The sequence below is a fragment of the Pristis pectinata genome, chromosome 18, assembly GCF_009764475.1.
Source record: "Pristis pectinata isolate sPriPec2 chromosome 18, sPriPec2.1.pri, whole genome shotgun sequence".
NCBI classification, from domain to species: Eukaryota; Metazoa; Chordata; class Chondrichthyes; order Rhinopristiformes; family Pristidae; genus Pristis; species Pristis pectinata.
In genome coordinates, this window is record NC_067422.1 from 32955484 (window position 1) to 33243841 (window position 288358).

The 288358-nt window shown below is 43.2% G+C and overlaps 1 protein-coding gene across 1 annotated transcript; it reads right to left on the reverse strand.

Annotated features, from left to right (window-relative positions):
* Positions 1–63111: 63111 nt before the first annotated feature.
* On the reverse strand, positions 63112–184803 carry hs3st3l (heparan sulfate (glucosamine) 3-O-sulfotransferase 3-like). Its single transcript, XM_052033343.1, has 2 exons — positions 184280–184803; positions 63112–63848 (listed from the first exon to the last, which is right to left on the reverse strand). The coding sequence occupies exons 1-2, from the start codon at positions 184801–184803 to the stop codon at positions 63230–63232; spliced, it is 1143 nt and encodes a 380-aa protein (XP_051889303.1). The 3' UTR covers positions 63112–63229.
* Between the last annotated feature and the right edge of the window lie 103555 nt (positions 184804–288358).

Consider the following 288358-nt stretch of genomic DNA (forward strand, 5'->3'; position numbering starts at 1 on the left):
TGAATGAACTAAAATTGTACCAGTGCTTAAAAAGGGAGACAGGGATAAGCCAAATAATTATGGACCAGTTAGTTTAACTTTAGTAGCAGGCAAGTTATTGTTATCCATTTTAAATAAAGGTACAAACCATCTTTGACGAGGACAATGAATAATCAGACAGTCAACATAGATTTGTTAGGAGACTAATTGTATAATAATAGATTATTTTTTGATGAAGTGACAAAGAAAGTTGATGAGGGTACTGCAATGTAAGTCATCTATGTGGACTTTAGCAAGGCTTTTGACAAGGTCCCACACAGTCGGGTGGTCGGAAAAGTAAAGGCCCATGGGATCCAAAGGAAAGTGGTAAAATGGATCTAAAATTAACTCAGTAGCAACAAGCAAAAGATAATGATATTCAGTTGTTTTTGTTCCTGGTAGGCTTTGACCAATGGGGTTCCACAGAGCTCAGCCAGAGAGCTTTCGACTGCTGGAAGATAAAGATGGGCTAGTCAGTGGGTCAGTAAATTGGTGAATGGAATCTATCCAGAAAGTGTGAGGTAATACATCTGGGGAGGTGTCAAGGGAATGTACAATAAATGGTGGGATATTTGAGGAAAAGAGAGACCTTGGAGGTTACAATCACATATCCTTAAAGGTAGCAGAACAGGTCAGGAAGGTGGTTAACAGTGTACATGGAGCACTTTCCCTTATTAACTGAGGCACAGAACCTAAGAGCAGGAGGGTTAGGCTGGAACCGTATAAAACACCAGTTGAGCCACAGCTTGAGTACTGCAGATGGTTCTGGTCACCACATTACAGGAAAGATATGACTGAATTGAAGAGGATGCAGAGGAGAATTATGCTCGGAGAGTAAAATTGTAGCTGTGAGGAATGATTGTATAAGATAGGCTTGTTTCCTTAGAGGAGGCCCGGGGAGGTGTATAAAATTATGAGGGGTCTAGATGAAGTCAATAGGAAGAATCTATTTTGCTGATTAGTGGGTCAAAACACCATGGATATAGATTTAGAGTAATTGGTAGAATGATTAGAAGAGAAATTAGGAAAATAAAATTCACTCATTGGGTTTAGAGTTTGGAACTCACTGCCTGAAAGGGTAACAGAGGCAGAAACCATCATATTTAAAAGGTACCCGGATGACCATTTGAAGAGCTGGTAACTGCAGGATGCATACCTTGTGCTCCAAGGTAGATTAGATTGGGTAGCTCTTTTTCAACTGACCCAGTTATGATGGGCCTCAGTTAGTAAAGGAATGCATTCCATGTACCCTTTCTCTGTACCAGAAATGTTTAAAGATTCTATACTGACAGTGACTACCAGGTAACTAATTACAGCTGACCAAATATTTAACCAGAAAACTGGCAGGTAGCTTGTTTACAACTGACTAACACTGGAAAGTAAACTACAAGTTAATGTTAAAGTTAAATTGTGAGTGCAAAAACTGAACTCAATTTTAGAATGAGATCATCTCCTTATAATTCCCATACTCACCAAATAGCTGACCTTTGCAGTCCATAGAAACTAAATTCCAATGAACTGCACTCTGTGCTATAACTCCTATGGAATGTTATTCCTCTAGGAATGAGACCTCGTGATTTGTTTGCATTTTTAACGGCCTAATTAATCTCTATCACTACTTTCAGCGATTTGCCTCCTTGTGAACCCAGAACACTCCTTGGGCTACACACTCTCCTCATTCCTCTTTCAAGAGAACAACGCTCTTCTCTGTCAATGCTGACATGAATTTTCCAGTTACACAAGCACTCTGCAAGTCTGTCATCTTACCATGCTTCAGTGCTGAACCTCAAGAAGACATAAACAGACCAAAGCATCTCTTTCCCCTTTCCCATCAAGGCTGATGGGATTAACATTATCAATAAGTCAGATATTTTTTTGTTTTGGCCTTGAAAAGAGTTGATTCCCTTTCTCCAAAGTCCCCACAAACTATGGAAACATATAGAAGCTGCATCCAGTCCAATATTCACATTAACAGCCTGTGTACTAGGAAGTGGGGGGAATGGTGGACAGAGAAAGATGGAAGGGGAGGTGAGTACAGAGCAAGAATACAGTTTAGTTTTGCTTTATCCACATTTCATGGCCCTTAAAAGATTAGCCTTCAACCGATACATAAATTCTGATGATATTAGGATTTGTGGTTCAATTGATTTGAGGTAAATCAAACTTGGTTTGATTCAACTCAAACCAATTGAACCACAAGTCCTAATATCATTAGAATGTGCGTATCATTGTAAGGTGAGTCTTTTAAGGGTTATGAAATTAAACAGGGTGTCTGGAGTTTAGTTAGAGATCAACATTGATCTGATGGAATAGTGGGAGAGATCTGAGGGACAAATAGTCTTGCCTCCACTATGGAGCCTGCATATGAATGATCTGCAGTTACCTTTAAACACCATCATAATCACTAAATAAAACTGCTGGAGGAAAAGGCTTCAGGTGCAAAAATCCAATTAGTCATCTCCAAGTGAAATTGAAAATCCCCAGTGAATTCCAACTACATCGTTAAATTGCTACCACAGTCTTGTCCTATACGACATGTGCTGCTTTACTTCTGTTATTTTACAGCACAGATTACGTTCCCATCTGCCACACGCATAAGTTAGGGAGGTCAGAGTTTGGCAAGGAAAGTGATATTCTATGATGGATTTTCCTATTAAAATTTTCTGACTAACACAAAAATGCCATACATCACAGTTGTTATTGTTGTGTTTAGACACCTTGAAAATCAGCTCCCCTGTGGAGATGCCTTTGATGACATTTCATTGGGATCCTGGCCAGATGGTACAACTGGCTCTCAAATGTCTCACAGCAGGTGTAAAAGGGAAGCAGAGCCACAGTAGGGTGGCAATGGATCAGATCTGAGGGAGCGTTCCAATCTACAATTGGGATCAGCAGTTTACCAATTTCAAACCTTCACCGAACCGGGGCACTTTCAAAGTGCTGACACTTCACGAGTGAAAAGTAAAGTTTCCCTTTTTCTGGACAGGCTATTTCGGTTCAAGACCTTTCATCTGGACTAAAGGCAGAGGGGAGATAGCCGGGATAAAAGGGTGGGGGGAAGGGGTGGAGCAAGAGCTGGCAGGTGATAGGCGGATCCAGGTGAGGAAGGGGTGATAGACAGATGGAGGAGGGAAGAGTGGAAGTAACCGACAGAAGCTGGAAGTGACAAATAGCTACAGATGATGGAATCTGATAGGAGAGGGAGGTGGAGCATGGAATCAAGTGAGGGAGGTGGGGAGGGCAGGTGGGGACAGTGGGGTGAGGGGACAGAGAGCGTGGGTAATGAGAAAATGGAGGAGGGGAAAGAAACAGGATAAGATAAGATTTCTTTATTAGTCACGTTTATATTGAAATACATCTTTTTGCGTAGAGTGTTCTGGGGGCAGCCCGCAAGTGTCGCCACACTTCCGGCGCCAACATAGCTTCCTAACTCATACGTCTTTGGAATGTGGGAGGAGACTGGAGCACCCGGAGGAAACCCACGCAGACACGGGGAGAACGTACAAACTCCTTACAGACAGCGGCTGGAATTGAACCCAGATCGCTGGCACTGTAAAGCGTTACGCTAACAGCTACACTACCTGGGATGAGTGTAGGAAGAACAGGGTAGGTCAGGAAGAGAGAGAAAAGGGACCAAGGGGGAGAGTTTGCCAGAGATTGGAGAATTGAAGGTGAAGCTGCAATCCTCGTCTTTCTGAATGTCTTCAGTGCATTCCACAGGTCCCAGTCAAAAATATACAAGGGCTTACACCCCAAAGTCAGCTCTATGTTTACAGAACCAAATTTAGGCCAAAAGCTCAAGGTTCCCTTTATCAGCACCCATGTGCTCAGAGACCCACACTTATTTGCTTAACCCCTGCTTCCTACCTCAAGTGAATCACCCGGTTCTTTGGGAACAATGTTGCCGGTGGCCCCACAACTAGCTAAGCCCTTGATTCTGAAAACTCCCTCCAAACTTCAACAGCTCCCTCTCTTCCATTAAGATGCCCCCTCAAAGCCTATCGCTTTGACTAAGTTTGTCCTCCTCTTTTTGCTAGTAGCAAATTTTGTCTAACTTCTATAAAACACTTGATTTCTTACCATTATAAATGATATTTAAATGCAAGTAATTGTTGCACAATGTCCGTTCATACTATTCACTCAACACATAAATAGATATTTCTTCCCTTAAGTTTTAACCTTGACAACATGGTCATGAATAACAATGTAAAGCAGGAACACTCATTGTGGAAAAGGTTGACTGCATTTACTGCAAAACTCAGAAAATCTATTATCTGGTTGTTTGAAAATCCTGATGGTTGGAAATCTGGCTCACTGGGTGCTGAATCCCACTCTCCCTCGAATACACTCAATAACCCCAGTTCTTGTGCTCCCTCCAACACACCAGGTCCCCACCTCCCACGTTCCCTCTAACACACGGACCCCAGTTCCCTTCAAACTCACTGGGGCCTCGGTTCCCACACTCCCTTCCAACTCACCTGGGTCTGTTTCCCACACTTCCTTTAAACTTACTAGCCACTGGAAAATGTATTATATTACTGCTCAGTATAACACCTTTAACAAAATAGTGCTGAAGTGACTCACCAAGGTCCTGATTCTCCTGCTCCCTTTAAACTCAACAGGACTCTGGTTCCCATATTCCTATAAACTCACCAAGTTCACTGGAAAATGTATTATACTACTGCACTATGTAATACCTAAAAAGTGAACTAAAATAGTTTTGAATTATCTATTGTTAAAAAATCCAACAGTCTGGAAAACCTGCCAGTCCATCAAGGGAGCCAAATTGACAGTTTTACTCCAAAGACTTGGAAGCCAAGGCTCGACATCGCCGGTGACCCAGGTTCAATTCCGGTTGCTGTCTGTAAGGAGTTTGTACGTTCCCCCCAGGTCTGCGTGGGTTTCCTCCGGGTGCTTCAGTTTCCTTCCACATTCCAAAGGTGTACAAGTTAGGAAGTTGTGGGCATGCTATGTTGGTGTCGGAAGCGTGGCGACATTTGCGGGCTGCCCCCAGAACACTCTACGCAAAAGATGCATCTCACTGTGTGCTTCGATGCACATGTGACTAATAAAGATATCTGATCTCTGATCTTATCTTATCTACATAATCCCTACAATACAGACAGGTAGGAAGGCCTCAGCAGATCCCTCACAGCGTCTGGCCAACAAAATTTGGAAATGTGAGCAATTAGAGGGGAAGATCCCGTGTTTCTCTGCTAATGCTCACAGTCATAGGTTTCAGCATCGCAACATAACACAAGGTGGAGCCTTCATACTTCCTGTTTCCAGGACAGCGTTCCAAATGTCTTCCATTTCACTTTGTGATTTAGCCACGGAAGTCCGTGGCAGAGTGACACGCACCGAGCACCTGACGGAACTCTGCTCGACCCATTGCCCCAGTGCAGAAAGAGGCCAAGTTGTCATGCGTGGAGAAGGAACCAACATATGTGCAACCGGCCGGCTCAGTGTGAGTTAGAGTGATGCCATTCATGCCTCAGTGACAGTGCTCTCACCACTGACTCAGAACGTAGGGGCACAAATCACCCTTCAGAGACTGGAACAGAAACTCCAAGTTGTTTCTGACGATGCCCTTCCCTACAGAATGCTACACCGTCACAGAATCCTTCCGGGTAAGACGTTAAAAGGACAACCTCTCTGCCCTCTCAGTTAGACAGAACAAATAAACTATTTCACGGAAGGGCATATGACTTCTGTGTGTTGTAACTAATTTTATCCTGCAACTTCATCATTAAACTCTGATTATCACACTGCTGTTTGCAGGACATTGTTGTGTGTTTACAAGCCAGGGTACATCCTATATCACAATAGGGACTACAATTCAAAAATACTTTTATTATTTTTAACGCACTTTTGAATGTCCTGAGGTCAAGAAAGGTGTTAAATAAATTCCAGAACTGCTGCTTACTTTCTCTTGGAGGGCCAATAGGGTTACTTCAATTGCTAAGCCAAACCTCACAGGATTTGAGCAGTTAAAGTAGTCAACTGTTCCCAGATGCCTCAATAGTTTGAGCTGTATATTGGGGTGCCTGCAGTCCGTAATTGTGCAACTGTAATTGAGGAGTGTATGGCCAGAATATACTGTCAGCAGTGAACTGCCTGCACCCACTGTTGATGTCTGGAAAGAATATTAGACTAGTCTTTTGTGGGTTCCCCTAATGTCAGCTTGCTAGTAGATTAGTTACTGATCCAAACTGACAAGACCCTGTATGGCACACCACTGGTTTCCTGGTGGTCGACACCAGTGCAGGATGTTCAATATTTCTGAATGTCCCAGGCGTTCTGACCAGCACAATGACACAGCAGGTAGTGCGGCTGTCTCACAGCTCCAGTGACCCAAGTTCAATACTGACCTCAGGAGCTGTCTGTGAGGAGTTTGCATTTTCTCCCTGTGGCTGCATGGGTTTCGCCTGGTGCTCTGGTTTCCTCCCACATCCCAAAGACATGCTGATTATTAGTTTAATTGCCTACTGTAAATTGCCCTAACACAGGTGGGTGGTGGGAGAGTCCAGGGACATTAAAGGGCATGTGAGGCTGAAGAGGTTACAGGAAAGTAAATTGGGAATAGGATTGACACAATTGCTCTGACAGCTGGCATAGGCTCAATGGGCTGAATGGCCTCCTATATTGTAAAGAAAAATGAAACATTCAAAAATAAATTAATTATACAAAAAAATTAAGAAGTTGAAACCTTAAACTTAAAAGCATTTTTTAAAATGTAATTGGTAATTGGTTTATTATTGTCACATGTCCTGAGATACAGAGAAAAGTTCCTGTTTGTGTGCCATCCAGTGGATCATGCCATACATAAATGTAGAGAGGTAGTAAAAGGAAAAGCAGAATGCAGAACACAGTGTTGTGATTACAGAGAACATGCAGTGCAGGAAGACAAATAAAGTGCAAGGGCCATGACGAGGTACGTCGAGAGATCAAGAGCAACACACACAAAGTGCTAGAGGAACAGCAGGTCAGGCAGCGTCTATGGAGGGAAATAAACAGTCAATGTTTCAGGTCGAGATCCTTCATCAGGACTGGTAAGGAAGAGGGCAAAAGAAGTCCTCCAGATTCCAGCATCTGCAGAATCTCTTGTGTCGCCGTGTGAGAGATCAAGAGTTCATCTTTGTTGTATAAGCAGTTTGAAGCAATTAAAAATATTTAAATGTATTTAATTACTTCAAATATATTTGTTACTTACTTTACATATCTTCCCCCACCACCCACCCCCTCCAGTCCCAAACTTTCAATTGATTGGAACTCTCTGGTTCCCATGACACTCGTTCAGCAGACAACTCCCTGGTGTAACTGCTGGGGAATCCAGCAAAATCCCATGGAGCCCAAAATGGAACACAGCCAGCAAAATGCCAGTGGTGCTCAATCAAGAAGTTGGTGACTTCTGATTTTGTAGTTTCAGGATGCTGGTATGTAATAATGTTGGCAGTTTGGTATAGAACCGTTAGCTTGTCCAAGCATGTTAGGGTAAATGTATCATGGAAATTTATGCCGTAGAAGCAAGTCAATCAGCCAATCATGTACATGCCAACCAATAGAAGAGCCAATCAGTCTGAACCTACATTTTACCTCTTGCTTTATAGTTTTGTAGAGTGCTTCTCAAATGTTCATCCAAGCACTGTGAATTCCTACTTCTACCTCTACCAACCATTCTGGCACTCATTTCCCACTAACCAGCACCCTTTCAGTGAAAAAAAACCTCTTCAAATCCCCTCTAATTAATTTACCATTTATTTAAATCCATCTCTCTTCATTATTGACCTCTCTATTAATGGAAATAATTTCATCCTTTACAGTCTGTTGAAGCTCTCTGCAGATTTTATACATCTCAATTTAGTCTCTCCTCAATCTCATTGGTAGAAAACAGCCCCACTCTGATCAATATGACCTCATCCCCAATCAGGAGTGAGAGGCCAGTGAGCGGAATCAGCCGAGGAGTTCCGAAGAGGTAAGTTTTTTCTCTCCTAACGGTTTGGGGATAGCGGGGAGTAACTGCACAGGCGCGTGACATCAGTTGGTAGCGCACGAACAACTTAAAAAGACTGCCATATTCAGCGGGCAGCATTTGGAGCTGGCAGTGGAGTGAGAGGGAGCAGAGTGATTGGGCTTTGACTCAACAGGCTAAGGCGGTAAAGTGGTGAGGTAGTGAGTAGCTGGTAAGTAAAGGTAAGGTTTAACTGTTATTGTTATAACTTTTAAGTAGAATACATCTAGGTAGGGAAAGAATAGTTCAGATGGAGGATATGGTAATGTGCTGCAGCTGCATGATGTGGGAGCTCGTGGACCCTGCTGTGGTACACGGTGACCACATCTGCAGTAAGTGCTTGAGGCTGGAGGAACTTCGGCTCAGAATTGATGAGCTGGAGTCACAGCTTCAAACACTGTGGAGCATCAGGGAGGGAGAAAGTTATGTAGATGCTGTGCATCGGGACGCAGTCACCCCCCCCCCCCCCCCTTAGAGCAGGTACTTCTAGGGTCCAGGAGGCAGATAGATGGGTGACTGTCAGGGGAGAGAAAGAGAAAGAGAACAGGCAGACAGTGCAGAGGACCCCGGAGGCTGTTCTCCTCAGTAACAGGTATTCTGCTTTGGATGCTGTTGAGGGGGATGACCTACAGGGATCAAGCGGCAGTAGCCAGGTCTCTGGCACTGGGACTGGTCCTGCTGCTCAGAAGGGAAGGGAGGAGAAGAGGAGGGCAATAGTAATAGGGAACTCGATAGTCAGGGGAACAGACAGGAGGTTCTGTGGACGTGAGTGAGAATCCCAGATGGCACGTTGCCTCCCAGGTGCCAGGGTCCGGGATGTCTCTGATCGGGTCCACAGCATTCTTGAGCGGGAGGGAAAGCAGCCAGAAGTCGCGGTACATGTTGGTATCAATGACATAGGTAGAAAGAGAGATGAGGTCCTGCAGAACGAGTTTAGGGAGCTCGGCAGAAGGCTGAAGAACAGGACCTCAAGGGTAGCGATCTCAGGGTTGCTGCCAGTGCCACGTGATAGTGAAGGTAAAAATAGGCGGAGATGGCAGATGAATGTGTGGCTGAGGAGTTGGTGCAGGGGGCAACGTTTTAGATTTTTGGATCATTGGGATCTCTTCTGGGGAAGGTGGAACCTGTACAGTGTGGATAGGTTACACCTGAACCCGAGGGGGACCAATATCCTTGCAGGCAGGTTTGCTAGTGTGGTTCGGGAGGGTTTAAACTAGTTTGCGAGGGGGATGGGAACCGGAGGGGTAGGTCAGCAGAAGAAGTGCATGGGGTAAAGTCAGATCTAACAGGTAGAGAGGCTTTGAGGAAGGAGAAGGGTATAAAAGTAGAAAGGTAGATGGGCCAAAGTGCATTTACTTAAATGTAAGATGGATCAGGAATAAGGATGATGAACTGAGAGCTTGGATAAGTACGTGGGACTATGATATTGTGGCTCTTGCAGAGACTTGGCTGTCACCAGGGCAGGAATGGATATTGAATATTCCTGGATTTCAGTGTTTTAAAAGGGATAGGGAGGGGAGGAGAAGAGGAGGAGGGGTGGCGCTACTGGTCAGGGATACTATTACAGCTGCAGAAAGGGTGGATAATGTAGCAGGATCCTCTCTAGAGTCAGTATGTGTGGAAGTTAGGAACAAGAAAGGAGCAGTTACTCTACTGGGAGTATTCTATAGGCCCCACTGTAGCAGCAGGGATGCTGAGGAGCAGATTGGGAGGCAGATTTTGGAAAGGTGCAAGAATAACAGCGTTGTTATCATGGGAGACTTCAAATTCCCAAATATTGATTGGCACCTGCTTAGTACCAAAAGTTTAGACAGGGCAGAGTTTGTTAAGTGTGTCCAGGACGGATTCCTGTCACAGTATGTTGACAGGTCAACGAGAGGGAATGCCATATTAGATCTAGTATTAGGTAATGAACCGGGTCAGGTGACAGATCTCTCAGTGGGTGAGCATTTGGGGGACAGTGACCACCGCTCCCTAACCTTTAGCATTGTCATGGACAAGGATAGGAGCAAAGAGGACAGGAAGATATTTAATTGGGGAAGGGCAAATTATAAGGCAAGAAGGCTAGAACTTGCGAGAGTAAATTGGGATGACAATTTTGAAGGGAAATGTACCATGGAGATGTGATCATTGTTCAGGGATCTCTTGCAGGATGTTAGGGATAAATTTGTCCTGATGAGGCAGACAAAAAATGGCAGGGTGAAGGAACCATGGGTGACAAGAGAGGTGGAACAACTAGTTAGGAGGAAGAAGGCAGCATACATAAGGTGTAAGCAGCAAGGATCAGATAGGGCTCATGGGGAATATAGAGTAGCAAGGAAGGAACTTAAGAAGGGGCTGAGGAGAGCAAGAAGGGGACATGAAAAGGCCTTGGTGAGTAGGGTTAAGGAAAATCCCAAGGCTTTTTTCACTTATGTGAAGAGCAGAAGGGTGACGAGAGTAAGGGTGGGGCTGATTAGAGACAAAGGTGGGAGGATGTGCCTGGAAGCTGTGGAAGTGGGTGAGGTTCTCAATGAATACGTCTCTTCAGTATTCACCAAGGAGAGGGGCCTCGATGACACTGAGGACAGTGTTTGTAAGGTTAATGTTCTAGAGAATGTAGATATCTAGAGAGAGGATGTGTTGGAACTGTTAGAAAATATTAGGACAGGTAAGTCCCCGGGGCCTGAAGGAATATTCCCCAGGCTGCTCCACAAGACAAAGGAGGAGATTGCTGAACTGTTGGCTAGGATCTTTGAGTCCTCATTGTCCACAGGAATGGTACCGGCGGATTGGAAGGTGGCAAATGTTGTCCCCTTATTCAAAAAAGGTAGTAGGGATAGTCCAGGGAATTACAGACCAGTGAGCCTTATGTCTGTTGTGGGCAAGCTGTTGCAAAGGATTCTTAGAGTTAGGATCTATGAGCATTTAGAGAATCATGTCTGATTAGGGACAGCCAGCATGGTTTTGTGAAGGGTAGATCATGTCTCATAAGCCTGATAGGATTCTTTGAGGAGGTGACCAGGAAGATTGATGACGGTAGTGCAGTAGATGTGGTCTACATGGATTTTAGTAAGGCATTTGACAAGGTTCCACATGGTAGGCTTCTTCAGAAGGTCAGAGGGCATGGGATCCAGGGAGGCTTGGCCATGTGGATTCAAAATTGGCTAGAGTGTAGAAAGCAGAGGGTTGTGGTGGAGGGAGTGCATTCAGATTGGAGGGCTGTGACTAGCGGTGTCCCACTCGGGATCGGTTCTGGGACCTCTACTTTTCGTGATTTTTATTAATGACTTGGATGAGGGGGTAGAAGGGTGGTTGGCAAGTTTGCAAATGGCACAAAGGTCGATGGTGTTGTGGATAGTGTGGAGGACTGTCAAAGATTGCAGAGGGATATTGATAGGATGCAGAGCTGGGCTGAGAAGTGGCAGATGGAGTTCAATCCAGAGAAGTGTGAAGTGGTACACTTTGGAAGGACAAACTCCAAAGTGGAGTACAAAGTTAATAGCAGGATTCTGGGTAGTGTGGAGGAGCAGACGGATCTGGGGTTCATATCCACAGATCACTGAAAGTTGCCTCACAGGTGGATAGGGTAGTTAAGAAAGCTTATGGGATGTTAACATTCATAAGTTGTGGGATCGAGTTTAAGAGCCGTGAGGTAATGATGCAGCTCTACAAAACTCTGGTTAGACCACACTTGGAGTACTGTGTCCAGTTCTGGTCGCCTCATTATAGGAAGGATGTAGACATTTTGTAAAGGGTGCAGAGGAGATTTACCAGGATGCTGCCTGGTTTAGAGAGTATGGATTATGAGGAGAGACTAAGGGAGCTAAGGCTTTACTCTTTGGAGAGAAGAAGAATGAGGGGAGACATGATAGAGGTATACAAAATATTAAGAGGAATAGATAGAGTGGACAGCCAGCGCCTCTTTCCCAGGGCACCAATGCTCAATACAAGAGGGCATGGCTTTAAAGTAATGGGTGGTAAGTTCAAGGGAGATATCAGAAGGATTTTTTTTTTACCCAGAAAGTGGTTGGTGGCAGAGGCAGGTACATAGGTCAAATTCAAGAGATTGTTAGATAAGCATATGGAGGAATTTAAAATAGGGCGATATGTAGGAGGAAGGAGTTAGATAGTCTTACGCGAGGTTTAAAGGTCGGCACAACATTGTGGGCCAATGGGCCTGTATTGTGCTGTACTGTTCTATGGTTCTATGGTTCTATGGTTAAAAGTCTCAGGAACCTGACATAGTTGTATGTCTCCAAGACCAAGTATTCTTGGAGCAACAAACAATCTGCTGGAGGAACTCAGTGGCTTGAGCAGCATTTGTGGGCAGAAAGGAATTGTTGATGTCTTGGGTCAAAATCCTGCATCAGGACTCTAGATTCCAGTCTGCACTTCTCACTGCCTCAGTAAAGCAGCCAACATAATCAGAGACCCCTCTCACCCTGAACATTCTCACTTCTCTCCCCCTCCTATTGGGCAGAAGATACAAAAGCCTAAAAACACGTAATATCAGGCTCAAGGACAGCCTCTATACCGCTGTTCAAGGACTATTGAACGGACCTCTTGTACAATAAGATGGACTCTTGACCTCACAATCTACCTCATCATAGGCTTTCACCTTATTACACCTTATCAACTGCCTGCACTACACGTTCTTTGTAACTGTAACACTATATTGTGCATTCTGTTATGTGTTTTCCCTTGTACTACCTCAATGCACTGTTGTAATGAAATGATCTGCATGGATGACATGCAAAACAAAGTTTTTCACCATCCTTCAATATACATGACAATAATAAACCTATTTACCAGATTCCAGCATCTGCAGTCTCTTGTATCTCCAAGTATTCTTGGATTCCTTTTATCCAAGTTCATCAACTTGGGCAGATGTTCCAACATAGATACTCAGGCCTGGAGATCTAGGAAACTTTGGGATGAAATCTGCAGTCTACCTGCCTGGTTTGATCTCCAGATGGAGGCAACCATAATCAGCCAGCTGAACAAACCAGCCCGATCAGCCATGTTCTTATTGAATGGGGGGCTTGGCCATGTGGATTCAGAATTGGCTTGCCTATCAAAAGCAGAGGGTTGTGGTGGAGGGAGTACATTCGGATTGGAGGGCTGTGACTGGTGGTGTCCCACAGGGATCGGTTCTGGGACATCTACTTTTTGTGATATTTATTAATGACTTAGATGAGGGGGTGGAAGGGTGGGTTAGCAAGTTTGCAGATGACACAAAGATCGGTGGTGTTGTGGATTGTGTGGAGGGCTGTCGAAGCTTACGGAGGGATATTGATAGGATGCAGAGCTGGGCTGAGAAGTTCAGATGGAGTTCAATCCGGAGAAGTGTGAGGTGGTACACTTTGGAAGGACAAACTCCAAGGCAGAGTACAAGGTTAATGGCAGGATTTTGGGTAGTGTGGAGGAGCAGACGGATCTGGGGGTTCATATCCACAGATCACTGAAAGTTGCCTCACAGGTGGATAGGGTAGTTAAGAAAGCTTATGGGATGTTAGCTTTCATAAGTCGTGGGATCGAGTTTAAGAGCCACAAAGTAATGATGCAGCTTTACAAAACTCTGGTTAGACCACACTTGGAGTACTGTGTCCAATTCTGGTCGCCTCATTATAGGAAGGATGTGGAGGCATTGGAGAGGGTGCAGAGGTGACTTACCAGGATGCTGCCTGGATTAGAGAGAATGGATTATGAGGAGAAACTAAAGGAGCTAGGGCTGTTCTCACTGGAGAGAAGGAGGATGAGAGGGGACATGATAGAGGTATACAAAATATTGAGGAATAGATAGAGTAGACAGCCAGCGCCTTTTTCCCAGGGCACCAATGTTCAATACAAGAGGGCATGGCTTTAAGGTAAAGGGTGGGAAGTTCAGGAGAGACGTCAGAGGGAGGTTTTTCACCCAGAGAGTGGTTGGTGCATGGAAAGTGCTGCCTGGGGTGGTGGTGGAGGCTGATACGTTGGTCAAGTTCAAGAGATTGTTAGATAAGCATATGGAGGAATTTAAAATAGAAGGATATGTGGGAGGAAGGGGTTAGATAGCCTTAGGTGTGGTTAGAAGGTCGGCACAACATAGTGGGCCAAAGGGCCTGTATTGTGCTGTATTTTTCTATGGTTCTATGGTTCTATGAATGCTGGAGCAGGCTCGATGGGCCAAATGGCCTCCTCCTGCTCCTATTTCTTATGTTCTTACAATGTAGGGATGCCTAATATTCTGCTTTCTTAACCAATTACATTGATTCACAATGTTTTTATAGTGTTATAGAGTGATACATCACGTAAACAGGGCCTTCACACCATGCTAGCCATCAAACATGCATTTTAAACGCTCCTTGCCTGGCACAGGTTGTGGTGTTACAATGTGGTGTTATGTATAATTTATGTCTTTCTTGTGAATGTTGTATATCTGATGTTATGTGCCCGTGATGCTGTTGCAAGTGAGTTTTTCATTGCACCTGTGCGTACATGTACTTGTGCATATGACAATAAACTTGACTTTGACTACAATGTTTTAGTAACTCCCAGTTCCTTTGTTAGTTGACTGCAATGTGTCCATTGACTTCCCGTTGCCAGTCCTCTACATTGGTGAGACCAAACGCAGACTAGGTGACCGTTTCGCAGAACACCTGTGCTCTGTCCTTAACTGCGACCTGCATCTCCCCGTTGCCAGCCTTCACTCATCTTCACCCTGGAAGCATTAGGATAAGAAGATTTCATTCTCCCTCCCAACACCATGTTTGTCCAAGCTCCTGCTGGAACAGAAATCCATCCAATCTGGTCTAAAACAAAAATTAATCAACCTATCCAGGTTACCAGCATAAATATCCTAAGGCAAGATTGATCTGAAGACTAGGGACAGGGTATGCCTACCCTGTAGTGGGTTATTAGTACAAAGATGCAGCTTGAAAACAGGCACCTTCAGCCACTGCATGCATACTGAGCATCAAGCACCTGATTTTACACAAATCCAATGTTTTGAGTTCTCTCCACCATTAACATGAAGCAAGAAGTCTGCTTTGAGACTTTGGAGGACAAGAATTTGTGTCTGTTGGTTGTCCAGCAGTATATACGTGTGACTTTCCCTTGGCCCAGGGCAGAAGCAGTGTTGTAAACTGAAGTTTTTATTTTGATCACCACAGCTGTAAATGGGTCAGAACTTGCATCATCTTCCAAACCAACTAACCGAGCAGGATGCCTGCAGGCACATACTAAGTACCTAAACAGCTAATCCACAAAGACAATTCTCTGGGGAGAATCAATCACATTGAAAAAACCTTTGCGTCAGTTTGCTTTTGGAAGCACAGCAAAACGCAAAGACATATTTCGATAAGAAAGGAATAAAGCAACAGTTTTGTGTTAAATGCTCCCATGCAGTGCCCATAATGTATAAATGTAGAGCACCTGGAACACTGTTCAGCTATTCAGAGTGCATCACTAGGGCGATCACCTCTTCAATATTCTTTCTGGGTCTTAATGAGCTTAATGCATAAGAGGTAAGAAAACGCACGATGCTACTGACACTCCTGAATCTCATTATCCTGCAGGATCTGCAACAACTGTTGAACATGTCTTCTTGACCACTGACAGCGGCAGCCTTGTAAATACTTAGCTTCAGATTTGTCATTATTTAAATTAAATGAATTGTCTCCACCAATTTGCAAATATGTTTGCGCTACCACTTCCATTGGCTGGTGACCTTTGCACTCCGGTTTAAGATAATTGGCAATATGAAGCAGGAAGATGTAGAGAAATGTATTCATGCAGAGAGTTGTAATGTACTGCCAAAAGGAAATATGGCAGTAATTCTCAAAAGGAGCTAATTATGCAAAGGTAAAACTTAGGGAAGAGCAGAGAAACAGAAAGCTCTTTCAAAGTGACAAACAATCTGCTGGAGGGAGTCAGCAGGTGGAGCTGCATTTGTGGGGGGGGGGGGGGAGGTGGGGGGAGCGATTGACAACGTTTCGGGTCAAAACCCTACATCAGGACTAAAAGTGGAAAAGGGAGATGGCCAGCCACGTCTCCCCTCTCCGGTCCAAATTTGTCACCAGAGGAACAACACCTCATTTTCCATCTTGGGACCTTACAGCCTAATGGCATGAACATCGAATTCTCCCACTTTAAGTAAACTGGCCCCCCCACCTTGCCTCTTCTTTTCTTCCCTTTCCCAACCTATCTCTCTTTTTTCTCCTCACCATTTTTTCTCTCTCCTTTTCTTCTCCTCCCCTCCCCCTATTGGGCACCTGCCTCCTTACCTTTGACCCATCCCCCGATGGATCTGCTCTGCCCTCCTCCCCCGCACCTGCCCATCATTATCTCTTACCTGCATCTACTTATCACCACCTTGTGCCCACCCCGTCTCCAATCTTTTGTCCACCTATCACTGCTCTGTTTTCCCTCCTATAAATTGGGCTTCCCCTTTTCCTATCTTCAGTCCTGAAGAAGGGTCCTGACCCGAAACATTGACCACCTGCTTTTCTCCACGGGCCTGCTGAGTTCCTCCAGCACCTTGTGGTTTTGTCAACTTTTAGTCCATCTGCATTACACACTGAACTGCTGACTGTAGGTAACACAACTACTTTTGGTTTTATATTGACTTATTTGGCACCTTATGGAATTTTTGCTTGCTTTTATTCTCTGTTGAATGTTTGCTGTTAGTTGCTCATCAGCTTGCTAAATCTTTATCCAGTTGTGTGTCACAAACTAAGCATTAAGTAGTCACCTGAACATCCTGGGATTTTTGACTGTGTAGTCACTGTTCACCTCTGTCACCCTCTGAAGTTGGTGACCTGACATTTCAGGAAAACACATGCAATAAGATCCTGATGTAAATACAGAAACTGCTGAAAACTCTTAGCAGTTCAGGCAGCTACAATGGAAAGAGAAATACAGAGTTAATGTTTCAGGTCAGAGTTGTAGAGGTGCAAAAGATGGACAGCTTTTACACAAGTACAAAGCCAGGTAAGGGGTAGGAAGGGAGACGTGTGGAGAGTGAACAAAAAACAGAGTCAAGGGAAGAAATTTTAAATGACAACAGTGATGATAATGCAAATCAGAAGGAACTGAAAGGGAACAAAGATGGAAGTGAAAGATTGGCCCAAAGAACTTGTAAACAGTGAGAGAACGTCCAAAAGAAAATGAGAAATTAAAATCTTACATTGTAGTTAATGAAGCAAATCTCTCACTCTGTATTCTTGAATCTCAATGGGAAATTAATACCCTCATTTCCTTGTATTGAGGAAGCTCAGTAAGAAAGTGCTGAAGCCCTGAAGTGCTGAGTGTGATAAATGATGCTGTGAATTAATAGACTCCATGAAGGCTTGGCCATTTCACTCGTTTCTCAATAAACTTTTAATTAGGACATTGCTGGCAGTCTTCATTTTATACAGCCTTGGGACACACATCTTAAGGAAAACTCCTTATCATATAATTAAACATAAACAACTGGTGCCAAACTATGGTCAATTAACTGCCTTGTCTAACTCTGCCAAGACTGTGGGTCAGCCAAATCCAGACTTTTCCTTTAAATGACCTCTGCAAACCAACACTTGCCTTCCACTGGAAGTTGCCTAATGTGGTTATTTGATGAATTGGTCATTCTGTTTTTGGTGGGTGGTTGGCAGTGGCAACACAAGGGAAGTAAAGTAAAACGCTGGTTCAGGTGTGCACGGAACTGAATTAAAATACATAACCCATTTTTACTTCCAGTCACTGGTGACTTTAGTTTTCTTTCCCATCTTCATTCCAACCTCCAGCACAGTTCTAATAAACTATGTGGGATGCTTGTAGTGCAGGACATAATCTTTCCATTGGGCATTTTACACCCTTTTGAACTCAACAATGACATCAAGACTTCCAGGCAATAATCACTGTGCACATTTTCTCCAATACCAATGACTGTCAATGATTTCCCTATCGCTGTCTATTCTCTCCCCTTTGTCTACTATTGTTTCTTTACTTGCCCTAAACTCCTATCCCATTATTTCTTTTGGTATGTAAGAAATCTGATTGTCCAGCCCATCACTGACCTTCATTCCCTCCCCGAGTTTCCCTGCAGCCATGCTTGTTTAAGTTTCAGGATGAAAACCCATTCATCCAAACACTTACCATGGTTCCATCGCCCAGAAGTACTGCCTCACCTTGCATTGTTGATGATTTAATGTTTTTCCAACAGGCTTCCCAAAGACATAGAGAGAAAAAGGGAAATCCCCATTGAGTAGAGGAGTGTAAGAAGGTTGATTAATTATTGGCAGGGAGGAAGGAGCAATGAGTAGACATCCTGGAGGAGTTATTCTGATAACAGCAACAAAAATCTGAATTTATCTTTACCTTTACCAGTGTAATGACTGTTGGAAGTATGGATTGGCTTGCTTAGTAATTTGGCAACATAAGTCATCTTGAATGGGTGCTGAGTGAGGCAAACAGTGTGCCTGGGAATGGAGATATGTGATCAATGGCTATTGATTACTTATCTTCTTTGACCAGGTACATGGAGGGGAGGGCCTGGGGGGATATGGTCCAAAAGCAGGAAATTGGGACTAGCTGGGCGGACAATGTGGTCAGCATGGCCTCGTAGGGCTGAAGGGCCTGTATCCATGCTGTATTGCTCTATGACTCTATGACTATTGATTGAAAATTGCATGGAACCTAAAACATCTGTTTAATGGGAGGATATTGTGTAATGTGAGAAAATGTAGAATTATCCATTTTGGTAGGAAAATTAAAAAGGAAACATATTACCTAAATGGTGCAGAGTTCTGAGAGGCAGAGGGATCTGACTGTTTTAGTGCGGGATTTCCAAAAGGCTAGTACATAGGTGCTGTAAGTAATTAGGAAAACGAGCAGAATGTTATTGTTATTTGCTAATGCAGTTGAATGCAAAAGTAGGAAGAACATGCTTTCAGTTATATAGGGTGGGATCACATCCGGAGTAATGTGTTCAATACTAATTTCCTTATTTAAAGAAGGATGTTAATACATGGACAGCCATTCAGAGAAGGTTTACTGCACTAATACTTGCTACGAACGGATTGTCTTACAAGGAAAAGCTGGATCGAGGGACTTCTAGCTGCTGGAGTGTAGAAGAGAGAGGGAACCTGACTGAAGCATATAAGGTCCTAAGGGGTCTTGACAGGGTGGATGAAGAGATGTTTCTTCTTTCTGGAGAATCTAGAACGAGCAGTCACTATTTAAAAATAACAGATTCCCATTTCAAACAGAGATGAGGCAATATCTTTTTCTTTCAAATGGTTGTAAGTCTTTGGAATTCTCTTTCTCAAAGGGCAGTGGAAGCAGAGTCCTTGAATATTTTTAAGGCAGAGGTAGATAACTCCTTGATAAGCAAGGGGATGAAATATTACCTTGGGCATACAGGAATGCGGAGGTGAGGTTACAATCAGTGCAGCCATGATCTGATTAAATGGTGGGGTAGGCTTGAGGGGCCAAATGGTCTACTCCTGCTCCTAATTCATTTATTTGTATGTTCGTCTAACGATCTGCTTTGGTTTCATTTCCCTTTTGGCAATTATCTCCAACAGCAGTTTAACAGCTGCTTCCAGAGTTTCTGTAATCCCTGCACATCCTCCCCTATGGACAAGAAGGCTTGTTGTCTATTCTCTCTCCAATAAAGCCTACATCCTTTAATCCAGCTAGCACTTGCCTTAAGTCTTCCCTCTTGCCAGTAATATTACTAAATAACTTCAATGTTCTTCATAATTTTAAGCTGTTTTCTCATTATTAATTGTTCTGTCTGGAGCTTTTTTAATATTTGTCTTCTTCTTTTTACTTGGAATGTTTTTCCAAAAGAAATAAATGTTTCTTTTTCTAACATCAGATATTGAACCAGACAACCTCTGAAATATGATTGATTTGAACTCTTTCCATCTGTTGTTTAATTATTTCCCATTGCTGATCTACTGTTCCATTTGTCATGTTTACATCACTTTATTCTGAGCAAATTCCTTTTTTATCCAACAATAATTTGTTTTGTTTTCTCACAATCAAATTTATCTTTGATTTACTTTATCTGTGCCTCATCCTTACGTCCCTGATTTAATTGTGTTCTGGTCACTGCTTGCCAAATGTTCATCTACGTTAAGGTTCTGAACTCCTTACCCAGACCCAGGTTATGTGGCAGCATACTGACTGATAAAACGTCTCTGAAAATATAACAAAAGACCAATGCCTTCTTTGGATACTAGCATCATGATGCTTGAAACATTACATCTAGAGACTCAACTTTGAATATCGCCAAGGCAGCTGCAGAAATTAAATATATGTAATGAAACAAATCTGGAATTAAGTACCTGTTATCAGTAACAGTTGCTATGAGCCAGGTTGCTACTTGGTGAATGTTCCTTTAAGGCACCTGGACAGTAGTGTAGTAGTGTGTGCGTGTGGTGTTATTTGCATTATGGCAAGACAATAACTGGAGCGTAGTGGCTGTTTACACAGAGAGTCAAAGAGAGAGTGAGAGAGAGCAAGAGAGGGAGAGACACTGACTGTCAGTCTCTGCATCTATGGATGAGGAACAATAGCTGTGTCTGTCACTATACAATCCATGTATGGATTTTTGGAGCAATCAAGTGGAGTCCACTTTGTCGTTAACCTGTACTGGAATGCAGGTATTTCTGTGGGTGGCCACGTATCGAATGCCCTCGGTGTGGCAGATATGTCGGAACAAAGCAATGGAGATCTTCAGTGATTGAGGTGTCATGTGGGTTCCATCGTGGAACTTGTGGATATTGTAAATTCTCTCTACATTCTGTCTTCATTTTCTCTCCAGTCAACTGTGGTTTTGCAAAAGCCTTTGCTCACGTTCTACCTTATGACTTGCTGAACTGAACTTTGAGAACTATTCCTAGACTTGGGGTTTGGGAATTTGCCACACACACACTTAGAGTTTATATTTGTGGGGTCAATGTTTAATATCTAACGTTTTTACTTTTCTTATTATTACAAGTAGTTATTAATAAAATAGTTTCTAACACTTATACATGGCTCATTGCATTTCTATTGTTGCTGGTACGTAAGAAAATAACCATGAATCTTGTGTGAATCTTGTGAATGGTTGTAAAAACTCATCTGGTCCGTCAATGACCTTCAGGGAAGGAAATCTGCCATCCTTACCTGCGTTACCAATACATGGCTCCTGTCCCACCAATGCAGTTGACTCTTACCTGCCACCCAGATTCAAGGCAATGAGGGACAGACATTAAATGCCAGTGTCATCCCCATCCCTTGAACAATTAATAAAATCCCAAAGAGCCTCACCAAATGCAAATGGACAACTTGACAGGGAATGAGATGTTGGGAAGTTGACCAAAAGATAGGTCAAAGAAGCAAGACTTTGGAATTGTCTTAATGGAAGACCAAGCAGAAAAGTTGATGCAGGACATTCCAGAGCCTAGGGCCAAGATGACTGAAACAACAGCTGCATCTCCTGGACTGAAGGAAGTGGGGACACAGAGTTTTTTGGAGATTTGTAGATGTTACAGATGTTATAGGGACTGAGATGGATAAAGCTCTGAAGGATCAAAACAGAAAATTCTGGAAACGCTCAGCAGGTCAGGAAATATCTGTGGAAAGAAAAACAAAGTTAATTTTTCAGATCCTCTCCTTTCCAGTTCTGACAAGAGGTTTTGGATGGGACAAGTTATCTCTGTTTCTCTTTTCACAGATGCTGCCTGACCTGCTGAGTGTTTTCAGCATCTGCAGTTTTTCTTTTGATAATCCTGGAGGAAATTGATTACAAAAATGTGTATCTTACAGTTTCGTTGTTGCTTGAATGAGAGTTGCTGCCAGTAAAAAATGGGATGTTGGGCTTCAATTTAAAGAAGATAAATGAAAATAATACGAGAGCCTAGAGATAGAAATAATGATGCTCATGATTCCTCTCTCACTGTCCTCACTTGTACAAAAGGTACCCAGCATTGACTATCCATCAAACTACTTCATACACTGCACTGAATCCACCTTCCACTTCCCTGGACACCAAAATACAATTCTCTCTCTCACAAATGTTTAATATTGCTTACAGCCAACCAGTCCAACTCATAATGTGACTGACAATAAACTTCTGTCAACTGAATCTCACCCAGAGTGTTAGCTCCTAACTGAAGGGCTCTGAGAGTGTACTGATGATGCTACTGAACAAATAAGCAAAAATCCTTTCCCTTTTAAAGACTTTCCCTTTTTACTTTTCCGCTTTGCTTTTTCTTTTGTACTACCTTGATGTACTTATGCCTTGAAATGATCTGTGTGGATGGCGTGCAATGCAAAGCTTGTCACGTCAGTACATGTGACAATAATAATCAAGTTGAATCTGAATTCAAAGCCAACCTTGTCAGTTCCAAATTTTTTAATTGGTTGAACAAATGTGTGAAATAATGAGGGGGTATTTGTACCAGCTGTCACATAGAACATAGAACAGTACAGCACTGGACAGGCCATTCAGCCCATGATGTCATGCCAATATTGATGCTAATTTATACTAAATGTCCTCTTCCTGTGTATCATCCATATCCCTCCGTTCCCTTCATATTCATGTGTCTATCTAAAAGCCTCTTAAACTCCACCAAACTGCCTGCTTCCATTACTACCGTGGTAACCTGTTCCAGGCACCTACCACTTAATCAATAAAAAACTTGCCTTTAAAGTTCCTCCTTCTAACCTTAAAAGCATGTCCTCTGGTGTTTGACATTTCTACCCTGGGGAAAAGATTCTGACTGTCTACCCTATCTATGCCTCTTGTTACTTTCAAAACCTCTGTCAGGTCTCCTCTCAGCCTCTGACACTCTAGGGAGAACAACACAAGTTTATCCAACCTTTCCTTATGGCTCATACCCTCTAATCCAGGCAGCATCCTGGTGAACCTCTTCTGCACCCTCTCCGCAGTCTCCACATCCTTCCTATAATGGGGCAACCAGTACTGCACGCTATACCCCAAGTGAGGTCTGACTAAAGTTTTATATAGCTGCAGCATGACTTCTTACTGCTATACTCAGCACCCCTACCAATGAAGGCAAGCATTCCATATGCCTTCTTTACCACCTTCTCCACTTGCAGAGGCACCTTCAGTGTCATATTGTCATAACTCCCCACTTGGTATGTTAATATCCATCACAAAAGGAAGTCTGCGCTCTTTACAAAGACTGGCCTGCACCTGAATCCCACTCCGTACCAAAGGAGTCAACTCTTAGTGTAGCAGTTAGCATCACGCTATTACAGCACTAGCGACCCGGGTTCAATTCCGGCCACTGTCTGTAAGGAGCTTGTATGTTCTCCCCGTGAATGCATAGGTTTCCTTAGGGTGCTCCAGTTTCCTCCCACATTCCAAAGACGTTTGGGTTAGGAAGTTGTGGGCATGCTATGTTGGTGCTGGAAGGGGCCTGACGGAATATTCCTCAGGCTGCTCCGCGAGGTGAGGGAGGAGATTGCTGAACCGTTGGCTAGGATCTTTGCGTCCTCGTTGTCCACAGGAATGGTACCGGAGGATTGGAGGGTGGCAAATGTTGTCCCCTTATTCAAAAAAGGTAGTAGGGATAGTCCAGGGAATTACAGACCAGTGAGCCTTATGTCTGTGGTGGGCAAGCTGTTGCAAAGGATTCTAAGAGATAGGATCTATGAGCATTTAGAGAATCATGGACTGATTAGGGACAGCCAGCATGGTTTTGTGAAGGGTAGATCATGTCTCATAAGCCTGATAGGATTCTTTGAGGAGGTGACCAGGAAGATTGATGAGGGTAGCGCAGTAGATGTGGTCTACATGGATTTTAGTAAGGCGTTTGACAAGGTTCCACATGGTAGGCTTCTTCAGAAGGTCAGAGGGCATGGGATCCAGGGAGGCTTGGCCATGTGGATTCAAAAGTAGAAGGCAGAGGGTTGTGGTGGAGGGAGTGCATTCAGATAGGAGGGCTGTGACTAGTGGTGTCCCACAAGGATCGGTTCTGGGACCTCTACTTCTCGTGATATTTATTAATGACTTGGATGAGGGGGTGGAAGGGTGGGTTAGCAAGTTTGCAGATGACACAAAGGTCGGTGGTGTTGTGGATAGTGTGGAGGACTGTCGAAGCTTGCAGAGGGATATTGATAGGACGTAGAGCTGGGCTGAGAAGTGGCAGATGGAGTTCAATCCGGAGAAGTGTGAGGTGGTACACTTTGGAAGGACAAACTCCAATGCAGAGTACAAGGTTAATGGCAGGATTCTGGGTAGTGTGGAGGAGCAGAGGGATCTGGGGTTCATATCCACAGATCCCTGAAAATTGCCTCACAGGTGGATAGGGTAGTTAAGAAAGTTTATGGGATGTTAGCTTTCATAAGTCATGGGATCGAGTTTAAGAGCCGTGAGGTAATGACGCAGCTCTACAAAACTCTGGTTAGACCACACTTGGATTACTGCGTTCAGTTCTGGTCGACTCATTATAGGAAGGATGTGGAAGCGTTGGAAAGGGTGCAGAGGAGATTTACCAGGATGCTGCCTGGATTGGAGAGTACGGATTATGGGGAGAGACTAAGGGAGCTAAGGCTTTACTCTTTAGAGAAAAGGAGGATGAGGGGAGACATGATAGAGGTATACAAAATATTAAGAGGAATAGATAGAGTAGACAGCCAGCGCCTTTTTCCCAGGGCACCAGAGCTCAATACAAGAAGGCATGGCTTTAAAGTAATGGGTGGGAAGTTCAAGGGAGATATCAGAGGGAGGTTTTTCACCCAGAGAGTGGTTGGTGCATGGAATGCGCTGCCTTGGGTAGTGGTGGAGGCTGATACATTGGTCAAGTTCACGAGATTGTTAGATAAGCATATGGAGGAATTTAAGATAGAGGGATATGTAGGAGGAAGGGGTTAGATAGTCTTAGGTGTGGTTTAAAGGTCGGCACAACATGGTGGGCCTGTATTGTGGTGTATTGTTCTATGGTTCTATGACACTTGCGGGCTGCCCCCAGAACACTCCACGTAAACGATGCATTTCACTGTGTGTTCCGATGTACATGTAACTAATAAAGAGATCTTATCTTATCATTCCCCAAGTGGTGTAGCGAGCGATCCTGTTGCAACAAAACCAGGGATAGGCAATAACTGCTGTCCACATTCCAAAAGGAACTTGTAAAATAAAACTTGCAACTGCTCGACATTGATAAATATGCAGGATTCTCCCTCTACAACAGGTGATTGTGTAGCCAAATCCACCTCCCTTATAACCATTACAGTTTCAGTGACAAGAAAGACAGCCAGATCAATTATATACAGCAACATAAGTCTGGACCAAATATTTTATTCAATTTTAGCCTGTAGCACTTTTCACCTCTCATTACTTCTCAGTCATATTAACCAATATCCATCAAGTCAAAGGAGTAAGCAAAATTGAAGAAAGTGAGGCTTTAAAGTCACAAAACCTCCAGAAACCAAGTCTGAGCTCTCTTTGTTTAATATTTCTGGAGAGATTTTTTGTTAAACAGACAGAAATATTTGGCTATGAATGGGACATGTTGATCACCATTCCTGAATTCCTGACATATGGTCCCATTACCAAAGACTCACGCTACAGGAACTAAACAACTAAATTTCCCTTTGGTAGAGTTTAGCAGTTAGCCACTGACATTGAGCGCACTGTCCTTTCATTGCGGCAACTAGGGTTGGAATCAAGCCCAGATTAATGTGATAATAGTCATCAGTCTCCACTCAGTTCCCAATGGAGACAAATTCGCAGTCCAAAGCTACCGTAATTCATTGCAAACTGGCAATCAATATTGAATTGGACAATAAACTGAGGCCCCATCTGCCCTTTTAGATGGTCTTATGAGTTTCTGGGGTACCATTTGAAAAGGAGCTGAGTTCTCCCTGCCCAGCATTTTTCCCTTAGTCAATAGCACTAAAAAAAACAGATTAAGCGATTACTTCTCTCAGTGCTGTTTGCAGAACCTTGCTGTGTGCAAATTGACTTCCTGGCAGCAAGTACAGTAGAGATTTACTTCACTAATGGTTTGGTTTGTGCTGTACTGTAATGAGATTACACACAAGTTAATCCCTAAATTTTCAATCTCTCTCAGAGTCCATATGGGTGGCCAGTGTAACAAGACACAAATCATGCCAATACAATTAAGATGCCCCCCTGTATTTAAGATTAGGACAGAGTGAGTATGTCTTTGCTTTTCATCAGCCTCAAGCAGACTGCACTGGAAGCTGAAACTGGATGTCAATAGCAGAAAACTATGCTATTTCTCATTCACAAAAACAGCAACATCAACAGTGGAAAACGATCCAAGAAGCACAGAGTTGAGGCCCTTCCTGTGCTGTGAGATGGGTACCTTTAATCCTGAAACAGTCACTACCCCAGACACACATCTGGCAGAAGCAAATATTACGATTGACCTTTACATTAGTTTAAGACTTCAATTATTTCAACTCAAGCACCTTGAATTCTTTGAGTTGAAGGTGTAACATAGTTAGCAGCAAGTACCTTACAATCAATGTCCCATTTCAGCTTACTCAAATTGCCATATTTTTCTCAACATTGTGGTAACAACTAAAATCTGTGGCTGGAACCAAGTCAATAAAGTAGTTTGCAAAATGAACAGTTCCATGAAACCCATTGAAAAATTACGATTTTCATATCTTAGTCATGAAGCTTTTGAAACTGCAGTCATTTTTTTCAGTTGCTTTGGGGCCTGAAGATATTGCAGCATTAATTCTTAACATGACTATTAATGCAACTCTCTCAGCATCAAAAGTAATATTAATGGACAGACTTCTGTCTGCAGTTAGCCTAGACTTCCTGATATGCAAGTCCTTGGTGTAAAGCTCTACACCATGAGAAATCTGATTACCTCATGGTGGCCTTCGAACTTTCAGGAAGCTATTAGCAAGGCAAAAAGTAGGACTGAGCGGACTGTACGTTACCTGAGGTTTGAAAACAAAATTGCTTGAGAGTTGGCAATGGAGGTTGCTGGACCACTGGTGGACAAGGGCTGATTAGATTAGTCTCAATCGCAAGATTAGGTTTCAGAGCAACCACGGTCAAGACAATAAGACATGGGGACTTGGGCAGCCCTGTGGCACAGCTGGCAGAGGCATTGCCTCACAATTCCAGAGACCTGGTTCAATCCTGACCTCTGGAACCGTCTGTGTGGAGTTTGCACGTTCTCACTGTGACTGCGCGTGTTTCCTCCATGTGCTTTGGTTTTCTTCCACATCCCAAAGAGGTGCAGATTGGTTGGTGAATTAGCCACTGTAAATTGATTGAAATGTGCAGGTGGGAATCTGGAGGGAGTTGAAGAGAATGTGGGGAGAATAAAATGGGATTGGTGTAAATGGGTACTTGATGGTGGACGCAGCCTCAATAGGGCCTGTTTTCATGCTGTCTGACTCTTTGACTTTAAAGTGGAGTGACTGCTCTCCCAAGATCTAGCCAATAATCACCTACTGAGACACAAGAGACTGTAGATGCTGGAATCTGGAGCAAAAAACGAGCTGCTGGAGGAACTCAGTGGGTCAGGCAGCATCTGTGGTGGGAAATGGGCAGTTGACATTTTGGGTCAAGACCCTTCAGTAGGACTGAAAGAGTAGAGGGGAGACGGCCAGTATAAAGAGGTGAGGGGGAAGGATGGAGCAAGAGCTGGCAAGTGATAGGTGGATCTAGGTGACAAAGGGTTGGACCTCTTGTCATGCTTCAACATGTAACTGGCTATTTTGGATCTTTAAAATCATATTACCACACTGGTTGTTTCATTAATCACTCCATTTATTTCCAAACAACCCTTAGAACACATGTGCCAGTCCCAACTATTTTAAATAAATTTTAGTAGATTTGGCAAAAGTTAGCAATAGTGTATTTTGTGACAAGAATAACAAAATGGTTGAAATGTTCAGTGCACTTGTGGTGGAGGTGGAGATCACACCAGTTTTATCTCTAAGGTTTAACCAGATACCATGAGACTTCAGACACAAGAGCTGGAATCTGGAGCAACACACACAAAATGCTGAAGGAACTCAGCAGGTCAGGCAGCATCAGGACTGATGAAGGGTCTCAACCCAAAATGTCGACTGTTTATTTCCCTTCATAGATGCTGCTTGACCTGCTGAGTTCCTCCAGCATTTTGTGTGTGGCATGAGACTTCAGTGTTAATGCTGAGAACTCCCAGTACCACTCCACAATGACCACAAACCAGTCATTAACTCTGGCCAGCAGTGGAGGAAACTGTTCCAATGTGAGCACTCTTCAGTCTCCTGAATGCTTGCTCAAGTTTGACCAGTTCAGGTTGGTGGCAATTAGTCCATCATACCCCTGATGAGATGGGGGAGAGGCTGTCAGAGTTGAGGGGGGCAGTCAGACTTTGGTTCAAGGGTGCTATTTTTGTAGCCATTGCCTGTTCCAGTTAAACTTCTGCTATTTTTCGTCAACACAACAAGGTAAAGTGGGACTGCAACTCGTGTAACTGGATAGAAGTCTTCTAACGATCCTGAGTTATAACTTCAAATCTCACCAGAGCAGCTGAGGAATTCAAAATTGTTTAATTAAGTAAATCTGGAATAAAAAAAACGTATATTAATGGTGGCTATGAAACTGACTAAATCTGGTTCACTGATGGCCTTTAGGGATGGAACTCTTCTGTCCTGGCCTGGTGAATGCTGACTAATAGCAATGTGGCTGAATGCACTAAGACTAGGACAACAGAACAAAACTGCCCAGATCAACAGGCATCCAATTCAAATAAGGCAATGATAGATGTAGACTTGTCCACTCAACAAAGTCCTCTGCACTTATATCTGGAACTCACACCAAACTTTGGATCATTGTCTCATAGAGTAGTGGATACTAATCTGGAGCTTGACAGAGTCATGCCCATATAAAGTAGTCTTTCAATCATGAATCAAAACTCTATTATCATCCCAATCTACCAGTCATCCCCATCCACCAGAGGTAATGACTAGTTTATGGTCATCATGGAATGGTACTGAGATTTCTCAGCATTAACCCTGAAGTCTCATGGTATCTGGTCAAACCTGAGAAATGAGACCTAAATGATCACCACCTATTGTCCTCCCTCACTCAATGAATCAGTCAGTAATTTCTGAGTGACACGCACTGCTTGGAGGCAGCTCCAAAGATTAGCAAAGACACAGAATGTGAACTGTGAACTTTAATGTTCATTGCCAAGGATTGTACAGTAATTGTGGACCCCTTTACTGCCCCATTAGTTCGCCCGATCTAAGAAATTTCCTACATTCCACTCATTGCTTTTCTCTACCGTCCTGCTGCCTGGACCAACTTGTTTCTCTCTTTGTTAGTTTCGTTGAAGAGTCCAAGACCTGAACCATGAACTGTTTCTCTTCCTACAGAGGCTGCCTGACCTGCAGAGTGTATCCAGCATTTTCTGAACTTATTTCAGATTTTAAGCATCTGCATTTTTATTTTGATTTTCAATGATGGGCGGGAGGGCCTGCTCCTGTGTTGTGCTGTTCTAATCACTGACTGAGCTGGTTGAGTTGTGAAGGATACAGCTGTCGAGATGGGCCTGTAATAAGTAATGAAGCAATCAGCAGGAGAGTAAAATGTAGTCTAATATAAAACAGAAAAATCTGGAAATACTCATCAGAATAGTTTAAGAAAATATTAAGAAAAAATAACAGAAAATATTAACTGTTTCTCTCTACAAAAGTTCTGGCTGACTTTCTGAGTAATTCCATTAGTTCCTGTTTTAAATTCAGATTTCCAGCATTCATCTGCAAACAAATGTCTAATACTGGAGGGCATGCATTTAACCTGAGTGGGGAAAGTTCAAAGGAGATGTATGGGGCAGGTTTTTGTTATACAGAGAGTGGTGGGTGCCTGGAATGTGCTGCCAGGGGTGGTGGTGGAGGCAGATATGATAGAGGCATTTAAGAGACACTTAGGTAGGGACATGAATGTGCAGAGAATGGAGGGATATGGACCATTAATTTGGCACAACATCGTGGGCCAAAGGGCCTGTTCCTGTGCTGTATTGTTCTATGTTCTATCTGCAGTGTTTTGCTTTTCAAAGATCTACTCTACCCTATCCTTCTCAAAAGCGCATCTGTACACAATCGTATCGGTGAACTACCTCACAGCCCTGGTGGAGGCAAAGTTCCACCTTCATCTTCACCTTCATCATGTTATATGGTCCCAACATCACGTTAAATAGGTTCTGAACATAATTTAGCAGAGCAACACATTGTGGAACCAACCAGGGAAAGATCACTTTCAAGAAGGGTCTTTAACCTGAAATGTTAACTTTGGAGGAACAGCACCTCACTTTCCGTCTTGGAACCTTGCAGCCTAACGGCATGAATATTGAATTCTCCCACTTTGAGTAATCCCCACCCCCTTTCCCCACAAACCACCTCCCCACACCATATTTCTTCTCTTCTTCCCTTTCCTAGCCTATCTCTCCTTTCTCCAGCCCCCTTTTTCTCCTTTCTCTCCTTACCTTTGACCCATCCCCAGGTGGATCTGCTCTCCCCTCCTCCCCCACACCTGCCTAACATTATCTCTTACCTGCATCTACCTATCACCACCTTGTGCCCACCCCGTCTCCCCTCTTTTGTCCACCTATCACTTCTCTCTTTTTCCCTCCAATATACTGGGCTTCCCCTTTCCCTCTCTTCGGTCCTGAAGAAGGGTCCCAACCCGAAAAGTTGACCGTCTGCTTTTCTCCACTGATGCTGCCTGGCCTGCCGAGTTCCTCCAGCATCATTGTGTTTTTCATCCTGGTAAACTTGTTCTGCACCTTCTCCAAAGCCTCCACTTCCTTCCTATAATGGGGCGATGAGATATATTGGCCTTGGAGGGATTGCAGCATTGCAGCATATATTTACCCAAATGACACCTGAATTGCCAGGGGTAAATTTGCATAGGAATTAAACAAACTAGCATTCAATTCGAAGCATCGACTGTCAGTTTCTCTCCACAGATGCTGCCTGACCCGTTGAGTTCCTCCCAACTTCTTGTTTGTTGCTCCAGATTACAGCATCTGCATTCTCTTGTGTTTCCATTCCCTGGAATTTGGACAATTACTGGATGATTTGATCATAAATTGCTAAATTGGTAAATTGGTTTATTATTGTCACATGTACTGAAGTACAGTGAAAAACTTGTCCTGCATACTGATCATACAGATCAATGTATTACAACAGTGCATCGAGGTAGTACAAGGTAAAACAATAAAAGAATGCAGAATAAAGTGTTACAGAGAAAGTGCAGCGCAGGTAGACAAGGTCATAACGAGGTAGATTGTGAGGGCAAGAGTCCACCTTATTGTGTTAGTGGACCATTCAATCATCTTATAACAGCGGAGTAGAAGCTGTCCTTGAGCCTGATGGTATGTGCTTTCAGGCTTTTATATCTTCTGCCCGATGGGAGGGGGGAGAAGAGAGAATGTCTGAGATGGGCGGGGTCTTTGATTATGCTGGCTCTTTATCAAGGCAGCGAAAAGTGCAGACAGAGTCCATGGAGGGGAGGCTGGTTTCCATAATGTGCTGAGCTGTGTCCACAACTCTCTGCAGTTTCTTGCAGTCCTGGGCAGAGCAGTTGCCATACCAAGCCATGATGCATCTGGAGAGGATGCTTTCTATGGTGCATCGATAAAAATCGGTGAGGGTCAAAGGGGACCTGCCAAATTTCTTCAGCCTCCTGAGGAAGTAGAGACGATGCTGGGCTTTCTTGGCTGTGGTGTCTTCGTAGTTGGACCAGGACAGGCTATTGGTGATGTTCACTCCTAGGAACTTGAAGCTCTCAACCCTCTCGACCTCAGCACCAATGATGTGATTAGAAGCATGTGTATATTTTGTAATACCAAGGATACCAGTTGTTATTTCCTTCCCTACTTGTTGAAATGTCAATGACCTGGCAGCCTAGTCTAAAAATTGGAGCCAACTCCTTCTGGAGTAAAGTTAGCAAACATTACTACGTGCAAAGGATGGAAATCTCTTCCAGAGATGGTTAAATAAGGATAGGCCAAATATAACTATAAATCTGAAACTCATATACTTTGATAACCAGAGGGAAAGGTTTCAGAGAATGATGGGGTTAAGTCACAGAGCAGCCACTGAATCTCAGAATGAGTTTGAGAAGCTAAATGGCTACTCCTTCCCCTTGTGTTCCTAGCTGTACACTCCGTACTCTGGTATCTGTAGCACTGTTATCACCACAAAACACAGGAGAATTCCTTCCCCTGCCCCTCCCCCAGGTCTGCATTGCAATATTTATGTGCATCATTGCACACTGTACACACCATGCAGATTTAAACAGTTTAAGCAGAAAGTTAATGACCCTATTTCTCACCTTTACAACTGTTCATTGTTCATCTAAATGACTCGGTTGAGCACCTCATTACTCAGTAGCCAGCAGATTACATATTAGAAATGTCAAACATCCCAGCTATTTAAGAAAATCCTAAAGATCTTAATATCCTAATTATTCATAGAATCATGTGGTAAAAGCTTAGTTGGAGGCCATTCAGTTCAACAGGATTGTTTTGTGCCCTTGAAAGATCCATCAGGTTTTATTAATATTTATTAAGTCACTTGATGTGGGACTTGTAGCTAAGGCACAATTTTTTTTTCAAAATTATACTTTATTCATAACATTTGCATATATAACACAGTACATTTATATGTCACTGTTCGCAACAATAGATACTTACTGAATTTACACTACATCAGCATGACATCAACTTTTCTTTCAGGTACATTCTTTGAGTGTTAAGCCAGAGATGTTTCCACTCAGGTTCCTCAGTGTCTAGTGATGGGAGGGCCCTAAAATGTGTCCTTTCCTTATAGACCTTTTGTAACAGCTGTACCAAGATTTAGTGCGTCCCACGTCACATATTCTTGGAATGTACCGGCCTGCAACATTCGGTTGAGGAAAACTCAAGAATGTGACATCTATCATCAAGGATCCTCACTATCTGGGTCATGCCCTCTTCTCACTGCCACTGCCAGGGCAGAGGTACAGAAGCCTGAAGTCCCCACCACTTGGTTCTGGAACAGCTACTTTCCTACAACCATCAGGTCCTTAAACTGACCTGCACAACCCTAACCCTACCTCAGGAATGGAACACTACAGACTACCTCTTGCACTACCATAGAATTATCTTTGATTGTGCCTTTGTTTTGCACAGTCCTTTCTTTCGCTGTATGGTATAATTTTATGTATAAGTTATGTATAATTTATATTCTGTGTGTTGTCTGAAGTCAACTGCCTGTGATGCTGTTGCAAGCAAGTTTTTCGTTGTACCTGTACCTCACTGTACTCGTGCACATGACAACAGACTTGACTTGACTTGCACTGGAAATCCAGCAAGTTTCAGACACATTAGCTGGTGTCTTTCACCGAGCTGCTAACCCTCTAGCAGCAGTCGATGTTCACCTGAGTGTGCATTCCTGGGAGAAGTCCGTGGAACAGTCTTGAGTCGTGTAACTGCGTGGGATAAACTGTGACAAAGGCCATTGCATCCCTCTGTAGACCACTGTGGCAAATGCATGTTCCAGGAGAGGATGTAGGACAGCTATGACACAATATTTTTTTTCCAAAAGTACACTTTATTCCTAACGTTTACAGATACGTAATACAGGAATTCCATGGTCTTCATTCACTATACCAAAGAATATTGTTACATTTTCAGCACAGCTTTGTGGGCCGAAGGACCTGAATTGTGCTGTAGGTTTTCTATGTTCTATTTAGAAAATATACATTATCTCAAACATGGCATCGCATTTTCATTACTAAAAATTCTATTTGCAGTACTACACAGGCCCCAGTCTCTCAGTGTCCAGCGAGGGGAACACCCTGCACTGTGTTCCTTCCCCCATTTTGCTATTGAGTCAACTGTACTACTTGTCAGTGCTTGAACACCTATTCTTGCATATTGGGATGTGTCAGTGAGCAACATTTAGTTGCAGACATCTCACTGAAAGTGGGCCACACAGCTAGATAGGGTGATAAAGAAGGTGTATGGCATGCTTGCTTTCATTGAGTATAAGAGTAAGGGAGTTATGTTGCAGCTATATAAAGCTTTAATTAGACCGCACCTGGAGTATTATGTGCAATTCTGTTCACCCCATTACAGGAAGGATGTGGAGGCTTTGGAAAGGGTGCAGGAGAGATTTACCAAGATGCTGCCTGGATTAGAGGGTATGAGCTATAAGGAGAGATTGCACAAACTTGGGTTGTTTTCTCTAGAGTGTCAGAGGCTGAGGGGAGACCTGATAGAAGTTTATCAAATTATGAGAGGCGTAATCTTTTTCCCACGGTAAAAAATGTCAAGTAGTTGAGGACATGTATTTAAGGTGAGAGGGGAAAATTTAAAGGAGATGTGCGGGGCAAGATTTTTTACACAGCTGCTAGGGGTAGTGGTGGAAGCAGATCTGATAGTAGTGTTTAAGAGGCTGTTAGATAGACACATGAATATGAAGGGACTGGAGGGATGTGGATCATGTGCAGGCAGAAAATATTTAGTTTAATTCGGCATCATGTTTGCACAGACATTGTGGGCTGAAGGGCCTGTTCCTGTGCTGTATTGTTCAATATTCTATGTCCTTGCATTGAAAAGCTAGTGGAATCTAGGCAGAACAAAGTGTGTTTTTCACTGGGTTAATGATCTTCCAGCTACAGTCAGTGTCTGTCTCAGTGTGAGCTCATGGGAGCAGCCCATGGGGAACAGTGTCTCATGTCACAGCTACTCAGGATGAACCTTGACAAAGACCACTGAATCCCTTTCCAGATCTTCTGGAGAAACACACACTCCGGAAGGAGATGGATGAGTCACTTCTGCACTGCAGCCACTTTGGGGGCAGCATGCAGTGGGATCGGCATTGTTGCCAACCTTCAGGCATGGATTAAGAAGGGGCAGGTAATCTATGAACCATAGAAGTGCCAGGTAATGACCATCTCCAATACCAAGGTAATGACCAAGAGAGTCCAAACACCAGTTCTTGACATTCAATGGCATTACTATTACTGAGTCACTGACCATCAACATCTCGGGGGATCTCTCCTTGACCAGAAATCCAACTAAACCAGCCAGATAAGTACTGTGATTACAAACAGGCCAGAGCATTGGTATCCTGCGGCAAGTGATTCACTTCCTGACAGGAGGTGTTAAGTATTGCTTTTAAAAGACTGAACACTGTAATGAGCAGAGAAGGAGAGCAGAAATGGAGATGGAGGATATAGGACTGAGCTAGGAGGCTAATCCCAGTTCATTAAAGTTCGTATTCTTTTGAAGTTAGACCCTTTGTCAGGAGTTTCGTCACGTAAACATTTGTCTGCAATCTTGTGCCTACAAATGATTACATTTTCTAATTAAGAGAACCAATAAAAAAATCTTAATTGAAAAATCTATTTCATTTTAGTTTACTGACTGCAGGTACCAGAGGAAAAGTTAATAGACACACGATATTTTATCCAATTCTGTGGATGCTAATGAGAGATAGCAGAATGACTGGACACAGTGCTCTGGGGACCAGCTCTGTATACTTGGTAATCCTCTCATTTTTATCTGTTGTATTTGTCTCCTACAAGCAGTAGCTTCCATGATTTTGATAATTTCAAATAATTTCTACAGCCCAAAGCACGTGTCTTTCCCACCTTGAGATAAATCCTGTTCCCTCCCTGCTCTGAAAGCAAGCTTTTATTGCTTTCCTCTGATTTATGGGCACAGTACTGGATTTCTTCTTATTCCCCGACCAATTGTAGCAAACTCCTTTCAGCTAATCTGCAAGAAAGAGCAGGAGCAAAGCAAAAGAACGACAAATGCTCAGAACTGATAGGGAAGCTGAACGTTCTAGAAGCCCACAGAAGGTATATTAGCATCCAAAAAAGAAAGGGCTATTTAACAAAAAGCAAGGTGAACCTTCCAGTTGTCATTAGGTTTGAAGTACCCAAGTTAACCTATATCTAACCTTGACATTCATTATGAGCTTCCACTATTTACTCACTTTATTACATATGAATTGTACATGGAAACAATTTCAAAACAAAAGTTATGGTTTATAAACCTGCCAGAGTCAAAGCTATCAGAGGCTAAACTGTGGCAAAGGAGACTTGTATTTTTATAGCTCTTTCATGGGCACATCCATAATTCTGAAATGTAGTCATTTTTTCAATGTGGATGATGCGGCAACCGTTTTGCACAGCAAGCTCCCACAAACAGGAATGTGATTGGGACTAAATTATCTGTTATCTGATGGTGATGTTGATTGAATGTTTGAGTGAGTTATTCAAAACGTTTTCCAATGAAATCCAGGAAACAGGACAGCAATTTGTAGTGGAAATAGATGCAAACATTCAACTAATTTTAGTCTCCATGGAAACTAATGGAGAAATATTGGATGGGCTGTAAAAACAGAGCTCCAAACAATTTCACCCAGTAACTGGGGTTAAGATCACTAAAATCAGAACCAAACCCATGATTTTTCTGCACATCCCTTCACCAGCACCCATTCTCAAGAGACACTAATCAAATCAAATCAAGTCGAGTTTATTGTCATGTGCACAAGTACGGTGAAGCACAGGTACAATGAAAAACTTGCTTGAAGCAGCGTCACAGGCACGTAGATTCAGACAACACACAGCACATAAATTATACAAGACAGTGAAGAAGACTGTCCAAACAAAGACATTAGTGCAAAAAAACACAATCAGAGACAAGTCTGTGATAATGCAAGAGGTGGTCCGCAGTGTTCTGTTGCTGAGGTAGGGTTAGGGCTGTGTAGGTCGGTTCAAGAACCTGATAGTTGTTGGAAAGCAGCTGTTCAAAGTCAAAGTCAAGTTGAGTTTATTGTCATATATCCAAGTGCATGTGTGAAAAGGTGCATTGAAAAACTTACTCGCAGCAGCATCACAGGCACATAGCATCAGATAAGCAGCACTCACAAGAAAGAGCTGTTCCTGAATCTGGTGGTGTGGGACTTCAAGCTTCTGTACCTCCTGCCCAATGGTACCAGCAGAAGAGGGCATGACCTAGATGGTGGGGATCCTTGATAATAGATGCCACCTTCTTGAGGCAGCACTTCTTGTAGATGCTATCAATGGTGGGGAGGACTGTGCCTGTGATACACCAGGCGATGCCCACTAATCTCTGCAGCCTCTTGCACTCCTATACGTTGGAATTGCAGTACCAGGCAATAGTACAACCTATCAGGATACTTTCAACAGTGTGTCTGTAGAAGTTTATTAAAGGATTTGGTGACATCCATAAGCTTCTAAGAAAGTAGAAGCACTGGTGCACCTTCTTTGTGATTGTATCTATGACACCTGCAGCACGATTATTCTCAACACTGGTGCCCCACAAGGCTGCGTCCTCAGCCCTCTACTCTACTCCCTATACACTCATGACTGAGTGGCCAGATTCTGCCCTACGCCATCTATAAGTTTGCAGATGATACCACCATTGTCAGCCGTATCTCAAATAACGATGAGTCGGAGTACATGAAGGAGATAGAGAGCTTAATGAAATGGTGATATGACAACAACCTTTCCCTCAATGTCAGCAAAATAAAAGAACTGGTCATTGACTTCAGGAAGAGGGACAGTGCACATGCTCCTGAATACATCAATGGTGCTGAGGTCGAGAGGGTTGAGAGCTTCAAGTTCCTAGACGTGAACATCACCAATAGCTCGTCCTAGTCCAACCACGTAGATGCCATGGCCAAGAAAGCTCACCAGTGCCTCTACTTCCTCAAAGGGCGAAAGAAATTTGACATGTCCCCTTTGACACTCACCAATTATTAGCAATGCACCATAGAAAGCATCCTGTCTAGATACATCACGGCTTAGTATGGCGACTGCTCTGTCCATGTCTGCAAGAAACTGCAGAGAGTTGTGGACACAGCCCAGCGCATTACTGAAACCAGCCTCCCTCCATGGACTCTGTCTATAACCCTCGTTGCTTTGGTGAAGCAGCCAGCATAATCAAAGACCCCACCTACCCGGGTCATTCTCTCTTCTCTCCTCTCCCATCAGGCAGAAGACACAGGAGCCTGAGGGCACATACCACCAGGCTCAAGGACAGCTTCTACCCCACTGTGATAAGACTATTGAATGGTTCCCTTATATGATGAGATGGACTCTTGACCTCACAATCTACCTTGTTATAACCTTGTACCTAATTGTCTACCTGCAATGCACTTCCCTGTAGCTGTGACACCTTACTCTGTATTCTGTTATTGTTTTTACCCTGTACTCCCTCAAAGCACTGTGCAATGAATTTATCTGTACAGACCGTATGCAAGACAGGTTTTCCACTGTACCTCGGTACAAGTACAATACTAATACCAATATGAAGAAGACGCACCAGCTCCTCTACTTTCTCGGAGCCCAGGGAGTACTTTCCTCTCCAAAACAAAAGACCATGGAGTCAAGACCCATTCTATAAATTTGAACATGAGATCTGGGCTGACACTTATGAAATACAATGGAGTGCTGTAGTGTCAGATTGTGCCTTTCACTGTCAGATGTACTGTACCTTTCAGTACAGACATTAACCCCAGACCCTACACATCCTACAGGTGGAAGTGATGCATCCAATGGCAGTATTTTGAAGATGAGCTGGGCCAAACTCCAGGTGTTGAGAGCAATATGTATCCCTCAACAAACATCATGATACCAGATATTCTGCTCACTATCCCACTCGTGTTTGCGTAAGGCTGCTGTATGTAAATTGGCTGCTGCAGTTCCTACATTACACGGGTTAGGAGCTGTGTGCATGCTATGTTGGCACCGGAAGCGTGGCGACACTTGTGGGCTGCCCCCAGAACATTCTATGCAAAAGATGCATTTCACTGTGTGTTTCAATGTACATGTGACTAATAAAGAAATCTTACCTTATCTTAGGCTGAGAAGCAATTTCAGAAGCCTTGAAATCATGAAAAAATGCCATGGAAATGCAAGTATTTCTTATTTATTTTAATTTCACTATCAACTCATTAAGCCCTCACCCTCCTCCATCTCCCATCTCCTCGCCAGTGTTCACTAATTTCTCACGTTCCGACTGAGACGGCTGTTGCGAGGCAGCTCACACCAGAGTGGACATTGCCTGTCTGAGTCTCTCTTCAGCGTCAGTGATGAGGAGCTGAGTTACACCACCAGCTTTCCGTTGCTCCCTGGAGAAGGAATAGAAAGTCTGATCTTTTCAGCTGTGAGTGTCATTTACACGTTAATGGTGGCAGAAACCTGGCTCCCTGCTGACATAAAAAATGCATCAAAATTAGGTTTTCGTTCTCAGGATTCTATTAAGTTGTGACTGAAGTCCCCACTCCAGTCATTCTGTAGCAAGAGAATTAAGCACAGAGACTCCCCACCTCACTGCTTTTCAAAATTATGAGAGGAGTAGATAGGGTAAATAGTACACATCATTTTCCCATAGTGGGGGTCTCTAAAGCAAAAAAACATTGGTAAAAGGTGAGAGGTAAGAGGTTTTGAGGGATCTGAGGGGAATTATTTTCACAGAGTGTTTGGATTCTGGAAAGCGTGGCCTTAGAAGGTGGTGCATCACAGTTCCCTCAAGGATAAAGATTCGTTGGGAGAGCAAGAACACATGAGCTACTTCTCATAACTCAGGAGCTACCCCTTGGTGAAGGCAGATACCAGTGATGAAATCCACCACCATTTCAATGCACCAGCACAGCCTTTGTTCAATTGAAGAAAAGAGTATTTGAAGATCATGACCACAGATCTGGCACAAAACTCATCATCTACGGGCAGCAGTGATCAACCTCTCTGGAGTGAGAAGAAAACCAGTGTTCTTGAAGCTCCCTTGAAGACATGCAACATCACCACTGACTCCAGGAGTCTCTGGCCTCTAACCGCTCAAAGTGGAGAAAAAGCATTTGGAATGGTCCTTTGAACCTTGAGGCCATGCATCAAGAGCACACAGAGGTCCTGCAGAAAGACCAACCAACTCACACCTACCAACCCCACTGGCCACCTCCTGCCCCATCTGTGAAGAATCTATGTTTCCAACATTGGCCTCATCAGCCACTTCAGAACCCACAAAACCAGGGTGGAAGCAAGTCATTCTCGATCCTGAGAGGCTGCCTCAGAAAAGTTAATAGGACAGTGACGAGACTACACCAGGAGTGTTGTGTTCAGTTTCGATCTCCTTACTTATAAAAGGATGGATTCATCATGGAGGGAGCACAACAAAGGCTCATTGGCTTGGTTCTAGTATTGGCAGGGATGTACTTGATAATTAGTAGATAAGACATGTAGGGCAAAGTGTTCAGTGCCAGCTCTTAATTCTTATGTTCCTATTCACTTTTCACAATTTGAGGGCCTCCCAAAGCTCTCTACAAATAATCAAGCGCTATTGAATTGTCATCACTGTTGTCAGGAAGTAAGCAACTGACTCCCAAAGCCAAGCCTACATACAGCAATGGGATAATGACCAGATCATCTGTGAGCAGGAGATCCAGTTTATAAACAGAAAACACTGGAAAAGCTCAGTAGGATCTGGCAATACCAAAGCATGGAGAAACACAGTTAATGTTTCAAGTGCCAGACCCCCTTCCTGAGTATCTTCAGCATTTTCCGTTTAGTTTTAGCAATGTTGAAGGGCGAGGGCAGCAGCAAGAAACCTTCTGGTTCCTTGTAGATGGTGCCATGAGACGATATCCTGGTTTGAATCCTCATTCACAATTGAATCCTCTGACAAGGCAGCACTGCCTGCAGTCTGTGTCTCGAGCCCATGATCTTTTGACTCAGAGTAAGACTTCCAGCACTGAGCCACCAAGGTGAATACACCTTTCAAAGTCATAAATTACAACAGAACGATATTGGAAACGTTAGCTATATAGATTAATGCAATCCTGTCAAAAAAGGTTAATTTAATTGGAATGGACCATGTTTAAAGGGCTGTGTAACCCTTGCCCTTTAACTTTCGGAATGCTTTCATCTTTCTGACACAAGCACTTTGATATCTCTTTGTCTGATCTGTTTCCATGGGAATTCCAAAACAGAATTAAGTCTTATTCAGCAAAAGCAATAATAATAAAGCCCAAAGTCAAAAAAATGTGATGAATTTCTTCTGTGGAATGGTAAAACATGAAAGTAATTTATTTAATAGATGGCTCTTTGGCAGAAATGAGAGAGATCTGTGTGTATGGAGGACATTAATTGCACTTTTTGCTAATGTGATTTAACTAATCCTTTAGCATAACCTCTGGCCTCTTGTAAGAGGTAAAGTACTGCTAAAAGGGTGACCATTTATAGATTATAATTAAATAATGGAAGTCTGAAACCAGTTGAGTGTGCGTAGGAAGGGTTTTCAGAGATCTTCACAATGTGAAGTGGAATTGCTGACAAAATATATTGCTGAAAACCAGGCTGCTGTTCGTTCAGGGCCCACATTGAGGAATCCACAACCAAAAATGCAATTCTGCACAGCAGTCAAAATATAAGAAGGAACTTACATTTATATAGCACTGTTAACTGCACACATAACTCTGTGAGTCTATGAGGTGACTATCCTCTGTTTCATGAACGAGCTTTCGCACCCACAGTTTTGACTATTGACTACATAAATTGGTGATAGAGCGCAGACTCAAGTACCAAAGATGGCAATAGAAAAGAAAAAGAAGAAACAAGTTGAAACAGAAAAGTGCAGCCACGTCTGCAGAGAGGAAGAAAGAAAAGGAGTGGGTATTTGAAATAGTTGAATACAGGATTGGGTCTCGAGGTCTACAACTTACACAGATGGAAGGTGAGGTGCTCTTCCTTGAAGTTACGTTGAGCCTCATTGGAGCAAAGTAGGAGTCAAGGGTAGAGAGATCAGAGTGGGACAATTAAAGTGACAGGCGGCTGAAAACTAAGGGTCACCCTTGCTGACTGAATGAACGTGCACTGTAAAGTGGTCACCTAATCTGCATTTTGTTTCTTCAAAGCAGAGGAGACCACAATGTGACCACCGACGTAATACACTAAAAGAAGAGCAGGTGAACCATTGCCTCATTTGGAAGGTCAGTGTCACTCCTTGGATGGTTGGGGAGAGAAGAGGTGAAAGGGAAGGTGTTGCATCCCACACAGTTGCATGGGAGAGTGCCATAAGGAGGGACATGGTTGGTGGAGATGGAAGGGCTGACTTGGGAATCGTGGAGGGAACTGTCCATCTGGAATGCTGAACAAAGAGGGAATGATGTAACTGGTTGCGAAGCCCATTGGAAATGGAGGAAATTGTGGAGGACGTTTCATCAAATGATGGGGTGGTGGGATGAAAGGTGAGGATAAGGGGAACCTTGTTCTCACTGGAAGGAGCAGGATATACAGTGCATATGTATCACACGCAGATTAATTGTTTCTGAAAATAACCTTCCCTCTGTCTCAAAAATATTACAGTTTTTGCATGAAATCCACAATAACTGCTTTCTGCCAAAGTAGCTTTTGTGGTAATTAAAACATACGAACATACAAATTAGGAGTAAAAGGCCATTCGGCCCCTCTTGTCCGTTCCACCATTTAATTGGATCACGGCTGATCTGATTGCAGCCTCATCTCCACATTCTGTTCTACCCATGGCAATCATTCAGATTTTCCCTTATCAAGCATCCATCTGCCTCTTCCTTAAAAATATTAAGGCTCTGCTTTCACTGCCCTTTGAAGAAGAATTCCAAGGATTCTCAATCTTCTGGGAGAATTTTTTTTTGTCTTATCTCTGCCTTAAGTGGGCGATGCCTAATTTTTAAAGAGCGATGCCTAGTTCCAGATTCTCCAACAAAATGAAACATCCTCTCCACATCCATCTGTCAAGAGCCCTCAGGATCTAATCATTCACTCTTCTCAACTCAGGCTGATAGAAGTCTGGGCTGGCCAATCTTTTCTCATAAAACTTCCCTCGGGGCAGAGAATTCCAAAGACTCACCACCCTCTGTGAGAAGAAGTTCCAATGCACCTCAGTTTTAAATGACCACCCCATATCCTGTCATTGTGTGTCCTCCTTGGACCTTCTCTACCAGCAGAAGTACTGCAGCACCGACCATCCCTCCTTCGGATCTCATATGTTTCAATCAAGTTGCTCCTCGTTCTTTGAAACCCCAAAGAATATGGCTTTAGGAAACCAGCAAATGTGTCATTCTTCAGACAGGCCCAGGTAGGATGTGGTGACTCTGTGAGAATAGGTTCTGCCTCTTGTTGCCTCTTGCCCCAAGATCCACAACACTCCCTAAATGGCCTGCCATGCATTTCCTGAAGGCTCCAATAAAGAAGTAGTGCCAGCAATAATCACTGCATTGAATGTCTAACTCAGCAACAAAGTGTTGGAATAAAACACAGGCTGTAGCAGACTGTAGGGACCTTGGATGATGTTTGAATGACCTGCTGTCTGTTCTGAAGCTGCACAAACATGTCTCTCAATATAGAACACAGAACAGTACAACACAGGAACAGGCCCTTTGGCCTATGATGTTGTGCCGAACTAATTAAACACTAACTAAACTAATCCCTTCTGCCTGCACAATGTCCATATCCCTCCATTCTCTGCATATTCATGTGCCTATCTAAGAGCCTCTTAACCGCCTCTATCGTATCTGCCTCCACCACCACCCCTGGCAGCACATTCCAGGCACCCACCGCTCTCTGTAAAAGACTTGCCCTGCACATCTCCTTTAAACTTAACCTCTCTCGCTTTAAATGCATTCCCTCTTGCATTGAGCCCTCTAATATGAGCCTAATATCTGTACAAAAACAGAGAGGGAAAAAAAGAACATTGCTGCATGTGCTCCTAGTTTGTGTGAGACTGTAGCTAGATGCTCATTGTGTGGAGTGTTGAGTTCCAGTTTATGTTGGTACGGGTAGAAACAAACTGTTCACATCAATATTCAGTTGTCTGTTCTTTTCCTGACATCATTCCGTGTGGACCTGATGCCAGGAAAAGAACAGGCAGCTGAATATTGATCACAGATCCAGTTTAAAATGCTACACTTGCCACAGTTTCATTCAGAAATGATCACTAATGCAATCTAGTTTAGTTAAAATTGATTTTGGATTGAGTAGTGATTAAAAAAACGCACTATCTAATTTCTAGGCTCGAATTCGTATATCATGTAAAATTAATGTAGAAATGGCTTGTCATTGCAGAGGCAATATTTGCCTGAAAAAATTCACTTTATACTTGAATTGCACACCTCTGAAAGCAATTGTTGAGTTGGAAACTGTGAATACTCTCTCAGTAAATATAAAAATTATCCTTAACTTCTTGTACTTTAAAACTTGTGGTATCAAATGGATTCCACTTTGTTATTTTTAAACTGTGGATTGCAGTCATCTGATAGAATGGATAGTAATTAATTTCTTGTTCTCGGTTAGAAGCTGGAGATGGAACTGACGGAACTTCTGTTCTGCGGAACAGCTATGCTACAGCTAGTAGCACTTCCACATATGCATTTAAGAGTGTTGAGTTCAAGTCTTACTTCAGAGACTCGAACACATGGTTTAGGTTAAAACTCCAGTGCAATATGGAGTTGAGAGCTGTCAGATGGTTTGCTAAAATATGACCCAATCTCCCCTCCAAGTATATAAAAAAAATTCCTCTGGCACTATTTGAAGAACAGCATTCTCCTTGGTGCTCTGCACAGCATTTATCTCTCAACCAATGTCATTATTTGATCATTGCCACGTTATTTCCTGTGAAAATATTACTGTGTGAAAACTGGCCATCATGTTCCTTACATTACAACAGTGATTTTAAATGAGACTGGGAAGTGACAATCTAGTTACCGGAGGGGATGGGATCATGGTATAAGGTTTAGCATCGCAACAGTTTAACAATTTACCAACCCACAAAAAATCTGGTGTGAGAACTGGATACACTTCAGATTAGTGCGGTAGGATTATCGCTCGTAATTGGGCGCGGAGTATGTTGTATTCAACTTGCGTCAAATTCCTGGAAAGATCAACAAAGATTTGTTAAGGAGAACAGTGCCCCTTCAAGTAAGACCATTAAACAGTCGATTGATGAAGGGCACAAAACTTTTCATATACTTGAAAGTGCAATGGAAAGAAATTTTCAGATCATATAATCATACCTCACAGAATGAAGCTGTTCAGCCCTTAAATCTGCTTTCGTCACAATATCAGCCAGTGTATTCCAGATCAACTCAACACTCCATGTTAAGAAAATTCATTCTTCTTGTATGATCCCGTTTGTTAATAACTTAGCTCTGTGTCCTCCTGCCATTGACTCTGCTGCCATTGGAAATAATTTCTCCTCACACTTCAGATGGCGAGGGACACCACACCCTATCCCTGAGAGTTTCCTCTGCCCATTAGAACTCCCCAAATAGATTCCAAATGCAGTGGTTACAATGCTTGAATTACTGTCTCCAAGGGGCTTTTCTGAAGTATAATAATGAGGAGGGAGTACATCTGGAATTATGAGAAGTGAATGTTTGTTTATAGTGTGTATCAGTAAGAATTAATAGAAAACCCAACCTATTACGTTGATACTTTGAATGTGTGCTCTCGGGTTTTGCGGTTTAATTCAATGTTAATTATGGTTCTTGTATGAAAAGGTTCATAATTTCTTTCCAGGGAGGTTAGGGAGCTGAATCACCTCGAGCACAGTAATTACCGATGAAATATTCAGTTAGATAATTTGAGGTTAAACAACACTGTGGAGGTGAGAATAGCAAGTGGCCAAACAGTTGCATGAGTGCCATGGTTTAATATCACCACTGCCACCTTTCAGCCTTCCAGTGCATCGTGGTGCTAACTTCTTCCTGGAATACGGTCACTTGAACTTCAGCCAACCCTAAAGGCACTGACTCCTTCTTGGAACACTCCCTCCATTACATGCCTCATTCCAGCAGTGTCAATACCTCACGGTATGCATGGATGAGTCTTTGCACATTATTAAGCCAATAAGTCAAGTCCAACCAGGCAAGGGGAAATGGGTGCAAAGCAAATGCAGGGCAGATGTTGAGGAGAATAACAATAGACGCAGGAGATTCTGCAGATGCCGGAATCTGGAGCAACACACACAAGAGGCTGGGGGAACTCAGCAGGTCAGGCAGCATCTATGGAGGGAAATAAAACAGTCGATCTTTCAGGTCGAGACCCTTCATCAGGACTGGAAAGGAAGAGGGGCAGAAGCCAGAATAAGAAGGTTGGGGGAGGGGGAGGGGCACAGGCTGGCAGGTGATAGGTGAGAAGGGGAAGGTAGGTGTGTGGGGAGGGGGGAGACGTAAGAAGCTGAGAGGTGATATGTAGAAGAGGCAAAGGGCTGAAGAAGAAGGAATCTGGTAGGAGAGGGCAGCGGACCAGGGAATAAAGGGAAGGAGGTGGGGAATGGATGCGCCGGTCATGAGGGCAGGCGAGGGGAAAGAGAAGGGGGACCACAGGAATGAGGGGGGAAGGTGGGGGGGAAAGAGGTGAGGGGTTACTGGAAGTTAGAGAAATCGATGCTGAGGCCGCCAGGTTGGAGACTCCCAGGGCAGAATATGAGGTGTTGTTTCTCCAACCTGCGTCTGGCCTCAACGTGGCAGTAGCAGAGTTGAGTTGAGGCCAGACACAGGTTGGAGGAACAACACCTCTTATTCCCCCTTGGGAGTCTCCAACCTGCCGGTCTCAACATCGATTTCTCTAAATTCTGGTAACCCCTCCCCTTCCCCCCCACCCCCACTTTTCCCGGCCCTTTGTCTTCCCTCATTCCTGTGGTCTCATCACCTCTTCTCCTTCTCTTCCCCCCCCCTCACCTCAGGACCAGCCCATCTATTCCTCACCTCCTTTCCTCTTCAACCTATCACCTCTCAGCTTCTTATATCACTCCCTTTCATTTCCCCTCCCCCACTCACCTACCGTCCTCTTCTCACCTGGACTCACCTATCATCTGCCAGCCTGTGCTCGTCCCCCTCCCACGACATTCTTATTCTGGCTTCTGCCTTCTTCCTTTCCAGTCCTGATGAAGGGTCTCAACCTGAAACATCGACTGTTTATTTCCCTCCATAGATGCTGCCTGACCTGCTGAGTTCCTCCAGTGTTTTGTGTGTGTTAACCATAGACAGGTGTTCCTTTTGGATGTATTTGATTGGCTGAGAGAAGCCGGTAGAGGAACATCAGGTAGCGAGGATCTCACATCCATAAGAGGATTCATCCAACGGTCCTGTGGGAGATCCCATTGAATCTACAATAGGCTTTTTATTCTTTCTATTCTTCAGGTAACTACTTGCATCCAAACTGCTTTCAATCGTGCTCGACTGCCAGCCTGCTTATATCCATAGGGTATTATTGGTCTAGTGTCATTCAGAATGCAGTTAGATGGTAAACTCACAGAGTAGGGTACAGAATGGGAATCATCCTTGTCTGTATCTTTTCTTCTTATCACAGCTCAGCACCATTGAGTCATCCATATACATACATTTCACAATAAAAGTTATGAATATTGATCAGGAGTGAATCGCCTCCGGTCATGTGTCTTCCTGGAGGTTAGAATCAGCCTTCCTCCACAATCCCCCAGTTGGCCAGGCCTCCAGACAGACTGTACTCCCATGCCAATTAGAAGGTAACAATCCCTTCAAGACCCAATTTTATGAATCTCGACTGTCATCCCCTTTTAAACCCGTTACTAATAATTTCCCACTAAATTAAATTCTTAAAGAAATTGAAAAGGAAATCAATTTTTTTTCATAACCCTCTGATTTTTCTTGTCAATTTCTTTAATAAAATCTTGGAAATGTTTTCTTCAGAACATCGGTATTAATGACCATGCTTCTTTGTTTTTCCATCCCTAGCACAGCCCAAGTACCCAACGGCTCCTTTCAATGTCTTTTCCTGCTGCCCTGGCGAGATCAGTTGCCTTTGAATAGAGCTGCGATTAAATTTAGGGTATGAACAATCCATTTGCGTTAGTGGCATGGGGAATCCGTGCTACCGTCAACACAGAGTCAAACCTCACACACCAAAAGAAGGAGGACGAGCCATAAAAACATGAACTGACTTTGGAAATGTCACTGTCATTATCTAAAGTAAGAGTTCTACAAGTTTCTGGAAGAGTGAGAATTATTTATTTTAAATAGTGCACGTGATTATCTTTTAGATTTCCACCTGGCATATTGGTTTCCTCAGAAAAAAAAACTCTTCAAATTGATAGAACTTTATCAGCTGATGACAAAGTTCCACCACATTTACAGCAAACTCTATTTTCTTTAAAAATGAATAATTTTTCCAGAGGATGCCAAATCTTATCCCTTTCTTTTCTAACCAGCTATGTTGGCAAGTAATGCATATGGTTGCAGATATTTGTGCAGGAACAGGAGCTAAAGTTAATCATTATTTGACACACCTAAGATTCACTACTGGTCTCTTTGGAAACACAAGGCTATCAGTATCGAATACACACAAGTTCTGACACCTCCACAAATTAATTACAACATGTTCGATGATGAAGGAAAAAATTGCCTTCAGTCTGATACTATTTGATGTGGAGAATGTGGTTGCAGGAGAAGTCTCTTCGCCTTTCTCTCAATCCTTTGCTCAGTCACAATCTAGGCTCGTAGGCTTTCAATCCCTCTGGTAACTTATACAGTCAGTAGCCAAGGAACAGAGCTTAACCAGCTCTCAAAGTAATTCTGGAGTAGCCTGCTAGTTTTAATAGGAAAGATCCTCTGCATCACTGTCTCACTGTCTCACTGATCCGCTGGGGGCAGCCTCCAGGAGTCAAGAGTGTGCCTATTGACGAGCTACAGATAAGTGTAGTCTTTGAGAACAAGCAGCAGATTAGCTTGGGCCAATTGCCAGTCAGTGGAAATTCAAGCCAATATCTGGTCAGCATTTAAAGGACAGACCAATATAAGAAATAGAGATAGGCCATTCATCCTCTTAAGCTTATTCCGCTATTCAATAAAATCATGGATGATGTTCTGTCTCAAACACAATCTTCCTGCTCTCTTCCTACATCCCTTGAATCCTCTAACATCAAGAAATCTATTACTCTCCGTTCTGAATGCAGTTCATGACCAATCCTCCACAGCAGTCCAGCACTGTGTGAATTCCAAAGGTTCACTACTTTTCATGTGAAGATACCTCTCCTTACTTCAGTGCTAAATGGCCTTCCCCTTTTTTTCAGACTGTGACCCCTGGTTGTCGACTCCACTGCCAGGGAAAGTCTACTCTGTCAAACTAGTAAGAATTTTGTATGTTTTAATAAGGTCATCACTGGTAAATTCTATAGAATAAAGGCCTAGCATACTCACTCTCTCATCAGAAGCCAGTCTGGTGAATCTTTGCTGCACCCCCTCTATAATAAGTCCATACATTTTTGGATAAGGAGGCCAAGATTGAACACAATGTTCCAGGCATGGTATCACCAGTGCCTAATATACTAAGATATCTTTACTCTTTTATTAAGATCCTCTGGGAATAAAAGCTAAAATGCCATTTATTTCATAAATCCACATTGACTCTGCTTAACTATATTATTTTCTAGTTGTTTTGATATCACATCTTTATTATAGATTCCAGTATTTTCCACACCACAAATGTCAGTCTAACCCCCTGTTCTGCCTCTCCCTCCTTTCTTAAATACCAGGGTCTTGCTACCATCCAATCTATCACCACCATTCCAGAATCTCAAGAACTTTGGCAGATTATAACCAGAGTAGCCATTATCTTGATAGCCACCGCTTTCAAATCTCTTGGATGTAGAGTATCGGGTTTTTGAGATTTATTAGTTTTCATTAACTTCTCTAGTAGATTTTTTTACCTAAAATTAATTTATTTGCTCATTTGTACTGAACCCTTGGCTCTCCATTATTTCTGTGAATACAAACACAAAGTATTTGTTTAATTCCTCTTCACTTTCCTTATCTTTGCATTATAAATTCTCCTGTCTGTAACTGTAAGGGACCCACATTTACCCTCACTAATCTTTTCCCTTTTAGATACTAATAGAAGCTCTTACAGTCTCTGTTACTGTTTTGTGGTCTCATTGCTGTTTAACGGACAAATTGTCCATTGCATTATCTATCTGGCAACAGTGACTATACTTCAAAGTCCCATGTTGGCTGCAAGGCATGTTTGATGCCCAAAGATTGCCTAGTCATGTATTCGCAGAGACCAGTGAGGAAATATGTACTTATTACAATTCCCAGCACTTACTTGGGGAAACCATTCTCTGCCCAGGAGGGCTTTGGGGGTAATATATTGGCACAGGAGACTGGCTACTGTGAGATTATCCACCCTGGAGGGAAAATTGAAAAAGCAAATTATTATTTAAATGGTGTGAAACTACAAAATATTATGGTACATAATAGCACATGAAATACGGAAAGCTAAATTGAGAGTAATATATTAGCAGAGACAGGAGTCGCAAACTAACAGATGACAGAGTCATGACAAATGGATCACTTTCGGATTAGCAATCAGTAACTAATGGGTACTACAGGGATCAATGCTGGGACCTCATCTGTTTACAATCTGCATTAATAACTTCAAGTAAGGGGCTGAGGGCACAGTAGGCAATTTGTTGTTGATACAGTGATGGTTGGGTTACCAAATTGTAGAGAAGACATAAAGGGCCTGCAGAGATTAACTGAATAAGAAGTAAGCAGGCAGATGGGATTTAATGTGGGAATAAAGTAAAATTATCCACCTGGAAGAAAGAATGAGACAGAAAATTATTATTTAAATAGAGTGAGATTACAAAATGTTGTGATGCAGAGGGATCTGGGGTTTGAGTACATGAAACATCAAATATTGGCATGCAGGTACAGCAAGTAGTTAAAAAGGTTAAATAAGTCTTCACCTTTATTGCAAGAGTGGAGAACATAAAAGCAGTAAAGTTTTGATTCAACTTTACTGTGAGACCACACCTGGTATAATGCGTACAGTTTTGGTCTCCAGTCATGCTATATTTGAATTGGAGGTAGCGCAGAGAAGGTTCATCAGCTTGGTTCTTGAGATGAAGGAGTTGACTTGAACAGGTTGATCCTATACTCATTTGGGTGTGGACAGACGCAGGGTGGTCTTATTTATTCTGAGGGGGGTTGACAGGATGGATTCTGAGAGGATGTTTCCCCTCGTGGGCTTTTCTGGCAGTATTTATATATTTACTTTATTTCATATACATTTCACTATGACATAGAAGGAGACTATTCAGCCCATCAAGTTGATGAGGGCTCTTCGAGCAACCCCATCAATCCCATTACACCACTTATTTCTCCATAAGCTATTTTCCCTCTCAGATTCCAACAACACCTCCTTGATAGAGAAACAATTTCAAAATTAAAGGGTCACCCATTTAAGACAGAGATGAGGAGGATTTGTTTTCTCAAAGAGTCAAGAATCTTTGGAATTTCTACCCCAGAGTGCTGTGGAGGTGGAGTCACTGAACCAAAGTGGAGAGTGACAGACATTCAAAGCACAAGGAAGCTGAAGGGTACGAAGAGAGAGCAGGAAAGCAGTGCTGACACCAAGACTAGATCAACCATAATTTTATTGACTGCTGAACCATAGTCAAGGGACCACTTTAATCCACATCTGTCCCTGCCTTATGTTCTGATGTTGCAATGAACCTGCACCTGTTAGAGCTGGATCAGGAATCTTAACTCCTTTCATTTGAACAAGAAGGAACAGCTGCAAGTGACAAAGGTAAATATTAAACAATTCACACTTTTAATTAATTGAATTTACTTACAAAGAGCTTTTGGGGCTTAGATTGTTATTAAAAACAACATGCTAAAAATTAATAGTTTGTTTAATTTTTAATCATTTTTTAAATATTTTTGAATGACAGAAACATTAGTAGACATTCATGAGAGTTGACAGTTCTGAAAGCTGGCTAAGTTTGGAGGCAAAGCTTAGCCAGCTGTTAAACCCTTTTCATCATTTCTATAAGAGGGGCAATTTCTGGCCCCACTAAGTGAGGGCATTTACTTCTAGAAAGGATCACTGATGAGCATGCACCCAGTTTCGCAAAGGAGTTATTGTCAAAGATCCATTAAAAGTAAAAGAGGAATTCACAGACAGGTGAGTAGCAAGCACAGGTGATCCACTTGTGTTAGGATATCCCGGAGCATTAACAAATCTGGAACTGCCTGGGGAGGCAGGAAAGAAAGAAGGAAGAAAAACAGTTTGAAAGTTTAATTACTGCTGCCAGCAATTTATGCAAGATCCCAGAATCAGTAACGGGATAAATAACCAGGCGGGTGAGTTTAGTGGTATTGGTTCAGACATTAACGAAGGCTGGGATACAAAGCTAGTATTTTGTAGGATAAAGAATATTTCATCTTTGCTAGACTTGCTAACAAACCCTTCATCTATGTTCCAGCATTGGGATTCATTCAATGTTTGCTCCCTGTGTGGTATAAAGAAATAAATTAGGGAATGCCATTCAAATGGTGAGTGCTCACAGCAGCGGTGTCCCCCAAATTCTACACTGTCATTGCTAATCTCTGAAACCAATCTGCAGAACCATTGGGAAGGGATTGTTTAACAGGGCCCACTACTGTTTTGAAATGGTGACACCATAACATTGTCAAGATAGTGACTAGTGTTATTCCTACTGTCAGAGCAGAGGATAATGACACTGAATGGAAGATGACAAAGTATTCAATTGCTTAATTTTGCCATCTTTGACTTTGATAAATACAACTGTACAAAGTCATTCTCTTTTGCAAATATCCTTCCACTTAATAAACACTGGCATGATATCAATGAGGCAATGTCAGATCCTGAAGACCCAGCATCAAATGCACAGTATGTGATCCTATTTTCAAAAAGCATCAAATAGACTATACAATCTCATCTCAACAGAGATCACTCCACTATGTGCTGCTTTGACAGGATGTGGCATAAAATTAAAATTGAGAGTAGTACACTGCTGTATTTGCTTGAGAGCATATTCAGTGAAACCACAAGTCTTGTTACACAGGAATGTTTGTTGCAAAGATCTGAATTAGTGGCAGGAGTAGGTTACCCTTGAGCCTGCCCCGCTATTTAATCAGACTGCAGTTGATCTGATTGTAACCTCAACCCTTGGTCATCTTTCACTCGTTGCTTATCGGGGATCTATCTACCTTTGTCTTAAAAATTTTCAAAGGATCTGCTTCCTCGGCTCTTTGAGGAAGAGGGTTCCAAAGACCCATGAGCCTCTGAGATAAAAACTTTTCACCTCATGTCATCTTAAAGTGAGATTAGTTGGATGTGGATCTGCAGCTCTTCCTTCAACAGTCTTACTCTCTGACCTGTGTTCCTGACCAGGAAAACTACAGGCAGCTGTACTTGTTTAGTCATTTGTGATCTTTTTAACTTGCTCTGTTCGGTTAAGAAACCACATCTCATGTATAAGCTCAGATGGGGACCATCTGCAATCTGTTTGATAATGAAAGGGATTGTAGTTGAGCTGAGCCCTGCCCCAAAGTAATACATGCACGTGCACACACACACACACACACACACACACACACACGCACACACACACACACACACACACACAAGCATAACACAAACATACCCACACAGAGTCATATAACACACATAAACACACCCACAAACATAATTATGGACAGACACACAAGAAACACAAACATATACTGTACGTACAGTCACTCATACAAACACACAAGTACAGATAGTCATGCACACACAACATGCAGACACTCAAACGTATGCATGGATAAATGCACAGAACACACACAGAAACACACACACCCACACATACACACTTATGCACACAGCATAAGGAAAGTGGTTGCCAATTTTTCTATACCAAGTTCCCACAAACATCAATGCAATGGTGACCAGATAATTGATATTGGTATTGGTGTAGGTATTGGTATAGGTATTGGTATTGATTGGTATTGGTTTATTATTGTCACGTGTACCAAGATACAGTGAAAAATGTTTGTTTGCGTGCCACCAGGCAGGTCTTGCCATACACTGGGGTAGTAAAAGAAAACAGAATGCAGAATCAAGTGTAGCTGCAATCAGAAACTGCAGTGCAGGTGGACAAATAACGTTCAAGGACCATGATGAGGTAGATTGGGAGGTCAAGAATTCATCTTTAGCATATGAGAGGTTTGTTCAAAAGGCTAATAATAGCAGGACAGAAGCTGCCCATGAGCCTGGTAGTACGTGCTTTCAAGCGTTTCTACCTTCTGCCTGAGAGGAGAGAAGACAGAATGACCAGGATGGGAGAGATGATATGCTGTGATAATTTCGGGTGGACTATAAATATTGAAGAAATACCCATGTTCTTCTTCAAGAAAATAACAAGGGAGATATTATCTTGATGGAAGGTCTTACAGCACCTCATTCAAAAATGTACATTCACAGGCAATTATAGATTTAGAAACTGAATCTACAACCAAGACCCAAGGTAGAGGAGCTTCCCAGTGAGTGCAGATGTTTGAGAATAAATAGTGAAACGATTAGTACCAACCTGGCATCTCCTGCTGATAGAGAGTGTAACTTCCTCTAATGAACAATCCCATGATACTTCCTTGTGTAAAAGTACAGAAGAAAATTGCATCTTAGTTTCAAGAAGTATTACAGCAGTTTAGATGCTTCACAATTATTGTACAAAGACTTGATTCCAGATTTGTATTTAATTAACAAATTTAAATTACCCAAAGCCTGTGGTGGGATTTGGACATGGTCGTTAGTTCAGTAACATAACCACTATGCCACTATAACCATAACCATAAAAGTAAATTCAGGGAATTAATCTTAATATGAGTAAATCTATGAAATTTTACTCTCAACACCTTTTCTATCTGCCCGAAGGGTATGTTTGTAGTGATGGCACAGTCTTATACTTCCTTTCAGGAGTCACATTCAACAACAATGTGAATTTATGGTGCCATTAATATCATAAAACAACCTATTGCATTTCATAGGGTTCATTGTTAGAAACAAAATTAGACTCTGAGCCAGAGCCAGAAATCAAAATGGTTTTGCGAAAGGAAATTAATTTTTTGACCAAATTATTACTGCTGTTTGATGTAGTGTGTGCTGTGGATAAAGAGGAACTGGTAGACGTGTTAAATTTCTAAAAGGCATTTGATAAGGTGCTACACGATGATTATTGGGAAAGTAAAAGCTCATGATGCAAGAGGTAACATGCTGGCATGAATAGAAGATTATCTCGTTAACAGCAGAGAGTAATGGTCCTCTTTCTTGTTCGCAAGGTGTGCCACAGAGATTAATGCTGTGGCCTCAACGTTATTTACAATCTATAGAAATGACTTGGATGAAGGCTTTGAATATCTAGTTGCTAAATCTGTTGATGGCTCAGGATAGGAAGGAAAGAGAAGAGGATGTAAGAGAGCCACAAAGGGATCTAGATTTAGTGAGTGAGCAAAAATCTGTCAAGTGATTATAAAGTGGGAAATCGTGAAATTCTCTATTTTGGCAGGAAAAATGAAAATGGATCTTGTTATCTCAATGGTGAGAAATAGCAGGGCTCTGAAATGGAGAGGGATCTAGGTGTCCTAGTGCAGTATCCCCAAAAGGCTAACATGTAGGTACTGTGAGCAATTACGAAAGTTAACGTGATGTATTGTTTATTGCAAGGGGAATAGGAAGGTGATCTTTTCAATTATATAGAGTGAGACCTCATCCAGAGTCCTGTGTATAGCATTGGTCTCCTTATTTAAAGAAGAACGTTAGTGTATTGGAAGCAGTTTAGAGAAGGTTTACCAGACGAATATCCATTGTGAGTGGGTTGTCTTCTGAGGATAAGCTGCACAGGCCAATGTTATATCTGCTGGAGTTTAGAAGAGTGAGAGGAAAGTTGAATGAAATGTGTGAGATCCCGAGGGGCTTTTATACGGTGATTGTTGAGAGGATGTTTCCTCTTCTGGCAGAATGTGGAACTGGGGGTCATTCTTTAATAAAAGGAATTGTATTTAAGACAGAGATGAGGTGAATTTTTTTCTCTCAGAATCCTTGGATCTCTCTTCCTTATAAGACAGTGGAAGCGGAGTCTTTGAATACTTTTAAGGCCAAGTTAGATGGATTCTTAAAGGTCACCACTGTTAGCGAGGAATGCAGAATCAATACAACCAGATCAGCTGTGATCTTTTCGAGTGATACAGTTTAAGGAGCCGAGTGGCCTACTCTTGCTCCTAATTTGTGTGTAAGGAGAGGTCACCAAAGGCTTGGTGAAAGAGGTTTGTTTCAAGGAGCTTCTTACGGTAAATGAATGAGGTCAAGAGGTTTTGAGAGACAATTCTTGAGTTTCGGGCTCAAGCACTGTAAACATGGCTGTGGTTAAATGCCACCCCTTGCAGGGAAGAGAAACAGCTCCCTTCCTCCCACCTTAAAATAATCAAACAGAAGACTGGAACAAAGCCATTTTTGAAATAAAGGTTAGGTTTTGGCCCATTGGTATCATGGAATACCAATGGTTAAGCCTGGGGATGTGGAGGACTTGTCAAAGTTAATAGCAAGGCTTAATAGCCAAGATAGAACATAGAACATAGAACAGTAAAGCACAGAACAGGCCCTTCGGCCCATAATGTTGTGCCGACATACCTAATCCCTCCTACCTACAGAATGCCCATGTCCCTCCATATTCCTCTCATGCATGTGCTCATCTAAGCCCCTCTTAAAAGCCCCCAATGAATTTGCCTCCACCACCCTATCAGGCAACACATTCCGGGCATCCACCACTCTCTCAGTAAAAAACATACCCCTCACGTCTCTTCTGAACCTACCCCCTCTCACCTTAAATGCATGCCCTGCAGAAGATCTGCAGAAGAGTTCAGCCCAACATCTTGCAACATTTACAGCATGTGTGGTGATGGAGAGGATGCACTTTGTAACTATTGGGAATGGAAGTAAAAGTTATTGGAGGTCCTGGCCATTAGTGGGAAAGAGTGGTATCCATTGCAAGGTCACCTGGCCCAGAAAAACACCTGAAAATTTATTAATTGTTTAGATAAGGGACTGGAACCCAATAGGTTTTGACAGGCATCTGTCTCCCATTGTCTCCCATTTTGACAGGAATCCTTCTCCCACTGGGTATGGCCAAGGAACTGATTCACAGTGGGTTTGACCCAGCAAATGGTCCCCATTGTGTATGGCCCAGATTCTGGCTACCAGTGAAGTTGGCCCTGGATATGTTTCCCAGTTCCCAGTGGGTTGTGCACAGGATTTGTTTCCCAATAGATTTGGCCCAGGTTTTGTCTCACAGTGAGTTTGGCCCAGGATTTGATTCTCAGCATGTTTTGGGGCCTGGGTTCTGTCTCCCAGTGAGTTTGCCCAGGTTCTGACTCCCAGTGGGTTGTGCAGAGGATCCGGTTCCCAGTGAGGATAGTCCTTCATCTTGTTCCTCGTGATTTCGTGCAGGGTCTGCACTCAATCACAAGGAGTAAGATGAAGGACAATCCTCACTGGGTTTAGCCTGGTACCCGACTTCCAGTGATGATTCAGGACTCCCAAAGGGTTGGCAGGGGACTGGGCTCCCTGCTGGTTTGACCTGATGGGAAATCTCTTGTTCTCATTCTGCCTGTGGTGCCCTTGTGTAACTTCTGTAAGTAAGTCATGTGGTGAGAGACCTCAGTGAAGTCACCTACAGTACACATGTGGTGTAAGCACTATGTGCCAGGAATTTCTTGCTGTTCGAGTTAGAATAAGCTCCCTTGTTCAAAGCTCCTGCAGCCTGTAATTGTTATTGTAAATAGAACTTATTAGAACTCCAACACCAACACACCTTAAGAGCAGTGTTCTTACCTCATGGCCTCTTCTGAAAACTTCATGACCACAAGGAAAAATGGCACAAGGAGAGAGAAATGGAGTCTTGACATTAACTTTGATAAGGATGAGGGGTCTCCTTACATCAGAACAAAGAGGAACGGGGGTCTACAAGCAGCTCCATTTACATTTTAAAGTAAAACTAAAGCATGAAATACAGTGCTACTTTGCAAATGATAGGGTAGAAGAGGACAAACACAATGAGGTTTGGGGACTGCAACACCGTGATAACAGGAAAACAAAGAAAATGGCAGCTCAAACACAAGTAGGCTTCATCAGCAGCCTTGGGAGGGGTGGGTAGTGGGTGGTGAGATGCTGCTGTAATAAACCATGCGAATTAGTCACATCCTCCGTGGAGAGGACGGAGAATATTTCTCGCAGAAATCAGCTCCAAAGTCGACTGCAACCTCAACATAATAGCTTGACGGAACACTACGGTTTGCAGAGATGGCTACAAACTGGAAGAATACTAAACATGCAGTGATTTGAGCCATTGGAGGGCAATAAAATGGGCACAAAGAATTAAAAACTGGCAGAAACTGTGAGTGATTACGATGTTCAGCCTGAGGGAGGGGCTGTAACTTTGGAGAGTTTCTGGAAGTACGCTCAGGAGTAGGTTCATGTATGGTCAGAGAAACAAAAGGATCAAGTTCATGCTGCTTGCCACAAAAATCATTATATTTGATTTAGTTTTTAGGTTTGTGAGTTTCAGAGAGAATGAGAAGGAATTCCGTCCTGTTCCAGCCACAAACAGTAGCCTACGATCCAGGGAGAACTCCTAAAACTCTGGTTCACAAACAAGGACTGAATTAAGTGCAACAAAAGCAGAAATGCCACAAGATCTCCGCTAGTCAAGCAGCATCTGTAGCAAGAGAAACCAGCCAATGTTTTGGGTCAGGGACCCTTCCACAGACATCATCAAATTCAGTCACTATAAAAGATTTAACAATTGTTATTCCTCATATAACTCTTCTCTTAAAGAGTCTGAGCATTACTCCAATCAGAAGAAAGGACACATAATGGAGATGCAAGAGACTGCAGATCCTGGAAATCTGGAGCAACACACAAAAGCCTGGAGGAACTCAGCAGGTCAGGTGACATCTATGGAGGGAAATGGAGAGTCGATGTTTCGGGGACCTGAAACGTCTATTGTCCATTTCCCTCCAAAGACACATAGTAGTAGCTTCTGGAACAAAATGAAAGGTAATCAACAGGGGGGAATGATATAACAGCATAAAACATCCCATGGTTCCTTCATGTCTTCCTGCTTCCAGTCAGGCGGCAGAGAGACCATACACGTGTTAAAAGAAGTCTTAAAGAAGCCCAGTGCTCCATAGTTACTTCATACTGCATCATCATTTGGCTAACTTTTTAAAATATCGTACGACTCGACAGTATACGATCAGACTTTAGTTGGGAAAGGTATAAATGCACACGTCTTTTGCTTCCAATTTGGCTTGCTACAGACTTACTTAGATCAGGGAGTAACTAAGCAGCAAATGAAGGAAAAGGTGTTGAGTCAAGGAAGAGAAAAGGACTTTTCACTAAGAGAGAGAGAACTAGAGTCATCAAACTCGTGAGCAAGTAGGTGACTCAGCAATGGGACCTTAGCAGAGTAGTCCAAACCCTGTAGCCTCAGAACCTTGTATTGGGAATAACGTCGATGATGTGATCACAACAAAACACTTACTGAAGATACTGAAGTAATGTATGTTATTAAATCTATTCCTGACTTTAATATCGTGTTGATGAGTCAAAGACCAGCTGTGTGCTATCAGGAAGTTCCAGTGTTTTCAGTTCTAGGGGCAAGTAAAATGTCAAAGATAAGGACACAGTTGAGGTCAAACTTTCTGTTAAGAGTGAATATCAACACCTTTGCTTGAGGCCCCCACATCCTGGAATAGTTGTTGTAAGTAAAGCAAAGACCACCTTAGAATACACCACAGCCTCCACTCCCTACCTCCCCCCATTCGAGCAGAATTGCTGGCTGTGTCCTTGTGATTGTCAGGTATTCTGTTTACTCCCCTCCTGGCTTTTGCAGGAAGGTGAGAGGGAAGGAGGATCACAGAAGATAAATTTAATTGCCTGGGATTAAACTTGATTCTTTTCTTCGAGTTGTATTTGGCATGGATACGGCCTGGATTATACGGCAGTGGGTTAGACCTTTTATAATAACCACAAAGGGGAGGGCTGACATCTGGAGATTTACCTCAAGTAAAGGCACAATGCATCAGAAGGGTTAAACTAAGTATGAATTCTTGTTTGTTTATCCAACAGCCTGGAGTGAATGGAGACTGGGCCTCAAAAGCCAAACTCCAAATAAAGAGAGTAGAAGCAAGAGACAGATATCTTTCATAATCCTGAAAGTAACTTGTGACCTTTATTCAGATTAAACTCCCAGTAATCATGAATGGTTTGAAACTATTGGACGATGGGATGAATTTAGGAGGGTGGCAGATGAATCTCCTTGCATACACTTGAAGGGAGCTTGTTAACTAAGTTAGTGACTGTGTCAAAAGGAAGGCAAATGATTTATTACCACTCCAATCAGCTCAGAAACCAGCACATTGTTTGCCAACGAGAATACCTAATAGCATTATATCACACCTCAATCATTGCTTCTTGTAGTTAGACCTTAATTAAATGCCTGTGTTCTCAAAGCCAGAATCCTTAAGGAAATCCTGGAAGACCTGTGAAATCATCTCATTTCCTGATTTGTTAACTTACGGTGTTATCATTTCTGTTGTTTTTCTGCCACGGTAAAAATACATCTTCTGCCATTTCCTTCGGCAGATCTGCTGTCTTGTGCCAGCTTCTGAGCCAGTCGGAGTGATCACTGGCCTTCTTGTGACACCCTTGCCAGTCCAGCCACCTCCATGCAAGTGTGTGCCAGGACGTTCCTGTTCCACCCTCAACCATTCAGGCAGTAGGTTCAAATCATTCATGATTACATTTAGGTCATTCTGATAAAGATCTCTAGGACACAGGAACGCAAGAAAATAGCAGTAGGAGTTGGCCATTTGACCTGTAAAGCCTGCTCCATCTTGATCATGGCTGACCTGCCCCAGGCCTCAGCTCCTCCAGTTCCAGTCCCCCAAAGCTGTCAATTTCCCATTCTTTGCTCCTCTTTATATTGCTCCAGTGATCTTGCCTCCACAACCCTTGAGGATCGAGAATTCCAGCGATTCACCACCCTCTGCAAGGAGAAAAGCCTTTGTACCCCAGTTTTAAATATCCCTTCCTGTTTCTTGTAACTATGTCCCCTCATTCAAGACTCCCTCACTGGTGGAAACATCTCAACATCTACCCTGTCATTGCCTCCTCTGGATCCTATGTTTCCGTAAGATTATCCTTCATTCCTCTAAACCCCAAAGAACAGAGATCCAACATTTCTTAGAGAGTGAGAGAGAGACAAAACACTGCTGGTGCTGAAATATGCGGCAAAAAAAAAACTGCTGGGGGAATGTAGTGGGTCAGGCAGCATCTGTGGAGGCAGAGGGATATTATAAGAGAAACAAAGGACTGCAGATGCTGGAATCTAGATGAAAAACACGATAATGCTGGAGGAACTCAGCAGGCCAGGCAGCATCCGTGGAGAAAAGCAGGCGGTCAACGTTTCGGGTCAGGACCCTTCTTCAGGACTGAAGATAGGAAAAGGGGGAGCCCAATATATAGGAGGGAAAAGCAGAGCAGTGATAGGTGGACAAAAGAGGGGAGGCGGGGTGGGCACAGGGTGGTGATAGGCAGATGCAGGTAAGAGATAGTGATGGGCAGGTGTGGGGGAGGAGGGGAGAGCAGATCCACTGGGGGATGGGTCAAAGGTAAGGAAAGAAAGGAAAAAAAGGTAGAAAAAGAGACTAGGAAAGGGAAGAAGAGAAGAAGCGTGGTGGGGGTGGGGGGGGTTGGTGGGGAAGGTGGATGTGGATTACTTAAAGTGGGAGAATTCAATGTTCATGCTGTTAGGCTGCAAGGTTCCACGACAGAAAATGAGGAGCTATTCCTCCAGTTTGCGCTTGGAATTCTCCCGGCAGTGGAGGAGGCCGAGGACTGACATATCAGTGATAGTGTGGGAGGGGGAGTTGAAGTGACCGGCAACAGGGGGATGCAGGTCGCGGTTAAGGACAGAGCACAGGTGTTCTGCGAAACGGTCACCTAGTCTGATATTATCATAAGAGAATATTATAAGAGGGAGATCCTGATGCAGGATCTCGACTTGCAATGTCACCTATCCTTCTGCCTCCACAGATGCTGCCTGACCTGTTGAGTTCTTCCACCAGTTTGTTTTTTTTGGCAATCATGATAGGACAACCCACTGTCTCCAATGCAAGTACGTACTTATAAAAGACATCTGTATCTTGGTTTCACACACATTATTTGATGTGGGGCTTCTCAAGCCCAATCTCCATTCACCTGCATGATGTAGGATCAGCAGACAAGCATGTAAGGACAGGACAGAGACACATTGGACTGATGATGACTGTTGATGTTTGCAAGGAGTTTCCAAAAAGACATCCATGATTCGCCAAGGACCCACCAGGTCTGCATCAACTTTTGAGGATGCAGCAACTATATCTGAGTTGGAGTGGGAAGTTTTTTAAAAGCTTTGAAAACGATTCAAATGAGACAAGAAGAAGCAATAGCAATACTGTACATCTGTAATATGGACTTTACTGGAACTGGAAAAACAGTATGACTGGCAGAAAGTATTCACACAAATATAATTTATTAAAAGGAAATAACCCAACAGGAAGAATAGAAGGCTGGTTTTATTCTATGGGACAGGAGGTCAGTGGAACTCCAAGCACAAGTGAGTTATAAACCCCCGCAGGTAGAGGAGATTCAATGGTTTCCATTAACTTGTATCTCAAGTAGTAACATGGGAGGAAGTAAATTAGTTTATTGAAAAATAAAGTAAAATAATGCAAGCAGTTAAGCTCTTATAATGTCAGGATGCTGTTGTTACAACAAAGCAGTAACTGTAGTGACACAAAGGAAGTGATAATCCACAGTACAGTGTGGCCCAAGACAGCCAAACATTGCTTCATAAAAATGACAATATTTTCTGTGGTGTGGTGAGCGAGCGCTGAAGAGAAACTAAAGAGGTATCAGCCCTGATGTTACTCACTTTTATGACATTGCTGTTAATAGATATCTATATATATATTTATACATATGTATATATTAAAAAATCAACAACCATTGCTCAGGACCACTGCAAGCAAAAATAAAGTCCTCGCAAGATGGACATTGCCCTTTGAAGGTGTGATGAAGACTTGGGTAAATATTGAGTGAAAAAGTCCACAGTTCTTTGAAGTTTCTTCAAGATCTGTAAAGCAGCAGATGCAGAATGCACATGACCCCAGCACAGCTTCTGTGGATTATAAACGGATGTGCTACATCTTTGACTTGACATGCGGACTTGGTTAATTGGCGATCCTGATGGCTTCCCTTGCTTCTACCATTGTTCAGTTCCTGGTCATGGACTTCAGTTCACCTCCCCTGCCCTCCTATCACTCCCAGCCAAAGTTCTGCCCAGTCATTTGATAGAAATGCCTGTTGAAGGGGCGATAGAAGTCCCGCAGTTTCTGGACCACTCCTGGGTCGATGTTGGGATGGATCCTGCCTTTCGTTTTGCCCAGGCAGTGAGGTTTGCCGTTGCCCTGTGGCTTCTTCAGGCAGGGGAAGCCCTTGGTCTCATTGAAGAAGAAGTGGTCATCTGTTATGAGCCTCTGCAGGCCAAGGAAGTCTTGGACTTTTCCCAGCTCCCCAGATGGGTCAGTGATCAGCCTCTCCCCACTGACAAAGTGCATCTGCGACAAGGGGAAATACTGCAGCCAGTTCTCTAAGTGCTGAGCATAGATCCCAATCCATATTGGGCTCCACGATGCGTCAACCAAGCCCGTAGTCCTGTTTTTGAAAGTGAGAGTTTCAAAGCCAGGGATGTCTGCCGCTTTCGAGATGATCTGGGTATAGTCTGAGATGGCTCTGGTCACTGGGTCCCGCACGACCACGATCAGTTTGGTGTCCTTGGACATAGCATGAATGCGAGCTGGTGCCTCTGCTGTCACAAAGTACCTGGGCGTTTTCTCCATCACAATCTGACCATCAAGTGCCTTGGGCATCAGATTCCTGCAAGGAAGCACAAACACTTTATAGTTAAATATTAGAAGTCCTCCTCCAAATGACAAGCAGAGTTATGAAAACCTTCTGTTTGATAACTATTTTCATAAGTTCATCAGTGCTTCCTCCCGAATGGGCTCTCAAATCAGAGTGGGATAAACTCCAAGCTGACACGAATCCAGGCCAGTGACTCCACACACACATAATTAACACTCTGATAAGACTTGAGCTGTTAGTGGAGTTATTCCCAGTAGATGGTGGAAACTGGAAACCAAACCAGAAACTGTGGATAGTAGTCAGTACTTGGTAGGAGGCGTTAACACCAAAGTGGATGACATGGCAGCTTCTGAAGGGAGTTCAATGATCTGAGATATCGATCCTACCTTCTTCTGTCCCGAGCACCTACAGAATTTTCTGTTTATATTTCAACCCAAAAAACAAATTGACAAAAATGAACAATTTGACCAAGACTCTACAATCAGATTGGTTGGGAAATGGGAGTTATGGAAGAAGAATTTGATCAAGGAACCCTCATTGCTGCAGTATTGAAAATGTGCTTCCCCTGGGGAGAATTTCAATGACGATCGTTTTCGAGGATCCAGCCTGAGCTGTTGTTGCAGTTCCTGCATCAGCCGAATTAGGCAAGGCCAGTCCCCGTGCCACACTCTTTGGGAGCGTTGTTGGGAATAAGCTGGACTAGGACCACAGGAGTACCTATTACATCCTTTATTTCTTCCGGGGGCTCCCCCTATCAGGGAGTCAATCACCGCCCACTGATCTCCTGCAATCACCAGGGCTCCGATAATCCAATCCTCTGATAGTCCCGATCACACAAACCCACAAGGGTCCTGATTTGGATGGTCTGACCCTATGATCACTCAACAACACAACCATTCCCCCAATCACCGAATGACAACCCATCAGACCCCTCAATCGCCACTTCCAGAAAGCTGCAACTCTCCCTGATGGTCAACTCAATCGCCTGGGAACCCTGACCTCAGCTTGATCCTCTGATGCTGACCTTCCCGTACCCCAAGACCCAGAACAGGCTTCTGACTTCCAACCACTGGCACCTACAACACCTGCCAAACCGGCAGTCTCTACCACCAAGAAGGACAAGGGCACGTGAGAACACCACCACCAGCAGGTTCCCCTCTAAATCACGCACCATCCTAGCTTGGGAATATATCACTGTTCCTTCATTGTCACTAAATCCTTGAACTTCCTTCCCAACAACTCTCTGGGAGCATCTTCGCCAAAACGACAGAGGTCATTCTAGAGTGCCTCTCCAACACCAGGGGCAATTGGGGATGGGAAATAAATACTGTGATGTCTAAATCCTGAAAAATGAATAACTAAAAAACCCTCCTGCCATCTAGTACACAGCACAATCAGAGGGGAAAGGTTTAACAGGGACCTGAGAGGAAACTTTTTCACACAGAGGGTGGTGGGTATATGGAATGGGTTGCCAGAGGAAGGTGTAGAGGTGGGTACAATTAAAATGTTTAAGAGATGTCAAGAGAGGTACACGGATAGAAAAGGTTCAGAAGGATATGGGCCAAATGCAGGCAACTGGCACTAGCTCGAATCGACATTTGGTTGGCACAATTGAGTTGGGCCGAAGGGCCTGTTTCTGTGCTGTAGAACTCGATGACTCTAATTTGATCCCTGCACTGCGGAGAAGGTGCAACGCCAGTGATCCAGGATGTGGGCCTTGAGCATTGTTCATCTCTGCAGCAGTGGGCCCACAAATGTGGTGATGGGCTTCCACCCCTTGGCAATCACATGGTGGCCCTTAAAGGTGTCTGCAGTCCTCCTGAGGCTCCTGGTCCACCATTGGGTCCCTGATAAAGTTAGTGAACAGAGGACGTTAGGCTGGGTGTCTTAAATGGTGTTCTAAATGGCATGGTAGCGTAGTGGTTAGCGTGACGCTATTACAGTGTCAACGATCGGGGTTCGATTCTCATCGCTGTCTGTAAGGAGTTTGTACGTTCTCCCCGTGTCTGCATGGGTTCCTTCCAGGTGCTCTGGTTTCCTCCCACATTCTGAAAAGATGTACGGGTAGGTTAACATGGGTTTAAATGGGTAGCGTGGACTCGTTGGGCTGGAAGGGCTCGTTACCGTGCTGTATGAATAAAGTTTAAAGTTTAGAATGTCATGGGGACACAAGACCGCAGATGCTGGAATCTGGAGCATAAAACAAACTGCTGGAGGAAGTCAGTGGGTCGGACAGCATCTGTGAAAGGAAATGGATAGAAGGGGCTTGACCCAAAACGTTAACTGTTCATTTCCCTCCATTGATGCTGCCTGACCCACTGAGTTCCTCCAGTAGTTTGTTTTTTTGGCCCTAAATGTCATGATGCACATTCCCACTTTCCTTGGGAGTGGCACACTGGATTGTTACTGTTTATGATTAAAGAAGCTTGTATAGACTCTTGTGGGTTATCAATGGTTAAATGAAGTGGAGAAATGTGGATCAATGTCTAGGAATTAGAGTACCCTCCCCACAAGTCAGTACGTTGCAGTTTCAAGTGTTACTGCAGAGCCTTGAGTGTGAAGTCCAAGCAGACATTTTAGTTCAGGACTGAAAGGGAACTGCACTGTTGGCAGTTCTGTCTTTGGGGCACGAGGCATCATGCAAGGAACAGCAGGGGCTTTATCCTCCGCACTCTCAGCTGTTTTTATTATGTGGTTTCTTAACGTACATTAAACAGCCACGTGATTGCAGCATCTTCTGCCATACAGCAGGAACTGCACCCTCAAAGCAATTGATTGACTGTGATGTGCTTTGCAATACCCTTAAGGTCTTGTGGTAAAACACCATGTACATATGTAATTAAACAAAGAGGCTCACATCAAAAGTCTCCTGATTTCTAAAGGGTGTATTCAAGGCTGTACATTGCAGTTGGAGCAAAAAAACTGTTGAAGTAACAGCAGAAAATGCTGGCATACTCAACAGGTCAGGTGACAGCCTTGGTTCCAAGGAAGAGTCCTTCACCTGAAAGATTGACTCTGTTTCTCTCCTCATGGATGCTGATCAACTTCCACATTGTTGCAATGGGTAAATGACTAATCGGTTTCTCTAGGACTACACTCAAGCTTCAGGGTATAACTGGCGTCTACACCCATAAGGACTCCCATTGATATGCCCCTTTGCCCACATTAATTTAGGCCTGGGGTTCCCACCAATCTCATTAGTGTACAGCAAATATAAAAGGGGCAGATGTGAGAGAGAATAGGTTGAAGGGGACAGGGAAATAAAGAGAGAGAATGAGACTCATGGGATTGGCATAGACCTGATGGGTAGAATGGCCTCCTTCTGTGTCATGACATTACATTACAAGCCTGTGCCCACCCCGCCTCCCTTCTTTTGTTCACCTATCACTGCTCTGCTTTTCCCTCCGATATATTGGCTTCCCTTTTTCCTATTTTCAGTCCTGAAGAAGGGTCCTGACCTGAAACATTGACCGCCTGCTTTTCTCCACGGATGCTGTCTGGCCTGCTGAGTCCCTCCAGCATCATAGTGTTTACCTTGGAGAAGGACGACATCAGAACCATCCTTAAAGGCTCCAGGTGTTGCCTCACTGTCAGACTCCCCAGAGGCAACCCAGGGAAGGCCAAGCCCTTTTAATATGTGGAGCAGCCCTTCACTCTCTGGAAACCAGGCGTTCCCACTGTATGTTACTACCATGACATCAATTGCACATTGCACACTGATCGACATGTCTGTGTCCTCTTTGCACATGAATCCGACGTGCAAAGGGCAGTGCTGCAGATTCTCCAAGTGTGCAGCGCATGCATGGCATTGCCCATTGCTTTTAGTGATCAATGCTTGGATCAAAAACTGTCACTGAATGCATTAAATGTTACGATGCTCATTAGAGTTTCTCGTTCAGTAGATTGAGGACGTCTACGTTTGTGGGAACTTTGCAGTTTATTGAGTGATTTGCAATAAGAGCTCAGTTGTCTGGTTAATTAAGAGTCGGCTGAGTTACTCCATTGGTCAGATGCTACCTGAGCCCGACCCTTCCATTGATAATCTCCTCCCTCAGCTCTGCCCCTCTGTCCACCACCTACTGGAGCACACCAGACTGTAAAATGTCAGATAACCAAGCTTTTCCTGTATATCGATGGCTGAGGGAAGGCTCAGTAGTGTAGCAGTTACAGTAATGTTTCACAGCACCAGCGACCCAGGTTCAATTCCGGCCACTGTCTGTAAGGAGTTTGTATGTTCTCCCTGTGTCTGCGTGGGTTTCCTCCGGGTGCTCCGGTTTCTTCCCACATTCCAAAGACGTACGGATTAGGAAGTTGTGTGCATGTTATGTTGCCACCGAAAGCAAGGCAACACTTGCGGGCTGCCCCAGAACACTCTACGCGAAAAGGTGCATTTCACTATGTGTTTCGATATACATGTGACTAATAAAGATATCTTCTAGGGTGTCACAATGGTGCTGCAGGTGGTGTGGCTGTCTCAGCCTCCAGCGAGGCACGTTCCATCCTGACCTCGAGTGCTGTCTGTGTGGAACTTCCACATTCTCCTTCTAACCATGTGGGATTCCCATGGATGCCCCAGTTTCCTTGCACATCCCAAAGATGTGTTGGTAGGTTACTTGGCTACAGTAAATAACCATGAGTCCAGGTGGCTGTTGAGAGAACTGGGTGTGGGTAGGGGAGGTATTAATAGGCATGACAGAAAGAGACCAGGTTACAGGGAAATGAGTGGGAGAGCCGGCACAGACTCAAAGGGCAGAAAGGCCTCTTTTTGTTTAAGAAAATATAAATTAATATGAAATATAAAAGCAACTAGAAGGCAGGCCTCAGTGAAGTTATCCAGGAGGAAACTGGCTCCATGCCCTCTCCACCAGACCCTTAGTGCTAAATATGCCAGGCCTTTTTAATGAAACATTCTTAGCGGACAGCTGGAGCCGGTATTGGATCCTTGAAGATATAAATGAAAAGTCACTTTTCCACTGAAGAATCCTATTATAAATTATTTTAAGTCCCTGAAGTCTGTAGCAAAGGTCAGTTGTGAATGTTTTTAAGAATAAAAAATCATTCCTGTTGAGCTGGAGGAACAGGATTGTGTGCCCAGACGTATTGGAGTAGTGATCGATCATCCCCTCTATCCCTCCTCTGCCTTTAGCAGCCTGCTGCACTGCTTGCTCCCTTAAGGGTGTAACAAGGGCTATTGAACTGACAGTACAATGAATGTAAAGGAGGACATACCATGATTGTGTTTACGATACATATTATGAATAGAGCATATCTTTGGAAGTAAAAACATGGACAGGAAGCTTTGCCTGGGAGAGTTGCCGGGGATCAACGACCAGAGCTGAAAGTGTGTGTGCGGATAAAATCCAAGAACCAAATCTCCACCTGGGCCCACTGGTTGGGCAGGCACTGGTTGTACAGCGCCAAGACTGGGCCCAGAAACCAGGTCCAGTATCCTTTCTACCCTCCCAGCTTCAATGCTCAGCTCTTCCTCCTACACACAACATATGGTTGGAATAAATTAAAGAAGATACAGCCAATATTTTTGCTAACCAGATGCTCGGTGCAGTACGCCTGAAGAATATTAACATCAACCTACAAGCAATGATAAGTTACCAATGTCAAATCAATCTTTTACTTAACTGGAAACAATTATGCAAATAATCAGGGTCTGAATGGAAAGCTGGACAGAATGTAAACACGGCAAGTATATCTTGCTCCCCTAGGTCTCTTGCTTCTGTGCAAAATGCCCTCACTAAACAAGTTAACTGATTCTCTCCTTGGATGGTGAATTCCCTTAATATATTTTTTCCCAGAGAAAATCAGCTGTGGTCCTTCACCCTCATCATTGTTCCGTATTTTGTTGCTTTCCTTTGAATCCTCTTCAAGGCCTCAAGGACTTTTCATGAGTACAAAGTACAGCCTTTGATCACACGACAAGAGACAACAACTTGTTAAAAGTTCACAGCTCAGACTGGTTCAGTCACAGATGCAAAATGGCCAGCAGTTCAAAGGTTATTTTCCGGTCAACACCCTGACCCTATTGAACTTGCTTGCCTGAATCGACCAAGGCAACTCACCGACATTACCGTGGGTGTGGCACAGCTGAGCGCAAAATATCAAAGGGGTGGGATAGGATTTCCTCCCTTTGCAAGGACATTTGTCATTAATGCGGGAGGCAAAGAGTAGTTGGGCATCTCTCCATAAGGGAGGTGGAAAGTGAGGTTGGACCTAATATTTCAATGCCAATTTTAAACTCTGCCCACCCAAAGATAATAGAGCACAGTGAAAATGGACTCCAAGACTCCCCTGCACTGATCTGGCTGCCTACATGTGGGTTTCAATCTGAACCAAGGGAGGTGCAGGCTACTGGGATATCCCTCCCGAGCCAACCTCTGAAGAAGAGCATGTGGAGGCAGAGAAGTTTCTTTATCCCTGTGGGCAACACAGGGAAATTTTAAGCCCAACATACTCCACACCACAACAGTGAACTCCTGGCCAACCTACTGCTTGCCCAAGCAGTCGGGAATATTCCTTTGACTTGGAGCTCCCACCACCTAATATTCTGATCTTTGCTGCCAAACTACAGCCACATCTCAGTAGGGTGAGACACCTGCAGGGTTTGGATGGCTCACCATTCACCTGGTACCCTGCTGACCTGATCCCCAACCCTGCTTAACATCAGGCCTGCAGAAGTAGACTGTCAGGTAGTAACTTGGCATGTTCATTCAGGATTTACCCACCGATGAAGTAAAATTCCTGATAACAGACTTTCCAAGTCCACACAGTTAAGAAAATTAGCAAACACTCAATTGAAGATGGATGGTCAAAGAGGAAATGGAAAGACAATTAGATGACAAGATGGACAACCAGGCAAGTGTCCCAATCTCCAAGGGATGACACAGCATCCACAGCATGGAACAGTCCTTTGTTAGGAAGTACATGTAAATCTTCCATTTTTTTTCTGGAGTTCATTGCTGAGTGATCACGGAGAGTCAGAGACTTAAACTATTGTGGACCCGTGATTTCCCCAATCTACCAGTTGGAAAAAGAAATGATTGATGCAGAAAATATCAAAGAACATTTGTGCAAGTTGGAGAAGAGTGACAGTGGTCATGTCTTGTGGTGAGTTAGGGCTTTTCTCTTTGGAGAGAAGGAGGATGAGAGGTGACTTGATGGAGGTGTACAAGATGATAAGAGGCATAGATCGAGCGGACAGTCAGAGACTTTTTCCCAGGGCGACAATGGCTAACACAAGGGGGCATAATCTTAAGGTGATTGGAGGAAGGTATAAGGGGGATGTCAGAGGTAAATTTTTTACACAGAGAGTGGTGGGTGCGTGAACGCACTGCCGGCAGAGGTTGTGGGGGCAGATATATTAGGGATATTTAAGAGATTCTTAGATAGCCACATGAATGATAGAGAAATGGGAGGGAAGGGGTAGATAGATATTAGAGCAGGATAAAATATTGGCACACATTGTGGGCTGAAGGGCCTGTACTGTGCTGTAATGTTCTATGTTCTATGTTATAGCACTAAAGAGGAATGGGATGTTGGCAGGACTCATAATTGTGAAAGTGGGGAGAGAGATGGGATGGAGAGGAATCTGACCACTGACAAAAAGTTATCATTTAAGTAGATGCAGCCACATGCTTACTGGTGAGTGATAACAATTTGGAGATAAAGTAGTGAAAGTGCAAACAGGAAAAGTCGGAAAAATTCACCTTTGATCGTCAGTGCAGATGTGAGGCACGAGTGCCAGGCAGCAGCTGAACTTACCTCCCTCACATTCAATCCCATCAAAGTCAACAGAAAGGAACTAGAGATGAATGCAGCCATGGCTGGTGCTCTCAATTGAGTTTAGTGCTGTGACCAAAGACAAATTTCTCTTTAAAGATATAACTTATCCAAGTATTATTAAGTCACAACCCTACCTAACAATACTACACACCACCATCTTACATAACAGTGGTTCAAGAAGTCGGCTCACTTTCTACTTCTCAAGGACAACAAGAGTGAGCATTAAGTGCTGGCTTCCACATCCTGACAATGAATAAATTACAGCACCGACTTGAGTGTGTTTTAAAGGCTTTGTCTTGGAACTCTGGAGTATTGTAAAAAAGTATATATAGGCAGGTCATATTTGGAGAGCAAACACAATATTGAAACAGCTGTTTTCATCACTTTGAAGCAGTAACTGTGTGTGTGTGTGTAAGGTTCTGAATTCAAAGTTACTCAGATACCAGAGGCATGACTTTGAGCTTCAGCTCCTAAACCTTTCCCAAAGAGGAGGAGCAGAATTCTCATTCTTAACTTGTTCCAAGGATTTCTGTAGTGCAAGGTTGAATGAAAAGGAACAGGTTTCAGCCACCTTGTATTCAGCAACCACTCAACGTCTGTTTGGAAGCTCAGCCTCTGCTCTCTGGCTAAGCAGTTGCATCAAACATGTTGTCAGACACCAGTAGTTAAGGGGATATTAAACAGCATGGATTTACACTACCACTGTGGAACTGCTGTGAAGCAGCTTTGCTTAGTGTCATTGGTATAAACCTATCCTGAAGCTGGAGTTAGGTTCTCACTGCCCATAGCGAAATAGGGCGAGACCTCACAGTTCATCTACGTTCAGCTGTTCAAACCCTGCGACTTGACTTACTGGTAAAGGAATAATGCCAAAAATAAAGAATTTTCTACAGAACTCAATGTACTTCAAGGTAACAGTGTAAGGATTAATGCTTTTGAGAAGCCTGGTTGCAAAGAGTTAATACCATTTAGAGGTTCCAGAGTACTGGTTAGGACCATTTAGAAGAGCCGGTGTAAAGGGTTAATACCATTTAAATGCCCAACTGTAGAGGCTTAATTTAGCAATCCCAATATTAAGCATTAATGCCATTCAGATATCCCAGTGTAAAGTTAAAAAAAATCAATTTCCTGTAACATTTACATTACAGAATATTTTGCAGATGAAAGGGAGGTCTGTGGTTAGGGAATGTTCATTCTAATGTTGCTCCTATTGCTCTTTTTGTAATGCAGCCTTTTAGCCTTCGTTCAACAGTCTCTTATCTCTGCACAGGCCTGACAGGGGTGCTCTTGCTGATTGACTGCATTGAAATTATCAATAGACTTCCAATTAGTCATGCACTCAGAACCCAGGGAATGAAGTGGCCCTGTTTTTTCAAAAAAAATCTGACAGAGATTTAATGACCACACAAGCATTTTCCTTGCCTGTGGGAGAGGACATTCACATGAATTTTTGATCTCGGCATACTTTCAGGCACTTACAAGGGTGCACTTAGAATATTAAAACACTAGTTGGCAATAGTTAGCCTTTGAAAATATTGTGAGAGTGGTTTAGAGCTGCACTAATTTGTTTGCAGAGGATGCTGTATATTCATTTTGTTTGGTTGAAAATGATTCTGAGTAAAGTGAGAAAAGTCTTACTGCTTCAACAAATAATGCTGCAGCTGAATATTTAATACCACATCAACAACTCACATTTAGATAGGATATTTAGTGTAAACAGGAACAAAAGGGAGAAGAGCTACAAGTTAACAAATAGGAAAAAGGAGAGAATAAAAATGTTAAGACGAAGAAGCAGAAGGTTACGGGAATGAATTTCAAACAAAAAGTTTGAAATTCATTCAGCCAGGAAAATAGCCTGACAGGTTGCATCATGGTCTGGTACGGCAATTCGAATGCACAGGAACGTAAGAAGCCACAGAGAGTAGTGGACTTAGCCCAATACATCATGAGCACATCCCTCCCCACCATCGGTAGTATCTACAGGAGGCGCAGCCTCAAAAATCCCCACCACCCAGGCCATGCCATCTTCTCACAGCTATCATTGGGCAGGAGGTACAGAAACCTGAAGTCCCACACCACCAGGTTCAAGAACAGCTACTTCCCTCCAACCATTCAGTTCTTGAACCAACCAGCACAACCATAATCACTGCAGTTTAGCAACCCTATGATCACTTTGATCACTCTGCACTAAAATGGACATTTTTTTTGTTCTAATTATGCTTTTTCTTGAAGAAGTTGTGTATAATTTATGTATAATTTATGTTTTTCTTGTGAATGCTGCTTATATGATGCTATGTGTCTGTGATGCTGCTGCAAGTAAGTATTTCATTGCACCTGTCCATACATGTACTTGGGTATATGACAATAAACTCGACTTTCAACTTTCAAAAGATTAGAGGCAAAAATGAGAGTATGTAGGATGGGGGCTGGAGTGCAGTAAGTGGTCTAATATGTAGTACGGGGAAGATGCAAGTTAAAGGTCAACCAATATGAACCCAAGAAAGAAAGCAAAACACTGCACATGCTGGAAATCTGAAATAAAACAGAGAAGGCTAGAAAATCTCAACAGCATCTGTGACAAGGTACAGAGTTAATGCTTCAAGTCAATGACCTGTCATCAGAAAAGTTAGACATAAAATAAGTTTCAAGATGCAGAGATAGGAGGGAGGGGAGAAGAGAACATCAATCTGAGACTTTAAATTTGTTTCTCTCTTCAAGTAATAATCAAGAATAATATTTTATAAATATTGAAGAACTGTAGAGGAACAAAGGGGTTTGAAGTACACAGGGAACTAATGTCATCTGTGGATCAGTGGTGGGTCTCTTACCCTGGATTAGAAAGTAATGGGTTTGATTCCCACATTAGAGACTTCAACGCAAAAATGCTGCTTCTCTCCCTTTAAGGTCTATTGTCTAATCACATGAAAATCAGGAGCCAGGGAGAGCTGAGAGCTGGATGCAATAAGTGATGAAAATGGAAAAATCCAGTCAGATGGAAATAGTCCCCACCTCACTTGGTTCTGGCTTGGCTGCAACCCTGTTCTAACGGTGAATTTTGTCAACTGTTGTGGAAAAAAAGTATTTGCTTTATTTGTTTCACTCCTTCACTGGGCTGGATCCCTCCTGGTTTTGCTTTGTCTAATTGGCCAAGGCAGAACTACAATAGGCTAATAACTCTTAGATTTGATTTCAGTTCTGAGCATTGGCCCATTCCAATCCCTGTGAGGTTGACTGTGAAATGCAATCCCCAGCAGAGACAGTATACTAGAGGAGAGGGTGAGAGGTGATAATTTTCTTCCTGACTGAATTTTCCTGGTCATAACTATATTATTATTAATACTCTAAGCTAGGCTTCAACCCTGACATAGTAGTTGTTGGAAAAAGAAATGCTGTCAATGAAATAATGGCTTTTACTCATTCTATGTCTCCTCAGGAACATGTTTGAATTAGGTTTATGAGATATATGAAATTCAGTGATGTATAAAGAGCTTGCTGCTTTTAACTATTTGCTAATGGAATACCACTGTTTAATAGACTCCCTGCTATCAGTGAGGCTGCGAAAAGTTGCATTTACACTGGCTTTAATATCCCACAGCACTTCACACAGGATGGGAGTGAGTGTAGTGAGGTCATGGAAAAACTTAATTAGGAGTTAGGAGATGAATTAGTGAGGGTAATGTTGATTTGTAGGATAGTGTAAAATGATGATAAGTAAGTTGACAGCTGTTTTATATCCTTTCTGATTGATGTCAATGGAAATAAAAGTTGGGAGGAATATTAAGCAGTCTGCTGGCTTAGTATCACCCATTTTACACAACCATACAAAGTCAGGATCTATCCCGAAAGGTTGAGTAAAGACCTATTTGTTCCTAATGGAGTTTTTGAAAGTGAGAGCAATGCAGGAGCCTGAGTAGGGACATAAGTTTGACCACTTCTGGAAGGGCACCATGTGGGAATCCTTAACATTATAGGGCTATTGCATCACATGGCCGTAACCTCACATTATCTGTAATGGCTTAGATTATGGAGGAGAGAACAATGCTTCTGCCTGCCCACATTTACTTGTCCCTGCCTCCATTGTACAAGGCTCCATCTCCCCAGAAATGCAATACAGGGGAAGATAATTCCTCATTAAAGGAGGCCAGCTACCGAAGGATGGAGAAATAATGCAACCAAATCCTGGAAACAAATGTCACATTCCTGGATTAATTAGCTTGGGGGGGGGGAGGGGGTGGGAACATGATAATAAAAATTTTAAAGCCCTTTTCCTTCGAGAGAGCAACGAGATCTTCAATGTATAGTTTTTAAATTTGCTTAAGTCTCGGTCTCCTGGGCTTCTGGGAGGAACTTGCAGGCACAATTCCCACCCGTACTTTATAGTTTGTGACACTTGTACACATGTTCGATAAGGAATAGATGGGTGCTCAGGTGTAATACAGGTCACAGTCAACTAACCTAGTACAGTTTGCCATCCTAGATCATTTATGAACATCAGTCATTGGGTACAAGTGAAATTCCCACACTATTCCTCCCACATGGTCCTGGAGCCTGAGTCCGAGTCAGAGACTTAACGACTGAGCACATCATTCCCAAACCTGGTCAGTTCCTCTTGGCATCAGAGACCCGGAGGGTCTGGGCTTGAGCGGAGGTGGAGAAAGTTTGTCTCATGTTGTTTTAAACCCACATATAGTATATGTGCGATGGAGGTTCAATCCTGGAATGATTCAGCTATCTCACCTGCCATCTCACCTACCATCAGAGCAACTGCTTAAATATCCATGTTGCATTATTAACTGAGCTAACTCCAGCCTGACATAAATTGTCCATTGTTCTGTTGAATGTTCTTCTAACACTCCCCTTAATTTCCCTGCTGTCTTATGCACATTCCAACTACTATGCAACAAGAAGTCGATTGAAATAAAGACCCATCACTTCCTGCTTTAACTTAAGACTTTAGCTTTAACTTTCTCTTCTCATCTAACAGGATTTAAAACCAATCCAGGCATCACAGCTTTCTGATTTACCTCACCATCTCTCTTACTCCATGCAACCTGACAATGTTTTAAAACGTAACTCTTGGTCACCTGCATGTAAATGTAAAAAAAGCATATCAAGTAGTGTGCCCCTCTCCAAGAAGATCCAAGTTCTCAAAGACTTCCTCAAAAATTTCTCACTGTGCTAATGGACTATGATAAAGTGATTAGTGATAAAAATCATTTCCAATTAGTGTGGAGGATCATAATTTCAGTTCCCAACTGCTGGGGCTTCGGCAAACACCGATGTAGGTAAAAATACTCGAGGTGATACCACAATATCAACGTACACGTTTAAATATTCCCAATAATAGTATTTATTAATCCTTCACCATTGCACACAATGGAAGGGTTGAGTTCATTAATTACTTCCCCACAGGCTTATAAGTTTTAATTGGTTATTAAGTACTCTTGAGAAAACTGTTTAATAATCTGTTCTAGTGATCTAATACCATTGAAAACAGTAATTAGTGTTTAATTAGGGAGGCGTGAGTTGGGCATTATGCTGTGAAATGAATGAGTTTAGCACACTCAAGATAACCAATTGAAACCATAGAGAGATTTGATTTAACACCCTCCCAGCTCCTACAGGCTGGACTATAATCTTCAAGTTACCCATTATTAAGCACCACTGTGTCCCAGACATGTAACAGGCCTTATACATAGGTTATTGCCCAAATGCCACATTCTTTGGTTTATGCTGGAGTAATTACTTTGTAGTGCACCTGTAATTCAGCATTATCAGTTGTTCTATTGATTTTACAGTCCATATAAATCCAAATTTATGCAAATGTCCCCTGGTGCCAATGAAAGGAAACAAAAGGGTTTAATGTGCAGCATTGAAGCACATGCTCTCACACTTGTCAATGAATTCACTTCCCCTACTGGTTGTATTGAGTCTGGCAGAAGAGATTTTTTGATAAGCGTTCAATGACTTCTTATTGAATGACTGAAGATTTGGTATATAAATCGAGTCATCACTACTGTAAGTAAATTATTCCTGACCAATCATTAAATTGCATTTTGTATTCCATTTGTTTGATTTTTCTCCCCAGCTCTCAGGTACTTTTCTGAATGTGTAGGCACCGTGACTGAGCCAGCTCCAGAGTACCTTCCAAGTATGAGCCACGAAAATATGGTTAACTCTTTAATGCCTTCTGAAGGGGTCCAGCAAGTGAACTAATTGGATCAAATGTTTCTAGAACTTAGCTCACCATCATCTTCTCATGGTAACTCGAGAATTCCCAATAATGAAGAGGGAAATGGTAGGTGATGGCAAACAAATGGACCACAAAGGGTTGGCTTCACATCTGAGTCCAACTTCCTCTATACATTCCGAGAGATCTAAAAGTTCTACTTTAAAGAGCTTCATAGTTCCTCTATTACCCAAGACCCTGTGCATAAACATCATCAAAAATATACGTAACCACAATAGACGTATAAAACTAAAAACATTCTCCATCCACAAAAGCAGTTACTAATTTCCTTAACTCTGCGAGAGCTTCACCAGGACAGATTAAAGAACGAATCCACAGACACCAGACCATGAATATTAAGTGCTGCACCACCCCATTATCTTAAGGATAACAAGCCCAGAAATGGGATCACAGAGTGTTTTTTCCAGCACAATGTGATTTTAGTTGATCACGCTGGTGATTATTTCTGGGAGAAGTTGCGTCAAAGTTTTTCACAATAATAGAAAAGAGCACTTCCAGTTACTACCCCATTGTGTGCATGACCTGTTCCTGGCATCAGACACCCACCCCATGGCATCAGTGTTAACCCAATGCACATTTCCACCCCAATTATTCCCTTCAACCACTCGGTTCTTGAACCAACCGGCAAAACCCTAATCACTACAGTTTAGCAACACTATGACCACTCTGATCACTTTGCACGAAAATGGACTTTGATTTTTTTGTCCTAATTGTGTATAATTTATGTTTAATTTATGTTTTTCTTGTGAATGCTGCTTATATGATGCTATGTGCCTGTGATTCTGCTGCAAGTAAGTTTTTCATTGCACCTGTGCAGATGTGTACTTGTGGATATCGCAATAAACTCGACTTGACTTGACTTGACAACATAAATTGGAGCTCAAAGTTCCAACCACGGCCATGGTGGGGCAGTCTCACTTGAAACAGAAGCACTTTCCACTGGTTTGTTACTTTTCTAACTACATAAATACCCAGTTAACACTGGAACACCTCACTGGGCAGTATCACATTGACCTATTCAATCAATGCCAAAGTCTGCAAAGTGTGCCAAACCGAACGGGGATTACTTTCTCCAGCATTTAGTTGCATAGGTATGTTCAAGGAGTGGCTCAGTAGTGACACCTCTAGCAGCACTCCATTACAAGAAGCATCATCATGGGCATGGCTGGCAGCCCTGGGAGGGCCAGGACTTCACCACAGGAGTCAATGGTAAGCCCAATATAAGATAAGATTTCTTTATTAGTCACATGTATGGCGAAACACACAGTGAAATGCATCTTTTGCGTAGAGTGTTCTGGGGGCAGCCCGCAAGTGTCGCCATGCTTCCGACGCCAACATAGCATGCCCACAACTTCCTAATCCGTACGTCTTTGGAATGTGGGAGGAAACCGGAGCATCCAGAGGAAACCCACGCAGACACGGGGAGAACGTACAAACTCCTTACAAATAGTGGCCGGAATTGAACCCAGATTGCTGGCACTGTAATAGTGTTATGCTAACTGCTACACTATCGTGTCTCCTTCCCAAGAGTTTTCAGAGACATACACATCCTACCTGCACCTTTCTGTAGTCACAGGCTCAGGATTCCCCAGACCGACATCACAGATACGCAACACTCTGCAGGAAGAAATTCAGTCAAACTCTTGTGGTGGGACTGCACTCTCCATGAAAGCCATGATTACATTGACTCCAAACTTCCTTGCCATGGGATCATTCCAAGTGACCACTGCAGGTCTCTGCCCTCTATCCCAATTTGCTTCTCACTACTGCATCAGAGAGGTCACCCAGGCATTTGTAAAGGAATGATTTCATTTACTTTGACCTCAGTGAAGAATATTTGGCATCTCAGGCACTGGGATTTGGTGGCTTTTATGCTTCCACAAGTGTAGGCAGCCTTTGACTACACGGAGCTGTCGATAAGGCCTCCTTAATAACCTGAACCATTTCATCAATTGATAGGGAGATGAACTGGTGCCCACATAAGGGACAACATCAATGTCTGTACCTACACTCTAGGCAGCCTAGACAATGGTGAGATGATCAGCTGGCATCCAGACTGCTCCACCATTGTACCCACTCCAGACCCAGAGATGACCTAGATGACAGAACCTTGGTCAGTGGAACCTGGTCCATACTCTGTTCTCTCCTCAGCTCCCTGCCCAATCTGAGTAGCTCTCTGTTTATTATGAAGAGGGGCATAAGTGGAGGATGAGGGTAGAGACCTGTATCTGATTCTGTACAATCATGAGCCGTTCATGGGTTGAATTCTTGTGCCCATCAACGACAGCAATCTGTTCATAAATCACATCTCATTGTTTCCTAAACACATCAAATTGATGGCACATAGCTATTCCTTTGGAATAACAAGTTATACCAGTGTAGTAGAGAGTTGACTTTTCCTTGGATCAGCCTGAAACTACATAGAAGCTGAGAGATTTTGTGTGGTGTCCCTGCATGCCTCTACAGTGCCCTGCCACCTACGTCAGTAGGCCCTGTGTGATGGCCTGTTAGTGATCTCACCACTTCATTACACATCTGGTTGAAAGCATCTCAAGAGTGCGTAAATAAACAGATCTCCCCTCCAGTGAGTCCCACACCAGAGTACCCACACCAAGTGCCAGATTCTGACCTGTAAGTATCTCCCTGTGACATGCACCCCTCACATCCGATTTCCTCATCCCTTGCTGTAAACTTTGAGGTGGTGCTGTGGGGTGGGGGTTCAAGCATGACAGCACATTTTGTTCATCAACATTATCATCAACATCATTCCCCTCTCCCTCCTCTTCCTTCCTGTTCGAAATGATGATGTTCTAGGGAAGAGAAAGCAATGGTCCTTTATCATTGTACGTTCCTTTAAGAGCTGGCTGCAGAGATCACAGCTGCTAGACTAAGCACTAGCAGCTGCAAGAACTTACAACAGATTAATAAACCACCCCTTGCTGAAACTAACAATGACAGCATTACGCAAGGAAGCCCAACAACCCTGTTCGCAATGCAAACTCTCAACTTTTACGTGACATCCACAGTGTTAGGCTATGATGTTGACGACAACATTAATAAAGACTGAAAGTGGGGATAAAAAAACAACAACCAGGAATGCCACTTCTAGGTGTTAAAGCCTTCAAGTGGGACCGGAGGATTGGCTATCCTAAGGGGACACAAGGCACCCACATAACAGTAACCCACCCTCTCAAGCACTTGCTACTTCTAATATTTTTGCCAACTAACCCTACTTCTGACTTTCAATGAAACGTGAAGCTTCCAACATATCAACAGTGACTACACAAACTAAAAGCACCTTATTGACAATGAAACGAATTTGGACAACCTGAAGCCATAAAAGGCACCAGGTGAATGGAAGTTATTCCTGGCAAATAATTTTAAGGATGGATCCGTTCAGGAACACAGTTTCTTTCAGTGTCAGTTCCTATATGCTAATACATAGGTAAAAACATGAGTGCGCTTTTACCAGGTGACACAATGTGCCATGACAGAAGGGAGCTTCATATATGGACTAATGTTCAGAAGACCGCTTGGTGTGTGTACATAGAACCATAGAAACCTACAGCACAGAAAACAGGCTATTCGGCCCTTCTAGCCTGTGCTGAAACTTTATTCCACTCGTCCCATTGACCTGCACCCAGTCCATAACCCTCCAGACCTCTCCCTTCCATGTATCTATACAATTTATTCTTAAAACTTAAGAGTGAACCCGCATTTACCACGTCAGATGGCAGCCCGTTCCACACTCCCACCACCCTCTGAGTGAAGAAGTTCCCCCTAATGTTCCCCCTAAACCTTTCCCCTTTCACCCTAAAGCCATGTCCTCTCGTACTTATCTCTCCTAATCTAGGTGGAAAGAGCCTACTCGCATTTACTCTGTCTATACCTTTCAAAATTTTGTAAACCTCTATCAAATCTCTCCTCATTCTTCTACGGTCCAAGGAATAAAGTCCTAACCTGTTCAATCTTTCCCTGTAACTCAACTCCTGAAGACCCGGCAACATTCTAGTAAATCTTCTCTGCACTTTTTCAATCTTACTGATATCCTTCCTATAGTTAGGTGACCAGAACTGCATACAATACTCCAAATTTGGCCTCACCAATGTCTTATACAACCTTACCATAACAACAGTTTTGAGATATTAGAATAGTCAGCACCAAATCCTCAATCACAAGCAGAGAGTCCTGCTCTCAGCTCATTCCAACACTGTACATCCAATTTACAACAAGCAGTACAAGAAAGACATGTTTTGCAAACTGCAGAACCAGATGTGAACCAGTTGCCAACTTCCATCCAGTGTGGACATTCGATGTGATTTGGGGAACATCACTGCCACCTTTCAGTGACACATGACAAGGCTCTAAGCATCATTGTCCCTAACATCCACATTAATAATAATGTCTAGGAGGCAGATGTCGGGCTCCGTGTAACATTAATCATGATGGGTTGTTGACATACAGGAGGAAGACAAATGGTCTGAGGGGGCTCTCTTTTCATTTCAAGATGGGCAAAGGCAGCACTGCTATCTAATCTGCATTCCACAGTCTTACGCAGAAAGCTGGTCTTGATGAATTTACAAAAGCAGCAAGTAAACCTGCTCTCTCATCTGCCCTAGGACCCGCCTGTGCTTCCTTCTATTTGACGTGTTGTTCATTAGGATCACATAGAAACTCTCTATCGCTGCACCTGCTCATCTCCATGACCCATATGTGGTCACCTTAATTGCAGATTTTGTCAGGGGCCCTGATTTTCCTGAACAGACCCGTCACCCACATTGTGTCCTGCGTTTTCACAGATGTAACCTCTCCGGATCCAGAAACTGAAGTTGCTGGCCCAAGATGGTCTTGGTGCTGAGAACCAAGTGGTGAGAGGGCCTTAAGTAACATAACTGGGTGATGTGCAAAGGCAAGAACAAGCCACAGCCATGAAACTCCTCTGGAAGTCTTTGACTGCCAGCAAAACAGCTTCATCGAGTACATCTACCACATCAACACTGTTTCTTGGGTTTTCTCTGTGCTACAGCCTGATGTTTTTTTTTGCACATCAGTGAAGTCTCAGCACTAAAGTAAAGAAAGTAATCAAAAATAAACTGTGACAGTACCTTAAACAAATCGTGGTGAAAAGTGGGTTCCATTACAATAGGGTTGAAGGTTATAATTATTTAACTCATACTTTATCAAGAACTAGAACGAGAGGAAACAAATGGAAGATTAAATGTTGAAGATTCAGGGTAGAGAGCACAAAATTTAGAAAGGTATGGAACTGCAGTATATCTGAGCCAAGTTAGTGATTAATGCAGAGAACATATCAACATTTAAGAAAGACTATGCTGGGGTAATTGATAGAGAAAAGGAGAATAAAGTGACTAAGGAACAGAGCTTGTCCTTGGGAATGACATAAGAGTGCATGTGGAGCCTAGCCAACACAAACTCGTGAAAATATTCCAATTTATGCATAATTCTCTGTAGTGATTTAGCTTTGCTGAAGTCATTGATAAATTAATGTTCTATGTGTACTGGGTGTTGCTGACGGTACCAAAATCCTTGAGTGGTTGGCACATGCTTGGCTTGGGGTGGTACACTCTCCCTTTGCACAGAACAAAGCTGTGTTACCAAAGTCCAGGTGCAGTATTGCAGTATTGAGGTTTATGAGTCTTCCAAGTGTCCTTAGAGACATTCCTACAAATTATCCAGCTGAAATTGCAGAGATTATTAAAACTTGCCAAACTGAACTATTCAACCAATTTAAACATACCACAATTAAAACACTGCTCCCCAATTTATGGCCTTTCACTTTAATCCGGTTAGAGCTTTGCTCATGTTTTTTAACTTTCTCCTCAGAAATCCACGTTAAATATAAAAGAGGTACAGATTCTCATGAGTTCAATGCATCCAAAGACTTAGTTTTGAAGTCTAATTTTGTTGAGAAGAGCACAGAGGTTGCTGTCTGCTGCAGAATTCTGTTCATATCACTGCCCCTGTGTGGACAAGTATAGCTGATTAGATACTTGTACAATCCATCTTTCCATTGAATAATGTGAATGAATAAGGGGCGGCAGCTGGATGCGCTAAAGGGTCTTTTTTTTAACTGACAGCTTGACAACAGTGGGATAAATCGTTGATGTTGAACCTTCTGATCATCCACACTTTCAACTGAACAATTAATGGGTCAGACACAGGTGTGACTGATCGAGTGATTAGCGCTTGTCCTCCACGAACATCCCTGTTGTAGTTTATTTTTCACTTCATTAGACAGGCCGCACATAATGACATCTTTATCCTTCGTGCTTCAGGTTTTCTTTATTAGCGCTCAACGCCCCTCAAGGATTTAATTTTCTAGCCTTCAAAATGAAATGTGTTTCAAAACGTAGCTGCAAAAAGGGCCATCCCTCTGCACCACCTGATGACCTGGCAGTAGGAATGAATTGCTTCTTAAGCAAAATATTCATTTTAGGTTCAATCTGCTGCAGATTGAAGTCCTGGTTGTATCTTTCCCTACTTCTGAAATTGGTTCTTTTGCATTATTATTGTGATCTGTTTGCATCCCCATCCTGAGAATTTGAGCATTGCTACAGAAGGAGATGTTGTACTAATCATTGTGCATTTTTAAGGGGGTTGGGTTAAATGATACAGATTGTGATGTGCGCAATATTTGCAAACATTAAAGCACACAACACAATGATTAGTTTGTAGCATTTTCCCTCATGTTTTCCTGTCTCATCCGCAAACTTTTGATTAATGTTATGCTCCGACTGGAGTGCTATGGAATTCAGAAGGATGAGGAGGAGATCTCATTGAAACCTACCAGATACTGAAAGGCCTGGATAGAGTGGACGTGGAGAGGATGTTTCCAATAGTAGGAGAGTCTAGGATCCGAGGGCACAGTCTCAGAATAAAGGGACATCCCTTTAAAGCTGAGGTGAGGAGGAACTTCTTCAGTCAGAGGGTGGTGAATCTATGGAATTTGTTGCCACAGAGGGCTGTGGAGGCTAAGCCATTGGGTGTATTTAAGGCAGAGATTGATATGTTCTTGATTAGTAAGGAGGTTAAAGGTTACGGGGAGGTGGGAGAATGGGCTTGAAAAAAAAGTCAGCCATAATTGAATGATGGAGCAGACTCAATGGGCTGAAGGTCCTAATTCTGCTCCTAGATCTTATGATCTTATGGATTCCACAAATGCTGTTCACTCTCTCTGAAGAAGCCCATCCAAGACTGGCCATAAAAGGTCACCATGCTTTGCATTTGGCTTTGATGCTCCTGCAACTAATCTTTGGGACACTGCTGCAAGGAGCCACGAAGATCCACAGGGCATCAAAAAATAAACCCTGTGCTTTCCTCACTGCTTTGTGACCAAATTGTGAAAGAGTTGGAGATGACGGAAAAATTGCAGTCAAGACCCTCTGCAAACCAAGTTGGCAATCTGATGGCAATGAGGTAAGTAAACAGAAACCTCTGAATTCTATCTTCCCCACCAGCCATCCTTCAACTACCCCATTACCAAACCAAAGATCCTGCACCTCTATCTGAAAGGCCTGGATAGAGTGGACCTGGAGAGGATGTTTCCAATAGTGGGACAGTCTAGGATCCAAGGGCACAGCCTCAGAATAAAGGGACTGCTTCTGTCTGTCCTACACCCAGCCTGATGCCCTCAGACTCCCACTGCTCTTTCGCAGGTAGAATATCAAGGTAGGGGGAGTTGTGGGAGGGTCTGTATCACCACTGGAGGGTAATCGCACATCTGAATTGGGAATCTGGACTGGCATATCCTTGGCTGTAATCAAATCACATTGGTGGGGGAGTCAAACTTGAATCTCCATGACTCACTAGTAGATTGGAAAATATCTTTAATAGCAATGCAGAGAATAACACAGCAACCGGAGTATAAAAGATTAAAAGGAAATGTTCCTTATTTTTCACTGAGACCAATTATGACATTATGCAATGTGTGTCTTGGCTTTTGAAAAAGGTTTGGGATGTGATAACTGTGATGAATCATGACTGACAAGAACTGGTAATACAATAAAGCTATAAACTTTTTCTTAAGGGAATCTTAATAGATTTGGGACCTCAAATTCCACAGAATCTCGATCGTGTAGCGTAGCAGTTAGCGCAACACTATTACAGTGCCAGCGATCGGGGTTTGATCCCCGTTGCTGTCTGTAAGGAGTTTGTACGTTCTCCCGTGTCTGCGTGGGTTTCCTCCGGGTGCTCCGGTTTCCTCCCACATTCTAAAGATGTACGGGTAGGTTAATTTGGAGTTTAAAATGGGCGGCGCTGACTCATTGGGCCGGAAGGGCCTGTTACCACGCTGTAAATAAAACTTAATTAAAAAAAATTTAACCTAACATTTCTGGTGGAGTTAGGTTGGGAGTCCGGGTGGAATGGGTTGGGGGTTGGGGTAGGAATCGAGTTGCCAGGGTCCTAACGTTCTACCTACAATGCTTTGTGTCACTACATGTTTACAATGCGGGGTGAGGGAGCCTTGTACGTGCTCCTCTGCAGATTTAAAAAGTTGCTCCATCTACTGTGAGATGAAATCGTTCTGGTCAGGGATGTGCCAATTGGATCCTCAATTCAGTTGTGTGATTACGCTCCAATGGTGATGCCCCACATCTCCTGGCCTTGATGCTTTACCTGCTAAGTGGCAGAGGGAGCCTGCAGACCTGGTGTGAGATGCAGAACACCAGAAGCTGAAAATGTAAACACATTCCAGTTAGCAGCGCAGGATTTTGTTTCGCCATCAGGCGGATGCCATTGCTCTGTCGTTTGGCAGCCCTGTGTGCCAGCTTGCACTCCACAGCTGTGGCGTGTAATTAACTCTGTGCATCGTCCTGGCACCAACCTCAGACAGACACTTATCCTCCAGTCCGCAGCCAACAAAAAGCTGCACAGCACAGCTGCACAGTGCAAACACATCCCAGTAATACCATCTACCCATAATGGCATCTCCCCAGTGGTGTGAATGCAACATTATGGATAGATTTATCCACAATAAAACAGCATATGGGATTGGAAGAATTGGCTGAGGATTACGTCTGTAAAATAACCTATTATTCTTTTTATATATAAATTGAATACCAAGTGCAGAATCAAGATCCACAGTGCTGGAACATATCAAGGTCAAAAAGACTTCAAAATAAATCAAGACTATTTAGCTGACTCCGAAATTGTTTTTCAAACCTTTGCAGAAGACAGCAGTATGATTGAGACGTCCAGATAGAATATATTACACTTAACGCATTATTTTTAGTTTTCTCAAGCACGAGGCAAATTTGGGGAAAAAGTAACTACGTGATGAAGCTTAAGGAAAGAGAGAACATATATTTATATAGAAATGCCCCTGACCCAAGGATGGTCCAAAGTACTTTTAACCAAGAGGATACATTTTTACGACCAATGGAGTGTTTTTTATAATCAATGGAATGTTTTTAACATTCAGTGGCATATTCTTTTACAATTAATGAATACTTTTTTTGCAACCAATGGTGTATCCTTTACAACTATTGGTGTACATTTTTAAGATCTGTTGTGGTTTTTTACATCCAATGCAGCATTTGTTCCAACCAATAGATTTTTCTTTGACTTATTCTTTGTTTTTGGTGTATACAACCTGTGGTCCCATAAACAGGTATGAAATGATTAACCAGATAATTTGATTTATGTGTTCGTTGAGAGATAGACATTGGTCAGACAATCAGGAGAAATCCCTTGCTCTTCTTTGAACTAGTTCCATGGGATCTTTGGTGTTAATTTGCCAGGATGTACGAATGTCTTATGTCAACTTAAAAGGTTAAAAGCTTGTGCAGAGTCCATGTGGACGGATTTTCAATGGAATGAGAATATAAAGGATATATGTAGGGATAAACCTTCAAGCCTTCTCCACCATGGACTATGGCTGAACTTGTACAACACACTACCACTCCAGAATAAATGCAAATCTTAGCTGCCTTCAAATCTCTATTTTAGCAGTCTGTGCCAGCATGCTCCTCAGAAGTGTTGCTAGATGCCAAAGACTTCCAATGTCTCTAAAACAAATCTCAGTGAAATAATTATGGAAATATCCTTTTCCTTTATACTTGCTCTTATATTTTTCAAAGGATTACTCTGAATGAAGGGTGGAGGTTTATGAGCCTGGATAACCTCAGCATCTAATCCTGCCCACTGGCGATGGGTTGGTCAACCCAGCTGGGAGTTGTACAAGAAAGGCACAGCCAGGATTCTTCCTGCTGATCACTGATTTGGGCAGCATGGCCGTGCCTAACAGTCTCACAGCTCCAGCATCCTGGGTTCAATTCCAACCTCTGCTGCTGCCTGTGGAGTTTGTGCATTCTTCCTGTGACCCCGTGCTCTGATTTCATCCCACGTCCCAAGGACGTGTGGATTGGTAGGATAATTGGCCACTGCAGGTTTCTCAAAGAATGTAGATGAGTGACAAAACCTGAGGGGAGTTGGTGGGAATATGGTGGGCATAATTAATAGATCCTGAAATTGTTCATTCTCCAGACCCACGTGGGAAGAACATATTCAAAGACGGGTTACTGGAGGCTAGTTTGCATCAATGGAAAAAAAATTGTAGTGGGAGTGTTTGCAAAGAACAGGAAGGAGAAAAGAACTAGTGTTCTAAAAGTTAAAGCCATAAAACTTTATTTATACAGCACGGTAACAGGCCCTTCCGACCCAACAAGTCCACAACACCCAATTACACCCATGTTAACCTACTTGTATGTCTTTGAAGTATGGGAGGAAACCAGAGCACTCAGAGGAAACCCATACAAACACGGGGAGAACATACAAACTCCTTGCAGACAGCGGCTGGAATTGAACCCTGATTGCTGGCACTGTAATAGCGTTACACTAACCGCTACGCTATCTAAACACATTTTCAGACAGTTCCATCTACCCCATAATCCATGAGAGCAAACCACATTTACCAACATAATCCAAACCAAAAATTGAATTTGGTTTTGTTGGCTACATCATCTAAGTACACCCTTTGTTAACCCTCATAAGGCAAAATAGGAAAGATATTTGTTAATGTTGCACTTTTTATGTCTTGAAAATAAGTAATTATTTTGAGATGTTATGTCGGGACCCACAAGATAGGAATGATGTGATTGTACTGGAGAGTGTGCAGAGGAAATTCACCTGGGTGTTGCCTGTATTGTCAGTCTTTAGTTTTGGGGAGAGCTTGGATAGGCTAGGCTTCTTTTCCCTGGAGCGAAGGAGGCTGAGGGGTGAAGATTATGAGAGGCATAGAGTGGGTGGATACTCAAAATCTTTTTCCTGTTGTTAAGCATATCAAAAACAAGAGGGCATAGGTTTAAAGTGAGAGAACGGAGGGGGTCTTAGGGGTAATTTTTTTTTTACACAGAGAGTGGTTGATAACTGAAATGCACTGCCGAAGGATGTGGTGAAATCCGATTCAATTACCATGTTTAGGAGGCATTTAGACAGACAGGTAAATATGCAAGGCATAGAATGTTACAGTCCTAATGCAGGCAAATTGGAGTAGTGTAGACCACCAAAAAGGCTGACATGAACGTGATGGGAGAAAGGGCAGTTTCTCTGCCACATGACTCTTTGACTCTATGACAATATGACACACTGAATAAAAGAAAACACCACCAAAAGCAGAGGGGTGAATAAGCAGTTCACCTACTTTTGTTGACGATCTCTACTGAGAAGGGTTGGCGGAGCGGGAGTCCCACACTGTCACTCGGCTCTTCGATCAGATTCACAAATATGCTTTATTACTGAACTTATCAACAGATTCATGTGGCGAGTAAGGTGAGAAATCATTTTCATTTTCTGCAGTAGTGCCAAACATGTAATATCAGCTGTCAACTGCTAAACACATCCTTTTGTATTTTGTTTTCCACAAGTGACTTCAAAAGTATTTAATCAACTTTAAGGCCGTGGAGACATCCGGAGGTCATGAGAGATACTATACATAAATGCAAGTCTTTCTTCCTTATATGACCTCCCACCCTTTCGCCCTTTGACCCGAATCTTCCATGGGTTCTCTTTATTTCTACTTACCAAGAGAATGAGAGGAAAGGACAGGAGCATAATTGAGGCCAGGCTCGCACCATGTGTTGTCTGAGTGAAAGACCCACAGCCTCAAGGTCAGCTGCTGACTTGCAGCTGGAAGCTCAGAGGGCATTTCCAGTGTATTACGGCCAAGCTAATTGATACTGCAGAAATTCCTCAAAGACATGGTATCTGAGGACACAGGTGCAAATTGTCACCATAATACATTCTGGTTTGATGAAGTGATTGGCGCCATTGCAGCCATCAGAAGCATGATGGTTGAAACGTTCAGAATCCCATGCAAGCGAATGCATTACCTGCAAGTCTTTTGACTCCATCATTTAGAGTCACAGATTCATAGCATCATACAGCCCAGAAACAGGCCCTTCGGTGCCACTGGTCAATGCCCACCAAGATGCCCATCCAGATTAGTCCCCATTTGCCCGCATTTGGCCAAGATTCTTCTAAACCTTTCCTGTCCATGTACCTGTCCAAGTGTCTTTTAGAAGTTGTTATTGTAGCTGCCTCAACCACTTCCTCTGGCAGCTCATCACATATCCATACCCACCCTCTGTGTAAAATGATTGCTCCTCAAGTTACTGTTAAATCTTTCCCCTCTCACCTTAAACCTGTGCCCTCTAGTCCTTGATTCCCTGGGAAAAAGACTGAGCGCATTCACCCTATATAGGCCTCACATGATGTGTCATTCACCTGTGCTCCTAGCCTGTCAAACTTCGCCCTCTAACTCAGTACTTCATTTGCTGGGGAAGGGTGTGGGGTTGGGGGCTGGTGGTTGGAGAGACTAGCACTCAGTTCCTAGGGTCTAAGCAAGGAATGGTGGCAGCCAAATATTCCACCAGACCATTATTTAGTGACCCCATGTTTGCCCCACTCTCTGGGCAAAAGGCATAAGGTGCATGAGTGTAGAACAAGGTCGATAATGTTGCCTAGCCAAGTCTCATTATCTTGGCTCACACATGAAGACCAGCAACTTGGGTGAAAGACTGTAGAAAATGCACCCTGGTTCAAATTTTCTCCAGCAGGAGAAAGAAAACAAGTGAAAGAAAAGATCTTTCATTATCAAATAAAATGTTGCAACAAATCGTCTTTGTGAAGATGCTGTAGCTTTAAGTGGTGGATGAATATATATTGTAGGGTGGTTTAAAATAAGCAAATGAATAAAGGAAAATATATAGAACCTTTGATTATGTCTCTTAGAAACATCCCAAGGCCCTCATTTTTGTGTCCAATGACTGTGAATGAGGGAATACTTGATAGGCAGCTTCTACACAAAAAAAGGGAGATGAAAAGATTTTTTTTTACACAGCAAGTTGCTATGATCTAGAATGTGTTATCTGAAAAGATGATGGAAGCAGATTCAATCGGGACTTTCAAAAGGGAATGAGTTATGTACCCAGCAAAGGGAGAATGTGTAGTTCTGTGAGGAAACAGCAGGGATCTGGGAATAATTAGATTGTTCTTTCAAGCGGCTGGCATGGAACTGATGGCCCGAGTGGCTTCCTTTCAGAGAGTGGGAGATGAGAAGCCAGGAGCTGCCTGGGGTTTGTGGGACTGAAGAAATGAAGAAGCTTGGGGGATAAGCTGTTATACTGTGTTGCATTACATGAGGGAAAAGCATTTATTCGGACCCCCTGCTTGTGCTTCAACCTACATGCAAACATGCGGGTGGTACATTACTTTTGTGGTAATGCCCCCCCTCAGTAATGGGGCGAGCTGGCATCCTGGATGATGTGCCCAGGTCTTGGAAAGGGTTTGATGTAGCAATCTGAATCAGTGCCACCCACTGAGCTCAATCTGGCAACACCAGGGTTTCAAATATAGACTTACACACCAGAGTAAATTGTTAATATCTGTGACTGAAAGCTCACTGTGTGCCAATCCCTTAATTATTTCCTGTTAATTCATTTCTTTCAAGCACTGTGGGAGCTTTTTCACCGCAAAGGCTTTATTGAGGTGCCATTGCTAGGTTGGGGTGTCGACAATGCATCATTTGAATTTATGACACTGATTTAATATTAATATGGAACTCAGCGGAAAAGGGCTTTGCAACAAGAAGGCTGAAACACTGGCATTTATATAGCTTCTTTCACCACCTCTAAATATGCCAAACACTTTCCAAACAATTAATAATTGCTATGTAGGGCACATGGCAGTTAACTACGGACAGCAAGCTCCCAAAAATAATCATGAAATATTTGTTGGTAAATAAATATTAGAACGTAGAACAGTACAGCACCCTTCAGCCCACGATGTTGTGCCAAACTAATTAAGCTACTGGAGAGAAGTTCATGTATTCATCATCAAAACTGCACCAGTTGAATTTTTTTATACACTCACCTGAGAAGCTTAGACTCAACTGGAAGATGAACCTCTGAAAGAACAGCGCTCCTTCAGTGTTATACAGGCATTTCAGTCTAGAATTTACACTGAGTGGGTCGCAATCTTCTCACTCAGAGGAGAAAACTTGACCAATGATCCCATGGTAACCTCTCAAGATGTTGTTATTGAGAACCACAGCAGAAGCCTTGGCTACTTCCTTTGTCATTATTTTCCCATGTCTTCTATGGCTGGCCTCGCAGATCACTGGCTAAAGATCACTGTCTGAGGTGGAAACTGAGGCAGATGGTCCACTTAGATCTCCTGTCTGTCCTTTGGTTTAGTTTAGTGAGTTGACCTTAGCTTGGCCAGCGTTCATTTGAGCCTCAAAAGCACCCCCAACTGGGTAAGAGCCCTGACCTCTGACTTTGGCTGAGATGTAGGCATGTGTGGTCAGGATCCAACTCATCTCTGGTAGTCAAGCAGACACTTAACATTCAAACCTGGGCTTCGGATCCCTGAAACTATCCTTCATCATTTCCATCAGCGCTGGTCTTCATCTGTCACCCAATGACCCTCCGCATCCAGCATATTATCCTTCGTCATTTTCGCCAGCTGCAATGAGATCCCACCACCAGCCACATCTTCTCCTCCCTACTCCTTTTCGCGGGGACCACTCCCTCCATGACTCACTGGTCCAATCATCCCACCCATCTATCCCTCCCTTACCCCTGGCACTTTCCCCTGCAATAGCAGGAAGTGTAACACTTGTTCTTAGACTTCCCCCCCCCCCCCCAACCCCCCACGCACCTCCTACCACCACCATCCAGGGACTTAAACAGCCCTTCCAGATGAGGCAAAGATTCATGTGCTTTTTTCTCTATACTTCTGAAACTATTGCCCCAGGTACTCCATTAATATTTGCACCTTTGCCAAGGCATCAATGGCAGGCAGGGTACAAGAAACCATGTCCAGAACAGGCTGGAGTTCCCTGCTCTTCTGCATGGTTCACATGAATTAAACTTCTGGACACAACCAGATGCAAACCAGAAGAGAATTTATTGGAGAATTAAAAGTTTATTTTTGACATTTCTTTGGCCACTTTCTATTACTAGTGCAAAAAAAATTAGGGCTGGGAAGAAACTTGGCCTGAATAATGGTATGATGAGTGTTTTTTGTTCTCCTGACAGTGTGAAGGGGCAGGATTCCATGGATTGACACATCAAAGGATCAAATGCTGAAACCTCCAGGAGGACAAGAGCTGGCACCCCCAGCGCAGGGTGGAGAGCTCACAAAAGTAGGGGATATTAGAAGGGAAAGTATGAAAAAAAGGGACATTTGAAGCAGCTTTTCTCCCCCCATAATTCACTATCTCAACACAAACCCTGCTCAATGTCTCTCTCATGCAGGATGAGCTGAAATCAAGTATAATTTAAAATATTGAAGATAGTATTGGAGAGATTATTTACAAATTTCTGTCCAGTTAACATTTCCTTTTATTGTCCAACTTTTGCTTCTATTTGGTATTGAATATTGATTTGTAGGAAGGGCCTACAGCTGACACTAAGACTGCTCAGTACATGAAATTCAGTGGGAACTCATTGAATACCCCACCAGGATACACTATCTGTTCCTTCATTCCTGCCAGTGTTTCTTTCAAACACTTCAGTGTTTACCCTGTCCCATTAGGGAGCCATGAAGTCTATTAGAGAAGCCCATCAATTATTCAGACTCTGCTCTTTGCAAGCTCGGTGTCTCTGTGAGGGCCAATGTCTTTTTTCACTCTCTATTGTTCTGACCCCTCTACTATGGAGACAAACCAAGCTTAATCCTTTGCTTTATCTTTGATTGCATGTTCCCAGGACTGGCATAAAGGCATGGTACTGAAATAGGAAAGGATTACATCAGGTCAAGACTTATTCTAACTGAACGCAAGAGGAATAGATGAAAAAGCAAATCTTCCTCTTCAATTCCCAGACATTTGGTGAAGTTAAGTAAGCAGCTTTAGTTTAAATTGAATGAAGCCTAAAGCCCAGCCCTCAAAGGATTGAGTTACCACAATTTCTTTCAGAATGTGTTATAGATACTTCCATTCCTTAGGAAAAATATAAACTACCTAGACAAACACTGAAAGTCGTCCCATGAACTGTTCAATATTGAACTCTCGATAAACACAAAGATCTCAATGATGTGCTGTAGCAATGGTGAACTCCAGGATCTTGCAGTGATGAGCACCGCAAATTCCCTCCAGTTTTTGCTGATAATGTGCCTCAAGAGAAACATCAGAAAGTAAGGTTGTGACTTGCGCTGGGGTAGGTATTATTGGAGTTGATCTGATCTTTTATCTTCCTGTTAGTTATTTATTTATACTGTGGTGTTGGGGGTGCAATGTGGGGAGAGGCTTGTGAAGAGAAGGTGGATTCAGAAATAGGCACTGGGAAAAATTACATACAGTGGGGATAACTGTACCCCTGGGAACTGTTATAAAAGGGTGGCACTGCTATCCATCTCCCCGTTCTCATTTTAATTGATACGCATTGGATGGGAAATTGGACAGCTTCTTCATAGAGTCAGTTCATTGGCAAGAGTGGCTTCCTCATGCTGTATAATTCTCTGATGTAGTGAAAGTAAAAACATTTGGTGCACAACTTCACCAAAACCTCACCAATAGCAAATCTGACCCTCCAGTAATGATCCCAGCCCCTGTTGCATCATGGCATAATACAGACCACAGTAACATCCAGAGCTCTGGGCTAATTATCCATAGATAGAGGTTTGAATCCAACCATGGCAGCTGGGGAATATAAACTCAGTTGATAAAATAAACCTGGAATAAAAAATTTATATCAGTAATGATGATGGTGACACGATCAGATTTTTATAAAAGAGCAACTGGTTGGTCAATGTGCTTCAGGGAAGGAAAAGCAGCCCGGCCATGCTTACCCCTTTGGTCGATATGCAGTTGCTTCTTAACTACCCTCCAAAATGGCCTAGCAAGGCACTGTGTTCGGGTACAATTTGGAATGGATATTAAATGTTGATCCAGCTAGAAAAGTCACATCCAACAAATAAACTATAAGCAGGAGCTGAGGGTCAAATATATTGTGGGCATGAATCTAGTTTTGGCGGAGTGACTTACAAAGCACCTGTTCACATTTCTATATTCTCATTTTGTTTCCATAATATTTTAGGATTTTTACATAATTTACCTAAAGTGATTTTGCTTCATCTTACTTTTAGTTCTCTTGATATGATCACAGAGTGTTAACTCCCTGAGCCACAGAAAGCCATCTTAAATGTAGATTAAGACAATTAGGCAGAATACCAAATGAAACAGCTATCAAAGCTGTGTGCTCTCACATATCACATTCATGTTAAGACGGTGGGAAGTTGTTGAGCACATCACATAGCAGTTTGCAGCTTTAGTACACAAGTGGGTTTCGTTCAATATATCCAGCAGGAGCATAGCTAATCAAGCTCTCAGGTGCCTTAGCACCTTATTGAAGAATAAGGAAGGGTGGGAAGAAGGCAGGGAGCAGTGAGAGGCAGTGATGCTTCATTCCAGGTGGTAAGTTTGGTGGGCAGCTATCCATAGTGTACAGCTGAAGGGGTATGAAGCTTGTGTTCATCTTGTGGATGCCCTTTGGAGAAGGCAATCCAAGGAAGGTCTACCTGGAGTAGTTAGAGAGACAGAGAGGTCACATTTTCCAATTAGCCACTGAGAGATTGAGATACTCCGGGTCATGAAACAAACATGTATGGCCTGGAATAGTAAAGGTTAATACAGTTCGTCATGGATCCTTAACCTTTACGTGAATTTAGTTCACAACAAGGACAGGTATGGATGTTTTATGGTATAGTATAAGGTTTGGCAAGGATGCTTTGATTATCAAATGTAAATGTGATATCCTGTTCATTCATGAAAGTTTATTCATTTTCAGTATCTTCAGAAAAGCAAGTGGGTGTGTCATGCAAGATTATATATTCAGTGCATTCAAGGCATCAATTGCAATGAACCTCATGTCACACTTCTATTTAACAGATATCACAAAATAAATGTGCTCCAATTCCGAGGGGGTTACAAGGTTCACACACAGGAATGTGTAACAGTGCTGAGTCTGAGAGAATATCAACTGCTAACCTACAGTTATTTGGCCAGCTCACGAGTCTCACTTCGATTAGATAACCGAAACTTCAGAGGAGCAATTTATTCAACTAACCGGCAGTAAGTGGGCAATTCATGCTTTATTTAAGACATGTGCAAACAACCTGATTCACATGGCAAGTTCTCTGTAGAGACGTCAGACTCTGCAGAAGTCCGACGTGTGACATGCTTTTATTTATATAACACCTTTTACCTCTTTTACAGAACATGCCAAAGAGTTCTGCAGTCAATTAAGTACTTTTGGAACTGAGGTCCCTATTGTACTGTGGAAAATAAGGCAGCTAATTCATAGCAGCAAGTTCCAAGTAGCAGCAACGTGATATTGATCAGTACCTGTTTAAGGAAAGTTGAAAGAGGGATATTGGCCAAGATAAGTCCCTGCGCTGCTTTGAAATGATGACGTAGTGCTCTTTCCATCCACACCCTCAGAATAGATGGAACCTCTGCATAATGTTCCTGAAACATTGCACATCTAAGCACACACCACACCCTCAGAATTACACTGGAATGTCAGCCTATGCTTTTGTGCACAAGTCTCTATTAATTTATATTAATAGAGACTTGAGCACAAAAGTATAGGCTTGAATCTATGGGATATTGCACAGGTTCTTTAATTATATAAAAGTAAACAGTTGGTGATACCCTTGTAATGACACCTCTTTTGTCAAAACTTGTTGAATTTTTACTGGCACAGCTTCACCAATGTGCACGGCACACTACTGTAATGCAGAACACCCCTGCATTTTAATCCCTGGTAACTCTCCCATCATTGCTAGGTTAAGAGACAAAAGATTGAGTGCAATCAAGGGCACTGTGGCAGCATTGCCCCATTGCTAAAGAAGATGGCACAGTACATCATGGCCTCTCTACTGCCAGTGGTACAGTTACTGCCTTTCGTAGCTGTAGATCCTGGTGGTTCTCTCTGGTCTCCAATCCTCCTGATTCTCTTCTATATGTGTCATTTTCCTACTCCAGCTTGTGGTGTGTTCAATGGAGAAAGGATTACTACCACAAACGCTTGCGTGGCTTTGTGGCATAACTGTCTTTCTAACAAGACAAAGCTGGGCATTCTGTCTCAGCATCACCTATACAATGATTGCCATTTATAGATGGTAAGCTGAAAAACTCGCCATTCATTCACAGAATTATCAGAAGAGGCTATTCCCTTTGATGTTGCCGTTGTGGGCTTTAGTGTTGGGTTCAGCATATGGCAACCCTCCTGGTGATAAAGTGTCCTGTTTAGTAGTAACAAAAGAACTGACGCACAGTTTGAGTCCACTGTGATTCTCCCATTTTGTCATCTTGTACAGTCCCAAGGGTGAGCTCTACATAAAAATAACATTTGTATGCAGATCTCCCTCTTCAGATTGTCTAAAAATGATATTTCCCAGCTGACTTCGTTTGTCCACTACCCTGAAAGGTATTACTGAGGAGTTTGTTTATCCCAAGCGACATCTTAATGTACAGAATGAAGCAGCTAATTCAAATGTTCATGCTCACTTTTAATGTTTAAGAAGCCCATTATAGGATAAAAAAAACACACTGGGTCTGTATATTAAAGTTTGTTTGCAGGATGAAGTTTGGTTTGTGAACATGGGTATAATTACTTCTGCATCGAATTGTTCCACATAATGTAAAACTTACTGCTTGCCAACATTAAATACAAAAACTAACTTTATCTCCTTATCCACCATCAGATTTCTGAATGGTCCATGAAACCATGAACACTACTTCGTTATTCCTTTATTTGCACTATTTATTTACTTTGTAATTTATTGTAACTTTATGGCTTTGCACTGTGTGGCTGGCGCAAAACAACACATTTCACAACATATAAGTCAGTGATAATAAACCTGATTCTGATTCTTCTGATTCTTCTTCAGTGTTACAAAAGGTTCACTGATTCAGAGAAAATGTACACTCCTGTACATACAACAGACTGAATAATGATATTTTACAGCTGCATAACAATGCTCTGTAGATATCGTGCTGTGATACCAAATATCACTCTCATATATTTTACTGAAATAATAATATGGTTTATTTCTCAATTGTGGAATAATCTTTGCACAATCCAATCAGTATTGTAAAAAAAAATCAACTGGAGTTTATAATCTGTGCAGCAGTAGACTATTCTACAATGGTCTGATACCACTGGTCATTGCCAATGTTCTAATAACGTGCAAAACTCTTATACCATTACATTTGCTAAACTAGAATTAGCTGCTTCATTCCGCACATTAAGATGTCGCTTGGGATGAACAAACTCCTCAGTAATACCTTTCAGCGTAGTGGACAAATGAAGTCAGCTGGGAAATATCATTTTTAGATAATCTGAAGAGGGAGATCAGCATGCAAATGTTACTTTTATGAAGAGCTCACCCTTGGGACTGTACAGGACGACAAAACGGGAGAATCACAGTGGTCTCAAACTGTGCTTCAGTTCTTTTATTACTACTAAACAGGACACTTTATCACCAGGAGGGTTGCCGTGTGCTGAACACAAAACTAAGCTTATAAGGACAACATCAAAGGAAATATCCTCTTCTAATAATACTGTGAATGAATGAAGGCTAGTTGCCTCAGTACAGTGCTTACCTCCCACAGTAACCCCATCCTTTTATAATCCTAATCCAATTTTGATATCAACCTCACAGTTATTTTGTTTCTTCTCCAGTTTTCACTTTTATCAGCTTCCTGTGCTACAATTGCAGTATTTTCTCCTTTAGACAAAAAGCAATTGGTTGGTATATGACAGACCTTATATTCTAATAAGATCCCAGCATCCACTTTCAACCTGTGCTACCAGCTGACCTTAGCCACTGAGGTCCACCTGTGGCAGCAACAATGGAGAAGGGTTAAGGAGGATGGGGATACAGCCAGGATCCCTGGTCTTAACTGAGCTCCTAAATGGATTACTACCACAAACACTTGCATGGCTCTGTGGCATGACTGTCTTTCTAAATAAGATAAGATCTTTATTAGTCACATGTACATCGAAACACACAGTGAAATACATCTTTTGCGTAGAGTGTTCTGGGGGCAGCCCGCAAGTGTCGCCACGGTTCCGGCGCCAACATAGCATGCCCACAACTTCCTAACCCGTACGTCTTTGGAATGTGGGAGGAAACCGGAGCACCCTGAGGAAATCCACACAGACACGGGGAGAACGTACAAACTCCCTACAGACAGCGGCCGGAATTGAATCCGGGTCGCTGGCACTGTAAAGCGTTACGCTAACCGTTACACCACCGTGCCTGCCCTAAATGAGACAAAGCTGAGTATTCTGGAAGGTTTGTGTCTGCATATCAGACAGGAACAACAACGTACATTTATGGGGCACCTTAATCATAATACTACACACCAAGAATAGCATTTAATATGTCCCGTGCTCAACTAGACGAATGATATTCACTGTCTAGAGACAGAAGGGTTTGCAGATGCTGGAATCTGGAGCATAAAATAAGCTGCTGGAAGAACTCAGCAGGTCAAGCAGAATCTGTGAGGGCAAAGGGATGGTCAATGTTTCAGGTCGAGACCCTGCACCAGGACTGAGAGAAGTGAGAGAGAAGGGTGACACAGAGGCTGGTTGGTGATGGGTAGAATCAGATGACGGGGGGAGGGCTGGGTGGGTGGGTGGGGAGATGAAGCCAAATGGGGGAGAGGCGGGTGAAGTGTTGAGACAATGGGGCTGGTAGGTGATGGGTGGAAGCAGGTAAGGGAAGGGTGGGGGGGGGGGAGACGGAACCAGTGGCGGAGGGGATAGGAAAGGTGAACCAAGGGAGAAGAGCCCAGGTAGTTATGCATGTGCGTGATGGGCAGATTGAACCAGGTGGAGGAGGGTGACGTCTCGGTAGTGAGGTGGCTGGCGGGAGGGACGGAAAAGGTAAACAAAGCAAGAGAGAACCTGGGTGGACTAGTAGGAGTGGGAAAGGAACGCAGGGGGAGTGGGAAAGGAACGCAGGGCGGATGGGAAAGGAACACAGGGGGAGTGGGTTCCCTGAAACTGGAAAATTCAGTGAACATACCATCGTGCTGTAGGTTACCCAAGTGGAATATGAAAAGTAATGTTCTTCTGGATTGCGTTTGGCCTCACTGTGGCAGTGGAGAAGGCCAAGGATGGGCAGGTCAGTGTGGGAATGGGAAGAGGAGCTGAAATGACATACAACCAGGCCCTCAAGATGGCTGTTTCGGACAAAGCGCAGGTGCTTTCCAAAGCGGTCAGTAATCACCGTCTACACTCGTGTACACGGAATGGACCTTCCACCAAGGGGTGAGATGATTCAAGAGCGAGGCAGAGGGAAAGGAAGCAGCAAAGGAGGAAGGAGAAAGCAGGGAGGGTGAAACAGTTGTTCAGGGCCTCAAGAGTTAAAAGTGACAGACAGACAGGGCGAGACCATCCCCCATTTCTCTGTTGAGGTTCTGCACCTGCACTGTGAGCATTGTGTTAGACAGGACGTTCATCCATCTTCATTCCCTGTGACGGACGCAGATGTGAAAAACGTGGTCCAGATGCCGGCAATGCCTTTAGACAAATTAGCTGAGGAAGCTTTGTATGTTTGTTGTCGTTTGATCGATATAGGGGAGCAAGCATAATGTAACATTAAGAGTGGAGACCAGCTAATAGGAATCGAACAGTTTGCTTCTTATCTAATTTTTGGCTCTTCCTCATTGATGCAGTAACTTGTCCGGGTCTCAAGGCAAGGGGAATCTGCAGCCTATTATTCACAGCCGTATCCACTGCTCCACCTGTGCAGTTTGCAGCAGTGATCCCACAAACCTTTAACATCCTTGTAAGCACGTTTCCACCCACCCCACATCTTCTACCGGGGTTTAAAAACCTCCCCAATGTCACTTCAACCAATTCCACACCATTCTCTTTATCTCACCTGATACTATGGTTCCAGGCACTTGGGAGTTGGCTTCTCAACTCCCACCTTGATCCCCCTCTAACTACGTCCCCTCCCTGTCTTCCTCCTAAACGTCACCCCCATCTCCTCAACATTCCCTCTCTCCTCAGAACCCACTTCCTTAATCCCCACCTTCTTCTCTCTGCAACGTTCACACTCTGTCTCTCCTCAGCCTCCATCTCTCTCTCTCTCTTCAACATGTACTACACACTTCCTTCCGCTTCTCAATTCCCCACCTCCCCCTCCTCTTCAGTCCCCACCTCCGTCTCCTCATTTACCTTACTTCCTTCTCCTTAATCCCCGTCTTCCTCCTCAGTCCCCACTTCCCTCTCCTCCTCCTCGACACCCAATTCCCTCTCTGCTCGGCCCACACCTCCTTCTCATAGAGTCACACGGCATGGAAACAGGCCCTTCAGCCCAACTCGTCTATGCTGACCAAGATGCCCATCCAAGCTAGTCCCATTTGCCTGCCTTTGACCCATTCCTTCTAAACCTTTCCCATCCATGTACCTGTCCAACTGTCTTTTAAAAGATATTATTATACCTGCCTCAACCACTTCCTCTGGCAGCTCATTCCACAAATGTACCATCCTCTGTGTAAAAAAGTTGCCCTCCTTTCTCCTCTTCAAACAATCCACCTCCTCACAATCCCTCCCAAAGCCCTCCCTCCCCCCTCCTCTTGAAAACCATTTCACTTCCTCATTTAAAATCCTCCAATGTCCCCCTTTGATTACAAAAGTTTGACTTTTGCCATCCATGCCCAGAAATGTGCCTGTAGGACTCAGGTAACATTCCCAATGAGCTTTAATCCATTATCCATAAACCAACAACCCTCCCCATAAACACACCATCACCTGACCCAATCCCATTAAAGAATGCCAGTGTAATTTATTTTCTGACCTTTAGCGGTCAGAGACTTCTTCAATGAACTGACCAATGAAAGTTCTTTGTTGTCCTTCCAAGGAGATTGAATGGCTGCTGTTTGAGTGCTCGCTGATTGTCTCCTGATCTAACAAATCTTTGATTTTAAAATTCTTATCCATGGCCTTAAATCTATAACCTTACCCAGTACCATAACCCTAAAACTTGCACTCCTACAACTTGGCCTGTTCAGCATCCTTGACTTTCATTGGTGATTGGTGCCTTCAACCACCTATTCCCAAAGTTGTGGAATTTGAGAGCTCCTTAAAAGCTCTCTCTTTGACCAAATCCTGCTCTGAAATCTCCTGAAGTAAAAAAAAGTACTGGAAACATCCAGAGTGTCAGGCAGCAAGTACAGAGAGAGAAATACAGTGAATGTTTCAGAGGCAATGACCTTTCATTAGAACTGCAAAGGTAAGAAGACAAGTGGCTGTTAGGTTGTGAGGGATGGGAATGGTGGGGAGAACAAAGAGAATGTCTGTGACGATATAGAACGTGACCAACGTTGTCCACGTAATGCAGTATTTTTAGTCCCGATGCAGGGTCTCAACTTGAAACGTTGACCATCCCTCTGCCTCCACAGATGCAGCTTGGTCCACTGAGTTCCTCCAGCAGTTTGTTTTTTGCTCAATATCTTTAGTGGTCTCCAACCTAGCACAGGTATTCCCTTTGTTCTCTCCACACACTCCCCCACACCCACTGCGACTTAAACCCACTTGTTTTCTCACTTACCCAGTTCTCTTGAAGGGTTTTCAAACCGAAACATCAACTCTGTTTCTCTCCCATGGATGCTGCCTGACTTGCTGAGTATCTCCAGCACTTCGCATTTTTTTTAAACAGATTTCCACATCTGGATTTTTTTTACATTCTAATATCTCCTGAGTTGGTTTAGTGTCAAATTTAAAGTCCTCACTTCTTTACTCCAACAACTGCAATTTTCAAATCCAAATTGTCATTCGGGGATGGCTGTATATTCACACACACACTTCCACTGACGACTACCTTTGTGGTAACTGTACCTCCTCCACACAGAGAGGGCATTACTGGGGTAGCTGGATGCTGCCAGTGCTGTGGTAGAAGTTCAATGGAGTGTCTAGGGATACCCATTACTACACCAACCAGTAACTCTGTGGTAAAACATGAGTGCACGACAGGTAAGAAAAGATTAATTCAGGCTCAGTCTGTATTTAACATTGGGGGCTAATGCATAAAGAATGTGGTGTGAGTTAGGACACGAAGGGAAACCCATGACACGGGATATGCTGCCAAAATAAGAAGTTCATTAATGCTCACCACATTATTGTGTAAATAGACCAGCACCATGTAGTGAACAGGAAATATCCCTGAGATCTGAACCCCATAAACAATGGATGATAGCACCTCTAGGCGCAAAACTGCAGCTAACTCACAACTGCACGGGAGACCCATGAAGTTGCTGCTTCTACACTTTAATTGCCCATTAAACTCATTTCAGAGATGGCCAGTGCTTAATAGTGTGCATGCATTTTAATGAGGAGATTTATGTTTCTGCATTGCCACTCAACCTCTCTGAGACAGGGAAGGAGTAATGGAAGTGACAGAGCCTGGTTCCTGCTGTTGTAAATTACTGTAGGTCTTTAAATTCCTTTCCATCTCTTTTTACTTGCATATTTAATCCAATCTTTCTGATTTGACTTCAGTTCATTCTATTTCCTTCTCTCTATCCTTAAATCCTGATAATGAAGGTTAAACAGGAAGTGAAGGTATTTCATCAGAGCCCTGTCAGAACTCGACTGGAAATGTTAACCCTGTTTATTTTTTCACAGATGCTGCCTGACCTGCTGAGTATTTCTTGCATTTTCTATTTTTGTCAGTTTTGTTGATTTTCTTTGGTTAAAGTGGTAGACTATAGACCCCCTAGTTCACTAAGGTGCCAGCTAGTCAATCTCCTGTTGTACTGTTACCAACTTGGACCTTCACCAAATAATGAGTGAAGAATGGCAGATCCAGTCTAAGTAATGGGGCACTCCATGAGGTACCCGGCTGCAGTAAAGTCAGGACCTTTGTACTGTGTCAGGACTGTGTTTGACCACACTAGGTTCATTAAATTATTGAGGAGTCGATGAACTGTGAACATGGTATAATCTTAAAAACCTTTCCTTCTCTGTTTGTATAATTTGGTCTCAGTTAGCCTTTAGTTTAATGTATTAAACTGTGTGAATTCTCAACAAAGGTGAGAGCAACAGACAACTGCTGGATGGCAATAAGGTTATAGGCCAGGGTAATAGGCCCATATCGAAAAACAAAGACAAAATCAAAAATTAACAATGTTACAATTCCAATTTCCTTTTTCAAACTGCTGTTGCATCAGCTTTAGTGATGAGGTTCTTCAAAGGCTGGTGCCCTTGGTAAGGTCCACCCCAGCAAAAACTGGGAATTCTGTCCATGAATTGAGAAGTACATTCCTTACTCCTAAACTGACTTTAGTAATGGCATCCACATAAGGAAGAATAATATTAAGACACAAAATAAAGATTTGATTTCATTTATAGTAGCTATGATGTGCTGATATAATGGCCTGGCTTTTTGGTAGGTTTTGCCAGTAGTTCTGTGCAGCAAACAGGAAGCTCCGAGATGAAAGAGGAAGCACTATTTAATGGCTGACTCTGCCGGCATTGACCCACTTTACTTCACCGTTAGACTCTGCCAGCAGAGGAACTTCCCTTTAGATCCTGCGCCAGGTTAGACCTGACACGTAATATGCAAGAGCTTTCATCTCAGTTAAAGCAGCGAATTGTATGCTTGCCTTCATTGCAAGAGGTTTTGAGTACAGGAGAAAGATTGTCTTCCTTCTATCATACAGTGTCTTGCTGAGACTAAACCTGTATTGTGTGCAGTTTTGGTCTCCTTACCTTAGAAAGTACGTACTTGCCATAGAGAGAGTGTAATGAAAGTTCACCAGACTGATTCCTGGTATGGTGGGACTACCATATGAGGAGAGATTGTGTCAACTAAACCTGTTATCACTAGAGTTTAGAAGCATGAGTGTGGAGATCATCAAAATGCACATAACTCTGACAGGACTGGACAGACTGGATGATGGGAGATCTAGAACAAGGCATCACAGTCTTAGAATACAAAGTTAGACATTTAGGACTGAGAAGAGGAAAAAATTTCTTCACTAGAGGATGGTTAACCTGCGGAATTCTCCACCACAGACGGCTGTGGAGACCAAGTCACTGAATATACTTAAGAAGGAAGTAGATAGTTTTCTAGACACAGAAGGCATATAGAGGGATGAGCCGAGAGCAGGAATATTGAGACAGAGGATCAGCCATTGTCATATTGAATGACAGAGCTGGCTCGAAGGACTGAATGGCCAACTTCCCCTCCTCCTGTGGTTTTTTCCCCTTGTGTTTTCAATGGAGATGTTACAGCAGTGAGGAAGATAAAGGATATGATGCTACTTTCTCTTTAATTGCAGCATTAGCACTATTGTTTTTCATAGTTTTCAAGTACGAGAGACATTCAGAAGCATCGAAGGCCCTTAACAGCTTTGACAGACAGCTTGCTGTGGATCACCCATGTTACATTGCATGGCTCCCTGGCACTGCTCATAATTCACCACGTAGTCTTGGTTGGTAAGACTACCTTTTGTGATGTGGATAAAGTAAATGTGGCTGTCTGTGTAGAAGACTGGCAGACCTCACTCGATAAGATTTAGGGCCATGTGCAATGGCCTCTCAAACGGGAAATTAAACTTTTCCCCTTGAAATGGGTGGAGAAAAATGTTTTGGATACAAGCAGTTCAAGTAGTAGGGAAGGTTTAAAAAAGTCAGTGTAGTGTAGAAGAGATGCTTTTAAGGGGAACTGAAGAATACAGCAGCATTGATCCAAAGTAATCAACTCCAAGCAGAATGCAGGTTAAAAAATAAAGAGCAAGAAAGTGAAATCAGCTAGAACCTTTCCACCCAAAGACAGATAGGGTAAAGAAACATATTAGCATAAGGTAAGCCCTTAGATGCACAGGATAAAAGTGTTGTAAAAGCAACTTAGATGTAGTTCTGGAGTGGGACGTATTGAAAGGCATATCAAGAAGGAAGTTTGAGATCTATCAGAATGGACAGGTTTGTGGGTCTTAATGGATTTTCTCTTTTCTTAAGTGGCAACTGTCTGATGTCTCACTGTAAAGGTAATTGGATCACGTTTACTGACTGAACCGCTGTAAAGGGAACCCGCCTCATTACACCTTCCTGTGGATGAAAGCATTCTGCTGGCGTATTCACCTTTCTGAAAGTCAGCATGCCTTCCCTTGCAGAGCTGCCCCTGACAGCGCCTCTGTCAATTTCTGTCAGTGGAGTTTTCTTCTGCAGTGCTTGCCAATATGTTCACCAGGGAGCTGGTCCACGGGAGCAACTGTAAGAGAGCTGAACAAACACCCACAATTCCAGCTGCTTACGTATGATGTCTTTACTGGTGTTAATGACTCTCTCTCCCTTGGCATCTCCTCCTAACCTGCTCCCAATGATATAATCTTCAATGTTTCCTTTAAGGAACACATTTAATAATCAGCAGAAATGAGTAGAATTTAGTAGTTACATTTGTGGCAACTCTATGCACAAGCCCGATTTGTAAAATAATCTGAAAAGTTTCATGAGTTCATGAATGTCACCTAGTATGAACAGTTAAGACCACCCCTTTCTGTTTGCTTTGTCCATGCAGTGAGATGACCACTTTGTGATCAAGGTCAAAAGTATATACTGTGGCTGCTGGAGATTTGACCAAAAAAGAGAAAATGTTGAAAATACTCAGCAGGTCAGGCAATATCTGTGAAGTGGATGGGGAGCGGAAGAGAGAGAGGGAGTAAAAGTGAGAGAGAAGGGCAAAGAGGGGAGTGAGGAGACTGAGGGAGAGTGAGGGGGAGAGAGGGGGGAGGGAAAGAAAGGGGGAAGAGAGAATGTGAGGGAGAAAGAGACAGAAGGGTAAAAGGGGAAGAGATAGAGGCAGGAGGGAAGAGAGGAGGAGAAAGAGAGGGGAGAGAAGAAGAGGCAAAGAGGAGAACAGAAAAGGTAGAGAGATACAGGGAAAGAGTGAGGGAGACAGGAACAGAGGAGGAAAGGGAAAGTAGACAGAGATGGGGAGAGGGAGAGAAAGAGTGAGGAAGAGGAAGTGAGGATGAAGAATGAAGGAGAGAGAAAGAGAAAAAGACTGAGACAAAGAATTGGGTTGTTTCCAGTTCTGACAAAGGGTCTATAACCTGAAACATTATCTCTGTTTCTCTTTCCAGAGATTCTGCCTGGTGTGCTGAGTATTTCCAGCATTTTCTGCCCATTTGTAGTCGTAGTGAGTGAGGTGCAATATCCTCCCAGTCTAATCCAGCAAAAGCTGACCAACAATGAGAAAACATTGATGAAGATCCCTACTGCATTAAAGCTGACGATAAAAAAAATCAGCTCTGAATAAAAGTCTGTAAGATAGAAAAGAAAATAATTTCATTGCAAATGCTGTAGGCTATGAGCTTGTAAACTCAACTAAAGTTAATTCTCACACTTCCTTCAATAAATACCAAAGCAATACCAATACCAATCGAAGTTTCAGGGAAGATATCATTTTCTAGGAGCATGCAATCTCCCAGCTATTGCTCTGAGCTCATGCAGCCTCTCAACCCAGTCCCTATACAATGCCCAGCTTCTGCACATCCTCCAAGAGTACTGCTTGGCACCCCACTACTCTGCCCTGGGGTACTTGTCCGAGCTGACTCTTCCCTCTCCAAGTCCTGCTCCAAGTTGTTTCTCTCTCCCGTGCCTTCTCCACTAGGCTGTGGCATTGATTTCTCCCCCAGGTTCTCCCCTTTCCCTCTCTCCCAAAAACACAGCAATGTCAGAAGCATTCCTTCACACAAAGGGGTCATGGAACGCTGCAGTTCTTTCCCTGAAGAAGCTTTTGAGGTGAGGTCAGCTTACAATAAGAGCTGAAGCTTTTGGATTTCGTTGGCTGAGGGAAAATATGTGAATGGAGTTAAAATCAATTATGATGTATTCAAGATACTGGAGTGCTAAGTAGCTGGTTGCATATTCCTGTGTCAACATTTCACTCCACTGCCCCCTACCCTACTCTCTGCACCTTTCCCAAGTTCCCACCTGCCAACATTCCTCAGGACACAAGGCTGAGCTCACGAGAACTTCCACCCACACTGTGCGGGAACAGAACCCTCCTTCCACCCACCTTAGCACATGATCTCTGCATGTCAGTGTCAGTGCGTGTGCACACATACACGTGTGCTTGTGTCGAGCTCAGAGGCAATTATGAAAAGAAATAAGACTAAACTGAACAGAAGCTTAGAAGCAGACTGCAGGCAGAAATGAAGTAAAAGGAGAGATCTGTGCAGATGCAGTGTGGATTGGTGTTGTTCTACAATTTCTGGCAACAGCTAATGGAAACGGTGGCATCTGTCCATCACCATGCTCTACGTGGAGTTACGGGTTTGCAGACTAAGTGTCTTTGTTACATTCTTCTTTGCAGCAGATGACGCCCTAGCTCAGAACTTGTAACAATACTGCTGCTAAAAGCTTTTTCACCCTCAGCCAGAGCAAGAGCTACATTGGAGAGAAGTATGTTTCAAGCTGTGATTAGACTGTGATTCTCTTGGACTGCCAGCCAATGAGCTGACAAATAATGAAAGCAGAAAAAACTAACTGACCAATTAGAAAGGAGAGGAACAAAGAGGTAAGAATTAGAAAATGGACGGTCAGGCAATGCTGATTGTGGAGACAAGGGAGGGTCAATTTTTTTGTTTTATCAGGATAGTACCAGCTTCAAAACAGTCAGTGGCCTACTATACCATTAACATTGGGGAGGCAGCCAAAACCAATTTAGAGGGCCAGGTGTCCAAAGATCCCAGCTGTTCAGGATTCAGGGACTTCTAATATGTTAATCGGTCCTATGGCAAAGCTAATATGCTGATTTCCAGTTTAGTTTGGAACTGGTCATCACCTGTATAGATCAGCACTCCATCAGTTCCTTGGGCAGTCTCGCAAAAGTAAGTCTTGAATTATTCTTGTAGATTCCCAGAGGATGTGGAAATCATTCCTTTATTCATGACAGACTTGGTTATAAAATGTGACTGAGAGCCAACGGTTATTATTAAGGTACAGGCTATCACCGCAAGCATCAATCCCACAAGATACAAGTGCACACAAAAATCAAAGCAAATACCTTGTGCATAACTGAGCCTCTGACAGGCAAATAATGAGTTTTACAACATCTCTCCTTCTTTTGGGCAAATAGCTAATAAAATGACTCCAGAAATAAATGGTAGTGTTATTTGGCTCCTCCTCCTAATCAATTTGTCTTATTGTATATTGTCTTATTTCTTTGTGTTCATATGGTGAAGCTGTGATGAATGATGCAGTTGCTAACACTAATGTAGACATTATTCAGAAGTCACTGTGGATTCTAATCTCTAAATCCAAAACTAATTTCAAATGAAGGCAATTCATAACTCAAAGATTAAACACAGTTTCACCAAGCTGATTTACATAAAGTCATTGCATAGATAGATTTGACGTCAACTCCTTTGGCATGTTAATAACTACTTCCCTGGATCATGTGATACAGCTTGGTTAGCAGGGTATAGTTGTTGGAGGGAGGGAATAGGAAGCAAAGCAACTAATAACGTACTGATTCAGAACCCATTCATTGCTGAGCACTGAGGAGAATGGGCAGTGGTGTGGAAAGGGAGGGGAGTGGTGTAGAAAGGGAGGGGAATGGTCCAGAAGAACAGTAGGACAACTGAGTGGTGTTAAGGAGCAGAGACTGGAAGGGTTCAGGGGAATGAATGGTGGGGGGGCGGGAAGGAGGAATGATTTAGAGTTATAGGGTAATACATATTGACTCCATTGCAGAAGATGAACCAATGAAATGGATATTCAGCACCTGCAAATGTAGACAAGCAGACAATTGAAGAACCAATACAATTATATACATGAATTGTGGTGTTGATGGGTCACCAGGCACAGAAACAAAGCAACACCAGCTCACAGTAGTCAGGGATGGCAGCCTGAATGTGATAGATAGATGCAAACTGAGGTGACAACATAAAGACAAACATTAGCAGTTGGATGTCTACATGGTGCATTCACAAGGAGCATCAGGGCTCCCCCTGAATGGCTGCACAGAAAAGATGTCAAGTCTATTAAGATCTTGCTGCCTGCCAGTGTGTTATGACTGGAGAACAAAGAATCAAATCATTAATGAGTTCAAAGATGTTTCTGTCCACACAGGTAAGTTGACAGATGAATTCCACGGCGAGCCACAAATGAACGACCCCCAACAAGGTGATGTGTGAGTCATGCTGTATGGGGGCTGTGCAACTGCTAAGATTATCACACTCATGTTGCTATGGTGATGCGAGGACAAATCCCAAAGACTTGAATGAAGTCATCAAAATGAAACATTCTGATGATTAGCCAAGAAAGGTTAATCACATGTTTGGCCGGACTTAATTAGTTCTACACCTGCAACGTCAGCTCAGAGGAACTAGCAAGTCCGTTCAATGTGCCGTCCATGTTTGTTGCAAATGTGTTGCTTAACCAGCATCAAAAATGTTCACATGACACATGGTATCAAATTGATTCATGGACTGTTCCAGAAGAGCTCACTCCCCATGGTGCCGTTCACTGAGGAGATGTTGAGAGGAGTCAGGTGCAATGACACACATCATCTACACCATGTATATGAAGGGGATGTAGGTATACAAATATTGCACATCTCAGCTGAAGGCACACCAAACACTGGCTAACGTGTAGACACTGGCTGTCTCTCCTCTACATTCTCAGTCCTGATGCAGCGTGTCAACCCAAAACCTCGAAGATCCCCTTGCCTCCACAAATGCAGTGTTCCTCCAGCAGTTTGTTTTCTGGCTAAAGCTTAGAAATTGGACTTCACCATTTTTTTGATGCACAAAACTGACATTGCATTTAGCAATAACATCCATTCAGATTCCTTGCAAAAGTACATAAAATTAGCAAGAAAGATGTTTAAAACAGCATTAGGGTAGCTTATACCCAAAAACGTGCCGAGTGATCTAAGGCACTGGATATAGGCTCCAATCATTTTGATGGCATGGGCTCAAATCCCACCACTGCCAAGGTGTTTCCTTCCTTGTGGGATGAAGAGCCTGTTCCTGTGCTGTACTGTTCGAAGAGTGTTTGTAACAGTAGCAATACAATTAACAGCTGATGCACACCCAGTTGTATTGGGGCTGTACCAGGGTAGTTGTAGGTTGAATCCTAAAGCTCCAATTTATCTCTGCAAAGACAGCAATGGAGGCTCAGTGAGTAGAGATGTAATTGGTGACAGGTCTGATGAAAGGTGTCAAGTGAGCTAACATTTGCGTGTCCTAATTTTGCCATGGCAGTGATTTCACCATGAAATGATTGCTCGTATGATCTACTCAAGGTTAAACTGAATTTTGTGTGATTTGCATATGAAAAATGGACACTAATGGGTCCAAGTTCCAGGCTCGTGTGCTGTACTGGAAGTGACACTGAATACTGATCAACTGCAGTTGCACGCCAGCATATTGTGCTCTGGCAGCATTCACATTGATGGAGCCAGAATCAGGTCCAGGCTGCGAGCACATCACTACTCATGAATAAGAAACAGCTGGAACATTTTCCAGCTATTTACTTAGCTAACAAAGAGCACACCACTTCTCTATGGCAACTCACACTGTGGAGATTTGCTGAAGAAAATGGGCAGGTCTGGGTCAGGTGGGATAGGTGGTGCCTTCACCACTTGATCCCAAAACAGCTGGGATAGATTGCTCAGGGGGAGTGGTAATGGGTAGAGTCCTCCAACCCAAAAGACATCCTTTTAACCAATTTACTGCCCTGGCCACTCCCTTATTAAGAACTCAAGATGGCCCAAGTGTGCAGTGTCAAATGGAATACCACAGTAGCTCCATTAGGTAACATTGGCTCATCACAGACTTGGTGCATTCCCAAGGGAGTGTTGCATCGTCAGTGGTGTGCACAAGGGGAGTCCGGCAGAGGCACGCTACCCTCATCCCCAATAATCATCAAAAAAGGTAAAGCTTGATCTCCTGGACTTGCAAGAATGTGATTGCTCCATATCATTAAGCATACGCACACACACCTCTCCAATGATTAAAATTCTTATGTGTGGTGTATGTAATTTTGATTAAGAACAATGGCTGTTTCTTTAAGGTCTCGCCCTTTTAAGGATTATGTCATGTGACTAGCTGCTCTCTGTTTTGTAGAAAGTTCCAGACGGGTAGTCCATGAAGAGCCATTAATAAATAAAGGTATTTGTTTGCTTTTCACATGTCCCGTGTGTACGTCTGCATGTTCTGCAATGGACATTTTTTGCAGTTAAGAGCCCATTGAGCACCAAAACTATAGTGTTTGTAGGCTCCTTTGTGTCACTGAAAGCATCAACATTAAGGCAGAGATAGAGATACAAACAGATTATCCTTCCTTGAAGGAAGTAATTCTCAACTAATAGATGCATCAAAATCACCGATCTATTAATGTCATACGATGTGGTACCATCACCTATAGATTTTATTTGTCCTGCACAATGGAAGGAGGATAACAAAGAATCATCCCCATTAAAAGTGACAGGGTAATTGAGGGCATTAATCGACTGTATAACTGCATTGGTAAATATGTAAAGCTCAAAATTAATTCCAGCAAGTCGAAGGTTTAGACTCAAGAATGAGGGAAGTGGAGAAGACAGTGCCTACAAAACACAGTATAGATAAAAAGTCAAGGCTGGCACCTGTCGAAAATGTGGACAATTAAAATGGCAGGCGGTTATATCAGAAACCTTGGTGGTTACCACGAAGCACAGAAGCCTTTCAATTTGTACATCGGAAAGACAAGAATGTTTTATTTTGAGTGAATAATGTTATTGATGTAAAGACTGAGGATGAAGGTGTTCAGGATAAGTACATCCCCAAATGCAAGGTAATCTTGTTATTAGTAGGGTCAGACACTTTGGCAATGAAAGCAAGTTAGGCTAAGTGGCAGAAAAGGCGGAGGAGGGCAGTAGGTGGGACAAAGGGAATGTCTGTAACAAGGTCAAATGACGTAGCCATTGAATGGATAATTTAAGCTCTTGACTAACTTGCTTTCCATCTTTCTCTGTTTTGATGAAGCACCTTTGACCTGAATTGTTACCTGTTTCTCTTTCCACAGATGCTGCCTGATCGACTGAGGCTTTGCAGTATTTCTTTGTTTTTATTTCAGATTCCCATTTGGAGTTTTTGTTTTGATTTTCAAGCACTTTGAAATGTCCTAAAAGGTTCGACAGACACACAAATCGCTTTCAGCTGCACACCACTTCAATAATGCAGCAGCTGCAGTAAAACCGCTTTTGAGTTTTCCAGCATTCTGTCTGAACTTTGTTGTTAACTGTTGTTAATATGAGCAGAGCAATCAATTGCCTGCTCAGCTTGCTGCTGACATTTGGTTACCAATGAGGGTACCCTCCCACTGCCAGACTTTCCCAAATGAGTACCTTCCTCAGTACAACTGGGGTCAGCCAGACTCCTATCGTTCTTGCTTTCAAACCCGCACCCCACAGAAGATTAAGAACTGCCATGTAGCAACCGAAAGCTTTACCCCTTTCAAGCAATAAAGATTCTTTGCCATTTCCCAGTGTCAACTTATTTGATGGCAACATTTTATGCTGTGAATTTTTGGTGCCAGAATTTTTAATTAAAAGGCTACAGCTCCTTAGATACCCAGTCAAATGATCAGGATAAGAAGCATCTTATTTGCTAATCATAGTGCAAAAAGGCTGAATGCCCGTTACAAGGTTCAAAGGTCACTAACTCAATATTGCTGGCTACAGTTGTGTCACAACATCATTTTGTCAAACCGAACCCTAATAAGCATGTCGTGAATTAGGTCAAAATCACTAACTTTGTCACAAGCTCCTGATTAATGCAGGCTGCTTATGCTAATACAAGCCTCAGCTGGTTAAAAGCTGGCAGCTGGAGTGTGTACACAGACTGGGGCTGATCTCCATCAGCTGCTTGTTGTGCTGTAGCAGATGTGCTGCAATTACAGGTCCATTTTCCCTTCAGCTGCTATCTACTGGCCTTGCTTAAATTGTAGGGCGCTTGCAAAACCCTCCCCCTCAACTCTAGGGCATAGGTCTGCTGATACAATATATATGCAAACACAAGCAGTTACACTGACCACAGGCATCTCCCAAAATATATTTAAAATCACAGTATGATTACTTATTCACTTTGGTTTAAAGGACTTTCCTGCAATGATTCTCCACCCCACTCACCACTGATCCCCGCCCTGCTCCACACACATATTGCTAATCCAAGATAAACTCTGAATTAATGCTTGAAAAATAAGTGTCATCTATCCTCTGGCTGATATATGACAGAGTTGTCAGCTCAGCTAAGCTGGCAACATTTTCCCCTGGTGTCAGACTTGGATTTTCATTTATGAACTGACCCAATTCTGGGTGGTTCTGGAGAGTTAACAGGAAGAAAATGTCTGTAAGAGTCCTACAGCCAGAACCAAAGCTGACTCAGATGTTCTCTCCATATTACACATCTTATCTCTGCCTCAACAAAACAACATAAGTATGAACAATGAATTGGGAGTCAAGTGGTACTAATAGGGGGCTAGGATTTATACTTGGGGTAGGCATGGTACTTAACTGTAGTCACATAACAACTTAATCTCATCCCATTTTCCTCAATGTCTATAGGTTGCAGAAGTGTCACTGAAGAACGGGAATCCTGTCTGATTTTCTGTTACAACTTTGGAACAATAAAACTAATTTCACACTGACTCACTTGAACTGCTCAACACAGAGCAGAAATTGAAAAGGAAAAATATTGTCTTGAGCTTTTAGAGTAATTCAGGATGATTCTCAGTTGCCAGTGTTTTATATTCATTTTCAATTGAAGTTACTATTTCAAATATCTTTACAAAGATCACCTCCTTAGGATATTCTGCAAAGGTACTCTTAACAGCTACATTTCATAATAGAACCAAATAATAGAGAAGGGATGACTCAGCAACGATTGAGTATATTAGAACTAATTTATACCATTTATGATTCAAAGAAAGGAAGTATGATTATTCCGCTCAGTTTTGAACTTGTTCCAATGATGTAACATCCCTGTATCAGACAGATTATGGTTCTATTGCCTTCAAAGTTCAAAGAGCCTTTGGTATAATGTACAGGACAATGAAAAGACCATTCCACCCCTGACTGAAAAGCAAAAAATCCAGCTGTTAGAAATTTGACATAAAACCAGAGGTTGTTGGAAATCCTCAGTAGATCAGGCAGCACCCATTGAGAGAGAAAAGTAACGTTTATTAATGATCAATGACCTTTCATCAAAACTGGACCTGAAATATCAATTCTGTTTCTTTCTCCACAGATGCAGCCTGATCTGCAGGGTATTTTCAGTTTGCCTTCAAACCTTGAACTGTTTTGACATTGCATTGGATCATGTCTCAATGGTACACCAACTGGATTTCTGTTGGGGTTGATTCCAAGTCATGGATAATGGCAAGTTTCCGTCCAACGGAGCACACTGCAAACCTACATTTATTTCCTGTCCCTTTTATGCACAGCTAACTAAAATTCTTTGAACTAAACAGTTCAATGAATAAATCTTAACTGGGCCTGTTCAGAATATCTGGGACATAGTTTGGTGTTCAAACTGACCAGAACTTATTTTGGTGCAGACTTTCTCCTGGGTCCCAAGCTATGCCAGTCATCACAAGGGATTTCTGCACGTCACACCAGGACATCTAAGACCTACACAATGAACATCAGGCTCCTTCCAATTCTCTGGAAGCTTAGAAATAAATAATCCAGTGACAGGGATCCCTGTTCATCATCTTGTGCTCAGGGTCGGTCTCCCGTGGCTTCTATATTAATAAGAAATCAAAATGTTTTCCAATTTGCTTCATTCTGGGGACAGTGAATGTTGTGCATCTGATGCTATGAGCCTGTGATGCTGCTGCAAGTAAGTTTTTTCATTGCACCTGTGAATATAACACTTGTTGCACTTGTGCATATAACAATAAACTCGACTTTGACTTTGAATGGACAAATAATAGGTTCCCTTTGAAGCTCCAAACCAACAATTCGCCACTTTGTTCAACTCCTTTGTTTTCAATTTCTCTAGTCAAAGTTTTTCTGAAAGTGTTCTTTCCCTCCGTTCCTTGCTGTTATCTCTCTCCTGAAAGAAGCCTCTTCTGACAGCACTGAGAATGGGGCTGGGGACTGGCAACTGGGGCTGAACTGGGACTGGGGTCAAGGCCAACAGCTGCTTCGCACCTTTCTTGCTCGAGCAGGGTAACATTTCCTTTGTGCCCACATCAACGTATCTGTAGAAACAAAGCTGCCCCAGAGCCCAATGGAGACACAAGAGACTACAAATGCCAGAAATCTGGAGCAACACACACAAAATGCTGAAGGAACTCAACAGGTCAGGCAGCATCTATGGAGGGAAATGAACAGTCGACATTTTGGGCTGAGACCCTTTATCAGGACTGGAAGAAAGAGAGCAGAAGCCAGAATTAAAGGATGGGGGGGGGGGGGATCTGGCGGGTGATAGGTGAATCCAGGTGGGGGAAAATAGGTAGGTGGAGGGGGGGGTAATAGGAATGATGTGAGAAGCTGGGAGGTGATATGTAGAAGAGGCAAAGGGCTGAAGAAGATGGAATCTGATAGGAGCGGACAGAGGACCATGGAATAAGAGGAAGGAGGTGGGGAACCAGAGGGAGGAAGGTGTGGGTGATGGGTAGGTTGTGAGGGTGGGGGAGGGGAAAGAGAAGGGGTAAAGGGGCTAGAGGGATAAGGGAAAACAAAGGGTGGGGGGGTGAACAGAGGGCAGGGGTTACCAGAAGTTAGAAAGATTGATGTTGATGTCGTCAGGTTGGAGACTCCCAAGATGGAGTATGAGGTGTTGTTCCTCCAACCTGCATCTGGCCTCAACGTGGCAGTAGAGGAGGCCGTGGACAGACATGTCAGTGTGGGAATGGGAAGTGGAATTAAAATGACTGACCACTGGGAGACCCTGGCTGTTATGGCAGATGGAGCGAAGGTGCTCAACAAAGCGATCCGCCAATCTGCTTCAGGTCTCACCGACGTAGAGGAGGCCACACCAGGACCAGCAGATGCAATAAATGACACCAATGGATTCACATGTGAAGTGCTGCCTCACCTGGAAGGACTCTTGAGGGAGGAGGTATAGGGGCAGGTATAACATTTGGAACAGTTGCAGGGATAAATACCTGGAGGGGAACCAGTGGGGAGGGATGAGCAGATAAGGTAGTCGCGGAGAGAACGATCCCTGTGGGAAGCGGAGAGGGGAGGGCAAGATGTGCCTGGTGGTGGGATCCCATTGGAGATGGCAGAGGTTGCAGAGAATGATATATTGTGCCCACTTCGCTTATGGGCTCACTGCCCCCTTTGAGGACCGCGCTGCATTAGTCCAATGATCAAACACATTCAGAATAACTAGATTAGTCACTGCATTAAAATAGCAGAGGTAGGTTGTTTTGTGAATGTGTTACCAGGTACAAGCAGTGGAAGTAAACCACACATGCACAAATATCCAATTCTGGATTTTTACAGAGAGCAAGAGCAAGTGGGAGAGAGCGAGAGAGCAAGAGCCAGTGGAATACAGGTAGGTACAGAGATAACTATATAAATATAAAGGTAGGCAGCATATGCTATCACTGGAAGACTATCAAGATCTAGAATCATGATTTTTTTTCCATCTATGCCCAAAAATATTGTTATTTTCCAGCTGAGATGAGTTCAAGAACCTCACATATATCCAGGGTGTATGGGTAAGAAATTGTACTAAAGCTAGCAAAATGGGCATTTCAAAGGCAGGGAACATGCAGATAACTTGGCCTACTGGAAATTTGTCTCTGTCCCTAGAGGAATAAAACTAACAAGATGTCAAGGGTCACTAGCCAGGGCCTCGTGAAAGTCTTGATGCAGGGTTTTGACCCAAAATGTCGACAGTTCCTTCCCCTCACGGATGCTCCTCAACCTGCCGAGTTGCTCCGGTTGATGTTGTTCTAGATTCCAGTGTCTGCAGTCTCTTGTGTCTCCTTATGAACATCATCTGGCTCCAACACCAAGTTGGCCCTTCAGTGGTTTCAGGGATGGGATGGGGAGGGTAGCAGTGTGGGCTGAAGAAGGCAAATGCACGGGACTAATCTAGGTGATCAAAGACCTGTTGAGGAACAGGAACAGCAGTCTGCTTCTGCATTCACCACGAAAACATAAACAAAAATATGTCTAACTTTATCTTTTCACCGGGTTAGAAACATAGAAACATAGAAAACCTACAGCACAATTCAGGCCCTTCGGCCCACAAAGCTATGCCGAACATGCCCCTACCTTAGAGACCCATAGCCCTCTAACTTTCTCAGCTCCATGTACCTATCCAAAAGTCTCTTAAAAGACCCTATCATATCCGCCTCCACCACCGTTGCCGGCAGCCCATTCCACGCACTCACCACTCTCTGAGTAAAAAACTTACCCCTGACATCTCCTCTATACCTACTCCCCAGCACCTTAAACCTATGTTCTCTTGTGGCCACCATTTCAGCCCTGGGAAAAAGCCTCTGACTATCTTCCCGATCAATACCTCTCATCATCTTATACACCTCTATCGGGTCCCCCCTCATCCTCCATCGCTCCAAGGAGAAAAGTAAATGGAGTTAGTAAATGTCTCTGACTATTAGAGACATTTAGAACTGTCACAAAGTCTTTTACAGCCTTTGAGGTTCAGGAATAGTCAAAGGCTGTGTCCTGAGCTCTGGGCCTCAGAATATGCTACCTGATGCTTGCTCACTGCTCAGTACCTCATAGTAAAGCAGTAACAGCCTCTTAGTTGTGCAGTGTCAGGACACTTGGCTCTCCACATCTGGAAAGGACAGGGTGGGAGGGCAGGGGCCAGAGGTGATGAGTTTACATTGAAAGCTGGGTCCAGGAAAATCCAGCCCTTTATATTTATTTGGTGAACTGAAGGCACAGTTTATATTGTGACATAATGTTATGCCTGCATTAACAGAGATAGGGATCAAACAAGACCAGGGGTGAATTCTTACTATTCATGGTTAACTATTATTCAGTGGAGGGAAGTGGATGAGGCAGTATCAATTAAAGATAATAGAGTCAGAGAGTTATACAGCACAGAAATAAGCCCTTTGGAACAACTCGTCCATGTCTTTTAAACGTGTTAACACTTGCCCTATTGAGGACCATAGGTTAGGATGTGAATGACCCAGAGACATGGATCAGAAAATATTTGGCATTTGTTAAGCTGTGGCTCAGCTCACTGAAAATGCACCTCCGGTCTGGAATTTCATGAGTTCAAGTCTTGCACCCGAGAAATGAGTATAAAAACCTAGGCTGATGATTTAATGGTGTTTTGAAGAAATGTGGTTCTGTGTTTTAGCAGGTTCTTCCTTTTTGATCAGACATTAAACTGAGGCCCCATTTTCCTCAGATGGTTAAAAAAGCTGCTGTGAATTATTTCAAAGAGCCAACTTTTCTCCACGGCAGCTTAGCAAATTACTACTCATCAAAGTATGGAAATGGTTTGGGGATAAACTAAGGATGGGAAAAGTTGTTATAAAGAAACAAGTCTATTTTATTTTTATGCTCCATTTTTATGCAACAGGTCCCAAAGCAGTTGTTAAGACCCCAATGAACCTCTTTATATTTAATTGGCTCCTAGTATCTACTCCTGGCAGGGTCCTTATACAGCCTGAAGTTAACAGCTGGCAGTTTAACTGTTGGTCCAACGTGGTGGGGAATTAATTGGTCCATTCTGTGCTTATTCTTTTCCAAAAGAAAGAAAGCAAAGGGAGTAATTTCTCTCCCTGTGACTCAGATGCATAAATAATAATGCACAGAGTTTACACCATGTCCTTTTGGCCAAACATTTCAAGACAGTGTGCACTCCTTTGTAAGCAAGTATTCTATTCCCAGTTTGCCCCTTTCTTCACAACTCTCTTCATCTGTCTATTCAATCTCGTCTTCACAATTGAGATATTCTCTGCCTCAACACTTAACTTTGGAAGTCAATTGTACAGCTTTGCGACTGACAGCAGAGGTTTCTCCAGCCTCCATTCTAAATCACTCACACTTGTAGAAACAGCTCATCTTTCTCATCCCCAGACACATAAAACATTGCCCTGTTAAGTTGGGGCAGAGGGTTCTCATTACTCAGACATCTGAAGTTACTTCTGACTAAAAGTGGTCCAAGCTGCTTCCTTGAGAATGGTTCAATAATGTGCCCTTTGCTGAACATTACATCACTCTGTTGAGGCACTCATAACCATGGGTAAGTTGGGAAATGAACAAGAGGCTTGTCTGCATGCCATAATTTACCAACGGATAACGGGCTGCTGTTAAAAGACTTGAAGCTCTTGCCTGACAATTCTTTGCTTACCCTTTTATTTCTTGGAGATGACTCAAAGGGAGGAGCTGTGAGGTGGGAGAGGAAGGGCAGGGTAGTAAAGTCATCTGATTTAAAGCACCAAAATTCTGCCTCATCAAAATCCCTTTCATTTCCTTTCAGAATCTTTCCATCAGAACGCCCCTTAACATCCATCTCAATGATAAGACTCACTTTCCTCCCACCTGACTTCTGGCTTCATCATCAATGGATTTAGGTAGGAGAGGAGGATCAGGCTGGATTGCCATTCCATCCCAGTCATTACCTTCTGATGCCTATTGGTCAGGTGAAGTTGGTCTGTCTCCTGAAATGAATAACCTGCCAAGCCTTCACCTTCAGCTCATGCATGAATGCCCACATGAATGACAGAGACTAATATCCAAGGGGAACCATGACTCTGTCACAAGCAAACATTTTAACGGTTTGACCCCACTATTATGGAGACGCAAGAGATTCAGCAGATGCTGGAATATGGAGCAACACACACAAAATGCTGGAGGAACTCAAGTCCGGATGAAGGGTCTCGACCCAAAATGTCAACTGTTCATTTCCCTCCATAGATGCTGCCTGACCTGCTGAGTCCCTCCAGCATTTTGAGTGTGTGACCCCACTATTATGCTGCTTGGCATTGTCCCCTGGCAAGTTCTTTCAGCTGAACAACAGGAAGGCCAACAAGGTCTTTTCTGATGCCTATCAAAGAATCCACCCTCTTGCTCTTGACTCCATTTCCCTGGCTGGTGACATATCAAGCTGAACCAGACAGTACAAACTTCTCGCTTTCGATACCTCAGCCCTCACTCTCAGATTTACTTGAAAATTAATCTTTCTGACTTTCTATCCTCCATTTTCCATAAACATACTTGCATATTTCCTATCCAATAGGAATATTTAACCGTCCACTCTCAATATTTAAAATCCCCATTTTCAAATAGCTCAGCCTTACGCCAACCTGAATCTGCCTGACATCATCTCTCACCATACCCTTCCTTTGTTAACTCTGATATACTGTATCCCCTTTAACTTCAACCCAGCCCAGGAAGAGATGAGACTTAACCTTCAGAGACCTTGGGCGCCAATAGAGCTGTTGTCTCACAACAGTTGTCGTCCAGGTTCAATCTTGTCTGTGTGGAGTTTGCACGTTCTCCCTATCACCCTGTGGGTTTCCTCATGGTGCTCCAGTTTCCTCCCACATCCCAAAGACATGTGGGTTGGTAGATTAATTGGCCACTAGATTAGCCCTAGTGTGGAGGTGAGAGGTAGAGTCTGAGGAGAGTTGATGAGAATGTGGGGAGAATAAAATGGGATTTGTGTAGGATTAGTGTAAAACCATAAGACATAGGAGCAGAATTAGGCCATTCGGCCCATCTGCTCCACCATTCAATCATGGTTGATTTATTTTTCCCTCTCAACCCCATTCTTCTGCCTTCTTCTCACAACCTTTGACGCCCTTACTAATCAAGAACCTATCAACTTCCACTTTAAATATACCCATTGACTTGGCCTCCACAGCCACCTGTGGCAATGAATTCCACAAATTCACCACCCTCTGGCTAAAGAAATTCTTCCTCATCTCTGTTCTAAGGGGACGTCCTTCTATTCTGAGGCTGTGCCCTCTGGTCCTAGACTCTCCCACTACTGGAAACATCCTCTCCACGTCCACTCTATCCAGGCCTTTCAGTATTCAGTAGGTTTCAATGAGATCCCCCCTCATCCTTCTGAACTCCAGTGCCATCAAACGCTCCTCATACATTAACCCTTTCATTCCTGAGATCATTCTTGTAAACCTCCTCTGGACCATCTCCAATGCCAGCACATCCTTCCTTCAATATGGGGCCCAAAACTGCTCACAATACTCCAAATGTGGACTGACCAATGCCTTATAAAGCCTCAGCATTACATCCTTGCTTTTATATTCTAGTCCTCTCAAAATGAATGCTAACATTGCATTTGCCTTCCTTACTACTGACTCAACCTGCAAGTTAACTCCCAAGTCCCTTTGCACCTCCGATTTCTGAATTCGCTCCCCATTTAGAAAATAGTCTACGCCTTTATTCCTTCTACCAAAATGCATGACCGTACACTTCCCGACGCTGTATTCCATCTGCCACTTCTTTGCACATTCTCCCAACCTGTCCAAGTCCTTCTACAGACTCCCTGCTTCCTCAACACTACCTGCCCCTCCACCTATCTTTGTATCATCCACAAACTTGGCTGCAAAGCCATCAATTCCGCCATCCAGATCATTCACATAAAGCATGCAAAGTAGCGGACCCAACACTGACCCCTGTGGAACACCACGGGTCACCAGCTGCCAACCAGAAAAGGGTGAAAATGGGTGCTTAATGATCGGCACCGAGTCAGTGAGTCAAAGTGAACCCATGACCTAATGCTCCGAATAACCCCCAAGCCTCTCTTTTCTGCTGAAATACAAGTTATGCAGCAGGCATTCCATCAGCGAATTAAAATCAAAAATAAAATCTGCAGATGTTGGAAATCTGAAATAAAAACAGAAACTACTTCCACACTCAGGAGGTCAGGCAGCATCTATAGAAAAATAACAGAATTAAGATTTTAGGTCGGAGACCCTTCCTCAGAATTGGGAGAGAGATTTTAAAAAAAGGGTAATTTTAGATTGCAGAGAAGATGACAGGAGGAATGGATAGGACAAAGGGAATGTCTGTGGTAGGGTGAGATGGATGTTGGGGGGGTGGGAGTTATTATGCTCCTCTATTTGTGTCATGTGTTGCTGTAGGAATTACCCAGCACCTCTTATAGGATGCCTCTCCATCAATTAACGTCTTCCCCTTTGACCAAATGTTATCTATTTCTATTCCTTTTCCCTGCCCAGTGAAGAAGGGTTAGCATATTAAAGTCACTGTGCAAATTCAAGCTGTCATTGGCAGAGATACACAAAGAAAACCTGAGACTGGTATCTTAAAGGGACCAGCAGCACATTAGAAACATTTTCCAAATCATAAAGCAGATGGTATTGCAAAGTATAGCCCATCCTTGCTTTAAACAGATTGCTTTAACATTTTAAGATTAGAAGAGATAAGATACCTTTATTAGTCACATGTACATCGAAACACACAGTGAAATACATCTTTTTGCGTAGAGTGTTCTGGGGGGCAGCCCGCAAGTGTCACCAGGCTTCCGGCGCCAACATAGCATGCCCACAACTTCCTAAACCGTACGTCTTTGGAATGTGGGAGGAAACTGGAGCACCTGGAGGAAACCCACGCAGACACACAGGGAGAACGTGCAAATTCCTTACACATAGTGGCCGGAATTGAAACCGGGTCGCTGGCGCTGTAATAGTGTTACATTAACCGCTACACTACCGTGAATCTGTAAAAGCACCTTGCTCCAGTTTATTTAGCAATCCATTACTTGAAACTCAAAGTGTAGCCTTTTCTGATTTTATTTGAGGCTGATTACAGAATGAGAAAAAATGCGATCCTTGCTGCATTTGCGGTTTGATCCTGACAAGATTATTCTTCCTTGTTCAGTCTTTCATTTCAAACTATTGGATAATGTGAGTTTAAATTATTGGGAATGAACTGTATTATTAGCAACCTCAGTGGGATTAGGAACTGTGGAAGAACAAAGAGATTTGGTATCCACGTACACAAGTCACTAAGTGGAGTAAGTGTATAGTATTGGTAAATGGGATTAATGGAGATAGATACTTGATGATCAACAGGGCCAGTTTTTGTGCTGTATGCCTCTTTGACTCTACAGAGGTTCTTCTTAATCACAAAGGGGGTCAAATACAAAGGAGAAAATATTATACTTCCATTGTAACGACTTCAACTGGGGTATTATGTTCAATTCTGACCATTCCAAGTGAGGAATAGGATTGGCATTGAGGAAGGACAACGCTGACATTAGGATTTAGAGGGTTAAATTTTGAATCAGGTTGAATACATTTTGTTTTTATCCCTCTAAGCATAGAAGGTAGAGGACTAAGTAACTTAAGATGTTGACAGTAACAAGGGAGATTGAGTAATGTAGATAAAGGGAAGCTGTTTCCGCTGGTGGGAGGATCCAGACAAGTGGACATAAAGTCTGATTGAAAATCTCTTTGCACAGTGGAAATTTGGAATTCTCTCTGCCTCAAGAGACTGTGTTTGTTCAGCCAATTGAACTTTCAAGATTGAGACTGCTAGATTTTGTAATGTTGGGGTACCAAGGCAGACGGAGTGAAGGATGGAGAGTGGTTTTCAGAGTGGCCTTACGTAATTGAATGGGAGGGCAGAATCTTCAGGAGAATTGCCCCTGTCCAGCCCCATGCACTAACTGTCAGCTAAAACCAGGCAACACTGATACTCCAGAGGCAGAGGTTAACATTGCTGCCTCAATCCAAAGGCAGAGACCAAACTGACCTTGGTGGAATGGAGCACGTAAAAAAAAGAGCCAAACTCAACTTTGTTCCAGAACCATGTCATGCCTAGTTCTGTCCTCACAGATACACTCAGCACAGGCTTTCTCAATACCTCAGATTTAAAATCCCTATCACTGAAATTAGATCCCTGCGTGGTTACATCCTTCCTTGCTTCTGTAACCGTCAAAAGCATTACATCGTTTCCAGCTCTCCATTCCTGTTCACAACACCCCTCTTTGACAGCTGTGCCTTCATCTACCTAGGCTCTGCACTCTGGAATTACCACCCTGGGCTATTCCTTCTCCTTCGACACCCTGCTGTGAAACCTTACTTTGTCAAGCGAGTTTACAATAATGGTTATGACTTCTTCAGGTCCGTGTTCATCTTCATTCTGCAAAGCACCGTGGGACATATTTCTCCATTAAAGGCGAAAGTTTCAATAAACCTGCAGTGCACAGGCACCATTGATCTTGGGGTCAATTGAGAGATTAGACATTTCCAGTATGATTGACGCATAATGAGAGCATTTCTCAAGATACTCTGTGCACAATTCCATCACTTTCAGTAAATTATTGGAGAAAGCAACAAAGGCAGCACATTGAAAAGACACTCCCTGTGAGCAGTGTTTCCCTCTGGAACATCTAGATCACAGAATTACCATGTAAAGAACTGTCAATGTCTTAAATCAAAGTGCAAACTAATGTTAAATAACGCCAGTGGAGAACTGTTTGTAGTGTCATTGTTAATGCATTCCAAAATAATATGCTTATGATGTAACTTACACAAAGGAACCAGAATAATGCCTGATGTAATTATACATAGAAAAATGCATAAATGAGTTATGAGGCAGTAATCTATTCTGGAGACTCCCACAGTTAATAACTACCATCTGACTTACATGATTAAGTTCTGGCTAAGAACCCAATCCCTAATGCCCATTATATTTTCATATTATCTACTGTTTTATTTGTGAAAGGTTTCTGTTTTACTTATAGTGTGTGTGATAGTCTGCTCTATGCCTATGATGAGTGATCATTTTCATCATAGAATATCAGTGACTTTTATTTTGCTGTAGTTTACCAGGGTTTGTATCCCCATTATAGTCTGCAATTCAATAAACCACTGAATAACAAGATGGTGATATGAATGGAAATCTCTCCTCAGTGATGGGTCACAATGGTATAACGGTTAAGAACAGTTGAATAAGACAGGGCACTGGCTTTGATTCAATGCTCAATCTCCACCCTGAATACTTTGGAAAAGACTTGTGTTTGATGCATGGATCATAGATACTGATCTGTATCGGTATTTAGAAGTAGTGTTTTTTTTTGCATACCCAATGTCATTTATAAATGTAGCTCAAAAACTGCAGATGCAAGAAATCTGAAATAAATTTTGACCTGAAATGTTAGCTCTTTTTCTCTTCCCACAGATGCTGCTTGGCCTGCTGAGTACTTCCAGCAGCTTTTGTGATTCATACATGTTATGTCTATCTAATACTTTGCTTTTGAAAAACTGTACACTCTACAACATGTTATACAAACATTAATTTATTCTATTTACAGTACGGGATCCAGCAGCTCAGGGAAAGCCAAGAAGCAAGTTCTGGAAAATTATAATCCACTTCAACAAGAACCCTGAATGCACAATGAATATTCAAACACTTATCAACTCCCTTGACTGACCTGCATTTACTCTCTCTCAATCCATTTGCTTTCTAGAAATAGATTCAGTGATCTTTTGAATACATTTCTGAATGCATTCAGAATTCTCCAGATACTGTATATATTCACCACTTTGTAATTCTGATGCTTCCAAATATATTGCCCAGACTGAATTTGTTGAAATCATGATTCACCACACAGTGTCCTTATTCTTAATCTTAGTTTAATATCCTTTTCTTTATGTCCTCTGCCACTGAAACCAATTTTCAGGATTACCTATATAATTGAGGAAACAATGTAAAGGAAGCAAAACTGAGGGAAAAGATGATTGGAGAGTGCAGATTTTTCTTTCTGACAACTGACCAGCAACTGGACAAAGCTTAGGAAATTCGAGTGATGTCCAAAGTTATATCTATTTAAATGAATGGATGGAAATTCCTTTGGGTTCCCTTTAAGGTCATGTGATTCCCTCAGCCTGGCCTACTTCCATTGTCACCTCCCAGATGATTTTTTTATGGTCAATGCCTTGCACAGTTTGAGTACCTCGAGGGATGAGTAGTTGACTGCTAACTAATGGTTGAGGATAATTTTAAAGTAACCCATCTGTCAGGAACCTGATGGGAAATGTGGCTCTACACACCACCCAATTTATTCTCCACTGTGTGAGAATAATATTAGGCAGGGTTGAAAACCAATGTCCTGCTTGATCCCACGAGTCAGGTTAAAATGCACTCAATTTCAACATAAAGAATGTATGTGAAATAGGATACAAGGAAGGATATGACAGAGAAAAGCAGAGGTTAGAGTTTATAAATCGGTGCTCCTTTATAACCAGCTGTAGATTAATAGTAAAATTATCTACAGTTTAATGATGCTTGTGATTTAATTCCTTGTTGATATAACAAAATTACAGACAACTACATTGAAAAGACAGCTGTATGGTACTGTGTCATGCAGTCACCAAGCAAGGCTTGAGGGTGCAAATTCCAGTTTAGCTGTGACTAATGTCACCAGCCAGATTAATGACATGCATGATGCCACCACCACTGAACCTAACCTCCAAAGTAGCTGCCACTTCTATTCCAACGGATCTGGTACATTTTCAATAACCTTTGATTCTTGAGTATAAAATGGTGCCAGTTAACAGTGCCTGTCTGGGATGTCTTTCAGAAGCATTCCTTTGATTTGCATTTAACTTGGACTGTGGGTTTTTAGTTGCTGATATACGCTTCAACATAATTGTTAATTTGGTTCAGTATCCATCTGGTGGACACTTTGTGAAGTCTTACATCAATTTGAACACAAAGCTTTGTCAAATTTTGGATGTTGAAAATCCTAATATTAAATTCAACTCAATGCCCTTGATGCACTCATAAAAATCTCTTTATCACTCAATCTTGAAATTGATAGGACTACAGAGGCTTTATTCTGAATATAATTCTGTACATTGATGGTCATTCAATTTCAATATTGATTTAAGATGCAGTTTATCAGTAGCCCCAACGACAATTGGGAAACACACATGAAAGATGCTCGACTTGCTGGGAAACTTTACATATCAATTTTCCTGCAGGTGGCTGTTTATCATATAACTTTAAAACAAAACAGAGCTTTATTTTCCACTCGAGAGACAGGTAGCCTTTGCAGAGTGAGTTCTATCATAATCTTTCTAACCATCTTGCCTTGAGATTATAATACTTTGCTTATCTTTTCAAATTCCATGTGTTCTTCTTTGCCTAAGTAAATTGTGTGTTATTTCAATTACGTGCACTATTTGGGAATCATATACTGCTATAAATGATGTATTGAATTTAGTTTGTTAGAACTTGGCCAAATTTCCCCTGTGAGCTCATAAATGACAAGGTCAGCACACTGGAGGTGTTGCACAATCACTGAAAGGAAAATGGTGTGTGACAGATTCTTATTGTAACACCTAACGGCTTTAGAATTGTGGAATGGGCCCCAAGTAAACATCAAGACACACGTAGCCATGTGTATAATAGGAATAAATGTGTATCATTCAGCCAGTAAAGCTTACCTCAACATTAGATCATGAATAACTCAACTCCATTTATCGTACCATGTCACTTACTAAAAAACTCTATCATTCGATATTGAAAGCTCCGATTTCCCCACAACATCCATAAACATCAGGTTCCAGGTTCCTACTAATTTTTGTGAGAAGTGCTTCCTGATTTCCCTTCTAAATGTATTGACTTTTATTTTAACATTGTGCCCACTAGCTCTGGAATAGTTTTTCTCCCTCTGTCCCAATGAGTGTATTGTGGACTCCTACATTTACAAATTGAAAAGCTCCTGCAGGACTAACATCTCCAAATCAGCCTGCTTCAACAAGCTTAACGTCCAAACAGATCAGCCAAACATAAACTCAGTGAACATTCTGGTTGAACCAATTAAAGAGTAAGTTGCATGTTGAAAAATATTCTTTATAAACAGAATGCTGAGGATCACGACTGCTGAAAGATGCAGAGACTGATTGCGGCAGTAATTGTATTGAGTGGAAATGGTTATAAACCTTTGATTAACGTTCAGTTCAAGTTAAACTTACCTCAATAGCTCTTTAATGGCAGTACAGATTCTGAAAGGAAACTAATTACATGAAGGCAAAACAAATGAATGCAGACTAATTCAATAAATAATGTTAAGACTGCAGCTAATGACCCCTATTACATTTTTCTTTGTTGATAGCAGCAAGTAGAGAGCAGGCTAACTGATATTCATAGCTGGGAGCTATACATCAATGTTTAAAGTGCATTAATAATATAATTATGCAAAAGAAACTATAGTTTTTCCATTTGTTTCTTGAGTCAAATCATTTTCTGTGAGATAAATTACATTTCACACTCTTTTCACAGGGGCATTCAGATTCCCCACATTATCTGTAATATGATGAATACTATTCTCATTAAACATGTTTCTATTCAAAATGTAATAAACCAGTAATGGATTTTACAAGACTGCAACCAACAATTCATGTTTTGCAATGAGGCTTACCCAGGAACAAACCAATTATTTCTATACAATAGGTCAGCATTTCATTTTTACATCATTAATTTTTAATTTGGTCCCCAATATTTCATCTCTTTTATTTAATGTAAAGTCCACTTCTGACTAGTGTGGTTGAGAATAAACTGTTCTAAGGGCTCATCATCACAATGGTCTCGATGCTTCTTTGGCTGAAAAGCTCAGCCAAAAGGCAGCACCTCTAACAGGACAGCAAGCCCCCATTTTTGCCTCGACATGCCAGTCAGACATATCCTTTGGGAATGGATCCAATGAGCTATAACTATGTTTTTCAAAGTGCATCTATATAGTCTAATGTAGGATATTACTATTAAGGTAGGATAAACAGAATAAAATTGAGCAATGATAGGCCATGGATGGCACGGTAGAGTTAGTACTGTTGCCTCATAGTTCCAGGAACCTAGATTCAATCTGGATCTGGGTGCTGTCTGTGTGAAGCAACACACAAAACACTCAGCAGGTCAGGCAGCATCTATGGAGGGAAATAAACAGTTGATGTTTCGCACCGAGAAGAGTCTCAGCCCAAAACGTCAACTGTCCATTTCCCTCCATAGATGCTGCCTGACCTGCTGAGTTTCTCCAGCGTTTTCTATGTGGCTCCAGATTCCAGCATCTACAGTCTCTTATGTCCCAATTTCGGTGTCTGTATGGAGTTTGCATGCCCTTCCAGTGACCACACTAGTTTCCCCCAGATGCTCCAGTTTCTTCCCACATCCCAGAGATGTGCTGATAAGTTAATTGGCTGCTGTAAATTACCCCTTAGTGTAGGCAGTGGCAAAAGAACCAGAAGGTGGTTGATGGACATGTGAGAGAGAATAGGTTTCAAGGCTGTAAAGAGTGGGGTTGGGGGTGAGAATGGGTTTGATGGGATTGCTCCATTTGCAGCCAGCATGGATACGATGAGCCAAATAATCTCTTTGTGTTGCAGTACGCAAATAAATATTCATGGTAAAGAGCAAAATAGTGATGATGCACAAAATATTAAGCCAAAACAGCAAATAAGAGAAACATTCATTGAATCAAGCAGCACCATTGAAGGGGTGAAGTCAGTCAGCACTCCAAATGCCCAGACATTATGTCTTGAGTCTTGACAAAGCATGTGCAGATGTCGAGAGGCTGAATGGTCTACCCTCTCTGCCTTACTTGCCGACTATTTTTGGCATGTTCTGTTTATGTTTCATTATATATCCCGCATTGTGTTTTTTAAGTCACCCTCAGGGACTAGGAGAAAGAGCTTTCCCTCAAACAACTGAATGGCCTGGGTGATAGAAAAGTCTACGAAACAGAAGTGTTGCATGATTGAACGGCAATGGGCTCATTGCTTCCTCTCCAATATTCTTAAAGTAAGGCAACAAATGGAAGGAATTAGCAACTGCAGACATGACTTTTTTTTCCTCTTTTTCTGTCCATTTTCAATAAGCCTACTCAAGAAACCAACATCCCATGAGGCCAACTGCTAGGGATTTAATCACCTCCTCTGTTGTTACTGGTTCCGCGGAGCTTCTGACTACATCACAGGCTTTGCCAGCGTTCCAATAAAATCTGCAGTTTATTGACATTCCCTAAAATCACAGAGTGCTTACATGTGGAACATGAATCCCCGTGGAGAATGCACAAATTAGATTGAAGCAGGATGTGACCCCTGCTAATTGTAACTGAATATCCACTGACCAGGGCTAAGCATTCTGATATCCATTTTAACTCAAGGTCAAATAGGGTGTCCATCGATCCCAGGCAGTGTGCACATACAGTTAGTCTTATTGCATTTTTTTGTCCTCAATGTTTGCATTTCTATTAGATAACCACAAACACAGTCCAACAGTTATATAGAAACACAGAACAATTTTCAGGAAAAGCACATGAAATGATTGACAGATGTTGAATTTCAGCAAAAAAAAGATGAAACGCCACCGTCATAAAAGACGTTAAGATTTCAACCACATCTGTTGTGAGCCCAATAACCCTTTCAACCCTTCAAAAGTCTGTCAATATCTATTTGTCTGTCTATTGCTCTCTTCATTTGAATTATGGTCATAAATGTTAGCTTGACTCAGTTGCTTGCAATTTTAGCTCTGGATCAGGGCTTGCGTCTCCACACTTCAATCTACCCTGTTCTAAGCAGGTTTTCCTTTGCTGGAAGTCATATGGTGCACATAAGGTGCAAAACTGAAATTCAAAATACCAAAGATACCAGTCACAATGAGTTAGTTAAGTACCACCGATCCCATACAGGCACCTCAGAGTGCCATTGTTCCTATCTCACTACCTTAATCATTAGCCATTTGTATCATGGGTGACTGTGGGATCTGGTTATGTCTGAACATTTCCTCATATAACCACAGTAACATCACATGGAGACCTTTGAAACCTTTCTGGGAGGTATGATAAAGTCCCATGTACATGCAAAACTTTCTGCCTCTTCAAGGCACATGAATGATAGAAAAATAGGGGGCTATGTGGGAGGGAAGGGTTAGATAGATCTTAGAGCAGGATAAAATGTCGGCACAACATTGTGGGCCGAAGGGCCTGTACTGCGCTGCAGTGTTCTATGTTCTATGGTCAGCAGTCGATGTAGACAGTCCCAGTGAAGGTGAATGTATGTTCTACAGTACGAGGTGGAACTAAGATCAGTTAAAATGAGGGTGCGCTGCCATAATGAAGTTCTGCATTAACATGGTGCCATGGTTAATATAACGCCCGCATAAGTAATTATTATCAATGGACATAAGTAGCTTAATTTTGCTTTATGCTTATAAACAATGTCATTTTTTTCAGGCTACTCCTCAAAGCAAATCTGAGAAAATTTGAATCCACTGAACCACAGTATGGTCTATATTGGTATCCCTCTATTCCATGCTCGCTGCAAGCCCACACCCAATCAACTTCCACCTCTCAGTTCTCATTGACTTTTAACAGCTTTGCCAAATGATGGCTAATGGCCCATTGTTGCTTTTACTTAACATCAGTGCACGTGTCATTAACTTTCCTGCTCCCCTTTGCCCATACTCTAATCCCAGATTGCACCCATCAATAACAATGATTAGCAACTGGTTAACTCTATTCTGACCAGTCCAAACTAATGCCAGAATTTACTCATTTTGCTGGTTCTGGTCTTAAATTGTCTCTGCATCTCAGCTCCGTTCAAGGTCAAATCAGTGCTAAACTTATGGTCTACCACAGTTCTTCCAATCTAATGAAAAAGAGCCTTGTATATCTTCCTATAGATATGCAGCTTTAACACCTTAGAGGGAACACTGTAAAGTAAATTACTGCGATGATCTTATCCAAGAGTTTGTTTACAGATTAATAAACCTGAGCATTGCCAGAATATTAACTTCATCTGAGATGTTTTTCTTAAGTTAAAATTTAGCTTTTGCCATGTGAAATTCACTGTTAGTTACTTGCAGTTAAACAAAAAAAATAGCATTTTTTAAAAATGTTATTTCAGATATACCTTTCTAAAGAAACAAATTTAAATAATGTAGCTGAAAATGACGTTGAGAGGAAAGTAGTGCGTAACTATTGGGCCATTGTAAATTGGTAAATTGGTTTATTCTTGTCACATGTACTGAGGTACAGTGAAAAACATTGTTTTGCATGCCATCCAGACAAATCATTTTATTATAACAGTACATTGAGGTAGTACAAGGGAAAGGCAACAACAGAATGCAGAATAGAGTTTTACAGTTACAGAGTAAGTGCAGTGCAGGCAGACGATGTGTACGGCCATGATGAGGTAGATTGTGAGGTCAAGAGTCCATTTTATCACACTAGAGAACCGTTCAATTATCTTATAACAGCGGGATAGAAGCTGTCCTTGAGTCCGGTGGTACATGCTTTCAGGCTTTTGTATCCTCTGCCTGCTGGAAGGGGGGAGAAGAGAGAATCTCTGGGGTGGTGGGGTCCTTGATATTGTTAGCTGCTTTAACTGAGGCTACAAGAAGTGTCGACACAGTCCATGGAGAGGAGCAAAACACAGAATGCTGGAGGAACTCAGTGGGTCAGGCAGCATCTATGGAGGGAAATAGACAGTCGATGTTTCGGGTCAGGACCCTTCATTAGGACTGGTAGGAGGTAGAAACGGGAAGTGCTGGGGTGGGGAACAATGAGGTTGGAGGCTATGGAGGGGAGATCTCCAAAGGTGATGAGGTCGGTGATGGTGCAGGAGATGGTGGCCTGATGCTTCTCAGTGGGGTCCTGGTTTGGGGTAAGTAAGAGGAAGTGTCCGAGAACTGCCGTCTGGCCTCAGCAAGGTAGAGGTCAGTCCGCCGGACTATAACAGCACCGCCCTTGCCTGCGGGTTTGATGGTGGGATTGGCATTGGCGCAGTGAGAGTGGAGGGCAGTACGTTGAGAGGGGGCAAAGTTGGAATAGGTGATGGGAGTGGTGAAGTCGAGACGGTTAATGTCCCATCGGCAGTTAGTGATGAAAAGACCCAGAGCGGCAGAAGGCCAGAGCGGGGTGTCCAAGAGGAGGAGGAAGGTTTGAGGTGGGAGAAGGGGTCATCGGTGGGCAGTGGGGAATCCTTGTCCAAGAAGTAGGCGCAGAGGTGACAGAAGAGCTCGGTGTCATGGCGGGTACGAAACTTGTTGAGGTGTGGGCGCAGGGAGGCGAAGGTAAAGCCCCTGCTGAGGACAGAATGTTCTGCCTCAGAGAGGGGAAGGTGGGAGGGGATCGTGAAGACACAGCAGGGTTTGTAGTTGGGGGTCAGGGGACGGTAGAGGGTTGGAGGGGTCAAAGGAGGGTGGAGGGTTGGAGGGGTCAGAGAAAGTGGGGTAGGAAGAAGAGGAGGGCTCAGAGGAGTGAAGGGGGTACAAGGGGAAGGGGGAGGCGTGAGTGACCAGAGGTGGGTGGGGAGTACTGGTGGAAGAAGAGGAGCAGTAGGACCCAGCAGTAGCGTGAGAGGTCTCAGCCCAGAGGCGGCCAGGGCTGGGGTGGGATCCAGGGGCGACGGGAGGAGGTCACGGAGGGGAGGCTGGTTTCCGTGACGTGCTGAGCCGTATCCACAACTCTGCAGTTTCTTGCGGTCTTGGGCAGAGCGGTGTGTATAGCAACAGAATCTGGGCAACATGTCATTTTATCAGTATTGGGAGATGTAGTACGAAAGGCCAGGGGTCAGATGACAGTGACAACACTACTGACCCCCATGGTCGGATGATAGCATTGCCTGTCAGGTTGGAAGCTACACCACTGTCAATCAAGGGTCCGGCTCCACCCCACCCATTAAAGAGCACACCTGAGGATTGGCTCGAAACCCACCTTTGTTCTTGACCCTGAATCCTCGGCTTGTTTCACCGGAGCGGCTCCACCCCACTGCAGCCCTATAAAAGATGGTACAGTTGGGCTCTAGTCCTCTTTTCCGATTGCTGCTGGGGTCGAGACCACAGGTGAGAGGGTGCACTTCCACAGGGGTCTAGGAGCGTCCTGAGTAGATTCCCAGTAGCGTAGACCCGTCATTTGTCCGGATTCAGGGGGTCCAGACAACGTATTTGTTCGTTCCCTGATCATCTGTACTAGTTTGTTTTGTGTGTGTGTGTGTGTGTGTGTGTGTGTGCGTGCGCGCGCACTTCACCCCGTTGCGACTCCCCCCATGTTTCGCGATCACCCTAGTGCGAGTGTGCGAGGGTGCATTTGTTCCTTCACATTCTGTTCCCGCATCGGTCTTTGTGAACAAAATCCTCCTTTTAAAGTACAAGGAATGTGTGTCCAGATACCTCTATCTTTAAGATACCGAAAGAACCTTTCTCATAACAGGAGATCAGCTCCTATAACTCATTATGCCACTACTAAGTCATCACAAAGAAAGATTTTGCCCATTGCTTGCAATGAAGGAAGCATAGGGTTTGGGTGTGACATCTCTACAATTGAATAGTTTATTCACATTTACTGACTTCCTGTACAACAATAAAACTATTTACGTATTTGAGGTATCAGCAGAGCTCCCAGTACCATAGAACATATCCCACACCTCAGCAGACAATAACGAGGAAAACTTGTGCATATTTTTTCATGGATTCTATGGCTACCTAAGCCTACTGAATAAATTATAGTGACTCATTCCCACGACTCCTATGCACCTTTACTGGAGTAGATTATTGATTTTAAGTATGTGCAAAATAACTGCTGAATTAATATAGCATAGTGTACAAAGATGGCACAGGCTGACTATCTAAAGCCCTATTTACATAGATGAATTGCTGGCTTTTACCTTAAATGGGTGGAACACACCTGGGGCAGGATTAGTACAACATGCTCCAACTATTACTCAGTTAGAACGCTGCTTCAGTGCTGGGCATTGATCCTCAGGAAGGATAATTTAGCCTTGATGAGTGTGGTTGTTGGAGAGTGTGGAGTGGAAATGGAGTGCAGTGCACCTGCACCAGATGTGTGGTGAAGCTGGAGGAGGACAGGTTGCACTAACCCTTGAATGCAGAAGATTAAGATGTGATCTATGGAGACCTTTAAGACGTGAAAGGGGAAAAATGAGAGACATTCTTTCCTCTGATGTTTGAGCCCAGAACTGGAGGCTAATGGGAGCTGGACCACTTAGGAGAGGGGGCAGGAAGTGCTTCCCACAAAGGTAGAGGAAATGTTGGGACTCTCTTCCCCCAAATGGTGTTGAGACCAGAATTAAGATAAAAGTTTCAAAAGCGAGGTTGACCAAATGTTACATGAAAGGCATTGAAGGAGATGGAGATAAGCCACAAAACTGCAAAGATCTAACTAGTATATGACAAACTAAGAAAACAGAAGCAGGAGTAGGCCATTTGGCCCTTCAAGCCTGCCCTGCCATTATGATCATGACTGATCCTCCCCAGGCCTCATCACTGCTTCTGTGCCAGTTCCCCATTGCCCTCAATTTCCTAATCCTTCAAAAATTTAACTACTTCCTCTTTAAATATCCCCAATGATCCAGCTTCCACACCTGCCCAGAGTAGAGAATTTCAGAGCTTCAGCACCCTCTAGGAGAAGAAGGTTCCCACATGCCTAAGTTTTAAATGACTGCCCTTTAATGTTGTAATGATGTCCCTTCGTTCGAGACTCTCCCACTGGTGATAACATCTCAATATCTACCCAGTCATGCCCCTTGAGAATCTCCTATGTTTCAATAAGATCACACCTTGATGAGATGAGATGAGATGAGATGTGAGATGAGATTATTAGTCACATGTACATCAAAACACACAGTGAAATGCATCTTTTTGCGTAGAGTGTTCTGGGGGCAGCCCGCAAGTGTTGCCACACTTCCGGCGCCAACACAGCATGCCCACAACTTCCTAACCCGTACGTCTTTGGAAAGTGGGAGGAAACTGGAGCACCCGGAGGAAACCCACGCAGGCACAGGCAGAACGTACAAATTCCTTACAGACAGCGGCCGGATCTGAACCTGAGTCGCTGGCGCTGTAAAGCGTTACGCTAACCGCTACACTACTGTGCCTCCAAAGAATATAGAACTAATTTCTTTCATTGCGCATGATGGGAAGAACTAGTGGAAGAACTCTCCTCCTCCTCCTAAGTCTCCTCCTCTTCCCAAGTTTCCATGTTATTAACTGGAAGCACTTCTTAAAAGATTCCTCAGACTGAATGGATGAATGGAATAACAGGAATATCTCAATCAGCCCTAGGATTAGCTCATGGCTGAGTTTACCTCAACTCCATGTATTCCTCTTCTGCTCAATACTCCTCAATTTCTTTAGCCAACAAAAGTCTATCCATTTCAATCTTTATAGCTCTTTTGTCCCAATCTTCCATAGCTTTCCAAGGGAGGAGTGTTTTTTTTTGTCTCTCCTTGTCATGGTAAAGTGCTTCCAAAGTGGCCTGCCTCTAATTTTCAGATTGGGCCCATTATCCTTGATTCTCTACCCTAACTGGCATTCTCTGTATTAACCCTAGCCAGCTTCTTTGTTATTTTAAACACCTCAATCAGATGACTTCGGTCTTCTGCACTCGAGGTAACCTTGCCTGTTTATATTTAAGAGCAGATTCCACATTCTCAGAGGAAGAGACGATAAAAGAAAGTATAGTTGTAAAAATTCACGGTCATCAAGCCTGATGTGGAACTATGGATATCAAGAAGAGAGAGAAGAAAGAAGAGGAAATGGAGTCACAAGGAACAATAAAATGGGAAATGAGAAAGGAGATGACAAGAAGAACAGGAACTTACTCTATTTCTGAGTAGAAGATGACAAATTTACCCCAATTTATTTGAAAATTATGTGGTTTTGTTCCTGATTGCCAATGATTGCCTGAGGTCGCAGCAAAGGACTTAATACAACGTGGGAGTTACAAGTTTTTTTTTACTGTACTTCGGTACATGTGACAATAATAAACCAATTTACTATTTACCAATTTCACTTCTTGCTGCCTCAGTAAAGCAGTCACCATAATCAAAGACCCCTCCCACCCTGGACATTCTCTCTTCTCCCCCCACCCCTCAAAGGCCTGTAATCATTTACCACCAGGCTCAAGGACAGCTTCTATCCCACTGCTATAAGACTCTTGAACAGACCTCTTGCATGTTGAAGGTGATCTCTTGATCTCTCAGTCTACCTCACAGAACATAAAACATAGAATATAGAACAGTACAGCACAGGAAAGGCCCTTCAGCCCACAATGTTGTGCTAAACTAATTAAACCAATGACTACTAGTTAATCTAATCCCTCTTCCCCACACATTGACCATATCCCTTTCTTTGCATATTTATGTGCCTATCCAAGAGCCTCTTAAACACTCCTCTGCCATCTGCCTGTAGTACCACCCCTGGCAGTGCGTTCCAGGCACCCACCACTCTCTGTATAAAAAACTTGCCCTGCACATCTCCTTTGTACTTACCCCCTCTCACCTTAAATACATGCCCTCTAGTACTAGACATTTCAATCCTGACCGTCATCACGGCCCTTGCACCTTAATTGTCTACCTGCATTGCACTTTCTCTGTAACTGTAACACTATAACACTATATTCTGCATTCTGTTATTTCTTTTCCCTTGTACTACCTCGACGTACTGATGTGATGAAATGATCTGTATGGATGGCATGCAAAACAAAGTTTTTCACTGTACCTCAGTACATGTGACAATAATAAACCAATTACCAAATTACTTACAGTTCACAGGTCCCGTGTTAATTGTGTGTCCAGGTGTGTACACTGTACCAACAACACAGAACCTTGGAAAGCTCTGCCATCGTCACTGTGGCAGATCCTGTCAAACCCACTTTTTTATGCAGGTGACTTGCATTTCTGGGAGTGTTGGTAATGCCAGCAAGTCAGGCATGTTCACAATAGCAGCATTTAAGTTAGGAGAGAGACTGGAAAACAAGCACTTAGCAACAGTTCAATGATATGCTTGAAATACAGCAATAAAAGTTGAGATTCACAGAAGGGCTCAGCAACAGGGCACAAGAAAGAGAAAATGAAGGGATTCAGGCCACACTGACTCTCACACACTTGCCAGAATTTGCTCTCTGCAACCAAGTCAACAGGATTAATAGTGGAGTGCTATAAAATTAATGTTGCATCTATTCTGTGGAATTCCCACCTGAACAAGTTATGTTAAAAGTTGCTGCAACACTCCTCCACCTCCCCAGGTCTCCAACCTGGTATGAACTACAACAGAAGCTGACTGGTTTGCTGTGAATTTCCAGAGTTTCTGACCATTCTCTCTTCTTCCCCTTCCCATCAGACAGAAGATAGAAAAGCTTGAGAACACATACCGTCAGGCTCAAGGACAGCTTCTATCCCACTGCTATAAGACCCTTGAACAAATCTCTTATATGATAAAGATGAAATCTTGATCTCTCAGTCTACCTCTGTATGGCCCTTGCACTTTACTTGCCTACCTACACTGCACTTTCTCTGTAACTGCAACACTATATTTGGCATTCGTTTTTTTTTCTTTTATACTTCCTCGATGTACTTATGTATGGAATGATCTGTCTGAAAGTTTTTCACTGCATCTTGGTACATGTGACAATAATAAATCAATTACCAACTTACACCTACAAGATCCAATAAACTGATAAATAATATAATAAGGAGCATTTTGTTAGTCCGTGAACATCCAGAGTTATTTATATCCAAGGGATAATAAAACGCTCCTTAAACAGGGAGAAGAACACCTTTCGCTCCCAAGGAGAATTCACCCCAAAGTGAGCTTGAAATAGGCAGATTGATAGATGAACTGAACACTAGTGAATGCCCTCAAAGGGCAGGTTCAAGGTCAGGACCAGGTAGAGACGTAAGAACTGCTCACCTCTTTGTTCAGAGATAACAAGCTTCACACAGATCTCTTATCCTGGTGGGATGGAAGCGTTTATCGAGCTGTATTCTTAAAGAAAACCAATTGGAGTGCCTGGAAGTTCAAAATGAATGTTTACCGTTTTCTTCATCACCACCTCCCACTGCTGCTTCCAGCTTGATGGATGTGGCATTAAAGTAAAAGTACAACAAGCTGCGTTTAACCTACTGCAAAGACATCTGGAAGTCATTACAGCTCCCAACATCCATCTTGTTGCTGTTGGGTATGCTCAAGTCAGTGGTTTTAATGAAAATTACTGAACATATTGACAGCAGAGAATGCCTCCTCAATGACTAACTTTTCCAATTTAAGGAATAAGATGCACTGCACATCAGGGTTTGCAACCCCAATCAATCTTTGTTTCACTTGGATTGCATAGTAACAGTTGTAGATTTGGCAACCAAGACAAACTGGTTGATTAAAGCAGGGGCTGTGGTAAATTCCTTATACCTGCTTACAAATGCGATATGAAATTATTTTTCACATCACTATCAGACTAGTTAAACACAGTGTCTGAGAATACAGAGAGTTGTAAAACATATTCTGCAAATATAAAATGGGAAATCTTGTTTCTTCTCAGATTTGATGCAAGTCATCCATATGGGGCCATGGTCAGGTAGCTGAACGTGGACAACGGGAAAGATGGAATCACAAAGTGCGTGGCTGGTGTCACAGTTTAAATCTGACCACTCCACAAGTGATCTTGAGTTTCTTACTGGCTCAAACCATATGATTTGCTCAAGAATAGAAAAATAAACAATTCACCCACAACTAGATTGCTTTTTCTTTACTTTTCCTTAAAGAACTGTAAGCAATGATTGGGGAAAGATGTACAAAACCCAAGAATTCCATTAAAATATATTGGGACAGTTACCTCCTATAGCTTGCCACCTATTCACAGATATTCAGTCCCAAAGCCTTCCTTGTAATCAACCTCCTTCTGACTTCATTCACCCCTCACTATCTCGGAAACACTGCTCGCCAGTCCTATGGTCTTTCTTTACTACCTTTTACCTCACTTCTCATGAAACCTAACATCTCAAACATTGCTGGTCTTCCGTGGTTGCTGCATCTAAATCCTGCTCAACTGCACTGTAGGGGTACCTTCATCAGTGCCACCTTCTCAAGGGATAGTAGGGATGGGCAATAAACGCTGGCCTCACCTGTGACAGAAAATGAAAAAAAAAATTGTGCAGGATTCTGTACAAGGTTCTGCTAGATCCTCTTTGACAGTTCTGCAAAAGGAACTTAGAATCATAGGATCATTCAGTGTGGAAACAGGTCCTTCTGTCCACTGAATCCATGTCAGCCAACAAGTACCAATTTATATTAAACCTACACTAATCCCATTTTACCCTCCCAACATTACCATCAGCTTCCTCCAGATTCAACCACTCACCTACACTCTGGGGCTGATTTTTAGTGGCCAATCAACTTGTGAAGTAACGACAGGGCCTACACAAGGTTGACCCATATTCCCTTCGGATGCCCCAAAGGATGAGTTGCTCAGACAAAGAGATAATTGGGTGGGCTCCTGATACCAAAAATCACAAGTGTGATTCATGGAAGGAAATGCCCTGTCGAATTTTATGATTTTCCTGACTTGATTGGAAATGGCCGCAAATGCAATTTACTCCTAATTCAATTACATATTGTGAAGAAAAAGTGTATGTAGTTGAATTTCCAAGTAGTTGTGAGGGAGATGTTAGATGAATTGGCCAGCCATCCTGATCAGAACAGTTTGTAGTATCACTTCAAACAGTAAAACATCCCATTACAGAGATATTGTTGTTTCCACAGAGTAAGTATCATTGAACAATGCCACAGCATGAAAATGTTTGTGTAAGTCCAGGAGTTAAGCCTTAATGGCTTCATCAGACACCAAGGGTCTTCCAGCAAGGTTCACTTCCCATTTTCAACATTCTTGAAAGCCACCAGGGCAAAAACAGTTCCTGTGGGGGTGAGGATGAAATCAGATGCCAGGAGGATGTGTATCGTATGCCCCACACCAGATTCAATCTCACTGACTCCAATAAAACCAAATGTAGGACATCCTGCTAAATGAGTAGCATGTCTTGCATCCCTGCCCATTTATCCCACTGCCCCTTTGCCCCACATGGTTCAAACAACAGAACACCGAGTCCATCCGCAGCTTTAGCTGTGTCACCATCCCTGAGCTCACACTGGCATCCGGAAGATCATTAGGTTTCTGTTTCAGCAGAATAACAAACTGCAGAATGTAATCCCGGAACACTGGTACAAATCCAGCAATCCGACCCAGATAGAAGAACCACTGAATCACTTTGAAGCAGTGCCTTTCGTTACAGGAATTTATTCCAGGTACTTTGTAAAGTTGTACATTATTTTTGAGTGCTCATCTTTTTGGGGCTGTGTCAGCTTTAGTGAATGTCATAAATTGGCATTTCTGCTATTTATCAGTGATGCATGAGCACTGTGTAGAAAATAAATCTGGCTAGAAAACATGCTTTTCCTATTTCATCCTCTGTGACAGCTCAGCAAGAGCTAGGGCCATTGTTTGGACTGACCTTTCTACCAGACCTGTTGTTTGGAACCTTGCCACATACAATTTAGACCAACAGTTTTATCTTAACAAGCTCCAGTCACTTGCTGTACTGAAACTGACAACAACCTGCTCCCAATAACATTATTTCTTCGTAATGACGCAGTGGTGCCACTGTCAAAGAGTTCACTTTTCCAATGAGCTGTTAAATTGAGACTTCCACTGACCTCTCAGCAATGGCTCCTTCAGCATTATCTCGAAGGAGAACAGTGATGTTCTCCCCAGTATGTAGCCCAACATTTCCCCTCAATCAACACCACCAGAACTGATTATCCAGCTATTATTATATTGTTGTTTGTCAGACTCGACTGTGCACAATTAGGTAGTCCTTTCATGCATGCAAGGTGGTTTTTCCTCTCTTTCTGCAATACAACAGTATTTCATTGGTATTACTGGGACTCCCCCTCCTTCTCCGCATACTGCTTACCCTCTGGATCTCCTCTCGGCTCTATTAGTTCCTCTGTTATCCCCGTGCTCTCCAGACACATAAAAATAATTTTTTTTTGCCATACCATACACTTGATTTCCTAATTTCCCCTTTAATTTCACCCCTGCAGGTTCTACTCCCTTCATGGTTTTCCAAAGTAATTCATATTTGATATCAGACTCCCTACTTCAGCCTCATTGGGCATCGTGAGATTATGAAATATTTTATATAAATGAAAATAAAACCAAAATCAGCTATACAAATAAATTATACAAAACCAAGTTTTGGAAGTAGACTGGAATGCACAGCCCTTCCCATACAGGGTATTTGGCACTACTGACTGGGGAAATTTTTTTTTTTTGGGCCTTGGAATTTTGACATTTTGTCCTTCAAGTTTCTGTGGGAAAATTATTGCAAGTGTTGGATAAATGTACCAGTCATCTCAGTGCACAACTTCCATGGCCAATTAGAATCCATCGCCAGCCAGTCTCTTAAGCCTTGGCAAGATCAGAGATTGGAAGTTATTGCTTGCAGTAACTCATAAAGGGCTCATGCCCAATGTCCCTCTCTGTTATTTTAGTAGTGGCATTAAGCCATTTAAAATAAACAAGTTGATACCTCTGTGAGAAAGCAGAAAGGTAATAAATCTAAGCACATTAATCTTTTGTGTAGCATTAATGACAGCTTTTGGATTGTGGGTGGCACTGCCTCCAGATTGTTGTTGAATGTTTTGGTTTGAAATGTGCAGGAGGTAGACTTGGAGACAGACAAGTAATCGAGAAATAGAGAAACTGCGAAAGAAGGAGAAAGAGAAATGAAAAAAGGGAGAAAGAAAGAAAAAGTTTTAACTTGTATCATGGCTTTTATGACATCAGAAGATCACAAAGTAACACTGAGAGGAATTTAAAATTTAACAAAAGGTAACCAAGAAATTAATGAAAAATGTGAGAGAACATAAGAGCTAAACAAAAACATAATGCCAGAAGAAATAAAGACAAATTGTGAAAATTTCAGTAGGAATGTAAAAAGATAGAAATTAGAAAAACTAAATGTGGGCCCCTTACTGAGAGAGGCAGGGAAAATTTTAAATGAGGAACATTTTGTACGTTTTCACTGCAGAAAACAAAAGAAATATTTTGGAAGTAGTGGGAAACCCAGGCATCAAAGCAAATGAAGATGTTAAAATAATTACTATTAGTGAAAAAGCAGTACTATAAGGCATTAAACTGGACTAAAAACCTATATGTCTTATCAGTGGTACTTCTCCAATGTGTAGGGAGGCAGCAACTACTTGCACTTCAGTTTGTGAGCTTCGCATGTCCTCTCTGCTTTATAGAAGAAATGAAAGGGGATTCCACACCCTCAAATGACCAGCTGCCATCTGATTATAGGTAGAAAATAGTGCAGGTCACCATCAATTACTTTGCAGCCTTCATTCTGTGGCAGTCTATTGTGCCAGCTGCACTATAGTCAGCACAACAAACGAAAGGTTGCCAGTTGGAGATTGCAATGCACGTCCGACATACTCTTGGCCAGCCTGCATAGGGTGGGGGCCGTATTGCTAACCCTAACTCTAACTCTAATTATAAGCCTAACCCTAACCCAAATGTGATAGAGCATATAACTGACTTGTTGAAACAATGGCACCACTGCTTGCACAACAACAGCATGTGGCTAAATCAGTATCAAGACCTGTGGGCTCATCTGCATGCCGTAAAACCTCACCAAAGTCAAGTGAAAATCTTTGCCACAAGTTCTAGGGTGAGTAGCTGAGGTTCTGGAGGAAGAGGAGGAGCAGAAGGTCGAGGAATAAGGAGAGCAGGAGGCAACCTAGACAGCCCCTATCTGCACGGGTCACCCTTGGTGAACCTATCTGCACGGGATACCAATAACCGGAAACCAAAGTGCACTTTCACCACTTCCCTCACAGACCAACGCAGTATCCACTTGCAAAAATAAAAGCTGACACAAAGTAAATATTCTAAACCAAATAAATAATTGAAGTCATACCATATTTCACATAAAAGTCTCCTAATCAATCTCATGCATTCCTTCAACCAGTCCCTTCTATCTACGTTTGCATCCTGGTTTTCCTATTTAATGCAATCCCGGTTGCTGTGGCAAGGAGGAGGAAGGCTACTGCCTTTTGCTGGCAGAGACCACAGACAACCTTAGGGAATGCCCTCTGCTGCTGTTGCATGAGACCAGTGTCGCTCCACAAGGAGGCACCTTACCAACACTGGAAAACTGTTGGAAGAGAGATTGCTAGATTCTTGTCACACTTTAAAAGCCATTATAAAGTAATCTGAGTTTCCACTGCAGCATTCCAATGTTTGCAACATAAATAGCAACATCAGCCATCAAAGGGTGTACCTTAGTTAAGCCAACAACTGCTTCAACAGAATTGACCGTCACTTACGTGTTGGAAATAATGAGCTCCGGGCTCTGGAAAGGTCTGCAACAAGTCGATGTCAATCTCTCTAACACAGAAGGCAGTCTCTCCTACATTGTCCCATTCCTCAGTTTTTCCCAAGTCAGATTCATTCGTTGAACATTTCCCAGTACCTGCTCCAGCCACAATGATCTCCATGCCAACAGGAGCAGGTTGGCTTTAAGTAACAGAGGCTAGACTGAGCTGGTGCTTGCCACACTCTGAGCTTCAGAGAATCAACAAAGTTAGCACTGGGTCAATGCAAAATCATCATAATGAGCAGGTGAGATTCTTGCATTACAATCAATGGTTACGGATCAATTGCACACTTCCAAAACCACAACCATTTCTGGGGCTTTCAAATTTAGCTCCTTTCACATCCATTCTCATCAATGTCGTAAAGCCATTCATCGGGACACTTGGAGCTGTAGGCAGCAGATGGGTGCATCTGGTAGAGCAAACTGGAAATGTGTAACAACTCATCTTTCCTTCAAATTAATTTACAGCACTGTTGACTCATTCCAGGCTAAAGACCCACTCACTGTAACAGTGCAAGTGCTCAGCAACATACACATTTCACAGTTTGTGGCAAGGTTCAGTCATAATCTGTGGATGTTAATGCTCCATAAAAATTGAATAACAAGATAGTCAAGTGACCTGTTTGTCACCCTTGGTTTCCACTGGGGCCTGCTGCCCCTCCCACATCCTGTTCCCTAAAGGGTAGATCTGGTGTTACAGTCAAAGCTGATTCATTCACACAGTAACACGCACGTTTTCCAAAGCCATGTTGTGAAGGGTTTACAATACTCACTAAAACCCCATGCTTCTTTTTATGTTCTCAACTAAGCTTAAGAAAATTAATTCTTTTTAGCGCACACTTTAGATTTCTATTCACCTCTTTTTGTTTCAAAATGTCTACAGTTTAAGCACAACAGCTCACGTTATATAGTATCTGTGGGAGTAATGGAATTGTCGAGGTTTCGGGTTGATACCCTGAACCTGAACATCGACAATTCCTTTCCTCCCACAGATGCTGCCTGACCTGCTGAGTTCCTCCAGCAGATTGCTTGTTGCTCCATTTTACAACATCTGTAGTCTTGTGTCTCCTGCTCATCTTATACCTTTGTTCATAAGTTTACAAGCTGCGCTTGCCTTACCCTGCACAAATGAGAGATGTTTCCCAACTCAATTCTGCCAACTGCTCAACTTTGACCTCATAATCTAATGACTCAGGAAGTTGACAACAGCCACCACAGGTAGCTGTCGTGTCATAGTGACCGACATTATTTTGTTTTCCTACATATATGATTCAGATTGAAAGACTAAGTCATCGCCCTTTGTTTTCAGAGGCAAGTAAATTCAATAGGGTTTGTATAATCTACTGGGGAGTGCTGTACATTGGGCAGCAAGCTAAAATAATAATAAGGGCATATGTGGCAGTCTGTGCATGCTTTGCAAGCCAGGTGACTGTGAAATGCTACCCAGTACAGGTTTTTCTTTATTATGGTGAAGAACCTCAGGTAACGGTGCCTGAGTGACTGCCATGGCAAACTGCAAGTCTTCCACTCTGTATAAACCTTGTTGCATAAACTTGTGGAAGAAGATGGAACATCTTAATAAGCATTAACAACAGAAAAGAGGATTGCTGCCCCTTGGTGTATTGTATAAAATATAACAAAATGGGACAAATTAATAATTGTAATTAAAATTTAAAAAAAGTAAAGCCTTTTGCCAGTCCACAGAGAATTCTGAACCGCCCAAAGAAATTTATTCTGTTGATTTATACCTCTGAGGGCCAGAGCAGTCTCTGTACATAATTGCTTTGCATGAACTAGATTAGGAATTGTATTTTCTTTGTAATTCTAAATGTACTTAAACAATAGAGCTATAAATGAAGAAGAAAACTGCAAAGGCTGCAGTGAGTCTGTCAGCATTAAGAAGAGATAAGGCGGCTTAGGGTTTTGGGTGTGAAGCTTTCAGCAGAGATAGGAGTGCGTGCAGTGCTCATTATACAGTGAAAATAAATGGCAGTGGTGTTAAGGATGGCAGTAGAGTCCAGATGATTTTGACCATCAAAACAGAAGCTGATTTGGAATCAGTTTATAGCATCCCACCAGGGCCTCAACATTTGGGCGGCACGGTAGCATAGCGGTTAGCGCAACGCTATTACAGCGCCAGCGATCGGGGTTCGATTCCCGTCGCTGTCTGTCAGGAGTTTGTACGTTCTCCCGTGTCTGCGTGAGTTTCCTCCGGGTGCTCCGGTTTCCTCCCACATTGCAAAGACGTACGGGTAGGTTTATTTGGGTTTAAAATGGGCGGCGCGGACTCGTTGGGCCGGAAGGGCCTGTTACCACGCTGTAAATAAAATTTAAAATTTAAATTTAAATTTAAATTTAAAATCAATAATATAGGGGGTATGCACTGCAATATCAGGAGATTCCAAGCTCACTGCCATGATTTTCCATCTGCTTAAATTGAATGATCAGGAAACTGTAGACATTGAGTCCACTATGAATTGGTGAACAGGGACCTCCAGTCATAACCTGCACCTACAATGTTTATCCTTGTGTCTACAAACTAAAAGTTAAACAGTCTTTACTCTGCAAAACCACTTCAGAAAAGTAAGGCTGTTGAGAGACAGTGACATTTTCAAAAGACACATCTGCAGAAATAAGGAAAAATTTTTGACAGAATATTGATTCTTGTTGGTAGAACATTTGTAAAGGGTTTGCAATATCATCCCTTTAAATTGCATTAAAGCCACATCAGAATGCCTGTGCCATATGAATTTTCCAATCAGCTTTAAAGCATGGCTGGTGTAGGAAACAGAAGATGAATGGGGCTCAGAATGCATGTAAAGTGTGGATCCTTCCCAACACTCAATCACACCTCTACCAGAATTTTCACACATGGATTTGCATGAGATTGAGTTGAACTTGCTCGGCTAATCCTGCCTCTGCCTCAGTTTGTAGCCACATAATTCATCACCCTCTTCTCATGGAGGTGCTTGCAATCTTCTTCCCATGGTTTGACGCTTATCAATTGGTGCATGTGTGTAGATGCATCTGTGCAGCAGATAGATGATAAAGTACCGTCAAAATATTACTTGCGTCCAATTGAATGGATTGATTTGATAATTGGATAATCATCATTCATGGGAATATATGATTAACACCATAAACTGCATCCCATGGGTCATCATCAGCTCTTTGGTTTATATCACACATTGACTAAGTAACTATAAATAAGAGCTGAAGCATCTGAATAAAATACATCACAGATTTTAACCGTACCATTTAACTTCCCATCACTCCCTCTCCTGAAACATTGACTTCCCCTATGGTATACAGATCATCTTGTCTCTCTCTGAAGCGGCTATTCTTCACAATACAAAAGCCCAAAACATTGCCAGCTTAGTCACCCTTGAGCTGGCCTGAAAGCAGAGCTCAACTCTGTCACCCACATTTCCACAGAGACTGGAGTACAGCAGTGAGGAGCAAGACACCCTGCTGATTTTGCCTTTGCTCCCTAACACAGTTAAAGCCATAATTGTTATTATTAAATTGACACACCCTGAAAACCAAACCTGGCACCTTCTGGTCGGATTGGCTCAGTTCCAGTCTGCCTTTACTAACCCTATTCATTCATTGTAAATGTGACTAATTTTTGTGCCAGCTGTAAATTTATCCCTTCTGAGTTCTGTCCAGTACAAATGAACTGCTCTCAATCTGTTTCACAACAGTAATGTGTGTGGTAAAAGTCTATTAGAAATGCCTGGGTCTAAACTTCCACTTTGATCTTTCCTTTTGTTAATTCAAGGTTTGATTTCTCCCATGATTTCCTTTCCAATTTCCGACATTGCACCCTACACAAATATCAATGCTTTCTAGAGTTCTACAATCCATTTCCTATCCAAACCCTGTCGTCTGTAGTCTTCATTGTTTGCCCAACCTCCGTCGGTCAGTCTGCACATTTCTCCATGGTGCCATCCCACTTTGACCTCTGCAAACTTTGCCGACCTTGAATCCTCATCCTCGCTCTTTGCTCCTCACTTCCTTCCAAGCTTTGCCAATGGTCAGCATTCAACTGCCACCGTTTTGTCTCTTCACTTCATTCCTATTTCTCGTTCTTTAACAATGTACTTCAGTACTTACCCTATGTGCACATTTTCAGCCACCTCTGCTAACACCAGTTTTATTTTCCACATATAATTATTATCGGTCTTTCAAACTGTCTTACATTTTTAATTATATGAAATGCTTTCTAAAAGTATAAGCTATTGTTGGTAATTCTAATAAGAATAGCCTGTTGGTTTAATTTATTTGTCTCTGCACAACCAGTGTGGCTTGCTGCCCGTGCAATTTTTTTTTAACTGTTCTTGGGTTGGATGGCCGAAATGTAGCCAGGATCCAGTCTCATTAAATCTGTGACTGCTAGGGCTAGACACTGATGTGGAAGGGTAAGAGGTGGGGTTGATGCTCCGGACTCCTCCCATGGTTGATAGGATACTGTTACAAATGGGCTGAGACAATGCAAGCATAGGTTTGTAAGGATGGTCTATATGTGTAGCACGTCCTGCTTTATCTCCATATCTTTCCACTTTTGATCTTGATTCTTTGTGGTAAATATATGATAGGCATCCACCCATCACCCTTAACAATCATTCCCTCCACTACCAGCACACTATGGTTGCAGTGTAGATCGTTTACAAATACACTGCAATTATTTGTTTAGACAGCGCCTCCCAAATTTGCAATCTCTAGCACCAAGGACAAGAAGAGCGGGTGCACGGGAACACCACCTATAGTTTCCCCTACAACTCATACAAAATCCTGACTGGGGACCACATCACCGTTCCTTCATGGTTGCTGGATCAAAATCCTGGAACTCCCTACCCAACAACACTTTGGGAGTATCTTTACCAAAAGAAGTGCAGCAGTTCAAGAAGGTGGCTCCTTCTTCACCTTCTCACGGGCAGCTAGGGATGGGCAATAAATACAGGCCTTGCCAGCAAAGCTTAGGTCTTGAAAAACAACTCAACAAAATACACCTGAGTGCAGATAATGGGAAAAATGGGCGTTTTGGCACCAACCCATCAGGGTCAACAAGCCAGTCGCTAATGCTCACATATAAGGTAGAGGAACATAGGTAAGGGTACCAGATGGGTGAAGTGAAGGGATGGTTGGGGGGGGGGGTGGGGGCAGAAATAGGATTAGGGTGGGGAAATTATATTCGCAGAAATGAATGGCAGCAGAATTCTCTTCCTTCAAGGACAGGGAAAGAGGGAAAAGGATTAAAAGTAACAGAACTTTGGGTGGCCCAGGATCGAGTGCACATTCTTCTATAGAGCGTTCAGACACACAAGCCAAGTCAGCTCATCACAGGCCTGCAGTGATGTGCCTTTTGTTAAATTGCCATTGATTATATGATTGATTCTTCTCAGTTAGGGTGTAATTACCATAAAAGGATTGCAGGGTGGAGATTACAGACAACAGCTGTGTCCAGGCCTGCACTCAAAACTACCTCCTTTGCTCATATGCAAATAAAGCATGTCTGGCATCAATACAAGCAATTAACCCAGTGTATAATGTGTTGTCCCATGAAACACACGCTTTGCTCATGCTGCTTATTGCACTAAAAACTAACAAAGTCATTCATTTGCAGCAAATAAAGTTCTTGCCTGGTGAAAGCTGCCTGCTACAGGAGCATCAATAATGGCCTATTAAATCTGGCAGAATTATAGGGGCCAATACACAGAGAAGTGAAGGGATTAACAGCTATCAATGTGGTGGTGGTGGTGTAGTGGGGGTGGGGGGAGATTTGTTACTTTAAACCCTTTTAATTCAGAGCCGACTTGATTCCCTGAATTTTTGAACTCCTGTGTAAAACTGCACAGTCAAGATAGTTTGGCCTAATCCAAAACTAACGCACTTTCTAGCTCCCATTTTAGTTTCCAATTACCCTCCTTTGCTTCGCCACCACCATTTCTCAGCTGGCCACAGCCACCATTAAGGAGGTTTAAAGACTCTCAGCCAACACCAGATGGAAGGCCTGATATGATGTACGTTTTAACCTGGGGACTGACAAAATCCCACAAGGGACAACTGCCCATGTCGCCTTGTCTTGTAGAAAAAGGTGTTAGATGTCACTAGATTATAGGCAAGCCTGTTTTATTCAACTGTATGTGAAAACAGGAAGGTATACAAACAGTTATTTCAGATATAAACAATTGTCTCAGCACCACAAGCACTGACCTACACATTGTGCACTTATTTGGAGTTTGTAATGTGTCCCAAGGCATCTCACAGTGGTGCATTTAGGAAAAACTGTCACTCAGCCAAAGGAGGAGGCAATAGGACAGTAAATTAAAAGCTCAAAGAGGTAGGTTCCAAGGTGCTTCTTAAAGGACAGCTTGTAATTGAAAGACATGGAGAGAGAGAGAGTAAAAGTATTCCAGAGTTTAGGGAATTGGCAGCTGAAAGCATGACTGTTAACTGCGGGCCAGAGGAAATCGAGGATGCACCGTAGTCCAGGACCACAGGAGCTCAGGGCTTGGTGGGGATGGTATTGGTATTGGTATTGGTTTATTATTGTCACTTGTACCACGGTACAGTGAAAAACTTGTCTTGCATATCAATTGTACAGGTCAATTCATTACACAGTGCAGTTACATTGGGTTAGTACAGAGTACATTGATGTAATACAGGTAAGAGCAATAACAGTACAGAGTAAGGTGTCACAGCTACAGGGAAAGTGCAGTGCAATAGGATGCAAGGTCACAACAAGGTAGATCGTGAGGTCATAGCCCATCTCATCATATAAGGGAACCAGACTGAAAGGGGGGGTGAAGCAATAGTAGGATTTGTAAACAAACATAGAATATGCTGCAGTGTTAGATAAAGATACAAGGTAGAGCATCAAGCAGAGGATCAAATGAGGCTTGGGCAACATTGCCGTGTAGTGAATTGATATATGACTCAGAAAGTCCCTCAGTTTGATTCCTTGTTTGTGCCTAATCTTAGGCAGTTTGAGAGGATGCTACTACAAATGCCACAGCATCCTTGAGTTTGGATGGGGTGGCTTGGATGAGCGAACAATAGATGGTCTCAGATCATCTCCTCTGTATGATGCCTAGTAATCATGTGTCTCCAAGAAAGAGGGAAAACAGCTTTGGCTATGATGTACTCTGAAGCTGTTGCAAAGACCATCCATCACCTCACTGCTATTTCACACATGTGGACCTATCAAATGAACAGGGTTTCAGAAGACCACCAGAAGGTGACTCAACCTAAAACGAGGCAAAGCCTTCAAGAGAAAAGTGAAGTGGATACCACGCCTCCTTCTGAAATGGCTGTTCAGAAACTATGGAAAAGTGTACATGCAACTGGGGCTTTTGTTAATGCAAAGGTGACACAGTTAGGAGCAGTTTTCATTTACAACTGCAGTAACAACACTGCAACCCTGCCCTCAGTGTAGCTTGAAGCTAATTAATTAGACCTGTGTCCATCTGCACCCCATGTGCATCGGGCTGATGTAGGCAAATATCAAAGTAAATGATAGCCAGCTGTCAGAGTGGCAATATCGCACAACTTGTTCAGCCATCCCAGTAAGTGCCAAGATAGAAATTTTAGTTTAATTAGCAGAGACCACACACACCAGTACTTCTATTCTGGCTGACAGACAAGCCCTCGATTTTGTGTCCATAGTTTCATTAACTTTTCTGGGCAAGAGCACATTTTCTGCATTCTTCAAGTTACAGTTTACGTTAAAAAAAAGCAGAATGCATATTTTAATGCAAAAAAAACCAAAATGCAATAAAATAAATAATCTCAATGCCATAATTAAGCATTACAGTATTGCTTGCTGAATGGATTATTAGCCACCTGAAGGTCTGGTCCCTGAACTTTCAATATAGACAGATCCACCTGTCAGTTCAAGAATATTGTCTCCTGCACCTTGAAAGTGGATAATCTACCCGTTCCCTTCTCTACAAAACCCATGTGATCACTATTCATAACATTGGTTTTCTTTTATTGTCCAGTAAAACCATGGTCCGATCAACCAGAATATCAGGCTTAGAAATTGCACTGCTTCTTTGAGATTAGAATCTTCCTTTAAATATTACAATCAGCCAAGTGCTTTCAACGGGCAACATATGTGACATCCAACTTCATGACATTTCCAAGGAATATGCCTGGAAATTAACTAGATCATTAATTAAGCATTCAGAGTATATATACTTGGATTGATTTGATGACTTTGGACAAGGGAATAGATTTTTCTGTCCCAGAAAAATTCAGTCCAAGTTGGTTAAGAATGGTGCAAATTTAGCCAGAAGGGTTTCTTGATAATAGAATGCCATGTTCCCTGGTTAATTTAATTTTCACAATTATTCCCAACTCCCAGTGAGGCTTAGGTCTTGTGCTGAGGGGCAGTCTGATATTCAGCAGACATCGGACAACTGCTGGATAATTAATACACTTACATTTACTTTGAGAGGGAATGGACACATTTTGGACATGAGGCAAATGTTTTTGTAGCCGGATTTCAATCTGTTAGCAGCCTTTGCCAAGGAGGAAAGCAGAGGGGAGGCAAGAGTGGGGGAGAAAGAGTGTGTTATGCAAATACCAAGGTCAGTTTTGGAGGTGCCAGTTGTGGTTACTCTGCCGGAAGTAGAGTGAGGGAATACTATAGGATAGCTTTGTTCTACATATACGACCATTTAATAAGCTCATGACTGATACGATCCCACGTTTACTTAGATGGGAATCTTGGTTGGCATGGACCCGCAGGGCCGAAGGGTCTGTTTCCATGCTGTATGACTCTATGATTCTATGACTGTAACTGCAACTCTGCATTCCCATCTACCAGTAGCAACCTTTCACCCCTTGCTTATTAAGAACCTATCTTCCACTGCTTTAAAAATATTCAGAGACTCTGCTTCCACCACTCTTTGAGGAGGAGAGTTCCAAAGACTCACAATCCTCTGAAAGAAAATATTTTGCCTCATCTCTATTTTAAATAGCCGATGGTTTATTTTCAAATAGAGATCCCTCGTTTAAGTTCTCCCACAAGAGGGAAGATCCTCCCCATATCTTCCCTGTCAAGGCCTCTCGGGATCTAATATATTTTATCCAGGTTCCCTCTCACTCTTCTAAACTCCATGGATACAAGCCTAGTCTGTATTCATGAGGCAATCTGCTCCTTCTAGGTATCAGTCTAGTAAATCTTCTCTGAACTGCTTCCAAAGAATTAACATTCTTCCTTAAAGGAGGAGACCAGTACTGTACACAATATGGTATACACTTAGGAATGCTTTTTGATAACTGCAATCCACTGACCCTTCCTATCAGGGACAAATGATGGACAGTGTAGCCCATTCCTTTGCTGTTGGGTATTGCCTTAGATGTCACGCTGCCTATTGTAAGGTGCTACATAAACATAAGGACGAAAAACTTAAGCAGGAGTAGAAATAACTAAAAAGAAAATCCTGGAAAATCTGGAAGTTACAACCCTCGAGGCACCTCATAAAATCTTAGTCTACAGAAGAGCTTCACTCTCTCGAATCTGTATATTGTCACTATTCTTTTGCATGCAAAGATAAAGGGAAATGCTGAGGGAGCACTTGATATGGAGGCCTCTTCATGATACAAAGGGTTATTAGTTCAGCTTTTATTTACTGTTCCTAGAGTAAAAGAAGAAATGGTCAAACTGGAAAGGTTTATTCAAATACAAGCATGTCCTTATAAATAACTATCAACCTTTTCGTTAACAGTATTTCAAGAAAATCCTCGGGGTCCTTGGAGATATACAGTCATTTCAGTTCATTCCTTTCAGAGGTGATCTTATAATTGGGTCTGATTTCTATTTAGTCCCAGTAATGTGTTGAGTTTCTCCTCCAAACCACAAGGAACTGCAATTGGTGGAATCCCAGTCCAGTACAGAATGCGACATGCAATGCAAATTGACACCAAACTAGTTATCACTTTTAGATGTGACTGGGAATGGCCAATGTGTGCAGCAAAAGAATTCACACTGGTGCAGCTGCAGTTATTGGCCCTGTCCATTAGAGCACACTGTAGGAACAACTTTACACTTTCATCTAACTAAGGAGTGCTTGGTGCTGGAGTTGAAAGTGACATTTTCAGAGCTGATGTTCTTTACTTTGATCAACTGAACTGCTCATCTCCGAGAGTGATTTACATTAAGCCAAACCCAGGAGGACTTTTATTAAGAATAACCTGTACTTAAGTAGGAAGACATCCCAAAGCAATTCACAAAAAAAAATAGTTTTGAAACATATTCATTGAAGTGAGGTCAGAAACCTATCAGGCATTCTGCACATAACAAGGACCCACAAAGGAGACACAAGAGACTGCAGATGCTGGAATCTGGAGCAACAAACAGTCTGCTGGAGGAACTCAGTGGGTTGAGCAGCATCTGTGGGAGGAAAGAAATTTGGATTGAAACGCTGCATCAGGACTGAGAGAAGGGTTAGGTGATAATGACCATTCTGTTTCTTTGCGATCTTGTTTGAAGAATAAGCAGGATAATGAGAGAACCCTGCTCTTTTTTCTACACGAGTCATGGGGATTTTTTTACTGCCCATTTGAGACAAAAAAGGGACCTTTAATTAATGTTTCAACAGCAAACAAGCTCTCAATCATGCAGCCGTGGTTTTATACTTGGCTATCTGGAATGGATGGACACTCACAAGCCTTTCACAGAAACTGGAATGCTACCTATTTAGTCACAGCTGACACCTTGAATGTTCAGGACTTTAGACAAACACAAACCACTGCAATCACAAATCAAATTATATTCTGAACCCACTTATCAACAATGATCCACTTTTATCCAGTCAAAGCTGACATCCTGGTCAATTGTCATGCCTCCAGTACTGGGATAAAATCTGCTCTTGTCTCTCTACATTGTCAAATAGGTGCAAGGCCTCACATTCTGTTGTTTTTGTTAATTAGTAACAAGCAACTGGAAGTCGATTGTCTGAGCTCATTCCCATTCATCTCCCTCTGGTGACCTTTCCTTCCAATATGAAATCAGAAGGAAATCCAACATGCCCACTTTGACCTGACAGTGCTATGATCACAAACAGGTGGATGCATTGCTTCAGGCCAACAGAACCTACATTAATTGTTTTGAGTTCCATGTAACACACAGGGAGTCTTCTATATCTTACAGGGAGCTAAACTTCCTGCATTTAGCAAATTACAGGGGTTTCGTTAAAATCAAAGACACACAATCATGTTAAATTACCTCTGACTATCCTGGAGAAAGTATATTCTTAGCTTATCCATGACTATAATAGGGACTAAATTGTCCTTTAACATGAGTAACTTAATTGTCCAGCCATACAGCACAGTTCTTGTAAAACTAACAACCAGTATTTTGAATAACAAAAGGCTTGAGGTTGTTGCAAAAGTTGCACCAAAAGTTACAAGAGATGTCAGAGGTAGATTTGTTTTTTTTACACAGAGAGTGGTGGGTGCCTGGAACACACTGCCAGGGGTGGTGGTAGAGGCTGATACAATAGGAACATTTAAAAGACTCCTAGATAGGCACATGGATGTAAGAAAAATGGAGGGTTATGGGCTGTGTAGGAGGGAAGGGTTAGATTGATCGTGGAGTAGGTTTATATAGGTCGGCACAACATCGTGGTCCAAAGGGCCTGTACTCTTCTGTACTGTTCTAGTTCATTATTGATAAACCAGCTGGTCGAAGACAAGAGGAAAGGATGGCACAGTGGTCTCACCGTTCCAGTGATTCAGTCCTGACATCCGGTACTGTCTGTGTGCAGTTTGCACATTCTCCCTAAAGCCACATGGGTTTCCCCTAGTTGCTCTGGTTTCCTGCCACTTCCCAAAGGCATGCTGGTTACTATGTTAATTGGCCTCTTTAAATTACCCCTAGTGTAGGTGGGTGGTAGGAGAATCAGGGTGCAGTTGATGGCCAAGGGAGAATAGGTTGTAGGGAAAATAAGTGGGAAGGTTTATGAGGGTCCATCCGTTCCAAATAGATAAGTATAAAACCATGGCTCTTCGATGGAGGCCTTGTATGCTGTTGAAATATTAATTAAAGGTCCCTTTTTTGCCTCAAATGGGCATATAAAAAATCCCATGACTTGTGTAGAAAAAAAGAGCAGGGTTATCTCTGAGAGAGCCAGCATAGACTCAGTGGGCGAAATGGTCTGCTTCGTGGTTGTAATGAAAAATATATGATAAATAAATGCAAGTTACTCAACGGTCTAAGTATTTTTTAGATATTACTGCCTCCACTTTCGTGTCAGCATGAGCATGAATATCACATGGCGTTACACTGTCGTTCTCTGATGACAAGGCCTGCCCCTTGAAGAGCAATAAGTTTTACCATTGGAAACATCATATGCTGAGGTCAACCAAAGCATATTTCTTCGTTGAGGAGTAGCTTATTTTAAATCAGTGGGAAATATTAGTCCTTTGGGTTTTTGATAATCAGATAGTTTGTCTTCAGTCATTTGCAGAAAACAAAATTCAAGTTAAATTTCAGAACACTGACGGATAAATCGAAGTGAGGTTAGCCTGTCCATCACATTTTCCTCATCACTTTCTATTTACGGATACTGTGCAACCAATACTCTGCTGAACTTTACTCTCAAGTTACAAGTGTGCTGTTATATATTCCCTCTCCTTTCTGCATTCTCTCTTCCTACATTGACTCATTGCACCATTTTGATGCCAATGCATCTTTTCCACAAGATGTGAATATAATGGAACTCTAACTCGGTCTGTACTTCCCTTCTGATTAGAATCTAGGGGCTCTTAAACTCATGACTTGCATCATCTTGAGAAATATACTTTCTTTCATCTTTGATGGCTCACTTTGGTTCACTGTTTATTCCAACTTAACACTAAAGTCAGCTTTTATAGGCATGTGTACACTTTGTTATAAATGTAAACTGCATAAAACATTTGGATGGCAGGCTGTTAGGTAAAAAATAAATTGTTTAAGCTTTGAATTTTGCATCAGAAATAATTTCTGAGTTACTTGGAAGAAACTACTACCTCAAAGACTATTCTTTCAGGTTAAATACTAAAGTATATTTATTAACCACAAAGCTTGAACAGAAGCAAAAATTGAACAGTGGTGTTCGATTGTTAAATCAACTCTTTAACAAAAAATAAACATTGCAATTTCCATAGTTTTCTTACTTGACTTGGATCATGTGTCAGGAGATGAACAATTTTACATGAAAAGCTTTCATGGAATTCTCAGTAAGCCTCCAGCTAAATCTAAATACTAAAGTGAAAATACACCAGTCTAGGCTGGGATACCAGCTCTTCTTCCTTTTCAAGTCAAGCTGGTACAGAAGGAAGACAAAGCATTTACTGTCGCAATAAATAAAACAGGATTGTTGGAAATGGATTTCAAAGCCTCAGCTTCTTTCTTGTCCTGGCAGGGCACGCCCAGTTGTAACAACCATGCAAAGAATTGGCTTACAGCTGGTTGCTCCCCTACTTTGGCAACTGTCCATTAGGAATAATCAGAAACAAAAAGATTAGTTAGCCATGAATGAGCCAACTTCACCTATTAGACTGCAGCAATATTAGCTTTCCCCAGAGGATAATTGGGAATCCATTTTAAAAGAATTCTCAGGAAATTGGCACCATTTACATGTTAATTAAGAATATTAAATATAAAACTCTTAAGAACTGAAACAAGGTGGATTTGTTGCATCTCTCAGTGTGTCCTGTGTTAGATTCCGTGGCTTTATATTTCTCCATAATGTAAAAAAGGACAGTATACTATACACTATCTTGTTGATGTGCATCATACAAGTTCCTCCTTGTGTGTCTTTTTTGTCAATAGTGCCAATATGCAAGAGCTACTCACTAATTCTCAATTCTATGCAAAATATTCTGCTGCACAACCTTCATTGGGACAGGTGTACAAGAGCTGGATTTCAACAGGGAAGCAAGAGTAACCACCCTAACCATTGGTGGAATTCTTCTGAATGAGAGACTCTGACATCAGTGGAAGTAAAATGGAAAAAAACTCCAGTGGCTGAAGTGATTCCTCATGAAATAAAATTGGCATTTGAGGGCAAGTTGTTGTCACCCCAGGGCATCACTGTGGGAGCTTCTTCAGGAACCATCTTTAGCCCAATCACTTTTATTATTTATTGCTCACGCACCATACATTTAGAAGTGGGTCTGTTCCATATTTCCAACTCCATTCATTACTTCTCTCATAATGAAGGAGCCTATTCCAACCTGCAAGTGTATTTGAATAACAGTCAGACTTGGGTTGATAAATGTCAACATTTGCACATCATTCAGTGCAAGGCAAGGCCATCCTGAACAAAGGCAAGTCCAGCCACATTCCCTTAACCAGCAACGGCAGCACCGTTGCTGGTTTCCCCTGTATTCAACATCTTGGTGATGGGTTACTCTGGCTCACCTGCAAACTTCATAAACGCTCTGCACCACATGCAAGGTTCAAGTCAGGAGAATGATGGGAAACTCACCATTGGACTGAACAGCTGCAGTTACAACAATACTGGAGGAACTCGACAGCACCCAGCAGCTCACTTGATTGGTGCCCTGGCTCCAGACAAAACATCCACCACAGTCACATAACAACGGCAGTATATGCCATTTACAGGATGCAGTCACAGCAGCAAAACACCATAACTCGTGCGTAACCTTTACCATCAAATACCAGAGCAGTAATATGTGAGAATACCAACGCCTCCAAGTCACAAACTATTCCATCTTAGGCATATGTTGATGTACCATCATCGGGACTAGGTCAATATCATCAAATCCCTTCCTTCGCACTGCTATAGCAGCAACATCACGACAAAGACTGCAGCAATTCAAAGTGACATCAGGATATTCAGGACAACATTGCTTGTGTCATCCAAGTCCCAGGAGCACAGCAGAAATCTGAACGTTATCTGACTAGCTCGATTGAAGTAAACAGGAAATCAGCCCATCTCCCTCTGGAAGTCGCCTGTGACATACACTTCGCAATAACCGTGGAAAAGGCAATGATATCTAAATGAAACTGGCTACCTTTCAAGCCTTTGTTCAATGCTTAACACTGAGTGTTGTCACAGATACAACAGAGGGGAGTTTCTTGATTCTGTTGCAGTGTGTTGCCAGTTAATCAAGTCTTTATCTTCTATTTCCATGATGCAAACATGATTAAAAAGGATTTTGCTTTGTTCTCTGCCTCACCTGTCCTTTCTGCACATTGTGTGCTGACAATATGAACCTCCATCAGCTATTAACCTTTACTCTTCCTGACAATGACAGATGAATGAGCACAAAAGAAAATATTGTGTACTGTGTAGCAATAAACCTTTAATGCTATCTGTCATTGCTTTTATTTTCATTGTCAGGCAGATGCAAAAAGAAGAAGCCATTAATTTTTAGTGGCTTAGGCCAAATATATTTCAGTAATCTGACAAATGGAGCCTACACATTGCCAAGAAATGATAGATCTGCACATACACTGGCTCGCCATATCAAGACTGAGTGAGACAATTGAGGGTCCAGGCTGAAAGAGGATCTGGGCAAGGTTCCAATCCATTCCCAATTGTGGCAATTGGACTAACAACTTCCATTACTTCCAGTCAATCTCACTTCAATTATGTTTGCAATTCGGTCTCTTTGTTTATTGTATTTTTATTCATTAAATGACCACTCTTTATTCAGCTTGGTGCTGCAGTTATTGGCCCTGTCCATTATCATGTTATATTCTCATTCTGGTATCATCGAGGGACCCATCACCATAAGATGGTGCAGCCAATCAGTGGAGGCCTTACTGACCCCCAGTACTTTCTGTGGTAGGGGAAATACAGAGCAAGGGGGCTAATCATAAATTTGGAGCCAGGCTATCTTGAAGTGAAATTGGAAGCATTTTTTTCCACTCAAAATCCTGCTAAGTGCACAATTAAAACTCAAGCATTAAGATTTTATAATTAGAGGGAGGATATAAATCCCGAGGAAAAAAAATGGCATGTTCATTTTTTTTGTTGAAATGAGGAATTTTGCACTACAATATTTACAATATTGAAGCAGCTTGAGGTGATTGAAAGGGATTAGCCATTTGAACAGTAACATGATTAAAGCAAATAAATCCAAGAGCAAGTACTTGGATAATAAGTATATTTATCTTCACCTTGTATTAAAGAAAGTTAATTAAATATTCTCACTTAAGAAGAACCAGCACAATATAATAAGAGGAAGGCAGGGAAGAAAATTAAAAAGTAGTTCAATGTGGATCTAACACCTATGTAATATCTTTGCATCAAAGTCACCCGAGTCAATTTTGCCTGTTAAGGAAGTCCTTTAAATGGGAACTTTTTTTATAATTGGCTGTTAGGTAAGACTCAAATTACAATTTTGGGGAAGTTGTGAATTCCGCAATATTAGGCCTCCATCACAATACTTTAGTGTGGGGCGTGACTGCCTAATGCCAGCCAGCTCACACACTGACTCTCTCAGTTCCAGATGCCTGGTCCACAAATGGGAGAAAGAGACGACAGAGCGAAAGAGGTGGTAGTGGGAGAGGGGAGCTTGTTACAGAACGTGGCTGACTGCTGTGGATGAAGAGCAGTGGCTTCTCAACAGGTGACTCAGGACAACACCATTACGGGTTTCCTGTGGGTAGCAAACATTCACTTAAAAAATCTTTGCTGCAAAAAAGGATTTAATGTAATTTAATTCTTTGCTTAAATTAAATCTTGTTGGCTACAACAAAGGGTAGGGAAGGTATTTTATATCTCCCTCCCACAACACACATTGCTTCTAGTCTGTGTCAAAATGCACGGCGCGAGCTCACAAACTTCCTCCAATGAGAGTGGCCTCCAGACATGCAACACTAACTTCACCATTCAGCCCAGCCAAGGATAGGAAAGCCATTATACAGGACATATAGAGCAACACACAAAATGCTGGAGGAACTCAGCAGCTCAGGCAGCATCTATGGAGGGAAATGGACAATGGATGTTTCAAGTCGAGACCTACCATCTATACTGGACATATAGTTGGATATTTTATTGGTATTGGTTTATTATTGTCACTTGTACCGAGGTACAGTGAAAAGCTTGTCTTACAAACCAATCGTACAGGTCAACTCATTACACAGTGCAGTTACATTGAGTTAGTACAAAGTGCATTGATGTAGTACAGGTAAACACAGTAACAGTACAGAGTAAAGTATTACAGTTACAGAGGAAGTGCAGTGCAATAAGGTGCAAGGTCACAACGAGGTAGATCGTGAGGTCATAGTCCATCTCATTGTATAAGGGAACCGTTCAATAGTCTTATCACAGTGGGGTAGAAGCTGTCCTTAAGTCTGGTGGTACGTGGCCTCAGGCTCCTGTATCTTCTACCCGATGGAAGAGGAGAGAAGAGAGAATGTCCCGGGTGGGTGGGGTCTTTGATTATGCTGGCTGCTACACCAAGGCAGCGAGAGGTAAAGACAGAGGTGAAAAGGAAGGAAGGCGAGAGATAATATCCATTATTACCTGAGCATTTGGCACGGCGGTGTCAAGCATTGTTACCATTGTAAAAAAACAGATAAGCAGTGAAGAGGATGGCACAGACTTCAGTGATTCTTGTTCTTGCCATAACGTCACGAGAGGTGGAGACTGGATGATGAAGGAGATAGAGAAGTTATGGATTGAAGATCAAAATGCCAGTAATTGCCCTCTCTACTCTAACGTTGTTTAAGGGAAGGCACATGTCATATTGGCAGGACCTTAATAAGCAGTGTGACGGGCAAGAGGGTGACACTCCTACACCTATGGCCAGAGGCAGCAATGGTGACTTGATTATTCTGTCACCTGTTATAAGTTGCATTTGCTTAAGATGGTCAGGCATTGCTGCTGCCCAACAATATCCTCAAGAGCTGTAGCCAATTATCAAGGATGGGGGCTATGCTAGTTTCAACGAGATGGGACATAATTGGGAGGGATTGTCATAATGTACCTCTATTTCCATATGCAGTCCAAATATTCACTATTTTTTCCATCTCCTCTATCACCCAATCTCATGATGTTACAGCAAAAACCAAGAATCATATCACAGACCAAGAGGCCTGTCCTGGGATTTAAAGCAGCCAAGGATTTTTTGATCCTTGTTCTTGGGGGTAATGATAACTTCATGTTATCTATCACTCAGAAAACCCCAGGGCATTGAAAACCTTATCAACGGTATCTCTATCAGTTTGCTACACGTCTAATAATGAGGCTTGGGTGACAACAAGCATATGAAACAACTACATGAAAGGATATGTTGAACATTAAATTGAACCGCATCTTAAGGAGAAAAAAAATGGATAATGAGGCTTTGTTGATAATCAGTAATGTCCCTCATCACTCAAAGTACATTGAAGTATGTAGCAATATTAAGGGATATTTTTGCTGGTTAAGCCAAGGACTAAGATGTAATTTTGACACTCAAGCCTTATTGTTTGTATCATGTGCTTAGAAAAACTTTCCATGTGGAAGAAATACATTTGATTCCATAGTATCTACCTGGGATGAAGTGAAACAATTGACGATGAATGGTGTTTGGCTACAGTTATGGCCTGAAGCGGTGAATGACATCAAAGGCTTCCCTGATGTAACCAACATCAAGAATGATATTGCTTTCCTGGCAAGTAGGGCAAGATTGACGGTGATGGTGTGGAGGGAGTCAAGGGGGTTCTTAACTCACGTGCGAAGGAACTCACAACTGAAGACCTTCAAGATCCAGTGAAGGAGCGACCAGCAGCTGAGTCAGAGGATTGAACTTTTAACGTGAAAATATTAAACGATTTGTTTGTCTCTCTTGTCTGCAACTGAGTTCATTTTTTTGAAATTCTTCCTGCAAATAGTTAGGGCTTTATTATTAAGTAATTTGGTTAGGATATATTCTGTTTGCTGTATGCAGCAATTTAACATGTTACAAAATCACTAGAATTGCCTTTCAGAGTTCTCCTCAGGAATGTATTTCTTATGTGCTTATACGTTGTGTTCGGGCAAACCTTCCCCTCTTTCATTCTTCTTCTCCATCTACATTTAACATTACATATACCTGCCAGAAGGAGTTGTGCAATGAAGCAACTAGGACGAGCACTCTCTTTCGTATCCGGGATACATCTTGAGATAAGCAAAGGCTTGAGCACAAAATCTGGGCAGACACGCCAGTGCAAGACGAGAGGACTGCTGCAATGGCAGTGCCACCTTTAGGATGATACATTACATCGTGCCCATGTCTGTCTCCTTCAGGTGAACTTAAAAAGATCCCAGAGCATTAGTTCAGTAAAAAAGCAGGAGTTCTCCCTGGTGTACGGGCCAATGTTAAGCCCATAACCAACATCTATTTAGCTGTGCAAACTTGCCTGCTGCGTTTCTTACATTTTAACGGAGAAGATACTTCAAAGAGTGACCTTAAAACACTGTGGGCCACCACAAGATTGTAAAAAGTATTAGATCAATGCATGTCATTCCTTCTCTGGCTTATTGCTCGTGCCATTATCAACAACTCCTACAAGGATGTGAACGTGCTGGACTAGATTTTCAAAAAAATCAGATACGTTTTTAGAAAAGTGATCAGATTTCACCCAAAACTCAGCAGGTTAACTTAGCAAGTGGGCAACTGATACAAACCAGTTTATTCTCTAAACCCATTCTTTGGGGTCGAAATTGGCCATGTGCAAACTAAAGAACTGTTGTAAGTCAATTTTAGCATTCCATGTACTTGTGATGTGGTACGTCCTGACGCAAACTGAGTAATTGGAAACTCATCAGTCCCTAATCAGGGTAACATTAAAAGGTGTGAAATGTTCTTGTCAATCCAATGGGACTACAATTGTTACAAATGCAACTCTGACAATTCATTGAAACAGGTCAGTTATCAACATATAGCTGACACACCATAGATCACCAACCCAGATACAAAATAATCCACTTAGTCTAACGGATGCTAATTTCTTTGGTTAGTTTGCTGAAAGCATGAAACTCACAATCATACAGTGTTCTAATTCACACGAGAAAAACTCTGACTATCTGCTGTGGTGTGCATTGTGCATCAGCATATTATCTACTTCTTAAGTCACAGGGAACAAAAGCTTGTGTTGGCCAAGAATACAATTGATTACCTATGAATTTATCCAGCTAAAACAACATGGCTTATTAACACAGAAACCACTGCACAGTGGTACACCCAGTAGAGCTGCTGCTTCACGGCTGGAGTAACCCGGGTTCAATCCTGATGTCCAATGCTGTCTTTGTGGAGTTTGCTTATTCTCCCTGTGACGGTGGGGTTTCCTCCAGGTTCTCCAGTTAGCTACCATATTCCAAAAATGTGTGGATTGGTAGGCTAATTGGCCACAGTAAATTGCCTGTAGTGTAGTTGAGTGGTAGAATCTGGAGGGAGTTGATGCGAATGTCGGAGAATAAAATGGGTTAGTGTAGGATTATTTAAATGACTCAGTGGACCAAAGTGACTGTTTCCATGTTGTATCTGTCTATGACTCTTTGACTACTGAGTAGTCTGTCCTGTATGGAGTTGAGAGGCATTAGGTTTCAAGGCGAAGTGAGCGGAATCCCACTCCATGTAGACCTCACCAATGCACCACCTTTGAAGTCTGGAGTATTGCAGATGGCTGACATAGAGCCAGCCTGGCTCAGGTATACATGACCCCCATCAGTCACAATCGGCTGACCTGCTTCCAATCTTTCCTCTCAGAGACATATCATTCTGCAACTAAATTTATCAAACATACTGCTAATTCCAACTTCCTGAGGGGAGATTGTCGTTATTTAACATTGGACTATTGACAAGTCTAGGTTTGAGCCTCATTAGGCAGTTGGCACCCACACCTCCCCAAGGACATTAGGTGTGTAACTACTCATTAAAACATACATGACTTCAACGCATAAATCTATGAACAGAATCTATTGCCAGCTGAGTCAAGCCAACATGGAACTCTACTGATTACAGCCCTGGAAATCTGCAAAGGGGAGAATTTCTTTTGGGGATGCACTGAAGCGTAGATGCCCAACGTACACATTAATGCTAGGTGTGCCTGCCAATGGTGAAATATCCAAGGGATGCATAAACTCCAGTAAGCAGAGATGGTCAGAATAGGAGGATGTCAGTGTCCTTGTCCAGTACCCTTTGCAATGTGGCTACCAGGTAAATCTTCCAGGGCTCCAGATCTGGACTTCTAGGTGGACCTTCAATGGTGCAGTATAACTGATCCGAGCAGAGTTTCTATCACCAAGTCCAGCAGCCAGTTCCCACAAAAACCAACATGACTATGATCACTTGCTTTGATGTTGATTGAGGTATAAATATTGGCCAGAACATTATGAGCACTCTGTTACTCTTCTTCAAGCAATGTCGTGGGATGTTTAACTATCATCAAACCAGGCAGATGGATCCTCAGCCTACGGTTGTCACTGAAAGAAGACATTCCAACAATGCAGCACCCCCAGTGGTAATGCCAAAGAGCATCAGTTTGGATTATATGTTCAAGTGAACTGGAATGGAATTAAATCTACAACCTTTTGACTTAGAGGAGAGAGTATAACCATTGAGCTATCCATGACACACTACCAGAAAGGAAAAAAAAACAGTAAATCTATTTAACAAAAGTTCATAGAAAAAAATAGAAAGAAGAGTATTTTTTAAACCATGAGAAAGTGAAAATATTGTGTTCAGACAAACCTACGTGTCCTTGTTCAGGGATCCCCGAAAGTTAATGGGCTGGTTAAGCAACCAATTAGGAAGGTAAACATCATGGTGGTCTTTATTACAAGAAAATTAGAGTACACAAATAGAGATGTTTTGCTCCTATGAAATAAAACCGCAGTGAGACAGCACCTGGAATATGTTCTTCAGGTCTGAGCTCCCACCCAAATGAAGGATATACTTACCATTGAAGGAGTGTAGCAAATGTTCACCAGATTGATTCCCGGGATAGTGGTTTTATCATATGAGAACAGTTTAAGCCCTGAGCTCTCTCGAATTTAGAAGAATAGGACACAGAAAATTCTTCAGGGGCTGGACAGGGTGTTGATGTGGGACTGATGGTTTCCCTGACGGGGGTGTCTAGAACATGGGGTCACAGTCTCAAAATAAGGGACCAGCCATTCAGGACAGAGATGAGAAGGAATTTCTTCCAGCAGAGAGGGTGAATCTTTGGAATTCACTAGCTAAGAGCTTTGTGAAGGCTCAGTCATTAAAGATATTCAAGACAGAGATTGATAGAATTTGAAACATTATGGGAATCGAAAGATATATGGTTAACACAGGAGGTAAAAGATCAGTCATGATCTTATCAAAGCAGAGCAGGCTTGAGGGGCCAAACAGCTACTCCTGCTTCTATTTCTTATGTTCTTATGTTTATGCAAAAACTGCCCAATATTATACATCACACTGACTGATCTTCTTAAAGTGACAAGCCAGAATAAATAAAACTGCAGTAAAGAATGTGCACGGACAGTCTTCTCTGGAGTAGGTCAATAAAGTGATCAACGATACTTCACTGGATTCCAGAGAGAAAGGCAAATTCATTCTTTTATAAGTGGAAGAGAGCTCGGGTCAAACCATGCAATCACTAACAGAATCAAGATCTAAACAGCTACTTCCACCTAGAGATGAATAAAAGTGAAAGCTCAGGAAGACAGCTTAAGCTCAATTATGTACAACCTTATTCTTCTTCCAACTGCATCTTTCCTCCCCCGCTGCACTCAAGGTGCTGATTCATGCTGAGATATCGCTCCACAGGCACCTGTCACCCTCTAGCATCTCATCAATCAGTTATTCTCAATCTGAGAGCTTTAGAGGCTGAATGAAATGTGACCCTGAACAATAGGGAGGTGGACATGTCACCATCCTGTCCTTGATACACTCCATTCTTGGGCCCAGTGGGCACAGCAACATTGCCTGACTCCTGACGTCCCTCTTGATCAGTATCCATGAAACCATCTAATTCATCCTCTTGGCCAGGGATACCTTGTTACATCACACAAAATGCTGGAGGAACTCAACGGGTCAGGCGGCACCCATGGAGGGAAATGTACAGTCGACGCTTCCAGTCAAGACCCATCTGAACTGGATCATTTTATATGGACAGCCTAGATGAAGGGTCTTAACCCAAAATGTTGACTGTCCATTTCCCTCCACACATACTACCTGACCTGCTGAGTTTCTCCAGCATTTTGTGTATTACTCCAGGTTCCAGCATCTGCAGTCTCTTGTGTCTCCATACCTTGGTACAGGCCTGATCTGTCTGTCTTAAAATTCAACAGCAGAAACTTAGATTTATCTGCAAAGATACCCAGTAATAAAGCAATAATGGGTCTGGAGGAGCTAGGAAAGGCAACAAGTGAATCACTAGCTGCTGGTGAGGAGAATGAAGTTGGACAATCCCTACCATTTCTTAAAAGCAACTTCCATTTTCTCAGATGCTCATAACAACCTTGCTTTTGCCATTTATACCTCCCCTTGAACCATCTTTTATTTCTATATTTACCCTACTAGCTCTCAATTTTTGCCTTGCACCGTCCCTTTTGTCATTTAATATCTCCTAGCACAATACCAGCACAGAGTCCATTTAGACTCTCCTTCCACGACCAGTTTCTCCAGTTTCACATTAGCTTAAGTCTTGTCACATCTGTAACATTTTCAAGATCTGTCAAAAGATTAGCTCTGCTTCCCTTCCCACAGTTACAGCCAGGCTGCATTGGTATTTTCAATATTTACTGTTTATATTTTAGATTCATATCACATCTTTAATGTAATAAAACTTTCATGAGAGTGCTAGTAAATGAAGTTTAACATTAGAGACACAAGAGACAGCAGATGCTGGGATCTGGAGCAAAAAACAAACTGCTGGAGGAACTCAGTGGGTCAGGCAGCATCTGTAGAGGGAAATGGTCAGTGCTTCGGGTCGAGAAACATCGACTGTCCACTTCTCCTTGCAGATGCTGCCTGACTCACTTAGATCCTCCAGCAAGGATTTTAATAGGAGGCTGCTTCGGCATTATCAGGCAAAAATCAGGTTTTAAAGGAGAGACAGGGAGGTTAAAGGAAAGGGGTTCGATGCAATAATCCTCAATTAACTCAAGGGATAGCCACAAATGATAGTGCTGGAAGCTGGGCAAGAGGCCTAAATGGAAGGAAGGCAGACATCTCAAAGGTTTATAGAACTGCACAGACATCAATGGCTGTCTTTCATTTTTATTTCAGCACTGCAGAATGTGTCAGATTTTTGTTTCCTTTTCCGTCAGGAATCTTAATTCAGTATTACAGCCACTTTGATACAGGAAGGATACTGTGACTCTTTCGTCCTTTGAAATGCTCTTTCTATTCCCTAATCCTTTACAAAATATAATTTAGTAATAACCGTCACTACAGGGTGACTTATGATGCAATTATCACAGGACATGCAATTTTTCATTAAACACCTACACATTAAAATGAATATAGTGCCCCTGTGGAGCCTGTTATTGCTCGAGCCCATTACACAGCAGGGAACTTGGAATCGCCAATCCCGATAAGAGCCAAGTGTGAGAAAATGTGGGAGATAAGGGTGCGAGTAGGAGACTGAGAGGAGGTAACGCAGGGAAACTGTACAATAATTGGAGAATTGTCGGATGGCAAATATAAGAACGAACATATTCTGAAGACCAAGGGGGAAAATGGTGTGCTTGATTCCGTTATGCAATTAACCTACATTCATTTGACCTGGTGCAGGGAAAGCTTATTCTTCATATCACGCACCTGCATCCTGCACAGATAAATATTGATTTTATTACCTTAAAGCACATCCACAGGACCTGATTTTGAGAGTGTCAAGCAACAGTTGAAGATTCACCACCCTCTGGCTGAAGAAATTCCTCCTCATCACAGTCTTAAAGGGACACCCCTTTATTCTGAGGCTGTGCCCTTGTGTCCTAGATTGTGGTGATTGAAGCCATGCCTGTACCTCTTAGAGGGGAGGCACTCTGAGTCTGTGCAGCCCTACAAACATACCAGATATCTGCGCTTCTCCAATTCATGATGCTTCCACATCCCAAAGATATATGACTCCACTGCCATCAGCTGCAGCTTCTGTATTTAAGGGCCCCTGTATCTAAGGAAAGGTGTGCTGGCCCTGGAGAGGGTCCAGAGGAGGTTCACAAGAAAGATCCCAGGAATGAAAGGCTTAACCTATGAGGAGTGTTTGATGTCTCTGGGCCTGTTCTTGAAGGAATTCAGGAGGAAGAGGGTAGATCACATTGAAACCTACTGGATGATGGATGTGGAGAGGGTGTTTCCATTAGTAGGAGAGTCTGGGACACAAAGGATGTCCCTTTAAAACTGAGATGAGAAAGAATTTCTTCAGCCAGAGGGTGGTGAATTTATGGAATTCTTTGCCACAGAGGGCTGTGGAGGCCAAGTCATTGGGTGTATTTAAGGCAGAAATTGGAAGGTTCTTGATTGGTGGGGGGGGGCGGGGGGAAGGTTAAGGATTACAGGGAGCAGATGGGAGAATGGGGTTGAAAAAAGAAATCAGCCATGATTGAATGGTGGAGAAGACTCGATGGGCCGAATGGCCTAATTCTGTTCCTATGTCTTAGGGTCTTATGGTCTTCCCTCTGCAAATCTTTCTGCTTTTCCTTCCCACTCTCCTTTATCATGTGCACTGAATAAGTGTCATAGCAGTTTACAGCATGGAATCAAGACCTTCGACCAACTGAACCCACGCCAACCATCAAGCGCCCATTTTTACACTAATCCCACCCTAACCCAATTCTCATCAACTCCCCCCAGATCCTACCACTCACCTATACACCAGGGGCAATTTACAAGGGCCAATAAACCCACCAAACTGCATAGAGCAGTTTTGGGATGAGGCAAGTGCACCATGAGGAAACCCACACGGTCACAGGGTGAAGTACAAACTCCGTACGGACAGTGCCAGAGGCCAGGATCGAGCCCAGATCCTTGGAGCTGTGAGGTTCTACTAATTGTGGCTTATTTGCCACACTACCAATCTGACCAAGCTTTGGGTTGCCTGTATTTATATCTTCAGACATGGCTTAGTGTAAAGTGGCCTCATTGAATCCATGGCAGAAGAAGAGCAGAATCCCTGGATGATTTGTTGGATGAGGTGGAGTACAAGAGAAAAGTCCTCGATCACCAAGATGTAGTGTGGCCAGGAATGACTCCAGGTCAATGGTGAAGCTGCACTGGCATACCATCTCAATCTAAGTCAATGCCAGGAATAAAGCCTAACACAAGTCTTACTACTTTTCATGCAAGTGGGAAAGGTCAATGAGAACAGCAACATATTCCATCTCCACCTGCCAGCTGGAGCCACATTTGGAGTTATAAAGCACTGAAAAACCTTCAAACCAAATCCACGTCAACCATCAACCATCCGTTTACACTAATCCTACATTAATCCTATTTTAATCTCTCCCCATTCCCATCAACTTCCCCCCCCCCCACCCAGATTCTACCGCTCACCTACACACTAGGGATAATTTAAGGAGCCAATTAGCCTTCCAAACCTGCATGTCTTTGGGATGTGGGAGGAAACCGGAGCACCCGGAGGAAACCCATGTGGTCACAGGGAGAACGTGCAAACTCCACACAGACAGCACCCAAGGTCAGGATTGAACCTGCATCACTGCAACTGTCAGGAGGAGACTCTACTGACTGCGTCACTGTGCTGCTGCCTAGAGCTGTGCTACTGTGTCACTCAGGGTTGGTGTTATTCAACGAGGGCAGCCACATCATCCAGACCCATTGAAAGGGTCTCACATACACACTTCCCTCTTTCTTGGAGGAGACAGCAGTGTCAACAAAGACAGCAGGAGACCGCTAAGTCAAAGCCTCGATCCAGTGGTTCACCACCCTGAGGAAACTAGTGCTGGCTGTTGCTGGGCTGACTGACATTGAGACCAAGGCCAGCAGCAGTTTGGAATGCATCAAATTCAGTGGCATGTTCACACCCCTCCATCTTTCTTGCATCCACATCCCCCACCCCACAAAGCTTTCAGCTTTACAATCTACCTCCTCCCTCCCTAAGCCTATTCTTGTGGATCTGAGATGGATACAACCTCTCACCACCGTCGGACAGCAACGGAGAAGGTGGCCCATTGCTCAGAGAGAGCCAGCCGCCAGCTCAGACACTGGTGCTCTGTACACTGTAGAGGCAAACCTGGATGTGGGATCCACATGTGGGTAGGAAAGGGCTGCCAAGGTGCCCAGAACCCACAAGCAGTAAAATCACACATTATTCCTGTTGCAGCTGGCTTGGTAGGGCAGGCACGGTAGTGTAGCGATTAGCGTGACGCTATTACAGCGCCAGCAACCCGGGTTCAATTCCGGCTGCTGTCTGTAAGGAGTTTGTACGTTCTCCCTGTGACTGCGTGGGTTTCCTCCGGGTGCTCCGGTTTCCTCCCACGTTCCAAAGACGTACAGGTTAGGAAGTTGTGGGCATGCTATGTTGGCGCCGGAAGCGTGGCGACAATTGCGGGCTGCCCCCAGAACACTCTACGTAAAAGATGTATTTCACTGTGTGTTTCGATGTACATGTGACTAATAAAGATCTTATCTTATCAGCCAAAGTCTTTTCGGGTAAAGACTGATTGGGATGCAAAGCAAGATGCTTCCGACTTCAGCCACTGTGAAAGTGTGCATGACATGACAGAGAGCATGAGGGGTCCAGAACTAACAGATGGTGCAGATTTGAACAAGTCCACCCCTCCCTCCACACTCATGGGCCCATCAAACATCTCCCCCTCCAGCTCCAGGCTCTGGCGCATGTAACAAGCTGCTGCAAATCACCCTGGGTCCACCGCGAGGCACCTCCTCCGTGGTTTAGGAAGCATAAAGGGGCTGCTTAAAGACACAGAAGGTCTGTACTATTATGTTATAATTACATTACGGTGCTAATTATACTTGCAGCACTGCTTGTGCACAGACATGGACTGGTGAAAGGAGCCTGCTGTTGGGTAGCTATTGCTTCTCCCCACATGGCCACCTTTTGGACTGAAGCATTAGCTGAAAGACAGTGTGCACAGAGGACTGTTGAACTATGAAGGTGTTCTCACTGCCATCTGGGAATTTGGGGACAATCATTACTCTCTTCTGGTCATGGTCACCCTCTAGGTGAAAAAAAAACCTTCCTCAGATTCTCACTAAACCTCTTGCCCCTTTCCATAAAACATTGCGTCTAGTTTTAGACATCTGTCATTCGAAAGCAAACAAGTATAGACACCAAAACCCTCTGGTCTGGATTCAGGTAGTGTAAAGCTCTAAGCCAGAGAATCCACTCATAAATTCTGAAACTCCCCCAGTATCCAACAATGAAAATGAAGCAAATCTGTACAGCCAACTCTCCTTCTAACCAACCTGCAAATCATTCAGTATCCCATTAAATACTACAATCTGTCAGGATCTTGTGGCTTCTAAATACCAGTCTTTCCCCCCCACTTGCTTCACACCTGGTACCAATTGGATCATCACAATCCAGTTTGGCAGTACTGGCACCGATGCAGCATTGCGTGAGAATTGACATCGCATTCCATGTACCTACGGTGTCAATGATGCACACAAACCAGCAGCCTGATCAACTTGCCAAATGGTGCAAGTTGTACTAAAGGTCTGCAGTCCCAATTCACACATTAAATTAGAACAAATTTGGTAACTTTACTCCTGAAACTACCAGTGTATTACAGACTAATTGGGCAGTTTATGTGTTTCACATCAGAAAAGTATGCACTTCATTGAGTCAGACATGAACTTCAGTCTCAGAGCAATAATCCAATCAGACAGATAAACAAGACACACCCAACAACCTGATCAGGGAGGTTCTGGTCTCATTGTATTATCTGGTCAGAGAGATTACAGACTCACTCAATAAATTTATCAGAGCAATTACAGTCTCAGACTAGTATCTCACAGAGAACACAGGAGGCACAATAATTTAATCAGGGAGATTACAGGCTACTCTGTAATCATATGAAAGAGATTACAGACATTCAATAACTTGATTTGAGAGATTACAATCTATGCTTGGTAAAATAGTGAGAGATTAAGGACTCATTAATAATCCTATCTCAGAGATTACAGATTTGGTTTAGTAATCTGATCGAAGAAGCAGTCATATTTCAGAAATCTGGTCTGCCACAGGATTAAGAAGAACAGAATCAAGGGGACAGCATGCCCTCCGTGTAACATCAGATATTAGCATTTCTGCCTGAGTTGGAAAGTTGTGGGTTCAATCCCAATGGTCAAACGTCTCCAGCTGAACATCAGGGCATACAACGAGGTAACTTCAGACAAAAATCATAAAACAGACTGATGTAAATATTTCTGGAGAGTTAGATGAGAGCTGAGTTAAAACTATCTACAAAAATATAGTGAAACGCCCAAATCAAAAGGTAAAGGCATTAATTCTGCAGTTTCTTTCTACCTGTTGAATGCAGTAATTGGAGACCTTTAAAGTTGACAACGGATATTTCAGAGGAAACTAACTGTTACTTTAAGAAAACCAAACAATTAGTTTGATTCAGAGTCTGGATCAGTGCTGCAGGTGTTTATTTCTTTGCTTTGATTTAAAATTCTTCCAGTTCTCCAACAGCTACTGAACATAGTATCTAGGATTAGGGAACTGGTCTCCTCCTGATCTAAAGCAGCCTGTCACACTGAAAAAAATTCTCTGATTCACTGTCATATTCTTCTAACCCAAGCTGAAGATCTCCTATTGAAAAGCCAAGAGAATTACTCAACATGGAAGAAGCTCACTCAGACAATTGTATCATCTCTTATCAGGAGAAATCAATTAGACTTGGTCCCATGCTATTTTCTTACAGACCTGCATATGTTTCTCATAAGTATTTACTCAATCCTTAAAAAAAAGATTGTTAAATCCATTTCCATAGTTCTTCCAGGCAGGACATTCTGGATTATTACAATTTAAAATCTCCTCCTTGGATTTTTAGCACTTACTTTAAACCCATGGTATCTACTTACAATCTCTGCTGCCGTTTTCTCCCTTTCAAATTAACATAATTTTGAACGTGTCTGTCAAATCTTCCCTTAACCTTCTCTACTCTAGATTAAAGATGCTTATTGCTCTTCATGCTCTGTCAGGCTAGAGCATGTTGGGACCTGACTGCATGTCTTGGGTTCAAGTCAAGCCAGATACTAAATATATTATAACTCCTCAGCCTTGGAGTAGGTGTCCAGTTCCAATTTTATACCTACACAAGCCTCTACTCCATACAGTACACTACCACCAAGAAAATGAATAAAATGATTTTTCTTTCTTTAATCCCCTGGATTGAGACTGCCAGTGATACTGAAAGAGTGGCAACATTGCACTGTGGGGTGGAACTCAATAGCAACTGTTCTGAGAAAATCCAAACCCATTTTTTCCCCATGCTACAACTTTCCAGTATCTCTTCTGACCTCTACTTCTCAATGCTTGCAGCGCCTCATTTCAAAAAGTGTTCAGCTCCAAAAATCCTAAATTCTGAGACCTCTCTTTTTCTTCCCCTCTCTCTCTTCAAGATGCTCTTTAAAAGCAATACCTTTGACAAATCTTTTATTCCACTATCCTACTTGGCTTTGTGCCATACTTTCTTTGCTCTTGCTCCTGAGAAGTACACTGGGACACTCGGCTCTGTTAAAGTTGATATACAGTACTAGTTTCTATTGCTGCTGTGGACTTACAACCAACAAGAAGTCCAGAGATCTCTTCACCTTAGGTTGAACCCAAACCCAGGTGTAAGTGGTAAACCTGGGTGCACTACCTGTCACCCTTACTTATACAAATCATTTTCATATCATCGCATAATTAGTCTGAGTACAGCAAATGCCATATTTGGACACTTTTCATCACTTGTGCTTCACTATGTTTCTTCAAGAAGCATTATTGAAGCAGACTCCATTGCATCGTTATCCTGGAATCCAATGTTGAGCTGTGCTGTTGTTAATAACAATTTGCTGCAGGTATTCCATCAACCTGCACTTGTATTCAGAAAGGAGTCTCACGACATTTTACATGGGAATATTGTAAAGTGCCTAACCATCAAAGAGATGGGAGTCATCAAAAAACAGCTTTAGGGAAGGAATTTCAGATCTTCGGATTCTGGTGGAGAGATTGTCAGGTTCAAAAAGGGAGTCATCAAGTTGGTCGGTGAACAGGGACATCCATCAGTGAGAGAGTGATTAATGATCAGGGTAAAGCTAGAGAAGGATACTGAACTGGGAGGGGAAAAGGCTTTGAAGTGTTTGTGTAAAGGAAGGGAGAGCGATAAAGGGGAACACAAAGGGGTGGTGAGAGTAAAGACAGATGGAAGGAGGTGAAGAGAGGGCACTATAAAGAGAAAGAGAGAAAGGGGGAGAAAATGAAGGAGGGGATAAAAAGTTGCAGGATTGAGAGGCGAGGGATAAAGAACGGAAATAGAGAGAGGGTGGGAGGATAAAGAGAGGAGGGGAGAGGGAGATAGAGAAGGAGGATAGAGAAAAGTCATTGAGACAAACAGAGAAATAAGATGAAAGCAGGTTGAGGGAACTCGGCCTTTTCTCCTTGGAGTGACGGAAGATGAGGGGGGACCTGACAGAGGTGTATAAGGTAATGAGAGGTATTGATAGGGTAGATAGTCAGAGGCTTTTCCCCAGGGCTGAATTGGTGGCCACAAGAGGACATAGGTTTAAGGTGCTGGGGAGTAGATATAGAGGAGATGTCAGGGGTAAGTTTTTTACTCAGAGAGTGGTGAGTGCGTGGAATGGGCTGCCGGAAACGGTGGTGGAGGCGGATACGATAGGGTCTTTCAGGAGACTGTTAGATAGGTACATGGAGCTGAGTAAAATAGAAGGCTATGGGTAAGCCTAGTAATTTCTAGGGTAGGGACATGTTCAGCACAGCTTTGTGGGCCGAAGGGCCTGAATTGTGCTGTAATTCTTCTATGTTCTATGTTCTAGATATGCAAAGGTATATACATGTGCACTTTCATACACACATACACGTACATATACATGTCATGTCTCCACATATATTTTACCAAACAGACGCAGAAGACGAGTGTGGGGGCATGAATTTCACATTCAACAAATACACATCCTCTGCAGAGTAACACACTCATGTAAAAATAGGCTCTCCAACTGGGAGATGTTAATTTCCCATCCTACGCTGGTACAAACTATAGACTCTGAGCAAAATTATAAAGTCTGTGGGAGATTAAACATTTCTTCTTATTAACAAGGACCTGATTTTTTTTTCAGTGGAAAACATTTCCAAAAGATGTTTGTACTTTAAGTCACCACACCTAGTACTTAACAAGAAATTATATATCCCAAGTTTCAAGGCTATATGAGTAAATGGAACTCCGAGAATTGTGTCTTTCTGCAAGTTGATCCTGCACTGAAAAACATGCATGTTTGCAAACACTGAATGGGTCATTAATTCTCCTTAGCAACCACAGGAGGTACAAGACCCGTCCTTTCACCTCATCCCTTCCCAACATCGAGGGACCCAAACAGCATGTTCGGGTAAAGCAGCGATTCACTGCACTTCTTCCAATCCGGCATTGTCCATTTGGTGTTCATGGGTGGACTCCTCTACTTTGGAGAAACCAAACGCGGACTGGGTGACTTTGTGGAGCAGCTGCTTCCGGTGTACAGGGGTGACACTGAATTTCTAGTTGTCTGTCATTTTAATTTTCCATCCCACTCCTATTTTAACCAGCCTCTTGCACTGTGCTATAAAGGCCCTTCATAAGCTTCAGGTATCACAGCTTATCTTCTATCTAGGCACATTGCAACCTTTTGGAATCAATAGAGAATTTATCTGTTTCAGTAACTTGCTTCCTCTGTTTGTCTCAGAACTGGCCAGTTCTGCTGCAGACTATCAAACTGTAATACTATCTTAGTTGTCCTCTTCCCATTGCCTGATTTGTTCGGCATTTCCTACAGCTCTGAGCTTGTTCCTTATTTGGTTTCTCTCTCTTTAACCACACTCGCTAACATATCAACCAGACAGCTTCATCAAAACTTCATTATCAAGGCAGCTCTGACTTCCCCTTTTCCCTTTGTTCTGTCCATCTCTCCCCCCAGTATCTCTCCCCCAGCATCTCTCTCCCAGCACCTCTCCCCCAGCACCTCTCCCTCAGCACCTCTCCCCCAACATCCCTACAACTAAAAAGTTACTTGTTTTCTCTCTTTCCCATTTTTAATGAAGGGTTTCAGACCGGAAACGTTACCTCTGTTTCTCTTTCCACTGATGTTGCCTGACCTGTTGAATGTTTCCGAGCTTTCTTGCTTTTATTTCAGATTCCTAGAATCTGCAGGGTTTGTTTTTTTTTAAATATCACCCCACACCACACTCAAGGTGACTGAGATTTGATGTCATTCCCGGAAATGTTTTCCAATGGTCTTCAAATACCATTGGTTGGCCAACCTCAATGGTGTCAGGTTGACAATTTCCAAGTGGCCTAATTTTGAGGTTTTATACTATATTTTAAAGTTCACTATTCTAAAGCTCTCAGTGTAATTAATGGGCACCTAGCCAGGCTTTTGACCTTCAGTTTCCCAGCTGACAGTCCCTGGAAGCACAGATCCCCAGTTGGAACGTCCCATCCAGAATCCAATCCCAGAAAAACTCCATCATTTTAAAAACTGCTTTATTGATGCCTGATGGGCACAGTGCTGTGCAGATAAAGATGAAGTATGGTGGGCTAGTGTAAGGATTGTTGTTGATCATGTTGCACAGCATTCCTTTCTCCAACCTTTAACCACTTTTTAAAATTCATTCCTATGCTGGCATCACCGCATTGAGTTTCCATCCCCAATTACACTGACAAGGTGGTGGTGTTTCTGCTTCTTGGACAACTCCAGGTTTTCTGCCTGGGATGATTTCCTAGGCTACCTCAGAGTGCAGCTGAGAATCAATCATTAGATAAGAGTCCAGACTGAGCAAAATAAGCTAATTCGCTTCCCTGAAGGTCAGAAGGATTTTCTTTAAAACAACAATCTGACAACCTCTCAGTTTTTAAACAAATTTTCAGATTCGGTGGAAAGAATTTACTTAAAATAGACATATCAACAACTTCAAATATACTGGGTAAAGTCCAAATCAGCTCATTAATATTGCACTAACACTGCTGGCTGGGATGTCGAGATTTATTGTGGATCAGATCACTTTTGCACTTAAGGTACCCAATGCCAGAAGCACCTTGTCTATGTTATAGTGGAGAACATGCCATAATCCAGTGCTCAACCCCCAGGGGAACCAATACATTCTTTAATTACCACCCCATGAGAGGTGGGCAGTTTAAGGAGACATTAATACACTAGTCCAATGGAGTGGCCCAAAATATTGATAATGTATTAAGCTGTGACAAGTGAAAGTTTCTTATGTCCCTTTGTATTGAGAATTATGTACTGTACTACGGACATTCCTATTGGCTGAAGTTACCAAAATAATTACATTGTAGTTTAGAGAAGGAAAATTACTTCATCAAATCAGTTCAGCCAAAAAATTAGGCCAATGTTAGACAATGTTACTGCATGCAAAGTATGAAAAATGAAACGTTTTTATCAGGCTCTGCTTCATTCTGCTCTGTTATCCTACTTGGCATATACTGGGCACATGACTTCTTGGTAATTAACTGCTCATTGTCTGTGTCAAGGGTTTCATTAGCTCTCTGTGGGTGGCATATGGCACTAAAATGCTCAACAAAGTCACCTACTACTGACATGGCACATGCCCACTGATTCCTCACCACACATAGGAGCAAAGTGCCAAAAACCTGTGCTCTAGGCCTCTGCCAGCCCCCCTCCACAGGCCTGTGCTAAGAGAAGCCTGAAACTGGCCCAGAGTGATTCCACTGCTTATTTCTATCGTCACGCCCCAATGCTGCTCCTCTTCCTGCCTTCAATCCTCCAAACCCTGTTCTTGGAGTACATTCTCTACAAAACTGTGGGGTTTTAAAATCATGAAGGGTAGTAATATTGCAAAACATTTCTTGATGAATAGAAAAATAGATAGCTATATCATGGCCATTGTGAAGCTGGATTTGGTAACTAGTCAGTGAATAAATTGGATCAAGATATGTGGGAGTTTTCCATCCAAAGCTTAAACAAGCAATTAAGCAGACAGGTCGTTTCAAATATATGTTGACAGTAACCCTTACAATGGGACACAATTTTATTCTGCTAAGTAATAACTAATATCAAATATTGTCTTGGGTGAGTTCATCTTTGAAAGGAAGTCAAACAAAACTTTATTTTTCCCTCCTGGACTTTCGCTACATTTGCAGTTTGCACAGTCAGGATTCAAGCTGGGACTGCTTAAACACTTACTGGCTGGCATTCCAATAAGGAGCAAAAACTTCGACATCAGTTCTTCAACCTAAGGTCAGGTCAGTGTACATACACCTTTCCACTCTGTACCGAGCTGCACAATTGAGACACCGGCAGGTGGCGCCGCTGTGTTCGCTTTCAAGTTGTGAAGGAAGCCCTTGTACACATTCAGAGATATTCTCCCAACGTAAACCGTGCATTTCACCGACCTCCCCTCCCTGTAAGTGCACAGCTCCGACTTACAATCGTCTACACACGCAAATGAGAACATATCCACATTATGGTTGCGTGCAGAGACCATTAACGTAGCAAGGAGTGACGGTCTGTCTTTTCAAATATTAATCAGCACTTTCCTTAAATCTGAGATCCGTAGGTATAAGCAGACCTCGGGCAGGGGTGGGACGCTGGACTTCATGCCAACTACTAATGCACCGTGCTTAATATAAATACTCCATCTCCAGCCTTACCCCAGTGAAATTCCCAAGGCCCGGGTGCAGTCCATTAAGTACTAGCCCTGCTCTCTTAAAACTGCGGAGTGAATTTTAAAAAGACCATTTATTTTAAGAGGCGGTTTAAAGTTGATGAATTGATTATTTACACTTTATTGCAAACTCGTAATATTCCCGATCAGCGTTGATCGGGAGCAATGGCCCGTAACATGAGGAACCCCATCGGAACATTAAACTTCACCAAGTGTCTGCAGATGATCTTTAGACACACTGGCAGACCCACCGGTGCCAGGATTCGCTTTTTTGCTTCAAGTAGGTGAAGCGGACGCGCACGCTTCACGAGTTCGGGATGTGTCCTTCTGCTTATAAAAGTTTTTTTTTGGGGGGGGGGGGTGGGGGTGGAGGTGTTTAGGATGAAATAAAATCTACCCAAATTTTGATAGGTCACTTCAGCAGCCCCATTAACACGCTCTTGATTACCCACTCGAATACTCGGAGTCAAATAGTTGGCACTTGTACTTTGGACGGGGGAGACTGGCCGGAGCCGTGTTAACATCTGGGCTCCGTTAGAATCGCCCTCTCTGGAGTAGAGAGGAGGGAGAGCAGTTCAGCAGAAAGTCGGATGCATTTCCGACGCTCTACACAAGAGCAGAATAGGAACGGGGAAGAAGTCTGGGGCTGGAGGAAGGATAGTACAGGTGAGCCGAACGGTCTGTTCCCATCTGATTCTGTGTAAACTGAGAACCAAACTCCAGACAAGAGCGAGTCAACTCAACTTCATTTTATTTACCCAGTGCTAGATATCTTGGAGCTTTTGGTTGCCAACTCAGTGAGCAGCACCAGGGTCCGGCGGGGAGAGACTGCAACCATCGGATAGGATTTAGGGGCCGCGTCCTGTTCATATTGATCAAAGAGCAAAGGGGTACACCGCCCGAAACCACCTTGCAGTTGAGCGAGCTGCTCAAATTACAGGAGCTACAAACTGTATTCCTGCAAAAGGGCTTGGATTTGGGGGAGAGAGGTGCAGAGAGGGCGACAAACCCAAACGCACAACGTCGTGAGGCAGAAAAATAGAGAAATGAATACTGTGTGGACAGATCGATCAGTGTAGTAAATTATGGCACAGTAGTAGTTACAGATTATTTACAGAAGCAGCTAATAATGCGATATGATAAATAGATAAATAAAGACAAATGGACCTGGATAATGATTTTGAATGGGATTGCGAGCCTCTAAGTAGATAAATCATATTAGTATGCGAGTTACAGCTCGCTCGGATTAATAGAAAGTGTTGACTTTTCGTGTATCTGTTTACCCGTCTCCCTCCCTGTCACTGAACCCAGCTCGTTGCAAACTCGGCTCGATAGAAAGTATGGAGCCCGGGGTCTGTGGTCACCTGTTCCATCTGCGAGGAGATGTTTCAGGGGAGTCCGGGAGTCGGGAGGATCGGGACACCAGTGTTACTGCCCTGGGATCCGGATTCTCGTTATCCCGCTCTGGGGGAAAGGGGGTGATTCGGTCACCCCGGGTTGGTGATGCGGGAGGGGGGGGGGGATGAGGAATAGGGGTTGGACGGTGCATGTTCTCCCTGTGTGATCGGTACTCCGGTTTCCTCCCACAACCCGGAGACGTATCGCAACTATAATCGGGCACTGCAGTTACCCCTTGTGTAGGTAAGTGTCACAGGGGGAATCAAGGGGGGAGGGGGGCTGATGAGCAGGACTGAGAGGGCAGAAGGTGCAAGGATGCAGGGAAAGATGAAGGGGTGGGCCGGATGGGGCTGCTCCCCGGCAGCAGGCATGGAGCCGATGGGCTGAACGGCCCCTTTATGCGCCGGAGTAACCAAGGAAGTAACCCCACCCTGGGGGAGTGGGTGGGTGGTGGAGGGGGAAATCAGAGACCCCGGGTGAGGGGGGAGCTGAAGGTTAAAGATCTCCTCTCAGCGAGGAAAGGGGTGGTCAGTGATCTCGTGGGGAGGGGGCGGGTAATCAGGCGAGGAAGGGGAAATCAATGACCGTACACTGTAGGGGAGGGGGAGGGTCTGTGCCCTGGTCTGGGGTGAGGGGGTATATCGGTGGGGAGGGGGTGTGGGGTGAGGGTCAGTAACCCTGGAGTGAGATGGAGAATCAGGAGAGTGAGGGAATGAGGGTCAGGACCCCACTCTGAGGGTTGGGGGTGAATCAGTGAGCCCGGGATGAGGGTGTGGAGAAGGGTCAGTAACCCTGGGGTGGGGGAATCAGGTGAGGGAGGGGTATCAGGGTCAAGACCCCGCACTGAGGGTGAAGGAGTGGATCAGTGACTCGGGAGTGGGGTGCTGGGGTGTAGAGGATCAGATGAGGGAGCGGGAGGGAATGAGGGTCCGGACCCTCTGTCTCAGGGTGAGGGGGTGAATCCGTGACCCCGGGACGGGTGAGGGGGTGAATCAGTGACCCCGGAGTGTGGACGGAGGGTCAGTGACCAGTGACCCCGGGGTAGGGGTGTGGAGCATCAAATGAGGCAAGGGAGGGGGAGGGAATGAGGGTCAGGACCCCGGGTCTGAGGGTGAGAGGGTGAATCAGTGACCCCGGCGTGTGGAGGGACGGTCAGTGACCAGTGACCCCGGGGTAGGGGGTGTGGAGGATCGAGGGAGGGAAGGGAATGAGGTCTGAGGGTGAAGGGGGGTGTGAATCCGTGACCCCTGGGTAGGGGGTGAGAGTCAGTGACCTCGGGGTGGGTGGCGAGGGGTCAGTGGTCCCGGGATGGGGTTGTAGAGGATCAGGTGAAGAAGGGACCCGGTTCTTGAAGGGTGAGGGGGTGAATCAACGCCCCCGGGGTGTGGAGCGACCCTGGGATGTGCAGAACCCTCCCTCCATCCCGGAGCGAGCTCCCTCCATGCCCCCTCTCCCCCCTCCCCCCCGACCACCTTACCTGTACCACTGCAGCCCTTTGCCGTAGTGCCTGTCGAAGAAGTGAGGCTCGGCCCCTAGCGCCCTGACGGCCGGGTGCAGCCGCATGAACTCGAGCAGGGCGCGGGTCCCTCCCTTCTTCACGCCGATGATGAGAGCCTCGGGCAGCCGCCGGAGAGCGCACCACCAGCGGCCGCCCGCCCTGGCCGTGCCGTTGAGCGGCCGGCCCGCCGCCGCCGCCGCCACACGCCCCGCCTCGGGCGCCCCGCTGCCCTGCTGCGGCTCGGAGCCGTCGCCGGCCACCGGGGTGTACGATCCGGACGAGGGCTCCTCGTCTGCCGGCTGCGCGCTGACCGTCCTCCTCGGCCGCTCCTGCCGGCTCAAGCCGGGCTCCAGCGGGATGGAGTCACAGCAGCCGGCCAGCAGGTAGAAGCAGAAGAGCGAGAGGGTGAAGAGCGAGAGCATGGCCAGGAGTTTGTGCAGGAGCCTGCCGAGCCGGGCACCACAAGTAGACGGGCTGCGGTGGCGGAAGGTCCTACATGCCATTCCTCTGAGCCATTCCCATCCTCACCCATCCTCCGGCATCAGTGCCTCTTCTCCGCCGCTCTCAGCACCAGTCCATCGCCTGCTGACACCAAACTCTTCAATGATGCTCAAACCATCAACACAACTTTGTTTTTCCTCTTGCTTGGTGTGGCTTTACACCCTGTGTGGGAGCGGTGTGTGTATGTGTGTGTGTGTGTGTGTGTCCTCCAACAAGCGGGCTGCTGTGTCTAATCCCCTCTCTCCCTGTCCTGCTTCATTCCAGCTCTCCCCTTCTCCCCATCCCTGCCTCCCGGCACTTTCCATTCATTGATTCATTCATTCATTCCGGCAGCACAAACTACGAACCAGCTGGACCGGCACACGGGCCGTTTCTATTGGCCCAGGCTGGAGTGGTGGGCGCGTCTATGCAAATGAGCCCGCTTGTCATTGGACCAGACCTGAAAGGGGGCGGGGTTTGCTTTACATAATTGTATCGAGGAAGCCGGGTCTCGAAATTTGTATTTCTTGTGCAGAGGCAAGGTGATTCATTCCACACAGCTAAAGGCAATCTGGTTGACCAATAGATGCTGTGATTCACTGCACTGACTTGATTACGACTATATAGATTATAGGGCGCTGAAGCACAGTACTGATGTTTAGGAGGCTTTTTCTGTCATGTGCTATGATAGTCAGATGACAAAACCAGCACCAATGGATCCGATGTGAATGCAAAAATGTGGTTGAGTCAATGCCTAACTTCAAACATCGATTAAATTATTAAGTCTTGCAAACCATGGACAATCTAATCGAAATGTGTGCCAAGCAAAGGAAAATCTGCCAAATGTTGCTTCGGGCTAATGAAAACTAGCCCATTTTCCTTACTGTTAGATAAGAATAGTAAGGAATGTGGATCTCAGACAGATAAACGGAGTTAAGATACAGACCGAACTGGCGCAGACTCAGGGGATGGAAGGGTCTGCTCATGGTCACTGCACCTATCACAATCATTTACTCTGCCACCTGGGCTGTGGCTTAGTTCAGAGCATTTCATCACTGAAGATTGTGGGCACAAATCCCACTCCTGAAACTCAATTGCTATAACTGAGACTGATGCTCAGTGCAGTATTTTGAGTATGTCACTTTGTCAGAGGGAATGTTGATAGAGGTGTTTCTACTTGGGAACATCCTGCTCTCTCGGATGGATGTAGATGGTTTTATGGCACTCCGAGTTCTAGATTATATTTGTTCCTCACTCAACACTAATAAAGCAAATTATCATGTCGCTATTGCATTGCAGTTTTGGGGAACTTGTGTGCAAATTGGCTGCTGTTTTTTTCCTACATTATAAGTAAATTTCAGAAGTATTTCACGAGATGCAGAGTGTTTTAAAATGCCCTAAAAAGTGTGATATTAATGCAAGACATTACTGATTCAAACATTTTCTGATAAACATGTGCAGTCTTCACCCATATGACTTTTGATGAGGAGACATAGAGGAGAAATTTCTGTTACTATTTCTGTGACAAACTACTTCCTGACGTCATCACTGAATAGCTTATCTAATTTTAAGTCATGCATTCTCCATCTTCTGGACTGTCCCGTGAGTTTCTTCTATCCTCTCTAACAAATCCTTTATTCTCCCTCAAGTAGATTACTCTTTCAATCTTCGATACTCAGGGGGATATAAGTGTGACTTTGGGAATTTGCCAACCACAGATCTCCCACAGCATTCATTATTTATGGTTTTGGAAGAATGAAATTGTTTTGTCCTATTCCACATAATGTTTGCCATGTCCTCTTATGCTGTTGTAAAGTACAAAGAGTCTCAGTAAGAGTTTGGTTACTTGGTAAGGAAATCATGCAGATTGCAATGCTTGTACTTTTCATCCTCCAATGTAACATGAAAAACTGTTAAAGGACTGGCTTTTTCCAAAAACAAAACAACTTGTACCAGAACATAAATGCTTGCTGTCTGATATGTGATGGACAAACCATGCGTTGGAGAAAAATGTTTTATACGTAAAATTGATCCATCAATCTCCATTGAAATTGTGACTTCAGTGTCAATCATGCTTTCGTCGGTGATATTTTTGCCTTTAAGTTAGAAAGTCATGGATTCAAATCCCACTCTGACGATTTACGCACAAAATCTAGGCTGAAAGCCCAGCGAGGTTGTGAGGGAGTGTTGCACTGTCTGTGATGTTATTTGTAAGTGCAATGTTAGACCAAGGTTCTGTTGCTTTCCCAGGTAGATGGTAAATATCACAAGTTTTAAAGAACAGACCCATTCTGTCCAGTGTCCTGAGCAATTTTTACCCATCAACCAGGATCCAAATGGAAGGAGTTATGGAGCACAAACTGGTTATCACATTGGTTGTCCTGAGATTATGCTGGATGCTATTTCATCTGAATGCAGATCCTTTTCTTTTGAGATCAACTTAACTGTTAAAGTTCAGAGGAATAATTAGATTAGCGTGCACAGAGACATCACCCTCCAGTCACAAGAGCATCCAGCTGATCATGTAGGGATGAACATTATACAAACAAAGGCATTGATGCGACAGAGAACAAGGAATCTCAGAGACTGGAGTCCTACCATTATCTGGGTAAATTACTAGAAGGTGATCTACCAGGCAGATGTGGGTGTGCATCCGTCCTTGGTTACTGCCTTGGGAAGAAGGTGAAGCATTTAAAAGCATGCTTTTAAAGTCACCTCTGCCCCTCCCAAAAGGACCAAAGGGAACACTTTACATTTCTGTTGGGTGAATAGGGGTCAGCTCCAGGTGAGGATATCTGATTTTCCCACAGGAAATAACAGCTCCGGTGCTATTGATGCAGGCACCAATTGTAGGGGTGCCAGTCCCACAGGAACATCCTGACCATCGCACCGTCAAGGATTTTCATCTGGATGATCTACTTTATTGAAGAGAAAACCAATAACATGCTGCATATCCCATTTGTTTCCTTGTTTTCCCATAAGGACCATTATGGAGATGATTTACTACTTGAGAAAAGGCCAAGGTCCATCCAGTTCACCTCTTGCCATCCTAATAATGATAATATTGCTGGTGACTAATCACGGCTGCCAGTCTCTATCTATTCATCTTCAACAGACCCAGAAAAAACACAGGAAAAACCCCAATGTTGGAGATCATTCATGACCATAGGTGCAAAACCACCTTTTTTCATCCCAAGCATGCCACACCAACCGGTTATCATGTAACAAATTACACATATTTATTTCCCAAAATATTGTTTTCTGAAAAGTATTAATTTGCATTTGTATTAATCAATACTAACTTCTTCTCCCGCCTTCCCTGGGGCAGCCATTCCAGCTTCCCCTTTATATTCCTTTTGCAAGATGTGGGAATGTCTGCATTTCAATCAAGATTTCAGCATGTTTGATTTATTTTCACTTACTTTTCGTTGTCCTTAACAAATTGACAAGACTAATTAGAAACTCGTAATTGACAGACTCATTTAAGAAATTACAGGCTGTCAAATCTGACTGAAGTAATCACAATGCCTGCATTTTTTGAAAAACTGTGCTTAAGCCTACAGCCAGGAGACTCTCTGGAGGAATGCCATTATATATTAAACAATATAGATGAATAGCCAGAGGTTTTTTTTAATGTTCTTCTATTGTGCTAGATTTAAATGGACTGATACAGACCAGAATAAAGTAGATATACTGCATATTTCTGATAATCTTCATGGCTGGGTTGTGCAAATGCTGGTTCTGAACTTCAGTGCCTCCAGCTGGTGAAGCCCTGATTCCACAGCATACAGTAGGCATCCATGCAGTGACCAGGATGACAGAGATGGGGACCTTATTCATTCTATGTGCTCTGTACTGCTTGTGTTAGCAGCGATGCTTCAACTGTCTCGTTCCTATGTTCTGGAATTTCTTTCCTAAAGCTCTACATCTCTCCCTTTAAGATACTCCTTTAAACCTACCTTTCTAACTGAGATTTTAGTCTCTTGTGTATAGTCTCTTGTGACATCTTGTGATGTCAATGCCCCAGTAGGACCAATGAAGTGCCTCTTAAAATGTTAAGTGTGATTGATAAATGCAGGTTGTTGTTGTGAAGCAGTACCTATCCACTTCGCAGAGCACTGCTGCCTCGCAGCACCAAAGACCAGGATCAATGCTGACCTTGGGTTCCATCTGTGTGGAGTCTGCATGTTCTCCCTGTGACACCATGGGTTTCCTCTGAGTGCGCTGGTTTCTTCCCACATCCCAAAGACTGTGGGATTGATAGGTTAATTGGCCACTGTAAACTGCCCCTGGTGTGTAGGTGTGTGATAAAATCTGGATGGAGTTCATGAGCATGTAATGAAAATAAAAAATGGGATTAATGTCAGATTAGTGTCATGCGCAGCAATAACGACAGCAACCAAGTCAACCACAGGAAGCAACCCGCATACCTGAAACAGGCAAATCTCCAGTTCTCCCATGCTGCTCAACCAGATTGGGTTGCTACTGAAGTAAATGATTGGTGGGATTTTGACTATTTTTTCTACAGAAATAATTTGAGGAAGAAATAACTTAATTATTGGGTGTGAATGCCTTTCAGGGGTCTCTTGTTTGTTGTAACTCTGCATAGACAGCTTCTAGGATTCTGCTAACAGAGCTATAACAGATGCAGTGGAAAAGCACTGCTCCCCACTGATGGAAATTGCCCACCATTGTGCTTTAAGAGTTGAATGGGCTTCTCCAAGTGTGTGTGATACGGCAGGTTGTTAAAAAGCTAAAGACAGCCTTGACATTCATTCTTCATAGACTTAATGTAATTGGTAATTTGATGCCTTGCACCTTGTGACAATTATCTCAAACACATTGAATCTTTGTAATTTTAAAACAATAAGAGACATCTACAAAAGCCAACTAACTTTGCAATCAAAGTTCATGGCTGTGGCAAAATGGCCCCAGAGAAATCAGGCTCAAACGGTTGACGTGATCTACTGATGCAAGGTAAGCCATATACAAGTTATTTGTGAAGGGAAGAGATTACCAAGTGGACCGAGGAAAAGATTCAAGGACGTGCTCAAAGCCTCCTTGGGAAAATGCAACGTTCCTGTGGACTCTTGGGAAGCTCTGGTCCATGATTGCTTAAAGTGGAGAATGACTATTCAGGATGGCATTGTGAATCTCGTGGCCATGCAATGGGAGTGCACAGAAGCCCCACGTAAGCACCAGAAGGAGTGCACCACCTCACAAACTACCTATTGCTTGGAACATCCTGCTCTTTCTGTGGATGTCTGCAATTCCTATATTGGCCTCACTAGCCACCTTGGAATACACAACTCAAAGTGGAAGCAAATCTTCCCTGATCCCAAAGGACTCCCTAAAATAGGATATATACACCCTTATCATAACAGCACTCCACTACTTGAACCCATTTCTTCCCATTCCATGCAGAAATCATACATAAAAGCATTTTTCCTGGTTTAGATCGCAGCAGCAATCATTTCCAGTTCCGATGAAGAGTCTTTAGCCTTAGCTCATTAATTCTATTTCTCTTTCCACAACCTGACGGGCTGAGTGTTTCCAGCATTTTCTGTCTTTATTTCAGATTTCCAGCATCTGTAGTTTTTTTTTAATATCCAGACCAATAAGCACCAATTGGAAAATTGGTCCAGATACAAGTACAGTTTCACTTACTGTGGCCGAGGGTTGCTCAGCATTAGTGACACAGTTAACAATGTCATCACAGGCACAGTGGCCATTTCCTCAATCACCAACCTAATTTGGTAAATATTGGTGCAACTAATGACCTTTGATTATCTGGTTCAATAAAGAAGAAACAAACCCCATAAGAGACATGAATAAAGGAATCCCTGATGCAACATCAATATATTACTCACAACATCCGCCAGATTCATTTTCATTACTCAGTATGAATGCAAAAACATAGCAACAGAAGTAATAGAACCAGGAGCAGGCATTTATCACCTGCTCCAGTATTCAATAAGATAATGGCTGATCTTTTACTTCAGTAGTACTTTCTTGCACAAACTCGATAGCCAATGATTCACCGAATATCCAGAAATTTATTGGTCTCTATGGACAATTGAACCTCCAAAGACCTCTTGGGTGGAGAATTCTAAAGATTCACTGTCCTCTGGCTGAAGATATTTCTTCTTATCTCAGTTCTAAATGGCCAACCACTTATTTTGAGACTGTGACCCCTAATTCTAGACAGGCCAGCCACGGGAAACATCTACCCTGTCAGAACTTGCAAGAATTTTGTTACAATGAGGAGGCGTACAGGAGTGAGATAGATCGGCTTGTTGAGCCGTGTCGCAATGACAACCTCGCACTCCACATCAGCAAGAACAAGGAATTGATTGTGGACTTCAGGAAGGGGAAGTCGGGAGAACTCATTGAGGGGTCAGCAGTGGAAAGGATGAGCAGCTTCAAGTTCCTGGATGTCAACATCTCAGAGGATTTATCCTGGGCCCAACACATTGATGCAATCATGAAGAAGGCATGCTAGCGGCTCTACTTCATTAGGAGTTTGGGGAGATTCGGTCTGTCACCATAGACTCTTACAAATTTCTATAGATGTACGGTGGAGAACATACTGACCGGTTGCATCACTGCCTGGTATGGAGCCTCCAAAGCACAGGATCACAAGAGGCTGCAGAGGGTTGTAGACTCAGCCAGCTTTATCACAGGCACAACCCTCCCCACCACTGAGGATGTCTTCAAAAGGCGGTGCCTCAAGAAGGCAGCTTCCATCACTCAGGACCCTCACTGTCCAGGACATGCCCTCTTCTCATTACTACCATCAGGGAGGAGGTACAGGAGCCTGAAGACACCACACACAACGATTCAGGAACAGCTTCCTCCCCTCTGCCATCAGATTTCTGAACAATCCATGAACCGGTGAACACTACCTCATTATTGCTTTTTTTTTGCACTGTTTATTTATTTTTGTAATTTGTATATTTTTATGTCTTTGCACTGCACTGCTGCCATAAAACAAGAAATTTCATGTCATTTGTCAGTGGTAATAAATCTGATTCTGATTCCCTCAGTGCTCGTTTCCCTGTTCTGCACCTTAGCAAGATGGAGCCAGACCTGATCGTCTCACTCCTTGTAATTGCATGGGGCACTCATGGGATGGGATTTGATCTGTGCAATGTGTGGGGAGGTGGGGGCTAGGGGGAACGCCACACAAACTGCTGCTTTCCCCTCCCCCATGTTTTCTCTTAACCCCATGACAACCCTTTCTGCAGCTGGTCTGGGCTGCAATGGGGAGAGTTCTATAAGAGCTGGCCACATACCCAGGGGTATAAGTTCTGCATGCAGCTCCCAACGGGATCTGCACTGATCCCATTTTAACATATGAATCGGTGTGCAAAATATCATGGTGCTGCTTTCACGTACTTTTGCCCAATTTTGCAAACGTTCTTGGGAGATCCAAGCTGGCACTAGAATGAGGTGGAATTGGTTCAAGTAAATCTTTCAGGGAAGGGAATGTACCATGATATATATGACCCAATCTCACAGGTTGACTCCCTCTGAAATAGTCAAGCACGCTATTCACTTTGCCACTTTCTGCAATATTATAGTATAAAAAGAAGAAAACTAGATGGACCACACAGCTTCAACATAAGAACCAATTTCCAACATGGTAAAGTCAATCCATTCCAGTCAATATCGAAGATTCTTCCTCACAAACATTTTGGGACTGGTGTTGAAATTTGGAGAGCTATCCCGCAGGCAGTCAAGTAAAAGCCTGACACAGAGTACTCACAGATTCATATCCTACAGACATGTCAGTCTCTTCCATCACAATCCCTGGATATATTCCGTCCCACCATTAGGTCAGACCCACTATATGGGACAGGACGGTGGTATACAGACACTATTTACAAGGCACAAATCAGGAGGGCAATGGAGTACTCTGCATTTGCCTACAGTAGACCTTATGAAATCTTTCAAACATGAGTAAGGAAACTCACTCCTGATTATCATCTACCATCCTCCCTCAGTTGATGAATCAATGTTCTTCTATGTTGGAAGTAGCACTGAAAGTAGCAAGGGCACAGAATGTAATCTTGGGGGGTAGGGTTCAATGCCCATCATCTAGGGTAGCTCGGAAGCATCAGCACAGACCAAGCTGGCTGAGTCCTGAAGGACATGGCTGTCAGATTGGGTCTGCAGTGGGCAGTGAGTGAACCAAGTCAAGAGAAAAGCCTACTTGACATCATCTGCACCAGTCTATCTCATTCAGATGCATCTGCCATGATAGCATTGGTAGAAGTAACCACTGTACAGTCCTTGTGGATGGAGGTAAAGTCTTATCTCCACTCCAGGGGGACCCTCCATTGTATTCTGTGGCATCACCATCGTGCTCAATGGGATTGACTCAGAACAAATCTGGCAGTTCAGAAATGGGCATCCATGAGGAAGTGTGGACAATGAGCAGGAGCAAAAATCTACATCGCCACAATGTGAAACGTCATGGCTCAGCATGTGTTTCACTGCACCATTACAATCAAGTCAGGCAATTAACCCTGACTAAATGAGGAGGGCGGAAGGGCATGCTAGGCCCTGATGTATCTAAATATGAGGAGTCAACCTGGTGAAGACATGCAAGCCAATCAGCAAAAAACAGCATGCACTGGATGGAGCTAGCAATCCCACAACCAACATATTAGATTGAAGCCTGACACACCTACCACATCTACCCATGAATGATGGTGGAGAATTACAAAGTTAATAGGAGGAGAAAGGTCCAAAAAATCTTTGGGGATCATTACTGACCAGAAACTCAGGGGGACCAGACACATGAATACCATGGCTACGAGATCAGGTCAGCGTCTGGGTCTCCTGACTCCCCAAAGTCTCTCCACCATTTACAAGGCACAAATCAGGAGGCTAGTGGAGTACTCTGCACTTGCCTAGCGTAGTGCCAACAACTCTCAAGAAGCTCAGGGCTACTCAGGACAAAGCAGACACATGATTGGCACCCCATCAACCACCCTAAACATCCATTCACTCCACCAGCAGTGCACAGTGGCTGCAATGTGTACCATATACAAAATGCACTATGGACTAGTCCAACAGGACTTCCCAAACCTGTGACTTCTGCTACCAGAAAAGACAAGGACAACGGACACATGGGACACCACCATCTGCAGGTGCCACTCAAAGTTGGGCACCAGCCTGACTTGGAAATATATTACACATACTTCATCATAGATGGCTCTAAATCCTGGAACTCTCCTAAACTTTCTCCTATGAGAGTACCTTTACTGGACGGACTGTCGTGGTTCAATAATGTGGTTCATCACCATCTTCTCAAGGGCAGTTAGGGATGGGCAATTAATTAAGACCTTACCAGCGAAGCCCAAATCCTGAAAATGAATGTTAAAATAATCCTCATCCTTGATGCTGCTGAGTGCTAAAGACAAGGCTGACGTATTCACAGCCATGTTCAGCCGGAAGTTCCAAGTGGATAATTCATCTCTGTCGGCTCTCAATCACAGATGTCAAACTTCAACCAACTTGAATCACTTCATGTGATACCAAGAAGAGACTGAATGCATTGGATACAGAAATGTCTACGGGACCAGACAACAACCTAATTATAGAACTGAAGAAATGTGCTGCAGAAATAGTCAAACAGTTCCAATACAGTTGCAGCACTGGTATCCAAAGTGGAAAACTGCCCAGTGTCATACAAAGAAAAAAAAATCCAATCCAGCTAATTACCACCCAGTGTATGATCAATCAGCAGCAAAGTGATGGAAGGTGTTGTTGACAGTGCAATCAAGCAGCACTTACTTTCCAATAACCTGCTCACTCATGCCTAGTTTGGATTTTGCCAGGGCCACTCAGCTCCAAAGCTCATTAAAACCTTGGTCCAAACATGAATCAAAGAGCCATTGGTGTCAAGGCAACATTTGGTGGAGAAAGCTGGGGTGTACACATACAGTTTGTTGCAAGTGGCAGGGCGAGGTCATACTGCATAGATTGAGAAAGTGGTTTAAAACACATATAGGATGCTGAGCTTTGACCAAGGTCATGATAGACCTTGATCACTTTGACCACTATTGAAGGATCGTGTTCAGTTCTGGGTGCCACATAGTGGGGATGCGCTTCCAGGATAGTTCTGGATGCAGATTCAGTTGCAGCGCTCAAAGTAGACCTGAATAAGTATCTAAAAAGGAAAAAAAGAAATTGCACGACTGCAATGGTGGGCAGAGGGACAAGCTAGATTGTTCTTACATTAGGATCAGTACAGGCTCAACTGGCCAAATGGACTTCTTCCATGGTGCAATCATTTTGTTATTTTGAGTGTGGCATCAAAACACCTTGGGGAAACTGAAGTTGATGGACATTGAAGGGGGAACACCCTAGTGGTTGAAGTCATGCGTCGCACAAAGGAAGATGATTGTGTTAATTAGACATCAAGATGGTTGGGCCCAGGACAGCTCTGCAGGAATTCCTGAGGGCAGTGTCCTGGGCCCAACCATCTTCAGCTGCACCATAACTCTCTTTCCTTTCAACATGAAGTCAGAAGGAGAGATGCCCGCGAATGATTGCACAATGTTCAGTCATCATGGACTGCTTGTCTAGGTCTTACTGCCTGCAGACATGGGCTGCCTCATTAGCTGAAGACCCATTCGTGGGTCCTCAACTAATGAAGCAGCCCATGTCTGCAGGCAGTAAGACCTAGGCAATGCTCAGACATGGGCTGATAAGTAGAAAGTGACATTCACACCACTGAAGTACTGGGCAATGAACAACAAGAGAGAATCCAACCTTTGCCATTCAATGGCATTACCAGGGTTGAGTTACCCCACTCCTTCCCTTCCCCTCCCCTCCAATCCTTTCAAGATTTTGACTCCATTGACTAGAAACTCAACTGGACTGGTCACATAAGTGCCATGGCTACAAGAGGAGGTAAGATTTTGGTATCCTGTGATAAATGGCTTACCTCCTGACATCCCAAATCTTTTCCACCATGATGGAATGCTTTGCATTTACAGGAGCAGGATGGAATATCTTCCATCTGCCTGGATGATTGCAGCTTCAACAATTCTCAAGAAGCTTGACCACATCCAGGATAAAGCAGCCTGCTTGACAGGTACCCCATCAACCACCTCAACATTTGTTCCCTCCACCAACACTGCACAACTGCTGCAGTGTTCACTATCTACAAAATGCACTGCAGTTACTCAGCAAGGCTCCTCCGATAGCACCTTTGCCTTTGCCACCAAGAAGATCAAGGTTAGCAGGTGCACGGGACACCACCATTTACAGGTTTTCTGCCAAGTCACACACCCTCCTGCCTTGGAAATATATTGACACTCCTTCATCATCACTGGGTTTAAGTCCCAGAAATTTCCTCCCCAATGGCACTGTCAGAGTCGTTCCAACAGGTTAGGAGAGGTTTAGAGGGATATGGGCTAAATGCCAGCAGCTGGGACTAGTTTGCTGGCCAATGCAGTCAGCATGGATGAGTTGGGCCAAAGGACCTGTTTCCATGCTGTAGGAGTCTATGACTGCAGCAGTTCAAGAAAGTGGTTCACCACCATCTCGGAGAGGGCAGGCACAGTAGTGTAGCAGTTAGCGTAACGCTATTGCAGCACCAGCAACCCGGGTTTAATTCCCGTCACTGTCTATAAGGAGTTTGTATGTTCTCCCCGTGTCTGGGTGGGTTTCCTCCGGGTGCTCCAGTTTCCTCCCACATTCCAAAGACGTACAGGTTAGGAAGTTGTGGGCATGCTATGTTGGCGCCGGAAGCGTGGTGACACTTGCGGGCTGCCCCCAGAACACTTTACACAAAAGATGCATTTCACTGTGTGTTTCAACGTACATGTGACTAAAAAAGAGATCTTTAAAAAAATTAGAGATGGACAATAAACATTGGCCTTTCCAGCGATGTCCACATCCAAAGAATGACTGAGGAAAAAGAACATCTTTCATATCAAAAGAAGGTGAATTCCAATTTCTATGCATAAATATTTCCTGTGTAACACATGTGCCTCATGTAGTATTGGATGCGTGCCCTTTTATGAATTGTACCGTGTAACATCTGTCCACCATGTTTATATTATTACATTGTGAGTATTAACCTGAATCAAACTGGTTGTACTCTGGAATCAGGCACACAGATAAAGGAACGTCCTCTTCCTCTAATGCAAGGTGCTTAATGAAGCACCTTTTTTTAGTTTAACACCAGCCACCTTTCAGTATCCTAGGGACAGAAATCTAGCATCGGAAATGAAACTTTTAAATTTAGACTCTGTGCCTTAAAATGAAGGTAACTCATGGACACATACTGGGAGATTGCAAGCTGTGTGACTTAAGTGAGATGCTACAATGGAAACAAATAAAGATAGTTATACCACTGGATTTCCAGCAAGTAACCTGTCTAAAGAATGGACAGGAAACTGTGCATCATATATGGAGCTGGGTATGCAAGGTTCACTAGAAGAGATAAAAGTAAAGATGCTATTATATCTCATTGTCCATAGATACATTACCAGAACATTGCAACCACTTAGAAATAAAACAGTTGACTGTTATCATTTCTTTACGTGCAAGCAAAAGTAGGGAAAATGTCTTGATAATGGAGCTAAGACTGCCAGCAAATAAATACAGTTGTGCAAATTATCTAATCAGAGATTATTTTATTTGTGGAACCCAGGAGTCCAGCCTGAAGCAAAGTTTACCACCTGAGGTTGTGTTATCTCCAGGAATTATGCAAAGCTGTGGGCCCATTGAAATAGAGACGAGAAATGTTGGGTGGCCAAGAGATGAAAGTACCAGTGATGAAGTGTGAGACAATAGGCTCTACAGGGAATGTACAGTCAAGATGCTTCGAATATTGTAGGCGGCAGAGTGAGTGAGCAAAAAGTCAATGTGCTACATATGAGAAAAAGTGTGAAAATATGGATTGGAAAATAATTTCTACAAATAGTGCGTAATGAGGGGCTCATCAACAGTCCATGGAGTGGAAGAGATGAGCTATGTGGGGACTAAGATAGAGTCAGCTTCAAAATACGAGATGAATGCATTGCAACTAGTGCCAAGGGAGGTCAGTTCTGTGTAGGGTACCCACTTATGTATCCACGTAAAGCCATTGGTATAAGGACAAACAGTGAGATGGCAGCAATATGTAAAGCCATCATTCTTGAGACGGTCCTATTGAAAACAATGAGATGTGTGTTGTTGATGTATGGTGCTGCTACATTTGAGCTTCATGGGAGGTAGTCTCCGAAGGTGATGAACCCAATGAATCGAGAGGGATTTAATCACTGTAGGCAATAAAGAAGTTGCAAGCGTGGTACAGAACAGGCTACCTACTGTGTACCATGCTATATATAGGTGGGAGATTCTGTGGTTAGAGTTGAGGTGCAATACTTGGGAGCTGAGCACCTTACTGTCCTGCATTTGACTGGATGTCCCAAGTGGGAAGTGCTGCATTTCCCAATACTAGTCTCTGAGGGACTTTTTTTTTCAAATCAGTTTACTTGTAATGAAAACAAAAGAATGAGCTGACATTTCCCCTCCACCGTTCTATCATCATTTGGTAATGGCCTACAACAAAGGCAGGGAAATGTTAGCTCAAATTGACGAGCAGAATCACTGCACTGCAATGGCAAGCACTGCAAAAGATTGAAAGCGTGATACTAGGACTAAAAGCTACATGGAAAAGATTTTGAGAATTCCTTGCTCCCTAACTGTCCACGAGTCATAGTGTTTATGAATAAACGGCCATGCTTTCTCTCCAATATGCCCTCATGACCCCATCAACCAGATGACCTCATTAGCAGCTTATCTGCAGGGAAGCCTTGGCTTCGTCCTATCAGAAATATCCTCTTTGTCCTATTCATCCATTCCCCCCTTCCTGTACACTTAATTACCCTCCTTAGCAATTCTGATGAAGGGTCTGCTTCTCTTTCTGCAGACGATGACCGACTTGCTGAGTGTTTCCAGCATTTTCTGGTTTTGTTTCAGATTTCCAGCATCTGTAGTTGTTGATTTTCAGTTGAGAATACCAAAGAGAATTGTCTTACTTTTAAAAACGTGCAGCTTACTGCCTACTCATCATTCAACAAGGGGACATTAGCACTCACCGCTTTCAACTGCCAGATCACCAGTTCCTTCCTCATTCTTGGCATAGAGCAGCAGTATGTTCAATAATGCGGAGGATTCTCAAAAGGTACATTTTTGCAGGTCTGTAAATAAATGTAACAGTGTGACTGTTACCTTGTGTGGATGGATGTGTTCAAATAGGTGTGAAGTTAAAGAAATAACTCTCAGCACCTAACAGGGAATGTTGCTGTGTGGTGTATATAAGTTTACATAACCAATACTGGGTCAGGTCTTGCTGGACCCACCCTCTCCCCTGAGGTCCATAGGTGTCTGCACTTACCTGGGCCAGATATAGAGGGCCGGTCTCACTGGCCCTCTGCATTCTCAAGTTAAGAGACAAGGTGTGAATGAGACCAGCCTTCAAAACAGGCTCTGATAGAATGCAAAGGTGAAGCTGGAAGCCCCTCTTAGAGCAGATCTTTTGGCTTTTAAATGTCTCTGTCATTCAGAAACAACTTAATATAATTAAAATAATTGAAAAGGCTTTTTCTTCATTAAAAAAAACTTGCCTTTCCTTTGGCATTCGAATCAGCATTTCCCATTGAAACCAGAAACAGGATATGGAAGGTGACTACCCAGAGTAATGTTGGGGAATCACAGTGAGACGAGACGCATCTATGGGTTCCATGGGGAGCCCAGTGAGGGAGCATACAGTATGTCCCAGACACAGAGCTCATCCACATAACTCCAGGACTTCCTTTAGTTCAATCGGCCAAATGCTGAGTTTTCCATTCAGGTCCACTGACCACAAGCAGCAAGATTTGACCCATTGTTAAAGATTAAGATTAAAGATTAAGATCTTTATTAGTTACATGTACATCGAAACACACAGTGAAATGCATCTTTGCATAGATTGTTCTGAGGGCAGCCCACAAGTGTCGCTGTGCTTCCCGCGCCAACATAGCATGCCCACAACTTCCTAACCCATACGTTTTTGGAATGTGGGAGGAAACTGGAGCACCCAGTGGAAACCCACGCAGACACGGGGAGAACGTACAAACTCCTTACAGACAGTGGCCGGAATTGAACCCGGGTCGCTGGCGCTGTAATAGTGTTACGCTGACCGTTATAGGATGGTCAGACACCTCTGCACTAAGTCTCCCCACGTGATGCACAGGCAAATATATTTAATTTAAATGACACACATTAAAGGAGAGACGTGAGATGTGCATTTGTATAGCACATCTCAAGTCTCTTTCAGGACATCTCAGTGCACCTTACAGCAGGTGAAGTGCTTTTGGAGAGCTGTCACTGCGGATCCGGAAGAGCCAAGTTGTCCACAACAAGTTCTGATGATCCAAGACTGGTAATGATCGAATAATGTTTTATTTTTCCGATAATGATGACCAAAATCTAAAACTTGGCCAGAACAAACATTTATCTCATAAAATGCAGACACCTGCAATAGATAGATTGCTCACATGGAATATATGCAACCCATGAAGACAATGAATTCAAGTGAGCTCCTTCCATGCACACATAAATGCACATAGACAAGTACAGTAGACACAGAGGCACAAATACAATATGGACAGGCACAGATACACAGAGGCAGACCCAAAACTGGATTTCAGGAAAGCACACACGTACATACATAAGCCACGTCAGCTGGGACTCAGTTGGCAACACTCTTGCCTCTGACTCAGAAGGTCGTGGGTTCACATCTTGAGTACAAACCCTAGGTAGGCACTTTCGTGCATAAGGTTGCACAGTCAGAGGTGTGATCATTCAGATGAGATGCTAAACTGAGGTCCTGCCTTATTAAGGATCCCACGGCATGATTGTAAAATGCAGGGGACTTCTCTCTCAACTAATTAAAGCAGAGTAGTTGGTTATAGTCACACTGTTGTTTGTGGTTACTCGTTGATCACACAGTAGCTACTGTATGTACCGCATCAGAACTTCTGCGGTATTTTTACTGTTGTAAATTAGGAAATTCTGCAGCCCTTTTGCACATAGCAAGGTCTTACAAGCAATAGTGAACAATGGTCAGACAGTGAAGGTGGTTGCAAGATACGTATCACTCAGGATATCGCTTCCTGTTCCTCATTAAATTTTGCATCCACCCAAAGGAACAGGTAGGACCTCGGTTTAACATCTCAAAGGGACTTCAACAACTCCAGCAGAGTAACACTCCCTCAGTATTGCACTAGAGCATCAGCCATGATTATGCACTTAAAATTCTGTAGAGGGACTTTAAACCATAGTATCCTGACTCCGAGTTGAGTAACCTCTGAGCCACAGCGGACGGTCTTGGGTTAAGTGGAACATGTGACTTTTGGAATCATAGCTGGGAGTTCTTCCTCATCCGCTCTCCAGGTCTGGGTCACTGGTGAAACAAGACTAGCTTCCCTTAAGGCTCCTTTACTAGTTATCTTCTAAGGCATTTCCTCAGGACTGAGGATGACTCACTTCCACGGCGTATATTTTCAACTCGGAGATGACTAATGAAGCCGACACGTGAACTGCAGACAGATGGGGCTGGAGGTGCCAGATGGGGTAGGTAGTTTGTGAAGTGCAGTGCTCCTTCTGCTGTCTATACTGCCCTTTTGCGTGTTCCTTCTGCACAGACTTGAGGTTCTCAAAACAACCCCAAATGTTCCTTCTCTATTTTGAATGGACATCGGCTGTGGATTCCCAGTTGGTGAGGATGCTGCATTTCTTCAGAGGCTTGGAACACATCCTTGAATCTTCTCCTCTGTCCACCGGGTTATTTCCTCTCAGGATGTCGGTGCCCATCTCAGGAGGTTGGTGCGGGGCATGTGAATAATGCAGCCTGCTCAACTGATGCCAATTAGTGTAACAATGGCCTCGGCACTGTGGATGTTGGCCTGGGAGAGGACACTGACATTGATTCACTTATCCTTCCCGTGAATTTAGAAGATTTTGTGGAGACAGCATTGGTGGTACTTTTCCAGTGCACGGACATGTCTATTGTAGGTAGTCCAGGTCTCAGAAGCAAATATGTGGGCAGGGGTCTCTGCTACCTGGAAGACTAAGTTTTCTGCCACATCTGAGTTCTTGATCTTAAAATGTCCTATCCCTCAGTCGACCAAAGGCTGTGCCGGCACAGTGAAGGCGATGGCAAAGAATATCACTGATATGGGAAATGATCCACGTTTTCCAGGGTCTCGCTGCTTGTCAGAGCTGAGTTGCACAGCAGACACATTGGTAAAGGACCTTTGTCTTGCAGATGTTGAGTGTACAGCACATCTCTTGCATGCTTCCATGAATGATTTGACCATGGCTTGGAGCTTGGTCTCTGAGTGTGCACAAGCACTCATGTTGTCTGCATGCTTTAGTAGTGTTTAACTTGGGTCTACCCCTCCAATGATCAACCTCTGTCTGAAGACATTTCCCAGAAGCTTTGAGATTGTGGAATTCACATCTTTCTTTCTCTATAGTTTTGCATTTCTCCAAACCTGCACTGCCTTCCCAAACACTACAACCTTCCAAGTCCTCCAGTTCTCCCCTTCTGGCCTTTTGGATAACTTAATTTTAATTGCTCCACATTAGAGGACATGTATTCAGCTGTCTAGATCCAGAAGTTCCCTCCTTATGCCCCTCTCTACTTTAAGATAAAACCTATTTCTTTGGCCACACTTGTTGTTATCTTTGGTAACATCTTCTTCAGTTGGTCTAATTTTGTTTGGCTAATTCCTTACGATGTTCTAAATTATAGATGTCTAATAAATGTAACTTATTGTTGTCTGGAATGGAGCTGTTCTCCTCAGATTTTTAGTTAACGTTGGTACCATTTTCCTGTGAAATGTGATTAGCTGAGCTTCAAAATCTCCTGGCATCTGAGATTCTGCCTTTGAACATGGCAACACAGTGTAATCCCATCATCACACACACACACTTGACATGACATAAATTTATGTAAATTAAACTGTGAGATCAGTACCTACAGCATCTATGGAATTGGAACCACATCTTCAGCCCATTGATTATAAAAACACTCAGTAGACACATAAACAATATCTATGAACACATTGTAGAACTGTTGAACCTTCCACCACAGAAGGAGCCTATTTGGGCCATTATACCAGTGACAACTCTCCAAAAGGGTTATCCAATTTCTCATAGTCTTGGAAATTTTTCCTCTTGAAGTTCAATTCCCTTTGATGTAACCAATGAATTTGCTTCCACCGCCTTTCCGACAGCACATTTGAGATCATAAAGGTCTCCATGTGTATATGCAAGAGACAAGAAACAAATACAGTGCAGATACCAGCTTCATGTTCAGACACATACAGACATAGAACCATAGAACAATACAGCACAATACAGGCCCTTCGGCCCACCATGTTGTGCTGACCTTCAAACCACTCCTAAGACTATCTAACCCCTTCCTCCTACATATCCCTCTATCTTAAATTCCTCCATATGCTTATCTAACAATCTCTTGAAGTTGACCAACGTATCAGCCTCCACCACCACCCCAGGCAGCGCATTCCATGCACCAACCACTCTCTGGGTGAAAAACCTCCCTCTGACATTTCCCTTGAACTTCTCACCCATTACCTTAAAGCCATGTCCTCTTGTATTGAGCACTGGTGCCCTGGGAAAGAAGCGCTGGCTGTCCACTCTATCTATTCCTCTTAATCTTTTGTATACCTCTATCATGTCTCCTCTCATCCTGCTTCTCTCCAATGAGTAAAGCCCTAGCTCCTTTAGTCTCTCCTCATAATCCATACTCTCTGATCCAGGCAGCATCCTGGTAAATCTGGTCACCTCCACATTCTTCCTATAATGAGGTGACCAGAACTGGACACAGTACTCCAAGTGTGGTCTAACCAGAGTTTTGTAAAACTGCATCATTACTTCGCGGCTCTTAAACTCTATCCCACGACTTATGAAAGCTAACATCCCATAAGCTTTCTTAACTAACCTATCCACCTGTGTGGCAACTTTCAGTGATCTGTGGATATGGACCCCCAGATCCCTCTGCTCCTCTATACTGCCCAGAATCCTGCCATTTATCTTGTATTCCGCCTTGGAGTTTGTCCTTCCAAATTGTACCACCTCACACTTCTGTGGATTGAACTCCATCTGCCACTTGTCAGCCCAGCTCTGCATCCCCTATCAATATCCCCCTGTAAGCTTCGACAGCCCTCCACACTATCCACAACACCACTGATCTTTGTGTCATCTGCGAACTTGCTAACCCACCCTTCCACCCCCTCATCTACGTCATTAATAAATATCACAAAAAGTAGAGGTCCCAGAACCGATCCCTGTGGGGCACCACTCGTCACAGCCCTCCAATCCGAATGCACTCCCTCCACCACAACCTTCTGCTTTCTACAGGCAAGCCAATTCTGAATCCACATGGCCAAGCCCCCCTGGATCCCTTGGCCTCTGACCTTCTGAAGAAGCCTACCATGCGGAACCTTGTCAAACGCCTTACTAAAATCCACGTAGACCACATCTACTGCACTACCCTCATCAATCTTCCTGGTCACTTCCTCAAAGAACCCTATCAGACTTGTGAGGCAAGATCTTCCCTTCACAAATCCATGCTGGCTGTCCCTAATCAGTCCATGATTCTCTAAATGATCATAGGTCCTATCTCTTAGAATCCTTTCTAGTAGCTTACCCACCACAGACATAAGGCTCACTGGTCTGTAATTCCCTGGACTATCCCTACTACCTTTTTTGAATAAGGGGATAACATTCGCCACCCTCCAATCCGCCGGTACCATCCCCGTGGACAACAAGGACTCAAAGATCCTAGCCAATGGTTCAGCAATCTCCTCCCTCGCCTCCTGAAGCAGCCTGGGGAATATTCCGTCAGGCCCCAGGGACTTATCTGTCCTAATATTTTCTAACAGCTCCAACACATCCTCTCTCTTGATATCTACATACTCTAGAACATTACCCTTACCAACACTGTCCTCAGCATCATCAAGACCCCTCTCCTTGGTGAATACTGAAGAGAAGTATTCATTGAGAACTTCACCCACTTCCACAGCTTCCAGGCACATCCTCCCACCTTTGTCTTTAATCGGACCTACCTTTACTTTAGCCATCCTTCTGCTCTTCACATACGAGAAAAAAGCCTTGGGATTCTCCTTAACCCTACTTGCCAAAGCCTTTTCATGTCCTCTTCTCGCTCTCTTCAGCCCCTTCTTAAGTTCCTTCCTTGTTACCCTATATTCCTCATGAGCCCTATCTGATCCTTGCTGCTTATACCTTATGTACGCTGCCTTCTTCTCACTAACTAGTTGTTCCACCTCTCTTATCACCCATGGTTCCTTCACCCTGCCATTCCTTCTCTGCCTCACCAGGACAAATTTATCCCTGACATCCTGCAAGAGATCCCTGAACAACAACCACATCTCCACAGTACATTTCCCTTCAAAAATGTCATCCCAATTTACACTCCCAAGTTCTCGCCTTATAGCCTCATAATTCGCCTTTCCCCAATTAAATATCTTCCCGTCCTCTTTGCTCCTATCCTTGTCCATGACAATGCTAAAGGTTATTGAGCAGTGGTCGCTGTCTCCAAGATGCTCACCCACCAATAGATCCGTCACCTGACCCGGTTCATTACCTAAAACTAGATCTAATATGACATCCCCTCTAGTCGGCCTGTCAACATACTGCGTCAGGAATCCATCCTGGACACACTTAACAAACTCTGCCCCATCTAAACCTTTGGCACTAAGCAGGTGCCAATCAATATTTGGGAAGTTGAAGTCTCCCACGATAATAACCCTGTTACTTTTGCATCTTTCCGAAATCTGCCTCCCAATCCGCACCTCAGTATCCCTACTGCTACAGGGGGGCCGACAGAATACTCCCAGTAGAGTAACCGCTCCTTTCTTGTTCCTAACTTCCACCCATACTAACTCTAGAGAGGATCCTTCTACATTATCCACCCTTTCTGCAGCTGTAACAGTGTCCCTGACCAGTATCGCCACCCCTCCTCCTCTTCTCCCCCCCCTCCTTATCCCTGTTAAAACACTGAAAACCAGGAATATTCAATCTCCATTCCTGCCCTGGTGTCAGCCATGTCTCTGTAATAGCCACAATGTCATAGTCCCACGTACTTATCCAAGCTCTCAGTTCATCTTCCTTATTCCGTAAGTGGAAAATAAACACAATATCATGAATCAAAATACAGGAGACAACAATCAAAAACAAACATTCAAGCAAAAGTTAAGAGACACAAACACACAGCACACAAAGCATAAGAAAAAGCAAACGTATAGCTCCTGAGGCTATAAAGCCCATACGTATAAAACAGTACAAGGACACATCTATAGAACCAGTCATCACACAAACTTGGATTAAATACATTTGTGCACAAAGTAAAAAGTATTCACATGGGGTCTTTCACAACTTCAGGATCAGATATTTTTGACATGCTTTTGCAATTATAACATCAGTCAATATGTGGATAGACTTGGAAAAGATTCACGCACATATAGAGAAACATTCAGGAAGTCTTTAGGTGGAGTTTAATCCAGGCAAGTGTGAGGTGTTGCACTTTGGGAGGTCAAATGTAAGGGGAATGTACACAGTAAATGGCAGAACCCTTAAGAGCACTGATGTGCAGAGGGATCTTGGGGTCCAAGTCCCTAGCTTTCTGAAATTGGCAAGGCAAGATAAAGTGGTAGAGAAGGTGTTTAGCATGCTTGCCTTCATTGGTATAAGAGTCAGGAAGTCATGTTGCAGCTGTATAAAACTTTGGTTAGGCCCCATTTTGAGTATTGTGTTCAGTTCTGGTCACCCCATTAAAGGAAGGATGTGGAGGTTTGGGAGAAGTTGCAGATGTTCACCAGGATGCTGCCTGGATTAGAAAGTATTGGCTATAAGGAGAGGTTGGACAGACTTGGATTGTTTTCTCTGGAGTGTCAGAGGCTGAGAGGAGACCTGATAGAGGTTCGTAAAATTATAAGAGGCATAGATAGGGTAGGTAGTCAGAAACCTTTTTCCCGGTGTAGAAATGTCAAATACTGGAGGACCTGCATTTAAGGTGAGAGGGGATAGGGTTTAAAGGAGATGTGCGGGGCAAGTTTCATACGGGGCAAATTTCATAACGGGGTAACTAGAACTGAACACAATACTCCAAATGCGGCCTCACCAAAGTTTTATACAGCTGCAACATGACTTCCTGACTCTTACACTCAATGCCCCATTATTACTCGACGACTCTAAGAGAGTGGTAGGTACCTGGAAAGCGCTGCCAGGGGTGGTGGTGGAAGCAGATATGATAGTGGCACAGGAACATGATGGAGGAATATGAATCCTGTGCAGGCAGAAGGGATTAGTTTAATTTGGCATCACGCTCGGCACAGACATCGTGGGCTGAAGGGCCTGTTCCTGTGATAGGCAGTTCTATATTCTAAGTTCTAAGGCAGAGAGGTGAATATTCAGCCACAGACAAGAGACCCCGACAACAGTGACAGCGCTGCCTGTGTGTCCTCTTAGGTTTGTGGGCAGGTGGGCACACCCACGTACAATGCACACATGTGAAGCTTCTCTAATACAGAAGCAAACATATCCCCTGGCATCGAACACCTGTCATGTCACATTAGAACGATGTGCAGCAGAAACGAAACAGAATGTCACTTTGTGTGTATAGCAACAAGATATGCATGCATAAATTTTGAGCCAGAAAATCTTGAGTGGCTGTAAGGTTAAGTTATTTTTCAAAGACAGTGAAAGATATATTGGATGAATATTATTGTTTAAAATGTCATCCAGTTTCTGTTGAGGATCCTGCGGGGTTCATAAGGTTTGACCATTATTAGGAGCTCTGTGGATAAAAGGAACACTGACTGCAATCTGTCCACGAGACAACCCATAATTTCTCTGACCCTGGGATCGCCGCTGGTGACATTAATCGTTCACCATCCCCAGCATAACCCCTGTCCAGCTGTGCAGCACTGTAGGTACCTTCTACATGATGTGGACAATCTATGATCCCTGCCCGACAACAAGCGCCACTTAGATTCAACGCAGGACAGTCATCCTTCAATTGATGACTATGCAGAAACCACTGGCTTTACTCTTAATCTAATATATTTTTGTGATGCCATAACATATAACTTTTTCACACCAGGCCATGAAGCTGGCCAACACCCAGAAATTTTGTACCACATTCATTCCACATGATCTTTGCAAAATCAAAGTGGGTAACTGACACTCTTATGACTTGAACAGGTTTGCACAATAGAAGTTATATACAACCACCAAAGCGTAGGGTTTGTATGACTTTTTAAGGTTGTGAAGCTCAGACAATATACGTACCTCCCTCAGTCTTTCCTTCCATAATTTTTAAAAAATCTTTTAAGTTCCAAATGCATGTCAGCCAATCACCAGAAATATCCAAATAAAAATCCTCATTGAATTCCCAAGTTAGTAACTGTCAGTGAAGCTCTCTAAGTTCCCTGAGAAACATACTACCATGGAAATTTGAGCCTTTATTCCTTTATTTACCTTGAGAGTGCTTCTGCTTCCAGCCACCAGCAACAGTGCATGGGGAGCAGAAAATCAGACACGCTATATGAACACCTTTGCACTAAGAAGGAAACTTTATTAGATATTTAAAAGCTCTAGAGTGGAAGACATTTCTAAATGTCCCTCGACTGTACAAAGTAGGCACACATCCAAAGAAAATAGATTTTGCCTAGTTGTCTTAGAGCTTAACTTTCAGCTTGGCTCACTGTTCACTTACAGAAAACCATGGGCTCAAGTCCCATTCCACGACTTGAGAGTGTAACCTGGGCTAAGACTTCATTGGAGTGATACAATGTTAGTGTTGTTTCGTGAATAAAACATTTAACCGTGGCCACATCTGTCTGTTCAATTTAATGTAAACTATCCCATGGGATTGCTCAAAGTAAAACAATGGAGTCCTGCTGGTATTGTGATAGACAAGTATCTCCCAGACAACACAAAGGCAAGGTACAAATGATTACTTATCCTATTGCTGTTCATCGTCCAATCTTGTCCATTAGTTGGCTGCTCGTGCTAATTACCTTATTATACTGAAGGGATATTTCACTAGCTTGAAGTGTTTAAGGAAGTCCTGCAGAGGTGAAAGTTACCAAATAAATGCAAGCTTTCTCAGTGTCTCCTTTGCAAGTAGTTTACTTTGTTCCTATTTGTATTCCAGTTTCAGGTTGCCTTTTACCAATTTATTCAACAGCCTTCCTTTGGTTTTTATTTAGCCACCACATTCATTCCAGACAATCACTGCAAAATCAGAGTGAGTACCTAACGTACTTATGAATTTTGAATCTATGTTCAACACATTGGCATAATAGAAGTTGTACACAATGCCAAAGTGCAGAGTTTGTATGACGTTTTAAGGTTGTGAAGCTGGGACAAAATATGTTTTGTACCTCTCTCAGGGCAATTTGTAACAGATCGTTTTACGCACCTTTTGGAATTCCATTTGCGCTCAGGAAGAAGACAAAAGGAGTTCCAGAAGGATGATCGAAGTCTGAGGTGAGTTGCAGAGACAGATAAAGTCATAGAGAGAAACAGCTGAGAAACAGGCCTTTCGGCCCAATGAGTTCACACTGACCATCGATGGCCCATTTATATTAATCCCATTTCTTTTCATTCTCTGCACGTCCCCTCACCCTCAGACCCTACCACTCACCTACATACTAGGGGCATTTTTCAGTGGCCAATTAACCAACAAACTCAACTATCTTTGAGATATGGGAGGAAGCCCTCATGGTCAGAGGGAGAATGTGCAAACTCCACACAGACACCACCCAAGGTCAGGATTGAACCTGGGTCTCTGGTGCTCCATGGCAATGATTCGTTTAGCTGTGCCACTGTGCCAACCTAAATAATTCCATTGACCCTGCGTAGCACCATACCCTTTGAGGCTCTTACCCACCCATCAGCCAGATACTGTCACAGGAGACACGACTGTGCCATCCTCATCCTTCCTCCAGAAAATGATTGTGCTCATGATGTGGCTTCTTGTACAAATACCTTGAGTTCTAAAAGTTGAAAGAGTACAGATATCGTCAGATATCCCACCAGCCAAGGAACCAGTACATAACCATCCATCATACAGGTTGCTTCGTTGACAATGACCTAGATTTTATGGTTTTGAAAGATGTCAGTATCGCAGTGTGGTACCTTGAGCCTTTAAATGTGTGCCATACTGACCCTAGTTACTCACCAAAGAGAACAAGAGAGTGTAAAGGTGTGCAGCAATGTGGCATAGTTTGCCTGCCACTGCTGTCATTTAGTGACATAGGATTGTTGAACTAAGTGGGGGACATTCATCCCCTCCAGCTGGTTCCATCCTTTTACATATTTTGCTGTGCTCCACCCCACACAAACCCTCACTCTCTGCTAAGGCTTGGTGTCGGAGGAATTTAGTGGAATATGGAAGTGGGGAAATGGAGAAGCCCAAACTTCGTCTTGCCCCTTCTCTTGCATTTGGTTAGGTCACTGTTGACCTGCATTACAAACCATACCCCAGTTATTCTCTCTTTCCTTTGACAGCTAAAACCCATTGGTCCCAAACTTAGCTGCTTCAAGTCTCTTAGTGTCTGCAGCCAATTAGGGAAGAGAGATCAAGATTTCCACTCATCTTTGGGGGACAGTGTCTCCTGATTGGCTCCAAATGGTTTGGTTCTAATTTTAACATTATCTACCCACGTTCTGGATCCAGAGGAAATTATAGTGAATTCTATCCTAATTCTGAACATCCCAATCATCTGTATTCAAGGAAATGCAAGGCACATTAATACAACCTGTAATTTCACCCCTTTGACCCTGGAATGTAGTCTTGGACTCTCATGGAAACACGAGTTCATTTTCCCTTGATATATCCCTTTATGTATGTCTTATTCGTCTGCACCTGTTCTTTCAAGTTAGAGAGAGTAAACATCCAAGCTGTAGGGTGAATATCGTGTTTTGCAACCTGACTGTGGCAGAAGAATCATAGAGAGCCACCCCACACCCCCGCCCCAAAAAATGCAAGTGGCTCATCTACCTACAATCCTGGGAAAAGTCAGAGAACACAAGTATACAGAATCTGGTTATCAATCGCTGCACGTATACCACATTTTCCAGCGTGACTGAAATATCACATTGGGTTTCCTTACATTGGACAATTATTTTCACTCTAACATTGCACACATCCAATCCCATCCCAATTCACTCAGCTGCCCTCAACAGAGGCTGGAAAATATCCAAAATTAAATTGGAAGCTCGAGTAGGACCAGAACAATTGGGTGGAAGGGAGGTTTTGACAGGTAAAATGAAGCAGGTGAAATGCTCATTCTGCTCCCACTCCGTTCCAATGTTTATCATTGCGAATCAGGTGGAAGTCTCAGCTGTTGAGACAAATCAGAACCTAATTCCATTAATAAGACAGCAGAAGGAAGCAAGACTTCCCATGATGGCTATTAGACAGGAACAACCTGTGGAAAGGGACAGGCGAGTTACATTCAAACATTCCTGGTGTCGATCCAGATGAAGGAGTTGTCCCACAGGGAAGTGTAAGCTTCATCGCTCCATGACCCACCCTTCCTAAACACCTGTTCACCCAGAAACTCCCACCTCGCTCTTCCTGTGAGCCTGCCTTCCCTCTGCTTGCTTCATAGTTCCCAGCTGTTAATAACACTTGGCCATTAAAATCAACCAAACCCCCCACTGCTGATTCTGCCCATTCACTTTCCTGCCCAGAACCAATGGAACACTACAGACCACCTCTTGCACTGCCACAGACTTGTTTCTAACTGTGGTTTTGCACTAATGTCTTGTTTTGCCCAGTCTTTTTCTTCACTGTCTTGTACAATCTATGTTGTGTGTTGTCTGAATCTACATGCTTCGTTGCTGCTGCAAGCAAGCTTTTCATTGTACCTGTACCTCACCGTAATTGTGCACATGGCAATGAGCTCGACTTGACTAGGAGTTAATTCCTCTAATATTTGCCTCGTACATGGTCTTTCACATATCCCTTTGATTTAGATCCATTGGACAGATTTTCTGCGTTCACCATTATTTCCTTCACTGGGCCAAAGCTGCTCTGGTTGCTATGAGAAGTTATTCAAATGAGACAAGCACAGAAAATTAAGGGCAGAGAGCTCACAGTACTGTTGGCTAGCCCTGCTCTTGCTGCAGCTTCAGCAATACAGCTTTGCAGAATGGATTCCTAAAACAGTACAGAGTGGATCAGATTCTGTTCATACAGAAAAATACTGTAGTGACAATTTGCACGTGTATGGATGCACACTTTGGCATCAATCCAAATGTGGAGGGGGAGAGAGAGGGGGGAAGAGAGAGGGGGGAAGAGGGAGAGGGGGGAGAGGGAGAGGGGGGTGAGGGAGAGGGGGGAGAGGGAGAGGGGGGAGAGGGAGAGGGGGGGAGAGGGAGAGGGGGGGAGAGGGAGAGAGAGGGGAGAAGAGAGGGGAGGAGAAGAGAGAGAGAGGGGGAGAGAGAGAGGGGAGAGAGAGAGGGGGAGAGAGAGAGGGGAGAGAGAGAGGGGAGAGAGAGAGGGGAGAGAGAGGGGGGAGAGAGAGAGGGGGGGAGAGAGAAAGAGGGGAGAGAGAAAGAGGGGGGAGAGAAGAAAGTGAAAGGGAGAGAGAAGGGAAAGAAGAAGAAACAAGTTGCATTTATATAGCACCTTTGAGGAAGTCCCAAAGCACTAATGAAGTACTTTGAAGTTTAGTCAATGCCTTAATGTGGGAAACATTACACCTCCAACTTCCCCCCCCAACCCCCCAAATGCATACCTGCACCAAAGACTAAATATAAAATTAAAAGCATGCCCACCCATTTAGATTGTACACACAAACATACACATAAACCTCTTCCTTGCTCACCAGAAAGAATTGATTTATTCCAGGCCTCTCAAGGGAGAATGAAATTGAATACTCATCAAACGCAGGATCCACAGTCCCCCAATGGGCAAATGAATGACCTGGATAGTTCTCAACCATCTGGGCGAACAAGCTCCCAGTTTCAATTCCTGGTCTGCACTGAGTTAACGGATTGCGGCTCGGACAGAGGTAAGAGTAATGCAATTGGTCATGGATTGGGAAAGTGAAATATCATACCGGGTTTCAGTTTGCCCTCTCTATACAACTCAGCTGTTCTGTTCCAAACTGTTAAGTCACCAGATCAAGCTCACAGCCTATGGTGGTGGAAGAATAGTAACTTCAACATCGTGTGAGAGGTTTGCTGATGCCATTCCCTGCACAGAGAGGCAGAGACAAGAAAAGGGAGCGGTGAAAAAACTGGGATCTCAGTACACCATCGAGGACATCTCCAAGAACATAGAACATAGAACAATTACAGCACAATTCAGGCCCTTTGGCCCACAAAGCTGTGCCGAACATGTCCCTACCCTAGAAATTACTAGGCTTACCCATAGCCCTCTATTTTACTCAGCTCCATATACCGATCTAACAGTCTCTTGAAAGACCCTATCGTATCAGCCTCCACCACCGTTTCCGGCAGCCCATTCCACGCACTCACCACTCTCTGAGTAAAAAAACTTACCCCTGACATCTCCTCTATATCTACTCCCCAGCACCTTAAACCTATTTAAGGTGCCTATTTAAGGCCCTCTTGAAGGCAGCATCCATCATTAAGGACCCTCGCCATCCGGGACATGCCCTCTTCTCATTACTACCATCAGGGAGGAGGTACAGGAGCCTGAAGACCCACAGTCAGTGTTTTAGGAACAGCTTCTTCCCCTCTGCCATCAGATTTCTGAATGATCCATGAACCGATGAGTACTACTTCGTTATTTCTCTTTTGCACTACTTATATATATTTTTGTAACTTATAGTAATCTTTATGTTACAAATTTCACGACATATGTCAGTGATAATAAACCTGATTCTGATTTTGTTTCTGATCCACCAGTGCCTCTACTTCTTCAGAAGGCTAAGGAAATTCAGCATGTCCCCAATGACCCTCACTGCTTTTTACAGGTGTACCATAGAGAGCAACTTATCTGGATGCATCACAGCTTGGTATGGCAACTGCTCTGCCCAGGACTGCAAGAAATTGCGGAGAGTTGTGAATGCAGCCCAGTCCAATATGAAAAGATACATTAGGGACATTTAAGAGACTCTTAGATAGACACATGAATGATAGAGAAATGGGGGGCTATGTGGGAGAGAAAGGTTAGATAGATCTTAGAGCAGGATAAAATGTCAGCACAACATTGTGGGCCGAAGGACCTGCATTGTGCTCTAATGTTCTACGCGCTATGTTCTAAAACCAACCTCCCTTCCATTGTCTCCGTCTACACTTCCTGCTGTTTCGGGAAATCAGCCAACACAAACAAGAGCCCCATCTATCCTGGTCATTCTCTCTTCTCCCCTCTCCTACTGGGCAGAAGATACAAAAGCTTAAGAACACATACCACCAGGCTCAAGGACAGCTTCTATCCCACTGTTATAAACATAAACCTCATATGCAATAAAGATGAACTCTTGACCTCTCAATCTACCTTGTCAGGGCCCTTCCACTTTGTTTACCTGCACTGCACTTTCTCTGCAACTGTAACATGATATTCTTCATTCTGTTTTTGTTTACTTTTGTACTACCTCGATGTACTCATGTATGGAATGATCTGTCTGGATGGCACGCAAACAAAAGCTTTTCACTGCCTCTTGGTACATGTGACAATAATAAACCAATTACCAGGTCTCTGTATCCCAGTGAAGGGGAGACCATCACAGAGATACCACTGTATTTTAACAGGTCTCAGAATATTATTAAATGGTGATTATGGCTAAAATGGGCATGATGGGCCCAATGGCCTTCTCCTGTACTGAAAATTTCTCCTGCCTAAAAAGTAGACTTCACTCGGTACTCCAAATGAACATGATCACCAATCAGGTGATCCACAAAAAGGAAATCACAAATCCAGTGATGTGCCAGAAAGAATCACCCTGAACCATCGAGGAAACATTCGCCTGTGTGTTTCCCAGTGGCAATTACCTGTAGGGTTCACAGCTGGTGAGCTGTTGTCACGTTCACCTCTGGGAAGCCAGTTACATCCTTGCTGGTCATCATTGTGTAGTGGCATGGTGGTGAATACAAGCGGGGAGCATGAAGGGTGTGAGGGGACACAGTGCTCTCTGTGTGCAGTGCACCCCCACGTGATGTGTGGCCTGATCCATTCTCGTGTTGTGAGTGACCCGGAGCCAATGTGAGCCTTGGGCTCATCAGGGAGGCAGTGACCTCTGGATCCTGGACTGAGGTGCATAATATGGACCTTTGGACAGAAATGGACCACAGAACATTAAGACCGGCTGAAGCTGAGAACAAAATATCAATGTCTCCATGGGCACCCTTTAATTTGTGTCTCCTTGCTGCCTTGCTATGTGCTTTGCTTTGTTTGAGTGAAAATGGCAACTTATAGGTTGCATCTTTAACAGCCAAATTCTAATGGTGAATTTGGACATGGCCACTAAAAGTATTTGTAGATGGGCATTTAGTATCAGTGACATACAGGTGAATCAAACTCAGAAGTGCCTAGGCCAATTTGTCATTAATTAAATGGAAAATGATCGTTAATCTTTGCTATTTATTTTTGATTCCATCAATTAGACGCTGCAAATTCATCACTCCCGCACTTGGCTTTCTTCATTTGCATCTCAGTCAGCTATTACTTCAGAGCTGACCTTACAGAGGGATACAAGATTCTGAGGGGAATTGATGGGGTGGATGTAGAGAGGGCGGTTCTTTCAGCTGGGGAGTGTAACAGTAGAGGTATTGTCACAGAATAAGGTTCAGCCGTTTTGGACTGAGAATTACAAGAAATCTTACGCAGCCGATTGTAAATCTTTATAATTATCCAACTCAGCTGCTGAATATGTTCAAGGCTGGGATCAGTAATTTTTTCTGGACATTGACAGCAGCAGGAGATATGGAAAATAGGTGGGAAAATGGACTAGGGGCATGATCTTCCTGTGTAGTGAGCAGGGAATCTATGGCCTGACCTTTGGTTTGATTTTGTACATTCTTAGAACACTGCATGAAATGAGCAGTTGTCTGAACAATAGTTCAAAGGCCAGTCTGCTCAATTCATCGTCCCCACTTTCAGACAGTCAAAGGGATACATGAAAATGACAAGCACGAAAGGTCAGCTGATTCAGCAAGCCTGCCCCATGGACATGTTGGGCGATGCATCATAACTGTTTACTCTTTGCTTCGTCGAACATAGTGTTCTCTGGTCTAGCCTAGTGTGGAGTTATCTATTAATTGGCATGATATCCAGATCCTTGAGGTGTTTTTACCTCCATCTGATCACTTCTGAGCCTCAAATGTCCAATATTAAACACATCAAAGTCCTTGAGTCTCTCTGAGTAGCCAAGGTATTCTAAATTTCATTCTTGTGATTTTCCTCTGCATTTTCCCAAGACCAGTTTATCACACACACATCTGCGGGAAGGCCCTAGAAGTGACAAAGATTGATTGGAATACACAAAATGCTGGAGGAACTCAGCAGGTCAGGCAGCATCGACGGAGAGAAATAAGCAGTCAACATTTTGGGTCAAGACCCTTCAAGACAGAATCATGGCTTCTGCCCTCTTCCTTTCCAGGGACTCGGCCTCAAACGTTGACTGTTTATTTCCCTCCATAGATGCTGCCTGACCTGCTGAGTTCCTCCAGCATTTTGTGTGTGTTGCTCCAGACTCCAGCATCTGCAGAATCTCTTGTGTCTCCAAGATTGGCGGCAAAGACCTTCCCATACACTGATTCCAGACCCACATAAAATCAGATAGAATCTATGGAAATATCAAGGCTTAAAATCAGCTCATACTTTTCCCCATCAATTGGTCAGTAATTACATAGAACACAGATAAGTACAGCACTGGACAGGCCATTAGGCCCATGATGTTGTGACAATCTTTATGCTAATTTATACCAAACGTCTTCCTCCTGTGTGTCATCCATATTCCTCCATTCCCTTCATATTCATGTGTCGAATTCATGAGAATCAAACACAAGTCAGTGGACGCTGGAAATCTGAAATAAAACAGAAAATGTTAGAAACACTCAGCAGGTCAGGCAGCATCTGTGGAAAGAGAAACTGCTGACAGAACTAAGAAAGAGAGAAAAACAAGTTTTAAGTTGAGGAAAGAATGGCTTTGACAAAGGGAATATCTCTGATAGGGTGAGGCCAGATTTGCCATGGGGATGAAATAGAGATGAGGTTGTCCAGTTGATATGTTACTGAGGGAGGTTAAAGGGAGAGAAGAGACAAAGGAACATAAAAGCTGTGAAATGCAGATCTGTATGAACTGTCCAGCAGCTCAAGCTGTGCTGATGGAGAGATAAACACAGATGGATGACCTACAGCAGAAATGACCCACTCTGATGTCCATTGGCATAACCAAGCCAATGTCAGTTTGCAGAACAGCACCTCATCTTCCATCTGGGCACTTTGCAACCTATTGAACTCAATCTCAAGTTCCACAACTTCAGGTAACTTATCATCTCAGTTTGTAATAGAACTGAAGTAGTGTACAGTCTCTCCCTGCAGCAGCCCTAGTCTCACTTTATCAGAGATATTCCCTTTGTTCTATCCACCCCTCCACCACACTTTCTGCATCCTTAACTTGCTTTCTCTCTTTCCTAGTTCTGTTGATACGTTTTTGACCAGAAATGTTAAATCAGTAATTCATATTTAAAAGCTAAATGTGCATCTGAAGTTGGAAATGAAGTTCAGCACTGAAAGGGTTAAAGAGTCCATAAGGAGTTCAAGGCACTGTAGCTATCATATTGCAATCCATTATGTTTCCTCTTCTCTTCCCACACTCTTCCAAAGTGACCTGTTGGATCATGCTCCAAAGACATCCAGGTGTCCAACTGCAGAGAGGGAGAACAATTAAAAAGGATTTGCTGATTGCCCTTTCTATAACTACCAAATCAGACAGCTCTTTACAAAGCAAACACTGCACTGAAAGATACCTTGTGGATTTAAGGGATGGTTAGAAATCTGACACAAATTATACAAAGTGGTTCCAAGTGTTTGCTATCTGGTTTCTGTTGGTTTTAGCTGCAGTAAGATGAAATGTTTTCTTTGGTGTCCAAAAACGTCAATATTATACAAAGGCCTACATTTTGACAGCCAAAGAGAGCTATTTTCCATGTCCACCTTGTTAATAGCCTTTATTATGAGTTAGTGAAGGGTTGGTCTGGTTCAGTTTATAGAAGTTCCCTCTAGTCCCTAGGTCATGGATTCAAACGTCACCCTAAGACACGAGCACATAAACTTGCCTGACCCTCCAATGCAGTACTGAGGGAGTGTTTCATTACTGCAGGTGTCATCCTACCATTAAAAGCTAAATCAAGGCACCGATTGCCACTGAGGAAGAATAAGGAATTCCCTAGTGTTCCCTAAATCAACACTAAAAAACTACATAAACTGACTTTTATTACTTTTGTGGAACTTTGCTGCATGCAATATGTCTGCTCTGGTTCCAAAGCAACAGTCCTTACACTTCAAATTATTGCCATCTTTGTGGTGCCCCTGCGCAGCTGAGATATGATGGGATGCTATAAGAAGCTTTCCTTCTGTAGCTCAACACCATTCCCTGCCATTCCTACCTCTGCTGAAGTGTTTTGCTTTCTTGTCCTAAATGTTCTTTTTATTTTTGTGATTAATCCTTGTCCTGCACATTTTCTTTTAATTTTTGGAAATGAAATAATAAATCTCTCCCTAACTGTGCCAGTGAAGGCACCCCACTTATAAATGTGTCTGTCAGATTTGTCTGAATGAAAAATGCACTGTTTTAGAATTGCTTGTTCATATTGTTCAGCCACACCATCCAAACAAGGTACAAGAAAAGGAAACCAAAGTGCCATGATGATGAATTTTCAGCTTCAAACTGATAGAACTGGAAATAAAAATGTCACATAAATATTACACTCAGTTTCTTATCCTTTGTGTATATTGTGAATAGCTGCGGCCCAACCACTGATCCCAGTGTACTCCACCAGTTCGCTGAGAAAGTTTCATTTATAACTAATTTTCAATCAGTGCAAGTATATTATGCCCTATCCCATGGGCTGTAATTTAGTACACTAACAAGGGACTTTATCAAAGGCCTCTGAAAGTCCAAATGCACCACATTCATTGGTTTCTCCCTTATCTATTACCAGTTATGTACTAAAAAACACAATTTACCTTTCGTAAGTCTATATTAACTTTGTCTAATTCTGTTGATATTTTCCAAATGTCGTGTTATCACATCCTTTATAACTGACTCCAGCATTTCCACCACCACTGACATTCGGCTAACCGGTTCTGTGGTTCCATTTTCTCTCGCCATCTCTTTTCTTATATCACGGGGTTACATTTGCCACCTTCTAATGTGTAGGAATTGTTCCATAATCCATAAAATTTTGGAAGATGATTATCAATGCATCCATTATTTTTTGTGGCTATCCCTTTCAGTGTTCTGAGACGCAAGTTACCAGACCCTGGGATTTTTTGGCTTTCAGCGCCACTAATTTCACCAGTACTCTTTTCTTCCTAATTCTGATTTTCTTTAATTCCTCCTTTATGAGAGAGTTTTGGTTCTCTTGAACTACTGCCCTGCTTTGTGAAGAGAGAACAATTTTTTTGTTTAATTGCTCTGTCATTTCTTTGTTCTTCTTTGCAAATTTTCCATTTCTGACTCCAATGAACCTACATTTGTTTTCACAAACCTTTTTTCCTTTTACAGTCTGCATTTATATTCTTTGTAGGTTTGTTCTCATATTCTATTTCTCTCTTCATCATACTTTTGGTCCCTTTTTGCTGAATTCTAAAGCACTCGCAAAACACATGCTTGCTACTTTTTCTGGCAACTTTATTTGCCTCTTCTTTGGATACTATCCTTAACTTCCTTCGTAAGCTGTGATGGTGTTTCTAATATTCACTTTCACTGGTAAGCCCGCATTTCTTTCTCAAATCTAGCTGACCTTGAGGCTGCTTTTGTGAATTGCTGCAGTCCACGTGGTGAAGGTACTCCTGTATTTCTGTAAAACTAGGGATGATCTAAAAGATGAACGAACAGCACCAAGTTCCCACAGAGGCATGTGACAGGGAGGGGTACACGTGCTCAAGCTGCCCTTACTGTGGAAGCAATGGATGTGGGTTGCTACCTCATCAAGTAGTGTGCAGCTATAATGTGAGGACATTCTGGAAGTTGACTGGTCTTTGACAACCCTCCCCATAAGTTCGGGAGGATGTTGGTGTCTGCAGGGCTTGACCTCAGGAAGAGTCAACATCTTTGGCAGAAAGAGAGAGCAAACAGAAATGGAGACACAAGAGATTCTGCAGATGCTGGAATCCTGAGGAACACACACAAAATGCTGGAGGAACTCAGCAGGTCAGGCAGAATCTGTGGAGGGAAATAAACAGTCAACGTTTCAGGTCGAGACCCTTCATCAGGACTGGAAAGGAAGAGGGCAGAAGCCAGGATAAGAAGGAAAGGGGAGGAGGAGGGGGAGGAGCACAGGCTGGCAGGTGATAGGTGAGTCCAGGTGAGAGGGGGAAGGTAGGTGGGTGGGGAAGGGGGGATGAAAGGGTCTGATGTAAGAAGCTGAGAGGTGATAGGTAGAAGAGGCAAAGGGCCAAAGAAGGAATCCGGTAGGAGAGGGCAGCGGACCATGGAATAAAGGGAAGGAGGTGCGGAATGGATGGGCAGGTCGTGAGGGCTGGGAAGGGGAAAGAGAAGGGATGATGGTGCCACAGGAATGAGGGAAGACAAAAAAAAGGGGGGGAGAGAAGTGGGGGAGAAGAGGGGAGGGGCTACCAGAAGTTAAAGAAATCGATGTTGAGGCAGTCAGGTTGGAGACTACCAAGGCGGAACATGAGGTGTTGTTCCTTCAACCTGCGTCTGGCATCAACGTGACATAGAGGCGGCCATGGGTAGACAGGTCAGTATGGGAGTGGGTACGTCAGTATGCCTCTTGATAAAGGCAAATGATTTTACCAAATACTGTACTGCAACACGAGTCCTCAGATCAGTTATTGATGCCATACCGGGCCCACGTTAATGTCATTCATGGGCATTCCCAGTTGTTAGAAATCCCAGGAAAATAAACTTTTCCTGCAGTTTCATCAAAATATGAGAAAAGGACAGAAATAACTCAATAATGAAAAAAGGTTTCAGATTCAGTTAATTATCAGGATGTTCACTCTTCAAGCTGTTAACCAATAGTGAAGTGTAATTGGAAGAGTAAGCTGCAGTATGACAGCAACCCATAAAGGGTTGGGTGGACCCATCAACTCCTAAAGACAATGATACAGATCCTAAACTGCCCCAAACTCACTATTATATATTTACATTGATAATATTAACTAAACCTCACTAAACCCTAAAACCTAACAATTTCCTTCACTGGAAGCATTTTGAGGCACAGTTCTACCGATGCAGAACAATTTCCAGTGCTTTTACCAACAACATGCTACACTTACCTCCTTGGTAAGAACTTGGCATCAGTATTTACCAAGGAGAAGGATGTGGAGGACAGGGAGATCAGTGTGGATCATGCTAATTTGTTAGGGCATTTCGAGATAAAGGAGGTAGTGTTGGGTCTCTTAAAGAACATTAAGGTGGATAAGTCCCCAGGGCCTGATGGAATATACCCCAGGTTATTGAGAGGCAAGAGATGAGATCGCTGGGGGCTTGACCAATATCTTCACGTCCTCTCCAGCCACAGGTGAGGTGCCAGAGGACTGGCGAGTAGCTAATGTTGTTCCATTATTCAAGAAGAGAAACAGTGATAATCCTGGAAACTATAGACCAGTAAGTCCCATGTCAGTGGTAGGGAAGTTACTGAAAAGAATTCCTAGGGATAGGATTTATGAGCATTTGGAAAATCATGGCCTAATTAGGGACAGTCAGCGTGACTTTGTGTGGGGCAAGTCATGTCTTACTAACTTGATTGAGTTTTTTGAGGAGGTGACGAGGGTGATTGATGAAGGTAGAACTGTGGATGTTGTCTACATGGATTTTAGCTAGGCGTTTGACAAGGTCCCTCATGGGAGGTTCATCCAGAAGGTTAAGAAGCATGGGACCCATGGTGAATTAGCCATTTTGATTGAGAATTGGCTCACCCATAGACCACCCATAGTGGTCAATGACACTTATTCTGGCTGGAGGTCTGTGATTAGTGGTGTTCCCCAGGGATCCGTACTGGGACCTCTGCTGTTTGTGATGTATATAAACGACCTGGATGAAAACATAGATAGGTGGATTAGTAAGTTTGCTGACAATATGAAGATTGGTGTTGTGGATAGCGTAGAAGACTGCCAAAGGAATCAGCGAGATATAGACCAGTTGCAGATATGGGAAGAGAAATGGCAGATGGAATTTAATCTGGCCAAATGTGAGGTGTTGCACTTTGAGAGATCAATTGTAAAGAAACAGTACACTGTTAATAGCAAGACCCTTAACAATGTTGATGAGCAGAGGGATCTTGGAGTCCAAGTCCATAGCTCCCTGAAAGTGGCTACACAGGTTGATAGGGCGGTAAAGAAGGCATATCACATGCTAGCTTTTATTAGTCAAGGTACTGAGTTCAATAGTCAGGAAGTTATGCTGTAGCTTTATAAAACACTGGTTAGGTCGCACCTAGGGTATTGCATTCAGTTCTGGTTGCCGCATTACAGGAAGGATGTGGAGGCTTTGGAGAGGGTGCAGAAGAGGTTTACCAGGATGCTGCCTGAATTAGAGGGCATGAGCTATAAAGAGAGGTCAGACAAATTTGGGTTGTTTCCTCTGGAGCAGCAGAGGCAGAGGGGAGATCTGAGAGAGGTTTATAAGATTATGAGAGGCAGAAATAGAGTAGACAGCCGATATCTTTTTCCCAAGGTTGAAATGTCTAATACCAGAGGGCACACATTTAAGGTGAGAGGGGGTAAATTCAAAGGAGATGTGCGGGGCAAGTTTTTATTTACATAGAGTGGTGGGTGCTTGGAATGTGCTACTGGGGGTGGTAGTGGAGGCAAATATGATAGAGGCATTCAAGAGGCTTTTAGATAGGCACATGAATGTGCAGAAAATGGACATTGTGTAGGCAAAGGGATTAGTTTAGTTGGGCATTTGATTACTTATTTAATTAGTTCAGCATAACATAGTGGACCAAAGGGCCTGTTCCTGTGCTGTACTGTTCCGTGTTCTATTTATGTAGCATCTTGAACCAAGTAAAACATCCCGTGGTTCTTCACTGTATTAGTGAAAGAAGTAAACTGAAACCTAGCCAAAGAAAGGCTAGTCCTGATGAAGAGTCATCGACCTGAAATGCTGGCTGTTTCACTCTCCACGGATGCTGCCTGGTCTACTGAGTATTTCCAAGATTTTCTGCTTTTTGTTTCAGTTTTCCAGCCTCTGCAATTTAAAGGCGTTAGGATACGAGCTAAGAAGGTATTAATACAACTTCAAAGAGGAGAGAGAAGTGAAGAAAGTTAAGGAGGGAATTCCAGACTGGAAAGTTTGGATCTGCTGATGGTGGGCACTCAAAGAGGTCAGAAATGGAGAAGTAGAGAGATCTCAGCAGATTGTGGGACTGCGGAGGTTACGGAGGCAGGCAGAACCAAAACTAGGGAGAGACTGGAATACAATAAAGAGAACTTTTACATCATGTTATTGGTGGGTTGGGCTTTTGTGATAGGTATAGTGGAGCAATCACCAGATCTGGTGCCTCACAGCTCCAGCAACCAGGTTCGATCCTGACCTCCGATGTTGTCTGTGTGGAGTTCGCACATTCTCCCTGTGACCGCATGGGTTTCCTCCGGGTGCTCTGGTTTCCTCTCAGATCCCAAAGAAATGTAGGTGGAAGGTAAGTTGGCCGCTGCATATTGTCCCTAGTGTGTAGGTGAGTGGTAGAATTGGGGTGGGGAGGTGTTGATGAGAATGTAGGGACAATAAAATGGATTAAGGTAGGAAAGAGTGTTAATGGGTGCTTGATGGTTGCCGTGGATCAGTGGGACTAATGGCCTGCTTTCATGCTGTGTCTCTGCTTGACTCTATGACTAATAGGACTTGGTGAGAATGAGTAGACCTTTGGACATCTCATGTTCATGAAGGAAGGGAAAGGAAAGGCCAAGCAGAAAAGCACTGCAATAGATCAAGTATGGAAGTAATTTAGTCATGGATGAGTAGCAGTTAGGCAGAAGCAGCAGGACGTATGGCCATGAAAGAAAACGGTCAATCTCCATATTGAAGCTTAGGCAATAAAGTCTGAAATCTCCTGATTCTCCACTGTGAGATGTACGTGCAGGAAGCAAGGATCAGATGCAGAACTATAATCAGCCCTTGAACTAATTCTTGACCTACAACACGAACTTGAACCTGGGTGGTTATTTCCATTATTTTGTCCTTGAAGACTACATTTAACTGTGATGTTTTGCCCGTCTCCCATCACACTCAGCACAGAGCTGGAACCAAGTCTGGGGTTTTGCCATTTTTTTTATGGCCAAGTTCCATATTGTGAGCCTCTTCAACAAGCTCAGCTGTCAGGGAAAGTAAGGTGAAAGGTGACTGATCATCAGCATAAGGAACACAGCAAATCAGTCAGCACAAGTAAAGGGATGGCAGTAGGTTAACATTTTAAGGAGAGCAGCTTCATCTGAGATTAATAGTATAGGAAAAGATTTGAAAGACGCGAGGACTTGCAATATATCGAGCCTTTCAGGAGCTCAAAACATCCCAACTGATGAAGTACAGACACTGGGGATTACAGAATATGGTAGAAAACTCTAACCAAACAGATAACCAAAGAAAGGACATTAAAATTGGAGATGAAGGAAGTGGGGGAGTGGAGAAGTTCTAAAGAAAGGACAAGAACTCATATCTATGAGTTGCTTCCTTTCCTTAATCATTCAGTGTTGGTAAGGTCAGAGATTTTCGTGAGAATCTCGCACATTGACATAGGCAGAGGCGTAAATTTATATTTCCTGTATTAGCAGAAGCTGTTAGCCTGGTTGCCAGCTGTCCATATGTTTGTTATTGTTGATGCTACTGGATATTTATACTGAAGGATTTGTGTTCATGCCATAATTACTGCAAGCTGATTAAGAAATTATTTGCAAGTGATGACTAGAAAGTTTGACAGCCGGTACATATTGAGTGTGATTAAATGGTGGGTTTCTGTCATAAGAACAACCAATGGGAAGCTCCGAGACTTGATCCCAGTCAGTAAACAAGAGCAGCAAATGTGATGTTTTAATTGGGGGGCTGGGTGTATGTATATTGCTTGTGTTACAACACTGCAAGTAGACATACTCCTCTTTACTTCCAACAAATCAGCTCTTTCTAAGAGATCACATTGAAGAAGAAAGTCATTGAACAAAAGCAGAAATGTTGGAAGAACTCAGCCAGTCAAGCAGCAAGTGTGAGAAGAGAAAACAGTTAACATTTCAGGTCATTGACTCTTCCTCAGAGTACCGTTATATTATCCACAGGAAGCTTTGTAAAATATTGGTTGAATTCATCCTTTTCAGCAAAAGAGCCTCAATCTGTGTAAATATCTTGTACAAACAAGATGCAGATAATATGCAGAAGTCTTTTCACCACATCTCACCATTCACATATGCTGATGGACTCCCTCATGACATGGTTGGTGGGGGCAGTGTAACATCCAATGTGGCCATCGCCTTCATTATTGGAACGTGGGTCTCCCAAGTCTTGCTTTTTCAGTCCATAAGATCATTTCTGCTTTCAACTTCATTTTCCCACCTCTCCCTCTCAAAGGTGAGATTGATGTAATGTCCATAAACTGGCGGAGGAGGGAATTTCAAACTTCGGATATCTTTGTGTGACTTTCTTTTTTCCTTTTAAAAGACTTTTCTGGAAATTCAAGATTACATCCCCAAGATTCCCAATGGATTTTCCATCCTGCAAATCCTTTAATTACCACCATCAGATTAACCTTGAATTTGGTGGTGTCCATGTGAAACCAAAACAAGTTTTTGCAACCTGCTCCCATAGTTTCAGAAGTGCAGGTATCATTCTGATACCTTCATTCTAGTCCATCCAAGGTCAATGCATCCATCCTGAGAAGCAATGAGGTCCAGAAGGAGTCTGCCCAAGACTGACAACAACAGAAATGTTACTTGCTCACTTTTGAATTCCAACCCCCTCCTCCTCCTCCTCCTCATTCCCCTTTTGCAGGTTATCCCAGCACTGTCCAGTCTTCATAGCCCTGAGAATAAACAGGTTCTTAGCAGGAAGAATTCATCTTTGGTGGCTCCCACTAAATATGTGGAGGAGTATTAGCTGTCAATCATAGTTCCCTCCTGACATGCAATTCCATTGCCTTCAATGGAACTGAACATGTGGAAGGGGAGTACAACTGATGGCCCAAACTCTCACACCTACATAATCTTTGTGGCCAAAGCTGAAGTCCCCTCCATGTCTTTAGAGCACTGAAGCTCCCTCGCTTGACCAGTGTCATGTATTCAGGGAAGGAAATGGCATGCTACTAGCCCACAATGAAGGGAAGTACAACAAGATGATCTAAAAGGTCAAAATTTAGAAAACAATGCATTTAACCAACACAAAAAATAACAGGTATCAAGCTCCATAGTGCAAATTTTCATTCATCCCTACCTTCATCATCCACCATTCCCAAAATTCTATTTTCATTAATTTAGTGAGAAAACATTATTCAGTAGAAGTGAATGACTGTTATCCCAATGCTATATAGGGTGCTGCAGTTTTAAATCAGACCTACAATACCTGCTCATTTGCCTGCTTTTATTGTAATACAAATGTTAGAAGGATTCAGTGGAATTATTTGAGAGAAAGAACAAAGTCTCATGGACAATTGTTTACTTCAACCAATGATACTGGTTATTCATCTTGCTGCTACTTATGGGGTCTAATTGCTTGTTGACTGCATATCAGTCAGCTTCCACACTTCAACTGAATGTGAAGCACCTTGAGCTGTTTCAGAGGGATGTGTCAATGTGCTGTATAAATCAGTCCTTTTTTCCTCTGGTAGCCTTGTAGTCTGTAGCTCATAGACACCTGGCTGAGAGCAGTAATTCACCAAAATTGTTTGAAGGATAAAACCCACTGTGCTCATTGTCAGTGTGATTTCTCTCTGTAAAGACACCTCCAGAAGGCCATCTTTACTTTCTCCTCAGATCAGCTTCCTGCAATCACAAGGTTTTTAGCTGTTGTCGAAGAGACCACCTTCCCCATTCTTCAGTTTCCTTGGAGCTCCTTGAGCTTCCTTTTGGGGGAAGGGGGGCAGAAGAAAGGTTTTCACATTTTCTCCCCCATCTAATATCATTGACCCAGGCACAGTAGTGTAGAGGTTAGTGTAACGCTGTTACAGTGCCAGCGACCTGGGCTCAATTCCGGCCGCCGTCTGTAAGGAGTTTGCACGTTCTCCCTGTGTCTGCGTGGGTTCCCTCCGGGTGCCCCGGTTTACTCTCACATACCAAAAGACATACAGGTTAGGAAGATGTGGGCATGCTATGTTGGCGCTGGAAGTGTGGCGACACTTGCAGGCTGCCTGCAGAACACTCTATGCAAAAGATGCATTTCACTGTGTGTTTTGATATACATGTGACTAATAAAGATATCTTATCTTATTTCAACTGATGGCTATAGCAGATTTAACAGAGTTTTAAACCATCTTAGCTTCCTCTTTGGTCCAGGTGGGCACCATATTATCAGACCGTCCACAGAAATCAAAGATGGTTTCATGTAATAGTGAATTTAACTGGGCAATGGGGCAATATTACATGTCACTAGAGGTCATATATCCTGATTTTTCTCTCTTCCTCATTCAAGTTATACTGAATATCCATTCTTATTTTGCAAAGTATTACGTCAAAGTCAACTGAAGACAAGAAAACAAGAAAGCATATCGACTGATGAAGGGGCAATCCAGATGAAGGGTCTTGACCCAAAATGTCAACTGTCCATTTCCCTCCACAAATGCTGCCTGAGTTCCTCCAGCTTCTTGTTTATTGCTGCAGATTCCAGTTCTGCAGTCTCTTGTGTCTCCACAAGGAAGAATATTCTTGGCTGAGGTTTAGATACCTGGGTACAAAAAATGGTCATCTTTTCTCTCAAACCAAGTAATCCAATGGGAAAAAATGCAACCTAGTAGGGAAAACTGCAAAATGATGCGGAAAGCTTATCTCCCTCTTTTGTGAGTCCCCAGGAGCCAGAAAGCTAGTTAAAGCCCACTAACCATTGTGCAAAATTAGACCAGATTCTGGCATCTGCAGAATGTCTTGTGTCTGTTTAAGGGATATTTGCATATTTTTGTGAGCTCCACAAATCCAGGAAGCTTAAACCTCTTGAAAAATGACCCAGGATTGCATTTACAATGTAGTAGGTGCAAATCACGCCAGATCAAGTCTGCTTTTGTTTACATCAATTATCACTTATGTGCGAGACCTCAGCCACCAGTAGCCCATGTGATGATCAAGTTCATGTTCACAGTGTGCCTCATGACATTTAACAGGATGAAGCCCACAAGTGTGGCTGTTTCATGGCACCGGGATAGCCAAGAGATTAATGTAGACCCCATCAGTTTACTGTTGTCAATAGGGGGGGGGGGGGGTTCACTCAGCAGTCTAAGGTTACAACAACAGTCTTATAATTTAATTTTGCACAGTTATGAGGAGCCCAGAAAACTTTCTTTGAGGGCATGGGGAATGAGGCTATGGGGTGACTGCATCCCATGATCCCTGCCCACTTCCTCCACCAACCCACTGGCTCTGCTAATGAAACAGTTAACAGTTAAACTTCTGTTAAACTAATCCTTGAGCCATCTGAGTTACCGAGCACAGCTAAAACATTAAGGCAGCTGGGAGATGGCTGCTTTGGTGTGCGTGCTTGAACTGAGATGTGAGGTATGTGGGAGGTGCAAGTGCACCTGTTTCGATGTTGTGCTTATGGGTACAGTTCTAGATTTCAGAGCACTGACCTTGACAATTCTAGTGAGGTCATCAAACTCCTGCTTGGATTGTCCCCAGATGCTGGGGAGGGATTTCGCTTGCCACTGTCTCTTCGCCTCTGTCCAGGAGATCTTCCTATCATCACCAGCTCAGAAAAAGTGCCTTCTCCTCTTAACCTCATCCACAAGGATGTGAAGGTCTGGGTCTGTAAAGCGGAGACAGCTTTCTCTCTGCATTGCCTCCATTTCAAACAAGACAACAGCAAATTGACTTCCTGCAGTGCTGAGGGTTAGTTGGGAGATGCCCTTCAAGGTTGGACCCCCAACATCACATAACACATGAATGGATGTAGTATGAAAGGCCAGGGGTCAGATGACAGTGACAACACTACTGACCCCCATGGTCGGATGATAGCATTGCCTATCGGGTCGGAAGCTACACCACTGTCAATCAAGGGGCTGGCTCCGCCCCACCCATTAAAGAGCAAACCTGAGGATTGGCTTGTAACCCACCTTTGTTCTTGACCCTGAATCATTGGCTTGTTTGAATTACCTGAGGGGGCTCCACCCAGCTACAGCCCTATAAAAGACGGTACGCGTGGGCAGTTCTCCCTCTTTTCCGATTGCTGCCAGGGTCGAGACCACAGGTGAGAGGGTGCACTTCCACAGGGGTCTAGGAGCGTCCTAAGAAGATTCCCAGTAGCGTAGAGCCATTGTTTGTCCAGATTCAGGGGGTTCAGACAACGTATTTGTTCGTTCCCTGATCTTTTGTATTAGTTTGTTGTGTGTGTGTGTGTGTGTGTGTGTGTGTGTGTGCGCGCTCGCGCGCGTGTGCACTTCACTCCTGTTGTGACTCCCCCCCACGTTTTGTGATCACCCGCGTGCGAGGGTGCATTTGTTCCTTCACATTCTGTTCTCGCATCTGTCTTTGTAAATAAAATTCTCCTTTTTGAAGTACAAAGACTGTGTATCCAGATACCTCTATCTTTAAGATTCAAAAGAACCTTTCTCATAACAATTGGCACTGCTGAGCAGGGTCTTAAGGGTATTAGCTGGACACAGATGCGGGTAGGATGTCCTGGAACAAGGGAAAGAAGGAAAGTATAGGCACTGAGGAGAGGATCCCAGGATGGACCGACGAGAGAGAGGGATTTGGGAGCCTGGCCAGTCTGCTGGCAGACCACGGAAAGCCAATGGACTGGGCTGAACAGTTAGATCCATGTGGTAAGAAACTGGGGCACCACGTGGTGGCCCTCCTCCAGAAGTTAGGGTTCCCCAGAGCCAAAGGGAGTTAGAAGGGTGCCTCCTGGCTCCTGGCATCCCTTCTGAGGCGCCAGGTTGAGATTACTGACCAGTGACGGGGTATCTGTTTACAGAGGGAAAAGGAGATAGGAACGCTTCAGCAGCGATGTTGCACACTGCAGGAGGCTGTTCAGACTGCCCAGACTCGGGCCAATGACCTCGAGGCCAGGGGTACCGAGGTCGCCTGCCGGCTGATTCAGGTACAGCAGGCACAAGCCGCCCGCAGGTCTGGCTGGCAACCGGACCCGTTTAAAATCCGTGCCTTGGTCCAGCGTGGCGACAAGCCGGACGCATGGCTGGGGGATGGGGATATTTGGACGGATGAGGATGAGGAGGGGGTACCCAAAGAGCCCGAGCCCCCTCATACCCGCCCCCCGCCCTATGCGCCCGAGCCCCTGCAGGCCCGACCTGTCACCACGTGGTCCCACGTCTGCCATAGAAGGGAAGGGAGTCAGGATGGGACCCCCGCAAGGGAAGGTGCCCGCGGCCCCTCCGAGACCACAGAGACCCAGGACTTCTCCGTTAAAGAGCTCACCCAGCTGGCGGATCGGTACCGCCAGCAGTCGAGCGAACTGCTGGCCGCGTGGCTGCTCCGAATGTGGGATGAGGGGGCCCCCAATGTGAGCCTCTCTCACCAGGAGGTGAGTGCCCTGGGGAGCTTGTCGGACCAACAGAGCATTAATAATGGTCTGCGGGCGCCACCAGGAGGGATCGGGGACACCGCTGCCCTGTAGGATCAGGTAGTGGCAGCCATGAGAGTCCAGTACCCTACCCTCCTCGAGTGGGATTTATACGCGCGACCACAGTGGAGCACAGTCAGTGAGGGCACCAGGGTCATCCGGGAATGAGCACTAGTGACTGGCATATATGCAGGGACGGGTGACCTTGGGCTGTTAGAAAATACCATCGCGACCAGTGTGCTAGTAGGGTACCCGGTCGCCACCGTGCGCCCCTATCTGAGGCCAGTGGTCCTGCCCCTCATGGGACCTGCCAGCGGGAGGACGGTACAGGAAGCCACTACCCTCCTGAAGGGGTTAGAATACATGCAGCGGGGGGTGCCCACACAGGTCCATAGAATGGAGACGAAGGCTGGGGACACCACCTCTCACCTGTCGCGCAAGCAGCTGTAACTGGACCTGTTGCGCGCAGGGGTGGACCGCGCTACGATAGATGGGATCCCGACCCCTGCTCTCTATGCACGATGGAAGGAGCTCCATGGGGGAAAGCCTGGCCGGGGGACACCCCGCGACCACCCCAGGGCCAAGCCCGACACGGGGTGGGGGGGTGGGGCGCCCCCAACCGCTGGACCACGTGGGCTGCTCCCGTAGACACCAATACTGCCTCCGCACCTCCCCCACCCGAAGCAGCTTTACCTGCCCTCCGGGCTCAGCTCCGGGACCTGCTGCGACAGGAAATGTCCCAGTTCCGCCAGCAGGAAACCTCACCCACAGGGTGGCAGCCCCCTACCCCGCTCCCATAGGATGAAGGCCAGGGTCCCCAGCGCATCTGCTCCGTCACCCTTCCACGCCTGGGGGACCTGAGGCCACATATACCCGTAGTGGTACACTGGGGAAAGGGGAATCTTCAGAGGTGGATGGCACTCGTCGACACGGGTGCCCAGCACACCATCGTCCTGGGGAACCCCGCTGCGTGGAAGGGGGCCCAAATGCAGATAGAGGGGTTGGGGGATTCCCTTCTGCCCGCAAAGGAAGTCAGGGTCCGTATGACCATTGGGAACCAACCTCCCCGAACTGTGACTGTTTTAATTGCAGACTCCACGGAATGTATTCTGGGGATCAACGTCTTAAAGGGATAGTCCCTGCACACCAAACAGAGCAAGTTCACCTTTGGAATCGCCTGTGCTACGGTGGTAGTCGGGGTAGCCAAGTGGGAGCTGGTCGTTGTTCCCCCTCCCCTCCAAGGTCGTTTGCAGTAGACAATATAGGGTGCCGGGGGGACACCGAGACATCACAGAGGCCGTCCAAGCCCTGCTGCGGGAGGGAGTCATTAGACCCGCAGCATCCCCTTCTAATAGCCCCGTCTGGCCCGTCCGCAAAAAGTACGGGACGTGGCGCATGACGGTAGACTACTGACACTTGAACAAGGCTGCCCCCCGCGTCCGCAGTACCCGACATCGTCACTTTAGTGGAATATATTGCAGGGCGCCCAGACAAACCATGGTATGTCGTGGTAGATCTAGCTAATGCATTTTTCTCCATCCCCCTGCACCAGACCTCCCAGGACCAATTTACATTCACCTGGGACAGGAGGCAATATACATTTCAACATCTACCACAAGGCTACGTGCATCTACCACAAGGCTACAATGTGCCACGGTTTAGTAGCCCGAGATTTACAAACCATTCACCTTCCCCCAGGGGTTTCAGTTACTCATTACATAGATGACGTATTGTTACAGGGGCCCTTGGAGGCTATTGTCTCAGAGGCTCTTGATATGTTAATATCCTCCCTCAGAGAACGGGGCTGGGCCATTAATGTGGAAAAGGTACAAGGTCCAGCCCAGAATGTATTGTTCCTGGGCGTACAGTGGTGCACAGGGAGAGGAGAAATTCCTGACACTGCAAAGAACAACATTTTAAATTTTGCTGTCCCCACCAACAAGGCGGACACACAGAGCTTCGTGGGCATCCTCGGCTACTGGCAGCAACACATCCCTCACCTGACCATACTCCTGAGACTGCTTTATAAGATTGCCCACAAGAAAGCCACTTTCTCGTGGGGGCCTGAACAGCAGGCTGCCTTTGAAGCAGCCAAATAGGTGGTGGAGCAAGCCCTGCCCCTCTCCCCGTGACAGGAAGAGGTCCCCTTCGAGGTACAGGTCTCTGCTGGCGAGTCGGTGGCCGAGTGGAGCCTCTGGCAGAAGGTCCAGGGACGCAGAGTCCCACTCGGCTTCTAGACCAAATCACTGCCTGATGCCACCACCCGCTACAGCCCCTTCAAGTGCCAGTTGCTGGCTTGCTACCTTGCGCTCCTCGCAACCAAGAACCAAACCGGTACTGACCCCATGGTCCTTCACCCCCACCCGCCCATAATGCGTTGGGTCAAGTCCCCTGACTCCACACACAAAGAAGGCAGAGTCCAGAGGCCCTCGATAGTGAAGGGGAAGTGGTACATCGCGGACGGGGCAGAAGCCGGTCCAGAAGGGGTCAGCCGCCTCCACAAACAGGTCATGTCCTTCCCCCAGTGTGCATTTGTTTCTTCACATTCTGTTCCCGCGTCTGTCTTTGTAAATAAAATTCTCCTTTTTGAAGTACAAAGGCTGTGTGTCCAGATACCTCTATCTTTAAGATTCAAAAGAACCTTTCTCATAACAATGGATTGTCAGGTTTCACTAACCATCATGAACTGTGCGCACTAATGAAAAGAAGGAAGCATAAGTGCATTCATATCATTTTAGAATGACCACTCATGTATCTTGTGTCTTAGTTGGTTCAGTATGAACGTAGGAGGTGATCTGTGAAACCTGGGTTTAGCACTCCTATTTAATACATAGCACATGGAACAGTACAGCACAGGAACAGGCCCTTCAGCCCATGATATCTGTGGTGAACATGATACTGAATTAAACCAAATCTCTTCTGCCTGTATGTGATCCATATCCATTCCCTGCATAGTTATGTGTCTATCTAACAGCTTCTTAAATGCCATTACCATATCTGCTTCCACCACGTAGGAGTTGTCCAACCTTCCGCCAAAGTCACTCCATCCCATGTTTTATTTTTTTAAAGTAATTAGAGAAAAGAAATCAACAAAGAGCTCTTATTCAGTTGGACTGATCTTGATGGATCAGTATACCTTAAGCAAAGTTTTTCCCATGTACCAGTGGAGTACTTTTAACATATAAATCCTTGTTAGCTACAGTATGAGGATAATGGATCCGTCTGCTGGTGGTGCTGAGAAACCTACAATGGTCCAGGGCCAATCCAGGCAGAGGTTCGAATTGTACTTCACTCAGACACTGACTTCAATTGCGCTGAGTATTGGAAGTGCTGAGTATGGGTGCCACGCCTGTACGAAGTTCCTCCCAGACACCATCTGGGGCACCTCATCCACTTCTGGGCACTGCATTTCAGGAAGGACTTGAATGTAATGAGTACTGGAGGAAGAGCAAAACATGTTGCCACTGCTTTATAGCTCGTTTGGCACCTCTGTCTGGAGGTGGATTTATAGGTGAGGGGATGCTGACAGGTGAATGGAATTCAGCAGCTGCAGCCAATTCCACAGGTTGTGAAGATCCATGATCCAACTGAATACTAGAATGAACTCAAGGGGCAGAAAGGCCTACTGCTTTGACTGTTGCTCCTAAAGCTGTAACGTGGAGAAATTGGAGTGAAAGAAAGAATCTCCTCGTGAGTATTGCTTTCAGATGGAAAGCAAACCAGGTGCCTTCCTCTCCACAGTGATTCATCTGGAGTAAAACTGCACTGCAACCTTTGGCTTGTTGGCATGATGAGGCCAGAGCCTGAACTCTTGAAGTTTGTTTTGCTGCAGATAAAATTTTAATTGAAATTCTTAATAATCTGAATTAATAATTTGTGATGTGACGAGCCTATATGGCCCATATAATGAACTCTATATTGTTAATAACCTCTGTAATTAATCACTTCTATAATATATAATTTCTAGCATTGATCATCTCCATAAATAACTAATTAATAATCTATAAGTGCATTCAGATGATGAAACACAGACATTAGTGCTTAAAATCGGCTTTTCTTTGGCTGAAAGAACTTTATTGCACTGTGAAGATCAGTGCACAAACACTGCTTATTTAAATACAATTTTTCAGTCTGTTGCTTTAACAAAGTGTTGCCCATTTACTTTTAATAGGTCAATGTCTCTACAGAATAGCAGTCAAGGGAGCTGCGCGCATACTCATTAAAGGGTCGATAATGTCGACCCAGAACGATAGTGTTGGTATTGCTTTGATCTACTCCTGTGGGTCGAGAGTGTTGAGAATGTCAAGTTCATTATCATATGGTCTGGATCGGGTGAAGAATGTTTGCCTTTCAGGGGAAGCAAGAGTAGGAAATAAGCAGAAGGTGACGAGGTGAGGTGAAGTAATCTGGGAGAGAACTCACGTCAGGCATAAACACCGGCATGGTCCTTCAGTTTTGTTTATGTGCTGCAACATTTCTACGTTGAAGCTAACATCAGATTTTTTTTTATTCAGTGAGAGTATTGTTAATGGAAATGAAGCCAGTACATGGCATTAAGATATGAATTAGCCATTACCTAATCAATGATAGAACACATTAGAAGAATTGAATGGTCCAAAATCGCTCCCATGTTCCTTAATTTTATAGCATTATATCACAGAATTAAAATATTCCATTGGAGTCTCCATTGATGGCGCCTGGTAGAATGACAATCATATAACGGGCAAAGCAATGATTAAAGTTGCTTTGCCAAACCTACTTAAGAGAACGGCTGTTTAAAAAAATATATCAGCCTAATATATAGAAGAGGCAATAATGAAATATTATCGGATTAATTTATAGACTGGGACTTGAGGTCAAACCATTTTACAACTAATGGAGTATTTGTGAAGCACAGTCATTATAAGGAACACGATAGCTAGGGTACAAACAGTAAGTGACATTGAAGAGATTACTGCCTAGGAATTGTCTGGGCATGCTTTTTGGTGTTGTGCAAGCATTGCAGAATGAGTGTTGCACATTTTCACAAGGAAATCATATCCTTTTGGACTAAGCTAGGGTCTTCAGGGTGGAGTGGGATGAGTCAGCAGAGTCATAATTGGAACTCAGGGTGGCCCAGACACAAGTGTGCACCAACTGATATACCACAGCAAAGTCGACAGAAAATTCATCAAGACCTGAAAAGCGTCGGACTTAAGACAAAGGCTTTTTAACTGAAAGTACAGAATATTCAATCAGTTTGCTTTCCAATTGGCAGGCTGCTGTGGGGATGGACGTCCATTGACCAATGGCAGTAATGCAGTAGTGGGATTAGTAGTTTGGGTGGTGATCAGGTTGAGATTGGGGTTTCAACTAGTGGATATTGTGATTTCCATCTCAGGGGGAAGGGGGCTTGGCGGGAGGCAGATTGGAGAGTCAGGAGGTTGGAGCCTGGGTTCACTGGAGCATCAGGCAACAGACTGGTGGGTTGGTATCATGGTAGGTGCAGAAGTTGAAGGGTGAGTATTGGACCTATTGTGGTGGGATGCATTGCCATGAAAAACCCACGTACCCTGGGAGCGACATTCTACGAGAACCACAGAAACAAGTTTACCCTTCGGTACTCAGAGAGAATGGCCTCATTTACGCTGCATCTGAAGCAAAGGACCCATCAGACTCTGAAACACAAGTCACTTTGGAAAGTGATAGATTGAATTCCCAAAGTGGTATGAAATGCCTGTTCTCGCACTCAAAGGTAAGCCCATTTTCAATCATGTAGTGCTGATATAAACAGTACCAACAATTTAATTCCTGGCTAACATTGTTAGTGATGTTGGTCAAAGGGTAAAAAGGAGCCAGGCACCAGAGAGAGGCCCGCCCCACCGCATTCCTCTTCACCCTCACTCTCACCTCCACCTCACCATTCTGTTCTCCAAAGTAGTGTCATGTCATCTTTTATCTACAATGAAAATAAAAAAAACTGCAGCTGCTGAAAATGGAAATAGAACATAGAACACTCCAGCACAGGAACAGGCTTTTCAGCCCATGATATTGTGCCGAACTAACTAAGCCAATGACACCTAATTAAACTAATGCCTTCTTCCTGCACATGGTCCATATCCCTCCACTCTCTGGATATTCATGTATCTAACTGCTCCTCCTTTGAACTAACTCCCTCTCACCTTAAATGCATGCCCTCTAGTATTAGACATTTTGACCCTGGGAAAAAGATACCGGCTGTCTACTCTATGTCTCTCATAATTTTATAAACTTCTATCAGGTCTCCCCTGTGCCTCCATTGCTCCAGAGAAAACAACCCCAGTTAACCCAACTTCTCCTTATAGCACATACCCTCTAATCCAGGAAGCATCCTGGTAAACTTCTTCTGCACCCTCTCCAAAGCCTCCACATCTTTCCTATATCAGGGCAACCAGAACGGAACACAATACTCCAAATATGCCCTAAGTAGCTGCAACACGACTTCAAGACTTTTATACTCAACACTCCTAGCGATGAAGGCAAGGATGCCATACGCCTTCTTTACCATCCTGTCTACTTGTGCTGCCACTTTCAGGGAGCTCTGGACTTGCTTGGACCCCAAGATCCCTCTGTCCATCAATGCTTCAAAGGGTCCTGCCATTCACTGTGTACTTTCCTCTTACATTTGACCTCCTGAAGTGCAACTCTTGTCCAGATTAAACTCTATCTGCCATTTTCCTGCCCACACTTCCAACTGGTCTATATCCATTGACAACCTTCCTCACTATCCACAACTCCACCATTTTTTTGTGTTGACTTTGCCAATTTTTGTGTTGACTCTGCCAAACTTTGTGTCAGAGTTCCTCTATCCGCAGATGCTGACTGACCTGATGAGCATTTATGGCATCTCAGCCAATGGAAAAAGCAAAGCAGTTCCAACAGAAAAGCACTCCCAGCCTGGAATTTGCACTCAAACCTCAGAAAGACCCAGAAATGGCCCAGAGACAAGAATGTACCAACTGATAATACCACAGCAAAGTGCAGAGAAAACTCATCGAGGCATGAAAAGTGTCAGACTGAGGGTAAAGGCTTTTGAACTGAAAGTACAGAATATTCAATCAGGTTACTTTCAATTGGCTGGTTCTGTGGTGATGGACCAGTCCATTGACCAATGGCAGGAATGCAATGGTGGGACTAGTAGCTGGAGGTGTGACCTCCTGTGTTGAAAGCCCCAGGAATAATTCCAACCCCTGCTCAGCATCTCCATCAGCCGCAGACAGGGAGTATGAAGTTCTACAGTGAACTCACAAGAATCACTCACAACTGCAGACTTAGCTCTGGAGTTTCCAAGGAACTCATTCTTGGCCAGACTTACTCCTGGGGTGAAGAAGTAGCTTTCTGCCTCTGACTTCTGACAGAATGTCCTCTGGGTGACATATTAACAGGCCCAAGAGAAAATTACTTCATATATTCACTGGAAAGACAGGTTAATATTAAAGCATCAATACTGGGTGTGAAATTGAGACATGTCGAGACTGATTGCTATCAATTACAGACTGAAGGCTTGGGTAAAAAAAAGCTCTGTGTGTGGGAAGTCATCTTTTACTGCCACAGTGGCTATTGGAATCACCTTTACTGCACCCTGACAAATGGTTAAAGCCCTTGGCTGTGCTACAGTCATTAGACGCCAGTAACTAGCATATTGATTTAATTATGTGGAAAAGTTTGACAAATGCTACTGTGTGTCAGTTAAGCAAAGAAAAATAAGGCTTGGTTCATTATAAATTTTTGCAATTCGCATAGCCATTTATATCATTTAAACGAAGATGGCAGGTACCAATATTAAGTATTGATCACATGTGTACTACGGGGAGTCTCCGTCATTCTAAAGGACGAAGGAATCTTAATGTGCAGGTTTCATATAACCTTCAGTGGAGAGTAAACTCAGGAGGGGATATTGCATTTCCAGCAGTTGGCTGAGGTTTAATTTTTAATAATGATTTTGTGTAAAGTTTCTGTCCTCCTCCCCTCCACACCCTTCACTCCCAACATCTTACGTGCTCTTTAATGCTAATCATGGTGTATGTGGGAGAGGGGAGATCTGGCTCCCTCTATCATCACCTCTCATCCCACTGCACACACCCCAGCCTTAGTACTTGGCTCAAAGCCATACATTCCCATTAGGTGTCCTGCCAGCTCCCAGTGCTTTCAGGCAGAATTTCCCCAGCACTGATGTACAGGCAAATCTTTATCCATGCAGACACCAAGGGCCTTCACACATTGGTATTGGTTTATTATTGCTATTATTGTCACATATACAGAGAGACAGTGAAAAGCTTTTGTTTGCATGCCATCCATTCAAATCATTCCGTACGTAAGTAAATTGAGGTAGTAAAAATGAAAACAGAATGCCAAATATAGTGTTACAAGTTACAGAGAAAGTGCAGTGCAGGTAGACAAATAAAGTGCAAGGGCCACGACGAGGTAGATTGGGAGATCAAGAGTTCATCTTCTAGTGTATTAGAGTTGCATTCAAGAGTCTGATAACACAGGGATAGAAGCTATCCTTGAGCCTGGTGGTACATGCTCTCAAGCTTTTGCATCTTCTGCCCGATGGGAGGGGGGAGGAGAGAGAATGCCATGGGTGGGAGGGGTCCTTGATTGAGTTTGGCTGCTTTCCCAAGGCAACGAGAAGAGCGGACAGAGTCAGTGGAGGGGAGACTGGTTTGCATAATGGACTGGGCTGCGATCACAACTCTAATTTCTTTGACAGAGCAGTTGCCATACCAAGCTGTGATGCATCTGCTTTCTATTGTGCGTGTGTAAAAATTGGTCGGAGTCATCGGGGACTTGCCAAATTTCCTTAGCCTTGCATCTGCATGTCGTTGCAAGTAAACATGTCAGTACTTGTTATACCTGCTTGTATACATTGGAAATCAAATACATATACCCAGTCATATTTATGCATGTGATAAAAACAGGAAGTGTTATGATCTCAGCTCAGACAACAAACATACAGGAAAAGAGAGTTCACAATTCAGTTTGAAAATCTTTCACCATTGACTTTTCTGATGAAAACCATTGACCGGAAGCGTTAACTCTGTTCTTTGTTTCAGAATCTGAGCATCTGTGGCATAGCGGTTTTGTGTGTGTTTGTGTACACAGGATGCCCTTCCACCTCTTGCATCTGTCTGCATGCACATGTCGTTGGGGAAACGATAACATTGCCTTATCAGACTCACAGATGGATCTGAGCCCCAGAGAAAGAGAAGGCCCAAACTTTAGTCCAGAGTCCGTGACGACCGAGTTAGTGAACAGTAGTGGCTTACAACTGAGCCCAATATCTTGAGCTGAGGAGGATGGCAGCAAGTGTGGAGTCCCATACAGCTCACCTAGATTAGATCAAGCAGTTTCAGGCTTCATTATAATGGTCTGATGGTACAAAAGCTAAAGGACAGTTAGTCTCCAAGAACAAGCAAATGGCTGATTTACTGTACAGGTCCTCCCCAGGTTACGGAAGGGTTCCATTCCTGAGAACTGTCCGTAACCCGAACAGCTCGCACATCAGAAATATGGCCGCGAACAGATTTCCCACACGGCAGACGATGCCTGCAGCCCCGAGGAGCTGGCAAATCCATCCTGCTGGTCTCCCAAACTCTTGTTTGTATGCACGGGCTGTACATAAAATGGGGAGGACCTGTCACAAAAACAGAAAATGCTGGAAACACTCAGCAGGTCAGGCAGCAATTGTAGAAAGAGAAACAGTTAATGTTTCTGGTCCAGGACACTAGCTCATGAAGGGTTAACTGTTTCTCTTTCCATGGATGCTGTCTGGCCTGCTGAGTGTTTCCAACATTTTCTGTTGTTGTTTGGAATTTCTGCAGATGTTGATTTGATTTTCATTTGCGACTGAATTACTGAGTCTTAGCAGGAGCTACGACCTTGGGGATTTGTATTTGCATTTGTCTAAGTATCTTTAACAGAAAAAGACTGCAAGATGAATGAAAGAGATGCTTACATTTACTTTGTGTAACCTCAGGATGTCAAAATGCATTTTTCAGTCAATGAAGTAAACAAGAAACATGGCACACAATTTACACACAGCAAGCTCCCTTAAATAGCAAAGTGGCATGCAAGATAGTGACTTCATGGAGGGGTACACTGATAGTTTAGAGCAGGTCAATATTCAGAAGGAGTGGGTGTTAGATGTCTTGGAATGCATAAGGCTTGATATATATAGAACACAGAACAGTACAGCACACAAACAGGCCCTTCGGCCCGCAGTGTTGTAAACTAGTAATTAACCACCTAACTGAACCACCCTCCTGCCTACACAAGTTCCCAGGGCTGAGTTAGATCTATCCCAGAATGCTATCAGAAGCAAAGGATGAGATAGCTGGGGCCCTGGAGGACATCTTTTCACCTTTAATAGCCACAGATATGGTACCATAAGACTGGAGGTTAGCTAACGTTGTTCTTTTACTTAAGAAGGGCAGCAGGGATAAGCCAGGTAACTACAGGCCAGTGAGCCTTATGCTAGTGGTAGGGAAATTATTGGAGGAAATTTCAAGGGATAGTACTTATGTAAACTTGGAAAGGCAGGGACTGATCAGGGATAGTCAGCATGGCTTTGTATGGGGGCAAATCCTGTCTCACTAATTTCAGTTTATTGAGAAGGGAATGAAGAAGATTGATGAAGGCAGGGTGGTAGATGTTGTCTACATAGACTTTAATAAGGTTTTTGACAAGGTCCCACATGGTAGGCTGGTTAAGGGACAAGGGATAAGATAAGATATCTTTATTAGTCACATGTACATCAAAACACACAGTGAAATGCATCTTTTGCGTAGAGTGTTCTGGGGGCAGCCCACAAGTGTCGCCACTCTTCCGGCGTCAACATAGCATGCCCACAGCTTCCTAACCTGTACGTCTTTGGAATGTGGGAGGAAACCGGAGCACCCTGAGGAAACCCACGCAGTCACGGGGAGGACGTACAAACTCCTTACAGACAGCGGCCAGAATTGAACCCGAGTTGCTGGCGTTGTAATAGCGTTACGCTAACCGCTACACTACCATGCTTGCCCCTGGGTGAGCTTGCATATTGGATCCAAAATTTGCAGAGAGTAGTGGTGGAAGGATTCTTTTCTGATTGGAAGCCTGTGACCAGTGGTGTACCACAGGGATGGGTGCTGGGACCCTTGTTGTTTGTGATAAATATTAACAACTTGGACGTCAGTGTAGGAGGTTATGATAAGGAGGTTTGTGGATGACACAAAAATTGATTGTGTTGTAGATAGCGAGGACAATTGTCTAAGGCTACAGCAGGGAATAGATCAGATGGAAAGTTGGCAGGAGCATTGGTAGATGGAATTTAATCCTGACAAGTGCAAGGTGGTGTATTTTGGGAAGTCAGATAGGAATAGGGCAAATGCAGTAATTGGTAGTGTCCTAAGGAATATTGATGAAAAGAGGGACCTTGGGGTACAAGTCCATAGTTCCCTGAAAGTGGTAACACAGGTGGATGGGAAGGTAAAGAAGGCACATAGAATGCTTGGCTTCAGAGGTTGGAGCATAGAAAATAAGAGTTGGAATGTTATGTTGCAACTTTACAAAACACTGGTTACTTGTTTGTAGTTCTTGTCATCACACTAACTGGAAAGATGTGATTGCATTGGAGAGAGTGCAGAGGAAGTTCACCAAGATGTTGCCTGGATAGGGAGACATTAGTTACAAGGAGAGATTGGATAGTGTGGGCTTGTTTTCCCTGGAGAGAAGGAAGCCAAGGGATGACCTGAGAGGTGTAGGTAGTCCAAATCATTTTCCCAAGATCGGGGTATCAAAAATAAGAGGGCATATGTTTAAGGTGAGAGGAAGGAGTTTTAAAGAGGTTTTGAGGGGGAAGTTTTTACAGAGAGAGTGGTTGATATCTTGAACTCGCTGCCCAGGGATGAAATAAGATACTATCACTACAGGCACTCAAACAGGGAAGACATAGAAGGATACAGATCTAATGCAGGGAAATGGGATTAGTATGGATGAGCAAAATAGTTGGCATGGACATGATGGGCCAAAGGATCCATTTCTGGGCCGTACAACTGTATGACTCTACGATGAGGGGTAAATAATTTGCTTGATTAGTGATATCATTGAGGGACAAATATTGACCAAGACACTGGGCAGACTTTCCCAGCTTTTCTTCAAAACAACCTGGCCTGAGAGTGCAGGTGCCTCGCCAGAATATAATCTGACAAAAAGTGAGATAGAGCCAAAGATGGAGATACTTAACTGGGGGAGAAGATGTGGGGAGGAGGGTAATTAAAACAATTGGGCATTCGGGAATAGTGAAGAGGTGGATAGGGAGGGAATTCCAAACTATAGGACCTGAAGCTAGGCTGTCAACAGTGGGTAAAGGGATTGAGTGAAGACACAGGAGGCCAGGATTGGAGGAGTGCAGAGTTCTTGAAGGATTACAGGACTGTGAATATTAATGGAAGCAAACGGTGACAAGCAGAAGAAGGAAATTTAGCATTTTAAGTTTATTTGCCCTCATTTAGTTACCAAAATAAATCCAGCAAACACACATACAGGCACTCAGAATGAAGTGTGTTCAAGAGTAATAAATACAGAGAGTGCTGGAACTAGTCAGCATCTGTGGAGAGAGGGGCAGAGTTAACACTTCAGGTCAATGACCCTACATCACAACTGGAAAAGTGAGAAAGCAGGTATGTTTTAAGTGGCAGGGAGGAGTTGGGAAGGAACTAAAAGAAAATCTATAAGAGAGTGGAGACAGAGATTGCTCTTGGTGCTGTCTGGTTGAAAGATGAGCTTGGGGGGTTGAAGAGTGAAACAAAGTAAAAAGAAAAGACAAAACACAATAGTTGTCAAAAACCTGAAATAAAAGAAAATTCTGGAAATAACAGTGGATCAGACAGCATCTGTGGAAAGAGAAAAACAGAGTTAATGTTACAGGTGGATGACCTTTCTGACACAAACAGTAAAGGCTGGTTATCTGAAGTTGAATCCTAAATACTATGACTTGTCTCGACAGAAGATGAGGTGTTGTTTGTCAAGCATACGTTTGATAGGACAGTATAGGAGGCTAAACGCAGGGAGATCAGAGTAAAAGTGAGATGGAGAATTCACTTGACAGGAGATTGGAAGCTCACAGTTGACCTTGCTGACTGAAAGAAGGTGTTCGGCAAACAGTCATGCAGTATGATTTGGTTTCTCCACTGTAAAGAGAACCGTATCATTAGCACAGAATGTAATACATCAGATTGGAAGAAGTGCAGGTGAATTACTGCTTCAATTGTTTTGGTCCTAGATGGTGAGTTTAAGAATATTTCCATGTTAGTATTTTAGACAAACCCAGAAGTACCTTCAGAAAGAACAAATTAACCTACCCTCTTTTATGACTCCACTTATCTGAAGAAGTTGACATGATAAACCACATTATCTCTCTTCTCTCAAGACTCTACTTAAAACTTGCCTTGTTCGATTCTTACTTATTCAGTCACAGCCAATAACTTACAAATGCTTCTGTTCCTGAACCCATATGTTAACACTGGTGTCTCCCAAGGGTCGAAGCTTGTATCAGTACTACTTCTCATCCACATCCTGCTCCTTAGCAATACCTTCCACACCCCATCAGTTTCCATACATACTCTGAGAACTCCCAGTTCTTTTACAGTCACCCACCTTAGCTCTTACACAGTGTCTAAATTAAAAGGCTATGCTGAAACTTCTTCCAATGAAATAAGGACAGGACTGAATCCAAAATCTTTTGTCTTAATGATAAGCTGTACTCCCTAGCCTCTGGATCCATCCATCACCCTTACAAATGTCTGAAATTAAAACAGACACTTCAACACTTTGGTATTATACTTGATCCCTAGATGACCTTCAAAAACATCCACGCAATGATTAAGACTCCTTATATCCAGAACATTCTATGCAAAAGATGCATTTCACTGTGTGTTTTGATGTACATCTGACTAATAAAGAAAGCTTATCTTATCTTATATCAGGGGCCGAGTACTATTTTGTGCTAATGATAGGGGATGAATTTCTCACCATTTATAAATACAATTTGTGTTGTTGGAGGGAAATCAATCAGAGAAAATTATTATGGTCACATTTACAGCTTTGTTAGAGATAGCAGCTGAAGAAATTAGTCCCTCTTTCTATATTATGAATCAGACAGGGACAAAGGTACAGTGAGAAATACACTACACACGGACACACTTACTATTACACCACAGAGACATATAAACATGCACAGACACAGATATGAAAAAGAGGTATGGAAAAGATGTTACTGGACACACAGTATTCATTTTATAATAACAAGCGAACATGTGTGGAGATGTATAAAGATAGACAATCGCCTACAGAGAGCTGCAAAATCACAGACACAGAATGGACACCCTCAAATCCACACACCTCACCCACACACACCTCACCCACACACACATCCACGCACACCTCACCCACACACACCTCACCCACACACACATATCCAGCAACACCTCACCCACACACACACCCACGCACGCCTCATCTTCTTCTTCAATAGTTCCTCAGGATTTACGATGACTAGTTCCTATTCCAGTCACACACATAAGCACCCATTCACACACACCCATACCCATCTCCCCCTCCCAAGACACATATGTATGCACATGCACACCCACAAACACACACACACACACACACACACACACACATACACACATCCTTGTGCTCCTAAATACACTCATCCACCCCCCACACACACAAACACACATATTCAGATAAACGCACTTGATACAGACATCCACATATAGCACAGGTTGATAAAGACACACACATTTAGTACAGGTTAATACAGACACACACATACGATACGTTGATACAAACACACACATTTAGCACAAGTTGATACAGACACACACATTTAGTACAGGTTGATACAGACACACACATTTAGCACAAGTTGATACAGCCACATAGTACAGGTTGATATACATATAGTACAGGTTGATACAGACACACACATTTAGCACAGGTTGATACAGGCACACATATGGTACAGGTTGATACAGATACACACATATGGTACAGGTTGATACAGGTACATGTATATAGCACGGGTTGAAACAAGCCACACTCATGATGCTGATTGATACAGACACACATATATAGTACAGGTTGATACAGCACACTTGTTGATATACACGGGCACACAAGGCAATTGCCTGACTTAATGTACGTTGATAGTAAAAGGATCCATAATGTCACTGATTGTGTCCTTCTGCTGATTATGGATTTAATTTCTTTTCATATTTCAATACGATGTGAACTGAACTGCTCACCGTCCAGCCGCACATCATTAACAGAGTAGTTTACTACATCAGGTTATCGTTGTTGAAGAGCATTGGAAACAGTAGTACCTGAGCTGGCAGGAAATAAACCAGCTCGTGAAAATGCTTCCCAGCCATTCCATGCTTGAAAATTATTCGTTAAGATAACTTTTTTTGAAAGGAGTTTAAGCCTTTCCCTGACAGCCAATTCATCAGTGAGATTGTACCAGTCAAGGTTGGCCAGACGTCTGCATCAATCCAATCACACTCCCTCGAGTTCCACAGCCCAGTTTGCCATAATTGTATCTTTTGCTAAGCTTCCCAACAACTTCACTGTTGAAAGATGCTGACATGGAGCTCAGTCATGGAAATACTTGGTATTATTAGGGAGTTCCAACCCAGAAGAATCCTAAATTGTCATAGAACTAGATCAAGACTTTGATTGGATTTTATGTCTATCAGCAAATAATCGCACAATTTCCCAGCTTCAGTTTTATGGGCCATTGATTTTACAGCAGGTTTCTCTGGAATGTTACTCAGTCAACCATTATTTCTGTCACAAGATGTGCTTAAAGGAAGAGTCCTGAATTGTCAGCATCCTTATCACATCGGGAGTATAATTGTGCAAGCATGGATTTACATACTGTAACTCCTGTAGGTTTTCCACTGTCACATTCTCCTAATGTCCCCTCAACTGGACAGCTGCCTACTTTCTATATTTTCCTTCAGGTCCACCCAAGTTTTCACTCATCTACCCTAACATTTCCTTGTCTAGTACAATGTTAAATTTTAAATGATTGTGCTCTTTTTGTGATAATTTAGTTCATTATAACTGCTATGTAAATGCATTTTGCTGTTATTCTTGTTGAGTTTGTTTTAATTTGGTTGCCGTTTTTGCTCCTAAATTTGATTTGGGAAACGATATGAAAGCATTCAGAATCAACAGGTCAAATCCTGCCGTAAAGGAAAGAAGCAATCCTGGCATTTATCGAGGCCCTACTGTGGGCCAGGACACTCCAAAGCACTAACCTGCCTGTAAAATGCTGTTAAAATGTAGCTAATATTGTAATGTTGGACACACAGCACCCAATTCATCCATAGCAAGGTCCCACAAACAAGAACAAGAAAACTTACCAGCTAATGTGTTTTGAGGCTAGTTGAGTAAAAATTATTGGTCGGGCACCAAAGCCAAACCTCTAATCTTCTTCGAAATAATTTTCCTGCAACCTGCTCCTGGAATAAAGTCTTTGGCAGGTTATGCGACACAGTTTACAGCACAGAGTGAGTACCTGAGATATCTAAGTGAAAGATAAAAGAGGCTAAATTTGAATGCTCTCGAAATAGGATAACCTGCAGCATGTAGACAACATTCCAGGATCATGCTGCCTGCTAATTATAATAACAGTTAACCAGGGCTTACTAGAGAGGGATAGGTGAACTTGTGTGTCTTTATTTCTATGGAGTAGACAGTCTGCCCATCATTGGGATGACTAATGGTGAGGTCATGACCAGGGACAAGTCTGAAGTGATCAACGATGACAATGTTCTTAATCCGCCTTCTCACATTCCACCAATCCCTCAATACACATGCCTGGAAAGTTATCGCCAATCAGTAGCTATATAATAATGTTGTACACTGCAACAAAAATTCATTCACTTAACTAAATGGAATGGATTTTGAAGGCAGCATACAACAGAGTTCTTGACGACCCTTCTCAGTAACAGTGGTAGGATATCCTTTCTTCTATTTAACCCTAGATGGTATTGGTTTATTATTGTCACTTATACCGAGGTACAGTGAAAAACATGTCTTGCATACCATTCGTACAGATCAATTCATTACACAGTGCATTGAGGTAGTACAGAGAGCATTGAGGTAGTACAGGGTAAAAACAAAAACAGAATACAGAGTAAAGTGTCACAGCTACAGGGAAGTGCATTGCAGGTAGACAATAAGGTGCAAGGTCAAATAAATCTGGTAATTTGTGTCTAGGAAATAATGGAATCCAACAGCACTGGAGAAGCCATTTGGCCTTTTGTACCTACACCAGCTCTTTGAAAAACTCAATTAGTCCCATTCCCTGTTCTTGAAAATGTTTCCTCTAAAAGTATTGAGACAATTGCTATTGAATTTGTCTCCATTATCTCTTCAGACTGTGCATTGAGGTCATAACAACTCACCGTGTGAAGTAAATTCTCCCTCTGCTTCTTTCGTTAAGTGGAAGCTGTAAGGACTACTGGCTGTACAGCATTTTTAGAGATCCCGAGAATGTTAAAGGTGCTACATGAATGCAAACTCTTTTTGTCCTCCTCTCTTTTCAAAAGCACGTAAAGGTGAAATTGTAGACCATACCTCAGAATAAGTATCTCCGGTCAGCAACAGTTATGCTATCAGCAGATAAAGTTAACCAATAATTTGAGACAAACTTCATGATTCTTCATATAGTATTTCAATTGTATTTAATTGTGTCAAGTAGGAGATTCATTTCCAAATTGATAGCAGAATTTTAAAAAAAATCAATTTTATGAGAACAGAAGAAAGTGGAGCAGGAATAGGCCTGGTGAGACTGTTCCATAAAATCACAGCCAATCTACCGTCTCTAAGTCCAGATGAGGGGTCTCAACCAGTAATGCCCACTGTCCATTTCCCTCCACAGATGCTGCCTGACCCCCTGAGTTCCTCCAGCAATTGTTTTTTGCTTCAGAATGCAGCATCTGCTATCTCTTGTGTCGCCAGTGTCTTGCCTGGTCTCATGTTCCCTGATTCACTTAGTATCCAAAAAAAAAGCTATCAATCTCAGTGTTAAATAAATTACATCATGCTTGGAAGAGAATTTCGGAGATTTACATTCCTCTGGTAAAAAGATTTTTCATTATTGCAGTTCTAAATGGCTGACCTCTCACCCTGAGACTATTTCCCTTGGTTCTAGATGCTTCAGCTTAAGGAAACAAGTACTCTTTCTCAAAATCTTGCACCTTTCATGAACACTTCTCATTCATTTAAGTTTCAGTGAGCATGGGGCAATTTTAATGCTTCCTCATAGGACAACCTTCATCCCAGGAATCAATCTATTGAATCCATACTGCACCAAGTCCAAAGAAAATATTTATACTCAAACCCCTCTGCAGGAACAAAGAAGACATTTTTTTTTCATTTGAATGCCTGAGAAAATTCTGTTCATTATATGACTCACTGTGAGAACAATCTAATTCAGTGAGATAAAGTAAGGATTCTCAATGTTTGATTGATGCTAGGGTAGCAAATGCAATTCAGATTACAAGGGGGTGGGTTTGGCATATACATATTTGCTAATTTTACATTCTCTTCTGAATGGTAAGATCCCATCAGGCAGAGATATAAAATCCTGAAAGCTCGTACCACCAGGCTCAAGGACAGCTTCTATCCCACTGTTATAAGACTATTGAACGGTTCCCTAGTTCAATAAAATGGACTCTTGACCTCACAATCTACCTCGTTGTGACCTTGCACCTTATTGTCTACCTGCACTTTGTCTGTAGCTGTTATACTTCATTCTGCATTCTGTATTGTTTTACCTTGTACTACCTCAATGTACTGTGTAATGAATTGATCTGTATGAATGGTATACAAGACAAATTTTTCACTGTACCTCGGTACAAGTGACAATAATAAACCAATTCCAATTCATTGAATCATAAAATCATTGAACCATGCATCATAGAAACAGCCCCTTTGGCCCACAGAGTCCGCACTGACCATCAATTTACACTGATCCCATTTCATTCTCCTCACATTCCCATCAACTCCTCTCAGATTCTACCAATCACCTACATGCTTGGAGCAATTTACAATGGATAATTAACCTACCGACCCGCATGTCTTTGGGATGTGGGAGGAAACTAGAGCACCCAGAGGAAGCCCAAGTGGCCACAGGGAAAGTGTACAACCTCACACAGACAGCACTGAAGATGCGAGGCAGCAGCTCTACGAGCTACACCACTGTCATGCTGAAGTGGCAGGGCATGAACTATTTTTGAAAACAATTCATGCTTTCCTTTCCCCACTCAACAGGCTCCCTGCTTCAAACCACCCCAATCACATCTGTCTGCTGCATCTTTGGGAATAATTGTCGTTCTTTTCAACTGAGCATGATTTGTTGAATGTCTTCCTATCCCCTTGAGATGTGAGTCCAGTGAATGATCAAAGGCTTTGATTTGTCTTTCTTATGGGAGCAATGAGACCTTCCCCGAGGATGACAGCCAATCACTTCTCCGAAATAAAACAATTGCTTGATCCCCCCCATGTCTGCCTATTTAACTCAAATCTTTAAAAAATATTAGCAAACTGCTCCTTTCCAACTTAAAGAAAAGCTAACTTATTCATGTTTTCAGGTAAATCAAGGGCATTTGTTCCTGATTTTGTATCAATGTTTGTGTTTGGGCTGGGATAGAGGTGTTGGTCTGCAGCTATAGCGAAGAAGCATCTGTCCTTTCCTCATACAGAGCTCCCTTTGGAACTGCAAAGTTCACCATCGGCACCTTGTGAGGGCAATTTCTTTTATTATTGATTCATCAATAGCTAACCAATCAATTACTGATATAGATTATTCAGTTAGAGGAGCATGCCAGTGAATATATTGCCGAGGTCAGGATTTCTATGTAAACCTGGCTGGGGTCAATGGTATTCTGATGCTTCTGTTTTGGTTTCTTATTGGAAACACTCAAAAGGCTACTTTTCTTTATTAAATACTGGACATCACTAATGTGGGTTATTTTTAAAATTTATCTTCCTTCCGTACAGACAGCCACAAGAGCTGAGGGATAGCTCATCTGCTGGGAATATCTCTAAACTGATGCACATTGTAAGAATCCCTCAGAGGCAGCATCTGAAAATCAGTGTCAACCATTCTGGTGCACACTAAAAACTAAACCTTAATCAATTCCAAAATTGTAAATAAATCAATGGTTAAAATGTAAACAAAAGCACAAAAAACCATAAAGGTTACAAGAGGCAATTACATACAGTATGTAGCCATGTGACATTTGGCTGGTCCTCCTTATTTGTATTTATGGAATCCCAGATGGCATTATTTTGCAATTTTTTTCCACTTAAAATAATTCAAGAAGCTTGAGTTCCAAAGATATAATTTATAAAATCTGATAAACATGAATGAAAATTATTTGTGAAATTTATATGGGCACTCGTGGAATATCACCCAATATTGTCAGAAAAGAAGAGAATAAAATAGAAGATAAGATTTCTTTATTAGTCACACGTATATTGAAACACACAGTGAAATACATCTTTTTGCGTGAAGTGTTCTGGGGACAGTCCGCAAGTGTCGCCACGCTTCCGGCACCAACATAGCATGTCCACAAGTTCCTTACCCGTATGTCTTTGGAAAGTGGGAGAAAACCGGAGCACCCGGAGGAAACCCACGCAGACATGGGGAGAACGGACAAACTCCTTACAGACAGTGGCCGGAATTGAACCTGGGTCACTGGCACTGTAAGAGCGTTATGTTAACCACTATACCACTTTGCCTGATTTCTCTGTACATACGGAATTATAATAATATGGAACCATTATACATATGGAACTATTATAATCTACTTTGAAGCACAGTGACTGCGGAAATGTGGTCTTACATATTTGACATTAACCCAAGGCTCCTTTGGCTTTCTCAGGTAGATGTGAAAGATACTCAGGCACTATCTTGAAGAAGAACAAGACAACAAACACTTTGACACCTCAAACTAGATTTTGTGACCATTGGTCATGCAAGGTTGCTGCATAGAAGTTAGCTGATGCATTTTCATATGTAGCTAAACTGCTACATTCCAAAATACTAAATTTGCTGTGAAGTGACTTGAGGCATCCTAAGGTTGTGTTGAGCACCATATAAATGAAAGACGTTTAAGTAGGTAAACATGTTTCAATTGTGCAAAGTAATGTCCTACAGATATTAATCAGATCTAAGAGTAATTAACCAGTATTTCCACAACTGATTGAAGGTAGAGCATCAGCCAGGATGCCAAGAGAACTCTTCCTATGCTCTACTTCAGTGAAAAGTACAAAACCTTTTAAATGAAGAATGGTGCCTTTGATAATGCAGTCTAACATCTGAATCATGCGTTGGTAGTCTGCTCTGGTTCGGAACCTGGAAACCTCAGACTCAAAGCCAGCTGAATTATTGTTCATTTTACTTTTTAATTCATACAAGCAATGGGTGTAACTGGAAAGGATAAGAACTTATTTGCCCATCTTTAATTGCCCTTGAGAAGGTGGTGGTGAGACACCATCTTGAACTGACTGTGTTGATGATATCTCGGGTATTATAATAGCAGGAGTCCAGGATTTCAACTCTGTGATATACTTCCAAGTCAGGTCAATGCATGGCTCAGAGTGAGAATCATTACATTCCTATGCCCTTGTCTTCCTAGCTGGTAGTTGTCATTAGTTTGGGAAGCCTTGTTGCAGTGCATCTTTATGGAGAGAATGAGGAGGATGATGGATAGGATGTCAATGAAGCTGGATGCTTTGTTGTGGATGGTTATGAGCTTTGTGTGTTGTTGGAGCTGTAGTGGTGAAAAGGGGAGTTGGGAGATGAGTCTGTAACCACAGAGTACATGGCCTCCAAAGAACTCTTTGAGGATACAGTATATGTGTGGCTGATCCAATTATATCACTCCTCAGAAGTTGATGGTGGATCCAGCAATGAGAATGCCATTCACTATCATGAAAGCGGTTGGACTCCCATCTTGCTAGAGATGGCCATCACCTAATTCCTCAGATACCCACTGAATTTAGGTGGTAAGTGGGAATGTGATGTTGCATGTGATAACAGGTGGTCTCATCATCTGAGGATTTAATCATTAACGAACACCCCCACTTGATTGATGAAGTAGCTGAAGATGATTATATTAAGGCCACTGCCTTAAGGAGTTCTGGTGTTGTTGTCCTGGGTTAGGGTTAGGGTTAGGCCAGAGATGAGTATCAAACCAACTACCATCTATCAATTTTACTTATGACTCCAAATGATGGAAACATTTATCCTTGATTCCGAATGACTTCAGTGTTAACTGAAAAGCAAACTGCTGGAGGAAATGGGCAGGACAAGCAGCATGTGTGGAGGCAAAGGGATAGTCGACGTTTCAGGCCGAGACCCTTCAGTAGTCTGTTTTATGTTCCAGATTCCAACATCTGCAGTCCCTTGTGTCTTCAGCTTCATCTGAGTTCTTTGATGCTACATTCTGTCAAAGACTGCAAAGGACAGTCATTCTGATCCCATCTCTGGTATTCAGGTCTTTTCTTCACATTTGGATCAAATAGGTAATTAACTCTGCAGCCAAGCTATCCTAGCAGAATCAGTGAACAGATTAATAGTAAGTGCTCTTTGATAGGACTGTTGAAGCCACCTTCCATCAGTTTGCTGCTCTTTGTCAGTGGGTTGATTGACCACATTGGATTCGTCCTGTTTTTGGGCAATTCTCCTGCATTGTTGTGTAGATGCCAGTGTTGAAACTGTACTGAACTGCCAGTGATGGATGATCCACTCAGCATGATGAATATGATTACAAGAACTTTAATTTAACCTTTTGTCGGCTTTATCACATGCTGTGCTCTACCATCATTGAGGATGGCGATGTTCAGTGACCATTTTGCTCCTCCTATTAATTGTTTAGCTGCCCACCAAGCTAACTATATGCAGCAGCACTGCAAAGTTTTGTTGGTCGCGGGATCACTGAACTCTTTCTAGAGAAGCAAAGGACTGCAGATGCTGGAATCTAGATAAAAAAAAAACAAGATGCTGAAGGAACTTAGCAGGTCGGGCAGCATCCACGGAGAAAAGCAGACGGTCAACATTTCAGATCAGGAACCTTCCTCAGGTCCTGAAGAAGGGTCCTGACCCAAAACGTTGACCGTCTGCTTTTCTCCACGAATGCTGCCTGACCTGCTGAGTTCCTCCAGCATCTTGTTGTTTTTTCAGCTGAACTATGTCTATTGTGGTCTTGTTTTGCAGCTTCACCACATTGATATTCCCTTTTCAGTCGTTCCTGGTGCTACTCCTGACACACTAGGTACTACAGTCTTCATTTAACAAAAGATAGTCCTCTGCCTAATACCAATGATTGAGTGAGAAATATGCCAAAAAAAATTGTGTTGGAATATAATCCTTCCATTGCCAATAGCCCACAGCACCTCTTGGATGGCCAGTTTTTACCTGCTAAATATGTAATTAGTAATTCGTTTATTATTGTCACATGTACCGAGGTGCAGTGAAAAACGTTATTTTGAATGCCATCCATACAGATAAATTTATCACATCAGTACATCGAGGTAGTACAAGGGAAAAGCAAGAACAGAATGCAGAATGTAGTGTTACAGTTACAGAGAAAGTGCAGTGCAGGCAGACAATAAGATGCAAGGCCATGACAAGGTAGATTGTGAAGTCAAGAGTCCACCTTATCGTACAAGAGGTCCGTTCAATAGTCTTATATCAGTGGGATAGAAGCTGTCCTTTAGCTGGTGGTACTTGCTTTCAGGCTTTTGTATCTTCTGCCTGATAGAAAGAGGAAGAAGAGAGAATGTCCGGGGTGGGTGGGGGTTTTTGATTATGTTGGCTGCTTTCCCGAGGCAGCTAGAAGTGTAGACAAAGTCCATGGAGGGGAGGCTGTTTTTTGTGATGGGCTGAGCTGTGTCCACAACTCTTTGCAGTTTCTTGCGGTCTTGGGCAGAGCAGTTGCCATACCAAGTTGTGATGCATCCAGATAGGATGCTTGCTGTGGTGCATCTATAACAATTGCCGAGGATCAATGGGGAAGTGCCAAGTTTCCTTGGCTCCTGAGGAAATAGAGGCACTGGTGTGCTTTCTTGGCCATGGCATCCATGTGGTTGGAACAGGACAAGCTATTGGTGACGTTTACACCTAGGAACTTGAAGCTCTCAGCCATCTCCACCTCAGCACCATTGACGTAAAGAGGTGTGTATACACCGCTCCGCTTCCTGAAGTTCTGAATCTATCCAGCTTGGCATGGCAATAGTACCATAGGAATGGATGGTGGGTACCTTCAGTACAAGAGGGGGGAATTATTCTTCATAAGGATTGTCTGGTGGCCACTTCTAGCAATGGGATCTTCAGTGACAAATGGGTTTGTGAGATGATTTATCCCTCACACTACCTACCTCAACCTGAAGAAAATCTCTGTTAGGTCTCAGTCAGCTCACACATAGCTGGTTCTACAGAGACACTCCTGGCGATCAATGGAATCTCCCACGCAGAGTGCATTCTGTGCCTTAGCTACCTTCAGTGTTTCTTATAAACAGTGAGCAACATAGAGAGATCTGACTCATCAGCTGAAGGAGGGTGTAGGTGGAATCAGCGGGACGTCTTCTGGTCTGTGTTTGACTTGATGGAATGAGGTTTCAGGAGTCCTGAATCAAAGTAGAGCAAGACCCAGTTCCACATCTCCCCATCTCCCCAACCGTTAACTATTGTGCCTCCAGGTCTGGGGAATCTGTTTGGCCAGTAGAACAGAACATACCCAAGGAAGGTATTAAAGGAGCCTGGGTATGAATCAGGAACTGTAATGTGTTAGCATGTCTGTTGCATGTGTAATCTTTTAGTAAATCTCTCCCGCTTTAGCCATAGGTCCCAAGATGCTCATGATGAGGACCGTGTAGTATTGTCTGGGCTGGATGGGTTTTTGTCTGAACCTGATGCCTAGGTCATGACTGGGTCTCAATAAGGTTGTCATTGACCTAAAATTTTCACAAAAAAGCCTCCAGAGCAGATGGCATTTCCCTCTGACAGGTCCCCTGTGCACTAATGCATGAAGGACAAAGCCCATCCTCCAGCACAACTGATCACCTCTATTGGGTCCACAGCATTCCAAAGTAACACGGAGACCAGTGGTGGAACACAAACTTGCATTGTTTCCCAGCAGTTAGGCTCAAAGATCTACCCAACATCATTTGGGAAGGGCAGCAAAGGGTTAATCCCATTGGCGTAGGGCTGGAATTACACAAAGACCAGTTACGAATGGCATCTCCTGCTTCACAAAGAACCAGATAGGATGTGGCTTCACTCTGGTGGTGTCACAGACATCATTACTGATTCCAGTTTTTTTAAAATTACAGAGTATTTCGTTAACTGAGTTGAAGCTCTCCAGTTGGCATGGTTGGTCTTGAATCCATATAGTCACAGATTTATAGAGTCAAAGAAAGATGCAGCTTGGAAACAGGCCCTTTGGCCCACCAAGTCCTTGCAGCCATCAAGCTCCCATTTTTGCACTACTCTTACCCTCACCCATTTTATTCTCCCCATATTCCCATGAACTTCCCTCCCCTCCCAGATTCCAGCACTCTCGTACACATTAGGGGCAATTTACAGTGCCAACCACATAGTTTGGGGATGTGGGAGGAACTTGGAGCATTCAGGGGAAAGACATGCAGTCACAGGGAGAACATGCAAACTCCACACAGACAGTACAGGAGACACAAGAGACAGCAGATGCTGGAATCTGGAGCAAAAAACAAACTGCTGGAGGAACTCAGCGAGTCAGGCAGCTTCTGTGGAGGGAAATGGACAGCTGACGTTTTGAGTCGAGTATAGGAGGTCAGGATTGAATCTGCTTCACTGAAGCTGTGATCCCCAGAACTTTTAGTTCAGGCCTCTGGACATAACCATTGGTCTCCAGTAACATAAGCACCATGGTGTCATTCCTTTAAATATAAATTTAACATTCTGCATGGGCAAGGAGATTCCTTTGCTAATCCAAGAGAAGCAAAGTGTCCAACAGTATCACCTTACATAGAGGACTGGTCAATAGCATCTTGGCAAATGACAGCATTTATGGAGACAGTAAATCAATAGTACTATACAGATAGCCACATAACTTCTAAAGTCCCTGGACAGATACTATAGCAGAACCCTTTTATTGCCACGTTCAATTTGTGAGCCCAAAACAAAGTGACAGGAAGAAGAGAGATGACGATAACAAAGCATTGGGTCTTCAGTGATGTAGATTTCCTCAGGGATAGATTCACAATGATCCACTTTGCAAAAAAAAAGTCAGAAAAGGGCACTTTGCTTCCAGTGGGCAACACTAGAGTTAAGTGTTGGTGACAGAGTCCCTATTGTTCAAGACCCGTAAGTACCTGCACACACTGCAAAAATCCCCAACAGCGAAAGAGAAACAGTCTAGGAATATATTAATCACAGCAAGTGAGAATGAGCAAACAGTCTGTTTCAATCACTCCTATTGGGATTGTCTCGCCTGCACTGAAGGATGACAAAATGAGTTAGACAATATATGTATGCAAGTGGGTAAATCAATGGCTGGTGAAATTTAATTTGGACAAGTTTAAAATACTGCATATGGGAAAGAAAGAATAAAATAAAATGATAGTTAACTAATAAGGATGAGGTATTACTGAACTCAATGTACAAGATGTTCAAGTTCTGCATTGTAGCAATCAACAATACAAGCAGGAGTCCAAACTATAGCTAAAACAATAGAATTCAAGGCAGGCAAATTCTTGCTGAAATTCTTTTACACTTTCCACGCATTATATTTTAAGTACTGCGATCAGTTCTGGAAACAGCATTGTGGGTGAGCATCGCATAAGAAAATAGGAGCAGAAGGAGGCCACTCGACCCCTCAAACCTGCCCCACCATTCAATATAATCCCAGCTGATCTGCCCCAGGTGTCATCCCCTCTTCCGTGCCTGTTCCCCATAGCTCTCAATTCCCCAATCATTCAAAAAGTTATCTACTTCCTCTTTAAATTCCCCGAACGATCTAGTCTCCACAACCTTCCTGTGCAGAGAATTCCAGGAATTTCATCTAGAAATTATTGCTAGCATGATCCTCTCCTTGTTTCTGTGAATTCCTACTCACCTCAGGTTTAAATGACTGTCCCTTAATCTTGTAATGATGTCGCCTCATTCGAGATTCTCCCACGAGTGGAGGAGTTAAGAGCCGAGAAGGACTAACAAGTTGATTTGTAGCCTCAATGGGCCAGGAAACAGGGAGAGGCGGGAGTCTCTTGAACCTAGAAGCTGAATCATATTGTATCCTTTTTTAGAGGATAATCATGTAACATTTAATTTGACCCAGAGAGGATCATGCTGGCAATAATTTCTAGGTGAAATTGCAGCAATAGCAAAATTGGACTAAGCCCTTCCATGCAGTATGCATGTCAGCACGCCGGACCATTTCCCAGCATCAGATATAATTAATGCCCATATCCATCTGTGCAGATATAAATTAGAGCTCCTGGCTCTGCTCTACAAATGTCATGGAACAGTCTCAGTAGTGTCGTCGTATTACAGGTAGAGCAAAGAGCAAAACCTTAGACCTGGCACAAAATTCATGGTCTCCAGGGTTATTGCAGATCAACATCTATCACCAGGACATCACTGCAAGTCTTCCTCATGGCAAGGTCTCAGACTCAATAGTCTTGAGCAATTTTATAAATAACTTTCCCTCTATCGTGTCAGAAGAGGAGGTGAAGATTGCACAGTATTCCATTCCATTTGCAGTTCCTAAAGAAATGAAGAAACAAGAACTAGATAAAATCCAGACATGGACTGGTAAGTGAGAATTAAATTTGTGCTACACAAGTCCCAGGCAACAGCCAACTCCTACACTTGTGAGCCTAACCACCTATCCTGGATCTCCAAGATATTAGTTGCAGCCACAGCGATGTCATTCGAGCTCCATGAGACATAGAAGCCCAAATGATGATAACTCCCACATTCCAAAGACGTATGGGTTAGGAAGTTGTGGACATGCTATGTTGGCGCTGGAAGCGTGGCAACACTTGCGGGCTGCCCCCAGAACACGCAACGTAAAAGATGTACATGTATGTCTCGATGTACATGTGACTACTAAAGATTTCTTATCTAACAGCTTGCACTTGCACAGCACTTTTTCTGTGATAAAGGATCCCAAAGTGTTTTCCAGCAGATCAGACAAACTGTGAGCAACACATGGGATGCTGGGGGAACTCAGCGAGTTAGGCAGCGTCTATGGAGGGAAATGGACAGTCATCATTTCTGGTCATGATCGGCTGACTTCCTCCAGTGCTCCAGATTCCAGCACCTGCAGTGTCTCCAAACAAATTTTGACACTGAACTGCATATTTAAGACACTGGACAACCACAACAGGCACCTGAGAGTACTGGAGAAGACCCACCAAAGCTGTTTCCACATGTTCTGCAAATCCATTCGAAGGATAAGGAATGTCAGTGTCCTCTCCCAGTCCTACACCTCCATCATCGGTGCTCCAACAGACACACAAGAGAGTGCAGATGCTGGAATCTGGAGCAAAAAATAAACCACTGGAAGAACTCAACGGGTTAAACAGCATCTGTGGAGACAAAGGATGGTTGAGGTTTCGGGTCAAGACCCTCCATCAGGAAGTCCACACCAACGATCAAGCACCCACTTATACTAATCCCATTTATTCTCCTCACACTTCCATCAATTCCCTTATATTCTACCACTCACCTAGTCACTAGGAGCAATTTACAATGGCTAGTTAACTTTAAAAACCTGCACATCTTTGGGATGTGCACGGAAACCAGAGCACATCCCAAAGACGTGCAAGTTTGTAGAAAGCACAGTCACAGGGAGAACATGCAAACTCCACACACACATGCGCACACACTCACACACAGCACCGGGGTCGGTATTGAACCTGGGTCACTAGAGCAATGCCATTGTGCCACACATCTTGTAGTAATCTACTTAGCTTGTACTTAAAACATCTCCTGCTTAATAATCGTCCATTGTTCTGCTACAGATTTTCCCTGTCAGTCCTTGATTCCATTTCTCCCCTGCTAGGTCCTCCCCCGTTCTAATGAAGTTAGACCTACAGTATTGTAGTTTAGATATTCCACATTCGATTGTTCCTTGCCTTTCTCCACCACTGTTCTAAACCTAATGACAAGATGATGACTGTAGCCCAAGTGTGGTCCTGCTGACACCTGGTCCACTTGGTTCACCTCATCACCTGCGCCAATTTAACAATGTCTCATTCTGAGCTGGGCCAAGAGCACACTAGTCAAGCACATTTCATAGCTCTATGACTCTAGGAGGGAATGGTATTGAAGCCAAGATATGAATCCCTGAATGATGAAGCCAAAAAAAAGTGTCAGGTGAATTCTTCAAGCAAAAACCCAGGCTAAATATGAAGGGTTAGAAAGGTAAGCAGAGTGGGTAGGGTTTTCGGAACAATAATTAAGGAAAAACATTAACTGGCACGGAGAGTTCTGAGTTAATTAAGGGGAGCCAGCTCAGATTTATAAAAGGCAGATCAATTTGACTAACCAAATTGAATTTTTTGATGATGTATCAGAGAAGATTAATGAAAGGAATGCAGTGCACATTGTCTCTATAGATTTTAAGAAATCATTTGACAAAATTTATATTAAGATCTGGTTTAATAAAACTGAGAAACATGGAAAAGGATTCTATCGTCAGCTTGGGGAAAAATTGCCTTAAAGGTAGAAAACAATGAGTTGTGATAATAGTGGTTTATCAGACTGGGTGATGGTAGATATTTCTTGAGGATTAGTGGAGGGAACTCTGCTTTCAACTCCTCACTACAAGCTGTTCCAGTATGGTTACATCTATCCCAAAATGAGGAAAAGTGTCCAGTTGTGTTCTGTTCAAATAGAAGCAGGATAATCCAATCCAGCTCATGGCTATCCGATCAGTTTCCTCTTCATCATTAACACAGTGCTGTAAAGTGTTATCAAAGTTGAAGTCGAGTTTACACGTATGCGCAGGTGCAATGAAAATCTTACTTGCAGCAGCATCACAGGCACATAGCATCAAGAGACACACAACATTCACAAGAAAAACATAAAGTCAACATAAATTAAACAAGAAAGAACACAATTAGAACAAAAAATACAAAGCCCACTGTAGTGCAAAGTAGTCATAGTGTTGCTATATTGAGGTAGTGATTAGGGTTGTGCAAGTTGGTTCAAGAAACGAATGGTTGAAGGGAAGTAGCTGTTTTTGAACCTGGTGGTGTGGGACTTCAGGCTTCTGTTTCTCCTGCCTGATGGTAATTGTGAGAAGATGGCACGAACCGGATGGTGGGGATCTTTGATGATAGATGCTGCCTTCTTGGGGCAGTGCCTCATGTAGATACTACTGATGATGGGGAGGGATGTGCTCATGATGTATTGGGCTGCATCCACTACTCTCTGCAGCTACCAAGTGGCACTTACTCACTGAAGGACTACTCACCGATGCCCAGTTTAGTTTTGCCAAGACCAGGATTTCAGACCTCGTAACAGCATTGGTCCAAACCTGGAACAAAGAGCTGAATTCCAGAGATGAGTGAGAGTGATTGTGCTTGATATCAAGGCAGCATTTGACTGAGTGGGGCATCAAGAAGCCCTGAAGTCAAAGTCATCAAAGATAATTCACTCCAACACTTAGAGTCATAGCTTGCAGAAAAGAAGATGGTTGTGAATTTTGGAAGTGAATCACTCAGGAGTACCTCAGTGTCCTAGCCCCAGCTTTCGTCAATTGCTCCATCAGTGACCTTCCCACTGTCATAAGATCAGAAGAGGGGATGCTTGCTGATGATTGCACAACAATCAATTCCATTTGCAACTCCTCAGAAAATGAACCAGTGTGTACCTGCATGCAGCAGGACCTCGGCAATATTCGGACATGGGCTGATAAGCGGCAAGTAACGTTCATACCAGAAAATTGCCAGCAATGAACATCAAAGGTGAAAGATCTTCCACTTGAAACATTAACTCTGCTTCTCTTTCCATAGATGCTACCCAACCTGATGAGGGTTTCCAGCATATTTTATTCTTGTGATGGAAAAGTAAAAGTTTTTGACAGGGACAGGAACATTAAAGGATGTGATTCAACAGATCACCAGATGTGGAGGCCAAAGACTAAACAACTGAGATTTTGAAAGTGGCGCGTGTAAACTAGCACCATGGTTTTTCCAGAGATGGACAGAGAGCTGAGATTGAAAGGGGAAAGAAGGATATGAATAGAGAGTGATAATAGGAATTGGTGTTGGCCTTATCTGAGCTTCTGCTTTGGGAATAGTGGAACCACATGAGAGTGCAGGGTCAAGGGAATGGCCCTAAATATAGGCTTGTCGATTTTTCAGTGAACCCAAATCCAGACTGCAATCTGTGAATTTGTGTCTATGCACACACACAATACACACAAAATTATCTGTACTTTTCACCACCGATAATTGCATGAATTGTTCTGGGACCCCTGCTCTTTGTGATTTTTATAAATGACTTGGATGAGGATGTGGGAAGGTGGGTTAGTAAGTTTGCTGATGACATGGTGGTGTTGTGGATAGCGTAGAAGGTTGCTGTAGGTTACAACAGGACATTGATAGGATGCAGACCTGGGCTGAGAAGTGGCAGATGGAATTCAACCCAGAAAAGTGTGAAGTGATACACTTTGGAAGATCGAATTTGAAGGCAGAATACAAGGTTAATGGCAGGACTCTTAGCAGTGTGGAGGAACAGAGGGATCTTGGGGTCCACGTCCATAGATCCCTCAAGGTTTCTGTGCAGGTCGATAGGGTTGTTAAGAAGGCGTATGATGTGTTGGCCTTCATTGGTCAGGGTATTGAGTTCAAGAGCCACGAGGTAAAGTTGCAGCTCTATAGAACTCTGGTCAGACCACACTTGGAGTACTGTGTTCAGTTCTGGTCACCTCATTATAGGAAGGATGTGGAAGCTTTATAGAGGGTGCAGAGGAGATTTACCAGGATGTTGCCTGGATTGGAGAGCATGTCTTATGAGGATAGGTTGAGTGAGCTGGAGCTATTCTCTTTGGAGAAAAGGAGGATGAGAGGTGACTTGACAGAGGTGTACAAGATGACAAGAGGCATAGATCGAGTGGACAGTCAGAGGCTTTTTCCCAGGGTGAAAATGGCTAACACGAGGGGGCATAATTTTAAGGTGATTGGAGGAAGGTATAAGGGGGATGTCAGGGGTAAGTTTTTTTACTCAGAGAGTGGTGGGTGTGTGGAACGCACTGCCAGTGGAGGTTGTGGGGGCAGATATATTAGGGGCATTTAAGAGACTCTTAGATAGACACATGAATGATAGAAAAATGGAGGGCTATGTGGGAGGGAAGGGTTAAATAGATATTAGAGCAGTACAAAATATCGGAACAACATCGTGGGCCAAAGGGCCTGCACTGTGCTGTAATGTTCTATTTTCTATGTTCTTTGAGGTAGGGGTTCTGGTTGGGGTTTTGCACACTTCCACCCGTGGGTGGTGACAGCATTGCGGCATCCTGGGCTGCTATCCTAGGTCAAGTCAGGGTAAGCAAATGCATGTATGATTAGAACCACATCATAAACAACCACACATAGATCCACAGTATAGACTTGCCACTTGGTAGTCTTAGCAGACAAACGCAGTGCTTTGGACTCACATTCATCTGCCATTTACTTCATTAAAAATGCAATCCATACATCTTAATTGAGTTGATAATCCTGTTAACATAACAAGGGAACGTCATTCAAATTCAATAATCTATGAATATTGGCAAGAGTATTCTCTCGGCTTGTAGGCTATTGACAATTAGGAATGAAAAAGGTCACTAAATGGCAACTTTACCAAACAAATGGGCAACGGAGGATGAGAGGCGATGACAGGGGTGTATAAGATTATGAGAGGCATAGGCAGAATGGACAGCCAGCACTTTTATCCCCTGGCAATGGCCAATACCAGAGATGGGTTTAAGGTGAGTGGAGGAAAGTTTAGGGGAGATGTCAGAGGTAGGTTTTTAAACACAGAGAGTGGTGGGTGCCTAGAACGCACTGCCAGGGCAGGTGGGTAGAGGTTGATGCAACAGGACCATTTAAAAGACTCTTATCTAGGCACATGGATGTAAGAAAAATGGAGGGTTATGAGCTGTGTAGGAGGGAAGGGTTAGATTGATAGTGGAGGAGGTTTATATAGGTCGGCACAACATCGTAGGTCTGTACTGTGCTGTATTGTTCTATGTTGTAAGTGAAAGCAGAAACTGCTGGTAATACTCAGCAGGTCAGGCTGCATCTGTGGTGGGAGAAAGAAGTTAACGTTGCAGGTGGCCGACCTTTCACCAGATCATTAGTTGCCTGACCAGCTGAGTATTTCCAGCACTTCCGTGTTTATTTCAGAATTTGAGTATTTGCAGTATTTTGCTTTTGGATTACCATATAAGTGACTTGTTTTTGGGATGAAGTGATGCTAGATGCTTATACAGAGGATGAGGTGATGACAACATTAGATATAACACCTTTGAGTCGAGTATTTCTATGAAATTAATAGATTTCTTTTCTACTTAGGCAGTAATGCTAGAGAGGGGATGAACACGTGGTGATAAACCATCCATCACACAACATCAATTCACTAGATAATGCATGTGACAATGTCACCAGGGCATTTGGATACAGCATTGTGAGTTGGATAAATATTGTACCTGACAGGTGGCACATCTTTCATTTAAACACCGGGTGAAAATAGATGCAAACCTGAAACTTACAGTATACAATGCTGCAGTAGGTTTGTATCAAGTTCCTCTGCTATTTTATGGAAAAGTCCTAACCAATCATTTGAAGCAGGCTCCTGACTTTTATTGCAAGGGGGGCTAGATTACAAAAGTTTTCTACCTCTGTATAGGACATTGTGAGACCACACCAGAAGTACTACATTCAGTTTTGGTCTCCTTATTTAAGGAAGAATATATTTGTATTGGAGGCAGTTCAGAGAGGATTCGTTGGTTGATACCTGCAGTAGTCTTACTAAATGGTAGATCAAGGTCCAATAGCCATAAGATTAACTCTTGCTCCCTTCACTTATGTTCTTATGTCTGTTAAAGTAGTAAACACAAAGTGTTGATATGGACACTTCCAGCTTTAGCACAATGTCACAATATAACTTATGCATATCATCTACAGCTAAAGTTCTATAAAAGGTGTAAATAAAATGAAGCAGATTAAGGTGACGCAGTACATGCATGATGATACGTGATAAGACTATCGAATGGCTCCCTTATACGATGAGATGGACTATGACCTCACGATCTACCTTGTGACCTTGCACCTTATTGCACTGCACTTTCTCTGTTACTGTATTTACCTGTACCACATCAATGCACTTTGTACTAACTCAGTGTTACTGCACTGTGTAATGTATTGACCGGTACGATCGGTTTGTAAGACAAGCTTTTCACTGTACCTCGGTACAAGCGACAATAATAAACCAATACCAATACCAATGCCATTACTGGGGTTTATTTAGATTGATCTCCCGAATCCCTCAGCAGTAACACATAGTAAAAATTCAGGGGGACTGTGCATGATTTTCTGATCATTTAGTAAAGAAAGGGAAATAAAAGGCTTCTATCGCGCCCTTTGCAAGCTCAGAACCTACTGATGCATTTTATAACCAATACACTACTTCCTAAGCAAATAATAAACTGCTGGAGGAACTCAGCGGGTCAGGCAGCATCTGCAGAGGGAAATGGACAGTCGACGTTTCAGATCAAGACCCTTCACGTGGACTGAGAGAGTACAGGGGAGTGAGCCAGTGTAAAGAGGTGATAGGAAGGGGTGGGACAAGAGCTGGCAAGCGATCAGTGGATCCAGGTGAGGAGGAGCGATTGGCAAACGGAGTCAGATGGGCGAGGAAAGGGTGGAGACAGCGACAGAGGCCGGGAGGTGATGGGTGGAGGCAACAAAGGGCTGCAAATGGAATCTAATAGGAAAGGAAGTTGGAGCATGAAAGCAAACGGGAATACTGTGGGGAGCAGATCCGGTGGGGAGAGTACGTGGGTAATGGGTAGATGGAGTAGGTGGGGGGGGGGGGGGGGTGGCTGTGGGTGGGTGGGGTGGATGTGTGTAGGAGGACCTGGGTAGATCAGAAATAGAGAGAAAGGGGGAGCAGGTTCCCTGAAACTGGAGAATTGAACGTGCATGCCATCAGGTCGTAGACTACCCAGGCAGAATATGAGGTGCTGTTCCTCTCATTTGCGTTTGGCCTCACCCTGGCAGTGGAGGAGGCCGAGGACCGACAGGAATGGAGAGGGGAATTAAAACGGCTTGAAACCAGGAGCTCCAGATGGCTACGGCGGACGAGCGCAGGTACTCAGCAAAGCTGTCACCTCGTCTGCGTTTGGTACTTCTTAAGTGTGGTCATAGCTGAAATGTAGTTACCAATCTATACATATCAAGGTCCTGCACACAGCTACCAAGTTCTAATGATGTTCATTGAGGAGTCAGTATTGGCCAAGGAAACAATTGCATCACTAACATTGCTGACTTAACCAATTTATACTGACTGCTGTCAGCCTCTTTCTCACTGGTACGAGGTATCACCCATGTCTTTCACCTCGTGTATTGACCAGAACATCTCCTTATACACTCGCTCTTAGGCAGTCTTTAGGTCCACTTCAAAGGCAGCACCTCAAACTGTGCAGCTTTCTCTCGTTACTCTGGGGGGGTCAGCCTGGATTTTTGGAGTAAATCTTGAATCCACAACCTTTTCTCCTTGAGGCAAAAGTACTGCACAGTGAGCTGTGGCTGGGACACTGGATATTGGGTCTGGGAGCGGTTCCTGCTGATGTAGGATGCACAGAATGCTCCACTGCTATTTCCTTGAGCACAGATTTCCTAACATAGATCCCTTTTTTATTTTCTGAGACAATCCAACACTTTTCCATTAGTGTTTCAGCCACTGTCCAAAGCTATTCAATGGAGGTGCTGGGTCATACAATGTAAAACCAGACCAAACGTGATTGAAGTAATTAAAGTAATGAAAGGAAGAGATAAATTATAAACTAATACACTCGTTGAATCTGATCCAAAAGGTTAGAATGAAGAGGCATAATTTTCAAATTAGAAAACTACTGGCAAAGCAAGAATTAATAAGAAAAAGAAACCTTTTCTCTCAAAGGTCTGTTGATTTATGGTATATATTACCACCCAGGGTTAATGAAGAGATGGCAGATGTACTTTAAGAAAGAATTTGATGCGTTTTGAAGCCAGGCTTCAAGCTTTCTCAAAAGGGTAGTACGAGCCAGAGGTTATAATGTTCAAGATAGGAATGACTGGAAGCAACAGTAATCCAAAGATTTGGGATGGGGAAAACGGACCTGGAATCTGTTTACAGCCCTCAACGTTTTCTCTTGATTTAATGCTTGTTGGTCTTTTACTCATTAAATCGTGCATCCGAATTCAATTTTCCACCACATAAACTATTTGTGGCAAAACGTGTCCCACACCAGCTGGCTCACATCTGGACTTGGGAAAATGGACAAAAGGTCCCCCATCACTGCCTCTTTTCAGCTGGTTTCATAATTCAAAGATTCCTTTAAACCAAAACTTCATTCCAGTTGTCACTCTCAGGCTAAAAAGCCGACAGAAAGGTCTTATAGATAAACTAGATTGTCCATGAACAGGGTTTTACTGAGCAATACTTTGCCCCGTTGCATCAAATAGGGGGAGGGAGAAGGTGATGCTACTCTGGTTACAGAATTCTGAGCATGTATATCACAGGCATCAACTGAAGGGAACTGAGGCCCTTTGCGGTCTGTTTTTACAGTCTGAAACCATTTCAGGAAACTTGACAAATCAGCACTATCTGATTTATTTCATTTGCTAAAACCTAGTAGGATGAGAACCAGACTAGAATATCGCCATCATCTACCCCCACTGTACGGCCCAGAAAACACTTGTATCATCAGCTCTGTCCTGGGTGTCAGACTTGGATCCCTGGCAGTACTCTTGCCTCTGATGCAGAAAGTTGTGTGTTTAAGCCCCCCTTCCAGAGTGCAAGCAAATAACCTGCATTCGAACCATTATGGGGGGTTTCTGCAGTGTTGGCGATGATATCTTGCAGACAAGGTGTTAAACTAAGACCTTTTTAGGTGTGAGAATAAGATCCCTTGACAACGTTCAAAGAATGGAGAAGTTCCCTGGCCAACTTTTACCCATCAACTAACATTACTAAAACAGATGATCTGTCCATGTATCACATTTCTGCTTGTGGCTCCTTGCAGTACACAGATTGCCACAGAAAGTGATACAGGTTACGGAAGGAGACTGTGCCAAAAAGGCAGGGATTCAGTGGAAAGTTAATTCTCTAAATTTCCTGAGATCCATTAATGTTACCTTTGCTCAAATCTGTTAACTCTGTAAAGCCCAGGGATCAAACTTTTGGAGACTGGAATCTGTCCTAGGCAGTGACATAACATGGGCAGTATCAAATTGGCTGCCAATTTTTATGTGTTGCCTAATATTTAATTCCACTGCAGGTAATGGCAGTGTATCTAACATCAAATATTTCAGTTAGCAACCAAGACATTTCTACCACTGATTTTCAATACTAGGTAAAACAATTTACTTTTATTTACTACACATGAATCCCTGCTTTTGAATTTATACTGCCAATGAAGTTCAGTTGACTACTCCTATAATGTGGGAAAGGAGTTGGAAGAGGAAGAGTGTTTTGAAGTGAAATTTTCTTCACAATGTCTTCTCTCAGTGCTGGGTTGAACTGCCAACTGGAAGGCAAGGGCACGATTGATCTGAGCAGTTCAAAAAATTTTTGGCTCCAAGATCATTGTTAAGCCAATCCTTACAAATTGACCAGTTCACCAATAAAAAAAATGATGGAGGCAGGGTGGGTGAGGGGCAGTAACTTCTGATTTCTAGCGATGAGAAAACTTGGCCATTTCCAAGTTTTGTTCTATCGACTGCCGTAGAACGCAAGTGTGGTGAAGAACAGTGAAGATCTTGGTCGGCAAGAATGAGTTGGGCAGAAGGGCCTGTTTTCCATGTTTTATAGCTCTATGACTCTATCCCATGGGCAGTGGATTTCCATCATTTCTCCTCTAATCCTAACCCTCTCCCCTGCCAACCACCCCCACCCCTCCTTAACCCTCCAGATGAAATTAATCACGATGAAAATTTTATATAGAGACCAAAAATATTGGTGAGGTTCAGGCAGCTTCTCTTATGGAGAAGCACATTTGAGGCTGATGAACTTCTGTCAAACCCAGAAGTTATTCATAAACAAGCACAGAGGCTGTTTAAGGGAGGGCAAGGTGAAGCAACACACATCAAGAGACATCTATCTTGGGTGAAAAGCAGAAGAGATTAAATTGTGAAAGGGGATCTTGCAGAAGGAATAGTAATGGTTTGAGGAAAGAAGCAACAAGTGGGTTAAAAAGAGATGGAAATAACGGCAGTAGAACCATTATCCTAAACTGTGGGAGTAGTGGGTACATCTAGTGTTGTTAAACAGTGTTGAGTGTGAAGGTTTAGAGTTAGAGGTTAATTGATGCTCACTGGGCATCTGCAGAGCTTCATTGGAACAACATGGGATCGAGAGGTCAGAGTGAATATGTGTACAGAGGGCAGCACAGAGGATCAGCTAGTGGAGCTGCTTCCTCACAACTCCAGTGATTCAGGCTCCATCCTGACCTCCGGTGCTGTCTGTGAGGAGTTTGCATATTCCCCCTATGACTGCATGGATTGCCTTCAGGTGCTCCAGTTTTCTCCCACATCCCAAAAAAGTGCTGGCTGGTAGGTTAATTGGCTGCTGTAAATTTGTCCCTTGTGTATCTGTGTGTAGTGGCAGTGGTAGAATTTGGGAATGTGGGAAGAATACAACGTAATTAGTACAAATGGGTTCTTGATGGTCTGCAGGGACTTGATGGTCTGAAGGGCCTGTTTCTGTGGTGTAAGACTTTGACCCTAGGTAACTGGAGGTCTGTCTGTTCAAATAACCCAACACACTGCAAATGGACCAGAAAATAATGTCAGAAGATCAGAGACAGGAAAGCAGCTTATAGAATGACAATGTTGGTAACATCCACTCTGACTTCAGTAACTAGCCTTCAATTTCTAGTTCCGGCCACCCCCAGCCCCCGGCACTGGAGGTGCCGAGAAACAATGGGCTTCACACCAGAAGAGCCCTCGCTCCCTGACATGTAACAGCCATCGGAAACGACAGTTGCTCTGTTCTCCTTCCAGATCACTGATGCACAACCTGTTAGTGTCCAAACAGTGAGTAAGTGCTGATGCTGTGCAGATAGAGGGATAAAACACATTTACAGTGGGACTGAGTGCTCCCTCTGGAATAGTGAGTGCAGTCTGCTGCTGATGGATAGGAAGATGAAAAAAATATGCTGCTTCTGGTCTGGCCCAGCTCAGATTAAACACATACTGACACTGATCAGCTCACAGTGGAGGTTTATCAAATTTGGATTGCTTAGACTGCCTGTGATTTATTTAACAGAATGTTTTTTGAGAGGGTGGAAGCCTTTTTTCCTACATCTTTCCTTTCCCTTTCTAAGGCCTTACCTGTGATAAGTAGCATTCCTTGATGCCCATGCTGTATTCATTATGTGGCTGTAGGCTAAGGTTACCTGATGCTCTCCAATCCTCTGAAACAGCTCTTGGTCTAAGGTTGGGACCTCTAGCCATCGCAATGCAGAAATGGAGGATTTTACTCAAGAAAGGAATCGCAAGCCCTTCTTCTGAACCTTTCTCTACTATTCTGCAAAAGCGGTGCAATACATCAGCAGTCACCAGTTAGCAACCACCAGCTCTCCTGAGCAAAAACAAACTGCTGGAAGAGCTCAACGGGTCAGGCAGCATCTGTGGAGGGAAATGGACAGTCGACGTTTCAGGTCAAGACCCTTCATCTGGACGGACCTTTCATCGGTATCTGCAATCTCTTGTGTCACCAACTTTCCTGAGTTCCGCAGCAGATCTGTGTGAGAGATGTTCACACTCTCCTGACTGAGGTTCAGAATCTCATCCACATATGGATGGCATCTTTTGGCAATTTCTTCCACTTCAGAATCACTCCTCCTTCCTGGCTGTGACATATGCCAGAATATATGCCTCTCCTTCCTCATTTTAAGTGCAGCATTCACTGGACCATTCAAAGTCCTTTGTTAAAACTAAATTATTAAGTATATATCACTGAGTACATCCCAGAAACAGGCCCTACAACTCAATGAATCCACACCGACCATCAACCACACACTTACACTAATTCTACAATAATTCCATTTTTCATTCTCTCCACACTTCCCAGCAACTCTCCCTGCTTCTACCACTCAACTACACGCCTGGGGCAATCTACAAAGGTTGGTTAACCTACCAACCCTCATGTCTTTGAGATATGGGAGGAAACCAGAGCACCTGGAGTAAACCCACATGGTCATAGGGAGAACCTACAAACTTTACACAGTTACTCAGTTTTACAAATAACAACCAGGTTTCCATCTCTTTAACCACCTGTGCATGTGTGGATATGATGACGGGTTGAGCTGTTATCTCAGGATCCATTCGTAAACCTACACGCAGAAGATCTATCAACTACCTCCTTCAGCAGAGGAGGAGTGAAAGGAATATTGTATGAGCAAGTCCCTCCCTTTTGAAGAAACCCTGACCTTTTAGCTTTTTCAATGGCTCATTAAGTTGCCTTATTGTGCAGATTCAGAAGGTTCTGGATTTCTCATTGTTTATTATTGGGAACACAGCTGTTAGTTCCATCATCCTCAGTATTAGGAAACCAGCCCATAAAGTACAACCATACACTGAACAGGGCAGACCTGAGCACCAAATGCCATATATTCTGATATTTTAACTCTGGTAACAATTCTGGTTTCACATACAGGCTAAGATATTGCTGCTAACTGCTAGAAACCTCCAACATTTACTTGTTTCAATGCAACCAAGACTGGGATTCCATGCATACATTGTTAAATGCAGAAGTCCAGACCTACGTATGGATTTGGAATGCTGAAGCAGTCAATACATTTTATTCCTGGACTCCACATGGAGTCCAATGATAAAGATCAGTTTTGTTGAGATTCGCCAGCATTTACACTGGCACCCTTGGACTGGTTGAAAATAAGTTCCTGGTTTTAATTACTTCATGTTGTTTTAATGATTTTATTCATCTTTATATTTTAGGCATTTCATCGAACCTTATTTTTCAAACAATTTTTGTAAGTGTTAAAACTGAGATATTCAAGTAATTATGCCTGAGATATTCAAGAACTTTTAAGTGACCTTCTCAGCTATTGCAACTGCAAAGATGAAGTTGTGGCTTTGCCAGCTGTCAAAGTTTTCAGAGGGTTTTGGGGGTGGAGCTTCCTCGGTGACCTGGCACCAATCATGCTAGGCCAATGGTGTCCAAGATGCTTCAGGTAATTGATAATTGGTTTAGTATTGTCACATGTTCTGAGATACAGTGTAAGGCTTTTGTTTGTGTGCTATCCAGACAGATCATTCCATACATAAGAACATAGAGGTAGAGTAAAAGGAAAACAAAACAGAATGCAGAATATAGTCTGAGTTCTGTTCTGATCTGTTGGCCACACAAGTTCATAGGGTGGTAAAGAAGGCGTATGGCATGCTTGTTTTTATTAGTCGAGGCATTGAGTTCAAGAATCAGGAAGTTGTGTTGCAGCTTTATAAAACTCTGATTAGGCTGCATCTGGAGTATTGCATTCAGTTTTGGTCACCCCATTATAGGAAGAATATGGAGGCTTTGGAGAGGGTGCAGAAGAGGTTACCAGGATGCCACCTGGATTAGGTGACATGTGCTATAATAGTGGTTGGACAAACTAGGGTTGTTTTCTCTAGAGCAGTGGAGGCTGAGGGGAGACCTGATAGAGGTTTATAAGATTATGAGAGGCATAGATAGACAGCTGGTATCTTTATCCCATGGTTGAAATGTCTAACACCAGAGGGCATGCACTTAAGGTGAGAGGGGGTAAGTTCACAGGAGATGTGCAGGGCAATTTTTTTTTACACACAGAGAGTAGCAAGTACCTGGAATGCGAAGCCAGCGGTGATAGTGGAGGCAGATATGAGAGATATTTAAGACGGTCTTAGATAGGCACATGAATATGCAGAGAATGGGCGGAATGGACTATGTGCAGGCAGGAGGGATCAGGTGTCATTTGCTTAATTAGTTCGGCACAACATCGTGGGCCAAAGGGCCTGTTCTATGTTCTATAGTGTTACAGTTACAGTGAAAGCGCAGTGCAAGTAGACAAATAAAGCGCACGTGCCATGACAAGGTAGATTGGGAGACGAAGAGTTCATCTTTATTGTATAAGAGGTCCATTCAAGAGTCATATGATGAATAGATCTGTTCAGGCCATGTCGCAAAGAGATGCCACACTCCAGCGCCACCTTGGAGGGATGGGCCAGTAAGATAGGACCCATGCATATAGTCTAGGTGGCATGGGGAGACCAAAAATAGAGATTTGGAGCAGTGGGCAGAGTAAGATTACGTACATAATTACTTTTTTTTTTACTAGTTATCAGCTATGGATTTTTTCTGCAAATTGCTCGTGATCATTCATTTTCCTTTGGCCTTGAGAGGAGGCGTTAAATGCTTAAAATTAACACCGAAAAGAGTGGCATGAAGGATTTCTGCCAGTGTGTTCACATTCATCTGATTTTATCCCACATGAAATGATATTTTTTGAAATAATATATACTTCTAAATATTCTACTTTAACACAATAAAATAGCTGTAATACAGTCATTTGAGCAGGGAACCGTTGCTGTAACCTGCTGTGGTTCAGTTTCAGACAGAGCTAAGGACTGAGCGATGTGCATCAATTTGGCATGCAATAAAAAATTCACCAGACTGTGCCCTAAAAAACATTTATAGTAACTCACGCATTTACAAAAAAAAAAGAAGCATAAATAATGCAGAGGTTTAAAATGTAGATGATGTGCTGAGGGAATCCAGTTATTTTGGCATACACCAAACATTTGGCTTATTTTCAGATACTAGTCTGTGAGTGATGCAGTGAGATGAAAATGAAGGAGATTGCTTGTCAGAACCAACATTGGGGAGTTGGGAAAAGTATGGGGGCAAAGGCTAAAAATGCTTGCTTGTCAACAGTGAACACGTTCTTAAGTTATTGACACTGAAAGCTAATACCTTGTCAAGATCTACTTTTCAGACCTGTGCAACAGGACAATTTAAATAAAACCATGGTCCCATCTTCCACCTCAGGTGAGTATAAAAGATCCCATGCTCCATGCTCCAGGACTCTGAGGAGTTTTCCCCAGAGTCCTGGTCAATAATTATCCCTCAAGCTGCCACATTATCCAGATTATCCAGTCATTCCCTTATTGCTAATGGCAGCACAAGATCATTTTATCAATCTTTCATTTTTTTTTAATATTCATCTTTCAGGATCTGAACATTATAGACAAGTCCATTATTGCCAACCCTAATTGCCCTGAGAACTTGGTGGTGAGCTGCTGAGCTGCCACAGACATTCTGATGAAAGGGCTCAGTGCTAATGTGTAGAGCACCTCAGGATTTGGACCCAATGACAATGAAGAACTGGATTACTTCCAAGTCAAGATGGTGTGTGACTTCAGGGGAAATTGTGGGAGATGGTATTCCTATGCAGCTGATGCCCCTTGTCCTTCTTGCTGGTAGAGACAGCATATTTGAGAGGTGTCATTGAAGTTACCTAGATGAGTAACGGAAACATTTCCTGTCAATGCTGCACACTGTAGCCACTGTGTCAGCGGTGGAGGGAAGGTACCTTAGGGTTATTGATAGGCTATGAATCAAGTGGGCTGCTTTATCCTGTACGGTGTTGAGCTCCATGAGTGCTATTGGAGCTACACGCACCAGGCAAGTAGAGAGCATTCCATAACATTCCTGACTTATGCCTTTTGGATGGATGGTGGAAAGATTTTGGGATATCAGGAAGCAAATTATTCACCACAGCAACTTCCAACACCTGATCTGTTCTTGTCACCACAAGAGTTAACAGAACTGTCAAAACATCAGTGGTGATGGATTATGAAGACTCCTTCTCAAATTTAGTTTTTTTTTTATATTCATTCTATATCTGCTGCATGGTGATATGAAAGCTGTCACCATAACCAATGAATCCAACACAGACCCATATCCAGGACAAACCAGGGTCAAACAAGGCTGTGATAAGGCACCAACACTCTTCTTGATCTCCCCCACCAAAATATTGCTTCTCACCTTCAACAAGGTCCCAGTGGAATATTGGTTGATATTATGAATTGGAAGTGGAATTGGTTTATTTTTGTCACATGTACTGAGGTACAGTGAAAAACTTGTCTTGTGTACCATTCATACAGATCAATTCATTACACAGTGCAAAGTACAAGGTAAAACAATAACAGAATGCAGAATAAAGTGTTACAGTTACAGAGAAAGTGCAGTGCTGGTGGACAATAAGGTGCAAAGTCATAACGAGGTAGATTGTGAGGTCAAGAGTCCATCTTATTGTACCAGGGAACCTTGAGCCTGGTGGTACATGCTTTCAAGTTTTTATATCTACTGCCTGATGGGAGGGGGGAGAAGAGAGAATGTCCAGGGTGGGTGGGGCCTTTGACTATGCTGGTTGCTTTACTGAGGCAGCGAGAAGTATAGACAGAGTCCATGGAGGGGAGGCTGGTTTCCGTGATGTGCTGAGCTAAGTCCATAGCTCTCTGCAGTTCCTTGCGGTCACAGACAGAGCAGTTGCCATACCAAGTTGTGGTGCATCCGGATAGGATGCTGTCTATGGTGCATTGATAAAAATTGGTAAGGGTCAATGGGAACATGCCAAATTTCCTTAGCCTCCTAAATGGGAGGTTATTCATAGTTCACTTTCATCACTCTCGAACCAAGGTCACCTCAAACTTAGTTCCTGTGTTAGTGTGCAGATGATACTTGCTTACACTTGGAGACCAAGTTCCAAGTTACCCTTGCCTTGTCCACTGAAATGAACTAAAGGATTGACCTTGCACTAAACTTTGGAATACAAAGAAACTCTCCCAATATGGTCCTGCCAGGAAACACTATCCCACAATAACCAGGATCCATGCAAGACAAGGTTCACTTGTCATATCTTGGAGGGACTGTTCTGTGAAGGCAGAGATCGATGATGAAATTCTCTGCAACTTCCAGCGAACAAGCACAGCCTTCAGTCAACTGTGTAAAAGAGAGTTTGAACATCAAGATATCAGAGCAGACACCAAGTTCATGGTCTATGGAGCAACAGTAACTTTTCACTCCCATCCACCGTATACTTCAGAGGTATGGATAGTCTACATCAAGCTCAGGAAAGGTACCACCGACTCTATCTCTGTAAGATCCTCCAAATCATTGGCAGGATCAGTGAATCAACATCATCATCGTCTCTCAGTTCAACATCTCCAATACTGAGACTCTGATCACTCTTCACCAGCTACAGAGCGCTGGTCACATCACCTGCATGCCCAGCACCAGACTTCCAAAACATACACCTTACTCCAAGCTCCAGCACAGCAAGAGGCTTCTGGGAGCATGGAGGAAATGCTTCAAGAATGTTCTCACAGCCTCCTGAAAAAATTGTAACATCTCCTTGAGAATTCCTGACCTGTGACTGGCTCAAATGGAGAAAGAGCGTGCAGAGGAACTGAGCACCTTGAATCTGAATGACAGGAGCACGCAAGGGACGTGCAAAGCACACAACATCCCAAATGACCCACGTATCTGCTCCTTGGTGGCAGAGTCTGCAGACCTCACATAGGACTCTACAGCCACCTCAGATCCCACAGAGATAGAGTGGAGGCAAGTCATCTTCAACCTTGAGGGAGGAGGGAGGAGGGAGGAGGGGGAAGAAGAGCTTAAATAATAGGTGCACAAGCAGCAAGTATATTCACCTGAAATTCCACTCTTTGCCAAAGTAATGGAGTGGATGTATATGTCATGTAAGTAAGACATCATTTGAATTGAATATGCCATTGAATACTGTGCCGATTCCCCATCTAAAAGCCCCCATAAAGTGCTTGCATGACAAGAATCTCAGTGTAAGTAATTGGGAGACTGGTGCTTTTCCATCCAAATTGGGGAATGAGCCATTATATTTAAAAAAAAAGGAAGGCCTGGAAATCCTCGTGTGCTCCAATGTACAGACTAGATGGTCATGTAGCATCACTGTAAGCCCCACTAGACCAAGGCCTCTAGGTTAATAATATGGCATCTGAGATCAAGGTTGATTGGTACAGAGGGTTACTGGTTTCAGGCCTGGGATCTGGGGCCCGAGGTGGGTTTGGCAATGAGGTAGGTGGCCAAGTGGTGGGAAGCATCAGGATCAGTGATCGGGGATCTAACAGACTGGGGCAATCATAGGGTTCTCTGGAATTAGAGAGTCATAGATGGATTAGAAAGTTAGGATTGGGGCAAATGGAAACTTTGGGGGTGGGTTTTGGAGGTAGGACTGGTGTTAGTGAGGGAGAGCAGAGAAATGGTTACCATGGGATAGTTAGAAGCCTGAAAGATCAAAGGTAAGTACTGGATTTTAGGGAGATCCCAGTTCCTCTACAGCACAGTGAAACCTCATTGGCCCAATGTGCCCAATGATGCCCTCACTCGGTCTGATATCCCCTTCAGTACCCTAAATGGAGCACTGCATGGGGATTTTGATGAGCAGAAATCGCTTTAGATGTGAAAGTGTTCAAAGTGCCTGGCTGAATCTCCAAAGTAATGTACTTGGACTTTGTGGTAGGTGCATGTTCGATCACATACTGAAATAAACTAATTTACTTCAGGTTCCATTTTACAGGACACCGAAGATAAAGGCACTTTAAAGAATGCACTGAAATGGCATTGGAACTGTCACTGTCTCAGAGGGTCAAGCATGTGGGAGGTCTGGGATCAGCCAAGTATTGGGAGATACTGGGTAGAGGTATCAGAGTGGCGATTGGGAGAAATCACAGCCAGCATCGGGGGAAGAGGGACGTGGGAAGAATGACCTTATGATGAGGGTGGTCAGAGCTGCAGTTTGGAGGGGAAGCAGGGAGATGGGGTGAATTTAGCAGGTGGTCGGGGCAGTTGGGAGATCAGGGATGTCAGGTGGGGGCATTCAGTATGCATGAGGACACTGGTTCAGATAAATTTCTCCTATTTATGCAGGTCCCACTGGTCATGAAATCATAGAGCCATACAATACAAAAACAGGCCCTTTGGCCCACCGAGTCCATGCCGACCATCAAGCACCCATCTACAACAATTCTCCCACTTCTATTCTCCTCACATTATCATCAAAACAACCCCCTCCCCACCAATTCTACCACTCAGCTACACACTAGAGGCAATTTACAGTGGCCAATTAACTGACCAACCCACGGGTCTTTGGAATGTGGGAGGAGACCAGAGCACCCAAAGGAAAACCCAAGTGGTCACAGGGAGAACGTGCAAACTCCATACAGACAGCACCCAAGGTCAGGATTGAACCTGGGTTGGTGGAGCCATGAGGCACTTCAGCATTAAGACTGCTTTGTCAGATGAGTGCCTCGTCAAAGATGTCCCCCAGGAAAACGTGGTCCAAATTCTACTCCAAAAAAATACATTCCGGTAGGAATGATGTTACCACAAATATCCCCGTTGCAGAATCCATGTTGGAGTTCAAATAGCGACTTGCAAATGGAAGTGGTTGGTCCAATTTCGTGAATGGTACGATTTGACCCAGAAAAGACTGCAAGTATCATTTACTCTGGATGAAATCAATTTTTAAATACTCAACGCTGAAATGTTTTTCAGTAATGTTGCTTAAAAAAAGACTAAAATTAAATTGCTCCTTTTAAGTAGTCCAATGTGTAGAATATGACATAGTATAATACTGGCTATTGTTGAGTTGTGATGATAACAACAGTGGTACATCCCTTTAAAACCCCTCGCCATAATGAGCCAGGAAAGGAAATGAGACTCCTACTGATTCAACTGAGTGACCGTGGGCAGAGCTGCCCCTCTTAAGGAAACAGCCCTGGGGACTGAAGATGAGCAAGGGTCATCTGTCTTAGGCTATTTCTGCCTGTCACTTGCTAGTGGGAGGGTTCCTTTTCATAATGAAGCACTCGTTGACCTAGATAAGCAACGTGGCTTTCTTCTCTCTTCCCCGGTAAGTGGAGAATAAATAACCAGAAAAAAAGTACGTAAATGTTCTTAACAAACTTCTTCCTTTATTATTCATGTAGCATTCGATAAACAATGGATTAAAATAAAATCTTGGTGTAGGTCACTCATCATTGCTGTCCTGGAAATGATTAAAAAATCCTAAGGTTCAATACAGCTTTCTCTATGGTCTCTCCTTCATCCTATCGCTGCAGTTTTCTTTGGCTCTGAATTTGCATAATCTTTGCTTAACTCCAACTCACAAAGTTACATTTCCTTGATTTTCCATCCAAATTCTGCTCACCTCAAACCTCTCTCCTCATTTTTGAACCATAAAAAACACGTCCTGACTCCTTCAAATCAGGTGGTCAGGGGCTCAGATTGTACCAAATCTAGGCTGGTTCTCCAGGAAAGAACAGAGGGTGTGCTGCCCTGCTGGAGATATTGTTCTTAAATGAGACACTATAGTCAGGGCCCCTCTACCTTCTCAAGTAGAAGTGGGGGCAGAACAGTGATACAGCATGGAGGACTGCCTCTGACAACTCAAGTGACCTGGATTCAGTTGTGACCTTTGCTGCTGTTTGCATGGAATTTACACATTTTTCTTGGCGACTGTGTGGGTTTCCCCCAGGTATTCAGATTTCCTCCATCAGCCCAAAGACATGCGTGTTGGTGTGTTAATTGGCCATTGTAAATTGCCTCTGGTATGTAGGTGAGTGGGAGAATCTAGGGGCAGTTGATGGGAATGTGGGGAGTAGTGTAGAATTAATGTAAACGGGTATGACAGTCAGCATGGACTTGGTTGGTTGAAGGGTCTGTTACTGTGCTGTATAACTCTTTGATTCTCCAAGATTCTATGATAAAACTAAAGCACATGGCAAGACTCCTCACGGTAGGCTGGTCCAGAAGATTAAGCCACATGGGATCCAAGGTGAGTTGGCAAGTTAGATCCAAAACTGGCTTGGTCATAGAAGACAAAGGGTAGTGGTGGAGGGGTGTTTTTCCGACTGGACGTCTGTGACAAGTGGGGTTCCGCAAAGATCAATGCTGGAACATCTGTTACTTGTGATATATATATTTGGATGAAAATGTAGGGGGCCAGATTAATAAGTTTGCAGACATGAAAATTGGCGGAGTCGTAGATTAGTGTGCAAGGTTGTCAAAGGACACAGCAGGATATAGATAAGTTGGAAATTTGGGCAGAAAAATGGCAGAAGGAGTTTAATCCAGACAAGTGTGAAGTTATGCATTTTGGGAAGAGGAAAGTATACAGTAAATGGCAGGAGCACTGATGTACAGAGGGATCATGGGATGCAAGTCCATAGCTCCAACACAAGTGGATAGGGTAGTAAAGGCAGCATACGGCATGCTTGCCTTCATCTGCTGGGGCTTTGAGTGTAAAAAGTTGGCAAGTTATGTTGCAGCTGTATAAAACTTTGGTTAGGCCACATATAGAGTATTATGTGCAGTTCTAGTTGCCGCATTACAGGAAGGATGTAGAGGCTTTGAAGAGGGTGCAGAAGAGGTTCACCAGGGCGTTGCCTGGATTAGAGAGTAATAGCTGTAAGGAGAGGTTGGATAAACTTGGGATGTTTTCTCTGAAGCATCAGAAGCTGAGGGGCAACCTATTATAAGTAGACAAAATTATGAGAGACATAGATAGGGTCTTTTGTCCAGGGTAAGAATGTCAAAACCTAGAGATAGGTTTAAGGTGAGAGGGGGAAAGTTTAAAGGGAATGTAAAATGCAAGATTTTTCTTTTTTTTAAACAGAGAGTGGTAGGTGCCTGGAACATGCTGCCAGGGGAGGTGGTAGAAGCAGATACAATAGCAATGTTTAAGAGGCATTTACATAAATATGTGAACAGGCAGGGATCAGAGAGATACGAGCAATACGCAGGCAGATGGAATTACTTAGACTGACATCATAGTCGGCACAGACATGGTGGGCCAAAGGGACCGTTCCTGTGCTGTACTGTTCTACGTTCTATTACCACGTAAAAGATACATACCATTATTTACCAAAGAGTTTGGGAATATTGACCTTTGTAGGTCCCTCAACCAAGCTCAGCAGATCATGATCTAGAAACTATGGATGCTGGGACTTAATGTGTGCAAATTAGTTGCTGCATTCTCCTACATTACACAGAAACTAGAAATTAAAAGCATTTCATTTGCTACAGAGCACTTTGCCACTTCATGTTCGTAAAGGGTACAAGAGCGCAGGTCCTCAAAAGCTTACCTTCTCCTCCTCTGTGTCCTCTCAGTTCTTATTTAGTGACGGAATTACTCACCTCTCCTAACCCACGAAAGATTTCACCATCTCCAAGGTGCCATTAGAATCTGCTGCCACTGTAAAATAAAGGAACATGTCATGTATAATCTGCACTCATGGGTCTGAAGTGACCTCTGATCTGAAATCACTGTACCACAACATGTGGTAACATTCGTACATTTTTTCCAATTTGAACATTTTCAGTAGTTTAAATTCATTCAATAATTGACTGCGATAATCCCCTGATTGTTATACATCTCATAAATATCTGGAAGTACATTACAAGGCAGTAATCCTATCAAATTCTGATAAAGTTGAAGAGCAAAGCTTGAATAGTTTCCATTGAACCTCAAACTAAGATTACTGATTCAAGCCCTTATACAGTCTTTTAATTAGCCTAGGGGCTGGACATATTATATCCTAAGGGTCCTAATACAACACCCTAAAAATTACGAATTGCAACATGGTCATCCCAAGTTTCCTGAATAAGTATCAATGGCTGGTCGGTAAAGAAAATGCTTGCAGTCATTGATCACAGGTTGAATCTTGAGACTGCATCATCCTATGATCTATATTGCTTTCTATCACTGCCCAGTCCAACACATGTTCAATGATTGGAGCTATTTTACATTTATTTTATTAATAAAAGTCAAAACAAGGAATACTAAAGTTCTGAGGTGGATGCCTGTCCTTTATAGGATCTCCATTCATAACTTTTTTTTAAACCCTTAAGGGAAAGGAATGTGGCCAAGCTAGTACTGAGTGGACCGATCTAGCTATTTTAATCTTGATCCCACTGGTAGGGAATGTAGGTGCGAGGAGCGAGTCAAGATCCTTGCCAATGGGTTTGGCCATGAATTATGAGGCATCATGCGATACTCTTTTGGCGATGCAAGAGCCAAAGCAGGAAAGGTGTATGCCAGGGTTTGCATTTGTCTGCTCCCAACATGTAGACACTGTTGCTACAACCAGTACTTATTGTCCATCTACAACTGGTCTGGAATCTGTTCAAAGACCAGTGCAGAGTTAACTACACTAGTTGGTCTTGAGTTACATGTAAGGCCAGATCAGGTCGATGTGACAGATTCCCTTTCCTGCTGGGCATGAGTGAACTGGATGTTTTTGCAACAATCCAGAAGACTGGTTGCTCTTTTTTTATAAATTCCAGGTTATTAACTGGATTTAAATAACACAGCTGCTGTGGAATTCCCACCATAACCCTTTTACTCATCACCATTACTGGCAACAGCTTTTTAATTTCAGAGTTACTTCATCACCAAGTTAAATTTTTCCATGGTGGGATTTGAACTTACATCTCCAGATACAAATAACGAATATAGTTCTTTGAAGAAATACTGTGGCATGGATAAAGGGTTTGTACAATGTTTAGATTTACAAAAGGCACTTGAAAAGTTGCCACATCAAAGACTACTGCAAAATGTTCACGGTTGTTAGTAGATGCTAAAGGGAAACAAAGAGCAGGAAAGGTAGTCGGTGTGATATGAGTAGTGGAGTGCCACAGGGATTGGTGTTGGGGCCTCAACCTTTTACAATTTATATGAGGAACTTAGATGAAGGGAACAAAATTGGGTGTTAAATTTGCAAAAAGTTTGGAAAGTAAGTTGCAAAGAGCACATAAAAGGACATAAAAGATAAATGAGAGGGCAAGAGTCTGGCAAATAGAGTATAAAATGAAATGGGAAACTATCTATTTTGGCAAGAAATATAAAAAGCATATTATCTAGATGGTGAGAGATTGAGAGCTCTGAGATGCAGAGAACTGTGTGTCCCAGAGCATGATTTGCAGAAGACTAGCTTCACATTTAATTAGGAAAGCTAATAAAATGTTATTGTTTACTGCTAAGGGAATTGAATACAAGAGTAGGGAGATTATTCTTCCGTTATATAGGACATTGGTGAAATTACATTAGGAGTTCTGTGTACAGTAATGTTCTCCTTATTTAAAGGAAGGAAGTAAATACATTGGAAGCAGTTCAGAGACATATATTTCATTAATGAAAATAAAACTGCAAATGCTGAAAATCTAAATTATAAACAGAAGATGCTGGAAACAATCAGCAGGTCAGGCAGTATCTGTGGAAAGAGAAAGAGTTAATGTTTCAGATCCAAGACCCTTTGTTGAATACCTGGAATGGGTGAGTTATCTTATGAGGAAAGGTTGGTCAGACTAGGCTTGTATTCCCTGGAGATTTGAAGAATGAGGGGATTTAATTGAAATATTTATCACCCTGAGGCATCCTGACAGGGTGGATGTGGAGAAGATGTTCTCTCTTGTGAGGGAATTTGAACTAAGGGTCAGAAACAGACACAGATGCGGTGGAGGTTTTTTTTTACTCTCGAGTGTTGTGAATCTTTGAAAATCCCTTACTCAAAGGTCAGTGGGAGTCTTTCAATACTTTTAAGGCAGAGGCAGAAAGTTCTTGGTAAAGCGGGGGGGGGGGGGGGGGGGTGTGAAAGGTTACCAAGGGTGGGTGGGAATGTGATTCCAATCGGATTAGCCATGATGTCACTGAATGGCACAATAAGCTCAAGGAGGCGAGTGGCTTATGCCTGCTCCTAGTTTGTCAATGTTTCTGTAAAGTGCGGTATGGTGGGATATGATTAGTTGGGAGAATTATTAGAGGGGCTGCCCAGGAAATAAAAATCCGTCTAAAAAAAAAGGCTCATTAATAGTTCAGGAGCTTCTACTATGAGCAACACAACTTCACACTGCAGATGTCGCACTTCATTCTTTTCTCTGAGATCATGAAAGCATCTCTGGAGATACACTAACAACTGACACTATTCTATCTATAGTGGCATCTAAGGGGTCGACTTTCTTGAAGTTTAAATGGGGAAAAGATTTAGCAGAATTAGCACATAGTTATGATATTGTTGTAACTCTCTCAATCACTTTAATTTTGAGTAGTCAGACTGCTGTTGCCTCAAGCACTTTAGTTCACCCTGCAGCAGATGGACCCTGTGTAACATTTAAAAATGAATCATTGATTGATCAGGTCATCCTCAAGAAGTAGCTGTACTAATCAGTAATGTGGCACCAGGCTGGCTGAATCATTTGATTGCGAGCCAGTATTAGTCTTTTCATGTGTCCTATCGCTAGTACGGAAGGCAGACTCAGTGAGATCTGGGCTAATTTAGGGAACCACTGCACAAGAATAAAAGACTGTTACAGAGTGGGGGAGAAAAAGCATCCAAGAGTTTTAAGCACCTGACCCTAGGTGAGCTGATTTATTGGCTATGACATCTATTTTTTTTTAATCAATTTTTGTTGAAGACTATATCAACAAGAAATACAAATGATGAAAATAAGTGGTTGATTTAAATTGTTCACATTAAACAGGGTGATGCTACCACATTTACATTGTGAAAATAAGTCATTCTTCCAAAATGCCAGTTGTATTACTTATCTCTTTTGCCAATGATGTCTCAGTGGGCTTTGCTCCAGTTGGCAGGGACCCAAAGATTCAATTGGGCAGATGATGGTCTTGAATGCACTGGTTGCCACTGGAGGCATTCTCGTTCTCAGCATGCCTTAGAAATACTGCTTGCTTCTGGGACACTAAGAGTTTTGAGTCAGTGCTCTTCACTTCCTCAGTGTTCTCAAAATCCCCTTCTTCATCCAAACCAGGAACCGTGACCACTTCCTCTTCAAGAGGGGCTTTCACGTCTTGGGACTCATCAGTCAAGGTACAGAGTCTGGATGAAAGTTTGGAAAGATCTGTGAATCTGTACACTCCTTTCAAAATAAGTTCTATTGCAGTCGAGGGTCGTCTCTTCTGATTTAATGACAGCTGATACAGAAGGCCATTGAAATTTGAGAGCAATATAAAGCATTATTGTTGTCCATGTCTCGCTGATTTAAGTCATGGGTTAACTAATCATGCAAAGCGAATAAGATTAGTAATATAGTCTCTTAAATGAATTAACCAGGCAAAACTACATCAATTTTCGTATGTCTTTATGGAATGAAGACAGTATTTATGTATGGAAGACAGTGTCAGTCTTTTTCAGGTTTTCTTTCAAATATCCTGCTTTGAAGCCACTGATTTATAACTGGATTATGGTGTCACATACACTGGTAATTTGTCAAAGGTAATGTTCATGTGTCGTCTCTTTCAGGGAGAATCCAAATTCATTTCAATTTTGACAGTCACCAGAACCAAGCTCAATCTTGACTTCCCCAGAGTGACAGACCTTCCGAGTTCTCGCCCAAAGAGGACGACCCCGGTGTTCCACAACCGCATGCAAGAAAATCACAGATGCAATGGTCTCAATGTTTCAGCAGTTGATCATAGCTGCAAGTACCTCACCATGCATCCAGTCACAGAGATTTACCTTCGAGAACAATAGATGGCATAGCTTTAAGGTGAGAAGGGAGAGATTTAATAAGAACCCGAGGGGCAACTTTTTCACCCAGTGGGTGGGTGGTCAAGTTGTTGAGGTAGGTACATTAACATTTAAAAAGGTACTTGGACAGGTCCATGGATAGCAAACGTTCAGAGGGATATGGGTCAAAAGGGGGCAAATGAGATGAGCTTACATCAGAATTTTGGTCAGCATAGACCAGTTGGGCCAAAGGGCCGGTTTCCATGCTGTATGACTATGACTTAATGTACTGCTGCCCAACAAAGGTCACTGAATAGAAACCAGAAGTGTGAGTCACGGACTGCTTAGCTTCCACCTCCTGCCTCAGGACACTGAATGAATTATACCAGCTTGCAGACACCATGATAGATTTAACCTGGAAACTCTCTGGTCACTAGATAGAGTAGGAAATTATACAATGCATCTATTAACTCTGTCTCCAGGGAAGCAGTCTAGGAGAAGCAGCACTTGCTTTGGCAACATCCTTTACCTCTGCAAACCTTAGCCTAGGCTGTTCATTTGGCCACTGTCACTCAAAACACCTAATTATAAAGTGGTCAACACTACAACAGGCGTGATAATCAGATGGTTTGTGGCAGGTTTACAGGTGATTTGTTCTTGAGCCTATTGCTGGGGAAACTCAGTAGCCCACAAACTCCAAAGGGCTGAAGGGGTGATACACACTCTAGCTCACTTAGAGTCATACAGTCATAGATTAATACAGCACGGAAACAGGCCCTTCAGCTCAACTCGTCCATGCCAACCAAGATGCCCATCTAAGTTAGTCCCATTTGCCTGTGTTTGCCCATATCCCTCTAAACCTTTCCTATCTATAAAAGAGATGGAGATCGGGACTGTAAACTGGGCAAAGAGAAGGACCAGGGGTGTCATGGTGGAGAGAAGCCTGGGAAGGGTTCATTGATGGGCAGGGGGTTTGGGGGACAGGGATGGCTGCTGGGAATAAGTGGCCGTCGGGTCTTCAGTCATGATGTGCGTCTGGTAGTCAGGGGGTGAAATAAAAACAGAAAACGCTAGAAATACTCAGCAGGCCAGGCAGCATCTGTGGAGAGAGGAGCTGAGTTAATGTATCAGGTCAAAGTTTCTTCATCAGGACTCAAAGTCAGAAAGCAAGTTAGTTTTTAGTTCTAAAGAGGATGAGAATGGGTGGATCGCTGATAGGGTGGGGCTAATGTTTACAGGTCAATAGATTAATGAGGGAAGTTAAAAGAGAGAGAAAACAAAGAAAGGGACATGTAAAAGCTGTGAAATGTAGGTCAGAACTGTGGCTGAAACCTTAAACCAAGAAGAGAATGCTGGAAATGCCCAAGTGATCAGGCAGAGTTAAGATTACAGATGGATAACCTCACAGCAGAAATGATCAAGAAATGAGAGTTATTGGAAATTGTTGAATTGGAAGGTCGCAATGTGGGTTTGTAATGGATGTTTGTCATTAACTTATCCTCCAAAACGGAAACAGATGAATCCAGAAAGGGAAAGGATGAGGCAGAGATGGACCAGATGAAAAAGTGAGAGCAGGCTAGAAATTGGCAGCAAATGTGAAGAAATGTTGAAACCCTGCCTATCCAGTCTCCCTTCACAACTGAAATGTTCCGCCCCAGGCAACACCTCAGTGAATTTCCCCTGCACCCTCTCCAATGCAATCAGATCCTTCCGATTACATGGAGACCAGAAGCGCGCACAATCCTCCAGCTGTGGCCTATCCAATATTTTATTTGGTCGTATTATAACCTCACTGCTCTTATATTCTATGGCCCAGCTATGCGTCTTCTTAACCACCTTATCTAACTGTGCTGCCACCTTCAAGGATCTTTGATCGTGTACACCAAGGCTCTCTGTTCCTCAGTACTCTCACAGTTCATTGTACATATCCCAGCCTCCCAAAATGCATCACCTCACGCTTATCCGTATTCAATTCCATCTGTCATTGCTCTGCCCATCTTATCAATATCACCCTGCAGCATAAGATTACCCTCCTCACTATCAAGAGCATCACCAATTTTCGCATCATCTGCCAATTTATTGATCATATCTCCTATCCTCATATCCAAATCATTAATGTATATAACAGACAATAAGATTTCCAGCATTGATCCCCATAGTATACCGCTAGTCACAGACATCCAATCACAAAAGCAACCCTCCACTATCAGCCTCTTCCTCCTACTACCAAACCAATTTTGCATGCCTTTTGCCTACTTGCCCTGGTTCCCATTGGCTTGAACCTTTTGGACCATTCTCCCAAGTGGGATCTTGTCAAAAGTGTTGAGGCATCCACAAGTTTCATAACTGAAAATCTCAAACAAAAAAAACAGCATAAACTTAGATTAAAATCAATGCTCTTAAATAACTTCCCAAAAAACTCAAAATACCAAAACTTTCTGACTTAACACCACTGCTCTGGCAAGGAGTTATCTGCATTTCCTTTGCAAGCCCTAGTGTCCAGTGCTGGTGTGGACCTCGACTGGGGTGGAGCCTTCTGGATTATCAGCTGACCATGTATTACCTGGGTGTAGGGGAATCCACTGGGAGCAGTGCAAACATCTGTGGCCATCCCTGCTGTCAGCTCAAACTTGTTGCAAATAAAGTCGTCCCACTTAGTGGAAGAAATTGTCTCCCAGGATCAAGGCAACAGTGGCTTACTTTGTTACTTCAAATCATAGAGCTG

Bases quoted from the DNA above. Each gene is read 5' to 3' on its own strand.
- hs3st3l (XM_052033343.1), bottom strand. From the start codon at position 184,803: ATGGCATGTAGGACCTTCCGCCACCGCAGCCCGTCTACTTGTGGTGCC. The intron at 63,849-184,279 runs GTAAGGTGGTCG...GCTTCCTTGCAG, and splicing joins AAAGGGCTGCAGTGGTACAG to GAATCTGATGCCCAAGGCAC.